The 215,915-nt window shown below is 46.9% G+C and overlaps 2 protein-coding genes across 3 annotated transcripts; one reads left to right on the forward strand and one right to left on the reverse strand.

Annotated features, from left to right (window-relative positions):
- The first annotated feature begins 22,191 nt into the window (after window positions 1-22,191).
- On the forward strand, window positions 22,192-123,097 carry PLCD1 (phospholipase C delta 1). Of its 2 annotated transcripts, none has more exons than XM_054016588.1 (15): window positions 22,192-22,453; window positions 46,435-46,599; window positions 66,721-66,949; window positions 77,437-77,566; window positions 83,079-83,310; window positions 86,628-86,829; window positions 88,321-88,465; window positions 89,723-89,872; window positions 100,422-100,589; window positions 102,858-103,014; window positions 105,681-105,797; window positions 107,934-108,112; window positions 109,080-109,212; window positions 116,502-116,651; window positions 117,826-123,097. In XM_054016588.1, exons 1-15 carry the CDS (start codon window positions 22,420-22,422, stop codon window positions 117,915-117,917), a joined length of 2,283 nt encoding a protein of 760 aa, XP_053872563.1. In that variant the 5' UTR covers window positions 22,192-22,419; the 3' UTR covers window positions 117,918-123,097. The 2 variants fall into 2 exon arrangements, with proteins under 2 accessions (XP_053872563.1, XP_053872562.1); XM_054016587.1 differs by lacking the exon at window positions 22,192-22,453 and adding an exon at window positions 34,843-35,133 and having other exon boundaries at window positions 117,826-123,096.
- A 9,487-nt stretch (window positions 123,098-132,584) lies between these two features.
- On the reverse strand, window positions 132,585-183,703 carry VILL (villin like). The gene is made up of 20 exons (XM_054016589.1): window positions 183,519-183,703; window positions 170,395-170,476; window positions 165,362-165,436; window positions 161,227-161,423; window positions 157,964-158,072; window positions 155,713-155,823; window positions 153,728-153,927; window positions 153,531-153,609; window positions 151,602-151,700; window positions 150,380-150,533; window positions 148,517-148,617; window positions 147,870-148,007; window positions 146,151-146,309; window positions 144,341-144,520; window positions 143,748-143,893; window positions 142,874-143,018; window positions 140,056-140,244; window positions 138,369-138,437; window positions 135,468-135,728; window positions 132,585-133,826 (listed from the first exon to the last, which is right to left on the reverse strand). The coding sequence occupies exons 2-20, from the start codon at window positions 170,461-170,463 to the stop codon at window positions 133,713-133,715; spliced, it is 2,595 nt and encodes an 864-aa protein (XP_053872564.1). The 5' UTR covers window positions 170,464-170,476; window positions 183,519-183,703; the 3' UTR covers window positions 132,585-133,712.
- Window positions 183,704-215,915: the final 32,212 nt, after the last annotated feature.

Here is a 215,915-nt window from a genome sequence, read left to right on the forward strand (position 1 = left end):
GGGGTAATAGGAGCCTATATAAGAAAAAGACCCAAAAATCGGGACTGTCCCTATAAAATCGGGACATCTGGTCACCCTAGTCTGATCAGCCTTATATCATTGTCTGTATATTTATTTTGTTCAAACTCCAGAAATGGTAACCACACATTATAAAATGTACTTGATCCTAATAGGTGTTATTTTTTTTCTTTTCAATAATTTCCCACGTCTTGTTTCTCTATGCCATATAGATCATTGTTGCAACCACTGTTATATATTTGCAACAAATCTTGTACAAAGGTTGTTAAGTGAGGTGTCTATGAAAAGGTTATGAGTTGCTGGTTATGATTATGCTATCTGTATGTCTGTATCATTTTTGTATTTGAAGTTATGAATATTGACTCTATCCCTGGATTTCAAATGTTTGCTCCTGGGGTAACGCCCACAAAGTAGTTAGCCAGCACATCTTGGAGGGACTATGCAAATTGAGTGGGCATCAAAAGAACATTTAACGGACAATGGACCATGGGAGACTCCTATAGGCACTGAATGGAATTTCCTGCAATGACTAGGTGAAATGCATGGACATTTGAATTGCCCATGTGACTCCAAACTCCATCTTGTTGCATCCGAAGAAGTGAAGTTTTTACCCACGAAAGCTTATGCCCAAATAAATCTGTTAGTCTTTAAGGTGCCACCAGACTCCTTGTTGATCTTGTTACTGTAATTTTCCACAGTAAGAATGATGGGTTTCCCTCCACATGGCAGAGGATATAAAAGGCCCTGGAAACCCCTCCATTTTTCCTCTATCTTCCTCCATCCTCTTTCTGGCTCAAACCTCAGGACGATGAACTTATATTAATGGGAGCATTCTAATCAATGGACTGAGGACCTTCCAATTATTTGGAAGCAGCCAGAGTCTTGACTTAAGCCAGCAGTTTATTCCATCATTGCTACAAGCCTGAACCAAGAACTTTGCAATCACTGTATGTATTTGATTCCTTTAACCAATTTTAACTCATACCTTTTTTTCTTTTTATAAATAAACCTTTAGATTTTAGATACTAAAGGATTGGCATCAGTGTGATTTTTGGGTAAAATCTGAGTTATATATTGACCTGGGTGTGTGGCTGGCCCTTTGCAATCAGAAGAACCTATTATTTGATGAGACTGGTTGTAAAGAACCTCTCATCTCTGAATCCAGTGGTTTTGGTGGTGATATAAGAACTGGAATGCCTGAGAAAACTGCCTTTATATCTTGTTAGCCAGGGTGGTGAAACAGAAGTTTACTGTTGTTGCTGTTCCTATGGGGAATTAGCCACCAGTCTTGGGGTGTATAGGCCCTATTTCTCAGCAGTTCATCCTGAATTTGGCAGCCTCAGTTGTGACCCACTGAGGCACAGTTACATCCTAATAGAAGATGATAATTTTTTTTTCTTTTGTAATAATTTTCCACATCTTCTTTCTACGTGCCATTAATGCTGGGTCCTTTTTCCAAAAATGAGCTATCACATATCTGGCTGCTTGTTATGTCTTATCAAAGGGTCCTTCCTTGAGTCAGTGATCTCCTTCAGGCTGCAACTTAATAGAATCACCGTGGCTTCACCGTGGATAGCGGGATCAGGCCCTGAATTAAAAGTTCACTTGATGCACAAGTTAGAACAGAGCCCAGGTTGCTCTCCTATGACCATGTTAGCTATGCAGGGCTGACAGTAGAAAGAGTCACAAAAATGTAATTTATTCAATAAAGTGCTCAGATATGATTCTGAATATATACAAATGAACAGACGTACACAGTCACATTGTAGAGTAGAACCACACTTTCAATTTATTATATAAATGGCTTGTTTTAATTCGGTTTATCTTGCTCCTTCACATTAACTGAGCTATAACAGAATGTTATACCTCATCCCTGGTTATACCTCATACCAGGTTACTGTAAATAGAGCTTCCAGTACATGTTTTAGAACAATGATTGGCTAATTATGATACCATATCCATATCGCTATGGATCCAGCAAATGCCCAAATAATAATGGAATAATAATAGTTTTCAGTGTCTTTCACCAAAAGATTTCAAAACAATGTACAGAGATATTAATGCATTTAGTTTCATAACACCCATGTGAGCTATGTTAATCTGATTAGATTTCTTTTTACAGATAGGTTAAGTGACTTGCCCAAGGTCATGCTGCCAGTTAATGGTAGAGAAGCATGATGTTGCCATTTGCTTCAGAAGAACTGCAACATTCTCTCTTACTACAAATTCACAGATTTTGTTCTTTTGCCATAACAAGATGGTGGAAATAAGATTTTGCCCTTAAACCAAGTTTGTGCACTCCCATAATAATGTTTCCCAGATGCACTCCCATCCTGTGTTCCTCTGTCACTCTGCTGCCCTGTAATGAGGGACTCTGTTCTCCATATGCCCACAGTAAAACCTTCACAAACAAACACTGTATTAAGGCAGCTGTTATGGTCAGAGACACAACCATGTAAAAATACCTCCTGTTTACTTAACCATTCTGTTCTTCTCTATGTGTGCCTTCAAAGGGTATCTATTTCCTTTACTGGCAAAACCATGTGTTTCCTCCTGTTAGCATTGCACAGCCAATACAGCTGTGAAAGAGTCATCTGGATTCTGCTCTCCCTCATGCATTATCAGCAGAATTATCACCTTTATTACCGATGAGGATATCTGGCAAGAGCAGAAATAACACAATTTTCAAATCCCAAGCTGAGATTGCACATCTGACAGTTGAAAAAAAATACTATTTTGTCTTATGCACTGAGCAGTCTTCATGCCGATTGGTTAAAATCCCAAACAGATCAGCTTTTGAAAATTACTTCTCAGTTTTTCACCCCTCCTTTGTCTTATCTCTGTAATAATCAACCCCTCTCAGGAGCTCTGACTCATGCCCAAGGCATCTGCCAATTTCTCCCCAAGGAGGCTGGGAACTTGCCTAATTTTCTTGGCGTTATTTGGAAATCACCTGTGATTGGTAGTTTCATCTGGATATTCTTCTTCATTTCCTGTCCTAAGCTACAACCCTGGCATCATTCTTGACATTAAACCTTCCTCCACTTCCCACCTCTCTCCTAGGTCTGCAGATTTGCCCATCACCATAATACTGCCCTGGTTCACATCAATTCTGTGCCCCTTTCCCCTTAAGTTGTCCTCCCTCAAAATGAAATAGAAATAGAAAATAGAAATTAATGGAGATATCCTATCTCCTAGAACTGGAAGGGACCTTGAAAGGTCATTGAGTCCAGCCCCCTGCCTTCACTAGCAGGACCAAGTACTGATTTTGCCCCAGATCCCCAAGTGGCCCCCTCAAGGATTGAACTCACAACCCTGGGTTTAGCAGGCCAATGCTCAAACCACTGAGCTATCCCTCCCCCCAAATGGCTGCCACCTCCCATTGTTCCCAGACAAGAGTGAAGCCAAGTGGCCCTCGTCTGCCCCTCCAATGCCAGGAGGCCAAGAGGAATGCTTGGTCCCATTGAAAGTTATGGAAAATAGATGCCCTTCTCAAGATGGCCACATGAGGGCAATGTATGGCACCTCAGTCCCATTGAAAACAATGGGAGAGATCAGCCATTTTGGAGGAGGGCAGTTCTGAATGGGACTCTCTTGAGTAGGTTCTTTGTCAGTCCCTGCAGAAAGAGAAACTTTCATTTCCGACAAATGGGGCAGTGGAAGAAATGAGCATTAATCCCTGAGAGAAATGTAGCCCTGGCAGAGGATTTCAGAGAGTGTTAACAATAGGGGAAGTGATTTTTAAGGCCAGAAGGGACCATCACCAGTATTGCCAGCCTCATGAGATCACAATGCTATTGATGACTCATGTGACACCAGCTTTTATTTCAGACCTCACAAGACGTTCTTTGGTGAGCTGGAATGCACATACCAGACTTGGGAAATTCTTGTAACCCATGTGCACCTCCTCTGTGCTCCATGCCAGTTGGTGCTAAGAGGTGCTTGGGTCTCAGCATCATTGCCAGTCTGGGCTCCTGCCTCAGCTGAAATCCCATCATAGTTGTCTATGGGGATTCACAAACCAATAAAATTACTGGTCTTTACTCCATTGAGCTTCTTAAATTAGACTAAAGGGGGAGAGAGAGAGAGAGCGCATCCAGAGGACAAGGGATGTGAGAGCTAAAGGTGATGTGATGGGCACAGGCAGAGGTAACATGTAACTGTGACTAATAGGGGGGCACATGATCCCCAGAACCTTTCAAGATTTTTTGGGACACCTCTGGCACGGATGCCCGGCGGTGAGGAGGCAGCACTCCCACTGGTAGCAGCACTCTCAGTGTGTCCATGCACGAGGGGATGTAGGAAGCAGCAGGCCAGCTGGTTGAGTTCCTTCCCTGCTACGTGGGCTGCTTCACCTTCCCGGCTGCTGGAGTCCTATGCGTTGCCTCTGCCTCCACCCCCCAACTCAACGGATGCAAAGCAAGCAGCAGCGCTGGGACTCCACCAGCAGAGAAGGAGAAGCAGCCCAATGTGGCGGGAAGGAGATCAGACAGCAGACAGCCACTGTTGCTAGGGGAAGCGCTGCCTCCTCACTGCTGGGTGTCCCTGCCAGAGGCATCCTGAAAAATCCTGGGTGGCATGTGACCCTGCACGCTCCCACCCCACCCGCTGCTTCTGGGCACAGGTGCAACTGAGAACATAATTCTGACTCTGCATCTGACTTAGAACCATCTTTAGCCCCTCCTGCTTAGCTTCCTGCTACAGATTTAAAGAGAGTAAACATATCATTACACCAGGAATATATAGTAGGGCTGTCAAGTGATTAAAAAAATTAATCGCACGATTAATTGCACTGTTAATAATAGAATACCATTTATTTAAATATTTTTGGATGTTTTCTATATTTTCAGAACACGGCTGCCACCAGAGGGTCCCTGGGCCTGGACCCAGAGTAGTGGGCAGGCCAGGGTCCCCTCCTCCACCTTACATTGCACCTGGCCGTGGAGGAGCGTGGCCTGATACAGAATGTGGCTTGCCCTTGAAGCAAGGGGCTAGACATTGGGGCTGTAGTTGGCCACTACGGCAGGTGCAGACTGAGGACTGTGGATACCCCTGGAAGGGGAGAGAACCGAGTGGGGTACAGCCGGAGGACTGTGTCCAGAAGAGGACGCCGCAAGCCAGGGAGCAACACAGGTCCCAGACACACAGCAGAGCAGAGCAGACAACGGGTGAGACACCACCTGCAGAGGGTGCTCCACAGCTGGACAGAGCTAATTCCCAGAGCAACCAGCAGGAGGTGCTGTGGTGGTGAGTCTGTAACTCATTACAAGCCCCTTATTAAATATTTGTTTCTCATGTAGGTACTTATACATGGTCATGAAGACACCTCTTACCCTTCTCTGTTTTGAATTGAATAGATGGAGCTCCTTGGGTCTAATCTGGTTATCATTCTTGTGGCTCTTCTCTGAATCCTTTCCAATTTATCAACGTCCTTCTTGAACTGTGGGCACCAGAACTGGACACAGGATTCCAGCAATGGTCACACCAGTGCCAAATACAGAAGTAAAATAACTTCTTTACTTCTACTCAAGATTCCCCTGTTTGTGTATCCAAGCACTGCATTAGCCATTGTGGCCAGTGTTGCATTGGGAGCTCATGTTCAGTTTATTATCCACCACAACCTCGAAATCTTTTTCAGAGTCACTGCTTCCTAGGATGGAGTTCCCCCATCAAGTAAATATGGCCTACATTCTTTATGCCTAGATGTATACATTTACTTTTAGCCATATTAAAACACATATTGTTTCCTTGTGCCCACTTGCCAAGTAATCCAGATCACTCTGCATCAGTGACCTGTTCTCTTTATTATTTACCACTCCCCCAATTTTTAAGTCATTTACAAACTTTATCAGTGGTGATTTTGTTTTCTTCCAGGTCATTGATAAAAAAGGTTAAATAGCATAGGGCCAAGAACTGATGATGATTTCCCACTTACAATTATATTTGAGACCTATCAGTTAACCAGGTTTAAGCATTTAATATGTGCCATATTCTAGTTTTGGAATTAAAATGTCTTTTGTTGCCAAGTCAAATGCCTTACAGAATTTTAAGTATAATACATCACCACTATTACCTTTATCAGCCAAACTTGTAATCTCATAAAAAAAAATCAAGTTCATTTGAGAGGATCTGTTTTCCATAAACCCATACTGATTGGCATTAATTATATTACCCTCTTTCAATTCTTTATTAATTTAGTCCCGTATCAGCTGTTCCATTATCTTGCCTGGGATTGATGTCAGACTGACGGGCCTATAATTACCCAGTTCATGTTATTTACCATTTTTAAATATTGGCACAATATTTTCTTTCTTCCAGTCTCTGGAACTTCCCTAGTGTTTCAAGGCTTATTGAAAATCAACATTAATAGTCCAGAGAGCTCCTCAGCCAGCTCTTTTAAAAATCTTGGATGCAAGTGATCTGGACCTGCTGGTTTAAAAATGTCTAACTGTAGTAGCTAATGTTTAACATCCTCCTGAGATACTAGTGGAATGGCAAGTATTATTATAGGACTATCATCTTTTTTCTCCAAATAAAGTACAGAAATATTTATTTAACACTTTGCCTTTTTTTGCATTATTATTGGTAATCTAGTAATGGACCAGTACCATTGTTAGTATTCTTTTTGCCCTTAACTCTGCTGGCCATAGATTTCCCCTTGTGTCCCTTTGCTTCCCTTATCAATTTACAGTTCCTAGCTTCTGATTTATATTTATTACTATCAACATCCACTTTCCTCCATTTGTTTATTTATTTACTTATTTATAGCTGATTTCACTTTTCTTCTAAACCAGGTCAGTTTTTTAACCAGTATGGCCTTCTTCCTTGATTGTGGGACTATGCCTTTTAGGGCATATTGTAAGGTGTTCTTAAATTCCTAATTTTCATTCACATTTTTCTGATTAAATTCTTTCTCCCAACTGATTTGGCTCATCATTGTTTTCAGCTTTGTGAAATTGATCCTTGTAAAGCACCAAGTATATAAATCACTGGTCTGGACTTTATTCTCTTTGCACTTGTACCTAAGTTCCCATGAATTTTTAGTTCTGTGATCAGTTGCTCTTTATCTGCCAAGATGAGGTCGAATATAGAATTTTCCCTTGTTAGAGGCAACACTTTTTGAGTTAGGAAATTGTCATCTGTGAGATTTAGAAATTCCAAGATGTTTTAGTACTGGCAGAATGAAACCTCCAGCATATGTTACTCAAATTGAATTCCCCCATGATCGTGCACCTTTTCTTCCCTACACATGATAGGTGTGTAAGTAGTGTGATTTGGTGGTCTGTAGCAGATACCAGCGAGTATACCATCTTATGCTTTATCTGTTAGGACATTAATCCACAAGCATTCAAGATTATTTTCTTCCAAGATATCAGTGACTTGGAAACATGAAATGCCATTTTTGATATAAAATGCCACTCCTTCTTCCCTTTTGTCCACTCAGTCCTTCCTAAATAGGTTATAACCATTGATTTTAACATATCAATCGTGGGAATTATCTCACCAGGTTTCAGTAATCTCAACTAAATCAATGCTTATAAATGAGCAATTCCAAGTCTTTTTGTTTGTTACTCAGGCTCCTGGCATTGGTGTACAGATAATTAAATAATTTCTTCTCTTCACGTCCTTTGGGTCCTTGATTAGTTTTATTCTTAACATCTTGATTTTGTGCTGTGTAGACTAGATTAGATAAAGCAGTCAAGAACAGATCTACTGTACAGACAAAGTACAGAAAAGTTTGAGGAATTGTCCAAAGTCTCAAAAAATTAATGGCACAGCCAGAAATACAATGCAGGAATCATAGAATATTAGGGTTGGAAGAGACCTCAGGAGGCATCTAGTCCAATCCCCTGCTCAAAGCAGGACCAAAACCCACTAAATCATCCCAGCTAGGGGTTTGTCAAGCTGGGCCTTAAAAACCTTTAAAGATGGAGATTCCACCACCTCCCTAGGTAACCCATTTCAGTGCTTCACCACCCTCCTAGTGAAATAGTGTTTCCTAATATCCAACCTAGACCTCCCTACTGCAACTTGAGACCACTGCTTCTTGTTCTGTCATCTGCCACAACTGAGAACAGCCTAACTCCATCCTCTTTGGAACCCCCCTTCAGGTAGCTGAAGGCTGCTATCAAATCTCCTCTCACTCTTCTCTTCTGTAGACTAAATAACCCCAGTTCCCTCAGCCTCTCCTCAGAAGTCATGTGCCCGAGCCCCCTAATAATTTCCGTTGCCCTCCGCAGGACTGTCTCCAATTTGTCCACATCTCTTCTGTAGTGCGGAGACCAATACTGGACACAATACTCCAAGTGTGTCCTCACCAGTGCTGAATAGAGGGGAATAATCACTTCCCTTGATCTGCTGGCAATGCTCCTACTAATACAGCCCAATATGCCGTTGGCCTTCTTGGCAACAAGGACACACTGCTGACTCATATCCAGCTTCTCGTCCACTGTAATCCCCAGGTCCTTTTCTGCAGAACTGCTGCTTAGCAGTCGGTCCCCAGCCTGTAGCAGTGCATGGGATTTTTCCTTCCTAAGTGCAGGACTCTGAACTTGTCCTTGTTGAACCTCATCAGATTTCTTTTGGCCCTATTCTCCAATTTGTTTGGTCACTCTGGACCCTATCCCTACCCTCCAACGTATCTACCTCTCCCGTCAGTTTAGGGTAATCTGCGAACAGGGCCAGCTCCAGGCACCAGCTTGTCAAGAGCGAAGGACCTTCCGCCGAATTGCTGCCGCAGATTGTGATCGCGGCTTTTTTGTTTTGTTATTTTGGTTTTTTTTGTTTGGCTGCTTGGGGCGGCCAAAACCCTGGAGCTGAGGGTGCAATTAATCCCATCATCCAGATCATTAATAAAGATGTTGAACAAAACCGGCCCCTGGACCGACCCCTGGGGCACTCCGCTTGATACCAGCTGCCAATTAGACATTGAGCCATTGATCACTACCCATTGAGCCCGACAATCTAGCTAGCTTTCTATCCACCTTATAGTCCATTCATCCAATCCATACTTTTTTAAACTTGTTGGCAAGAATACTGTGGGAGACCGTATCAAAACCTTTGCTAAAGTCAAGATATATCACATCCATCACTTTCCCCATATCCACAGTGCCAGTTATTTCATCATAGAAGGCAATCAGGTTGGTCAGGCATGACTTGCCCTTGGTGAATCCATGTTGACTTTCCTGATCACCTTCCTCTCCTCCAAGTGCTTCAAAATGGATTCCTTGAGGACCTGCTCCACGATTTTGCTGGGGACTGAAGTGACCTCCCCCGATCGCCATGAATTTTCAAAGATAATGGTCAATGATCTGCAATCACATCAGCCAACTCCTTCAGCACCCTTGGATGCATTAGATCTGGACCCATGGACTTGTGCATGTCCAACTTTTCTAAATAGTCCTTAACCTGTTCTTTCACCACTGAGGGCTGCTCACCTCCTCCCCATACTGTGTTGCCCAGTGCAGCAGTCTGGGAGCTGACCTTGTCTGCGAAGACCAAGGCAAAAAAAAGCATTGAGTACTTCACTTTTTTCCACATCTGTCACTAGATTGCCTCCCCCATTCAGTAAGGGTCCCAAACTTTCCCTGACCACCTTCTTGTTGCTAACATACCTGCAGAAACCCTTCTTGTTACCCTTCACATCCCTTGCTAGCTGCAACTCCAATTGTGCCTTGGCCTTCCTAGTACACCCCTGCATGCTCTAGCAATATTTTTATACTCCTCCCTAGTCATCTGTCCAAATTTCCACTTCTTGTAAGCTTCCTTTTTGAGTTTAAGCTCAACGAAGATTTCATTGTTAAGCCAAGCAGGTAGCCTGCCATATTTGTTATTCTTTCTGCACATTGGGATGGTTAGTTCCTGAACCCTCAATAAGGCTTCTTTAAAATACAGTCAGCTCTCCTGGACTTCTTTCCCCTCAAATTAGCCTCCCAGGGGATCCTGCCCATCAGTTCCTTAAGGGAGTCTAAGTCTGCTTTTCTGAAGTCCAAGGTCCGGATTTTGCTACTCTCCTTTCTTCCTTTTGTCAGGATCCTGAACTCAACCACCTCATGGTCACTGCTGCCTAAGTTGCCACTCACTTCTACTTCCCCTACCAATTCTTCCCTGTTTGTAAGCAGCAGGTCAAGAGGATCACAGCCCCTAGTTGGTTCCTCCAGCACTTATACCAGGAAGTTGTCCTCAACACTCCCCAAAAACTTTCTGGATTTTCTGTGCACTGCTGTATTGCTCTTCCAGCAGATGTCAGGGTGTTTGAAGTCCCCCATTAGAGCCAGGGTCTGTGATCTGGAAACTTGAGTTAGTTGTCCAAAGAAAGCCTTGTCTACCTCATCCTTCTGATCCAGTGGTCTATAGCACACACCCATCACAACATCAATTCTGACTCCCTCTTCTAACCAATAGACCACTCACTTAACTGGCATTGTAGTTGCTTTATGTTAATAGCAGCCTCATGGTTTCTTGTTTTAATTTCTGAGTATTGTTTCCATAGACACTATTTCCCCCAATTTGCTTATATCCATTCCCCCTCCATTAACATCAGTGGGAAGTGTGCATGTGTATCTGCAGGCTTTTATTACTTGAGAATCCTGCAAATAGGAGAGAGAAGGAAATGAATCATTTTAACAATAAGCTTTGACTGTATTGAGGCTGCAGATCTCATGAGGATGTGCCAAAAGATACAAACTCATTATAAAACTAATGAAACTACTTAAATGGGCAACCTTCCAGGTTTCTTCCTCATCCTTTAACCATCATGATAAGTTTCACTTCCACAAATCCATAGAAGCAACAGCATATATTGCTCTACTTGATCTTTCCATGATTACAGAAAATATAAGTGCATAATTATGGAGTTGTTGCTTGTTCCTCCATTGTTAAGTTTCATTTTGCTCTTAAAGCAAGGATTCATCTTCTCTGTTGTGTATGAAAAATACAGCATATGCTCCCCCAAATTTACCGCACTTACTCTGAGTATAGAACAGTGCGGCCAAGGCAGTAGTGTGCCAATGCACTTGATTATGCCAGCAATGAATTTGGCTCTATACCTGCAATACCAGTTTTCTCCTTCTATTGGCAAAATTTGCTCTCCATTACAGAGAGACATAAATGTGGAATAACTGTGCTGGAGTCAATGGATTAACTTCAGATTTATGGCTGTATTGAGCACTGGAAACGCCCATTGACTTGCAAGCCTGCTTCTTTCTTAGGACCTGTAGCAAAGCGAAGACTCACCGGTGCAGTGCCTCCTGCTGGTCATCTCGGGAATTAGCTCTCCAGCATACAGAACGCCTCCTACTGGCCAGTGTCTCACCTGCCACTGGCCCCATGTCCCTCCCAGACCCCAGTGCCCTTTTCCTCAGGGTTCTGCCCACCACAGAACCCCCACACACTGGGTCTCCTCTCCCCGGGTAATCCCAACCCTCTACACCCACCTTGCCTCAGTGGCTACTGCCAGTCATCATATAGCCCCTGCTCACTGGGGCAGACCACAGTCTGTAAACCACTCATCATTGGCAAGGGGTTAGGACCTGCTGCCTTTGCCTAGTCCTGGGCTACACCCCTGCAGCCCCAGTACCAGTTTAGGCCTTGACCAAGGCCTCAGCCTCGGGAGTTGCCAGGCTGGAGCTTCTCAGCTCCTCTGCCTTTTCCCCAGCACTGCTCTGTCCAGTACCCTGCCCCCAGGCAGCTCAGCTCAGTCAGCCAGCCAGCCAGCCGGCCGGCCGGCCGGCCAGCCCTTCCTTCACTTCCTTCTCATCTCCTTGCCTTCTGGCCTGGTAGCTCTTTTATAGGGCCCAGCCTGGCCCTGATTGGCTGCCTCCCAGCCTCTCCTTATTGGCTCTCAGCCCCAGCCCTCTCCAAGGGCTGGCTTTTAACCCTTCCAAGGCCAGAGCGGGGTGACCACCCTGCTACAGGACCCTATACTGTAACTGACTCTAGGTAGGTAGAGACCTGTGCTCTGACAAGTGCCATTGATGTCAGCTGGGCTTCATCTATGTGAAGATGTCCGGCAGTTTAGATCCAGTGGCAGGATTTGTCCTTAGAGTCTAAGGTCTTATAGGCAGCGAATGCCTCTTATTTGTTCTCTGATGTGCTATGTCTCTCTAAGGAGATATAATCATAATGTGAAAAATAAGGCCAAGGTTTTCATATTTGTGTGCCTGAAGCTCCCCGCCCCCTTTATCATGCCGCTTAGAGCGGCAGGACTAGCAGCTGCGGCACCACGCTGCCCGGCAGGAGCCAGCCACACTGCCCAGAGCGCTGGTGGCGCGGCAAGCTGAGGCTGCGGGGGAGAGGCCAGGGGCTAGCCTCCCCGTCCGGGAGCTCATGGGCCAGGCAGGATGGTCCCGTGGGCTGGATGTGGCCCGCAGGCCGTAGTTTGCCCACTTCTGCCCTAGCCCCTGGCCTAAAGATTGGGGGTTGTCGAGCACCAGCCCTGCCACATAGGAGAGTGGAAGGTGAGTCCCTGAGGTCAGGCAGACCTCAGGGTAAAAGGAGTGGGCTCGAGGACTCAGATCCTTTCGCTAACCAATTTCACTCAGGTAGTGCATAAGCCAGGAAATTGCCGCACAATAGCGAGACCATTTCCCCACTTACACAGAGAAAAGAAAGCAGTCACCACAAACTTTGGAAGAGGCAATAGGGAACTTTTTCTTTGGTGGTGAGGGTGTGTGGGCAAGAATGAGGGGCGGGTGGAGGCAGCCAGGAGGCACCTTCTCCTTAGGAAATACCTGGTAATCCTGAAATGTTACATTCCTTTGAGATGATAAAGAACTTCTTCCTATAAATGTCATTCAACAAACACATTCCTCAGGCCTTCATCAGAAGATCAGCACATCAATCTCTGCTTAATTTGAGTTTCATTGTAGTTTAGAGTTTGCCTCTAAATAAAAGCACAACAACCCTTCTTCCCTTTAAATTCCATAAGCATCTGGCTTCCCATGGGTGGATTGGCCCTGATTTAACCTGTGTCTACATGGAATGTGCCAGGGGTTGGGGTTAGCTGTCCTTTACCCTACACATTCCCTATTTTATTGAGGAATTTATCATTACAGTGAGTATGGAAACCTAGGTAGGTGGTGGGGGCCTTTTTACACAGATCCTGCCCTCATCTCCACAGAGATTACTCTGATCTCCTTTCCACCCCACATGTCAGGCTAATCAAGGTTTAGAACATTACCCTTAGTAAAATTTGTAGCACTGTCCTCACAGTCTTTGGGATTGTAGTAGAAGTGACTTGGGCAGCCAACTGTAAATCTACAGTATATGTTATCCAGGCACTGCAAATACCCTGATCTTCCCTCCTAATCACATTGGGGAAAAGAGTCAATTTCTACATTGAGAACTGGGAAGTTAAGGTTCAAACGGGATGTTTTTAAACCTCTGTTTTTGCAAATTCCTTTCTGAGCATCTTAAATTGGCAGATGAAATTGAGCAAGAAAAGCAGTCTGTTAGAGCTCACAGTAACCTCTTTGGCTGATTACACAATGGCTGAGATAAATCTGAGATCCATTCATGCTCTGAAATAGCAATGCTTAAACACAGTAAATCAGATTCTGATCTAAGTTACACTGGTTAAAATCTGGAATTACTCCACTGATTTCTGTGGAGTGAGTCTGGATTGACATTATTGTAAATGAGATCAGAATCTGGCCCACTCACTATGGTGTACGAGCTATGTAACCAAAAGGAGATGGTGTCTTTCTGTTTCCTATGTATATCTCACCTTCCAACATAGAGAATTCCCATCCTGTTGCCATTTTGTGCTTCACTCCAGATGGAGATTATTACTGAGCGAGTCACTATTTTCTCTTTCTGTCTCTGTCGTGGAGTCTTTAGCCCTAACTCTGGGCTGTGGATGAACTGAGCCATGGAATATGTGGGGGCAAGAATAGCTGTGTGGCACCTTTATGCCTCCTTGATTCTGGAGGCAGCTGGGGGAATGGGGCTGTCCCCAGAAAAAGCCAGAAGCTCTGGATGTAGAAATAGCCTGTTTGTGAGAATCAAGGAGAGCACTGTGCTTGAAGACCAGTGTTTGTTAAGGAATTTATTATCAATGTTGAAGACCAATGCCTCTCTCCATCTCCAGAAATGTTCCCTGGGGAGCACAGCCCCTTAGCACTCAGCATCAAGTGAATACATTCCAGGGTTTGTGCAGGAACTGTTTTTGCACAGGATTCAGAACCAGGTCTGGGTGATGGAGCTGAGATGTTAAGGCCATGAACATCAGAAAAATCAAGGTGATGGTTTCCACAGAAGCTGTAACTCCTGCCCAATCTGACAGTGGGCCAGAATTTGGCTGGCAGCTGCACAACGAAACCCTTCCCCCTCCGGGGACCCTGTGCCCAATGTGGGGCTGAGGAGTGCAGGCTTTGCTCCACCCTTAGCAACCTTGTGGCTCCTACCTCTGTCAAAGGGATGGGAAGAGGTGGTGTGAGGGTGGAGCCATGACCACTTCCCTTGTCTCATCTTTGGTCAGCAGAGCTAGCCAGGCAGAGAGCGGTGAGCATGTGGCACCATTTCTAAAGTTGGTGTAGCTATTATGCTGGTGTGTGTTGTCTGGGAAACACTCGGCTGTATATGCCTTACTGCATGTACTGTAACGAGAGACTGCTGAGCTGGAATTGATATGCAAACTAGATACAATCAACTTAGGCTTGAATAAGGACTGGGAATGGCTGAGCCATTACAAACATTGAATCTATCTCCCCTTGTAAGTACTCTCACACTTCTTATCAACCTGTCTGTACTGGGCTAGCTTGATTATCACTTCAAAAGTTTTTTTTCCTCTTACTTAATTGGCCTCTCAGAGTTGGTAAGACAACTCCCACCTGTTTATGCTCTCTGTATGTGTGTATATATATCTCCTCAATATATGTTCCATTCTATGCATCCGAAGAAGTGGGCTGTAGCCCACGGAAGCTTATGCTCTAATAAATGTGTTAGTCTCTAAGGTGCCACAAGGACTCCTGTTCTTTCTGCGGATACAGACTAACACGGCTGCTACTCTGAAACTTGTCAGTATACAGTGTGTGTTCAGTGTGTCAATGAGATCAGTTAGACCATGGGATAGTCTCTCAAGAGTGGGAATGGAAAGTCTATTGCCTGAATCATTTAAAACCGGTTTGGAGTACGGGAAGGAACTATCCTGCTGCACTGGCAGAGGATGGATACGTAGCCTATTACTACTATGTGTCTTCTGTAACTGGGATGGGTTCTATTAATGCTCACTTTAATATAAGACAAATAAGGGTAGAAGGGTAATTCAGTATATGGACATTATTTACTAGAGAATGATTGCATAATTCATGATGAATGACTGAGTGAATCATTGTATGATAATCCCTAAGAAAAGCAGTGATGTACTTAATCCATCTCTCCTCCTCTTGTCATGTGTTTTACTGTCCAATTTATTCTGTAGAGAGCTGGAAAACACAACAGCGATGTGATGCACAGAGAACAGGCATAAATGTGTGGGTGATGACTAGGGCCCTACCAAATTCACGGTCCATTTTGATCAATTTCATGGTCATAGGATTTTTAAAATTGTAAATTTCATGATTTCAGCTATTTAAATCTGAAATTTCACAGTGTTGTAATGGTAGGGGTCCTGACCCAAAAAGGACTTGTGGGGGGAGTCACAAGATTTTTTGGGGGGGGGTTTGCAGTATTGCTAGTCTTACTTCTGCGCTGCTGTTGGCAGCGGTGCTGCCTTCAGAGGTGGGCAGCTGGAGCGCGGCGGCTGCTGGCCGGGAGGTATGGTATTACCACCTTACTTCTCCGCTGGTGCCTACAATGCTTGGGTCTCAGTCAGCAGCCACCACTGTCTGTCCGCCCAGCTCTGAAGGCAGCAGCACAGAAGTAAGGGTGGCATGGTATGGTATTGCCACCCTTACTTCCGCGCTGCTGCTGGCGGGGCACTGCATTCAGAGCTGTGCGCCTGGCCAACAGCCACCACTCTCCAGCCGCCCAGCTCTGAAGGCAGCGCAGAAGTAAGGATGGCAATACCACAATGCCCCTAAAATAACCTTGCGACCCCCATGCAGCTCCCTTTTAGGTCAGGACCCCCAATTTGAGAAGCGCTGGTCTCTCCTATGAAATCTATATAGTATAGGGTAAAAGCACACAAAAGACCAGATTTCACAGGGGGGGAAGGGACCAGATTTCACAGTCCGTGATGCGTTTTTCATGGCTGTGAATTTGGTAGGGCCCTAGTGATGACCAGAAGATATGGAGAGTGTAAATGATTGGTTCCTGGTCCATCAATGTAGTATTTTGAGTCCTGATCCGGCAGCCATTATCCTTGTGAGTAAAGATTGCAGAATCTTGTGCTAGATAGAGAATGAAGAATCGCAACATAAGAACTGCCCGCAAAGGGCTTTCCTCTCCTTGATTCAGGTGCCATTATTCAGTTGCTGTTGTCATTTTTATTGTTACTATATTTCTTTCTTCTTCCTCATCTCCAGCCCACCCCTTCTTACTGACAAAGGGCTGGAGGGAAGGGATGGATCTTACATCAAGCTCTGGAGATGGGTCAATGTGAGATGGGTATATTGCAGGGTTCAATCACCGACTCCAGAGCTGGCAGAGGCTGGCAGTGCCATGAAGGCAGAGCACACAGCCTTGAGTAGGGGGACGGGGACGCAGTTTGAGGAGCACTGCTGATTGACCCTGGAGAATTCCAGACCTTCCTCTTTGGCCAGGAAGGATGATTCTGGGACTAAATGCCATGGCAACAAAGGGAGGGAAGGAAGGTCACTTCACAGCCATAGAATGCCAGCTCACTGGGATTTATGAAATAAAGTGCCCTAAAATGTGCATAAAACACTGTGGTGGGAGGCGTAGCTGCATTCAGCTTTAAGGCCATTGCTCACCATGAGATTTTGGGTGTACTTGGAGTGTGCACAGGACACCAAAGGGAACAAATGTAGCTCCCCAAAGTGATTTATTGAAGTATTGTGGAATTCAGGATTTCAGCTCATTGTCAGATCCGGTGCCTGGAACGGCTTCATCTGCCATTTCATAGTGGTGTCAGGAACAATCCACTTTGTGTAAACTGCAGCATTCAGGAGCCATTCAGATCTGCTACTTAAGCCCTGACACCCTCTCTAGCACCAGCTCTGCCACCATAACTTGTGTTAGAAAATATGAGGGGCAGGGCAGCACTGCTGTTCACTTTCAATAATATTAGTAACTGAAAACAACATGATGCAAGTTGCAAGTCTGGTGCCACAAAGCTGGCTGAGCAAGGCAGAGCAGGGCAGGGCTGGGCCCAACTATGCCAACTTTTTGTTTTTTGCCTGGTTGCAGTAGGAAGGAGACCTCCACACCCTGAGGATTCTTCCCATATCCCCTCTCTCCCTCCACTATGGCATAGTGCCCCTCCTTTTGGCCTGGTGAAAATCCCTCCCAAGTCCACATAGCAATCCTCCAGTTAGCCCAAGAGAAATCACTAGACCAGGGGTCCTCAACCTTTTTCTTTCTGAGGACCCCCAACTTGCTTTAAAAACTCCATGGCCTACCTGTGCCACAACAACTGATTTTCTGCATATAAAAGCCACAGCCGGCATTAAGGGGTCGCAAGCAGGGCAATTGCTTGGGGCCCCATGCAAACTAAGTTCGGCTTCAGCCTCGGGTGGCAGGGCTCAGGGCCGTGGACTTCAGCCCCATGTGGTGAGGCTTTGGCTTTCTGCTCTGGGCCCCGGTGAGTCTAACACTGGCTCTGCTTGGTGGCCCCCCTGAAACCTGCCTGCGGCCCCCCAGGGGGCCCAGGACTCCTGGTTGAGAACCACTGCACTAGAGAGCAATTTTTAAATTAAATTAAATTAATGGAGATATCCCATCTCCTAGAACTGGAAGGGACCTTGAAAGGTCATCGAGTCCAGCCCCCTGCCTTCACTAGCAGGACCAAGTACTGATTTTGCCCCAGATCCCCAAGTGGCCTCCTCAAGGATTGAACTCACAACCCTGGGTTTAGCAGGCCAATGCTCAAACCACTGAGCTATCCCTCCCTCCGATGCCAGGTGCTTTCTCAGTACTCCTCCCCAGTTCCCTGTAAGTCGGACCAGAGCAATCCTGCATGGGTGGGAGATGGACCCGATGATCGACCCAGCGTGACTTTTCCATTTCTATCTTCTATGATTCTATGAAGACAGAAGCTTCCTAGAAAGCAATGATATGTGGTGATGTGGCGTATGTATGGTGGAGCTGTAACAAAGGTCACACATATATACACTTCTGAGACTGCCAGCACGTAACTCAGTGCAGATTGTGGTGGTGACGTTTTGTGATATAGACATTTGAGACCTAACTTCCAGAGGTGTTGTGACTACCCATAACTCCAGCGGAAGACAGTGGGAGGAAGAGGCACTCAGCAGCTCTGAAAATTAGGTCCATGTTGCTCCTCAGGAAAAGGACTGAGGCCACAAATTCATTGCAAATGCAACAAGCCATTGAGTGGCTGTCTGGTGGGAATGAATGACTTTTGGTTGCTACTAACTTGTTCTATATTTGAAGAGTCTATCCAGGGGTAAAATAATCTTCATCCAATTTCCAGCCCTGTGGTCCATTCACACTTCTTGAAGATGGACATGCTTGATCTCTCAGATGATGACCCATCTCCACAACTAGTGCCGCCTGCTGGCTAATTCAAGAAACTACACTGGTGCTGGTTTCTGTGAATGTTGTCAATGGCATATGCTATGTTAATGGCTGAAGCTTAGTATTTACCTATCTACCTTGCTAGCAGGGGTGGCTCCAGGCACCAGTGCAGCAAGCGTGTGCCTGGGGCGGCAAGCTGCGGGGGGCGTGGGCCGGTCGCCGTGAGGGTGGCAGTCAGGCAGCCTTCGGCGGCGTGCCTGCGGGAGGTCCGCCTGTCCCGTGGCTTCGGCGGCGGGTACGCCGAAGACACGGGACTGGCAGATCACCCACAGAAACGCCGCCGAAGGCCGCCTGACTGCTGTGCTTGAGGCGGCAAAAAACATAGAGCCGCCCCTGCTTGCTAGGTATTTATATAAGAGTCATAGTATAGGAGCTGGGTATTTGAGCACCTAGTATCTTTAGAGAGTGGAAAGGTTAGCATAAGAGCCAACTTTAACTGCATTCAGAATGGGGCTAGAAATTTGATAATGAAGCTTTAAAGATCAGGAAAGAACCGATAGCACTCAGCACCCAGTGGGAAGCATTTCTCAGCCTCTGTTAACTGTGAATTGAAATGAATTACGAAAAACAAACACATTCTCTTGGAGATTTCTGGTGATGGCTGCCATTGCGCTAATGTGTTGGTGACATTAAATTGGCTCTCATCCTGTTCTAATACAGGTTCAGCCAGGTGAAGAATGGTGTTCTCAACGTTTCATTGCATTTCTTAAATTCATACCTCTTCACCAGCCAAAGCCCAAATGTGGGACGCAATGTGTGACGAAGACCCAAAATGAGGGTTACACAGACTTCATTCATGGAGGAATCTTAAATTGCTGTGGGATTCCTTCCTTTACTGTAAATGACTCCTTCCATCTCCTCAGTTTCCTAATTCTTTATTTCTGACATCAATTATTTTCTACAAACAAAGGAGGGGAACCCCAAATGTGCATGGAATGTAAGTAATGGTGGGACTAAAAGGAGTGTCCTCTCTTGAAATGAGGGCCAGCTGAGAGGTACGCAGCATCTCATGTGCTTGCAGTCAGCTGTAAGGGTTAATTATGTACGTATACTGTCCCAGCTTCTGAAGTTTGGACACCATGGGCCTATCCTCTAGATATACAGATACAGCTCCCATTGCTTTCCTTTATCTGAGGTCAGAACTTGGGCCCTAAGTGGGTTATTTTCTTGTTGGTCTATTTTGCCCTGAGTTTGCATGTATAACTCCTGCTAGCCTCACAGTGTTATGTTTGTGTTCACCAAGGAGACAAAACATACCTATAAGGCTGTGAGTTAGTGAATTGGCTGATTCATGCACAGTTTAATCTTCTCCTTTCTGTTACCACTGGTTCCTGAAGCCCTTCAAAGTGCCGTGCATCCTCCATTCATCTCAAGGGATGACAGCACAGAAACTCAAACAGTTTCATTCATGTACATGAATTCTGTTGATCTTGAGAGGGCCAGGAGCATGTGGGCTGGATCTGAGGGAGCCCAACCCCAAACATAATAATTCTCTGCACTGCTGTGGTGCGACTATTTTTGGAATACTGTTTTAGGTTCTGGGCACTAATTTACCGGAGAGATAGTGGTAACTGGAGAGAAACAGAGAACAGCAAAATGACAACAACATTTAAGTTTTGTGTGACCACTTTGAAATAACTCTGCTCCTCTTCACTTATCCCTGCTTGTGAAGATTGTGTTGCCCCCATCACTTCCGCTCCACTAATGTTTCCAAGCTTCTTTGCCCATTTGTTAGTTTCTTGTGCAATCACCTCTGTGCTTTCTTCCACACGGCCCACAATATGTGTGATAGAACTTCCCCGAGCACATCTGTAAAGCCCCTACCCTAGCTGACTTGTATATAAATTGCCTATTCCCTTTCCCCAGCTGATGTCTCCATATTTGTTCTGAAACGGTGGGGTCCCCAGACCAGAGACAGTCCTTCTTGAGTGTTTGGAAAATGTCTGGCAAATGGTGGGCGTATGGATGATAATAAATAATAATAATAGTAACAACAGCAAGGAGATGGGGGGACTGGTTTGTAGAAAGGCAGTGAAGGAGCTAAATGTCTACAGCTTGGTTAAGATTTGGATTATAAATTCTTTGTGTTCTGTGCCTGTGCAGGACCTAGCACAATGGGCTCCAAGGTGCTACTGCAGTATGAAGACAAATAAGAATGATTCAGAGAGCTGGTTGAAAATGTTTCATCTAAAAAGTTTTTTTTTTCTTGGACAAAAAACGACTTTTTGACCAATTTGCTTTAAATTTTTCATTTTCTTGCCAAAAAAAAAAAAAAAAAGGTAAACGGAAATGAGAGTACTCATTTCTCTTTTTGTGTTGTTTTATTTTTTGGCTGGGCTTTGCCCCTTTTTTACTTTGATCCTCTTTTCAAGTAGAAAATAGCAAAAATGGGAGGCGAGGGACTAGGGGTATGTCTACACTACCCGCCAGATCGGCGGGCAGCGATCGATCCAGCGGGGATCAATTTATTGTGTCTAGTCTAGACATGATAAATCAACCCCTGAGCCCTCTCCCATCGACTCCTGTATTCCAGCGCCGCGAGAGGCGCAAGCAGAGTTGACGGGGGAGTGGCAGCAGTCGACTCACTGCAGTGAAGACACCGCGGTAAGTCGATCTAAGTAGGTCGACTTCAGCTACGTAGCTGAAGTTTCGTAACTTAGATCGATTCCCCCATGCGGTGTAGACCAGGGCTAAGTGAGTTAATATCATTTGTTTTCAACATCTGTGTCCCAGATCTTCAGCTGCGGCAAACTGGCAAAGTTCCATTGACGGCTATAAATCTATGCTGATTTATACTAGCTGAGGCTTTGCACTGTATCTCTTCTAGTTTTGTATCCAAATGCCCCTGATTAAAAAACAATTTGTTTTTTAGCGGAGGTTTCCCCCTAAACTGGAGCACTCTACTCCCACCATGCAAGCAGTGCCTTTCTGTTGTAGACGAAAATGTAACTCAAGAACAGGGAAAGATGTCTGTAGAAAATCATTTAAACAGAGTAAAATTTTGGGGCAGGGCAGAGTCCTTCTACATTCCACTTCTGTGTCTAGAATTTATAGCCTGTAAAGTCTCCCGTCTCTAAGTTCCTGTGTCTATTCTGAGTGCGCTTGTGGTTTGCAGATTCTATTTCTGCTCTTGGCAATTTGTTCCACACACGTTTACTCCCTCTGCAGAATGTAATTTCTCCTGACAAGCCCTTTAGTCTTACTGCCCAGGCCTTGACTTCTGCAAGTGTCTTTCTCTGGATTGGGGGCCTCGTACCCTCTGGGATAGTTTTGTGGCATCCACTTTCTTCTGTGAACCGCAAATGTCTCTGAAAAGAGCAAGCAGTGAATGAAAGGGTGTTTCTGCCAATCTCAGCCACAGCAGAAACAGAGCTGGGATGAACCAATGGGCGGAGGCCTAGATTTCAACTGCAGGCAGGGACATGAGAGCTGGGAGGGGTTTGTGCTGTGTGCAGAGCAGGCACTTGGGCTCTTGGCATCTCATAATCATTTTCTGTGTTGTGACTGTAGCAACTCTGTGCTGCAACAGGGAAATAAACGAGTCACCCGTGCAGAGGAATACGTCCACGCAAAGTGAGGGTCCAGTGATACCAACCAGCTTGGCTAACGGACTTGTCACGAGGACAGAAAACAGAGTGAGCCTGGCACATCAGGCTCCCACACCAAGTCACATTCCAACATCTGGGCACATCAGTTCCAGGAGCTCTTTGCTGCTTCTTCACATCTGCACTTTTCCCCACAATGGAATACAATGGCAGTTTCTTTCCTTGCAACAGTAAGTCAATAGTGGGGACTATACAGGAGAGTCTCATCTTACGCTGGGGTTACGTTCCGCTGTCAGCGCTTAAAGCGAAAATCGCGTATAGTCAAAATTGCATTGAGTGTAATGGCGGGTGGAATCGCCCGCACTACAGGTACAGTATTTAAATGGTTATTTTTCTCTTTTTTTGTTTTTGCCGACTGCGCAAAGCTGAATTCGCGCATGTTAAATGCGTGTAAGATGAGACTCGCCTGCAAATATCTATGCATTTGCAGGGCTTCTTCTAACTCCTCCAGAAGGGGGTGTGTGCGTGTGTGTAAAACTTTATACAGAACCATTGCAGTGAGTAATGTTACAGTGATGTGTCACTGGTCAAACCTTACACCAAGGAAAGAACTGATATTTCTTTTTCATTGGGGTGATTTGTGTTTGTCGGAAGGTGTTTCAAGGATGTGGAGCTATGATAATATGAATGGAAGATTCCAAAAAGTTACGCTTCAACTATCCTTTTGAAACACACTAAAATTTCTTCAGGATGAGACTGAGGCTTTGTCTACCCTGCACTTTCGTCCGTAAAACTTTTGTCGTTCAGGGGTGTGAACTCCCACCCCAATGTCAAAAGTTTTACTGAAGAAAAGCACTGGTGTGGACAGTGCTGCTCTCGTTGGGGGTGGATTTATTTTGTTGGCGGGAGACCTCTCTCCTGCCGACAAAGAGCGGCTACACTGCGCACCTTTTAGCGGCATGGCTGGAGCGGCACAGCTATGTCGCTAAAAGATGTGTAGTGTAGACAGCCTGAGACAATGGGACAGGACAGAGCCTCAGCTGGTGTAAACTATCCTAGCCCCTTTGAAATCACTGGAGCTCTGACCGTTCACACCACCTGAGGAGCTGCTTCCCAGACACGATAAAAGCGACTTTAAAAATGTATCTAAAATGAAGAAATCTCCTCCTCCTTTCCAGTGAGGGAGACTTGTGTTGTCTGAATCCATGTATTTACAGCAACTAGGATGCTTGATAACAGGAAGAGGAGTTAATCAGATCTCCCTTATTCCCTTCCCCAACTTTACTATGTTATTATGTTACCACTTCATGTTATTTTATTCTCTTTAATGAGCAGAAACAGATAAGCACCCTGCATACCTATGGCTTATGTACTGTAATGGGATATTATGATCTAGTAGTAATTGAAAGAGTGTGTTCAAGTGCCTATTCTTTTTCAAAGGCATCTGTGTAGGTGATCTCTTGTTATAGAGGCAATTTAAACTGAAATATATAGATAGATCAGGGATAGGCAACCTATGGCATGTGTGCTGAAGGCGGCACGCGAGCTGATTTTCAGTGGCACACTCACTACCCAAGTCCTGGCCACTGGGGGCTCTGCATTTTAATTTAATTTTAAATGAAGCTTCTTAAACATTTTAAAAACCTTATTTACTTTACATACAACAATAGTTTAGTTATATATTATAGACTTATAGAAAGAGACCTTCTAAAAACGTTAAAATGTATTACTGGCACGCAAAACCTTAAATTAGGGTGAATAAATGAAGACTCGGCATACCACTTCTGAAAGGTTGCCGACCCCTGAGATAGATAAATGAATAAGTGCCATGCATATCTGTGGCATTAAATATAATCAGCCGTTTTCAACAAGAGAAGTGGAGGTAGATCCCACATGCTCAGGATATCTTTCCTCCGGGTTTGTCAGATGTTAGAAATCCATCAGTGGGGTGAAATCGGGATTAATGTTAGTCATTGCAGGGGAATTATTAATTATACAGCTCATAAGGGAAAAGAAAGGCGAGGAAGGCATCTGGAACTATTAGGAATCATTCCCATTCTGATTTCTAGGTCATTTTTAAGTGGATACTAACTATTCAGTCTTGGGAACTGGCTAGTTGTTAGGATTTCAGTGGCTGTTTGTATTCTTTGCTGCCTGTCTGAAGCAAAAAAGAAGTAAATATTGCATAATCTTAGAACTTTTTTTTAAAATGGCAATTTTTAAGATTAGAGCCCTTTCATGCACACACACAAGCACAGCATTACCTTCACATGCCAAACTGCTCAGGTGAGCAGAGTTACTCACATGCTTACCTATGTGCAGGATCAGGGGAAATATTGACCCGTCATGTATGTCAAAGTGTCTAAACCGCACAAACTCTCTGGTGATAGGTGCACTGTAAAACGGGTGGGCACTGTGGCAGATAGATGTTGAGGCTCCTACTGTTTCTAAATCTGGTCAAGTGGAGATATAATAATTAATGTATATTACAAAATTCAAATAATTAACAAAGAAAAGAACATTAGAAGAAACAACAAGCACAAAATAATACTGAGCTTAACGAATCCAGTGGTTCTTAAAAGATTATCTGGGTATATTTTACTTGATCAGTTCCCTACCTGCGGCATACAATAGTTTAGTCTCCTATGGGCTGTAATAGGTCGGTCTAATGTTAGTACTAAAGGATAGCTAGCAGGTGCTGGGTGGCGTTGGTGGCCTGTTATATACAGGAAGTCAGATTGGATGATATGGGGGGGGAGTCTTCTTCTGGTCTTTAAAGAGATTCAAGGGATCGTCCAGACTAAAAAGCCATAAAAGTCCAATACATATATTACAAGCTAGTGAGTGTGCTCAGTGAATTTGTAGGCTGGTTTGTTGAGGAGAGCTGGGCGGAGAGCTGGACTGGTCAAGTTTTGCCAGTTACACCGGTACAGCTCCAATCAATCAACTTTTCTGTGCCTCATGTCTGGATTTGTTTGGTTCAACTGTAGGCGCCTCAAGGCTGAGATCTTATCTTATTACTTGTTCTGTGAAATGCCATCTCCATTTGTCGGGCAAGAAATCTGGCGGATTCCGCAGTCCATTAATTGTTTCTCTTCTGACTCTACCTGGCATTTCTATCACAGTTCATCAATTAAAACATGGCCTACAGTCACTGTGTGCGAAGGACCACAGCCACATTAAAGGAAGGCGACTGCATTCTGCTGCAGCAAAAATACTGGAGTGGGAGTCAATAGTAAAGAGGTTAGAAGTATTCATAAAATCCTTATTGAATGGTTCACTTTCTTGTTTCCCATGTCCCCAGCAGAGCCCTGAGGATTGTCTCTTTCCCCGCCCTGAATTAATCCCTTGAAGCCACATGTCATAGTCCCCTATCTTTTCTACCTAGGGGCACTGGACCAGCTCTGTTTGGAATCTAACACTGTTAGGCAGAGAGGGGTTCCTGTTGAGTAGTCTGCAGCCATCCCTTAACCTCCCCAAAGGTTTGGCATTGTGCTGATTTTTCTGGCACAGTTAGTTCTGGGTAGGGAAAGGCTGGGACCAGGACTCTCTGTTAAACTGGAGAGGATTTCTAACCCACACAAAACTAACCTCAGGGGTTGTTCTGACTAGTAGGGAATAGTGATGGGAGCACCCAAAGCCCGCAGTTGGGATTGGGACCCTGTTGTGCTGGGTGCTGAAATGCACATGGACCCTAGGGTGAAGACCAGGCCCAAGCACAGACAAAAATAATACATGGGGCAACAGTTCAGGCATGCCAGGGTGTGAAGGCAAAACTGTAGGGTGGATTTGGGGGGGGAGGGGGGTGGAGGGTCTTCATGAGGAATTTGAAGAGGAAGAAGGAGCACACTTGGTAGGTCGAGAGGCTGCTCCGTGCAAAGGGGCAGGGATAAAGCTGAGAGTGGGAGAAGGCAATGACGGGAGGTGAAAAGTTGGAAGGTGTGCAAGGAATGGGGGAGAGGGGGAAGGGAGAGCAGAGATAGAGCTGAGATTGTGCGGGGCAATGAAGGCCAGGATGAGTATCTTCAACTGCTGACCTTGAATGCACAGCACTGGCAGGCAGGCCCGGCCTTATGGGTGGGCAGTGTGGCAGACTGCCCCAGGTGCTGTGGTCGGGGGGAGGGGTGCCTTGGAGGCAAGGAGCAGGGCACGGCTGGGGTGTGAGGCTGCGGAAGGGAGCTTGGGGCAATGTGGGGGAGAGGCAGCAGGGCCTGGGGGCGATGGGGGGTGGGGAGGCCTGGGGAGGCAACACGGGCCAGGGGTGCCAAAATACACATTCTCCCAGGACGACATTTTCCCTAAGGCCAGCCCAGCTGGCAGGCATCATTGCAAACGATGTGGGGAGCAAAGAATAATTCCACCTAACACAGCGATGAAAGAGATGTAACCAAGTGTGGTTGCAGGAAAGCCACAGAGAAGTGAAAGTTTGAAAGTGGCAGTATGGCCACAGATTCAGAGAGATCCCTGAAACGGCCTGGCAGGTGTTTAAAGTGAATATCCGAGGCTAAACAGGTAAACTTCAAAGCCCTCACAAGACAAAACGGATCAGCACTAACACCAGTAAAAGGATCCCTCAAGCACATTTGCTGTTGTGAAGGGAGGAGCAGGCAAAGGGGAGGAGTGGAACAGGCAGAGAAAGTCTAAGTGTAAGCAAACCTGCAATGGAAAAATGAGGCTAGAACCCACATTGCCTGCTTCGTGAATTAGCTTATTCCTAGAGTCACCACAAGGTGGAACTTGTTACATATTCTGTGTACTAGACTCTAGAGCAGGGGTCGGCAACCTTTCAGAAGTGCTGTGCCGAGTCTTCATTTAATCACTCTAATTTAAGGTTTTGTGTGCCAGTCATACATTTTAACGTTTTTAGAAGGTCTCTTTCTATAAGTCTATAATATAGAACTCAACTATTGTTGTATGTAAAGTAAATAAGGTTTTTAAAATGTTTATGAAGCTTCATTTAAAATTAAATTAAAATGCAGAGCCCCCCGGTCCGGTGGCCAGGACCAGGCAGTGTGAGTGCCACTGAAAATCAGCTTGCGTGCCGCCTTCGGCACATGTGCCATAGGTTGCCTACCCCTGCTGTAGAGGATGCAAAACTAAAAGCAAACAAGTGTGAAGCAGCAGAATCATAGGCCTGGAAGTCACTACTTTCCTTGGAAGCATGGGACACACTGGACAAGCCAAGGGCATTGTTGATGAGGAACTTCTTTGTTCTTCTGCCGTGGGTTCTTTTAAACTTATGGAGATGTATAAGTAACATAAGTGTTTAGCTAGAAGATGGTGGGTAGGGCCAAGGAGAGCAATTCTGCACCTTTCACCATCAGTAAATTCACTAAGAAAAATGAAAACTACCCCCAGGAAGTTTCATCTTTGGTCTGTCTTAGATTCCTTCCTCAACACAGTGTGAAAGCTCTAGTGCAGATTATGGTGTATAGAGAATGATGGCTGATTAGAGGTGAAGTTAGCCCCATAACACTGAGACAACCTGAGAATTACTTACACCCCCTGCCAATGGCTAAGTGTGAATAGCATATTGTTGTTTTTCCCTGTGTGATGTTCTGGTTGTCTGAGTGCAGTTCCTGAGTATGTCGTCCAATGGGCTCATTCCAGCACCTCCTGAGAGAAAGAAAGTTGGAAACTTTTCCCACTTCACCTTTAGACATTCACATTCTTGCAATTCAAGTTCTTCGGAGATCTTATCGGGGTTTGGGAAGGTACGAGAGGAAACGTAGCACTGGTTCTTTTCACTATTGTTCAGTACGATTCTCCAAGGAGCAGTCGGTATTTAATGATGGAGGTGTCATGCTCATTTTCCAAGAAACAATGCAGTGAATGTACTATTTGCACTAGGTTTATAATTCTGCAGAATAACATTATCCCTATTTTACATTCCATAATGACAGAAAATTCAGCAAACCCCAGGTTGGGGAATATTGTCAGAGTTTGACACTATTGCCATTTTGTAAGAAATTCTGACATTTACTGGGCAAGCACATGAAGTGAAGGTGAGGTTATAGTGTCATTTGAAAGAGATGTATTTTTCCTAAATTTACAGGTGTAGGGCCTGTAATGTGTGACCTTTGCCCTCTGGGGGAAATTCCCATTGACATCAGCAGGAGTTACATAATGGGCATGTGCTAAATAGTCATGATTATTCATGGTACAGGATCTTTCATCTCTTAATAATGAGTGACAGCATCTTTGGTCACCAAAAAGCCTTATGTTCTGGTTGTGTGAGCACGGTCTAGGAGCCAAGCATTCCTGCATTCTAATCCCAAATCAGACATTAATTTGGGCAAATCAATTAACTTTTCTGTCGTTATTTGTATTACAATAGTAATCAGTAATCAGACCCCCTTCGAGATCACAGGCCTATTGTGCTACGTGCTGTACAGATGGAGAGTAGAAAGACCGTTCCTGCCCCAAAAAGCTCAAAAATTGATCTGCGTCCTATAAAATGATAGTGCTCCCTTATCTACCTTTAATAGGAGCATGCTGAGAGACTGTGTCACACACTCTCAAAGAAACTGCGAAACCACCTGATCAGCATCCTATACAGCAAACAGGGAAAGATTAAGAATGAGCTCTCAGAACTGGATACTCTCATAAGAAACCAACCTTCCACACAAATTTCCTCATGGATAGACTTTACAAAAACTAGACAAGCCATTTACAAGACAAACTTTGCCTCTCTACAAAGGAAAAAGGACACTAAACTATCTAAACTGCTACATGCCACAAGCAGCCACAACAGTAGTTCCCTTAACCCACCCAGCAATATTGTTAATCTTTCCAGCTATACTCTTAGCCCAGCAGAAGAGTCTGTCCTATCTCGGGGCCTCTCCTTTTGTCCCTCCAGACCCATGAATATGATACAGTTCTGCGGTGACCTAGAATCCTACTTTCGACGTCTCCGACTCAAAGAATATTTCCAACATACCTCTGAACAGCATACTAACCCACAGAATCCTCCCTACCAGCACTACAAAAAAAAGGATTCTGCATGGACTCCTCCGGACGGTCGAAACAACAGACTGGATTTCTACATAGATTGCTTCCGTCGACGTGCAAAGGCTGAAATTGTGGAAAAGCAACATCACTTGCCACATAACCTCAGCCATGCTGAACACAACGCCAACTACAGCCTCAGAAACAACCCTGACATCATAATCAAAAAGGCTGACAAAGGAGGTGCTGTCGTCATCATGAATAAATTGGAATATGACCAGGAGGCTGCTAGACAGCTCTCTAACACCACATTCTACAGGCCATTATCCTCTGATCCCACTGAGGATTACCTAAAGAAACTACACCATCTGCTAAAAAAACTCCCTGACAAAGCACAGGAACAAATCCGTACAGACACATGCCTAGAACCCCGACCAGGGGTATTCTATTTGCTACCCAAGATCCATAAACCTGGATATCCTGGACGCCCCATCATCTCAGGCATTGGCACCCTAACATCAGGCTTGTCTGGTAATGTAGACTCTGTCCTAAGACCCTACGCTACCAGCACTCCCAGCTATCTTCGAGACACCACTGACTTCCTGAGGAAACTACAATCCATCGGTGATCTTCCAGAAAACACCATCCTGGCCACTATGGACGTAGAAGCCCTCTACACCAATATTCCACACAAAGATGGACTACAAGCTATCAGGAACAGTATCCCTGATAATGTCACAGCTAACCTGGTGGCTGAACTTTGTGATTTTGTCCTCACCCACAACTATTTCACATTTGGGGACAATATATACCTTCAAGTCAGCGGCACTGCTATGGGTACCCGCATGGCCCCACAATATGCCAACATTTTTATGGCTGACTTAGAACAACGCTTCCTTAGCTCTCGTCCCCTAACGCCCCTACTCTACTTGCGCTACATTGATGACATCTTCATCATCTGGACCCATGGAAAAGAAGCCCTTGAGGAATTTCACCATGATTTCAATAATTTCCATCCCACCATCAACCTCAGCCTAGATCAATCCACACAAGCGGTCCATTTCCTGGACACTACTGTGCTAATAAGCGATGGTCACATCAATACCACCCTATACCGGAAACCTACTGACCGCTACACTTACCTACATGCCTCCAGCTTCCATCCAGGACACACCACACGATCCATTGTCTACAGCCAAGCTCTAAGATATAACCGCATTTGCTCCAATCCCTCGGATAGAGACAAGCACCTACAAGATCTCTATCAAGCATTCTTAAAACTACAATACCCACCTGCTGAAGTGAAAAAACAGATTGACAGAGCCAGACGGGTACCCAGAAGTCACCTCCTACAAGACAGGCCCAACAAAGAAAATAACAGAACACCACTAGCTGTCACCTTCAGCCCCCAACTAAAACCTCTCCAGTGCATCATCAGAGATCTACAACCTATCCTGAAAGATGATCCTTTACTCTCACAGATCTTGGGAGACAGACCTGTCCTCGCTTACAGACAACCCCCCAACCTAAAGCAAATACTCACCAGCAACCACACATCACTGAACAAAACCACTAACCCAGGAACCTATCCTTGTAACAAACCCCGATGCCAACTCTGTCCACATATCTATTCAAGTGACATCATCATAGGACCTAATCACATCAGCCATACCATCAGGGGCTCGTTCACCTGCACATCTACCAATGTGATCTATGCCATCATGTGCCAGCAATGCCCCTCTGCCATGTACATTGGCCAAACCGGACAGTCTCTACGCAAAAGAATTAATGGACACAAATCTGACATCAGGAATCAAAATACTCAAAAACCAGTGGGAGAACACTTTAACCTGTCTGGTCATTCAGTGACAGACCTGCGGGTGGCTATATTACAACAGAAAAACTTCAAAAACAGACTCCAAAGAGAGACTGCAGAGCTAGAATTGATATGCAAACTAGACACAATCAACTCCGGTTTGAATAAGGACTGGGAATGGCTGAGCCATTACAAACGTTGACTATCTCCCCTTGTAAGTACTCTCACACTTCTTATCACACTGTCTGTACTCGGCTAGCTTGATTATCACTTCAAAAGTTTTTTTTTTTTTTTTTTTTTTCTCTTAATTAATTGGCCTCTCAGAGTTAGTAAGACAACTCCCACCTGTTTATGCTCTCTGTATGTGTGTATATATATCTCCTCATTATATGTTCCATTCTATATGCATCCGAAGAAGTGGGCTGTAGTCCACGAAAGCTTATGCTCTAATAAATTTGTTAGTCTCTAAGGTGCCACAAGTACTCCTGTTCTTCTTTTTAATAGGAGCGTGGTGGAGAGTAATTAGTATATTTGGAAAATGCTTTGAAGCTGTGAGCTGTATGTATAATTATTGTTATACATATATATTCCTTTTCATTCCAAAGAATCCCTAGATCATTTCCTTTTTACTGTCTCTAGTATCCCCATCTAAAGTGCTCTCCATCTAAAGTGCTCACTTCCTTGGCATCTAAGGCCCAATTCCTCAAAGATATTTAGGCACCTAATTCCCTTTGAAATAAGGCACCTAGGCCTGAGGATCTGGGCCTAAGTACTTTGCTAACTTTGGGACAAGATTCTGCCATCCTTACAATGAGTAGTGCCTTACTGCATCCCTCACATCCCCCCTACAGTTCCTCACATCTCCTTGTCAATTGCTGGAAATGGGCCATTTTCATTTCCACTACAAACAGTTCTTTTTCTCTCCTGCTGATAATAGCTCACCTTAACTGATCACTCTCCTATAGAGTGTATAGTAATGCTCATTGTTTCATGTTCTCTGTATATATATATATATATATATCTTCCTACTGTATTTCCCACTACATGCATCCGATGAAGGGGGCTGTAGCCCACAAAAGCTTATGCTCAAATAAATTTGTTAGTCTCTAAGGTGCCGCAAGTACTCCTGTTCTTTTTACTGCAGGAGTAACCCTATTGAAATCAGTGGGACTGCTCTCTAAGGCCTGATCCTGCAGATACTTATGTACATGGAAAACTGTAGTCACACGAGTAATCTCATGTGATTTCAATGAGATTGCTCATATGAGTTGCATGGTTGTGGAAGCGTTTCGAGGACTGGCATCCAAGCAAGGTACTATCCAGTGTGAGTAAGGGTAAGAGAATCTGGCCTGTAACATATACACAGGAATCATTCCCTTCCGCACTGAAATGCAGCCAACTCTGGAATGTAACATGATATCATGTAACACATATTGTGATTAGGTAATAATGTATAACACATAATGTCATCCTCTCACCATCAGGAAGATATACGCATCGTTTGTAAAATATGTCACCTTTATGTAACCCCAAACTCCAGTGAAATAAAGATCTGTTGATTCCCAAAGCAAGGCTTTCTGGCCCAAAGCCTTCACCTTTGTTTTAAAACCAAACAGAGTTTCCTGTCTCCAAAGCCCCGAAGTAAAATCTAGCTTGCACATTGCTGTGTTTGTGATCCGCCTAACCTGGGTAAATGCCCATACTCCTCCAGAAGGTTTGTGCAACTTCAGTGAAGGGGGACAGCTCTTTACTCAGAACAGTCTTGAAGATCAGGTAGATGTTGCACTTGAGCAACCTGCATTGTTTAAAAATGAATTAGTGCTGGTAAGAACATAAAGCAGAGATGTTCCGTGTGCTCCAAGTTGGAGCCCTAGGGGAGTGACACTAGCTGCTGCCAGGTCAGAAAGACATGTTAAAGGAAGCAAACTGCCAGCATTGCCAGGTGATTGGCGCTATGCTATGGTGCTTTGTTTTTCTGTTTAATTAGGCTGGTAACCAGTGCCATGCTGTGTGAATTACAAGTGCTGTTTAGAGCCCCGTCTTGCAGTCCATAGATATTATAAGACCTATTAGATCATCCAGTCCATTTCCAGGCCAAGGTAGGATTTCTCCCTAGAGTTCATAACTCCCAATGGGAGCCTTGCCAGAGAACACTCTGCAGGGGCAAGCCCTTACACATCTGTGAAGAGTAAAAAAACAAAACAATTATGTACTTATAAGTGAGAAATTTCCCTCTTTAACCTGTCTACTCCCTGGTTAAAATGGTCAGTAACTTCCTAGCCAGAGAATGCATTTCCCCTATCCTCCAGTTATTTGTCTGTGGTTTGCAATCACATTGGCTAAATATGACAAAATCTTGTTTGTTTACTGCAGTTCCAAGACCCATCAGTGGCTCTCACTGATCCCCAAGACATTTCACTATTAAACTCCGCAGAGGGCAGTGGCAAATGATTCTGAACATGTCTTTGGGTTTGATCAAAGGAACCAGATTCTCTATGTTGACGCATGAGTTTTGACATATGGTTCCCGTGAAAGGTGTACTGAGAACGGACAGAGTGTAGTGGCACTAGATAAAGTGCCCCCCCCCCCCCCCCCCCCGCATAGTAAAGAAGCTCTTTTCTCTGCCACTTGGAGTTTTGATCTAAAAACCAATGACTGGCTTAGACTCCTTATGGAGAGACTAAAACCAGGGTTAGAAATAAATAGTAACTTATTCTTATTACCACTGGATCTTAAAGCCTGATATAAAAGAGGTCAGTATCACTGCCCCCACTTTACAATTGGGGAAGCGAAGATGCAGAGAGGTGAAGTAACTTCCCCCAAGTTACCCAGCAGGACAGTGACAGAACCCAGCTCTCCTGAGTCCCAGTCAGTGCTCTCTCCACCAGGCAGCACTACTCCTCTCCTTGTTACCCACTCAGGGAGCTGTGCATGGGGCAGTAACAGCAGGAAATTTTAGGGAAACAAGGCTAGTGTAGCTAAGACCTCACCTCTAAAAGTGGCAGCCAGGATTGCAGGATTTAGAAGAGAAAGATGCTCTGCTCTTTGGGAGCCTGTCTTATGACTTATATTTCAGTAATCTTTAGAGGCCCCAGCTGAGATCATGGCTCCATTGTGCTAGGCACTGTACAAACACGTGGTAAGTGACCCAAAGAACTCTCAGTACAAGTAGATAAGACAGACAAAGGGCATGAGAAGGGAAATCTTATCCCAGTTTTGCAGATGGGGAATGGAGCCACAGAGTAAGTGACTTGCCTGGGGTCACACAGGAAGTCTTTGGCAGAACTGGGAACTGAACCCAGATCCCCAGTCTAGTGCATTAACCACAACTGATACAAACACAGGGTGCTAGAACTAGGGGTGCTGGGGGGTGGTAGCAACCTCTGACTTGAAGTGGTTTCCATCATAAGCAGGGTTTTACAGTTTTGTTTAATGGCTCTCAGCACCCCCACTATACAAACTGTTCCAGTGCCACTGTACAAAATGCAGTTCACAAGCACCTTTGGACTCTTTTAACCCTATTTTCACACGCTGAAGGAAATGCCTTAGCCCCACTTCACTTCACCAACAGGGGTTGCTAGCCTACAAACTCCTTGGAACAAGCAGAGCGGTCGACGTTGTCAGGGTCGCTACAACAGACCATCCTTTGCATCTCTGATCACGCTGAGCTGACAAGCCCTGAGCAGGGGCTGGGAGGCAGGAGTGACATCTGGGAAGCTATTTCCCCGGGAGGTGACGCACAAAGAGTTTAATTGCGCGGCGACTTTACCCTTCTCCACCCGGGGAGCTGCTGTCACTTCTCCTCCAATCTCTGCTGCATGAGCAGCAGCCGGTGAACAAGCCAGGGAGGAGAGACATCCCATCGTCACACCCACCGCCTGCCTCCTCCCTCTCCTGCTGCTGTTGCGTGCTTCCTGGAGCTTGGGACATTGTTTAACAACAATCACTGTGGGGGAACTTGGATGATCAGGGAAGGACCAGGGAGGCTGACTGCTCCCCAGTCCCCTCCAGCACCCAGTGCCTCTCCCTGAATCCCAGGCTGGACCATGCAGTGCTTCTGGAGACAACCCAAACACAGCAAATCCCAGGACAACTTCTTGCAGGAGCAGAGCAATAGAGTGGCAACGCAGAATGGCATCAGACTGGGTAAGGGACGAGTCAGAGCCAATTCCTCCGTGCTGTTTTGCTAGTGGCTAGTCTAAATCTTGGCACTCTCTTTGTAGCGGTGGCAGAGGCACTAGTCTCTACCCCACCCAAAAGTAAACCCCGAAGCTCTTTTTAAACTCCGGTGGTTTCTTTTCTCTAACCACCCTCCAGATGTGCTGTGCAAACTGTTTGGTTTCAGGCATGGAAGAAGATTGGATCTTTCGGGCTAAGAGTCCATTTCTAAATCTCTTGTTGCCTTTATGTTGAAATATTACTGAGCTGTTGATGGCTGTACGGTGGATGTATAGGGCACAGTGATTTTCCAGTCTGGTTTTAGTACTTATCAATGCGACATTATTATTATTTATTATTATTATGGAGCCTAAAGTTACATTAAAGGGTCTGAATTAGATTGATTAAAAAAACCCAGGAAATTCAGAGCAAGTTTCCTAATCTCTGCGTTATTCGCCGATCACTGGTTACTGTTGTGTGGATTTACACAAGGGATGATTTTGGTCTCAGCGTCTTTCCTCTCAGCAGATCTGCCCTGGGTACAAGGGTGCAGCTGGAAGTTGCAGGAGTTTCAGACTTTACGGCAGCATTGCACTGGCTTTGATCCAAAAGACCTGTTTGCTTTTGAAACTAACACCATTAGATCTGAACTACAGCAAATAGTAAACACAGGGTGTGTGTGTGTGTGTGTGGTACGGTAGTTGAAATTTAAAATATTGTCAAAGCAGGTAAATCCTGCTTGTCTGTAGACAATATGGAAATGCCTATTGTTACAGTCTCATGTACACATCTCATGAGTGCATCTGTCTTCTGGGTCTCTATTTCAGCGCCATCACTGACATTTTCACTGTACGGCTGGGACAGATCATGTATTGGGGTTATAAGGGATGTCATTTTTAGGGTCTTTAAATTGTAATCCTTCCCGGTCAGGGACTTTGTTTGTGAAGTCTCATCTACTCTGTAGTATTGTGTGTTCTCAGCACATTATTTTACTATTATTAAATATGACACATTTTACTCTAACCACTGTACATTAAATAGCCCAGGATTATTATATTTTAAAGTATGTGATTGGTATTTATTGGGGAGAGGGGAAGGTGGCTACCTTTTGAAACCGTATTTTTGGAGATTAAAATTTTTTTTTTTACCCATACAAAGACACATAGATAATTTTAGGGTCAGAATATCTTTTGTATAAGGCCTCAGTTCTGCAGCCTAATCTGTGCAGGTTTAGGACCTAAGGTGGAAATGGACCCCAGCGTGGAGGGCTTGGTAAAGGCCCTCAATGCAAGGTATGCCTACTATTTGCCCAATGTAAGTTCTGTTATCATCATATAACTGGAAAGAAATATCCTTAGCCTACTCTGTAATATTCTCAAGATCTTTAAATAACGTGGTAATAAAACTGGTGTGTATTGTGACTGTGGTTTCTTTCATGCAAAATCTTCTGAAGCCACAGTGGATGGATCTCCCATTGATGCAGAAAGTAGATATTCAAAGCAAATCCCATTAGCTCCAAACAGGATGTTAGACAAGAAAATCTTGTCAATGGGAAAATCAAGTCTGAGATTAGGAGCCTGCTAAGAAAAGATTTGTTTATAGAAAAGTAGTTCAAATAAACACCTAGGAGTGTTGTCCCATTGACATTGCTGTCTATCTCTGGTATTTATCTGGGATCTTATTACTATAGTATCTGAGCACCTCATAGTCTCTGATGAATTTATCTTCACAGCATCCCTGTGGGGTAGGGAGGTACTGTTATCCCCATTTTACAGAGTGGGAACTGAGGCACAGAAGAGTGAGGTGACTTGCCTAAGCAGGGGCGCTAGAACAGTTTGTATAGTGGGGGTGTTGAGAGCTATTGAACCAAACTGTAAACCCTGTATATGATGGAAATCACTTCAAGCCCAGGGGTGCCACAGCACCCCCAGCTCCAGCACCTATGTACCTAAGGTTACATAGGAAGTCTGTGGTGGAACAGGGACTCAAACATGGGTCTCCTAACGCCTAGGCTAGGGCCCTAACCACTGGACCATCCTTCCTCTGGAGAGCAAAACCCACAGTTATTCCTAGAGCAGGTAAACCACAGACAGTGCCCACTCATCTATACCAGTGTGCTTCCACACTTTGGAAAGAGGGTAGTTCACTCTGGACTTTGTGTCACTATTGATATGGCCGCGATTTGAACTGTTCTTTAGCCAAAAGGGCCTGTGTCATTATAGGATCATAAACACAAAAACAACAAGGAGTCCGGTGGCACCTTAAAGACTAACACATTTATTTGGGCATAAGCTTTTGTTATGCACGAAAGCTTATGCCCAAATAAATCTGCTAGAATCATAAAAGCGTAGGACTGGAAGGGACCTTGGGAAGTCTTCTAGCCAGTCCCCTGGACTCAAGACCAGACTAAGCATTATCAATCATTCTAGACCATCCCTGACAGGTGTTTGTCTAACCTGCTCTTAAAAACCTCCAGGGATGAAGATTCCAGAATCTCACTAGGCAATTTATTCCAGGGCTTAACCACCCTGACAGTTAGGAAGTTTTTCGTAATGTCCAACCTCTAAGCCTCCCTTGCTGCAATTTAAGCCCATTGCTTCTTGTTCTATCCTCCGAGATTAACGAGAACAAATGTTGTCCCTCCTCCTTGTAACAACTTTTTATGTACTTGAAAACTGTTATCATGTCCCCTCTCAGTCTTCTCTTCTCCAGACTAAACAAACCCAATTTTTCCAATCTTTCCTCATCGGTCATGTTTTCTAAACCTGTAATCATTTTTGTTGCTCTTCTCTGGACTTCTCCAATTTGCCTAATCTTTCCTGAAAGGTGGCTCCCAGAACTGGACGCAATATTCTAGTTGAGACCTAATCAGCCCGGAGTAGACCAGAAGAATTACTTCTTGTGTCTTGCTTACAACACTCCAGCTAATACATCCCAAAATGATGTTTGCTTTTTTTTTTCTTTTTTGCAAGTGTTACACTGTTGACTCATATTTACCTTTTGATACACTATGACCCCCAGATCCCTTTCTGCAGTACTCCTTCCTATACCAGCCTCCTGAGCCATCCAGTGCCCATCGGGGGTGGGAGAAGGGAGCTAGTCACATCCCTCCATCAGCCTCCGCTTTCTTTCCCCAAGTTCTCAGCCTTGGCTTTTCCACTGGCCCTGCCCTCTCTGCTCTCCTTTCCTCCTAGCTTCCCTGCCTCTTTGTTCTCTCCCATCCTCTTCCATGCAGCCTCTTTTCCTGGAACCTCCCTCTGCCCAGGGCATCCAAGGTGACTGCTTTCTTGGTTCAAATTCCTCCTAAAGTCCATACGTCTTCTGCCCAGCCTCTCAGTGTTAGTTGGAAGAGCTGTGATGCACCTACTAGCAAACCATGCAGGGCTCTGTAGCCTCCCTCTGGCCACACAGGTCATGTGTGTCTGTAGTGACTTGCGTTCCTTCCATGCCCAGATCTCACCCTGGGTGAGGGGCACAGCTACCTCTGCAGGACTGTTCACCCTACTGCCCGCTCCCAGGACTCCTCCATGGATTCAGGACCTGAGCCTGGGGAGGGGGAAAGCCTGGAGCAGGAATGGGAGTTTGGTGAGTGGGGTCAGGAAGAACATAGCTCAGCCTCTGCCCACAAACCCTGGAGGAAATCCACAGCACAGCTACGGAAGCTTGAATCTGCATTATCTTCTCCACTGTGTGAAATCTCCTCCCACCCATTTCATACTGGCAGAGGCAGCCGTGGAACTGGAAGTACGGCTCAGAGCGAGGATGGAATCCCCGTGCTGGGGTGGAAGGCACAAAACGTCCACATGGCTGATGCTGGGCTTCCGTAGATTCTCCCCAGAGCTGCATGAATCTCATCAATCCGTGAGCCTAGGGGATCCTGGCAGTTGCTGATTCCATGAGTAGGGTGAACCCTACCCAGGAATGATTTGAGGGGAAAGGTTCATGTTCTCCCCCCACCTAGAACTTTCCTGTGGGAGTTTCCTAGAAGAAGAACAGATCAGCAGGGATCCTAGAAATTTGTTTCCCATGGAAAGACGCAGAAGTTGCATTTTTACAGAGAATCTTAAGCTTTTAAAATTTTGTGAAAAAAATAAAAACATATTAACTATGAACTAAATTTTACTGAAAGTACCAGTGACACTTATTCAGTGCACGCAACCTCCTCCACTTGTGGTTGATTGTTGAATAGCTTTAAATGTACAGCGGAGCCCCGTTTATCTGATTTAATTGGGACCGGAGCCAGATCGGATAATCAAAAATTGGGATGATCAGGAGAACTGGCAAAGAGCTTTCTATTCCTTATTTTAAGATGGGAGGGGGACTCGGGTGGTCATTCCCTTGCAGTGCTGACAGCTGGAGCCCACTCACCTGGGGCTGACCACCCGAGTCCTGCCGCTGTCATCCCCAGGCGGCTGGTGGTTCGGTTAATAATGAGAGCTTGATAAATGAGGTTCAACTGTATATCAGTAAAACATTGGGTTCAATTGATACCTATATATATTGTGGCCTGGGAAACTAAAGTTCAGCGTTCCTTTTAATCACAGAAAAATGCTGATTTTTATGGGTTTTTTTAAATCAGCGAATTTTGGGGTGTTTTTTTTATCACGGTGATACCGGGTGATCAGGCCCTAGTTTAATTAACTTCAGTCACCACCAAATCAGAGAACAAAGCTCAGAGGCCCAGGGGTGCTCTCAGACAGAGAGGTGTGTAACAAATGTAATCGGGATCGGTCGACGCTACGCACGGCTCATGCGGCGCCTCATGGTCTCAGACACCATCCGATGGTCCAGGGACATCTACATCGAGCACATCACCGGCCACCGACAGTACCAGGAGGCATGAGCCAGACTGACATCGATCTCCCACTACGAGAAAGGGACCAAGTGACCTTCTCCGTTGGATCATATGAACTGGAACCATAAACTCCCTGAACATTAAATCTCACCAAATGAGGGTCAATCCATCCTCATCATCATATCCACTCATTATACTCCACACCCGAACATAGCCACTCTATGTACTTCATACCCTCACATCTCAATGCCTGTACCTTGACCCATCAACTTTTTACCCTCAATCGGGGATATTGCAGATTATGTATTCCTTATGCCCCCCAATCTTAAACCAAACTTTGCACCCTCGATAATCTGTACATTATTCCCTGATAACCAGAAATTTCTATGCTCAAACTCTGTTCACTTTTTTTTTTTAACATCTTAATAAAATTTTTAAATCCAAGGCAATGCTGGGGAAAGAGAGACCTCGATAATCTTTCCAGGATCTCCATCTCGTTTCTACATCTCCTGTAATACCCCTTGCCTCTGACTCCTGAGCCAGCCTCAGGATTTAGGCCTTCTTCTTGGCCTCTTTAAAATGAGTCTAGTGCTGGTGAAATGTATTTCAAGGAAAACCCTGGAGAGGGAAGTCTGCCATCTTTCCACAAGACATGTATGGCACAGGCAACACGGCAGAGGTAGATCAAGGGAGTGTCCAGGTGCTGTGCCCTAGAGGAGACCCCAGAGCAATGACTTGGTGGGATCAAGGAGAGGTTAAGACCCAGGGCTCCTGAATTGTATTCCCACTTTGCTATAAACTCCCTGAGTGACACTGGACAAGTTGCACATTAATGTCTCAAGGCCTGAGTTTCTGTGTAAAGTGGCTATGATAATACTCACCCATTTCACAGAGTGCTGTGAGGTTAGTTACTTAATGTTTGTACGGTGCTGCGAGATCCTTGCTAGGAAGGTGCTTGAAATCCCAAAATCCAAAGTTATTTTTACCGAGACTCGGGCTGTGCTTGGCAACCTAAAATGTTACCTTCAGTCTGATCCATTACAGCACAGTCTTTCTGCCTCTTCTCTAGCCTACAAGCACACGCCGGTGCAGTTGTCTGCATGCTCCTGGCCCTGCTATTATTATTATTATTTTATATTATTTGTATTACCATGACACCTACGAGTCCCAGTCACGGATCAGGGCCCCACTTTGCTATGTGCTCTACAAACACAGAACAAAAGACAGCTATCTCAAACTGGCCACACCAGTTTTGGGGGCTGGCTCATAAATTCTGAATATTTGGGGATGGCACCACTGACTCAGGTGATCAGCTGCTCCTCCTCCCATCCCCAGCTCAGCCTGTAGCTTAAAGACACATTTCAGTTCTCAGTATGATGCTGTTATACCTCCTTTAGTGGTAGTTAAGCCTAGTTAGGTTTCCTGTCTGACCTGTCAGGCGTTTGCTGTTGATGTGTCACAGAAGGTTCTTAGCTGCAGACAAACAGTGTACTAATCAGCTGTGGATTTTCATGCCTGAAATGGTGCCTAGGTAACCTGTTACCAGCTGGGTGGATTTGATTGAAATCAAATTGATTGAAATCACCAGTCAGGAAGACTCAATTTAATCACGGATGTCTACATAAAAGTGCATTCTTGTTGGTGTTATAACTTTAATACATATTCTTCACAACCCAGAGATAGATGTAGGTTTCATTTTTAGAAGGTACACACTATACATTTTTAAAGTGATTTATTTTGAAAACTTTTCAGATTAGTTTTACAGCTATATCAGAAAATGAACGATTGTTTGGTTACTAATTTACCAAAGGTAATTGAAGCAGATAGTTATGAAGTCATTGGGAGGTGAACTATCTCCAATTCAACAGTTTAATCATTAATATTTGGAGGATTTTCTTGCCATGCTATATTAGGAGGAGAACATCAGACAGACATTTAAATTGTTTAATTTAACTAAAACAACATTATGTATTCTGAATTTTTTTCTTCAACAGCAAACATAATATTTTAACAAAACAAGCATATGCTTTTTTGAATTTAGTTAAACATTCATGTTTTTTAAAATCAGGTTTATTTTTGCTAATTTTTTTTAACTAAAATAGTTAAATATTAAAAAAAAAATTAAATAGACTATGTCAACCAGGTCAACATGAGAAACTTAAAATATTGGCTTCTGCAGCTAACTCAGTCGTCTTTACCTTCATTTTCCTGTTTGTTCATATTCTGGAAAAGAAAAACAAGCTTTCCTGCTTTTTCAGGTCCGAAATGATTTCTTAATTTGGAATGAATTAGTCCAAAGGAAGAAAATATTCTTTCTACACCTGCAGAAGAAGCTACTGCCGTTAAAAGTGAGATTATCACTTCAGCAGTCTCTGAATCCAAGTGCTTAAGTGATTTCCAGCAGTTCACTGGTGTGCCTTTCTTTAAAACATCATCATCAAACATATATTTCTTGAATGGTTCTTATTCCCAAACTGGGTCTGTTTTACAGCCTGCTGCCATTATAGGTTTTCCCTTCCCTCTGAGAGAATGGCATGGTAGATCCCCCCCGCCCTAGCTTACCTGCTGCTGCCCGCCTGCCCCTGCTTCTTTTCAGGCTTCCCGCGAACATCTGATTCGCGGGAAGCAGGGGACGGGGAGGAGCAAGGGGCGGAGCATTCAGGGGAGGGGAGGAGAGGAGAGGAGGGGGAAGACAGCTGCCGGGCAGGACGGTGTGCTAAGGCTGCAGGGGATGGGGGGAGCCGGGAAGGGGCTTTGGCTGCCAAGTGGCGCTTGGCTGCCACTTTTCGATCTATAAATAGCCGACCGGGGGAAATCCCCCCCCGGACGGCTATTTATAGATCGAAAAGCCAGACATGTCTGGGGAAATTCGGACGTATGGTAGTCCTACCTAAATAATCTATACAGAAGCCCCTGGAACCCCATAATATTGGGTCCCTAATCCATGAACTATTGGAACTCATTTACAAAACTTTTCTTACACATGACATGAATATGTTGTCTCAGGCCTTGGCTACACTCGCGGATTCACAGTGCTGCTGCGGCACTCTCTCCGAGGGGAATAGCTTGCAGCGCTGCCGGCGCTGATTACACTGGGGCTTTACAGCGCTGCACTCGCTGCGCTCGGGGGGGGGGGGGGGGGGGGGGGGGTTCACACCCCTGAGCGCAGCAAGTGCAGCTCTATGAATTGCCAGTGTAGCCAAGGCCTCAGACTATAGAATTAGAATTTACAATCCCTATTCCACGATGCGAGATCTTTGAGCTATAATGTATCTTAATTAAAACGATCAGATTTAAATGATTTTTTTTTAAATCATTGATTTTTATCCACCCTGGTTACCAGCCCCTTCCAGAGGGCAACGGCTCACATCAGCTGTATGTTTAAAGCAGGAACTAAATTAATGACACAATGGAAATCTGCGCGACAATCACATTACTATCCCATAGCCTAGCTCAAATTCCTTTTTATCTGTTATGAATCACACTGCTGGAATGACCATTATGCTGCATTAAGTAGCACGGGGAAGTGTCTTAGGGAACTGAATTATTCTGATGACTGTGAATACTAGTGAGTGCTGCTTAATCAGGAAGATGTTGGCAAAAATTCGACTTAATGGGGGTGCATTTGACTCGTGCCAAGGAGTTAAGTGGTGTTTAACCAGCTCTGGATTGTGGCTTTTTATATTGGGCCTGAGGTGTGCATGATGCCTCAAAACTGACACATACTGTGTCTGGAGAACTAAGACGTTGTTGTCATCATCTCCCATTCCTATGTTCTGCCCAACACACACTCCATATTGTTCATTATAATGTTCTGCCATCTGGTTTCCCCCAAAGGAAAGGTTTCCCCCAAAGGAAATAGCTTAGTGGTCTAAGCATTAGGTTGAGAATTTCTATTGTCTCTGGAATCCCAGGTTCAGATTATTTTGACTTTCATTTACAATGGTGTCTAGGTGTCCCAACCAAGATCAGGGCTCCATTGTGCTAGGTGCTGTACAAACAATGAGCAGGAAACACTCTCTGTCTATCTTCATATGTATGTGGCTGTCCATTACTATAATATCTTGATATGTCATAGTCTTCATTGTACAGTAGAAGTAGGGCTGTCAAGCGATTAAAAAAGTTAATCACAATTAATCGCACTGTTAAACAATAATAGAATACTATTTATATAAATATTTATGGATGTTTTCCACATTTTCAAATATATTGATTTCAATTACAACACAGAATACAAAGTGTACAGTGCTCACTTTATATTTGTTTTTATTATAAATACTTGCGCTGTAAAAATAAATCTCTTTATCATGAAAGTTGAACTTACAAATGTAGAATTATGAATGCAGTTATTTTTTGTACAAAAATAAAACAATGTAAAACTTTAGAGCCTGTAAGTCCACTCAGTCCTACTTCTTGTTCAGCCAATCGCTCAGACAAACAAGTTTGTTTACATTTACGGGACATAATGCTGCTCACTTCTTATTTATGACACCTGAAAGTGAGAACAGATGTTTGCATGGCAATTTTGTAGCCGGAATTGCAAGGTATTTACGGGCCAGATGTGCTAAACATTCGTTTCGTTTTTTTTCTGGGCTGGGGGTGCAGGCTCTGGGATGGAGCCAGGGATGAGGGGTTTGGGGTGCAGGAGGGGGCTCTGGGTTTGAGGGGCTCAGGGCTGGGGCAGCAGGTTGGGGTGTGGGAGGGGGTCATGGCTCTGGGCTGGGGCGGGGATGGAGGGTTTGGGGGGGCTAAGGGCTGGGGATTGGGGTGTAGGGTTGGGGCATGGACTCACCTCCGGCGGCTCCCGGTCAGCAGCACAGCCGGGGTGCAGAGGCAGGCTTCCCACCTGTCCTGGCACCGCGGACCGCGCTGCGCCCCAGAAGCGGCCAGCAACAGGTCTGGCCCCTAGGCGGAGGCTCACAAGTGGCTTTGCATGACTCTCGCCCACAGGCACCGCCCCCCCGGCCAATGGGAATGCAGAGCCGGTTCTTGGGGTGGGGGCAGCGCACGGAGTCCCGTGGCCTAGAAGTGGGACCTGCTGCTGGCCGCTTCCAGGGCAAAGTGCAGTGTCGGAAAAGGTAGGCACTAGCCTGCCTTAGATGAGTAGCACCGCTGACAGGACTTTTAACGTCCCGGTCGGCAGTGCTGACCAGTGCAAGGCGACCCAGTGCCTTACATGCCGCGACCCAGTACTGGGTCGCGACCCATGGTTTGAAAAAACACTGCACTATGGTACTTGTATGAGGTGAATTGAAAAATACTATTCAATTTGTTTATCATTTTTACAGTGCAAATAACTGTAATAAAAATAATATAAGGTGAGCACTGTACACTTTGTATTCTGTGTTGTAATTGAAATCAATACACTTGAAAATGTAGAAAAACATCCAAAATATTTAATACATTTCAATCAGTATTCTATTGTTTAACAGGGCGATTAAAACTGCGATTAATCGCGATTTATTTTTTTGAGTTAATTTCGTGAATTAACTGCGATTAATCGACAGCCATAAGTAGAACCTCAGAGTTACAAACACATCGGGAATGGAGGTTGTTCAGAACTCTGAAATGTTCATAACGCTGAACAAAACGTTATGGTTGTTCTTTCAAAAGTTTACAACTGAACATTGACTTAATACAGCTTCGAAACTTTACTATGCAGAAGAAAAATGCTGCTTTTAACCATCTTAATGTAAATGAAACAAGCACAGAAACAGTTTCTGTACCTTGTCAAATCTTTCTGTAAAACTTTCCATTTATTTTTTTAGTAGTTTACATTTAACACAGTACTGCATTGTTGTTGTTTTTTTTTTTTGGGTCTCTGCTGCTGCCTGATTGAGTACTTGTGGTTCGAAATGAGGTGTGTGGTTGACTGGTTGGTTTGTAAAACTGAGGTTCTACCGTATTGATTCTCACAACACCACATGAGGGACAACAATCTTATCATCCCCATTGCATAACAGGGGAGTTGAGGCACAGAGAGATTAAGTGAGTTGCCCAATCTCACACAGGGAGTCTGTGGCAGAGCGGGGTTTTGAACTTAAATCTCCAGTCTCAGAGCTATGCCTGAACCACAAGACCCTATTTCCTCTTCTCTACTAGTAGAGCACAATACCTCCCCTGTTTGGATCCTAGTCATTGGCTTTTTAAAATCTAAACTGCATTAACACAACCTTTATGAAGAAGATAATTTGAGTATCACGGGGTTTACTATATGGTGATCTTTTGGACAAGACCATAAAAACAAGGGTCCAGTCTCTGTGTGGGAAAGAAAAAAAGATCCTGGAGATTTATGTTTTGCAAGGGAGGAGTTTGCCCCAGTGTTTTCCAAAATTCTCTCTCCCTCCACATTGTGTTAATTATTCTCTGGTGTCCAGCCCAGAGCTGGTTGCATTTCATTGGTGTATGTATATGACTTGGGGATTCTGCTGGATGGAAAGCTCTGTATACATAGACATTAATTATTATACTAATGCTAATGCTCTTCTGTGCAGGCCTGCAAGATGACAGGGATCTGATATTCCTCCTGAAGGGCAGCCAGCTGCTGAAAGTGAAGTCCAGCTCTTGGAGAAAGGAGAGGTTTTACAAGCTCCAGGAAGACTGCAAAACTATATGGCAGGAATCCAAGAAGATGCTGAGGTCTCCAGAATCACAGCTCTGTAAGTGACTGTCCCCTTATCCTAGGGACAGTGTAATGTCCAGCAGTATGGTGTCAGGAGAGGTAATTGGTTGGGAGGGTAGGCTTAGGAGACAGGAAAGAGGCATTCCATGTACAGTCAGTGAGTCTGAGCCAGTGCTCAGTCTCCTGGTGTCATAGAACATCAAGATGGGAAGAAACCTCTGGAGGTCATCTAATCCAATCCCCTGCTCAAAGCAGGACTAATCCCCAGGCAGATTTTTGCCCTATATCCCCCTCAAGGATTGAGCTCACAACCCTGGGTTTAGGAAGGCCAATGCTCAACCCACTAAGCTATCTCTCCCCTTAGCAAACTTTGTGACTTCTGGATTCAAGGCTGCTCTAGGGGCTGAAATGGCCCCTGGCAAAACCTAGGCAGCTCTGAGGGCTGCCTATGTCCCCCAGTACCACCCTGCACTTGTGGGGCAGGGCCAGTGTAGGAATTCTCCCCATTTGTGGGCTGTTGACGGTTGCTGTACGCTCCCAGAGTGGTGTAAAACAGCTGTTTCAGAATGAGACCGGAGTACAGACCCTCCACCTACACCAAGCCCACCTAAGCAAGCAAAGGCTGCAGCCAGTGAGGACAGGCAGAGCTACTTCTGGGTGTGGACTGAGTCACATACACAGACAAGGGAAAACCCAGCACAAAACCGTAGGGGCTCCCATTTACTGCAGCTGTGGAGAATTGCAGTGTCTCCATGGGAAAGCAGAACGAGGGGCAGAGGAGATAGTGGGAGCCTGATGGCTCAGAGTCAGGCCTCAGAACTAAAGGGAGAGTTGCAGGGATCAAAGGGAAAGGGCAGACGGCAGGTGTGCATTGTTGTTCCTCTGGCTTTGCGAGGGTGAGGTTGTTCTCATAATTGATTTAGAAACATGAATCCTGCCCATCATTGTCAGTAATAAACCATCCCAGCAGCACAATTGGTATTGAATGAGTGCAGGGAAAACCCAGTTGTGTCACAATCACCCCCTGCCGACATCGTTATTTATTATTTGTATTACTGTAGCACCTATGAGACCCAGTCCTCGACCAGGGCCCCATTGTGCTAGGAGCTATACAAACACAGAACAAAAGCCCGCAAAAGCTTACAATCCAAGTACTCCCCTACCCACAGATAATAAATGCGCTCCTGGACCTTGACCTTATAGGGAAGAGGCTCAATCAAACAGTTGCCCTCCACCTCCACCCTAGCATCTGCCAAGTGCCCAGAGGTCTGAATTGCAAAGGTGAGTGCTCCACTGCCGACCTCCAGAAGTTCAGTCCTGGGGACAAATGTGGCTAGAAAGGCCATAGTGAAGAGAGAAAGAGAATCTCTGAGTTTGTCAGGTCATAGGCCATTCTGGGCTTCACCACTCAGAACGCACACCTGAGAGTGAACAGTGATCCTGAACTACTACTACAGGCTGTAAGGAGAGAGGGTGACAAGCCCTGGCAGATGCTAGGGGAAAAGGTGGCTGGTTGTTAACAACTGTAAGCTCACACGCCTGTTCTCAGCTGGCCATGGGTTTGTCTGATATAAAACAAAGATCAGTGCAGGAGAATTGTAAGCTGCTAGGTGAATAATACCAAATATATTTTTATGGTGTGCTGCAGTGCAAGGTCACATTGCCCAGGTTGTTTGTATAACGTTTGCCTGTTACAACTGAAACTAACTAAGCTAAGGGCCCAGACCTTCAATCTCAGGTGATTAGTTCTTACTCCTCTGAGTTGTATCTGGGATTACACCCAGGGGTAAGGGCTACTCACCTGAGTGAGGGTTCAGATAGGACTGGGACCTGGAGAGGAAAGGTGGTCTTGTTACAGAACTGGATTAGGATTCAAGCAATCTGGCTTCAATTCCTAGCTGTGCCATAGACTCCTTGTGAGCCTCTCTTAATCTCTTTGTGCTTCCATTCCCATCTGTAGTGGGGGAATTATAATATTTCCTTTCTCCTACCCTGTTTATGCTGTAAATTCTTCAGAATAGGGACCGTCTCATTGGGTGTTTGCACAGTGTCTAGCATAACTGGGCCCCAAACTCAGTGGAAGCTTCCAGTCACCACTGTAATAGACATAATAATAATAATTAATAAAGGCCCTAGCTAACTCTCTCTCTCTGCAGTTAAGTCCCATTCTATATAGGTTATAGGTGTGAATGAAAGTAACTATCATAATGTCCTTGCCCAGATAACATTTAGTTACAAAACAAACAAGGGTGTGAATTAAAATAGCATACAGTTCACACAGGAAAAAGGAAATGGCAAACGTAATGCATGAGAGTATTCTCCAGGCTTGCTGAGGCCCTGAATACACTGGGTTTTTAAGGGTTTTAGGGAACTGTATTAGAATTTGATCTATTCAGTTACTTGTATTTAGTTTCTTTAATGCTGTAAGCCACCACCATAATATCTGGACACATGACATAGATTAACCAAACTATCCACATTATATATGATATAATATATTCAGGTAACATCAAGAGAGCCCCACTGAGATCAGGTCCCCATATACTAGGTGCTGTACACACATTTAGTAAGAGATGTCCTTGCCCCAAGGAGCTTAAATAGACAAGACAAGGGAGAGCTCAGGCACAGACAGATTCAGTGACTTGCCCAAAGTCATACTGGAAGTCCGCAGCAGAGCTGGGAACTGGACTGAGATCTCTTGAATTCCAGTCTGGAGCCATAACCAGAAGCCCAGCCTGCTTTGCTGTTCGGTCTTTGTGTTCGGCATTTGCATTCCATCCTAGTGGGTTGCCTCGTGGTGCTAGCTGGGTTATAGCTGGTAATGGTTTGAGTTGGAGTCATCATCTGTGAGCATCTGGGCTTGCACAAGCATATCAATGTATATTTTCCTGATCACCGCATAAACTGACTTTAGTTTTAAGGCCCTGGGTGTATAGTGGATTACACTTAGTGGTGTACTTTCCCTCTACCAGGCACTGTGCTACAGCTGCCTTCTTTTGCTGGTCTTGTATGGGTAAGCATTAACCAGAAAGGAAATGCATAGTAGGATCATCATTTAAAATAAGATATCGTGGAACACAGAAAGCTAACAAGGAACACAAAGGCAAACCTGTTCTGTCAGGTGCTTGACATTTTGCTTTTAATTAACTTATTTTGGAACCTCTCTAAAATCCCAGGATTAGCATCCATACAAGCTGACTAGCATTTTCCAGAAGGAAAAAAGAATCAGTAATGTGAAAGCTGTGAGGTGTCAGAAGCTGGTCAAGTCTTATCTGCAGCACAGCTAAGAACAGTGAGATAGAGGAACCTGAGCATAATAACCTCTCAGCAGGGCACAGGGCATATTTCTGATTTGAGGGATTTCCTGCTATTGTGACTACTGGATGCAAAGTCACACCGAAATAATGTTGTTTTAAGCCATTGTGTGATGGCCACCAGTGGGGTCCTCTAGGTGAAAAACTTGAGTCTCAACAGCTTGAGCTGCAAAGCCAGGCTGTAGCTGAGGGCTGTAACAGACCCACATCCTCTATGTGGGTCAGGCACAGCAGGGGGATCTGTAACACACATCAGCGGGCTATAATTGCTCCTCCTGGTAATGAAGAATATATATTTTAAATGTTCTGATTATACATTTAAAGTAGTTGTGAATTATGGGTATGTGAAAGATGCTGGCTTGACATCCTGGGAGACTGATGTCTCTGTTTACGGAACTCTGATCTAATCTGCCCGCCCTGTGGAGCACAGGCGCCAACTCTGTGGAGCACCCGCAGGGCTGGAGCACCCACAGGGAAAAATTGGTGGGTGCTCTGCACCCACCGGCAGCTCCCCTCCTCACCCTGCCCCCCCATTCCAGCTCACCTCCGCCTCCTCCCCTGAGCGTGCCCCGACTGCACTTCTCCCCCTAGCTTCCAGCACTTCCTGCCATGAAACAGCCGTTTCATGGCGGCAAGCACTGGGAGGGAGGCGGCGGAGAGGGACCGCCGTGCGCTTGGGGAAGAGGCAGGGCCGAGGCGGGGATTTGGGGAAAGGGTCCAATAGGGGCAGGGAGGGGGCGGAGTTGGGGCAGGGACTTTGGGGAAGGAGTTGGAAGGGGGCGGGGCCGGGGGGGTTGAGCACCCACCAGCGCCGCGAAAAGTTGGCGCCTGTGCTGTGGAGCCAGCTAGTACAGGAGCCCATTGATTTGTGTGTTTCTGGCATGGTTCAGTGAGGCCTACAGGGCCAGATTTTCCAAGGAGCATAGTACATTGGGTGCACATTGGATGCTTGGCTCTTTTGGAAATCTGGTCATGAGTGTCGCAACAGGAGCTGACTAGTGTCGAGCGCTTTTGGAAAACTGGCCCTAATTATGGGTGAAAATCTGGCCCGTAATGCCCAAGCCCTCTTGCACTGCCAGGCATTCTGGTTCACCTGTTTTTGCTTTTAAGCTGGAATGATTACATTGCAATTACCCTCTCATTCGTTTCTGGAACAGCAATCAAAAGTCAAAGCCACAGAGGCCTAGTAAATTCATATAGACACATGACCAGTGAGAGCTCTCATGGGAGAGAGATGGGAATGGAGGATGAGGAGCAGGAGAAAGAAGGAAGGGGGTGAAAATCCTGAATGTTAATCTTCTGTAGTCAGCTGCTACTCAGATATTTTGACACACAGAGCATGTTCCATAGGACATTGAAACACTGTATAATAAAATAAAATAAATAAAATAATAATGGAGATATCCCATCTCCTAGAACTGGAAGGGACCTTGAAAGGTCATCAAGTCCAGCCCCCTGCCTTCACTAGCAGGACCAAGTACTGATTTTGCCCCAGATTCCCAAGTGGCCCCCTCAAGGATTGAACTCACAACCCTGGGTTTAGCAGGCCAATGCTCAAACCACTGAGCTATCCCTCCCCACACTGAGCTATCCCTCCCCATGCAGCCATCTAGGATGGGAAGTGAAGGGTTATATCCTCTCCAGTCCGAAGTGCAGCAGGAATTTAGAAAGTTGGGCCCAGATTTTCAAACATATTCAGGCACCTAACTCTCATTGATTTCAATGGGAGTTAGGCGCTGTCTACTTCCACGGCGCCTAAATCCCTGTGAGAATCTCGGCCCTGGACCCACATCAGGATTTGGGAAGATCTCTGGGGCTAGAGTCCTTATGCTTTTGTTAAAGTGTTCATAGGGTCTGACACTGCTCTCCCTAAATTTAATAGCACTTTTGCCTCTGACTTCAGCGGTAGCGGGATCAGGTCCTAAACAACCACAACCTCGGCTTTTGTGTCTCCCAATCCTCTGTCGATCCCAGGCCTAGCACCATAATGAGGCATGAGTTTAGTGCTGGCCCAGCCCAGCCCCACTTCCTGCAGCATACTGGGTTTCCCTTGGCTTGTCTCGGCACTGCCCCAGCCTGGCGTTGCTAGGCCGACGAGAGCTGGCTCACAGCCTGATGGCGATGTGGCTCCAGGACTCATCCCCTGCTCGTTCACTACAAAATCTCACTGGAAAGCAGCTCCGGTGATTTCCTGTGTACTGCCCTGTACAAGGGCGAGAAGGAGAGCTGCAGCAGGCATCAGAAACATCTCCCCCCAATGCAGCAGGGAGAGGGAGTTGTGTTTTCTCCTCAGTATGACACACAGCTTTGAAAGCAAACAGATGTATGTGTTGGATGGCAGAAATGAGAGAGAGTTTAGAAAGCTCCCTGCAGCCTGTTCCTGGAATGGAGAGAAACACCCTTGCCCTATGGGACTGTATTTCTAGTTATCACCATCCCCCCTTCATATAATGAACTGGCAGAGACTCCTCTTGGTTAGTAGCTAGCATAATACATTCATAGATTTCAAGGCCTGAAGGAACCATTGTGATCATCTAGTCCAGGGGTTCTCAGACTTCATTGCACCACGACCCCCCCTTCTGACAATAACATTACTACATGACCCCTGGGGGCGAGGGGGGGTCAGAGCCTGAGCTCTGCTACCCTGGGTGGGGGGAGAAGGGGCTTTAGCCCAAGCCCCATTGCCCCAGGTGTAGGTGGAGCTCAGCCCTGGGTCCCAGCAAGTCTAATGCTGGCCCTGACGATCCCATTAAAATGGGGTTGTGACCCACTTTGGGGGTCCCAAACCACAGTTTGAGAACCCCCGATCTAGTCTGACCTCCTGTAGAGCGCAGGCCATAGAATCTTCCCAAAATAATTCCTAGACCATATCTTGTAGAAAAACATCCAATCTTGCTTTAAAAAAATTGTCTGTGGTGGGGACTCCACTTTGACCCTTGATAGGTTGTTCCAATGATCAGTTTCTCTACCGTTAAAAATGTAGAACAGGAGTACTTGTGGCACCTTAGAGACTAACAAATTTATTAGAGCATAAGCTTTCGTGGACTACAGCCCACTTCTTCGGATGCATATAGAATGGAACATATAATTCCACACAAAGATGGACTACAAGCTATCAGGAACAGTATCCCTGATAATGTCACAGCTAACCTGGTGGCTGAACTTTGTGATTTTGTCCTCACCCACAACTATTTCACATTTGGGGACAATATATACCTTCAAGTCAGCGGCACTGCTATGGCTACCCGCATGGCCCCACAATATGCCAACATTTTTATGGCTGACTTAGAACAACGCTTCCTTAGCTCTCGTCCCCTAACGCCCCTACTCTACTTGCGCTACATTGATGACATCTTCATCATCTGGACCCATGGAAAAGAAGCCCTTGAGGAATTTCACCATGATTTCAATAATTTCCATCCCACCATCAACCTCAGCCTAGATCAATCCACACAAGCGGTCCATTTCCTGGACACTACTGTGCTAATAAGCGATGGTCACATCAATACCACCCTATACCGGAAACCTACTGACCGCTACACTTACCTACATGCCTCCAGCTTCCATCCAGGACACACCACACGATCCATTGTCTACAGCCAAGCTCTAAGATATAACCGCATTTGCTCCAATCCCTCGGATAGAGACAAGCACCTACAAGATCTCTATCAAGCATTCTTAAAACTACAATACCCACCTGCTGAAGTGAAAAAACAGATTGACAGAGCCAGACGGGTACCCAGAAGTCACCTCCTACAAGACAGGCCCAACAAAGAAAATAACAGAACACCACTAGCTGTCACCTTCAGCCCCCAACTAAAACCTCTCCAGCGCATCATCAGAGATCTACAACCTATCCTGAAAGATGATCCTTTACTCTCACAGATCTTGGGAGACAGACCTGTCCTCGCTTACAGACAACCCCCCAACCTAAAGCAAATACTCACCAGCAACCACACATCACTGAACAAAACCACTAACCCAGGAACCTATCCTTGTAACAAACCCCGATGCCAACTCTGTCCACATATCTATTCAAGTGACATCATCATAGGACCTAATCACATCAGCCATACCATCAGGGGCTCGTTCACCTGCACATCTACCAATGTGATCTATGCCATCATGTGCCAGCAATGCCCCTCTGCCATGTACATTGGCCAAACCGGACAGTCTCTACGCAAAAGAATTAATGGACACAAATCTGACATCAGGAATCAAAATACTCAAAAACCAGTGGGAGAACACTTTAACCTGTCTGGTCATTCAGTGACAGACCTGCGGGTGGCTATATTACAACAGAAAAACTTCAAAAACAGACTCCAAAGAGAGACTGCAGAGCTAGAATTGATATGCAAACTAGACACAATCAACTCCGGTTTGAATAAGGACTGGGAATGGCTGAGCCATTACAAACGTTGACTATCTCCCCTTGTAAGTACTCTCACACTTCTTATCACACTGTCTGTACTCGGCTAGCTTGATTATCACTTCAAAAGTTTTTTTTTTTCTCTTAATTAATTGGCCTCTCAGAGTTAGTAAGACAACTCCCACCTGTTTATGCTCTCTGTATGTGTGTATATATATCTCCTCATTATATGTTCCATTCTATATGCATCCGAAGAAGTGGGCTGTAGTCCACGAAAGCTTATGCTCTAATAAATTTGTTAGTCTCTAAGGTGCCACAAGTACTCCTGTTCTTCTTTTTGCGGATACAGACTAACACGGCTGTTACTCTGAAACTTGTCGTTAAAAATGTGTGTCTTATGTCCAGTCTGAATTTGTCTAGCTTCAGCTTCCAGCCTGGGGATCATGTTATATCTTTCTCTGCTAGACTGAAGAGCCCATTATTAAATATTTGTTCCCCAGATAAATTCTTATAGAATGTGTTTCAGTCACCCCTTAACCTTCTCTTTGATAAGCTAAATAGACTGAGCTCAGCGAGTGTCATTGTAAGGCAGGTTTTCTAATCTTTTAGTCATTCTCGTGGCTCTTCTCTGAACTCGCTCTAATTTATCAACATCCTTCTGGAATGGTAAGCATCAGAACTGGACGCAGCATTCAAGCAGAGTGGATGGTAGTGAGTAGTTTAGAATTAAAAGCAAACGCTGGGCTGGAGTGACAGAACTGAGTTCAGCTATTTGCCCAGAAAGGATGAGTTCACTCCACTCATATAAAGCCCAAGTTTTTGGGCCCTTTGAGTGTGGGAGATCCAGGAGCTGACCTCTACCTTCCAAACCCAGGGCCAGCTGTGGGGCTGCAAAAAAAAAAAAAAATTTAAATGTGAGTGACTTGGCCCAAGTGCCAGAGGAAGCCTGTGGCAGAAGCACAGGGACTGCCCTGGTGGTCAAACCCCCAGGTGTGAGCTTAGTCCCACAAGGCCATCCTTCCCTTCAACCAGATTTGTTTCCTCAGGAATTAGTGTTTCAGGTTTAGGTACATGTAGCCAGGCGACAACTCACCGGCACAGCACCTCCTGCTGGTCATCCTGGGAATTAGCTCTCAGCTCCAGAGCGCCCTCTGTTGGCCGATGTCTTGCCTGCTGCTGGCCCCCCCTATGTCCCTCCCAGACCCCAGTGCCCCTCTATGTCAGGGTTCTGACCCAGCAGTAATCCACATTCTGGGTCTCCCCACCCAGGGGAACCCCCAACCCCTTATCCCCACCTTGCCTCAGTGGCTACTGCCAGTCATCATCTAGCCCCTGCTCCCTGGGGCAGACTGCAGTCTATAAACCACTCATCGTCAGCAAGGGGGGTTTGGACCTGCTGCCTTTGCCTGCCCTGGGCTGCACCTCTGCAACCCCAGTACCCTTCCCAGCCTTTAGCAAGGCCTGCAGCCTGCAGGTTTTCCAGTCTGGAGCTCCCCAGCTCCTCTGGCCTTCCCCCAGCCCTGCTCCACTCTAGGTACACTGCTCAGTTCTCAGGCAGCCAGGCCCACCTCTCTCCACAGCTAGAGAGAGACTCTGTCAGTTCCTGGCTCACTGGCCTTTTATAGGGCCAGCTGTGGCCTGTTTGGAGCGTGGCCCCAGCTGTTGCTGCTTCCCCAATCAGCCTAACGTATTGGCTCTGAGGGGCAGCCCTTTCCCAGGGCTGTTTTAACCCCTCCTAGGCCGGAGCGGGGTAACCGCCCCGCTACAGTGCATTATAAGGTTTTACACCCTCCTCTGAATCATCGTCCCTATCTGAGACTGGTCTGTGCTACATTGATCTGTGGTGACCCCAATGAGCCCTGACACCAGGCACATCCTAGCATCGTCACAGCTTTTGCTGCGCTGTCTCAAGCCCCCTGCACTTGGGGCCAGATGGTTGCAGTGGTAAACTGCCCTGCAGTTGGGTTGGTCCGAAGCCATGTGATTCTGGCAGGAGTAGGGAATGGTTCAGTGCTTCAGGGCGTGCACAGATGGAACAGGCCTGCTGCATCATTTCTTAGGATAGTGCAGGGGTCGGCAACCTCTGGCACACGGCTCGCCAGGGTAAGCACCCTGGCAGGCCGGACCAGTTTGTTTACCTGCTGCGTCCGCAGGTTCGGCCGATCGCGGCTCCCACTGGCCGCGGTTCGCCGCTCCAGGCCAATGGGGGCTGCGGGAAGCGGTACAGGCTGAGGGATGTGCTGGCCGCGGCTTCCAGCTGCCCCCATTGGTCTGGAGCGGCAAACCACGGCCAGTGGGAGCCGCGATCGGCCGACCCTGTGGACGCGGTAAACAAACTGGCCCGGCCCGCCAGGGTGCTTACCCTGGCGAGCCGCGTGCCAGAGGTTGCCGACCCCTCGGATAGTGCATCCTTTGTACTCCTTTGCAGCATGTCTGGTCCACTGGTCGATTTGGAGCGGCAGAGCCACGTTGCCTGCCCCCATTGGGGTGGCTTGTGTCCTGGGAGCACTAGGTGGGAGCAGTCACTGCTCTTGAATCTAGCACAGGAGTGGGGATGTGAAGAGAAGGAAGGGTCTTTGCACCTTCCCTGCCCTGCAAGGGTACCCATCCACAGGGCTGTCACAGTCCGGCCCCTTGATGTGCAGCCTGCATTAGATATAACAGAGCAGGACTCCTTGTTCATACCTTAGAGATGGAACACAGATGCAGGGCCAATATGGTGTATCCAGGCCTCCACACACAGCATAGGGGCTTCTTGTTTGTACACTTTGGAAGTTGCCAGGTCGGCCAGGAGCCCCCTGTGTGTTTTATTCACTCCAGAGAGGTCAGGCCTATAGATCTGTTACTCTGTGTTATATTACTTGTCATTCAACTACAGCGGCAGCGTGGAGCCTGTATTGTTGCTGTCACTTATCTTCTCCCACAGGCTTCTGCTCATGAGAAGGATTTCTGTCTGGGAACAAAAAACCCGCCAAACATCAGCTCCCAGCTTTCAATGGAAAAGGGAGAGATTAGGCTGGTCTCTCGATAACAGGTCGTTCAAATGACAGGATTAACAGATGGCCAAGAGGAAATGTCTGCTTTGGGAAGCTGGCAAATAGCCAGTCAAAACAATACCTTGCGCTTTCCATCATCAAAGCATGTTACAAACCGCACTGCATTAATTAATGGAGGAGGTAGTATGTTCCTCATGTGAGGGCCTCAGGACAGATTTGTCCTATTGCCAGCTCTGATTCTGTCCTGTCCTTAAACCATGGCCAAATCACGTAGCCCTTAGCTATACTAAAAGTTGCAGTACTTTAACTAAAATTAATTTTTAATCCATCTAATTAAACTGGAGGAAATCCCTAATGTAGACTCACTTAAACCAGTGTAGTCCCTGCTTAACCTGGTTTAGATTAATTCAGTAAGGCCTTGTCTAAACTAGGGCTGGTCGAAAACTTGACATTGAAATTATTTTCTGAGTAAATGATATTTTTCACCAAAAGTGTCTGCTTTTTGTGGAAAATGGCTTTTTGTGAACACACCAAAACTAAACATTTTTGGCTGAAAATTTTTGATCAAGAAATGCCACTTCAGTGCCTCATGGGAGTTGTAGTTCAGGTACCTTATTCCCCCATTCTCCGCTATGGGTTGGATTCCCCAGCTGGACTACATCTCTCATGATACAGCACGACCCATCATACACTGCAGTGGCTCAGCCAGATGGGAAATGTAGTCCAGGTAGGGAGTCCAGCTCATAAAAGAAAACTGGGACATGGAGCACATGAACTATAACTCCCATGAGCCATCATGGCAGCATTTTCAAATCAAATTGTTTGGGCATTGATTGAAAATTTTTAATTTTGGCTTAACAATTTTAGCTTTTAATTTTTTTGCTGAAACGTTTTAATTTTTCACAGAAAAAAAAAGCCCTTTTCCGATCAGCTCTCGTACATCAGTTTAATGGACTCGATTTAAAAAGTAACTTACTGATGCAAACTAAACCGATTTAAGCACAACTTAAAACATTTTAAGTGCATCTACCATGGGAATTTGCACCAGTTTAACTAGATCAAATTTAAATCAATTTACTTTAACCAGAGCAACTCTTTGAGTATAGACAAGGCATTAACCTCTCCATGTCTCAGTTCCGTCTTCTATAAAAGAGGAATAATAACAGGGGTATTGTGGGGATTCAGGTCTGGAAGGCATTTTGCAATCTTCAATTGGAAGGTGTTCTACAAGTCCAGAGTAGTATTACTCATTAATCCTCTCAACACTCTTGTGTAGTAGATAAGTATCATCCCTACTTACCCTTATTGAAAAGCCCTATAGAATTGAATACAAAATGGTAACTTTCCTATCGAATGTTTGAGCCGTCCTTTAGACGGGCTACTGAATCCCATGCATGGTTTAAAACCTACTGAAAAGATCTCATTCCTTTTCAAATTCTATAGGACTGTATGATCAGTGTTTATCAGAAAGCCATTCATGACTGAGACTAGGTCTACACTACTCTCCTGAATCGGCGGGTAGAAATCGATCTCTCGGGGATCGAATTATCGTGTCTCGTCGGGACGCGACAATTGATCCCCGAATCGACGCTCTTACTCCACCAGCGGAGGTGGGAGTAAGCGCCGTCGACAGGGAGCTGCGGAGGTCGATTTTGCCGCCGTCCTCACAGTGGGGTAAGTCGGCTCTGATACGTCGAATTCAGCTACGCTATTTGCGTAGCTGAATTTGCGTATCTTAAATCGACCCCCCCCCCCCCCCCGTAGTGAAGACCTGCCCTGAGTTATTATGGGGGTTTAGGCGTTTTCCTTTAAAACCCCTTTGAAAGTTAAAAGGGTTACAAATCAGGGTTACTGATTTTACCAAGCAGATGCAACGTTTGAAACTGATGCATCAACCCAGCTAAATTTACTGTAAAAAGAAAGGAAGGGGTGTGATATGGTGCCAAGGATATTCTTTGCCAGTCAATGAATGAAATGCTTAGGGCAATGAAGTCAATATAATTATTAATAATTATTATTTATTATTTGTATTATTGTATCACCTAGTAGCCCCAGGTCATGTACTAGGACTCTACTGTGCTAGGGACTGTACACAAACAGAACAAAAAAAGCTTACAATGCAAGTAATGTATAAGACAAGAGACATCAAACAGATAGATACTCACAGACAGATGGGGGAGTACAAGGGAACAGTGAGATAATATTGGTCAGCATGATGCACAGTGGACTCATCTTACCAACAACCTAACTGTTGTCAAGATCTTTGTAGGCTTTACAGAAAAGGAGAGCTTAAAGGAGGGTTTTGAAGGAGGATCATGCATTAGTTTTACAGATGTTTACAGGGAGCTCCTCTCAAGCATGTGGGGCAGCAGAAGAGAAAGCACAAGGTGCTTGATTGGAAATTTATCAAGTGGGCAATGGAGGGTGGCACGAAGGATTCAGAGGCAGTAGTTGACCTTTCAGTACTGAACAAGAGCTGAGAGGTAGGGTGGGTTTAGGCTGTGAAGGGCCTTAAACATGAAGAGAAGTAGCTCATGTTTGCTGTGATCGAGAAGAGGGAGCCAGTGGAGAGATGCAAAGAGAGGGGTGACATGGCGAAACTATACACCCAACAACCAGTCCATTGAAATGACCACTTCTCTCCCCTGATTGGCTGTACAGGTTTTCAGGAATTTTGGCTCCACAACCAGATGTCTTTGTCTCTGAAAATATTTGCTGATGGGAATGTATTATGCAAGGCTCAAGTCACTGTGAAAACAAAACCATCTGACTGATAAGTCTATTGATAATGAGTGTTTATCAAAGTCTCTCAAGTTTTATCAAATGCAGACCTGCCCAGCTTTGCATTTTAAATCAGCCTGTTGCGTATCTTGGGCTATTTGCCTGCTGGGCAGTCGGCTGGCAAGATATTGTCCCTATTCTCCACAGTACACCTTCTGCATGCATTGTGACAGGCCACGTGTCATGTTTTAGGGCCAAATTCAGAGGTTATGTGTAAGGGGCCGTAGTGGTAAGTGGGTGTGAGCCTAAAATAGAACTAAGGGATTCTAAAGGCAGTCTAAACAGGTCTCCGATACCGTGCTGCTGAGCATGACATAAAAATCTAGATGAATGGATTATAGCGGGAATCTTATAATGTGCTTAAAATTTATGCACCAGATTCTTGTAAAACGTGTGTACGTCTTAGATGATCCCACAATGAAGAGCAGAGTTTTACAACCCGGGACCTTCTCTGTGAAGGGAGATTTGTTGAATTCTAGACTGAATTGGTTGCAGAAGTCATAATCATTTTAGCTTTTAGCCCTTAATTGTTAATCACCTTCAGTGCAGCTGAAAGAAACCACGTTACCTTGTTAAACAAACAGAATAATGTTGACGCTTGTTGTGCCCAGCACGTTGTGTTTATTGTGATATGCAGGCTCTCTGCAGATGTCCTAGCTGATGCTGTGGCTTTGTGGTTGGATAGTGTCTGTTATCTGCTCTTGACAGTGTGCCAGACGGATCTTGCAGAGCTTAAACTGAAAGGCAGCTGGATAGAGAACGGTGAGCTTTACCTTGACAGACAGTTCTGTATGCAAATATGGTGGCTAGCTATTAGCATGTGGATAAACCTCTCATTCATATTTCCTGGCAGTAAACAGATCTGATTCACTGAGTCAATTACAGTGTGTGAGAATAACTCAATGTCATGGAATACCACGTAGTACTGTCAGCTAATTAATAGGGAAAGGAATGTTGTCTGGCAGCTACATTAGGTGACTCCTGGTTTCCATTTCCAACCCTGACACTGTTGTGCTGTGTGATCGTACCCAGGGCCGGCTCCAGGGTTTTGGCTGCCTCAAGCAGCCACTCAAACAAACAAAAAAAGCCGCGATCGCGATCTGCAGTGGCAATTCAGCGGAAGGTCCTTCGCTCCGAGCGGGAGTGAGGGACCGTCCGCCGAATTGCCACCGAATAGCTGGACGTGCCGCCCCTCTCCGAAGTGGCCGCCCCAAGCACCTGCTTGGTAAGCTGGTGCCTGCAGCCGGCCCTGATCGTACCGAATCTCTTAACTTTTCTGTTCCTCAGGTTAGCCACCTGAAAAGAAGGGATAATAAAGCCTGATGCACAGGGGTGTTTGGAGACTAAGGGTTTGTCTACACATGAACGTTAATCTGTAAAAAGGTAGGGTGTACATTTAAAGCAGATTATCTGTTTGAACTGATGTCCCGGGCCGGGGCCAGAACTATGCAAGTCTCCTTGTGTTTTGCTGTAGGCATTTGCCTATATACAAATCAACTCCTTAGCAGATATTAACATCCAGGCAAAGCAGGAAGCAGTGATAAACTTTCTGTTCTGTTCTCAGTTACACCCATGCAGCTCCATGAACTTTCGTTGGGTCTATCTGTTTGCTAAATTTGTCCCATTTTTGTTCCTCTGCTATAAACGTCTCTGTTTCTGGTTCCTTTTCACTGTTAGCTGATCTGTGTGTCCCTACTATACAGTGTTTGCTTAGTTTGGGGCTCAGCCTTAGCTATTCATGTACAGTAGCCTCCCTGTTCTGTGGCAGCTGATAATGTTTTTGCACTAGGCCTGGTCCCAGATTTTCCAATGAGAGCAAAGAGATAATGTTTGGAAATAGACCAGCCCAGTTGCTTTGGCTTCAGCTCTTGTCTTTAGAGATGAATGCATTCTTTGAGCTGTATAAAGCTTTTTAAAAAATCCCCATCCACCCAATAAATGTCTTTTAAAAATCTCCACACTCACACGTTGTCTCTTGAGCTCTTGCTTAATTAGTTACTCCTGAGGGAATTCTGCACCAAAAACTTAAAAATTCTGCGCACAATATTGTACAATTCTGCAAATGTTATATGTCAATCAATAAATGTCGCCTGTGCTCCCCACTGCCATGCTGCAACCTCCACATTTATTTATTGACAAATAAAAATTGCAGATTTTTGCAGAATTTTAAAACGTGTACAGAATTTTATTTTTTTGGTGCAGAATTCCCTCAGGAGTAGCTGGTGAAGCAACTCACCAGGGTTAGTAGTGCCACACCAGGTGCATCAGGTGTGGGCAGGCAGGCTCAGCCCAGCAGGATACAAGTGTGAGGGGGATCCGGTGTGGGGTGAGAGGGTTCTGGGTGGGGCAATCTGGGTGTGGGTGGCGCAGTGTGGGGGTCTGGGTGCGGGGTGATGTGGATGCACAGAGCTCATTGGGGGGGGGGTTCCAGGTGCAGGGGCAATGGGACTCTGCAGGTGGGTCCACTTGAAGGTGGTTGGGGCTCAGTGGGGGGTCTGGGTGCTGGGGGAGTGGGGCTTGGTGGGGTTGGGGTCTGGGTGCGAAGGGACTTGTGGGGTGGTCCAGGTGCATAGGGGGTGATGCTTATCAGTATAGAGGTTCTAGTATGGGGGGCTCAGTGGGCCTGGGGGGGTCTGTGGGGGCCGGATGCAAGGGGGGGGGACTCAGCAGAGGGTGGTCTGGGTGCAGGGGTGGAGGTCCAGAGGCGGGAGGCTTGGGACTCGGTGTGAGGATCTGGGTATGGGGGGATCCAGATGTCCGGGGGTTGGGCAGATGGAGGAGCAGCTTCCTATACAGTGACCCCTCGCCCTGCGGCTGAGGACCGATGGGGGCAGGATGTGTCGGTTAGTGCAGAGCTGGGGTAGGTTTCTGGGGGTAGGTCTGACCTGGCCCTGGCCACTCCATGCAGGGGAAGAGCATTCCTTCCCCACCCTGAGCCCAGCCGGAACTAGCAACTGAGCCTGCTGCAGGATAGGAGCCACTGGCCGGGGTGGGGCTGCTGAGAGCCAGGTGCGGGAGGAGGGGCTCGGTGAGGTGGGGGTTCAGGTGCGAGGGTTCGTTTGGGGAGTTCTGGGTGCGGGGAGTGAGACTTGGCTGGGGGGTCTGGGTATGGCGGGTTAGGGCGGACGGGAGATGGGTCTGACCTGGACAGGCAGGGGCGTCTCCAGCCCCGCCCCCTGCAGTGATTTACTTCTCTGCCAACTGCTCTGGGTGCCCAAAACGACGGGCCCACGCTGCTGGGGAGGGGCATGTGACTGCTCTTGCAGCTTCCCTTAGCTTCGCTGTCAGAAAGTCATTTTTCTGCATGGAAGCAAAGAAATCTGCGTGGGACATGAATTCTGGGCACGCACAGTGGTGCAGAATTCCTTCAGGAGTAATCAGTTTATATCCTGTCCCCAGCCTCCCACTTACCTTCTCTAACCAGAGCAGCTCTCTCTACCCAATCCCCCTTGTATCAGCAGTACACCTTGCAGTGTACCATAGAGTCTTTTCAGGGACAGTTTTTAAGTCCTTCCCCTGTTTCCACCCCCAATGGACTCATCTTGCAAGACCAGTGGTCTCCAACCTTTTTACACCCAAGATCACTTTTTTAATTTTTAAGGGCAACCCAGGATCTACCCCACGCCTTCCCTGAGGGCGCCCTTCCCCAAAGCCCCACCCCACTCACTCTATTCCCTCCCCCTCCATCACTTGTTCTCCCCCCCCACTCACTTTCATCAGGCTGGGGTAGGGGGTTAGAGTTCGGGAGGGGGTGCGGGCTCTGGGTTGGGGCCAAGGGGTTTTCAGTGTGGGAGGGGGCTCTGGGCTGAGCCTGGGGCAGGGGGTTGGGGTCCAGGAGTGGGTGAGGGGTGCAAGCTCTGGAAAGGAGTTTGGGTGCAGGAGGGGGCTCCGGGCTGGGGCAGAGTGTTGGGGTGCAGGAGGGGATATGGGGTGCTAGATCTGGGAGGGGGACCAGGCCTGGGGCTTGGGGTGCAGGAGGGGGTTCAGGGTGCAGGAGAGGGTTTGGGGTGCTAGCTCCGGGAGGGGGACCAGGGCTGGGGCTTGGGGTGCAGGAGGGGGTTCGGGTGCAGGAGAGGGTTTGGGGTGCTGGCTCCGGGAGGGGGCTCAGGGCTGGGGTGTGGCTTCCCACTGGGCAGCACTTACCCCGGTGGCTCCCGGTTGGCGGCGCAGCGTGGCTGCTACTAAGGCAGGCTCCCTGCCTACCCCGGCCCGATGCTGCTCCCAGAAGGGGCCAACGTGCCCCTGCAGCCCCTGGGTGTGGGAGGGGCGGGGGCCATGTGGCTCCACGCCCTGCCCCTCTCTGCAAGCACCGCCCCACAGTTTCCATTGGCCACAGCTCCCCATTCCTGGCTAATGGGAGCTGCAGAGGCAAAGCATGCAGGCAGGAGCAGTGCATGGAGGGAGACCCCTGTCCCTATTAGGGCTGTGCTGGCCGCTTCCAGGAGTGGCGTGGGGCCGGGGCAGGGAGGGAGCCTGCCTTAGCGGCAGCCCTGCTACCCCACTGGAGATGGCGATTGACTGGCAGATCCTCTAGTATCGATCAGTCGATCGCGATCGACCGGTTGGTGACCACTGTGCTAGATCATGGGGTCTGGACCATGGGTTCCAGAGAATCAGTTCTATATTTCCTATTGGATTAAATACTTCTGAAGTTTTATTTATTGTTTGCACAAGCAGCCATCCTTTCCTAAGTCCTAACCATCTAGGAATCGACAGTTAAAACTTCCGCAGTGACACATTAGGAGTAAGTGTGGTCTGTGCTCTACTGCTGCCCAGCCACTGGTTCATATGGGGTGGAGTGGCTGGGGCCGTAGCTAAGTGGTAGGGCACAGGCTTAGCACATATGAAGCCCGAGATTTAATCCATGGCATTTCCTCCACATAGAAACTGGTGGGCCAACTCACGAGCCAGAGTATCAAATAATCTCCTAATAGCAGCAGAAGGTCAGCTCCTTTCTTCCGGATGGGTTTATTTCTCCAAACCAAGAGTCCAGCATAAATAAAACAGTTAACTAGGTCCTTTCCTCTGACCCAGCGTCCCCTGCAGGTCTCTCCCTCCCCACTGAGCAGTTAGTCAGCGCTTAGGGCCTCAGGTTACACAGATTTGTTTAATAAGGTGTGTTTCTGTCCACATATCGAACAGGCATCTGTTTCTCTGTTTATTTAGGTTTTCTCTAATATCCACCTTGATTATTTGGCATGGATTTAGTTTCTACAGCTGCGGTCAATTTCCCCCAGATGATGCCACACAGATCAGATTGTGTGGTTTATATTTGAACTGGATGTCCTGATTCCCCACAGCAAATGGGATCAAATCTGCCCTCGATGATGGGACTGGAGTAGCATGGGCGTAGCTGAGGCCTGTAGTTTGGCCTGTTATTGCCAGTTTTGGCCAACTGCTTTGACGCTTTATCTTGAACAAACAAGAAAATGGGCCTGATTCTTCTCCCACTTATACCAGTTTAACACTAGTGTGACTCTTGATTTACATCAGTGTGAGAAGAGAATCTAGCCCAAAGTGCTTTCCCTTTTCATAGTCTTCAAACAGAAGGCAGACAGTATTACCAGAAGGGACCAGTGTTCTGGCCCTGCTCCTGCTCCCATTGAAGATTAGACCCTCTGTTTTTATTAGGGCTGGTTTTTTAAGCAATTCTTCTGTGATAAGAATAGATGAAGTTGATATGATTAGCAGGCTGAGATACTGTTATACACTGAGGTAACACTTCCCCAACATTTGTTAAATATACTGCACCTAACTCTATATACACATCAGAATAGTCTAGCTGTTCCAAATAGCTGAAGCTCTCAAAGCATTTGACAGACGGGGTATCAAAGGCATAGAGAGCTTAAGGCCACATTAGTGATTTTGGGTGTTTGTTTCTGGGCACCATTTGAGACACCTAAAGAGTAATCTTCCGAATGCGATGAGCACCTGCTCTCTGAAAATTAGCCCCTGTAAATGTGTTTCAAGTTGTGCACCCAAAATAATTACTTTGGTTTGAAAAATCTTGGCCTTAATGACAAGATCACACATCAAGTCAATAGCAGAGTCAAGACTAGATCCCAGGCCTCCTGACAGTCAGGCCGGGGCTCTAAACAGTAGACATCGCTAGTCTCACATTGCTACTTCCAGGATGAGTCCTGTTTATTTGTTAAAATGATGATAGAAGCGAAGAACAAAGGAGAGCTTCCTCCTCTCTTGATACAGCTGCTCCCTCCTTTTGATCAGGGGCAGCTCTATGTATTTTGCCGCCCCAAGCACAGCAGTCAGGTGGCTTTCGGCGGCGCGCCTGTGGGAGGTCCGTATGTAACGCGGATTCGGCGGCATGCCTGCGGGAAGTCCGCCAGTCCCGCACCTTTGGTGTACCCGCCCCCGAATTGCCGACAAAGCCGCGGGACTGGCGGACCTCCCTCAGGCATGCCGCTGAAGGCTCCCTGACTGCTGGCCCCACAGTGACCGGCAGGCCGCCCCCCGCGGCTTGCCGCCCCAGGCACACGCTTGCTGCGCTGGTGCCTGGAGCCGCCCCTGCTTTTGATCATTCTGTTTGTGAGAGGTGGGGAAAAAGTCCTTCGGGCCTTGCAGGGAGTGGTTATTGGAAAAGGAAAATAAAGAGTTATTTGTTAATATCCGTCTCAGAGCAGAGATAAGACTGGCTAACCCCCCCACCCCATTGATAGCAGGAGCCTTTGTTTCCACAGTCTCCATTGAAGATATTCGGGATGTGAGGCTCGGTCACATGACAGAGGGGATGGAAAAGTACGCCAAAGATGTCCCTGAGCATCGCTGTTTTTCCATCATCTTTAAAGACCAACGGAAAAACCTGGATCTTATTGCCAGTTCTGAAGATGATGCCAACCACTGGACTGCAGGCCTGAAGAAAATCATAGCCAAGAACAATTCCATGAGCCAGAGGCAGAAACTCCAACAGTATCCTTTGCATTTTAAAAGTGATTAATTATCCAACCACAACAAAGATGCACTTGTCTGTCTCAGTTGGGGTATTTGTATGTGTGTGCGGGGGTGCAAAACTGCACTATGAACAGGGCACTGAGTCAGTCTCCTCTCACACTGACTTTACATCTGTATAACTCTATGGACTTACTCCTGATTTATACTGATGTGAAAGTCCTTTAAACAAAGAATTGTCTCATTGAGGACTTAAGATAAAAAAGCCATTAGTTCCTAGATTCTTCAGGGATTTGATTCATTCACCATGAACTCCAGGATGGGAATTTCTTGGCAATTAATGACAGGCTTGTAGTGTTTATGATGTTTTATAGAAGTGTAATGCAAAGGAGCTGATTTTCCTCTTTCGTGCACCAATTTTACATCAGTGTCGTTCCACTGACTTTAATGGAGTTCCTCCTCATTTATGCCAGCGTGGGAGGAATACCTCTCCCTGAAGAGCTCGCGTGCTATATAGACACACTACAAACAAGGAGAGGGGGAAAGGAATGCAACAGAGAAGCAAAGCCAGTGAGTCACTGGGTGAAATCCTGGCCCAATTGAAGTCAATAGGAGTTTTCCCTCTGGCTTCAATAGAGCCAAAATTTCATGCACTGGGCTATAGATCCCTGAGCATCCGTAGGCTTCGCTGCCATATTAAAAGTGAGGGTGGTCGTGGGCTGCATTTTTTTAACTCTTTGGACCACATTTGGCCTTTTGGATGCTCTGTGGGTCTCCCTGCTATTAAAGCAACCTACCTGAATCAGCATTCTTGAGAGGCTCTGACCCACTGGTTGTCTTGTGAGTGCCAAGTACACTAACCTGGATGGACTTCACAAATATTGCACCATCCCTAGTCCTTTTATAGGTTATTCAACATATTTATTCATGCTGTGGTCTCACACTCTGTGGGGGAGAAGGAGACAGGTTTTTCTCCCCACAGAGGCCCCTCGGTACCACCAGCAGGACTGTCAAGCTGAATTAGCCATTAGTCAGCCTGCCACATCCCTCTCTCCCTTAGGTTGTGCTTTGACTAGAACCTGGGGTGTTAAGTCTATTGAAGTTGGATTTCTCAGTGGAACCTGCATTGTCTTTTCACTGGAGACAGGGCATCTCTTGAAGCTCATGACAGAAGCTTTTGGTAAGACACAGAATCTCCCATGAACCCTTACTGCATTTAACCTGTGGGTGATTCAGAGTCCTAGTTCCAATGTTATTGCGTGGCAAGTACAAATCCTGATTGCCATTCAGAAACAAAAACCAGCTCTGGAGAGAGAAAAAGGTGCCAGCACTTATCTGGCAGCAAAACAGTCGCAGACATAGAGGTTTTATTGTAGTTTGCTGCCACTATTGAGAGTTGGTTGGAAAATTAACTCTGGAAGGGAGAGGCTTAAAGATTCTTTGAGTGGCAAAACAGTCATCAGGAGCAGGGAAGTTTGCCATTCATCTCTCAATTTTGCATCTATTGCTGCAGCACAGTGCATGCAAGCTATTGACTTGCAGATAATGAGGGATCTCATGCCCATCATAGAATCATAGAAGGGTAAGACTGGAAGGGACCTTGAGAGGCCATCTAGTCCAGTCCCCTGCACTCAAGGCAGGACTAAGTAATAACTAGACCATTCCCGACAGGTGTTTGTCCAACCTGTTCTTAAAAACCGCCAATGATGGAGACTCCACAGCCTCCCTAGACAATTCGTTCCAGTGCTTAGCTACCCTGACGGGAAGTTTTTCTTAATGTCCATCCCAAATCTGCCTTGCTGCAGTTTAAGTCCATTGCTTCTTTTCCTGTCCTCAGAGGTTAAGGAGAACAATTTTTCACCCCCCTTCTTGTAACAATCTTTTATGTACTTGAAAACTGTTATCATGTCCCCTCTCAGTCTTCTCTTCTCCAGACTACACAAAGCTGTTTTTTTCAATCTTTCCTTATAGGTCATGTTTTCTAGACCTGTAATCATTTTTGTTGCTCTCCTCTTGACTTTCTCCAGTTTCTCCACATCTTTCCTGAAATGTGGTGCCCAGGCCTGGACACAGTACTCCAGCTGAGGCCTTATAAGTGCTGAGTAGAGCAGAAGAATTACTTCTCGTGTCTTTCTTTTCTGATAGCAGTCTGTGATTGTCGCTAAACAGCATGATACTTCAAGAGAGTGAGATGCAACCAAATAGCTTTTGCTTACCACCAGTTCCAAGGTCCTTAAAGCCACTAGGAGATTGTGTGTTTTTTCAACACTTAGGCCCAGATTCTGCCCTCAGATATATGCAGGCATGTCTGGTTGAAGTTACTGGCTTGACCAGCACTGACCAAACAATGCAGAATTGTTGCCACAGTGCCATTGAGCGAATGATGTAGCCCATCCTCTTGGGAGGAAGGCTCTGCCTGGGTCAACAAAGCTCAAATTTAGCTTCCTCCTTATTTCAGTTCAGCCGCTCCTCTCGCACTGTGCCTTGTGCTCCCATCTGGAGCCAACCCACTTCTGGGTCAGTACTTTCTCCTCTGTCGCCACCATCTTGCTACATTAGCTCCTCTGTGCCTTGTTGTGACTCGTGGGTGGGGGACCTTCACTAGGTCTTTCTACTACTTCATAACCTCTGGATGTACCAGAGGTTCTGGTGCTGGCCCCAGCATCTTCAGCTGGAGGGCTCTGAACCTGGATGTTAGCTAGTCTGTCCCAGTGCTCACAGTCTGGGGACTATTTTTCCTGCTAGTAAAGCTCTGGTCTTCTCGTTACAGTGCAGCACTCCTGCCTGGCTTTCTTCTGACATTGCTCTGAACCTGCCTGTCTCTGGCGCTGAGGTGTTTGCTGAGCCGAATTAGGGGTTTAGTGCTTACCACTGGGACTTCCCTAATCCAATTAGCCCTTGATAATGAGGGACCTCCCTGACTCCTGTCCCGCTAAGGTCATTAATTTTCTTGTGACCGCCACAGTGGATGGGGTCTATTAAGTCCGAATTCCTCCAGCTCTTAATATCATGTATTCCCCTCACAAGTCTTTGCTGGTTTATGGTGACTTTCCATCACCTCCTACTTTATCTCCCTTTGGCTTTCATTGGGAACATACCTACAGGAATTGTCATAGTGGATCAGACAAGATTTCCTGTCTTCAACAGCAACCAAGGCCAGATGTTTCAGAGGCAGATGGAAACGCTAAGCTGCACCTAACTGCAATATTGTAGAATATCATAGCATAGGGAGAGGGAATTTAGTGTACCGTATCATGTAATATAGGATCACCAGAATTTCTTCCTGACCCCAGCTAGTGATCAGGGCATGCCCTGAACTCTGAGGAAGGATGGCCCTTGTTTCCCAAACATTTTTGGCATCCCCACTTCAGTTGAGACTTTCCTCATCACTTGGGCTGACCCCCAAATTTAGCTCCCTTCTTAACTCAATTCAGCCACTCCTCTTGCACTGTGCCTCATGCTCCCACCTGCAGCCAAACCACCATCTCGCTGCTAGGTTTCACTTCGGTGGCCACCATCTTGCTACACTGGCTCCTCTATGCCTCCTTGGTACTCATGGGTAGGGGGCCTTCACTAGGGCTCATGAAAGTTATTGCCTTCTAGAGCCTTCCTTTCTGGAGAAGCCCATGGCTGGGATGGGGAGCTGCCAGAAATAATATTTGCCTGGCTGTTTTCATTCTAGTTAACATTTGTGATGACTGCACGCCTCCACCACCACCTCTGTGGGAGTCACGGCTACAAAAAAGCCGCCTCTGGAGCATGTCCAATTGAAACCACTGAACTATTTCCGTCTAAGAGTAGAGATGATTGTATCTAAATAACAATAACATTTGTTCGGAGCAAAGGCTGCAATTTCCAAAGTGGAAACATGCCTCTCTCTCTTTAACTCCTAGTCAGAATCCAAGTTAAATGGGATGGGGAGGCAAACAGTATTTCTGGAAGAATAATTATGGTGGACTGTTGGCGTCCAGTCTGGGACAGTTACTATCAGTCTAACCCAACCTGGAATTACAGAACAGCAAGATTCTCATTTTAGGTTTGCTGATGTTTAATTAAAGCCTGGAATTTAAACTTAGTCTTTCTTCAGTGGATGTGCCTGGAAGTGTGGTTTGATGTGAAAGTTTCTTGAAAAGAAATGGGCATCATATATATGAATACAGATAGATAGGAAAGAAGCGTTGGGGGCCCTTGGTCCATTCTTCCCCTACCAGGGCAGGGTTGTTCTCTGCAGTACATTTTCCCGTGCTTGCCACCCTAGTTTAAAGACATGAACATGGAATAAAATCAAGCAGTTCACAGATGGTTTTTGATGCTTCTGTATATACAGTAGTGCCCGATTAACAGTCCAGTTCAGCTCTAGAGCAAGCAGGCATAGCTTCAATTGATTTCAGTGGAAGTTGCACGCAATTTTGCCTGGGATGACTTTGGTCCATAGAATACATGGGAACTTTCTATCTAAGCTGTGAGAAATGCAACAGCTTTGCTTCCCCCCCCCCCCCCCCCCGCTTTGGAGTCACATCCCCTGAATTTCTAATTTGAACAAACTCACTAGATGCCTTAGAATTCTTCAGTCATTCTTCCTTAGTTTCTAGTGGAAGATAGTAGCTTCAGGAACCAGCAGATTCTTTAAAAGGGCAACAAGACAATATTGTCTCCCTGTTCAGACAGGAATTAAAGCCATAGCTTTCCATCCATCCTAGATACTTAAATGGTCCCCATCCCCATAGTGTTTGAGCACTTCATTCTTTATCATATTTATCCTCACAACATTCCTTTGAGGTAGGGCAGTGCTATACGCCCCATTTCACAGATGGGGAATTGAGGCCCAGAAAGGCTAAATGATTTGCCCAAGGTCACACCGAAGTCTGTGGCAGAGCAAGAAATCAAATCCAGGTCTCCCAAGTCACAGGCTAGTGCCCCAACCACTCGAGCAACCCACTCTCAACCTGCTAAGGCCCAAACCTAGGATGCAATGTGCCACAAAGATCCAAAATGAGGAGCACAAACAATTAGCCATGCAGGACACTTCCAATGTTGTAGGATTCATCCCTTTAGCATGAGTGATGCTTTCTATATGATCTCTCTGATCCTTGATTCTTATTTCTGATGTAAATCATTTTTTAAGAACAGAAGTGAGGGAACATAGTTAACCTTGGGTCTGAAATGAGGGATATGTCAGAGGTAGGATGAGGCCCAGGAAATCTTCAGTTGTGTTTGAGGCTCTACCATTAAATGGTTGTGTGACCATTGCGGTTAGATGGCTAGCTGTGTCTCTGCCCCATTTCTAGTCTCTCTGAGTGTTTGGCCTCTTGTCCTCACCTCTCTCAGGGTGGAACCTTGCAAATCTTCTACTTTTGGACTGGGACTCAGGTACTGTGACGGGGTGCACCAATCACTGCTTGTCTGGTGCCTCCTCCTGGTCACTTTAGGGATTAGTCTCAAGTCTGACACCCCTTCCCGTGGTCGCATGCTGTCATACTCTCTCTCTCTCTCTCTCTCATCCCAGGAACTGCAGCGTCCTCTTCATGACTCAGCCCTCCAGCTAGATCACTCAGCGTCCTCCCTTTCAGGATATATCAGTCTTTCCTTCAGCAGTCCTAGGTAGTCTTCCCATTCACTGCCTCAGATGCCACTCCTTCAGTGGCTGGTAGGGGAACCTGGGCCCGTCTTCTACTCCGGGTTCCAATCCAGGGACCCTCAACCTAGCAGTTCTGTGCTTTACCCTCCCAGCCCTCACTGCTCCTTTCCTGGACTGCTTCCTACCACTCCTGGTTCCCCCCCTTTCTCTAGGAGTACCAGCTCCAAACCCTCCTCCCTCTTCCCAGGGAGTGACTGCTCTTTCCCAGTAGCTGCCCCTGTCTGTTGCCAGCTTCCTGTCTTTATAGGCCCTGCCTGTACCTGCACAGTTGAACCTGCTTCCTACCAATACCCTGCTCCCTGGCTCTCGCTCCAGGTGCAGATGTTAATAGTCCTTAACCCTTTCCAATCCTGTGTGGGGTGAACACCCCATCACAGATACACTGCCCAGTGTATACCAATCGCTTATTGCCCTGCAGGTCTGACTGGGTTTCGGGTACCTGCATTTCCTCCCTTCAGAAATATGTGATCAATGTTATAGTGAGAAATGGCCTTCTGAAAAAGACAGTATTTTTATTTAGCAGTTGGAACTAAGCATTTTAGAAAAAACAGATTTGAAAGCAACACACAGCAAGTGTAGTTAGTCTCATGTAACCTTATGCTGCGCTAGCAGCTAAATTAGATAGGATTTGTCCTAGGAGCAGAACAAGAGTAATTCACAATCTCTTGCATTCCCAGATCCTCCTGTGGGTCTGGGTTTTGACCCAAGGTGCCTAGCGTAGCCCACACTGAAAATGCCAAGGTGTGGGCAGGCTCCAAAAAGGAGAGCAGATTCTCCCCAAGCCGGTGGTTAACACTATAGTTCACCAACCAGTCACAAACTGTGCTCTTGATCCCCCACACTGGTTATCAAGAAGCTGAAAAAAAGAAATCACACAGCCTCCTGTATTGCATTCAAGTCTCTGGCTCCCAACCAGCACCTAGGTCAAATACAGTGAGAAGTTATTTAAAACTCTATTCACTGTACAAAATGTTCTTTTGATCCCCAAAGGGCCAGTCACATTACCAGATCAATACTAGTTTGGATCTTACCCAAAATACCACACTGCCAGCCAATCCGTTAGTATCTAAAACTAAAGGTTTATTATAAAAGCAAAGAAAAGAATGGTCAAAGCAATAAGATACATACATGTGACTTCAGAGTCCATATATCAGGTTCTTAGCAACATTGGTGAGTTTGCTGGCTTGTAAAGTCCCTTTGGAACACAGTCAATGCTTGGATGGGTCTGTCAGTCCTTTGTTCAAAGCTTCAGTTTGTAGAGAAGTTACTCCTGAGGTAGAAAGCAGGATTGAAGATGGAGATGATGCAGCTGCCTTTTTATATCCTTTGCTATGTAGGGTGACCAGACAGCAAATGTAAAAAATCGGAACAGGAGGTGGGGGGTAATAGGAGCCTATATAAGAAAAAGACCCAAAAATCGGGACTGTCCCTATAAAATTGGGACATCTGGTCACCCTATTGCTATGTGGCATGTACAGCCTCTGTCCCAAACAGAAGCTCACAGGACATGGACATGGAAAAGCACTTGGAGTCCCCTGTCCACAGGCATGTCCCTACATGTCTTGCTGACTCACAGGCATAGCCTCTGGCTTCTCTTAATGGGTTCTTTGTACAACTGATTGCCCTTGATGGGCCAGTAAGCAGGCTGAATAGTGCTGATGCCAATCTGTCTGGGGGTGTCACCCAGAAACATAGCACAAGTTTGAGATGCAGATATAGCACACACATTTAGTTGGGGTTAGTCCTGCTTTGAGCAGGGGGTTGGACTAGATGACCTCCTGAGGTCTCTTCTAACTCTAATCTTCTATGATTTATAACTCATGATACAAAGATGATACACACATATAAATTAGCTTATCATATTTAGCAAATCATAACTTTTCCACAGATACCTCACATGGCATATCTTGTAGGACTCATTGCAATTTTATAATATTGGTATCCATAATATTATAAATGGTCACCCATATTCCATACAGCATCACATGGTTGACTCCCCGTCTGAGTCTCTCAGGCCTGGTCGACACCTAAAACTTAGGTCTACCTAGCTACATCACTCAGGGCTGTGAAAAATTTTGTGCCCTGTGTGATGTAGTTGGGTCAACCTAATCCCCAGCGTAGACGTAGATGGAAGAATTCTTCTGTCGACCTAGCTACTGCCTCTTGAGGGGGTAGATTTACTACAGTGATAGAAAAAAACCCTCCTGTCAACATAGCAAGTGTCTACAGTACAGCACTACGGTAGCATAGCTGCAGCGCTACAACTGTGCCTTTGTAGCGTAGAGATATACCCTCAGGGTATGTCTACACTACCCGCCGGATCGGCGGGCAGCGATCGATCCAGCAGGGATCGATTTATCGCATCTGGTCTAGACGCAATAAATCGACCCGAGCGCTCTCCTGTCGACTCCTGTACTCCAGCGCTGCAAGAGGCGCATGCAGAGTTGATGGGGGAGTGGCAGCAGTCGATTCACCACGGTGAAGACACCACGGTAAGTTGATCTAAGTACCGATCTAAGTACGTCGACTTCAGCTACGTTATTCATGTAGCTGAAGTTGCGTAACTTAGATTGATCCCCCTTGCCCCAGTGTAGACCAGGGCTCAGTCTGACTAACCTGTTCAAAACTTGGTGCTTCCCAGGAGAGTGGGTGAGAGCCATTAATGCTACTTGCTCTGGCATGGTCCCCATACTCCAGGCTAGACATCTAGATCCAATATTAATAGTTATTAAAGAGCACCCCCACATTGGTCACAGTGCCCTCAGAGGAAGCGTAACCTCTCTTTGTTTCAGTTTCCTTGTGTATAAAATAGGGATAATAATACCAGTCTCACAGGGATATTGGGTGAGGTCATTGTTTAATACTTGCCTAGTCTTTGAAGAGGCACAGTTCAATACACCATGAAAAAGGCAACATTTTCTCACAGTTTACACACACTTCCTATTCCAAGTATAAATACTGTGACACACAATCTCTGGGCATATCTACACAATCAAATACTTTGGACTCCAAGTTTCAGAGTAGCAGCCGTGTTAGTCTGCATCCGAAGAAGTGGGCTGTAGTCCACGAAAGCTTATGCTCTAATAAATTTGTTAGTCTCTAAGGTGCCACAAGTATTCCTGGTTTTTTTGGACTCCAAGGAATGCCAGGGGAGTTAATGAGCCAATTAGCTGTAATTCACACGTTTTTAACATCCCTGGAGCCCCCTCCCCATCCAAACCTGAAGTACTGGATCCTGTGTATGCTGCTGGTGCAAACTGTGATCATGCTAAATAGTTCTCTAAAAAACAGGATACTTAAACTCAATGCACACCAGCAGTATAAACATGAGCAAATATTTCCAGGCTCTGAGGGCTTTCGTAGGGGGCGGGGGGAAAGGGGGAGGGCGTGGTGGTGGTGGAGGGTAGTTAATTGCCTGTCAATTACAGCTAACTAACATCCCAGCATTCCTCAGCTTCTGAAATATTTGATTATTTAGACATGCCTTTAGATCAGTGGTTCTCAGATGGCGGGTTGCTTGCAGCCCAATCAGCACCCAGCTGCGGCCCATGTGACATCCTCAGGGCCATACAGTTAGCATATATATTGTGTGGATGTGGCCCACATAACACATAGAGTGCTACAATGCTAAAGGGGTTGAGAACCACTGCTTTAGATACAAATGTGGCAATTGTAGGTAAATATTCACATATTAAGGGTTACCACTGTGGACGCTATTGGTATCTGTAAACATCTTTTTTCTCAGAGAAAATATGATGGGCCCAGTTAAAATATTGTGTATTGTCCCTTAGGGTTAGTTAATCATATTCTAGCTCAGGCCCTCATCTCCCAGAATGGGCATTTTTTAGTCTTTTTGGAATGATTTTTGAAACAGTGCCTTCTTTCCTAGTCCCGTTTATGGCAGTGAGAACTACGTCCATAGAGATTTGATGACCTGATCTTAGTTTGATCATTTTCCTAGTTTAAAAATAGAATGCTTTCCCTGAAGACCTCATTCATTTGATGATTCAACGAGCAGAAAGAACGATGGTGATCTGCAGCAGTAATAGCCATTCCTATTTTGAAAAAACGCCAAGATATTTAACAGTCTGACATAATCTTCCAGAAAAGACATAGGAAAGCCAGTGGAAATTTCCTGAGCATCATTCTTTAAAAAAATTGCAGATATTTTATTGTAATCGGTTGAAACAGTGCAGTAACATTGTAAGCTGTACTGTTAGGGTAGTGTGGAATACAGTGATATATACCGTATGCGTTTTACAAGGGAACGTCGGAACCTACCAGCTGCACCAGTTCTACTTTTAAAAAACTTGTAAGAAATATAGGGACAGATCCTCAAATATATCCCAGAGTAGACAGCATATAGCTTTCACAAGATGAACAGTAATGTTTCTGCTGGGGAATCTTTTCCCAATATCCAGGCACGGATTCTTTAGCGTCTTCCCCAGCTCCAACCAAATGCTATTCGATATATTGGATCTCGATCAAATCCCACCTATCCATGCAGGAAACCATCAGTTTTGCCCTCCTTCCTCACCCTCAATCCCCTGTTAATGGCCTTGAATGCAGTGCACATTCTCTTGCAAAAATGTTTTGTGATTCAGCTGGGACAAGAAGCAATTGTGGAGCAAATAATGTTTTTCCCACTCCCAGTGGGTAAAAGATCTCTCCTCGGCCGGGGGCTCCTATGCTCTTTAAAAACAGAGGGCCAGATCCTCAGTTGGTGTAAATTGGCTTGATGGCTCTATGCTAATTTACACCATCTGAAGACCTGGCCCAGAATCTCTAGGTGAGTTTTTTTCCCCAGGGGGAGGGATGATAGATGGGAGAAGGAATCGATCTGGAGTGATTTCCTTACATCAGCTTGCAGCTGGATTCACTCCTGCTTGCGGAAAGCCGATAAGAACAAAGACAACAAGATGAGCTTTAAAGAGCTCAAGAGCTTCCTGAAAGAAGTGAACATTCAAATGGATGACAGTTATGCCAAGCAGATCTTCCAGGTAAGGAGAATTCACAGTTGGCATGGCAGAGAATGGGCTGGCTTGGGGTCACAGTCCCTGACCTTACACCAACTGTCTGGAGACCTAAGCAGAGGCAAACTCTCAACATGCTGACTGAGCCCTAGGATTGTGCATGTGCCTTAGGATCTTCAAAGTGCTCATTGTTGGCCTAACTGGGCTCCCAGTTAAATCAATGGTCAAACTCCCATTGACTCCAGCAGGAGCAGAGCTGGGCCAACCTTGAGTGCGTTTTGAAAACTCCACCCATGGTGAATGGGGGACCCACTGTGAGACCTGCTATGTCCCAAAGGTATAATTGAGTCCAAGAACGGAGGGGGATGCAGAAAAGGATCAGACATTGATATGGATAATGCGAGATAAATGGATAAGATCAGTGAGAGAGCAGGTGCCCTTGGGCACTGGTGGGTCAGGACTTCAGAGTGTATCGATTACACGCCGAAAACTTTAGTCCCCCCTGGAATAAGTTCTGCTGTAGTCACTCGCCCTAACACAGTGGAGTAAAATACCAAGTGGCTTCTGTAAAATCAAGGAAAGTTGTACAAGGCAGGGGAAAGTGTGAATTAAAGGAATACAATCATGATAGTTATGCAGCACTGTACACTGGCTTGGAGCAGTGATGCTGCTTTCATGACCCAAGACACGTGAACTCCGCTCAGGGATACGCACTGCTAATTTCTTGAGCTTCGACTTGCTGGCGGAGCCAGTGGGAAGGTAATGACTGTGACAAGAAGTCCTGAGGTGTTGAGTTTTTTAGTGTTCCTGAAACCCAGCCTTCCTGCTTGCATGAGCCAAAGCCCATTGGATTGATTTCTAGGCCCTCATCACATCCGTCACTTAACTTCCCTGAAGTGGGCAGTGTCAGAAAGAACTGTTCCTTTCCCTTCAGAGCGCTACTAAATGGTAAAAGAACACACAGTTGTCAAAGCCCGGTAGTGGTTCTGATGCTCCCCTCTGCTTCTGCAAGTGGAGGGCTGGGGAGTAGAGCCCTGCGCAGGACTATATTTTAAATCCTGCGCCCGTCCCGCCCCGCAGTACCCACCCCCACCCATGGAAACCTTAGATCCCGCAAATCCCGCAAGAGAGACAGCTACTAAAAACAAAACAAACAAACAAACAAAAACCAAATTGGTTCATATATTATATATGTATGAATGGCATTCAGACACAATTTTTACCACTAAAAGAATAAAACAAATCTTGCTTAAACCATGTAAAAAGATATTTTAACTCCTGTTATAAGACATCAGATCTCTTTCTATCCCTCGCTTAAAGTTAAGTATTAAAACCTTTATCAAAAAAAAAAAAAAGAAAAGAAAAAGAAAAACTTGCTTTCCATTGCTGAAATTCTATTATGACAAACTGGCAAGAGATTTAGTATTTTCCCACATATTACTACAGTCAGGTTTTTTTGCCCATCCAATCCTGACCGCAACAAAGTACATTTTACCCGCTCCCGCTATTATGGCAGCCTCCTGTCTGAGTCTCCCCAGTCCTGCTGCAGGGCTCAACTGGGGAGCCTCAGGTCCTAGCTGGGTATTGCATAGAAGAGAGGCATGCCAGCTCTTTGTGCTCCCCTAACTCTAGATCTGTGGAGACCTCTCTGTGTGGGAGCTCCACATGGATTCGGGGGGAGGTTGGCCAGCAGATCTCTACTGATATCTTGCTGCAGAACCCCCAGAATAAAGCTGCATAAACACAAGCTCTGTCTGCAGTAACAAGTGCTTTCTTCCTTTTCCAAATGGTGGAACGGGCCTGCTCCTCTGAGGGGACTCCTCTTGGAGTAGCTGCAGTCAGGGAGCACCCAGAAGAACAGCTTTCAGACTGTGAGCTCTGTGGGGCGTACAGCACCTAGCCATGGGGGCCTAACCTGGGGCCTGTAGGTGCAGCTGAAATGCAAATTACAGTAGTGATAATGAGGTGCTCTTACAGAGGATGTGCTCTGTGAGAGCTCCAGGGGAATAGAGGAAGGCGGGGAAGGGGTTGGCAGTGGAGAAATGAGAGACGTCCACACAGACACGCTTGTCTCTGACAGATCTAGGGAGCATAATCCCCTGCCACTTCCTAACCCCCTCCCTCAATGGAATAATTAGAAGGAAATTCTGGGAGCAGAGACTTGAGGCGTTTCAATTCCTGCATAGGGGAGAATTGGGCTCAATGAATTAAAGCTATGAAGAGAGACTAAGCACTTGACTGTATTGGTTCATGTAGCAATGTGCTGTTCTTCGTACAGGCACACTAATGAAGGATGATCGATTAGTCAGACAGTGGCTATAAGGGTGTTTTCCTAAATTAGTCCCGTTTTCCGTCAAGGTGGCCTCCCATACCTGTGTGGTTCCTCTATAAGTTCTAAGTAGACCTGGGTACAACGTCTCCAATGAAACCAGAAGCCACATAAAACTCACCTGGTTGTGCATTTCATTTCAAACTTGATCTCAGCGGTTTCTTCACAAAGTTTCCTCACTCTTTCTGGCAAACCCAGTCTGATTCAGGGTGTCAGGATGCATCAAAGCCAGGTAAAATCCAGCAGTTTGGACCAAGATTCTCTCTGTGATATGGGGCTCATTCAAACCCAAAGTGAGGGGACCACGCCATACAGGTCAAACTCAGAGAACGTGTTCACACACACAGAGCAACCCAAACTGGAATCTGGCCATGATGGCAGCACTTGCACTCCTGTTCTTTTGGAAAGGGCAGTGAAGTCTGTTTAATGACCACTAATGGCCAGGCTTCCAAGAGGTGGCCCTTACCGCAGCACAAGCCTCCATACAGCCGTACTCGGGCATTGGCTCAGTTCTGTCTCAAAGGAAAGAGCGTCATTGGCCAAATCTCCACTATCGCCAGTCTGCCTTTGTCTTTGTGCCTCCTCTCCAAGAATTCTACAAATCTAACGCTGCTTAGGTGACAAGTTTTACCAAGCTGACATCACAGGATGGTATAGACACTGACAGCAGCAAGCAAAATAATTGCTTCAAGGGTGTAGAAAACTATCTTGTTGGATTACAATTTTTTATTGTTTTTATGCTTTTCAATGCACACATCAGAATAGAGAAAGAAAACAAAAAACATTATAAACTTGTAATGACACCATCTGTACCGTACACCATAAATTAATGGAGATATCCTATCTCCTAGAACTGGAAGGGACATTGAAAGGTCATTGAGTCCAGCCCCCTGCCTTCACTAGCAGGACCAAGTACTGATTTTGCCCCAGATCCCTAAGTGGCCCCCTCAAGGAGTGAACTCACAACCCTGGGTTTAACGGGCCAATGCTCAAACCACTGAGCTATCCCTCCTCCTATAGCATTAACATGCATCTGCAAAAACCATTTAACAACCTTAATATTAAACTAAAAAAGCAAATAAGTTGAAATCTATGTAGAGGGTGTCCTTGTAAATTACTACGCATGCCAGGAGAAACAGCGTGTAAGTAGGTCACTTTCTCAGCTTCTCTCATCATTAAGGTGAATAAATGCCACCTCTGTCACTTTGATCATGCCAGGTGTGAGATCATAGTTTTGACTTGTAGAATGCAACGAGCCGCTGGATAGTTTAGTTTGGTTCATAACTAGGCAGCCCAATGGCTCCCAAAGTGTTCCAGCGGTGACTTTCCATAGAGAGCAATAATACCAGTGCCCCAAAGACCTCATTATCATTTTGCTAGAGGAAACCTCAGGGCATCATAATTGTCTTCTGTGTGATTAGCACGGCTTGGCTTGGGTCCTAACAGGATGGTTGGTTAAACTGAAATGTGCATTTTGTTTCTAGGAATCAGGGCTATAACCATATCTTGCATTTATACCGTGTCTACCATCCTGAGGGATCCCAGAGCCAGTTATATACTATGCACGTACAGAACCCCTGAAAGGTTACCGCTTCTGAAGTGGGTGGTGACCACCAAATGGCACACAGCATGGTCTACAGCACTCAGGGCTGGGGGATGGGACCTTTTTTGGCCAAGGACCTTGGGGCAAACCAAGTACTATGGGAATTTTGAGGTCTGTGCAGAGCGGGCAGGACTTAGGTTTTCAGAGTCCCACCTGAAAGACCAACTAGACTTAATTGAACTCAATGGGCCAGATCCTCAGCTATGGAAGAGCTGGCTGTCTATATTAGAAATTTATAGCGAGCCAGTCATCCAAATAGCTAGGCATCAACTGATAAGCTAGGTACAGAGAAACCTGCACCAAAAATCCCTCAATCCTAATAAGAGACTCTGTGTCTTAAGCGAGCACTTTGATGAATGCCCAGGTTTTCCATTACAGTTTGTTTTGTTTGACCTTTAGTTAATTAAAATGTTTACCAACAAAAATCCTACCAAAGTAATTAACATTACGGTGGGATAGGGAGCACTGCTGTAATATTGCTTGCAGAGGCAACATTGTGAAGATTGTAAGGGCAACCATTATATCACATCTAGTCAACTGCTAACTAGAGCTGGTAGGGAAAATGGCTTTTTCCCCATTGGAAATGTTGATGAAAACGCATTAATTCTCATGGAAAAGTTTGACTTTTAATAAACCATCAAAAACCGAAGATTTGGGCCAGAAACTGAAACTTTTCAGTTCAGAAATTCTGCTGTAGTGCCTCAAGGGTGCTGTAGTTTCAGTGCCTTATGCTCCCATTCTCCTTAATGAGCTAGGCTTCTGGAAGGGCTACCATCTTCCATAATGCATCCTGGTCTCCCCTTATGGGAAGTGGTGGCCTCATGGGAGTCTCTGGTTGTGATGCATCATGGGAGACAATCTATCTGGGGAGGCCAACCCTTAGAGGAGACTGGGGATGCAAGGAAACTGAACTACAGTGCCCCTGAGGTACCAAGGTAGGATATCTGGATCAAAATATTTTGGTTTGGGGGCATTTGTTTTTCTGAGGAGAAATTGAAACTTTCCACAGAATGCAGGAACTTCTCACCAAAAAATTCATTTTGCTGAAAACCCAAATTTTCCATCCAAAAGCAGTTTTTATGGAACATCTTCAACCAGCCTTTCTGCCTCTGCTTGCTAGTCTCTTAGTGCCAAATCCCAAACCCATTAAAGTGAATGGGAGTCTTTCCGTTGACTTTAATTAGCTGTACATCAGTCCCCTCATTACTTGCTTAATACAGGTTTCACTTATTGTTTCCTTGTACTCCCCTGTCTATCTCCATCTGTTGTATCTTGTCTTATCTTAGATTGTAAGCTATTGGGAGCAGAGACAGGCTTTTTGCTCTGTGTTTGTACAGCACCGAGCACAACAGGGTCCTGTTCTATGATTAGTGCTGTTAGGTGCTCCAGTAATACAAATAATAAGTAGTAATAACTGTTGATGTTTCAGTGATAGAAAGTGACCCTGGATAGGTCAGTAAGAGCCATCAATCAAGGGCTTCTCATTAGGCGGCAAATAACTTTCCAATTATTTTGTGTTCTACACTGTTTAGCGCTGGTGCAGATTACGGCTGGAATATGCTATAAGGAAAGACGGTTTTCACTCCTTCTCCCCTCTACGTTTACAGCAGTGTGACAAATCCAAGACAGAGACCTTGGAAGATGAGGAGATAGAGACATTTTACAAGATGCTGACTGAGCGGGCGGAGATAGACGGGATCTTCGCAAAATACTCCAGTGCCGAAGGGATCATGTCCAGGGACAACCTGCTGAGGTTCCTCCGAGAAAAGCAGCGGGAGGAGGATGCTGTCCCTGAATCTGCACTCTCCCTGATCGAGAGATATGAACCCAACGAAACAGGTGGGTTGGGAGCACTGGCTGCTCTTTGGGTGAGAGTCTAAGATGCTTGCTCTGGGTAGAGCAATTCCTGGAACTATTTTGCTGCTGTTTCCTTCTGCAGCCTTGCGTGTCCTTGTAGTGCAGCAGCTATCTCTGGTGTGTCAATATTCCAGAATAATGTTAGCAGCTCCGCAGGGATGTGTTGGGTAGACTGGAAAGTGTCTTTTTTCTCAGGTCTTTGCTCTGGTGCAGTACCCAGCAGGAAAGTGGTTGATATAGAGTTTTAAGGGTTGCTGTAGTCCTTGTGGGGAAGCGACAGAGGGTTTATTTAATAATAATCCTTGTATAATATTTAGCACTACTGTAGCACCTGTCATCTGATGAGCTCAAAGCACTTTACCAAGGCAGATTTGTATTGTCATTTCCATTTTCCAGATGGGGAAACTGAGTCACTAAGAGCTAGATTCACAATAGGATTTAGGCACCTAACTGCCACTTTAAGCACCTAAATCCCAGAATCAGGCCCTACTGGGATTCACAAAACTCCTTCTCAGCTGTCACCAAACTCTGTAGGCACCTAAGCTCACTCGGAGCCTAAATTTTTGGAGTAAAAGTTCCCTAAGTGCCTATGTTCCTGCCTCTGAGCATGCCCACAGCAGCCCCAGGCCAGGCATCTGGATAATACACATGACTGGACTATTGGTATAGAAGGGTACAGCTTGCCCACGAAGGACAGGTAGGGAGAAAAGGGAGGAGGGATTGCCTTGTATATCAAAGATGTATACACTTGTGCTGAGGTTGAGATGGAAATAGGAGACAGACTTCTTAAAAGTCTCTGGGTAAGGATAAAAGGAGTAAAAAACAAGGGTGATGTCATGGTAGAGGTCTATTACAGACCACATAACTAGGAAGAAGAGGTGGATGAAGCTTTTTTTAAACAACTAACAAAATCATCCAAAGCACAGGTCTTGGTGGTGATGGTGGACTTCAACTACCGAGATATGTGTTGGGAAAATAGTGCAGCGAGACACAGATTATCCATCAAGTTCTTGAAATACATTGGAGACAATTTTTTATTACAGAGGGTGGAGAAAGCGATTAGGGGAGAGGCTGTTCCAGATTTGATTCTGACAAATAGGGAGGAACTGGTTGAGAATTGGAAGATGGAAGGCAGCTTGAGTGACAATGGATCATGAAATGATAGAGTTCATGATTCTAAGGAATGTCAGGAGGAAGACAGCAAAAGAAAGACAATGGACTTCAAGAAGGCAGATGTTAGCAAACTCGGAGAATTGCTAGGTAGGATCCTGTGGGGCAAACCAAGTACTATGGGAATTTTGAGATCTGTGCAGAGCGGGCAGAACTTAGGTTTTCACCTTGGCAGTCCAGGTTTTGGCTTGCGTGTCCGGGTGCCATTTGACAAACCCTGATGTTCAGTTTTTTTGATCTGGGGGGGGAAGAAGCAGAGCAGGGGCGGGGCCTTGGGAGGAAGAGATGGAGATGGGGCGGGGCCTCGAGGGAAGAGGCAGAGCAGGGACGGGCTTGGGGGGGAAGAGGCTGAGCAAGGGGTAGTGCCACGGGGGTCTGGTTACCAGCCATTAGAAAGGTGGCAAACCTACCTCACCTATACAAGCCAATGGGAGATGCCAGCAACGGGAGTATGTCCTAAGCCCCACTGCTCTCACATTATTAGTGTTTCCTAGGGAATTTGAGGGATGTGAAGGGGATATAAAGCTAGATGTTCATTTTTTATTCTAAAAGCATTGTCAGGCAAAGGGGCTATCAGCTTCTACTGAACAACACTAACATCTTTAGTGTCACTAAGGCCAAATTCAGCATAGGCAGCTCATTGAAGTCAGTGGGCGCTGTATGCAGGCATCTGTGGGTACAGTTATTAATCCTTTCAGCTTTAGTTCTTTGTGACCCAAAAATTTCTTAATGTCTATTGGCCAAGGGGTGCTGAGGGCACAGGTGCCTACTCCATGAGTGCTCTGGGACTGGAACACCCATGAAAAAAAAATAATGGGTGCTCAGCACCCACCAGCCACCTGCCGATCAGCTGTTTGGCAGGCCCAGATGATCAGCTGTTTGGCAGCGGGTGGGAGGCGCTAGGGGGAGGGGGCGGAGCGGGGGCAGAAAGAGATGGAGGTAGGGTGGGGCCTTGGGGGAAAGGGCAGAGTGGGGGCAGAGCCTCGGGTGGAGTGGGGGTGGACACCCACCCACCCGGAAAGAAGAAATTCGGTGCCTGCGGCTGAGGGGCTCCAGGAATCCCCTGGGTCTGATATGTACGTTCTAGTTCACCAAATAATGCCCTGTGAGCTCTCAAATAAAAGCCAGTGTCACACTGGTCATCAATACCATGAACTCATGTATGCATGTTGTGTAAACATGTTTACACATAATATTTGACTGAAAATAACATCTTGTGTCTAGGGACTAGTCACAGGTGAAAAGGTGAAAAACAGGTTTTCTGTCAGACAAGAATGTTTATCTGACAATTCACTGTATGGTTCACGGTGAATCTCCTCTCACCAGTCTGAACCAAATGCTAATGAAGGATTGTGAAAACTTCAAAGCAAGAAGAATAGCATGAAGAGGTGAACAGTGGGGGGTGGGGAGTGGAACCCCATCTGGAGGTGCACATCAAAGGCTTGTTCTGGTCTGTTTGGGGGACAAAGAAGATCTGTCATCCTTCACCTAGGACATAAACAGACAGCGAGTTTGCTTCATGAAAGAGGGATCTCAGCCAGGCTTGGTTGAAACCACTGGAGTTACCTTTGGGTGAGATAAGCTTCTTTAGACAAGAGGGTAACTTGTTAGTTAAGTTTAGTCTCTAGAAAGCATGTTATGGTTTTGTTTTATATGTAACCATTTGTTTCCAGTATTCTTACTCATTATCACTGGAATGTCTGAATTTGAGAATGAACTTATTCTTGTTTTCACTGTAAATAGATCTCAGTGCTGTGTTGTTAAGCAAAGTGGTGATTCTGAGTTGAATCTTACAAGCTGGTGTATACTGCTCTTTTGGGAACAGCAGGTCTGGTCATTGGGCGGGGGGCTGGACACAACAAGGAGTGCTCTGAAGAGTTGGGGGTTGGTGTGTGCCTTTAGCTAACCTGTTCAGAGAGAGTGGAGGCCTGGAAGGCAGTGCTTGTGTAGCCAGAACCTGGTGGTGGCAGAGAGCTGACCCACAGCAAGGCACAGATAAATCTTCCTCACACTAGGGCAGGTGGTGTTGAGGAGCCTCACAACCCAGGATACCCTTAGGATGTTTCACATTCTTCCGGTACCAAGATGTCATATTTTCACCACTGGTTTATATTTCTTTTATCTGGTAGCCAAGAAACAACAGATCATGACCAAAGATGGTTTCCTGATGTATCTGCTGTCTGCTGAGGGGAACATATTCAACTCCTCTCACTGTAAAGTTTACCAGGACATGACTCAGCCCCTCAGTCATTACTTCGTGTCGTCGTCACACAATACCTATCTAATGGAAGACCAGATCAGAGGGCCCAGTAGCACAGAGGCCTATATCAGGTAAAGGGGATCTCTCAACACAGATTGTACCAGGATACAGAACACATACAGGCAGACTTGATCCTAGAATGTTCAATTCCACCCTTGCATGAACTGACCCTAACCTTATTGCTGCTTGTTGTGTCTGCCAGCTAGTGGCCAGATGTTGGAGTGACCTCAAACAGCTGCAAACAGGCTAGCCAACAAGAAACTTCCCTGTAGCTGAGCCAGCAGAGAGGTATTGCCAACCCTAAATGTGCAATAATCCTGAGTCAGACCCCCAAAATAATGAGATTTTAAAACTAATAAATGTAACATGCTTTGTATTTGTCTTCTGGAGTTGGGGACTTCATGGGTCATGTTTTCAAGCTTTTCTCTGCAGCCATGAGGCTAGACATTTACTCTTTTTTCAGTGAAAGCTGAATTCTCAGGCAATAGCATGATTCCAGGAGGAAACCACCCAAATCACGTGAGTCATGACCAGATTGTGAGCGTTAGTTACACTGAGTAGGTGCTCTGCTACCATGGCTCTTTTCCTACCTGATGGAATTGTTGGGGAGCAGCAGCTATCTAGTCAAAGCGATGGGGAGGGGGCAGAGGATTTAGCTCAGTGAATTGCTTTCACTGGTTATTTGAATGCATTTTGCAATATCAGGAAATTACTTAATCCTGTTTCCATTGTGGTGAACTCTGTGGTTCCCATGGGTCTTGTAGCAGTGCTTATAGGAGATGGGTCACTTTAAGCATATGGGGAATTACTGTACACGTGGCCTCCTGTACACATACTCCTCTGTAGAGAAAAGTGGAAAGATCATCTTCAGAAGCCTACAGTGATGAATATATATAGACAAGAACTTACATTTGAAGGCAGGAAATGACTGAACCAGACAACGCAGGGCAGGGGCTTTCTGAGTGCACATTCAAGATCTATAATCTGTGGGGTGAACTTTCTAAAGGGGATTTAGTCCCATTAAATGCCAGTGGAGTTCACATAGCTACATCAGTGAGCACAGCTTTGAAAATGCATCCCCAACTCCTTGTCAAATCTGCATGAAGAATGCACATGGTCTAGGCCTCTCTGATTGTGGCAGCTACTGATGGCTTCTTTGATCCACTCTCTTTATGCCCAGTCAGCCTTTCCTGATCTGCTCTTCACCATCTCGGAGCTTCCCTAATCTCCTTTCTCTCCAACCCCCCTGTGCTTCTCAGATCCCCCTTGTCTTCAGCTGCCCTGAGCTTTTCCCATCTCCCCTCTCCTCAGATTCCTTTATGCATTTCTGAGCTTGCTCAACAGTTTCTCTGAGCGCCTCTCTTTTCAGATGCTCTGATCTCTCTTGAGTGCCCCTCTCCTTAGTCCCATTGCACTTTTACAAGTTCCCCTGTTTTCACTTACTCTGCACTTGTCAAAGCCACCCATCAGCCTTCAGCGTATATTGAAATGCCCATATACGACATCGTCCCATTTTGGGGAGGGGGGAGAAAAACCCAAATGCCTCCATTCTTTGTTTCCAGAGCCCTGACCAAAGGCTGCCGCTGTGTGGAGCTGGACTGCTGGGATGGTCCTAACTCAGAGCCTGTCATTTATCATGGCTACACACTCACCTCCAAGATCCTCTTCAGTGACGCCATAAAGGCCATCAAGAACTATGCTTTCAAAGTAAGAACAAAGGACGGGGAGGGGAGGTATCCTGCAGCTTCATTTCTTTTCCCTGAGAACAAACAGGCAGACGTCCCGCTCCAGTGAAATATTCAGCTTTCCATTGTGCGTACAGAATGAAACCTGCCTACTTCCATTTCTCATTGGTCCCTTTCTGGGCTGCCTGGCCCTTTGCAGTGAGCAGCACCTGAGGGTTACTGAAATGCTGAGCCCTTTGGGGCAGGGATTGTCTTTGCATTGCACATGGGCGCAGAACTTAGCGCGATGGGACCCGGACCCCTACCACAGTGAAGGCAGTAACCAGAAATTAGAACAATAATGCACGTAGGCAACGGGAAACGTAGGCAGTCAAATTAACTTGGCTGTTCAGTTCCTGCTTAGCTTGGCTGTGATGTCTGATGTCTCAGCCTTATTTCTCCAGAGGTTTTAGAGAAATCCATGTGTGTGCATGTGAGGCACTGATGGGAGATATTCCCTCTCTCTTCCTACTGGGAGTAAATTACACGGTGTAGCAATCAAAGCTGGGTGCCTTGCATAGCAAGCCCTGGGCTGTCATCCTTTATACCAAGACTGTTGTTCTTCCAGACTCACTGGGGACTCAGGCTTGCTCCTTCTTCTTCAGTTAATTTGCCTTTAGAGCCAACATCCAGAATTCCCCAGGATTTTAGGATGCAGAAATCAGAAGCCTACATTGCAAGGAAATATCCATGAGGGTGCACAGTGGGTAGCACTTCCCTGGGGTCCTAAAACCCGTTAGATGTGTTATCAGGAAAGGAAGAAATGACTTGATGATATAGGATCTATCTTGCCCTCGTATCTGAGCATCTCACAGGCATTAACGGATGTTACTTTCAGAACACCCCTCTGAGGTCAGGAAGCATTATCCCCATTTTACAGATGGGGAACTGAGGCACAGGGAAAGTTAAGTGACTTGTTCAAGGTCTGTGGACCAGTTGAGCTGGGAATTGAGACCCTGCCTCCCAGTCCAGTGCCCTAGCCTCTAGATTACGCTTCCTGGGAGGCTTCAGTAGATGGCTACCAAAATAGTGCTATGATTGTGTAATGTTATGTTAATGTGTAATGTTAAATAGTGTAAAGTTACTGTGTATTTGAACTCATTTGTACTGCTGTGTTAACACCCCAGTTTCCACTGAAATGTGCCTTTTGAAAACTGGTAGCGGCACATTGGTTTTGTAACACACGGAGGGAAGAGATTGCCAGAGTTAAACCATGATGTATGTTGCTGTCCTACCACAGACCTCTCCATACCCGGTAATCATTTCCTTGGAGAACCACTGTAGCCTGGAACAGCAGAAGATGATGGCTCAGCACATGAAGACAATCCTAGGGGACATGCTGCTGGTAATGCCAGTTGATGGAAATACATCAGACTTCCCCTCGCCGGAGGTGAGTGGAGCTACTTTATTGCTTTGTGTGTTGTTACATGGCCTGCGTTCTTATCAGACTGAGGTAATATCACTAACTGTGATAAGGAGAGCCACTGAGGAGTCTCAATTGAAGACAGGCTCTGTGGAACACAGGGAATTTCTGGTTCAGAGGCCAGACAATGTCTTCAACCCTGTTAGCAATTGCTTTCTCACAGGGTACATCCAGTCAGCTGGGTATTACAGGTCTGTTTTGCATATGCTCACCTTACACAGAACTTGGTTAATATGACCTTCCAGGGCCTAATGTCCTCTGGATACTGGAGTTATCCCAATTAGTTTTAGTGTATATGAGGTGAAGACTAGCTCCTTGGGAGAAGTAGCTAGGGGAGTTGTCCCCATGCTTCTGAACAGGCAGAATTGACCACTGCTTGATTCTAATATAGAGGAGCAGCACTGTTCTGTACTGAAAAAAGAAGAAAGCTCTCACTGGCTTGTTTTCTGCTGCCCGTCAGTCCCTTGGAAGCTATTCCATGAGGATTCTGGCCCCTTCCCAGGGGGTAGACAGAGTAACTGAGACAGCCATGCTGCATTGATTTCCCCTTCCCTACCTCAACATGCCTGGGGAAAATGAGTGCAGGTTACTGCAAACCGTGTCATGTTGCCGACTCTCTTCCCACTGAGAGAGATTCTGAGGGCAGTGGTGACTTGGGGAGTAATAGAGAGCATGGGGGCTGCGTTGTCAAGAGATTGCAAGGAGGGGGAAAGCTGGGTGGCAGTGCAGAGGCAATGGACCTTTGCATGGAGGCCCCTTGCCAGTGGCACGTGCCTAGAGATCCTTGCACATCAGTGCAGCCCATGAGTTTGGGGAGCTGACCCCTAGGCCTGATAGGGGAGGAAGGGACCCAGCAGACTGACGAGGTAAGTCAGTGAGTTAACACTTGTGGGCCCTTGGCTGGCTCCTATCCATGCTGCTAATAAATTCAATACAGAGCTGAACTCATTAGGACTGTTGCAGTCAATTAGCCAGAGTTTCACTCAGCTGGGAGTGAGGCAGCGTAGCTCCCTGGATGCCAACGACATCGATCTATACCAGCTGAGAATCTGTCCCGCTCTATGAGACTTCAGCTTGATTCCAAAACAGCAGCACGTGGAGAAGATACAGCGACAAAAATGACAATGGATTAACTAGGGCATTTTGAATGCTTTTTTAAACTCTTATTTTTACCCAAAGCTTCATTGGCCCAGAAAGTGCTGGGAGGAGTTTGTGGATGGGGAAAATCCAGTGGTCAGTGCGGGAGAGGGGGGAAAAGCGGTCAAAAATACCATAGGAATTTGCAAAAAGAAGAAGTGGGCTGTAGTCCACGAAAGCTTATGCTCTAATAAATTTGATAGTCTCTAAGGTGCCACAAGTACTCCTGTTCTTTTTGCGGATACAGACTAACACGGCTGCTACTCTGAAACCTGTCATAGGAATTTGGCGTCTCTCGTGTTCTGCTGTATTTTAAGGCATTTGGGAGCGTTACCTTGTATTTGTACAGTAAAATGGGGCCCTGTTCTTGGTTGATCCCTAGGCATTGCTATAATAAACAGGATTTATTATTATGAATAAACGCACCATTGTTCCACTGGGACCTTTGCATTAGGGAAAAGAATTTCACTCCATAGTTAAGCACTGACTGTGCCATGGCTCGTGCAAGAATAGGACACACCCCGAGGTTGGGGATTGAATAAGATTTTACTGAGTTGGAGAAGCAAGCTCTTGAGGGATTGTGTTACTGGCTTTCCCCTCACTTCCTGGCTCCTTGTTTGCCCTCAGTGCAAAATCCTGAAATCAGCTGATTGCTTTTCAAAGGGCTGTTAACTCTTTGTAGCCCAGGAAAATTATAAATATAAATAAATCTTTAACAAATAAAATGGGAAATAATAAATCAAACAAGAACCAAAGACATTTTGTACATTTTTGTTTCCTACTCTCCACCTGATGTGCACTCTGGCTCCTCTGATAGACAATGGGCCATCTCCTCTGCTGGAGTAAATCGGTGTCGCTGCATTAAAGCCAATGGAGCTATGCTGATTTATATTAGCTAAAGATCTGGCCTAGTCAGCTTTTTTAAAAAAAAAGGAAAAATAGTGGTATCAAAATAATTCCTCACTTTTTTCCTCCTGTACTATACCTCCATCTGCCTAACATCTGTGCCTAGTAGAATCTTTTCTCAAGACCAAATTGTTGACTGTTGTAGAAAATACTTTCATTTATAATTGATACGTAAAAAACCTTCCTTGATTTTCCACTTCCTAGTAAAGCTGGCAAGAGGGAGGGGGCAGTGAATTTTTTATTAGAAAAAAATGTGTCCATTTATTTTCTCAGTTTGGAATCCACCCCTGGCAAACAGCTAGAAGGCTGTAAACAAAATACAAAGCAGGAGAAGCATCATTATGGAATCCGTTGGCTGGGTAGTTTTAGGTCTTAAAGAAATATACCACACTGCAGGAAAAGGGAAGTTGACACAGTTTAGATTCGCACTAATAAATGACGGTGCTGTCCAGGGTGTGTATCTAATTTGGTAGGTCCTAATCCTGCAAACAGTTACTGATGTGAGCAATCCTTATGCACATAAGTAATCTCATTGCCTACTCACATCAGGGGCAGTTAACCCTGTTGCCAAGGGCAAGCAAAAGCCCCTGCATCACTTAAGCTATGCCCAGGGGTTGCCCAGGGAGGTCCACTGGCAGATGGCTGCATGGATGCCAGTGCACCCCCACGGGCCATGGAACCAGTCTGTGTAACATCCCTGCATAGGCCGGCATGGAAGGCTGCTGTGGGGCTTGGAGGAGAAAGGAGAGGCTAGAGTCACACATATAGTGGGGTTTGACCTCCTCAGCCACTCTTCACTCCACCAGCCCGGAGCACAAACAGTCTCCTAGCAGCACTGGGGCTAGGCACTTTATACAGATGGATGGTTGATTTGCATTGCTGGGCACATGGTATGTCAATTCTCACATCCAAGGTAAAGATGTACAATGGATAATCCCATCTTAGCCCCACTAGTTCACCCTCCATGGAAACTTCCTTCTCCATGAAACCATCTTCCCCTGGAGAAAGCAACAAAGAGTCCTGTGGCACCTTATAGACTAACAGACGTCTCCAGTATGCTCCAATACGTCTGTTAGTCTATAAGGTGCCACAGGACTCTTTGTTGCTTTTTACTGATCCAGACTAACACGGCTCCCCCTCTGATACTTCCCCTGGAGGTTTCCCTGATAAGGCTCTCTACGTTTGTCTTGCTTGTTCTTTATCACGTTGCACGTGACCTCCTGGGAGGAAAACATCACTCTACCTAGGAACAAAATCCAGTGGCTTCATTTGCCATTCTGAAAGGCACCTGGCTTTTTATTTTCCCCTGTCTCTCAGAAAGCTCATTCGGGAGCCAAGTGGAAGAAATCATTAGATCAGAATGGAACAATAACTCACGGGTGGGTGATCCTAACTACAGAGCATGCAGAAACTAGCCTCGCCAGCCCAGCACCGGAATTGAACTGAAGCACTCGTTAATGTCGTTGGTGACTAGAGGAATCAGATGGGTTAAATAATAAAGAGTCCTCGTAAAACACTCCAGACTGATAGAGTGGCTAGCTCTTGCTGTGACCCTGACATCCCCATGCAGGCATTTAGCCAATGGCTTCTCACCTTGACGACAGCATCTCCCTTCTCAGGGGCTGCCCTAAAAGCCATTGCTCTATGGGCTGGTGTGCCCAGAGTGCTGCTGCCCACCGTCTCACATACAGAAAGACATATGACCATGACCCCCTGGCTCTCAACACTTCAGAGTTGTTAACTCTCCATGGCGTGGCCCCCTGCCCATCTCACCTTCCTTGGGCTTGAGTCACTCCTCAGTGGCAGAACGTCTGCCCGAGTCAGAGCCATCATTGCACAAGTCTCCTGCAATCCCCAGTCCGCTGTGGTGTGTCTACACTGCAATTAAAAACCCGTGGCTGGCCCATGTCAGCTGACTTGGGCTCAGGCTATGGGGCTGTTTATGAGGTTGGGGCTCGGACAAAGTGGGGGGGTCCCAAAGCTCAGGCTGCAGCCCAAGCTGGAACGTTTGCACCGCAATTAAACAGCCCCTTAGACCGAGACCCGCGAGCCCAAGTCAGCAGGCGTGGGCCAGCTGTGGGTTTTTAATTCCAGTGCAGACATACCCTGTGAGACCTGGAGTGAGCTTGTGCCATCCATAGAGTAGCAGCGCTGCCCCGAAAGGCACAGGACCAGGCCATTTGGTCAAGCAACTTACTCTGAAAGCCTCTTCCATCAGTGTTTCTTTTGAGTCCTGACGCTGTACGTATAATGGAGTGCAAATTGCTGTGTGTGTGTGTGTGTGTGTGTGTGTGTGTGTGTGTGAGAGAGAGAGAGAGAGAGAGAGAGAGAGAGAGAATCTAGGTCTGATCCCTCTACCTCCTCTCCCGGCTCCTCTTCTGTGTCTTTTCCCGAAGTTATTCCAGTGTTGGAGGGAACCGCCTTTGCCGCCCCTCCTTTCTGGGCTAACTTTCCTTTCTCTCCGCTGCTCTTAAAAACCTCACCGGAAAATGTCTCTCCTCCTCTCTTGCTGATGCCCCTTAATTTTTCCCATCCTCTGCCATTTTTTCTCATTTAACTTCATTGTGCAGTTATTGCAATGTCACCCTGCAAAGCAGCTCGGGAGACAATTTCCCTGAAAGACACTGAACAAAATAAGGGTGTAATAAGAATTAGTGTATTGGATCTTCAGAGCCCTTGACAAGCAGTATCTCATTAACCCTCACAGCTCCCCTGTCAGATAGGTAGGAAAGTATCTTTATTCTGCACACTGGGGAAACTGGGACAAGGTGCTGAGCCCTTTTAATTCTCACCTGAATTTAGCCCCTACCAGGACCATGCCCACAGGGAGGTTAAGTAAAGTGCCCAAGGCTATGTATCAGGTCAGTGACAGAACCGTATAAAGCTCTTTCACCTGTGCTATAGAGGAGCTCAGACTTGATGAGCTAATGGTCCCTATGAATCTATGAAACTGTGTGTGATGCATTTGGAGCTACTTTGTAATAACTTACGAATACTGTGTGTCGGCCGGGTTATTGGGATGTTTACTTTGTGCGTAGTTGAGTTTAAAAGGGGCTGTTGGGAAAAACAAGCAGGACGGAAACGAATGCTGAAGATAAGCCACTTCTCAGCAAATGCCGGAGAGTTGTTAAGAGACAATGCCACGGCAGGGGAAGGTTGGGAACACAGGAGATCAGAAGAAGCCAGGCAAGTTTAAAAAGGAACACTGTCAAAGGGGGTGGGGAGGGATATTTGGGAGGGGCGTTGAGGGCATCAGACTGAGACACCAGGGACCTGCTGGGGAGTCTGAAGAAGTTAGGGCTGCCTAAGTGACCATCAGGGGATGATAGGGCTTTAGGTAAGATAGACACGCCTGTAGACTGTTTAGAGAAGAAGGATTTTAAGATAACAAATGCTTTGTTCCTGTTGTTAAAATAACTTTGGTTCGAAAAGGCTGTCTGGTCATGTATGCCACTGGTCAGACTCCCACAGCGTAGACCCACCAGTGCCTGAACTCAGCATGGTGGATGTGCAGGGTATTGCAGCACGGAGGTCTGAGAGCAGGAGAATCACAGGATTCCACCCTAGGGAAGGCTAAAGGCACGAGGGCTGAGACATGCAGGGCTGCACTCGGAGAGATCAGAAGGCCGGCAGAGGTGTGGCTAGTTCTGCAGCCGGGGCTCTCTATCCCTGGCTTCTAGTCCTGAGTTTCTTAGAAAGAAGTTTCTTAGAATATCAGGGATGGAAGGGACCTCAGGAGGTCATCTAGTCCAACCCCCTGCTCAAAGCAGGACCAATCCCCAACTAAATCCCCAAATGGCCTCCCAATCCTGCTGCCTCTCAGGATATATTGTGTTGTATTTGACCTTGTGCTTCCCACAGGTAAACGAAGTGGGTTTTGTGGTCAAGTCTTGCCAGTTGCCATTACTTACTGAGGCATTTCAGGAACGCTGAGGCGTCTACATAGCACAAAGGACGTGCACAGCAGAGCTGAACTAATGAGTTGATTCTCGTTCCCCTCAGGCGTAGTTTGGCAGGAACTACTTAATATCACATGGAGGGAAACCGCGACTGCCGTAACGAGAGTTTAGTTTTTTTAACTTCATCCTGGGGGAAAGCCACTGAAAATCAGGATGTCAGCATCTCTTGTTCCAGATAGACATACTGACTGACAGTATGTCAATGCTCAGCATACATGCCTCATGGAAATTAGGTTCAGTGCAACTTTTATTGTAGTACAGCAGTGGTCACCAACCGGTTGATCGCAATCAACTGGTCGATCCTAGAGGATCTCCCAGTCGATCGTGATCTCTAGCGGCACAACGGGGCTGCCGCTAAAACAGGCTCCCTGCCTGCTCCGGCCCCACTGTGCTCCTGGAAGCAGCCAGCGTGGCCCCGGGGGTGGGGGACAGGGGTCTCCCTCCTCACACTGCTCCTGACTGCAAGCACTGCCCCCACAGCTCCCATTGGTTGGGAACGTGGAGCTGTGGCCAATGGGAGCTGTGCAGGGCGGTGCTTGCAGAGAGGGGCAGCGTGTGGAGCCATGTGCCACCTGCCCCCCAGGGGCCACAGGGACGTGTTGGCCCCTTCCAGGAGCGGCATGGGACCAAGGTAGGCTGGGAGCCTGCCTTAGTGGCAGCCACACTACACCACTGACCGGGAGTCGCCAGAGGTAAGTGCTGCTCAGCGGGAGGTCGCACCCCAACCCCTGGGCCCTGAGCCAGCACCCCAAACTCCCTCCTGCACCCCAAAACCCCTCCTGCACTCAAAGCTCCAGCCCTGAGCCCCCTCCTGGAGCCAGCACCCCAAACTCCCTCCTGCACCCCAATCCCCAGCCCTGCCCCCCTCCCAGAGCCAGCACCCCGCACCTCCTCCTGCACCCCAACACTCTGCCCAAGCCTGGAGCCCCCTCCTGCACCCAAACTCCCTCCCAAAGCCTGCACCCTTCATCCCCTCCTGGGGGGGTGGGTGGCGTGAGTAGGGCAGGGCTTTGGGGAAGGGGTGGGGCCTCTGGGATGGGGCAGGTTAGATTCTGGATTGCCCTTAAATTCAAAAAGTGATTTTGGGTGTAAAAAGGTTGGAGACCACTGTAGTACAGCATCTTCTACAGAAACAGGAGCCTGAAATGCTTCACACAGCTCAGTTATGAACCTCACCTCTGTGTAAGAGGGTAGCACCAAGACAAATGTGCCACTTAAGCTCTCAAAATAGGACTTAAGACTGACCTACCAACAGTGAAGGGGGAATTTCACCCTCACTGATAAATACCAAATCACAACAGAATTAGAGAGAAATCAAGAGGTATAGGCAAGAGGGGGTGGAGGGGAAAGACATTATTCATAGGCCAAAAAGGGACCATTGTGATCAAATAGTCTGGCCTCCTGTATAACACAGGCCAGAGAGCTTGATTGATTCTTGCATCAGCCCATAACTTCTGTTTGAGGTAGAGCGTATCTTTTAGAAAGACCATCCAAACTTGATTCAAAGACTCAAAAAATGGGGAAAGATTACTAGTCCCTTCTTGCCGGCAGAGAGCTGAGGAATTAAGCGATTTGTCTAAGGTTTCGCACAACGTCAGTGGCAAAGTTGGGAATTAAATCTAGATCTCCTACATTTTATGCCATGGCCCTAATCACAAGACCATCCTTTTTCTTTCTTCTGGACCCAGAAATGAGGCTGGGGCCAGGAGGCCTGAAATGCCCTTCCCTAGAGAGCTCTGTGATAAAAAGGCAGCGTCACAGAGATAAAGTACCAATGAGGCGGAGAGGTAATAACTAATAGCAACACACAGCTTTTATATACAGTAGAGACTGCTCCAGAATCTGCATGGGAGAAGGCTCTTGCACTAGTGAGATGAAGTTCACCCTTGTGGAGAGTGCCAGCATGAGGCCTAACAATCCCCCTGTTTGAAGGCTTGAGTTGGATGTAAGTGGTGCATAGGCCTCTGTGCAGGGATGAATTTCTCCTGCAGGGTTTAGATGTTATGAAAGGACAGAGGAATAGGGGGATGCTAAAGTACTGCAGGGCGTAAGGAAGGTGTAAAGAGAGGGAAGCTCTATGGAGAGTGTTTAAAAAAGGGGGACGGATTTCAACTGGCTCCTGAAATGAATGCAGAGAAATGAAAGGATCACCAGCGCATTTAGTCTGACCTCCTGTATACCACAGGCCACCTGCACCCGCATACTCACTCCAACAACTGCAATTAGACCAAAATATTGCACCCCTAAGGAGACAGAACTAGTTTATGCCCTAGGCAAAGAATAGGAAGGGCTGGAGTGCACCAATCCCCGAGGCCCTAGCAGTGGCAGGAAATCAAGTGAAATATACCCAGATGAGGACGGGCGATGTCTGTTCCTGCCATATGTTGCCTGGTAATTGGTACCCTGCTGCTGGCAGCTTTTGTGCAGTCTTTGAGTGCCAGGAGGGTTGTTCCAATGTAAACAGCTTATTTGTGATGTCTTAAGAAAAAAAAAAAAAAGAAAAAAAAGCTTGGCTCCTTTATCAGGTTTCAATGGTAAATTTCAGTTCAAGCCAGACTTGGTGGTGAGGCCAGCAAAATCTCCTGCAACATCACTGCTTGATGTGTCAGGCTGGTCTCTGCTGAGACATGGTACAATGCGCTGTCACCCACAAAGAGAGTATAATGTTCTTTGAAAACTGCTTGATTGCTTTAAAAAGATCCCTGGTTTACTACAGCCCTGTCATTTAAGAACAGCATGACTGTTGCCTCTCCCATCACAGCACTCAGAAATCTAGAGGAAGGATTGTTCAGTGGTTAGGGCGTTAGCTGAGGATTTGGGAAACCCAAGCTCAATTCTTTGCTCCACCACAATCATCCCATGTGACCTTGGGCAAGGCACTTAGCCCCTTAGATCCCCAGCTATAAAATGTGGCTACGAGCACTGCCCTGCCTCAGGGGGGTGTTGAGAGAATAAATACATTTAAGACTGTGGGTGCTTGGCGGGACATAAAAGAATGGGGGAGTGCATCACACCAAAGTGAGCAGAGTGGTTTATTCGTGGATTCCATCTTTCCTTGGGAAGATAAGGACAGTGCTGTGCACTGAGGGTAGGATTTTCCTAACCCTCAGCACTGACTTAAGCACCCAAGCTGGAGTCAGTGGTACATCTCCGACTGTGTTCTCTGGGAGCAGAGGTGGGCCGCTAAGTGCTTTTGAAAATCCCAACCCACTTGAGTGAAAAAGTAATGAGCCACAGAGGGTGCTAATGGAATTCATACATTGTAAGGCCAGAAGGGACCATGCTGGTCATCTAGCCTGCCCTCCAGTGTAATACAGGCCAGAGAATGTCACCCAGTGATCCCGGCATCAGGCCCATAGCGTCTGTTTGAGCCATAACAGAACTTCTAAAAAGATGTCCAGTCTTGGTTTTAAGATGGCAAGTGATGGAGATTCCACCACATCCCTAAGTAAATAGTTCCAATGGTTCATTACCCTCACTGTTAAATGTTTGCCACTTGTTTCTCGTCTAAATATATCTAGCTTCAGCTTCCGACCCTAAAGTGCCCTCTACTATCAGAAATCTTTCCCCCGTGTTGCTACTTGTAGATCATGGTCAAGTCACTCGGGACCTTCTCATGGGTTGTGATAAGCCATATAATACACAAATTGAATGTCTTGGGCCAGCTCCTCAGCTGGTGCAAATTGGCATTGCTGTATTGGAGGATACTGATCTGCTCCAGTGGGGGATCTGGCACCTAATCTTTTTGTTTTGCTTATAAAGAGTCTGTCTGTGAGATGTGCTAAAAACCCAGAGCGCTCCTTGAGTTTGAGCATAGAATATCTTCCAAGCTGGCCCTGACCATTGTCCAACATACTGAGCGGTGCATCGTGATCATGTGGAATCCTTTGGTCAAATAGGTGCTGTCACTTATTGGCATATAGCCCTTTTCAACCATGGCTCTCAAGCAGTTTACAAAACGGTGTAAGTTTCCCTATCCACATTTTACAGATGAGGAAACAGAGGCAGAAGGAGGTTAAGTGACTTGCATAAGGTCACTCCGCGAGGCAGTAACAGAGCCAGGAATACATCCCATTTGTCCTAACTCCCAGTCTTGTTCTGTGACCATTGGGCGATGTTAGATATTCAAAAAGAGTTGGATAATTTTGTAGCCTTTAATAGGACTCGTAGTTATGTCTGGTAATTTAAGGTGGATCACACTGCATGTTTCAGAGAGCATGCTGATTACCTGGGGCATTCAGACAGGAGCTTTTTCTGATCATCGGTTTCTGCAGATGGGCTGGGAGGTGGTTGCCATTCTTTGAAATCTCAGGCATTGGCTACTTCAGGGTGTAGGGTACAGCCTTGGTGGGCTGATGGCTTTGTCCATTAACTGGATCCCTTTGGCTAATAACCAGTGACTGGTGAAGCTCAAATGGGCCCTGGTCCTGCCGAGCATCCTTCTCTGATTTATTACAGATCAGGCCAGATTCTGCTCTGATTTACACCCGTTTTTGCCACAACTCCTTTTGCAGCAATTAAAGGGGAAGATCCTTGTGAAGGGAAAGAAGTTGAACAGCCTGGAGGACACCATAGGGATGAACGGGAACAGTAGCATAGAGGCTGAAGATGTCTCCGATGAGGATGAAGCAGCCGAAATGGAAGATGAGTCTGTGAAGAAGGAGGTAGAGCAGAAGAGGACGGTAAGTCAAAGCCCTGACCGGATCACTGAATGGGAAGAATTATGTGGAGAGGGAAAGGGCATAAGCTAGATCCTGGCTGTCCAGCCCGCAGAAGGCCTTGACATTTTATTAAAGCTAATGTTAAAATTATATAATACACAGGTTGAGAAAAGAGTGTCTGTACATCTGGGTATAGTGCTTAGATTATCCACAGTACAAAGTTTGTTTTCATAGAATCATAGAATATCAGGGTTGGAAGGGACCTCAGGAGGTCATCTAGTCCAACCCCCTGCTCAAAACAGGACCAATCCCCAGACAGATTTTTGCCCCAGATCCCTAAATAGCCCCCTCAAGGGCTGAGCTCACAACTCTAGGTTTATCAGGCCAATGCTCAAACCACTGAGCTCTCCCTCCCCACACATGTCTATTCCTAAAGTTTCCGCCAGTGACTGGTTCTGGCATGGTGGGACCCACAACAAGGCAATGATCAATTCCCGTTCAATAGCCATTCCCACCTCCCCAAGTCTTTTTAAAAAGACATAAGATACATATAGTGCATAATCAGCAATAACCCAAATTAAAGGTGAATAAATTACATTAGCACTTCATCCCATTGCACCCATCATGGGGCTGTAAAAACTAGACCCGTCTACCTGGGGCTTTGAACATAGTGTAGGTCCAACAAATCCACTTTCTAATATGGGACCAGGTATGAATTAGTGTCGCTTCAGTGGAGCTCTGCTGATTTACACCAAGGGGCATGGCTTGATCTGCTCAGGCGAGGCAGGGTCAAACTTCAAGAATCTTGGTCCTTCCCTAGACTCAAACATAGCTTTTGAAAGCGCTGCCCGTAGACACATGCGCATAACTCATTGAAGCATCCAGGTGCAGAATTTGGCCCTTTATCTTAGACCACTGATCTTTCCCAGCCTCCAGGTGTGTGTGAATGTCCCTCTGCACTATGGGCCAGATTCACTATGGCTGTATAACAGTGAAGTCAATGATGAACACCCACAGTGGATCTGGTCCATCATGTGTTTTCCCTAGTTTCCAGAGGTTTATATTTCATGTCTAATCTGGAATCAAGCAGGTGTTTCCTTGGACGTTGGTTATTTTTCTTTCCTGCTTCTTTCCCTCATGGGAGCTGCCTGCTCCTGTTAAATCCCGGAAGTAATTAAGGTGGCTGTGGCAGCAACAGGGGCCAAAGCATCACATGACCAAATCAGAACCTGTCTATCCCAGAACGAAGAGCTCCAAGCTTTGTGGAGCCAGAAATCCTGCCCTCTCTGTTCCCTTCTTCCCAGCCAGGCTAGACCTTCCGGTTTGCACGGCTGGCCCTGAGACAATCAATTGCTGAGACTCAATTGAAAAGTCTGAGTGCTGGAGTCGAGGGCTGTGGCCGGGAGTGCAAACAAAACGAGGTTGGTCCCATGCTGCAGAAAGCCGTACGCAGAGCTTTCCGCCTGCACAATGTGGGGGGTCCATCATGCTGTGACACCGAGCAACAATGGGACTTGGCCAGCAAGGCAGCTGCTGCATGAAACCCAGTTAGAGCTCACATGCACAGCCCAGACCTTGCCCAGACCTCCCACCACTATCAGCCTGTGAGCCAGAAGCATAGGCGCCGACTCCATGGGTGCTCCTGCCCCGGCTCACCTCCGCCTCCTCCCCTGAGCGCACCGTGTCCCCGCTTCTCCCCCTAGCTCCCAGTGCTTGCCGCCATGAAACAGCTGTTTCACAGTGGCAAGTGCTGGGAGGGAGGGGGAAGGAGGGAGAATGCGGTGCGCTCGGAGAAGAGGCGGGACGGGGTGGGGATTTGGGGAAGGAGTCCAATAGGATCAGGGAGGGGGCGGAGACTTTGGCGAAGGGGTTGGAATGGAGGCGGGGCAGGGGTGGGGCCGGGGGCACGAGCACCCTCCGACGCCGGGAAAAGTTGGCACCTATGGCCAGAAGAGTGAGCTGGGTAACAGCATGCAAACACCAATCCCACCACCATCCTGAGTTTTTTCTTAACTGGAGTGGGGTTTGCCTAGACCAAATGTCCAACCAGGAATCAGCCTGTTCATGTGGTCAGCGTTGAAAGCAACCTGTTCTGAGAAAGGAAGGGAAGCTGGGTACAGTCCAGTTGCATTAAAGGTTCTGGGTGTTAAAAACTGGGGGATCCCTCTGTGAAGGAGACAGGAATGAGGCCCTAGTGTCCTTCGCTGGTGATCACTGGACTGAGTACACTGCGCAGTTGGGAGGGCATGTGTGGAAGAAAGGCCAAACCTGTTGCTTTCTTGTCTCCAGAGCGCCAAATTAAAGCTGGCCAAGGAGTTATCGGACATTGTCATCTACTGCAAGAGCGTCCACTTCCAGGGCTTCGACAACACCACCTCCCCCCGCGCCTTCTACGAGATGTCATCCTTCACCGAGAGCAAAGCCCAGAAACTGGCGCAGGAGTCAGGTACGTGCCTCCAGCCTTGTCAACAGGCTTTGCTAGTCCCCTGCTTGTCAGTCCCCTTGTTCATGAACCCACACATTCGGTGCTTGCTTCCTTCTCTAGTATTTCCATGTGAAGATTCGCTTCTAAAGGCAAGATGGCCAGAAAAAGAGAGTCCCCTCCTACATGATTGGTAACGCCTTAGAATCTAAAAACAACTTAGCATTGTCGCTCTACATATAAATGGCAACTTCCCTCCCTACCCCACCATTAAGTATTTGTACTGCTTTCAGTGCTATCTCATGGATCTCTTTTGTAATCCACAACTGATATCTTGAGGGTATTTTAGCAAGAGCAGCATTTTACACTCCTTAAGCATGGTAGTAAAAATCTTAAATAGATATTGTAATGTGGTGAATTGTGTGTGTGTGAGTGTAATGTATGTACACCACTGCAGTCTGCTGGACAGAATTATTTCAGCTGTGTCTCATAGCTGGGTTTCATAGGCCCTATACTGCATGCACCCAACAGAGAGTCCCATTTAGCTGAAGCAGAAAGGGCCTGTTCCTTTAGAGTAGGAGACTCTTGGTTCTGTCCCTTTGTCATGGTGAAATACTGAGCGTACAGTATAGTGGCCATTGTGTACAACGCAGTAACACCCAAGAAGCTTCGGGGTGGCCACAGATTTATTATAATATCTTCTTGTACTGAACTATAGAACTTCCTGCTCCATTAATATCCCTTGATATTAATGCGGGAGCAGAAATGGTGTCTGGCATATGGAGGTGGTGGAATCTCTTTCCTTAGAGGTTTTTACGGTCAGGCTTGACAAAGCCCTGGCTGGGATGATTTAGTTGGGGATTGGTCCTGCTTTGAGCAGGGGGTTGGACTAGATGACCTCCTGAGGTCCCTTCCAACCCTGATATTCTAGGATTCTGTTCTATGATTCTGTGTTGTTCAAGCTGTTTTGAATGGACACATAGGTCACAGGGTCTGTTTCTGTTGCCTGATTGGATGAGTTTAACTCTCAGAATCAAGTTTCTTGTGTGAATAGCTGCTCTTTGAATTCTGCTTTCTGTGAATGTTCTGCATTATCCATGTCACATTAACTGTTTCAATCAACATTCCTGCCAGTATACTCATCTGCTTTAGTATTCACAAGGCAGAACCACTTCACTGAAAAATTCGAATACTTGCTCTGCTCTAGTTCCCAGCAGTGGTGACTCAGGATGGGAACTGTATGCAAAGTGACTGCAGGTTTGGGCGGGGGTTCAAGTTACTTAGTGAATGAGAGTCCACTTTGGTGTGATCACCACCAGATTAGTGATCAAATGTGGATGAGGAGGCACCTAAAAGATTTGGTCTCTTTGGCTGGGCATGTCACCAAAAGAAGCAGTGGAAGTGATTTAGTGACAGTATGTCTGATAAAGGGAAAGAAGTTGTGACAGAATATACTCCTGTGTTCACACTCTGTACACCATTGTAATAATGTTTGTACAAGGTGTGCCGTGTGAGGAATCATTTAAAAACTCATAATTCGCTGGTCAGTATTGCCCTGGTAAAATATGTGTGGCAACATGGAGAAATTACAAGATTCCCCTGTATGATGTTATTAACACACGTTCCAAAGCCCACAGCCCTGCCCAGGCAGAAGTCTGGTCTGTCCTAAACAAAGGAATGTGGGCTTGTCTTAATATGTATTTAAGGAGTAAATCGAGTCATCAAGCAGGGTGGGACAGCAAAGGAAGTTCAAACAGGTGAAAAAACCCAGCAGGGAATATCCTTCCACATAGACTCTGTGTTTCCTGGGTCTCAGCTGGCAATGCTTTTCAAGAGAGGGACTGAAATTATAAAAAGGAGGGACGAACACCCCAAGGCACCCCCCTCTCTCTTTCTCTCCCTGCCCATCCCATTCACTGCACCTGAAGAGACAAAGGAAGCCACCATTGGACTCTGGGGGAGGGGTCCTGAGCTAAAGAGTTTGGTCGGTAAGACTGCTGCTAAAACATGTGGTGAGAAAACTCTGCTTTGAATCTAATAGAATATGTTAAGTTAGGCACCAGGAAGTGTTTTATCTTTATTTTTCTTGGAACCATTTCTGACTTGTATGCCTCATTACTTGTACTCACTTAAAATCATATCTTGTTATCGTTAATAAACTTGTTTTATTGTTTGATCTAATCCAGTGCGTTCAAGTGGAAGTGTCTGGGTAACTCCATTTGGAGTAACAAGTTGTGTGCATATTATTCCCTTAAAGGAATAATGGACTCAGCATATTTGTACTGCCAGGCGAGAGCTGGGCAGCACAGGACATACATTTCTGGGGGGAAATCCAGGCCTGGGGGTGTGTTGGGGTCACCCTGCAATATAATCAGGCTGGTAAGAGCCAATGTATGGCTGGCAGCAGCACACACACAGATGTAACTGGGAGTGATTTACATGCTGGAGGCTGTTTGCGAGCAGTCCGGGTTGGAGACTACAGCAGCGAGGCATTGTGAAGGGCACCCCAGGTTACAGGGTGGGGTGACGCAGCTGCTCATTAGTCTGGATTGTACCCTGGTATGTCACAGAAGAGTTATATGCAAAGTTAAAACACAGGCTAAGTAGACAGGTAAAGGAGCTGCATAACATTAAAGAGGAATAGAAATAGCACAAATCACTCAAAAGGGTGTTTGTATCTGTTTCTCTAGGAACCAGTTTTATTCATCACAACGTCAGGCATTTGAGCCGGGTCTATCCTGCTGGCTGGAGGACCGATTCTTCCAACTATAACCCAGTTGACTTGTGGAACGTTGGCTGTCAGATCAGTAAGTGCAATTGAAAGCTACCAGGTTGCAAACCGGACCCAGATCAACAGGGACCTAAATGTTGCTAGTATCTGACAGACCTGTGTGTGGCCTCAGTCCCTGAAGAGAGGCTAAGCACTGATTGGGCATGGAGACCAATCAACCCTGTAATCCAGCACACTGATGGGGGAGATTATTTATAGACCCGGTCTGTGGTAACTCATCACTATTGTCAACAGAGCACATCACACACGTTAATGAATGTTTGCTCACAACACGCTACGCTATGCTATGCAGGTTCTTATACTGTGCTTATCGCTGTAGTATCTCATTCTAGCACATTCTAGCAATGCATTAAACAACATGATTAACATCTGTCATGAGTTGTTTGTTTTCTGTGAGACAGTGAACTCTTGGTATTCGTGTTTAACAAATGGGGAACGTAGAGACAGAAGATACATGCCCCAGGTCAGACAGAAAACCTGTGGCTAGCCAGGAATGAATTCAGACCTCCTGAGTCCCAGTGCAGTGCTGTAACTATGAAGCTCCATACTTCCTCATTTTCTGCAGCTGCTTCCTGTATTCAAAGCGTAATGTCGGTAATGTAATTGTGTGTGTTCCATGCCTAACCACTAGAACAGTATTTCTCAACAACCGGTTCCTGGATTGGCATTGGTTCCTGAGATCTCCCTGACACAGTTTAGGAAGGCAGCAAGCCGGTCCCTGGTATCAAAAAGGTTGAGAAACACTGCACTAGAGGGCACCAATATGTATCAGGACCCATAGTAGTGGAGGAATATAGTGTGGCAGAGTAAGAAGCAACAGCAGCTAAATAAGCAAGCCGGTTACTTAGCCTGCTGTGTGTGCCTTAGCTGACGAGTTCCTGGGTCCAAAAGTAACAGATCTAACACAAAGTAGCAATCTTTTAAAATTCCTGGAACTCTGAAACTTTGAGGAGATATGAATGTTTCAAAAACAAATTTCGAAAACAAGGGCTCCATGAAGCTACTCATGAAACAAAGTATTTTTGCCCATTCCATACCCCCGTAGGGGGGGAAATGGTCCAATGGTTAGCGAATGCACTTGAAGGTCTGGTATCCTGGGTTCTATTCCCGACTGCCGCTGTGACCTTGGAGAATTCATTGAGACCAACATTGTTAAACATTGGTGCTGAAAATTAGGCACCTATGTCCATATTTGGGCACCCAAGTAAATGGGCAGATTATGTTGCATTTATTTGTGTTTTATTTATTGGTGAAAAAATAGAGGTGTGAATGAGAGGATCATTTTTGTTTTTAATTTTTGTAGGGCACTTAGGACTTAGTGGTCATGGTGGAAACCCAGCTGAACATGAGCAGAGGAATATCGAGTAGAAGCAGACAAGTGGTATTACCTCTGTATGCGGCACTTGTGAGACCACTACTGGATACAGTGTCCAGTTCTGGTGTACACACTTCGAAAAAGGTGTTGATAACCTGGAGAGGGGCTCGGAATGATTCGAGGCCTGGAAAACATGCCATATAGTGAGAGAGTAAAGAAGTTCAGTCTAGTTAGTCTAGCCAAGAGAAGGTTGAGAGGTGATTTGATCAGTCTATAGGGCTCAGATCCCCAGAGGTATGTAGGTGTCTAAATACCTTTGAAGATCTGGGTCTAAGTAACTACATGGAGATTTCTGAAAATAGAGAGCTTCTTAATCTAGCAGACAAAAGCCTAAAAATCTCCGATGGCTGGAAACTGAAGCTGGATAAATTCAGACTGGAAGAAAAGTGCAGTTTTCAGTGAGTTAATTCGCCATTGAAACAACTTACCTATGGATGTGGTGGGTTCTTCAGCACTGGAAGTCCTTTAACCAGTATTGAATGTCTTCCTAAAAGATACACTCCATTTCAACCTGACGGTGTAGTCTCGGTTCAGGAATCACTGGGTGAAACTCCGTGTTATGCAGGAGGTCAGACTAGATGGTCAGGATGGTCCCTTTAAAATCTGTGAAATCTTCAGGTGAAAAGTGCTATAGGAAGCAAAGTTTATCACTATTGTGCTGCAGATCACGAAGGCAAATCTTTATATGTCTGAAGGTAGCTGTATTCTGTGAAAAATCACTATAAAACCAGGTGTGCTGGCTTATAGGAAGGTGAATTTTATTTTTTTTTGTTCTAGTTGCCTTGAATTTCCAGACGCCAGGCCCAGAAATGGATGTTTACCAGGGTCGATTCCAGGACAATGGGTTTTCTGGGTATGTCCTAAAGCCACGCTTCCTTCGGGACAAGCAATCCAAATTCAATCCAAAATCCATCACAGAAGGAGCCTGGTGGATGCGGAAGAAACTCCAGATTAAAGTAAGAATTGGAATAGGAAAATTGTAACAGCAACGCCAACTTTGTGTGCTTCTACAGATCTAAATTCTGCCACCTCTACCCACACTGAGCAGTACCTTCACAGCCCCGATTCACCAAGATTGAAACTCCTGCTTAAATCCAGCTCTAGTCATCGAAGCAATCAATCATGTGCCTGAGTCCCATTGACTTCAGTCTGAATCGAGGCCTCTGTGAGAATTCCTTTCAAAGTCAAAGGGACTAGTCACAAAGTAAGGCCCCAGTTCAGCAAAGACTCACGCACATGCTTATCTTGATGCACAGAGTAGTCAATGGGATTATTCAGTGTTCATAAAGTGACGGAGATATGTAAATCTTGGTAGGATCGGGGCCTATGGTACTATCAGGTCTGTGGGGTAGGGGCTGTCTTGGTCTGTGTTTGAACAGTGCCTAGCACAGTGGGCTCCTGATCCTTGACTGCAGATGCTAAAACTATCACAGTTCAAATAATAAATGATAATACTAATGCGTTGGGGTGGCAGAGCCCAGCTCACAGAAAGCATTCTCTTTTCATGACTTCACCTTCTTGGTTTAGTATAAAATGTGTGAAAAGCATAGAACAGTAGTCAAGGCTCATAGGTCATTATTTATTGTTATGGCTACAAGCATTTATTTGGTAAACATCCTTCAGTGTTGGTTCAGGGTATAATTCGCTCATCAGCAGGGGTCCATTAGGAATTCCGTCTCCCTGCCCCTTGCCATGGCTGGTGGAGCGTTGCACAGTTGACCAAGAACACTGTGGCCTTTTCACACCTTTTCCCGAAGCATCAGGTGCTGGAGTCAGGATGCAAGTTTTGCGAGAACGGTGATCTGGCTTGCTATGGCAGACCCTGTGTTCCCAAGGGATATTGCCTTGAGAAAAGAGACGATAGTTTCGCAAATCAAGCCTCATCCTGAACGTGTGCTGCTGTCCCCTTTGCTTCCTCTGCAGATCATCTCCGGCCAGCAGCTGCCCAAGGTGAACAAAAGCAAAAACTCCATCGTCGATCCAAGGGTGACGGTCGAGATCCATGGGGTCCAGCGGGACAATGGCAAGAAACAAACCAAAGTCATTGAAAACAACGGTAAGAGGGATTTCTGCATCACAGCTTGGCTTCCCGCTCCATCAGAGCATCCCACGGCCATGCTGGCCTGGTTTCACTCTGTACACAAGTAATGGAATGTAATTCACACCCTAACATGCTGGCGTGTGATCACACCCTCCAAAATGCAGCTCAACGTGGCCTCCCCTAACCCACCCTGATGTGCCCACCGGCAGGTAGAACAGCTCATGGTACTCAGTAGCAGGCTCAGATCTGGAGCTGCTTCCACACCTCTGCTCCTGGGTATGGACAGTGAGCCAGAGCCGTAGCTCATTAACACTGGTGCAAAAACAGGATAACGGCATGGATTTGGTTCCATTGGGCTCAGGCCTCAGTAGCCTTTCAGAAGGAAAGAAATTTCCTCTGGAGGGATCGGCCTGTCCTTTGCCAAGGAAGCTACTGTGGGGCCTGCTCTCAAGCCTGGAGAGGATTCATGAGAGGCCACAGTCATATGCCTCTGCACTGGCTGTGCCACCCTTTCCCTTGCCCCTGGACTTGTCTGCTGGGATCTGTCCACAGAGGGTCCGCTCTGTACATGGGTCTGGTGGGAATGGTGCCATCCACTCAGTGGGCCGTACGGATCGAACCATCCTCCTCATAGCATGGGGCTTACACTCTTTGATGGGACAGGGTGGGGAAACTTTGTATCTGTCCTGTGGATAAATACAGGATTAATTCAAACTGGCACCTTTCACCAGTGCTAAATTCACATATATCATGGACGTCTAAGACAGGGGTTCTCAAACTGGGGGTCAGGACCCCTGAGGGGGTTGCGAGATTATTACATGGGGGGGTCATGAGCTGTCAGTCTCCACCCCAAGCCCCGCTTTGCCTCCAGCATTTATAATGGTGTTAAATATATTAAAATGTGTTTTTCATTTATAAGGGGGGGTCGTACTCAGAGGCATGGTATGTGAAAGGGGTCACCAGTACAAGAGTTTGAGAACCACTGGTCTAGGAGGAAGGATGAAAGGTCTTGTGGTTACAGACTGTGACCCTGGAGAGCCGGGGTCAATTCCTGCTCTGCCACAGACTTCCTCTGTGACCTTGGGTGAGTCCCTTATTCTCTCCTACATGCAGTTCCCCATCAGCAAAATGGAGATAATACTTCCCTCCTCACAGGCTGTTGTGAGGCTGGCTCATTAGTAACAGTGAGGCTATCTGATACTGCACGGATGAGGGCCATATAAATACCTAGAGCAAGAAATAACTTAGATTCCTCTCCTGCAAGACTAATCCAGGCAGTAAATAGCTGTCAAATCAACATACGCATTCCTGACAGGGAAAGATGCCGCTCACAACACACACACGCAGACTACATTATTGTGTGGAATCAAAGCCAAGTGCATGTAAACACCAGTCACATTTTCTCCAGGGCTAGCGGTGTTTCCCTTTTCCTCCTTTCCTTCCTTCCTGGTTTAGATTTCAGTTAGTTAAACGTGGCCCCGCTCCAAAGGTTCTTGTCCATTTCCTTTCAGTCACATGCCTGTGGGTTTAGAACCATGTCAGTAACTTCCTCACCAAATTCTGCCCTGTGCATATACCATCACAGAGCTGCTGCGCACCTACAGCTCCTGTTGACTTTAGGGAGTTTACTGGCAGGAATGTTTACAGAAACAGGAAAAAGAACAGGAGTACTTGTGGCACCTTAGAGACTAACTAATTTAAGTGAATGTTGCAAAATGGGATGGGAATTCCAAATTTGTTATTGTCACTATTTGAGCTGGAAACCTGATACAAGTTACATCAAGGGCTCTGACCTGCATGGCCTTGAGGCCCCGATCCTCAAAGGTATTTGGGCACCTAACTCCCATCAGCACTTAAATACCTCTGCGGATCTGAGCCTGCAGGCCCTCAGCTGCCATTGAAATCAGTGGGATATTCTCACCCCACAGGAGTGCGTATCACCTTGCAGGAACAAGTCCCAAATCAGGGAACAGATTCAGTGCGAGCTGGGAATGCTTGGGATTTCTGACTGTTACCAGGTAGGGGCCATAGGGTACAATGTTGAGCTGTTGCTTTGCACATGCAAATCCCCTAGTGACAAAAGCACAGTCTTGGGGCTAATGCTGTCAAATCTGCCCTGGAACAGTCAGTAACTGTCCTGCCTTCCCACAAAATCTAAATGGACCAAATGCCGGAGATTAGACCTTAATTGTTAGGGCTGCTCTGTCTTGTGACATCCAGGAAGCTGCTCTCCATAAACAAGCTATGAAGAGATTGACCTTTAACCCTGTCATTGTGATGCCCAATCAAAACATCGCAGGGAGTGGTTCTTAGATTAAAGGGTTGTAGATCCAGGCTGAGCTTTCTGGAGCAGACACATCCCTCACTGTTCCTCCTGCACCCCCATCTGGGAAGGAGATGGATGACATGTCTCTGTGGACAGTTGTGTGAAATCAATGCTTCCTTATGAGTTCATATAGGAGTCATCAGCTTAGGCTCTCAGTTCCCATTAGGAGTGAATAAGAGGTAGGAATTGTGTCTCTGAAAATCTCCTCGTAGAGCATGTCAATTATTTATTTACATCTATTTTACATTCATGTCAGCTCACAGTTTCGCTGCAAGGCTTGCGACCCTGTAGTGTTTTTTTCACAGTCTCTCCCAGCTCCTGGAGTTACTTGGTTACACGAGACTTTCATTAATAAAGAGTACGTTTCTGAGCCCTCGTCGTTGCAGGGCAGAGCTTGGAAAGGTGATCCGAGTGTGCCAACCAGAAAGCAAAGAAACCCCTCCCCCCCCCAACTTTATTACTTTTAAAAACTCTCAGGGTTTTGAAGCCAAATGTCAGGATTTTTTTGGATCCTGACTCATGCTTTTTGAATGGTTGGATCAGCAATACTGATCCTAGCCCAGGCAAGAAGGGGTTCAGAAGTGCGTTTGTTCAACTTAAATGTCCCATTTAATGTCTTTGTCTGATGAGAGCATCAAACTGAAAATGGACTACCCGCAAATGTTCCCCTTGTGAATAGTATTCCTAGCAAACCATTGTGTCTCTGAGGCCCAATTCTCCAATGCTCTCAGTTCCTGTTCCCTTTGGTGGATGCTGAGGGCACGCAGAGCCCATTTTTTGCTTCACTAGAGCAGGCCTCGCCCAGAACCACTGTCCTCTGAACAATTTGTCTAGAGCTCTGCTGAGTTTTGAACAGGATGTTCTATCGATCTCCTTGTTTGTTTCTTGGGAGTGGCTTATTTAAACCACATAAACAAACTGGCTGAGCTAGAGAGCACAATGGCTTCCGTTCGCTTAGACGTTCTGAAGTGTGGGTGCCTCTGATCTGATTAGCCTGTTTGTTTCTTTGTCAGCCGCTCAGCTTTGATTTTGTGGTTCTGATCATCTGGTCACAAGATCCTCATCAGCAATAGAAATGAGGCTGAACCAAAGCCTAGACCTGAATATCCCCAGCTCCAATCAGCGCCCAAATCTAGTGTTTGGGTTCTGGCCTCTGCAGCGTTGACAGGATGAATGAACGTCCAAAAGATCAGAGCTTTGCTTCAGATTAGCACCCCAGAGTATGGATACTCCTCCGAAACGCAGTACTACAGTACTTAACGCTTCTCGGCCAGAGATCTCACAGTGCTTTACTCAGGCATCAGTAGCATCTTGTTATAGATGTGGAAACTGAAGCCCAGAGCGGCTAAGGGCTGGATTGTGCCTTTTGGCAGGGTCCTGAGGCAGGGCTGCACCTTGCTAGGAGGCAGCCACACCACTGAGGCATAATTCCCTCTGCTTCCTTCTAGCTTTGAGGGTCTAGCAATGTGCTGCTGACCCAAACCAGCCGCCAATTCTGACACCCCATGCACCAGCACAGCTGTGTGGTCAGCGCTTTATGGGGGGAGCCAAAACTCACTCCATTCACCATCTACTTGCTCCTGGGTCTGGGTAGCTGATCTGAGTAGCGTGTGCAGGAGCGTTCGTACTGCCTCTGATCCCAAAGCACAGATGTGTCCTCCAAGTCACAAGGTAGCTTCAGTGATTTATGTAACGTCAGTCAGTATCACAGCTGGGCAGGAAGTGTCTGACTGTCAGCCTGGGTCCCTGTGCAGTCCCTCATCTCCAGCTGACCCAGACCTTTACAACCGATCAGATTGCGCTGGAGAGCTTGTGGGATCAGGCGGCAATATGGCCAGAGCAGCCTCTGTTCTTCTTTTTGGCATTTCCTGGCTGGAACCAGAGGCCTGAGTCAAACAAAGGGCAACGTGTGATGCTGGGAATGATCAGTGATCCAAAAGAGGGGGTGGCTCTTGTGTTCCTCACAACCAGATTGTCCAATCGTGTGAGGATGGAGATAAGCCCCAGAGGTACCACCTTTGGCTCCAGATCCACTGTTCAGATCTGGGGTTTGTTCCAGCTCTCTGGGTCAGTTTTGACCTCCAGAGCCAGATCTCAGATCAGCTAGTGACCTGCGCCCCCCTCAGGGTGTAGGTGGGGACCAGGGCTGCGTTTATGATAGGGCTCCTCTCTGTGAAAAGCTGATGATTTTTTGTCCAGGTCTGTTTTATCACTGGAGAGTGGAGATGACTGTGATCCCTTCCAGCTGCGCTATTTCTTTTACTAACTGGTGAATGAAGCTTCAGTAGCTCTTTTTGTTAAAGTGGGTCTAACAGAGAAAAGCTGTCGCAGATCTCAGTCAGTTTCATTGCTGACAAAGTGCTATTGTCCGTATGCAGAAAAGAAATCCTGAATCAAAAGCTATAAACCAGTTGGACAGAGACCTAATCCTATCTCGGGCAGAACTGCTTACTCAGTCAGTTGGAGCTTTGTCTGAATCAAGACTGCAGGGCTGGGTCTGTTGAATTCTCCCTGGCACTAAGGACAGTTCTCCTGAACAGTTGCGCTTGTTCCTGTTCATCTTAGACCAGAGGTGGGCAAACTACAGCCCCCAGGGCACATCTGGCCCGCGGGACCATTCTGCCTGGCCCCCGAGCTCTTGGCCTGGGCGGCTTGCCCCCTGGCTCCTCCCCTGCAGTCCCTCCTCCCCTGCAACCTCAGCTCGCTTGCTCCGCTGCTGGCGCAATGCTCTGGCAGCAGGGCTGTGAGCTCCTGGGGCAGCGCAGCTGCAGAGCCCGGCCTGACCCGGTCTCTGTGCTGCGTGGTGGCGGCGGCGTGGTCCGGCTCCAGCTGGGCGGCATGGCTGTAGCGCCGCCAGCCACCGGAGCTCTAGGCAGTGCGTAAGGGGGCAGGGGGGGTTGGATAGAGGGCAGGGGAGTTTGGGGTGGTGGTCAGGGGGCAGGGGTGTGGATAGGGGTTGGGGTGGTTGGGGGAGGAACAGGGAGTTGAATGGGGGCAGGGGTCACGGGGGGCAGTCAGGAGCAGGGGTTCCGGGGACAGTCAGGGGACAGGGAGAAGGGGTGGGTGGTTGGATGGGGCATGGATCCCAGGGGGGCTGTCAGGAATTAGAGGAGGGGTTGGATGGGGTGGCGGAGGTCCGGGGGCAGTCTGGGGACAGGGAGCAGGGGTGTGTGGAAGGGGCAGAGGTCCCAGAGAGGTCGTCAGGGAATGGGAGGAGTTGGATGAGGCACGAGTCCAGGGGGGGGTGGGGGAGATAGGAGGTGGGGGCTGGGCCACGACCCCCTCCCTAACCGGCTCTCCATACAATTTACTAAACCCAATGCGGCCCTCAGGTTAGCCCGCCCCTGTCTTAGACTTATCCCCATATGGGACAACTGCTTTCCTGAATTCAGCAGCGATTTGCATCTGAACTATCTGTAGTAAGTGAAGGCAATGTAGTAAGTGAAGGCCTAATGAAGGCCCAGTATGAGGCCTGAACTAAAGTAATGGTAAAGACTTCGCTAATATGAAGCAAAGTTAAGCTGTGAGCCAGAGGCAGGCCCTGCTCACAGAAGTTGGCAAGGAAAGGGCTGATGTTGCAGAAATACATATTCATTTAGCATAGTTACAGTATAAACATGGTACCAAGATACACTATAACCAGAACATTCCACAGATAACAGGGAACAGACCGACCCATCCCAATGACAGGGGCAAAAGGGTAAAATGATGGATAGAGTTGTTTTGATCGAACCAACAGGTACAAGGTGCGAGGCAGCACCTTACTGCGTAGAGGGGTTGTACCTTGCTGCGTGGCGGGGTTGCACCTCAATACGTCAGGAGTGATGTGTAACTTGTTTGTACCTGTGTATAAGAATGTGTCCCTGGGGTGGTGTCTTTGTCCGGCCACGGGGGCAGTGGAAAAGTCCCGCCACTGAGCCGGGTCCTTGCCAAGAGGCACTTTTCTCGTAGTATGCCCTGAATTAGGCTCAGAAACCTACAGGGAACTGCAATTGTGTCCGAGATCGCAATAAACCTGGCCGAGGTGCCTTTGTACCTTACTAGACTCTGTGGTTATTGGGGGTTCTCGTCCGGTTTGCTGTGTCAGCTATCTGCAGAGCTGGGGCAGCACACAGAGGGAACACACGCACGCAGCCGAGTGATATCAACAGGAGAAAGCAGAAGCACCACACCGGTAGCATCTCACAACACTACCCACTACATCATAGGAGAAGTATCCTGCTTCTTTTAAAAACACCCCCTACGAACCACAATTTGGGCTAGGTCAGGTAGCCGTGCCGTGGACTCACAAACAGGTAGGTAGGTGGGAAATTTTGGATGAAAGAGGGATTGTCTCCTTCCCCTTAAGATTTATCTATTGAATTCCTGGGGTCAATTCGGAGAATACTTGTGCAGCACTGGACCCTGCAGATCTCTGCTCACCTTGGTAATCTAGTTGACATGAACACTCAACAGGAGTCAATGTTGCTTATTTCCAAATGGGAATTTACAGCCTCTGAGTCAGTTCACCATGGATGGGCATCTGCAGAGTACCAAGGGGATAAGGCCAATCCCCCACAACTAGAAGAGAGCCGCTGGGTCTTGTTGCAGCAGAGGGGACCCCATGAGCCAAAGTATGGTCAGAAATGCCACGGTAGAGTGAAAACGCTTGTTTCAGTCCCATTATTTTGTGGTTCCCATTGTTCCAATCAGTTCATGGATTTCTAGGGCAAAATCTGGACCTCACTGAAGTCAGTGGCAAAACGCCCATTGATTTCTGTGGGACTGAGATTTCATGCATGGATTTTAAGGCCAGAACAGACCGTTCCGATCAGCTGGTCTGACCTCCTGCATAATGCGGGCCAGAGAATTCCGCCCCGTGAGTCCTGCGTCAAGCCTAATCGCTTGTGGTTGAGCTGGAGTGTATTTCCCAAGCAAGACGTCTCATCTGGATTTCAGCTTGGTCTGACTGGGTTTATTTTTCTTCTCCCTTGCTCAGGCTTCAACCCAAAGTGGGATGAAGAGTTTGGATTTGACATTGACGTCCCCGAACTCGCTCTGGTCCGTTTTGTGGTGGAAGACTTTGATGTATCAACCAAAAATGACTTCATTGGACAGTACACCATCCCCTTTACCTGTCTAAAGCAAGGTAAGGAGCTTTGTCTGGAGCAGAGCAAACCACATCGTCTCGGCCCTTTAAAAACAAGCGGTGCCCTAGAGAGGCTAACAGCCTGGATTTTCCCACATGACCAGCTGTTACCCTGGGACCACTTGCTTGTTCACTGACTGCCTGAGTCTTTGTTTGTTAGGATTAGGGTAGCGTGGCCTCCAGAGACTTCCCTTAAAGGCCCAGCATAAGCCATTACATTGACCACTGCAGAATGGTGTCATTGTTTTGGAGATCAGAGTAATACTTTGTAAGAAAGATGCTGGGAAAACACACACAGTGGATTCACTCGCAGGCGTGCAGCAGGAAACAGGATGTGGTTTGAGCATACTCTCAAATAAAGCAGCTTCATTGCAGCGTGCTATGAGCCTGCCTCGGAAAGGCCAGGTGCTACAGGAAGCAGTGGTATTAATTCAGAAGGCAGTTCACTTCCGTCGGGGTCGGTGCGGAGCCAGTGCCTCAGGGGCACTCTGATACTGGTGCTGCCATCTTTGCAGGCACAATACGAAACCAAGGGTCATGAGTGATCTATTGTAAATGTAGTGGGATCAGACCCAGTTTTTGGTCAAATGTGAACTCTGCTCAGTGTATTCCTAGCAACTTAATAAGCACTGTAATTAGGGTTGGATAAGTAGGGACCTTTAAAAAAAAATCAGCATATATTGTTTATGGAGTAGCACCTATAGGGAAGCAGCGATTAGGGCGGCGGTAGTAGGATTCTTGGTTCCTATTCTTGGCTCTCCCACTGCCTGTGAGCCACTGGGCAAGGCACTTAACGCTAACGTAGTCACTGAACCATGTAATGCTTGTTGAGGGCTTTGAGATCTCAGATGGAAAGAGCTGTAGAAGAAGTGTAAAGTGTAATTGTGGAGCCATAACGTATCACTGGATTGTACCATAACACAGTGCACTGTTGTACCTGTTATAGGTGGCCCAAAGTTAAAGGTCAGGGAAGGGGAAGACTCAGGTGTAGGAAATGGAAGTGATGTGGGACGGTCACTCTTTCGCATGGCAGTAGAAATGCCCCTAGTCCTGTGTATAAAAAATAAGCTGCTCTCTCATCCAATCCCATGGTGTTGTGTGTAAAACATTCAGAGTAGCAACCTCGTCATCACTTGAAACTGAACATTTGTGTCTGTGTATTTCCTCATTCCAGGCTACCGCCACATTCATCTTTTGACCAAGAATGGGGACCCATACCCATCAGCCATGCTTTTTGTGCACATCAATATTCTGGACAATAATTAGAAACAGCAGAGGAACCCATCTTTCAAGAATCAATGGACACTGCTATAGACTAAAAATGAACTGAAATCTGCCCTCATCCCTACCCTGTGCAATCCCCAGTGCCTTCTCTGGGTTTGGGAGAGGTATCAGACAGTGCAGCCTGACTCCCGTGCTGCTAAAAATACCTTTATTCTGAACACACCCTCCATTCATTATGCTGAAAATATTCTGACACTGCTGTTGAGATTTTGTTAATAAGACTATTCAACACGTTTTGATTTTTAATGAATGGTAATTCTTCTTTTACTCCTATTTTTATAGAGCAGTTTAGGGATTTTAAATGAATTTTAGATTAGTGAGGGGTGTTGTGTTTGTTCAATGGAAGGCAAATGTGACACTTGCATCCTTGTCATTGTAAAGGTGCACATCCAAACTTTGTATAAGCAATATATGGTGGACAAATAAGCCCTGATCCAAAGGCCAGTGAAGTCAGTGGACAAACACCTGTTGGCTTCAGATCAGGCCCATACTCCAATCTTTTAAATCCTAAATTGAGACACAGTTCTGTCCTCTTTATTACAGTATAAAAAGCTACACTACAAAGATCACCTTTATTTTGTAATATGATGAAAAATACATGAACACTACTCCACTGATGTGCTATTTGCATCCAGCATGAACAGGGCTGAGTCACATTCTTCAAAGAAAAGAAGAAGTTGTAAGTGTGGGGAATTCTTTTTTAAACACAGGATGACCACAGAGACTTAATTTCACGGAAGACAATGTAAGTGTATTAAACTGAACGTATGAAAGGTTGTTGTTTTTAAATACAGTCTGTAAAACATTTTCCGTGTGTATGGAAAACATCTTTTTGAAGGAGATGCTGAGAAAAAGGCAGTAGAAAGAATAATTTTAAATGTTTATCTGGTTATTATTTCACTGGATGGAACTGAACATCACAGCACAGTAAAAATAGGTAGCAGCTCTCTGAACATGAAACCAGTAAGGTGTGTGGGTTGTTTTGTTTTTTCCAAAATACAGCGAGAGGAATAATGTAGAGAGAAAATAATATATTTTCAAAAATTGTCCACACTTGTGTTACTGATCATACTTCAGACTATTAAAAACGGAAGCATTCTGAAAAAATAGCGGATTTATTTTTCATCCTTTCTCCTCTTTTGTTACTTCTTGTAATGCAGGCGGGAAGAATGTAAGTCTTGTCTGTTTCATTGTCCATATTTAGTCAGTTTCACTTTGTTCTAATGCATGACACAATAAGAGGCACAAAGCAATTGGGTGAAGGAAAGATGTCAGTGTCTCTTTGAGTCCTGTTCCACTCACTCCCCCACGCTCCCTTGGCCCAAAATAGCCCAGGTGAGTGACTTTTAGCCAACACAACAAAACCCCTCTATTCACTAGGGCTTCTGGTGGAAGATGTATTTTGCTGCAGTATTTGCTAGCAGCTATGTTAACCTTTCTTCTGGACACACTGCTGTTGGCTGGTGTTCTAAACCATTAACTGTTTGATTGATTGTTGTTTGGGGGACTTAGACTTTGTGTCTAATCATTAAAAATACCCAGCCAAACCCTTACTTTAAATTCGTTACTGGCAGCTAAGGGAGCACAAGTGCTAGCGACAGCAGTACAAGCAGGTAAGATAGAGTTCCGCATAGCCTTGTTTTCTACAAACGTAGTATATTGCTACACGAGCTAACGGCTTCTTAGCACAAGGGCTCTTTGATAGCAGGCACTCACGCTATAGAGCACTCTCTGGTCAGGAATACCCTGATCGCACACTATGCTTTCCCTAGCTGCTTACCAAAACTTCCCAGAGCATAGGCCCATGATTCATTTTTATAGTCTTGCAGCAATCAAGAGGGGCACCTGGGTTTCCCCAGGTGCCTCTTATAAAAGAGGCTGCAAACTACCTGCAGGTCTTTGGAATCCATCTTAGCCCTAAACAAACCCCTCTATAGCATAACCTTCCCTTTTAGCCAGAGGACACAGAGTGTTGTTTTTGGAGCAGATAGAGCAGGACTTCCATGCTGGCGTCCTGTAGCACGTGGATTTGTTAGAAACTAGCAGCCGACTCTTGTGTTTTACCTCTGAGGAAGTTCAGACGCCAGGTGTGTGTTGTAGAACTGCTGGGGAGCAGGAGTGTTGGTTCAGAAAAAAAATCAGTGGTGAGACAGAGCTGCCTCTGAATCCCTGCTTTCGCCTTCCTGGTGAGGCTCTGGCTGCTTGTGAGGGGTTCGTGGGCTGGTCCCATCCTAGAGGGGGGCCAGGATCAGGGGTGACTCACCCATAGCTGGCCTGGGGCATCCCTGCTTTCTCTGCACTCAGCATTGGCCCAGGCTGTGGTGGCTACTTTCTATTTGGCTGGCCAGAGGCTGCTTGAGACAATCTGCCATCCCCGTCTTCATGGGCTTGGGGCAGTGCATTTGGCATGGTTGCCCCTCTAGCATGAGGCCAAAAAATTGCCAGGCCAAATTTAAGTGAGTGGCATTGCGACCTGGTGCACAGGGTCACAGCGCCACACAATTTTGGCCCGGCTGCCTCTCTCTCACGTCGGAGGGAAAACCAGGCCAAATCTGCGGCTTAAAGTAGCTGCCTAAAAGTCAGAGGGGAACCAAAGTCCTGGGAGGGGCAACTGCTCCCCTGTGCCACAGCTAATGAAGCCCCTATTGGGGAGCGAGTAATGTACTGGCACTGGGTTTGGTTGTCATGGTTCGTGCTAGTGACATGAGCGAAAAACCTCTCTGTGCCTCAGTTTCTCATTTGTAAAACAGGGATCATGAGACTTTACCTTGGTTGTAAAGTGCTCTGAGCCGACAAGTGCTCTGTAAGCACAACATGCCTGGATCTGTGTGCCCCCCCTCCTGCAAATGCTCCGTCATCACAGTAACTCGTACTCAACAAGCCATCCCACGGACTTCAGTGGGGTTACGCGTGTGAGGCAGACGTTGCAGGATCTGGCCCCAGTGAATAACTTTTTGATGTGTAGTGGGGGTTAGACTCCCAAGGGGGCCCGAGGCATTGCAGCGCTCAGCACCCTGCCGCCTAGTGGAATTTTGCAACCCCAAGTCAGACACCCAGATTCCTTTTACCATGCATGGGGGAGAGAGTGAGGTGCCTAAAAGGGATTCATAGATGCCAACCTGCTGAGGGGGGAGTTGCCTAAGCTAGCTAATAGGAAGTGCTGAGGAGAGGGAGGGGGCTGACATCCCACCCCTCAAAGGGAGTTAGGCAACTAACTCCAGGCCAGAGGGAGGTGTCTACCTCTGCTAAACCAGGCTAACCCTTCATCAAGGTAAACCAAGGAGAAGATAGAGGTGCCCAATGCCCCACTGACTGGAGCTCTCAGCCAGACTGTGGGAGACCCAAGTTCAAATCCCAGCTTTGACGCTGAGCCAGGACCTGAACCCACATCTCCTAGGCGAGGGCCCTGACCACTGGGCTGTAACATTGGTCTTGGACCCTCTCGCTATTGAATTATTTATACAAAGTGGCACAGTTTCAGCAGGAGAAATTGAGAGACCCCCCCGCAGAATACCCTGCTACAGGCACCACAGCTGTGGTTTGTGGGGGCCCCAATCGAGATGTGCTCTGAGACTGCCTGAGGACCCCCCCACCCCCGCGGCCAAAGGCAATCTGTGCGGGGGGAGAAGCCTAGTTCGTGCATCCAGCTGGGGCTTAGAGGTGAGTTGGGCACTGAGCTGCCAAGTGGTTTCAGGACGTAGGTGGCTTTGCACCTGCCCACCAGCAGAAAAGTAGGCACCATGGGGACTTTACCGACAGAAACTTGAGTGCTGTGATGGGGACTTGAGACAACTATCGGGTTAGGTGGCAGCTCAGCGGTGGTTTAGTGAACGAACGGGACACCTAAATATTGGACTTAGGTGCCTAACTGCCCCTCTAGGTGCCTACGTCCCCCTTGTGAATCTAGCCGGAAATGTGAAAAGTGCTGGGATAGTCAAGGGTCTGCACTGCAGCTGGGCTGTGATTCCCAGCCCGGGTAGCCAGACTTGGGCTAGTCTGCTAAAAGTAGCAGCGTGGACACTGCTGCTTGGGCTGCCACCCACACTCGGACCCAACAAGGCGGGCTTGGGCTTGAGTGGCTAGTCTTAGCTGCCGCCCGTGCAGCAACGAGCCGAGTTAGTGCGTGTCTGGCTACGCTAGGGTGGCCACAGACAAATTCCCAGAATACCGGATGTTCCAGTACTTCTGGGTATGGCGGGGATCCCCCTCAGCTGGTGTGATGGTGCGTATGAGGTTGGGCCAGGTGGGGGAATGCCATTTTGAAGAGCATGACCGTGCATGCATGGGGTGTGTGTGACGTCAATGTGACAGTATCTGATTAAAATATGACCATATAGAGCATTGTTGCAAATACTGTTATATATTTGCAGCAAATCTTGTCAAGCAAGGTGTCTATGAAAAGGTTCTGAGTTGCTGGTTAGGATTATGCTATCTGTATGCATGTATCATGTTTGTATTTGAAGTTATAAATTTGGCTCTATACCTGGATTTCAAATGTTGACTCCTGCGGTACCACCCACAAAGGAGCTAGCCAGCACATCTTGGAGGGACTATTCAAATTAAGAACAGGAGTACTTGTGGCACCTTAGAGACTAACAAATTTATTAGAGCATAAGCTTTCGTGGACTACAGCCCACTTCTTCGGATGCATACAGAGTGGAATAAATATTGAGGAGATATATATATACACACATACAGAGAGGATAAACAGCTGGGAGTTGTCTTACCAACTCTGAGAGGCCAATTAAGTAAGAGAAAAAAAAACTTTTGAAGTGATAATCAAGATATCAAACTGTCTGTACTGGGCTAAGAAGTGTGAGAATACTTACAAGGGGAGATAAATTCAATGTTTGTAATGGCTCAGCCATTCCCAGTCCTTATTCAATCCTTTGTTGATTGTGTCTAGTTTGCATATCAATTCCAGCTCAGCAGTCTCTCGTTGGAGTCTGTTTTTGAAGTTTTTCTGTGGTAATATAGCCACCCGCAGGTCTGTCACTGAATGACCAGACAGGTTAAAGTGTTCTCCCACTGGTTTTTGAGTATTATGATTCCTGATGTCAGATTTGTGTCCATTAATTCTTTTGCGTAGAGACTGTCCGGTTTGGCCAATGTACATGGCAGAGGGGCATTGCTGGCACATGATGGCATATATCACATTGGTAGATGTGCAGGTGAACGAGCCCCTGATGGTATGGCTGATGTGATTAGGTCCTATGATGATGTCACTTGAATAGATATGTGGACAGAGTTGGCATCGGGCTTTGTTACAAGGATAGGTTCCTGGGTCAGTGGTTTTGTTCAGTGATGTGTGGTTGCTGGTGAGTATTTGCTTTAGGTTGGGGGGTTGTCTGTAAGCGAGGACAGGTCTGTCTCCCAAGATCTGTGAGAGTAAAGGATCATCTTTCAGGATAGGTTGTAGATCTCTGATGATGCGCTGGAGAGGTTTTAGTTGGGGGCTGAAGGTGACAGCTAGTGGTGTTCTGTTATTTTCTTTGTTGGGCCTGTCTTGTAGGAGGTGACTTCTGGGTACCCGTCTGGCTCTGTCAATCTGTTTTTTCACTTCAGCAGGTGGTTATTGTAGTTTTAAGAATGCTTGATAGAGATCTTGTAGGTGCTTGTCTCTATCTGAGGGATTGGAGCAAATGCGGTTATATCTTAGAGCTTGGCTGTAGACAATGGATCGTGTGGTGTGTCCTGGATGGAAGCTGGAGGCATGTAGGTAAGTGTAGCGGTCAGTAGGTTTCCGGTATAGGGTGGTATTTATGTCACCATCACTTATTAGCACAGTAGTGTCCAGGAAATGGACCGCTTGTGTGGATTGATCTAGGCTCAGGTTGATGGTGGGATGGAAATTATTGAAATCATGGTGAAATTCCTCAAGGGCTTCTTTTCCATGGGTCCAGATGATGAAGATGTCATCAATGTAGCGCAAGTAGAGTAGGGGCGTTAGGGGACGAGAGCTAAGGAAGCGTTGTTCTAAGTCAGCCATAAAAATGTTGGCATATTGTGGGGCCATGCGGGTACCCATAGCAGTGCCGCTGACTTGAAGGTATATATTGTCCCCAAATGTGAAATAGTTGTGGGTGAGGACAAAATCACAAAGTTCAGCCACCAGGTTAGCTGTGACATTATCGGGGATACTGTTCCTGATAGCTTGTAGTCCATCTTTGTGTGGAATATTGGTGTAGAGGGCTTCTACGTCCATAGTGGCCAGGATGGTGTTTTCTGGAAGATCACCGATGGATTGTAGTTTCCTCAGGAAGTCAGTGGTGTCTCGAAGATAGCTGGGAGTGCTGGTAGCGTAGGGTCTGAGGAGAGAGTCCACATAATTTAACTTAAGGCTTGTCTGGTTAAGTCAAATTAAGTGGCTCATCAAGAAACACATGGTTGACAATGGACCATGCAAGATGCCCATCTGCACTGAGTGGACTGTCATGTAATCGTGCTGTCTGGAGTGTAGGTAATGGCTTCCTGCAATGACTGAGCGAAATTGGGCATAGACACGTGACTTGCCCATGTGACTCCAAACTCCATCTTGTTGCTGTCATTTTCCACAATAAGAACAATGGGATGCCTGCCACATGGCAAAAGCTGTAAAAGGCCCTGGAAACACCTCAATTTTGTCTTCAATCCTGCTTCTTACCTCTGGAGGAACTTTGCAACAAACTGAAGCTCTGAACAAAGGACTGAATGACCCATCCAAGCTGTGGATATACTCCAGAGACTTGATTTAAGCCAGCAGTTTATTCCAACAGCTGCTACAAGCCTGAACCAAGAACTTTGCCATTACTGTATGTAATTGATTCCTTTAACCAATTTTAACTCTGACCTTTGTCTTTCTTTTTATAAATAAACTGTTAGATTTTAGATACCGAAGGATTGGCATCGGTGTGATTTTTGTGTAAGCTCTAAGTTATATATTGACCTGGGTGGGTGGCTGGTCCTTTGGGATCAGAAGAACCTTTTATTTGAGGAGACTGGTTGTAAAGAACCTCTCATCTCTGAATCCAGTATTTTTGGTGGTGATATAAAAGCTGGAATGTCTGAGGAAACTGCCTTTGTTTTCTTCTTAGCCAGTGTGGTGAAACAGGAGTTTGCTTTTGTGGCTGGTTTGGTATATCTTATAAAAGAATAACCACCAGTTCTGGGTTGTGTTTGCCCTGTTTCTCAGCAGTTCGTCCTGAATTTGACATCCTCAGTTGTCTCCTACTAAGGCAGGGTTACTGTCACACTGGCTGGGGTGGAGTGGCATGCTCCTCAAAATGGGGTCCCCAGTCCGATACCGGACAAAACCATGTCAGGTTTTGTTTCAGTACTGGATATGGGACAAATCACCCACAAAGAGGACTGTCTGATTTAAAATAGGCAAGTGGCCTCTCTAGTCGATGCATGCTGGGAATCGTACCTCCCTTCTGCAGTGTAGACACCCTAAGTCTCAGGCCAAAGGCAGTGATCTCTCAGCTGGAGACTGGCGGATCATTTCTCTTCAGCCGGGTGAGGGTTCTTTCTGAAATCACTCAGTGGTTCAGCTGTTTCTGATTGAGCCTTATCCTGACAAACCCCCAAATGAAATCAAAAGCATTCTGATGAGATGGCTAGACTTGAATGGGTCCACAGCAAGGAGAGGTTTTGAAAGGAATGACTGCGGTTTCCATTGAGTATGGCTAATCCAGGCATCTGGCCACATTTCAAACACCCTGATGTAACTATGAACAGCAATGAAGGATCATAGTAACTGAAGCACTAACGTCATCCCCACACTCCCACCAAGAGGGTGGCTGGTTCAGGACAACATTTACCCAAGAGAGAAAGGGGTGATCTGTGAAATACTCTCCACACACAGGGTGGTGCCCATTAGTTAGCTTCATATGCTGGGGGAAATATAATTAAAGAGAAACAGGCAGCTAGCAATCTGGGCTGTGTTCAAACTGGTGATGTAAGGATCAAGGCAATCTCGCCAAAAGCCAGTCCTTAAGGCCATGTGGCTCGTTGATGAGAAACACAGATAGTTTCGGCACATAAGTCTTAATGGACACGATATTTGTAACTCACAAGCACAAAGGGGCCTCACGCCACACTAATAGGGGCAATGAAAATAGTCCACTTAGCTGGAGGAAGGAACATGGCTGCTGGTGGCTTGTTCTTCTCCGATCTAGGGGGACTGCATCATTTTTAGGCTGTTTATAGAGGTGCAGCATATGGCACGGAAGCCTGCCTCCCCAGGAGGGTGTAAGCTTTTAGCTAGGCCCTGGGAATAGCTGGAGCATCTCCCTGTCCACTCAGCGTGTTCCAAGTAACACACACACACACACATGCTGCTGCTGCCTTTGCCCCGGAAGATGCAAAAGGAAATGCAGACGCTCAGACATATGGAAATCAATGCAGTATAAGGGGACTGCAACACAGGGCCAGAGGGTTGCAGCTCTGATGACCACCTGGAAGCTGCTGATTGAACCTGGGACCTCCCAAGCTAAACCATGAGCTGCTACAGTTTAAGCTAAAAAGCAAAGGCTCCGTAGCTGGGGCTGCAACATTCACTGTCCGTGGCCCGGGCGCAGAGCAGGATGTGTAACACACACTGACCAGTGGGTTACACAGCCCCCATTCCTTTCTTTAGGGGTAGTTTCAGGGGGCTCCTGAAACTTGGTGCTGTTGTAACCTGGAATCATTGTCTGGTCAAGGTTGCGATTAGATCCACGGCATTTACGCTCTGGTTGTGAGTCTCAGTTTAATCTCTGGTTGCAGACGCTGCCTGTGTTCTGCAAGTTCTGGGGCTAAATAGGGGCGGAGGCAATAACTCAGCTGAAGGGTAAGGGGCAGTGAGCCGATCGGCTCGGGGAGATGTTACACCGGTGTCCCACTCACCTGGCGTTGTTAAAGAACCTGCTGATTTTCTTAAGAGTAAGGATATTAGGCCAGGGATTAGCATCCTGGTCCCATTCCAGGTTGGTGGGTTCTTCATTCCCTCCCCTAACGCTGTTCAGCAGCGTGGCTGTGCACTGTGCAACAGCTGCTGCAGTTCAGCCTGGTGGTGAATGAAGTAATCACTGGCTAATCTTCAGGGTGTTTTGTGATGCTCTCTTGATGCGTTGTGATGACAAGCGCTCTATGAATGTCAGCTAGCAGCAGGAAAGTGGAACGCTCTGTCAGACACTGCTGGGAAGTGTTATCAAGTCTAGATATGTGTCCATTAAGGACCATTTCTCTCTGCATTTATGAACTACATACAGCTGAGTAAGCCACTCACTCTACAAAGGAGACAAGATCAATGTTTTTGCAGTGGGCTAAAATATCGCTTTGATTTATTGTTTGTAAAAATCGTCTACCAGCTTTTGAGTGAGAGCAATAACCCTCTCACTGGGGTTTTCCTGTGTGTTACAAGAGCGAGAGTGAAGGTAACCTGCAGTGAAATAGACCAATCTCCGAAATCCTATTGTATGTCTATCACTCCTGAATCAATCAGCTGATAGACTTATGGCCCACGTGCAAAGCTTTTAGGCACGATTCACTGCACTCTATTGAGCAGCAATGTGTAATTGATTAATTCTAGAGATGCAAAGGGCAAGTCACACAGATGTGATGTGCATAGGAGGTGAATACAGTTGGGCAGAGCCATCTGACCACTTTTCAGGGATGACATACACTGATCATAGTTGGTGTTCAAAATAGATACGATGATGCAATAAAAACTGGATTATACAGCTGGGTGACTTGTGCCTCCCGTTTCACCTGCTTCCTTATTCATGCATCAGTAGCTGTCCCCACATCCTTGTTGCCATTTCTTCTTTGTCTAGCTCATGCGGCTCCTTATTTGCTGCTTGCTTAAACTGACTCTCTCACTTTGCTTCCCCAATAGAGTCTTCTGGGGAGTCTTCTATGCTCTTCCTCCTACTCAGGAGCGCCGCCAGCTTTTTTGCCGCCCTAAGCGGCGGAAGGTCCCGCCCCTGAAATGCCATCCCCAACAGAGGTGGCAGAAGGTCCCGCCCCCAAAATACCACCACTGACCGGGGCAGCCGAAGATCCGGCCACCGTGGTCGCCGCCCCCCAAATGTTAGCGCCCTAGGTCACCTAATGGGTTGCGCCGGTCCTGCTCCTATTCTGCTTGGAACATTGTTTAGATCCTGATCAAGTTCCTATTGGCTTTGGTGCTGGGCACTTAGGACCAGACTTACAAAAGTATTTAGGTGCTGAAAGTCAATGGGAGTTGGCAGGGGCGGCTCTATGTTTTTTGCCGCCCCAAGCATGGCAGTCGGGGAGCCTTTGGTGGCATTTCTGCGGGCGGTCTGCCAGTCCCGCGGATTTGGCGGCGGTTCTGCGGGTGATCTGCCGGTCCCGCACCACCGAATTGCTGCCGACGCCGCGGGACCGGTGGACCTCCTGCAGAAACGCCGCCGAAGGCTTCCTGACTGCCACCCTCACAGCAACCAGCAGGCCACCCACCACGGCTTGCCGCCCCAGGCACGCGCCTGCTGCGCCGGTGCTGCCCCTGGGAGTTGGGTACCAAACTTGGGTATTTTCATAAGATCTGCTAGGCACCTATTTGTATTTTTAGGTGCCTAAATACCTTTGTAAATCTGGCCTTTAGAGCTCAGCTCTCGGTGATGCTGATTTGAATGTCAAAACATGAACCTGGATGTGGTTTTAGACACATGTAACTGTAAAGGGGTGATATACACCATGGCTGTCAGCGAGGATGGGACCTTCACAGCAAGACACCTTGACACCCTCTGATCTAAAGGAGAGGGCGTTAGGGGTGAGTAAATAGCAGACTACTAGCCTTGCTGGAGTCAGGCACCAGCCGGAGACATGATCAGCCAGTGTATTATACAGCCACACGTTCATCATCCTGATAAAGCTGTGTAAGCGTGATGGAAAGGGGCAGTTGTGATCCACTGGAATGAACCACTGTTGGGAGTCAAAGTAGAGCTCTTATACCCAGCTCTCACTCTGACCCTCTGTGTCTCCATTAACCTTGCTGGAAGATGGAGAATGACGATCACTGTTTAAGATGCTGTGAGGTCTCCAGCTGACAGTGTGAATGTGGGCACTGTGGGAAGCAAACAGGATGAGCTCCCTCACTCAGTCCCCACCCATGTGCCTGAGCTCTGACCTAGAGGGACCCCCTCCAGGTGCAATTTAGTAGTTCCATCACCCCAGTGCATTCAATGCTGGGCCTGCCTGCAGAAACTGCCACTATATAAATCCATTGTATGCCCACACCTTGAATACTGCGTGTAGCTCTCATCACCGCCTCTCCAAAAAGATATAATAGAATTGGAAAAAGTAGAGAGAAAGGCATAAAAAATGATTAGGGGTAGGGAACAGCTTCCATACAAGGAGAAATTAAAAAGCCTGTGATCATTCACCTTAGAAAAGAGACGGCTAAGGGAGGATTTGATAGAGGTTTATTCAGTCATGAATGACGTTGAGCAAGTGAATAAAGAAGAATAGTTTACCCCTTTACTTGGCACAAAAACCAGGGATCACCCAATCAAATTAATAGGCAGCGGGTTTAAAAACAAACATAAGGAGGGACTTCACACAATGCACAGTCAACCTGTGGAATTCATTGCCAGGGGATGTTGTGAAGGCCCAAAGTATAACTGGGCTCAAGAAAGAGTTAAATCAGTTCATGGAGGATAGGTCCATCAATTGTTATTAGCCAAGATGGTCAGGGATGCGACCCCATGCTGTGGGAGTCCATAAATCTCTGACTGTCAGAAGCTGGATCACTTGATAAATTGCCCTGTTCTGTTCATTCCCTCTGAAGCATCTGGCACCAGTCACTGATGGAAGCCAGGATACTGGGCTAGATGGACCATTGGTCTGATCCAATGTGGCCATTCACATGTCAATTGTCCGATGCCTGAATGTGCAGTATTGTTGTAGCCCTGCTTGCTGTGCTCCATGCATCAAAGACAGCCCTCCAATTGACGTCGATGATCTTTGGATCAGGGCTACCCAGGGATGGGGGGGGCAAGTGGGGCAATTTGCCCCAGGGGCCCCCACGAGAACATAGTATTCTATAGTATTGCAACTTTTTTTTAGGGAAGGGGCCCCCAAAATTGCTTTGCCCCAGGCCCCCTGAATCCTCTGGGTGGCCCTGCTTTGGATCAGGCTTTTAAAGCAAAACATGGACAGCAATCATATGGAAAATAAATATTCAGATATTGAGTATGAAACCAGAATGAAGACTGTTGCCACTTTCTTAACTAGAAGACTGTTTAGAACCTATCACCTTGAGGTCACCAATTCCCAGGGCCGGCTCCAGGGTTTTGGCCGCCCCAAGCAGCCAAAACCAAAAAAAAAAAAAAAAGCCACGATCGTGATCTAAAAAAAGCCGCGATCGCGATCTGCGGCGGCAATTCGGTGGGAGGTCCTTCACTCCCAGGCGGAGTGATGGACCCTCCGCCGAATTGCCGCCGAATACCTGGAATTGCTGCCCCTGTCCGGAACGGCCGCCCCAAGCACCTGCTTGAGAAGCTGGTGCCTGGAGCCAGCCCTGCCAATTCCAATCCAGTGTAGCTCCATAGCAACCAAAATCTGTTACCAGCTGTTGGCTAGTTGGTGGCCTATATGATACGAGTTGTTGGCCTAAAGGTTTGTCTACACTGTACACCAATACACACTATGATTTCTAAAGTGCACCATGTTGCACACGAACTGGCCCATGTAGACCCTGCTTGTCTACACTAAAAGTTCCTTAGGGGCCTTAGTCCAGTTCTAAAATGGACAAGGGTCCAGAGCACCTGGTGCTACGTTACTACAAATAATAAGAAAAATTGTTAAAAATAAAAAAATAATTAAAATCACTCATTTTTTGCACGGATGCAGGAGCCAGGTGTGGCACGCTGTACCTCAAAACAACACCCTGGAACCCCCATATTCACCACTGTCATATAATTAATATGTTTTGCACAAAGTGCCCCTTGTGAGGTATCATCTTTATCTGTTGAACATTAATATCCTGTTGGATTGTATGTGCTACCGTTGGATGGGAAGTTATGAAGGTTTGTGTGTATGTCACTGAACTCCAGAGTGAGGTTTGGCACACCCACGACCAGCCTTTCAGGTACAACAATGGAGGAGCTAGACGCCCTGATGGCCCATTAAAGGGAATCCATACTCCCAACGACCATCCCACAAGACTCCACAGACAGCACACATAGACAATGGAGAATCCTTGAGCAAGGGGGGCGGATCCACACGTCACAAGCATAGGTGTTTCCAGCCAGCTGGAAGAAATTATAAAGTGGGGAAGTGACATCATGACTGGGCCTCACTCCCCCCCACAACTCAACACCTGGGAACACATCTGGAGGATAAAGACTTTGAACTGGGGAGGGTGGTCCCAGGCTGGAGGAGAGTTCCAGCTTGTGTATTGAAGTTCTGTGACTTGTTTGTACCACCTATCAGGGCAAGGCACTGCTTGATTCAAATCTTGTTTAGTTTAGAGAACTCAGAGTGGAAATTTACTTTTATTTCTTAGGTAACCAACATTGATCTCTACGCTTACTACTTACAATCACTTAAAATCTACCTTGCTGTAGTTAATAAATGTGTTTTATGTTTTACCTAAAGCCTGGGAAATCTCAGATCAGTTTACAAAGGTTAGTGGCAGGTTTCAGAGTGGTAGCTGTGTTAGTCTGTATCAGCAAAAAGAACGAGGAGTCCTTGTGGCACCTTAGAGACTAACACATTTATTTGGGCATAAGCTTTTGTGGGCTAAAACCCACTTCATCGGATGCATGCAGTGGAAAATACAGTAGGAAGATATATATACACAGAGAACATGGAACAATGGGTGTTGCCATTAGACTCGTTATAGTTGGTATGGCAACACCCATTGTTTCATGTTCTCTGTGTATATATATCTTCCTACTGTATTTTCCACTGCATGCATCCGATGAAGTGGGTTTTAGCCCACAAAAGCTTATGCCCAAATAAATGTGTTAGTCTCTAAGGTGCCACAGGGACTCCTCGTTCTTTTTGCTAAAGGCTAGTGTGTGTCCTCTCCACATCGAGACTGGGTAATGAATGTACACTGGTCAGGCTTCTGACCAGGGCAAGGCAGCACAGCTGACTGCAAGGCTGGGGAGCGGGGGGGGAGGGAGGGGAATTGACTGAAGCCTCTCTGTTAGTTCATGAGTAGCTGGAAAAAGCATTCATGTAACTCAGTTGGGCATGTCCCTGCTTGTGGATATCTGTGTAAGTGCAGTAGCTGCCAGAGGTTTGTTGCTTGCCAACAGCATCACAATGTGCGAGGGAGCCTGGGTTGGCGGACAGAGGACTCAGCAGTCCCACAGTTCAGGTTGCATCCCGGGAACCCCATCACACCAGCCCAATTACTGAATGGGCATGAAGGGAAATGAAGTACCTCCTCTCACTTCTAGAGGTGTTCTTTTATATCAGGCTAACGGTATATTAGCAGAGCATTGGAGGGGAAGCTTGCACGTCTATGACCTGTGTTATGCCTGCTCCAGGCATAGACAAGTTTTCCAGCTCCAGGGCTGACAATCCAGCCAGACGTTATTACAAAATTATTTTTTAGAAATCCCATCCACCACCCACAAAATCACCAGGCTATTTTACTGGTGGGAGGTGTGGGCCAGTAGCTCTCTCAGATGGGCAGAGTTTACGCTAGTGAAATGAGCCCATCACACACATTTTTATTAAGAACATCCTTAAAGCATGACTTTCGGTTGTTTATGTGAAATCACTGCTTGGGTTTGAACGGAATAAAGCTGAAACTGTAGCCATTGTCACATTGATTTTTTACAGCCGGATCCATTACATTGTAATCACCCACGTGCCCCAAATCAAAATTCAAAAAGTGATATGGAATGTGCTCTTTGTACCCAGAGCAGAATGTGGTGACAGAGTGATTGAGAGAGGCCATGTGGAGACAAACCACTTTCTGCTCCTGATTATACCGGTGAAAACCTAATAGTTTCCCTAAGACTCTGATCCTGCAATCGGAGGCACATGGGCAGATTCTTATATCCGTGTGAATCCAGGATGTGAATCCACTGGTGTCAATGGGGCTCTGTATGGAGCAAGGATTCAGCACACAGCTCCGATTGGAAAAACTGGGGCCTGACTCTGGAAATAGACAGCAGCCCCTGGCTCTATGTCTCTGCTTTCTTTTCAAATAAGTCATTTAATAAATTAAAAATGTTATTTTTTTGAGCCAGGTTCTGATGAATTTTTACCATGTCAGGTTATGAACTTTACTCAGTTATTATCTTTATTCCTTACTGGGAAAAAGCCACTTGTGGGAGCTGGAAGTTGTCCATCTGAAAGTATCACTCATCTACTCTACTTTGGCTACTCCAGTTCCCACTACATCTTTGTATTGGTCCTGCCTCATCTCAGACGTGACAATTGAACAACCTACCATGCAGTATTTATGTTCCACAATGAAAACACCGACTTTGAAAACGTGGCAACCGTCCCGCTGTGTACAATGCACTAATTCTACACTGACAGGTCTTTGCAGCTACTGGCAATAATGGTACAAAACTGGCAAGAAAATATCAAAGCATGGAGTCAAATCTTCAGGAGATGGATCTCTAATCCACTGTTTGCAGGGGGGAAGGAAGAGCAGTTCAATTAAGCTTCTCTGACCCTAGAGGTTGCAGCTTTGCTTGGCCTGGATTGGGTGGGTTGGTTTTGGTTTTTGCATAGGTTTTTTTGACAAGTATCTGTGTTCCCCTCCTATGGCTACAGAGATCATGATTTCATTCCACAGCCAGCAGGCGCAGGACAGTCTCTGCTTCAAAACAGTCCATGCTGTTTCTTCTCGTTCTGCTGCTTCCATCTGGGCATCTGGTAGAACTCATCCTTGGATCTCCCAAAGATATCATGGAAGTCTGCATCAGACAGATAGTACTGCAGAGGAAAACGGTAGCAGAGAAACAGTCACCCTCAGTTAGTGTCTTTTGTATAGGATGAAGTTTCCACCCCTCTGCAGAATCCTAAAATTGAAGTGATGCATAGTCCTTGTGGTGCCCTCCAAAGTGCTATTGATGTACACAGCACCACACAAGGAGTGAAGTGTGACAAGCACACACTTCCTTGCCCCACTGAGTTTACAGCATAACGGCATGTGATGGGCTGAATAGAGTAGAATTATGACGTGCCGAGAAGCGTGAGGTGGAACTAGCAATTTGCAATGTGCACACACTCCGGCTTCGTTACTGCTTCCTTATGCACAATGCACCCGTAACAGCCATTATGCGGAGTGGGCGAAATTCACTCTTTTGCAGAAGTCCATACAAGGCCTATGCACCACTTAGGTCCTGACTGGCAGCTCAAATAGGACTTAATTGGTGCATAGATCTCAAGCCGGCCTTTTGCACAGAGCTGAATGTCCCCCATGGCTGAAATGCTCCCATTAAAGTTTATTATTGTTGTTTTGTTTTTTAATGGAAAACGGCTATTTTGTCAAAATAGACATTTCTATGGGACAACATTTTGGGGAGGTTTTCAGGTGAAAGTTTTCAGTAAAACCAAAAATTTTTGCTCAACCAGCTGAAATTTCCCAGTTGCTGAAAACAAAAAAAGGTTTCAAAAAGGTTTGATTTTCAGGTTTCCAATGGAAATCCAAAAAACTCTGTAGAAAACAAACAAGTGTTTTTGTTTGCACTGAAGTTTATCACAGGAGAGAAAACACCCTTTTCCTGAACAGCTCCAGTGTGAACATTAGTACAACAGGTACAGTTAGTTCTTGCAGTGTGCTGCTAAAAGTTCGGCTGAAGATGGATACCCCTCTGTCAATTGCTAACAGACACGCTGTCCCCGGATGATTAAACCCTCGTGGAGCCTGGATCATGCAGGAATGGTGCACATTTATCTGCCTTTGGCTTTGGTATCTGGCAAAACATTAGGGCCAGAAGAAAAATTTTGAATGCAACCTTTGCCCAACTGAGAATGGGGTTGGGAAAAGATCAAGTTTGGCAGAATTTTCTGCTGCGGAAAATCTAAATGAAACATTTAATTTTGTCAACAAAAAACAAAACTCTTCTTTTCATTTGGGGTCAACCTTAATCTCTGTGCCATAGTGCCTCCTGGGAGTTGTAGTTCTGGGTCCCTGGTGCCCATGTCCTATATGGGCCTTGTACCCTGGCTGGACTATAGACGTACAGAAACCTTTTATTTCAATGGACAGTGTCAAAATGAAACATTTCCATATTTCTGAATCAATGAGTTTTGGAAACATTTCTTCCAAGGAATATTTCACCTTTTTTGTCCCAATCTGGGATGAAAACAAGTATAGAAATATTAGAATTTCCCACGAGACGGAAAGTCCAGTTTTTAATCAGCGCGATGGGACGGTCACCCTTGTGTTTAGTATGATGAATGCTCTAATTCTATTGTCTATCCTTCCCTCAGGTATCCAGTGCACTCCCTTAGCCTCAAGCAAAGCTTAATAAACCTAGAGAGCAACAAGTCACACTTAGCCAAACATTTTGACTAAATTCAATGTGCAACTGGAACTGCATCAACCCAATGCTTGGACAATTCCCTCACCTCTTTTTTAGCGGGATCCACGCCTTCTGGAAGTTCATCCACTGTCTTGTTGATCAGCACCTCTCTGGGATAGGCTCCATTTCCATTGGTCTCTGCCGAAACTACCGAAGGGGCATTGTTATTCTGATAGTTGCTAGTGCTGTTGACGTTGTTTTTGGGGTGTGGTTTATATGCAGGTGAAGTTCTCTCCGTTCTTGAACCAGCGGGGCTGGCAGGTTTACTGTCTGCGTTTCTCTTGTTCAGATTGGCATTGTTAAGATCCTGTGGGGTACAAGAAAGTCTGTCAGTACAGTGACATTGGGCAGGTGCAATAGATCTGTGGATGACTTTGTGATTTCCTGGGATGTTTATTCCTGCCAGGGGCAGGTGGGTCTTTTCTCAGTATGCGATAAGTTGGGTTAAAATATTAAAGGGGGGGAATCAGGACCTATTGGCCCATTGCTAAGGACCCTCAAGCTGTAGAGAGAGCTTGTAGCCCATAATATTACTCAATATAGCAGCTTCCCATCAATCATCAGACATTACATCATGGCCTTGGAACCCAGATGCAACGGTGATTGTAAACTTTATAAATATCCAGTCAATACTGCTTACAGTAACCTGACTTCTTTACTAATGATGCCTTGGCAAAGGTCCGTGTGAGCCATAAAGGAAAAGGTCAGAAGTTTTCTAAATTGTCATGCTCATCTACTTCCTCTCCCCAAACTGTCGTCTCTCCCTGCACAGTTCAAAACTGGCTGTCCAGTAACTTCTCCCTGCCCCCCAATCAGGGGACGGAAACAATACCATGTGACCATCATGGCTAACCAATCCAGCTACATTTTTTTGTTTTGCAGTAGCACCCAGGAGCCCTAGTCACATACCAGGACCCCATAGTGCTAGGTGCTGTACAAATATAGAACAAGACCAACCCTGTGGAATCCATACATTTATCATTGGTACTTGGCATCTCTTTGCCATCATTAATAGCAGTGCATAGTGCTGAGATTGCACTGCCAATACAAACTGCTCCACCAAAGATCCCTGCCCATTGTTTTTTTTTTTTGCATATGTAACTTAGATAGCGACTGTCCAGAAGGCCAAGCCATGCCGTCAGATGCCTTTGTGCAGCTGTGGTTGAAGCCCATGGGAGCTATGTGTAGTACAGAAGGTGCAGATCATTATACCTATTTCACTGAGAGTTACACAAAGACACACAGGTCATATTTTGAGAACATACAATAACCTAGATACTGTGGCTTCACATTTCCTGCTCTAACCAGTGGTTTACATTATAAAACCCCAATAAAAATAAATAATATAACAAATGGAAGAAAGGGGAAATTGAGAGTAATGAGTATAAATGACATGTTAGAAACTGTAGAAAATTGATAAGGGAAGCAAAGGGACACTAGGAGAAATCTATGGCCAGCAGAGTTAAGGCCAACAAGAAGAAGTTTTTAAAATATATTAGGAACAAAAAGAATCCTGACAATGATACAGGTCCAAGATGGAAATGGCACAATTATCACTAATAATTCAAAAAAGGCAGAAGTGTTCAAAATATTTCGGTTCTGTATTTGGGGGAAAAAAAAGATTATATACTCCCATCATATGATGATGATAACACTCTTTCCATTCCGCTAGTATCTCTGGAAGATGTTAGAAAAAAACTTACAGTTAGACATTTTAAAATCAGCAGGTCTGAATAACTTGCATCCAAGAATTTAAAAAGAACTAGCCAAGCAGCTCACTGGACCATCAATGCTGATTTTCAGTAAGTCTTAGAGTACTAGGGAAGTGCAAGAAGATTGGAAGAATGCTAATGCTAAGCCAATGTTTGAAAACAGTAAACGGGATGACCCGGGTAAAATGCAGCCTGATATCAATCTCAGGCAAGATAATGGAGCAGCTGATGTATATAATTTAAATTAATGGAGATATCCCATCTCCTAGAACTGGAAGGGACCTTGAAAGGTCATTGTGTCCAGCCCCCTGCCTTCACTAGCAGGACCAAGTACTGATTTTGCCCCAGATCCCCAAGTGGCCCCCTCAAGGATTGAACTCACAACCCTGGGTTTAGCAGGCCAATGCTCAAACCACTGAGCTATCCCTCCCAATTTAAAACATCAGTTCCTAAAGCCAGACACCTGCAGCTCTGAATTAAAGGAGGGTAATGTAATTAATACCAATCAACATGGATATCTTTTTTGATCAGATTACGTTTGGTTGATAATGGTAGGAGTAGAGAGGTTATTTTACCTCTGTATTTGGCACTAGTGGAACTGCTTCTGGAATACTGTGTCCAGTTCTGGGGCCCACAATTCAAGAAGGATGTTGATAAATTGGACACGGTTCAGAGAAGAGCCATGAGAATGATTAAAGGATAGAAAACCTGTTTTATAGTGACTGACTCAAAGAGCTCAATCTATTCAGCTTAACAAAGAGAAGGTTATGGGGTGACTTGATTACAGTCTATAGCTACCTACGTGGGGAACAAATATTTAATAATGAGCTCTTCAGTCTAGCAGAGAAAGGTCTAACTCGATCCAATGGCTGGAAGTTTATGCTTGACAAATTCAGACAGGAAACAAGGTGTAAATTTTCACGGTAGAGTAATTAACCATTGAAATAATTTACCAAGGCTCGTGGTGGATTCTCCATCACTGACAATTTTAAAATCAAGATGGGATGTTTCTCTAAAAGATCTGCTCTAGGAATAGAGGGGAAAGTCTCTCGCCTGTGTTATACAGGAAGTCAGACTAGATGATCACAATGGTCCCTTCTGGCCTTGGCATCTAGGACTCTTTTGTTTACCAACAGCAACTGGTCCTTTTTACTCAGGTAATAGAAACAAGCTTTTAGCCGTGGTAGCACAGGTAAAATCTAGCTGTTCCGGCTACAAGTTCTGTGTCCACTCACCACTGCGATCTCTGATATAGCAGACACATCTCCTAAGCTATTCTTCATCTCCTCGTAGGACTTGCCATCCTAAAGGTAAAGAGAGTTATAAGAATCAGACTCAGCGAAAAGGCCACTTTTATTTCAGTGAGCACATTCAAACTGCGGTTACAACGTACTCCTGCTCCTCAAACCAGCATCTAGGTCAATACCACATGAGTTGGGATGCAGAATCCAGGGCCGGCTCCAGGCACCAGCTTGCCAAGCAGGTGCTTTGGGCGGCCACTCTGGAGAGGGGCGGCACGTCCAGCTATTCGGCGGCAATTCGGCGGATGGTTCCTCACTCCCACTTGGAGCAAAGGACCTTCCGCCGAATTGCCACCGCAGATCGCGATCACGGCGCTTTTTTTTTTTGCCCCTTGGGACAGCAAAAACCCTGGAGCCGGCCCTGGCAGAATCCCAGGAACTGCGGCTGCAAGACAGGAACCACGTGCAGCGTTGAGAGCTGCATCAGTCGCCGAGGGAATTAAGAGCTCAGGCTGCATCACTGGGTGCCATAGTATGGAGGGAAAGGCATGGTTCTTGTGTAGAATGCACTTTATACCCTGTGCTATGGCCTCCATTTATCTCCTGCCTATCTGTCAGGGGATGGGTGGGATCTGGGAACAAACACAGTGGCACAGGTCCTTGCACTGCCTCTGGGGGGTCCCCTGGGACCTGCTAGTTTTGGGATCCTAATCACCTGCCCCTTTTGCAAGGGTGGGCAAATCCAATCCCCATTGAAGAGAGAATTTGTAGTAATTCCCCTCAGTGCAGAATTGCAGCAATTCCCCATCCCCTGGACAGGAATAACCAGTGTAGGGGAACCACATGGCCCTGAAAGCCATAGGAATGCCAACTCTCATGGCATCTGGTGTTTTCCTTAAAGCCCCAGCTCCTGGAGTCATGGGATTATGTGAGAATCTCAGCTGTCATTTAAAAAACAAAGTTTTTAGCCTTTGTGGTTGCCAGGAAAAGCTTGAAAATACATGATTCCTAAAGACTCCAACACCAGAAGGCAAATAAAAAGAACCCAAGATTTATTACTTTTTACAATCTTATGATTTTTAAGCCAATCTCATGATTTTGAATGCTTGGGTTTAGCTGAAGCTATTTGTAGTTTCCCCCCATTTCACTTACCAATATCTCTTCAACACTACTCAATTTCACTTGCTATTTCTACTCCATTCATGTGCACTCTATCGCCATCAGGTGGCTGGAGTCTGGCTTCACAGCATTGGAGGGCAGTGTTTCAGCAAGATTGTGTTCAATTAATTAAAAAACCGAAACAATCTGCTTTTATGAAACACGACAACAGACAATCCTCTGAACAATCTAGATGTTGGGCCTAAATTGCTTGTCTTTAATGAGAGCTAGGCAAGTTTGGAATCCGGGTTTCAGGATTTGGGGTTTTGATTAAAATATTCATATTTTCAACTATATAATGTATTTCCTCCCCCGCAAAATTTGCATTTAATTGAAAAGCAATTTATTAAAGCAACTGTTTCACTTAGTTCTATTTGTGATGCACCCCAAATGACATTCTCACTAATTTTTATGCTACACACAGTAGAGAATACGTAGACCCCTACCTACTGATACTTCTATGCAATATATATATATATATTCATTCAGACAGACAAGACACACAGATTTCCCAGTAACTTACGCTCCACTTATACGGATCCCAAGCACTGAACCAGCCTGTGAAGGTGAGTGGTTCATAGCCTTGCTTCACCATTATTATTGGTGTTGCTAAATCTCTTCCAGCTGGATGGGTCTTCAGATAGTCTTTGGCTGAGGAAATGGCCTCATTTCTTTCATATGTATTGGAGGTTTTGCCAATCCAAAGGAAAATCTACAGTGGGAGAAGGGAGAAGACAAGTGAATGGTAGGAACCACTGGAGATCTGGATGGTTAGTCTCCCTCCTTATTGATAATTGTGATAATTGGATATCAGAGCAAGGTACGTAACTGGGGCAAAGCACAACGAACCCACTTTGTTGGTAGCTCACTGCACCGGTCAAATTATTTCCTGGAACCAAATTATATATTAAATGATGGTCTGGCAGGTGTCCTGAGAAGCATGTGTAGCACCATATAAGCGGGTACCATATAATGCTGGCCTCAGCAGCAAAGTGGGTTCCCAGATGGCACCGCTCAGGGCTAGAAAATATGCAATGGGCTCATTCGTCAGTCACAAAAAATGCCGTTAGTCACTCTAGAGATGGGTCTAAACCAAGAACCAAGAAATCAGCCTCTTCGGGATGTCAGGTTCTGATTGGAATGGCTGGTTCTGAAACTGTCCTTGTGACTTTGATTCTGGATTGACTCTGAAGTCAGACGGGGCCTGTTTTCCTGCTCTCTACACAGCAGTAAGAATATGAGGAAACCACACAGGATTCCAAATGACTACATTGACTAACTATGTACAGACATACAAGGTCGAACTACCTACGTACACTGTGGCTCTGGCAGGGGTCTGTTGTCTACAACTATAGAAGACTGGGAGGCTGCACTAGCAGGATACTATCTAATTCCTACACACCACATCCGACTTGGTTCTGAAACAGCAGACAGCCCGTGCGAGCAGCACTCTAGGGGTAGGTCTACAATGCAGCTGGGAGTGAGCGTCCCAGCCTGGGTTGACAGACTCGCCCTAGGTCCTCTTGAGCTAGTAGACTAAAAACAGCAACAAGGACGATGCAGCAATGGCTGGCCACTCACGTCCTAGCCCGCGCAGCCCCTGGTCCAAGCTCAGGTGGCTAGCCCAAACCACAGGCCACGCGGCAATGCTCACGCTGCTGTTTTTCTCTCGCTAGCTTGTACAGAATGAGTGAGAGTCTCATAGGCTTTAAGGTCAGACGGGACTGTCATGCTCATCTAGACTGACCTCCTGCACATGGCAGGTCCCAGAACCACACCCCCCCATGCCTGTAATACACCCAGAACCTCTGGCTGAGTTACTGAAGTCCTCAAATCCTGGCTTAAGACTTCAGGTTACAGAGAATTCACTATTTACACAAGTTTAAACCTGCAAGTGACCTGTGCCCCCTGCTGCAGAGGAAGGCAAAACCCCTCCAGGGTCTCTGCCAATCTGACCCGGCCGAAAATTCCTTCCCAACCCCAAATATGCCCATCAGTTAGACTCTGAGCATGTGGGCAAGACCCACCAGCCAGCCACAAGGGAAAGAATTCTCTGTAGTAAATCAGAGCCCTCCCAATCTAGTGTCCCATCACTGGCTGTTGGAGATATTTGCGACCAGCAGTCAGAGATCGGCTACATGCCCTCGTAGGCAGTCTCACATCATACCATCTCCTCCATAAACTTACCAAGCTCAGTCTTGAAGCCAGTTAGGTGTTTTGCCCCCACTGCTCCTCTTGCAAGCTTGTTGATGTCTACTTGAGTCTACCTGCTCCCGTCCCAGCAGCAGTGGAGACATCCCCTAATGTCCAATGTCAAACCAAAATCCCAACGCTGGTCTGGCCTAGAATTCAAACCTAATCTGGAGTCAGAGCCGAGTGCTGAGTTTTCAGTCCAACTCTACTCCCTTCTGTCCCCTAAAATTTGGGCCAGGCTTTGATCACTGACTGTAGCACATGGAAGAGGATTTGGGGGTGGGGCTAGCGCATCAGTGACACTAATTGCTTAGCAGTGTGACAAAAAGAACACGTCCCTATACATGGGTTGGCAAAGCTTTGCCTACGGGGCACCAGAACCGTCACCCAGCCCCGCTGTGAATAGCTGCTTCTATAGGCTCACTGCAATCCCACAGTAGGCAGAGGATTCTCAGAATTGCACCGTAATTCCCTCCCTCCTGGCAGGGCACCGAGGAAGCTGCAAGAGCAACATCTCACCAAACCGCCAGAGCCTGAGCTCAGTGGAGCCGACACATTCTGCTTGGAGTGAGAGGTCAGTCTAGATGGTCTAGTGGACCCGTCTGGCCTTAAAATCTACTGGATTTTAGTACGGACTTTGCCACTGATCTCAAGGAATTTGGGAGCTGAGCTCCCTCTGGCCCCTTTGAAAATCCCAGGCGTGGTGCCTGTTTCTTATCCGCCGAATGGGTCTAACGCTGTAATTTCTCTTCAGGGCAGCGTGGCCTAGTGGCTAGAGCACTGCCCTGGGACTCAGGAGACCTGGGTTGTATTCCCAGCCTGCTGGCTGACTTTGGGCAAGTCACTTTGCCTCTCAATGCCTCAGTTTCCCCACCCGATCTTCTAATGAGACTGAGCTCCTTTGTAAAGCGCTTTGATATGCTGGCTGGAAAGTGTTGCAAAAGTGGTAGGTATTATTAATTACGCTGGCCTACATTATTGGGGTGTTGTGTAAATATTGGCAAAGCACTTTGAGATCCTGGATGGAAGATGCTGTTCTGAATTTCATGCTGAATACTGTATTAAAATAAGTCAAGCCAACAAAAGTGCACAGCTCCCATTATGGGGGGAGAGGGGGAAGGGGAGAGAGAGGAGGGAATTCCACTGACCTCTTCCCAAGTATCTAGTAACATGACATCATCTTCATCCAAGTCATCCTGGCAGAAGCCCACCACTTCCGTCATGATAAACCGCCCTGTCTGGTTGGAGCACTCAAACAGGCGGGGCTGGTATCGGACAGTTGGCTCTTGGAATCTTGGCAGGATGAGAAGAACCAGGAAATGTGAAATCTTTTCCCATGTTTGAGTCCAACATGCATTGCAGACACTAGTTGTGGCCACTAGGGGTCAAACTTGTACATGGCAACACCCATCAGCTGTGATGAAAGCTGGCAGGTCGAGGGTGTGGGGGGGAGGAGTTGCTGGAATCTTTTTGGGAGTTGATCCCAAGGGTTCAGAACCCCTTTCACCCCCACCAAAAGTCAAAGCAAAATTCCACCCGAACCACCAAGATGTGCCTGCTTTCAAGTTGAAGTGACATGAACCCACCAGGTTTTAAAATAGCTCCCGCGGAGACCTGTTACCTTGCCCAGATTCCGCTTAGGTGGAATGGAGAGGTTAAGTTTGCTCCAAACAGGTTTAGCTTCCTGTAACTCCCAGGCAAACGTTTGTAACAGTCACAGCCCTTCTTCTCGAATCCGACAGAGGAACCCAAGTCTCAGACCAGTTCAGATCAGGATTTCAACCCCCGTTCCCTGAGAAGGGCCAGACCCAGTGCCCATTGGGATGAATGGAAGTCTTTGCATGGACTTCACTGGGCATTGGGTCACATCCAGAGCTTGGGTATGCTCTGTTCTGGGATTCCGTGTTGGCCCATTCTAGTGAGGGGGCCTAGTTTGGAAATCCTTACCCAGTCTTCCTGCAAAGACCTGACTCTCTGCTTAGTTACAGCCGTGCAAGCCCACTGCAGCCCTTAAAGAATTACCTCTTGTCACTGGCATAGGGGGCTTTTCCTCCCAGTGCTGCCCAGAACTCCACCGGCTCTTGCCCCTCCAGAACGGTCTGCTTGTCCCGTTTGGAGACGATGTTGGCCACTATCTTCGCCATCTCTCTCTCATCCCCGCTGCAACCCTGCACAAGATTAGAGGGGTTCAGGAGGGGCCTGGCAGAATAGACCTGTGAGCTGATGGTCTGTACGTCACTTCCCTCTTCTGGAGAGAACTAGAGCTGCCCAAATGTTTGGGATTATTTCCCCCCTCCAGCGACTGGGCCAATAAGGGGATTCGTTAATTCTGCAGGGAGAGATTCTTTCCTCTTGCACGCGGCAGAGATGTCAGTCATTGTTATGACTGTCGTTTGCAGTCATCTAGGCCCAGACCCTCCAAGGCATTTAGGCACCTAACTCCCACCAATTTCTCAGTACCTTTGAGGATCTGGGCCCTAGAGACCGATTTTCCCAGTGGACCCATTGAAACTGATGGGACTACTCGCATAACGAGGTACCAGTCGACAGGAGTGAGGGTGGCGGAATTGGGCCTTGTATAAACATTGTGTAGTTCCTTTCATCCGCTCGCTTACCTTCCCACACCACAGGTAGCAGACCTGGTTGGTCGTGAGCAGGAAGACGTCGTTGGAGTTGAGGGAGGAGGCCCGGGCTGGCACCTCGATAGTTTTGGTGTTGATCTCATCAGTACCTCTCACTTGGAAGAGACGGACCACGGGCTCGGGCTCGTTATTCTGTGTGCGACTCGTGCCTCCCTACAAAAATCCAGATTGTGTCATGAGGTGTGATGGGTGCGAAAGCCCAAGAGGCCTCTGGTGAGAAGAGCAGACTCGGGTGTCTTGCCCTTAAAGCTGCCAGAATGGAGGAATCAAGGGTCCTATCCAAAGCCCACTGGACTCCCTGGGAGCCTCTCCACTCCTTCAGCAGTCTTTGGCCCAGGCCTCAAATCTCCCACCAGGAAGACAGCCAGCATGCTACATGCCTGCTGTGGGCATTTGCCAGTAACACAGGGGCAGGAATGGGGAAGGCCGAGGAGGGAGTCTCCAGCCTGCCTTGCAGAGCGGGAAGAAGCTGTTTCCCTGACTAAGCACCTTGTGCAGAAGGCAGTGCCTCAAGCACGGTGCTCTGTGCTATAGGTCAGTGCAGGTGCTTTTTTCAAAGTGAAGCTGCTCATCTTTCCCTTGCCTTGCCCCCTCCCTCGTGCTTTCCCTGGCCCTGTGCTATTGGCCATAGCCTGTTGTAAAACTAGGCAAATCTCTGGATGAGTTGATGTAGCCCCTGGAAGATCTCTCTGTACCCCTAGTTGAGAACCACTGAGCCACGACACAGACTTGCTGTGTAACCAGGGGCAAGCCGGCTAATGAGCAATGCACTAAGCGTTAGGTCAGCACTGAGCAACCTCGGGCTCTCCCCGGGCCTCCATTTCATCTGTCACTCGTGACACAGGGCCCAGGAGCGCCAAGCAGGCTTAGCTGTAACTAGAGAACTTATGAAACAGGCTAACACTTCACAGGCACGTGGCAGGGACAAGGCTTGCAGGGGACCTTGAGGCTGGATACTGGAAGATGCTGTGGGACAGCCTACGAACATTTGCTGTGATTTACAGCAATACGTCTTGTGTTTAATTCCGCAAAGCCTCCGGGGATAGAATTTGAATGCACGACACTGTACAAAATAATTAGAATCTAGAGATGGAAAAGATCTGAGGGCTTAATCTAGTCCAGTCTAGCCCCGTTCCCTATGAGATATTTACTAGTGCTTTGCTCAGCCTCGTTTGAAACGTGCCAGGTGGAGAGGGGAAGCATGCCCAGCGGTTTTTCAGTTCCCTGCGCTGTCACAGACTTCCTGCTTGTGACCTTGGGCAAGTCACTTAGCCTCTCTGTGCCTCAGTCGCCCCTCTGCGAAATGAGGATAATAGCCCTGCCCTCCTCCTCCTCACAGGGAGGTTGAGAGGTTAAATCCATTAACAACTGAGCAGGGCTCAGATATTATCTCAACAGGGGCTGAATAAGTTCCTACGACAAAAGTATGGGTTTCCAGCACTTCTGTTTGGGCTGTGTCATAGTCTTCCAAGAGACCTGTCAGGCTATTTCAGTCTAAACAGTCCCATTCCTCCTGGGGATGCCCCCATCTACCATCCTAAACAGTTCCTCTTCCTTCCTGGTATAAGCTCTGCCTACGCGGCGTGGTGCTCGGTCCCTCTCTTAGTGACGGCTAGGCCAGTTAGCAATTGATCAGCTGGTTGCAGGTTTGGCTAACAGAGGGGTGTCTTTCAGCTCAGGCAGCAGGGGCTCGTACACTAAGATCCAGAGGTCCCAGGTGTGACCCTCATCACCGGCCACCCACCTAGGGGCATCAGCGTTCTGGAGTCAAAGTCGTTATTACCTCATAAATAATCAGGCTGCCCTTAAAGATGGCAAGGAAGTGCTGAGGCTCCCTGCCCATCGTCACTCGAACCTGCACCGGCTCGTTCCCGTACTTTTTGTCCAGCTCCACGGCGTTGAATGCGCAGGCAGTGATTTCATCCACAGATGCATGGCGGCCCTAGGATTGAAGGAGAGATACCTGGTATCGTCGGTCAGGAGATGCTAAGCGCATGGAATGTTTCATGGTTACAAACAGCCCCAGGCACTCAAACATAATGAGGCAGGACCCCAACAAGACATGAGATTTTAAAAATAATCCATGTGGGATTCTTTTGATTTGGTTTTTGGTCTTGGAGCCTTTAGGGTTCATGTTTTCATGAGGGATAGAAAATATTTTTTAAAAAAAGTGAAAGCCGAGATTCCCGTTCCCGTGACTCACGCCCTGGGGCTGGGAAGAACATCATGAAGTATTGCAAGATTCGCTATCAAATCATGAGAGTCAGCAACACTGCCACTGCGGGTTATGGCAGTGGAGAAAAACCACAGGCCTGAGTCTCCGCTTCCTTGCATCTTATATCGTCATGTACCCCTCTGCAAAGCGAGGGTGCCTGCAGCCATTTCTGGGGTGGAGCGTGGCAGCCAGCCACACGCCAAGTGAATGCAGAGCGCACAAGCAAAGGGTTACACAAGGTGCGAGGTCCGCCAGGTCTGCCAGATTTATGAAAAGTGTGCGCGTGTCGAGGAATGGTAATTCTTTTGGGCCAATCCTTGCTGTTGCTTTGACAAAATGCAGGTCATTCAAGTGAAACCCTCTGCCCCATCTGCCAGAGGAAAACATCTGTAGTCCTCTCAGGCCTGGGACAGTACAGAACATTTCCTGATGGACAGCATGGTGGCGAATGCTATACCTGCAAAGGGTAGCGTGCCCCACCCCTTTCCAAGCTCTACCATGCTTTTCAGCAGCCTCTGATTGTCTCAGGGCAGCAGTGTGTTTATGGCTTCCTTTCAGACAGCCTCCGCTGGGCTCGCATTCTGAGGAACTGCAGTAGAAACCAGTGCTGCCACTCGCAGCCTGATTCGATCATACCCTTCAGTGCAGGGCCGGCTCTGGCTTTTTGGCCACCCCAAGCAAAAAACAAACAAACAAAAAAACAGCGATCTGTGCGCCGGAGCGTGGGTGCAGGGGGACTGGCTAGCGGGGGGAGGAGGGGAAAGGGGCGGGCGGGAGAGAGAGAGATGGGGGCGGCCAGGGCTACAGCGGGGAGCTGTCACATGGCCCCTCCCGCCACACCGCCTGCCGCGAGGGCTCCATTCCGGTCGGTGGGGAGAGAAGGACGCGGGCTGCCCTGCTGGGCTTGCTGCAGGGTACTCCCCTCCTCTGTGCTGACGCCCCCTACAGGGAGGCTGGAGCGGAACAATAAAAAAAAAAAAGCGGCCGTGCCACCCTAGGATTGGACGGAATGCCGCCTCGAACAATCTGCCGCCCCAAGCACCAGTTTGCTTGGCTGGTGCCTGGAGCCGGCCCTGCTTCAGTGAAACATGCTAGTGCTCCATGCGGAAGGATGCAGAAGGTCTCACCACTGGCTCAACTGGGGTTCAAAAGAGCAGGACAGAGCCAAAGATGCTAGGCTTTCCAAAGAGCGAGTGAGAGTTTGGGGGTTGGGTTATTTTTGTATTTTCTTCGGTTCTGAGCTTCTGTCAATTATATCCAGCCCTTTCCTGCTGGCTTTTTACTTACTTGCCACATATAGATAATGTAATGAGTTCTGCCCGAGGTCAGGTACGTATAGAGGACCAGGTAACAATCTCCTCCGTAGAACTGCCCGTAAGTCCTGGGATCCACTGGTTGCATGTGCAGATCCTCAATCCTCCACACCTGCATAGAAACCGCCGGGTCAGAAAGGTGGATTTTGCATGTGCAAATGTGAGCGTGTGTAAATATACCCAAGCCACTTCTTCGGGGGCCCACTGAAGTTCAGGCCTGTAGGCTCTATATCAAATGCCCACTTCACCGCTGGGTTACTCCAGTTTTGGCTGCGTGAGTCCACGGATTTCCTCAGCCCATTCTATCAGCGCGTTCTCGGCTGCTAACAACGCGCAGTGCCTTACCTGAGCTGGACAAACAAACCTGCTGACTTCTTTGCACTGATCAAAAGACCATAGGGGAAGATGTCCCTCCTCCCCCCAAAGAATATCTGGGGGAGAGGGGATTTATAATAGCTCTTCTGAATAGTTACAGCATTCTGGGAGTTCGTTCTGGCTGCAGCCATACTGGCTTAGGGCAGATCTGCACAGCAGCTGTATGTAAAAATGGCCGAGGCTTGGAAATATGCCAAGGACTGCAACCCACGTAAGAGAAAAGTGATTTGGAAAGTGATTGCTCACCTCAACTTTCCCGGAGGCGTCATCTGCCATTCTCCGTTCTGCAGCTAGCTCTGGTCTGGCATGTAACTGAGAGACATCGAATTTCACTTGCTCCACCTTGGCTGTACACATACGCAGAATACATGTTAACCAAACCGTATGAACATACAGGTTAAGTACTGTAAAGTGTCCCATAGTTACACACAATTATAACATACATGAGAAAAATCCTGGCTTGTAATGATCTGAAAACATCATATCATGAGTAAGTAGACAACAAATCCTGCATGTTGACCGGGGTTAGACTAGATGACCCTTGTGATCCCTTCTAAACCTATGGTTCTATGATTCAAAGTACAGGTCTATTGTTAATGGAGCTTGGGTGTTCTATTGTTGACCTCCTAAGAGGCCAATAATAATAGAATTACTCAATTACATTGTATATTCAAAAAGTACACCCTGATTGGCTCCAATGAGTTCCATCCAAAGTATTATTCACCTAGAGTGACCAGACAGCAATTGTGAAAAATCGGGACAGGGGGTGGGGGTGGGGGAAGGGAATAGGCACCTATATAAGTTAAAGTCCCAAATATCGGGACTGTACCTATACAATTGGGACATCTGGTCACCCTATATTCACCTCCCAAACAAACAATTCATGATAATTTCCTCCTTTTAAATGTTATTTTCAAAAGGAAAAATGGTTAAATTTCTGGAGATAATGACGCGGGGCGGGGCGGAGGGGAGACGGACAATGATGAAGACATCCAATATCTATGTAACTATGCATATTCACTTCACGTTTCTGTCAACATCCAGGTCTGTTGTCCCTCAGCTCAACATTTTCCCTTTTGGAACAATACGCCGTAACATTCACCTCAACAAAAGCCAGTGAGCCAAATTCTGCTCACGCTTATACTAGTGTAAATCCAGAACAAGCCCATTAACTTCAGTGGAGTCACAGATTTATGCCAGTATAAATGAAAGCAGATTTTCATCTAAAATCTGCTTATTAGATTCATAGTTACTGATTTCCGAAGTTAAAAGGGGTTTTTTTTGGTAAATATTTGTGATTCGTTTCCTAACTGATTTCTTGATTGCCACAGTTTACATTTGACATAGCTGATGATTTGGCTATTTTATTATGTAAGCGTACAGTATCAGCAATTTTTGTTATTGCTAAATTGCTGAATCCTTTCTATTTTACCAAAGAAGATGGAAGATACGTGGTTATGGAAGAATGGGCAATCAGGCTTTAAAGGTACTGAAGGTTTGAAACAATCAGTGTACAAGATATTCTTTGGGCATCATTTTTCATAAGGAAAGCAGACAGAACTCAAAATCAATGACAATAAAGCACGCTAAATGTCAGCCACTGCTGGCTTGGAGGATTCACAGATTCCCAGGCCAGAAGGGACCATTGTAATCATCTGGTCTGGCCTCCTCTATAATGCAGGCCAGAGACCTTCCCTCAAATAATTCCCAGAGCATCTCTTTCAAAAACATCCAATCTTGATTCTAAAATAATCAGTGATGGAGAAGCCACCATGACTCTACGTAAATTATTCCAATGGTTAATTACCCTCACTGTTAAAAACTTATGCCTTATTTCCAGTCTGAATTTCTCTAGCTACAACTTCCAGCCGTTGGATCATTGTAGACCTTTTTCTGCTAGATTGATGAGCTCATTATCAAATATTTGTTCCCCATGGAGGTACTTATTGGCTGTAATAAAGTCATCCCTTAACTTTCTCTTTGTTAAGCTAAATAGATTGAGCTCCGGGAGTCTATAACTATAAGGCATGTTGTCTAATCCTTTAATTATTCTTATGGCTCTTCTCTGAACCCTCTCCAATTTATCAACATCATTCTTGATGATCTCACCAATCTTGCTAGTTGTGTAGACTTTGCCAAGCCCTTGAGTTTCCTCCTTTTCTGTCCACCTCTTGAAGAGCTGTTTAAACATTGCCGACTCTGCGCCGTCATTCACCACTTCCACGTTGGTGGTAGCAGAATAACCCTTGGCTTGGATAAAACCCTGTGGGGGGATTCCAAAAGGACTTCACTTAGCTCATACCAATCTCTGTACAGAAGTACAACTGGCCTGAATGTTGCCTGGACCTACACCAACCCCGCTGATCCAAATACCCCCAAAACCCTTAAGAGGTTTGGAATGTGAATCCCTGAGCTGGACCTAAATTTTGTAACTGGCCTTTATAATACAAGGCTGCACCAAAAATCCAGATCTAGACACCCACAAACTCTGAGATATACAATATCCAGGACTGACCAGGGCAGCATGGGCCCATGTCTGGTTAGGAATGGCCCCCCTTTCTCCCTGCTTCATAGATATATAGAGCTCCTGATGAACCACCAGGAGTTGAGAGGAAGAATGATCCAGTGGTTTGGGTGTCAGTCTGGGGCTTGGTAGACCCAGGTTCAATTCTTTGCCCTACTACGGATTTCCTGTGTGACCCTGGGTGAGTCACTTAGCCTCTCTGTGCTGCAGTTCCTCATGTACTAACTTGTGTGAAAACTACAAACTGCCTTGTCTTCGGTAGGATTTCACTTCAAGTCAGCGAACTCATGAATACACCGTCTTCCCCAGTGAAGACAAAGCCCTAAACCCCATAGGCTACTTTGAAAATGTCAACTACAAATGCCCATTTAAGGCCTATTGCCCACTGAAGTCAGTGGAAAGATTCTTCGTGGACTGGGCTCTTAGGCACATAAATAACTGGCCTCATCCCCCACAGCTCCCATTTAATTCATCCAAGCATGACAATGTTGGTTTAAGTCCATTATTACTATATCTCCTCAATATATGTTCCATTCTATATGCATCCGAAGAAGTGGGCTGTAGTCCACGAAAGCTTATGCTCTAATAAATTTGTTAGTCTCTAAGGTGCCACAAGTACTCCTGTTCTTTTTGCGGATACAGACTAACACGGCTGTTACTCTGAAACCTATTACTATATTGTCTTCAGTTAATATGCGAGAAAACAGGCCAGCTCCCATCAATCAATGCTCCATTGTAATGATCAGCAACGTCCAGGATAGTTCTTAGCTACTTCCCCTAGCAGATTGTTTTAAATACAGGACTCACCACAGCTCGGCTGAATGCAGCTCTCTTTTCCTCCTTGCTGGAGTCTTTTCCTCTCCAAACATAGATCTTAAAACCACCTTGGTCTAAAATGTGACAGTCCTGAAGTGAAGCAAAGGAAATAGATAGATCAAAAATTCTGTTGGGGCCAGGTTTCTCCCCTTATCCAAAGTGTCCCCTGCACTCATGTCTAGACTAGAAAATGTTGTGCCCCTTTTCCAGCAGTGGTTCAGGTGCACGGTTGCTAGCAGCCGCCTAAGAGCTAGTATAGGCAGTTGCACTATTCCTGGAAAACGGGTGCAATGTTTTCTGCACTGGACCCAGCTCAAATTGATCCTTGGAGTATCTGACACTGGTTCCAAACCCAGCAATGAGTCCTTTGCACACAGCAGCAACCGATCCGTCAGTTCCCAAAAGCATGGGGGGAGAGAGACTAGAAATGTAGGCCCTGAAAGTTCAACCTTCAGCCCACTGTGCTAGATTAATGAGTGGTATTGATTTGTAGAGTGCCTGCTGGGAGCTAGAGGAGTACGAAGCCAGGCCTGACTTGGACCTGTCTTGCACCAATGTAGGTCTGGAGTGACTTCCCTGAAGCCAGAGGAGTACACTGGTGTAAAAGCAGTGCAACATCAGAACCAGGCTGTGCCAGACAGGCCCGGCTCCAGGCACCAGCGCAGGAAGCAGATGCTTGGGGCGGCACGTCAGGGTCTTCGGCGGCAATTCAGCAGCGGGTCCCTCACTCCCTCTCGGAGGGAAGGACCGGCTGCCGAATTGCCGCCGAAAAATGAAGCGGCGCGGTAGAGCTGCTGCCAAAGTGCCGCCGATCTCGGCTTTATCTTTTTTTTCTTCTTCGCCGCTTGGGGCGGCAAAAGAGCTGGAGCCGGCCCTGATGCCAGATCAGAACTAGGCCATGTGACTCTGCCTCAAATCCCTGACAGTTTAACTGCATCCTGGCACCCTACCAGGTAACAGTGACAGAGAACTGAGCTGCTTGTTTTTGAAGGAAAAGAGAAACAACCCAGAAGAACGCAGAACATTTTCCTCAGTGCTTAATTTGTGCCAGGGCTTGTCAGGGCAGAGCCCCGGCACCTCCGGGCCTGGCACTTCATAGCCCCGGCACCTCCGGGCCTGGCACTTCATAGCCCCGGCACCTCCGGGCCTGGCACTTCATAGCCCCGGCACCTCTGGGCTTGCTTCATCAGTTATGAAAGTAAAAAAATTGCTTGAGCCCCAGCACCTCTTTTATTACAAATTAAGCACTATTTATCATTTCTACTCAGAGGTGACATATACATGAATCCACCCTCGATAACACCTTACGCTTCTACTGCAAGAAACAGAGGGAGGGAGGGAGGCGAGGACCCTGGTTAGTCAGAGGGGTTGATGGCAGCTGACAGACATATTGGTTTCCCTCATGGTAACCCCCCGATCTTGCGGGCTGGTTTGTTTGAAGAAATTAGTGGGGACAAATTCACTATCATATTTTAGCCAGATCCTCCCTCATGTATACGAACATGAGCTATTCTGACAGTGCCTTGAGACACTTGATTGTTCCTTTAGTGATTGCCAAGGTCACATGTCCATGGGCGGTGAGGGCGGGCAGGTCACCATCTCTCATAGCGGCTTCAATCCACCTTCACCCATCAACCACCAAAAGCAGACCTCAGACAGCCGGTGGTTCCCTTTAAAAAGGCACCTGATAGTTTGAGATATGGAAGGTCTCTAAGGCCCAAGAGCCTCCAAGGTAGTTAGGCACCTAACTGCCATACGCCGCCTTCGTTATTATTTGTTTGATCATTTCACTTACAGGCTTCAGGCCAGGACCCAGGTACCACTATGCAGGTGCTGTGCAGGCAGGGGACAAGAAGTGACAGTTCTCATCACAAAGAGCTTACAACCTTAGCATCCCCCCCTTATTTCCCCGCACCTTACCTCGTGCTGGAGGAGATCTTGTGTGAGGGGCCGGGTGGCTATCTCCTGCACCACCAAGTTGTCGTCCTTTTCGTAGACACTAGAGGAGGCAATGGGCAGAGAAAGATTCACAGAGGGCTGCGGGAGAAGGGACTCTCCTCTTGGGGGACACTCACTCATTCCCAGGGCTTGGGTTTGGAGGCCTAGCCCAGACTTACTGGTAGAGCCGGACGTTTGCTTTCTGCAGCTCATCGGCTTTCTCATCGGGCGTGGCGGCCCCGAGCGCCCCACGTCTCTCCCCGAGCACTGTTTTCATGATCTGCATGAGGTCCGGCGAGTCCTTCTCATTGTCAATTATGCCAATCTGGGCACGGCCGCCTCTCTCGTCATCCCTGATGCTACGAGCCAGAGCCAGTCCCTGTAAGAGAGAGGTCCTGATTTAGCCAATGAAAGGACTCGCCTTTCACCTCTGTAGGTGCCGAGTCAAGACTGACTTTCAATGCTCACACAGGACATTTCAGTCCAATTTATTATCTTGGTCAATGCAGTCTGGCTAGGCAACCACAAAGGAGAATGGGGGCACGAGGCACCCAAACGATAACTCCCATGATGCACCACGGCAGCGTTTCCAAATGGAAACGTTTCGGTTTTTAACCAAATCTTTACATTCTCTGTAGAAAGACATTTTTTGGTGATAAAAGCTATTGAGTTGAAAACCCAATTTTCCATTGAAAAACAGTTTAGACAGAACGTTTTCAAGCAGCCTTGGAATTCTAGCATCCAAGGAAATCTGGACATCACCTCTCACTGCAAACCCTCCTGCTGCCACGTTTCTCATGCCTGGAAATCTGCCCTGCAGCCCCTTTTGCCCCATTGCTCTTTGGGGAACCTGCCTCCTCTCCACCTCTGCTGAAAGCATCAGCTGCTCGCCTTACCCTGACCATGCTGCTACCTTCTCCATGGTGTCCCCAAGGTAGGGTTACCATACGTCTGTATTTTCCTGGACATGTCCGGCTTTTTGGTTCTTAAATCGCCACCTGGGAGGAATTTTTAAATATCTAAACATCCAGGATTTTGCCATTATTATTTTTCCCCAAAGAAGAGTTGATCATGCGAGAAAGCGCCCGCTTTTTCCCCCTAGCTCCCAGCGCATGTGCCGCAAAACAGCTGTTTTGCGCGGCTGGAGCGGGGAGGGGGAACGTGGCGCGCTTGGGGGAGGAGGCAGGGCCGGAGCGGGGATCTGGGGAAGGGGTTGGAATGGGGGCAGGGAAGGGGTGGAGTTAGGGCGGGGCCAGGGGCCCCCGTGGAGTGTCCTCTTTTTTGAATGTTCAAATATGGTAACCCTACCCCAAGGCCCAGCTCTCCGGGTGCCACAACATGCAGAAAGATGCCGCCTGCCTTTTCATACATATAAAGGGGTGCCATGAGTTCACCCACAACCTCAGGCATCTCCTCCTATGCCCCCAAAACCTGGTTCATAATTGCCTCCTGGTTTTTGATGGCCTTCCATTGCATTGACAACCACAGAGAGGCAGTGTGTGGTCCAGTGGGACAGGACGCTGGACGGGAACTCAGGAATAGAACCTAGTTCTCCCTAACACTGCCACGGTCCTGCAGGATGATCATGGCCATGTCACATCACCCCTCTGTGCCTCAGTTTCCCCATCTGTAAAATGGCGATAATGATACCTTTGTAAAATATTTTGAGATCTATGGAGAAAAGCTGATACATAAGAGCTTGGTATTCTTATTTCTACTTCTGCTTTTCTTCTGCTACTTTGTCTTCTGTCACTTTGCACTAGTCCACACTACCTTCTTTTAAAACAAATTTCCCCACCCCTGAGATCTCTAGTGTACATAAAGTTCCTGACTTTTTAAGCACTAGGTCACATAGACCTAAATGATGTCTAGAGAGGCTAAGTGAGTTGCTCAAGGCCACACAGAGAATCTACAGCAGAGCCAGGAACTGAACCTACATCCCCTGAACCTGTCCCATGCCATAACTGCAACACGATTCTTCCTCTCCTGTAGCAGCCGTTGATTGGAATATAGCCCTCTGATAGGGTTTTAACTACTCATCAGTGTATCACTCGTTTTGTGCCGGGGAGGCTGCTATTTTGCAATCATCATTGGTCATATTTCTCTTCATTTTTCAGGCTTTCAAAATGCCCCAAATAAATCCAATGGCGTTTTCTGCACTGACCCTGGATTTCTCCGCAATGTTGCAGTCGGGACCATTCCACTGGATCAGCACTTTCCCCAGGTCCAACAGAAACACATCCCCCTTATTGAAGCTGTCCCATGAAAGCTCCACCTGTCACGAGATAACGAAACCGAGTGTGTTACCGGGGAACAATGATCGTCAAGGAAAACTGGCTTCTGGGGAAGGAACTACACTCTGATATTAACAACATGCTGATTGTTCTCTGCAAAATCATTAAACTATTCATAACACGATCAGGGGTTTATCATTTATTATCCTGTTTGAAGGGATGGGAACACCAGGCATTTTTTAAAATTCAAGGAAGAATATGTGTGCGCACGCCCATGTGCAGATCTCCTTGTTCTTCTTTTAAAACTTCTAGTTTTCTGGTAACAGCAATAACCTCTGTGCAGGACACTGCATAGGAATAAATGATTGGCTGGGCCTACTGGCCAACAGCTTAGAATCATAGACTATCAGGGTTGGAAGAGACCTCAGGAGGTCATCTAGTCCAACCCCCTGCTCAAAGCAGGACCAACCCCAACTAAATCATCCCAGCCAGGGCTTTGTCAAGCTGGGCCTTAAAAACCTCTAAGGATGGAGATTTCACCACCTCCCTAGGTAACCCCTTCCAGTGCTTCGCTACCCTCCTAATGAAATAGTTTTTCCTAATATCCAACCTAGACCTCCCCCACTGCAACTTGAGACCATTGCTCCTTGTTCTGTCATCTGCCACGACTGAGAACAGCTGAGCTCCATCCTCTTTGAAACCCCCCTTCAGGTAGTTGAAGGCTGCTAACAAATCCCCCTCCCCCTCAACTCTTCTCTTCTGCAGACTAAATAAGCCCATTTCCCTCAGTCTCTCCTCATAAGGCATGTGCCCCAGCCCCCTAATCATTTTTGTTGCTTTCCACTGGACTCTCTCCAACTTGTCCGCGATACTCCAGATGTGGTCTCACCAGTGCCGAATAGAGGGGAATAATCATGGCAACAAGGGCACACTGCTGACTCATATCCAGCTTCTCTCTCTTTCTCTCTCTAGGGTAGCAAAACCCTCTGTAAGTTATTGAACGTTGTTTATTCTGGAAGGCAGGGATTTTCAAACTGTGATGAACAATCAGTTGAGCAGAGCTGATCGGAAAATGGATTCCTCCCCCCCCCATGGAAAAGTTTCAGGACTAAGAGAAAGAGCACAGTCCCTGCACCAAGGAGCTTACAGTGGTGATGAGTAATAATGCTGGTGCTTTATATTCAGTGCTACAGTCCCAGGTGCTTCTGTATAACAGAGCAGGGGGCTTCTATCGCGCCCCTCCCCCTAGGCCCCCCATCTGGGAGGCTCATCTATTTAAGGGTACCACATATACAAGCCAAGGTCTCGATCCTGCATAAAGCAGCGTCAGAAGCTCTGCGTGTACTGTGTGAGTTGGCACTGATGGAGCCAATGAGACTCCTAGCACAGCATAAGGGTAAGCCTGTGTGCAAGTCTCTGAAGGATCGGGGCCTAATATTAGCGCTGAGTGGGGGAGGGAAGGGACAGCCAGGGTTACAGCAATGCAGCAGTGCGGTGAGTCAGCTTAGACATGTGCATGTCTTGGCAATCCAATGCGGTCTTAAAAATACAATAATATTATTGAATAATATGTTAATCATACATAATGATACATGATATAATCGTATGTAATAATTATTATTACAACCACCTGCAGCAGGCCCTAGGGAAATGCATATAAAAACCGGAACCATTTTTTCCTCCAGCTTCAGATGGCAAGGCTGCTACAAGATCAAGTTCATAGTTGGCTCCGTTTTAGTTGTGTAAGAAATCCATGACTTCAGCTAGAAGGATTGCAAATCTGATTCGGCTTCCACTTATACCAGTGTCACTCCATTGTCTTCAACACTGAGTGACACTGGTGTAAAGAAGACGAGACTCAGGCTCTGTGTTTGCAGCCATTGCTCAGAGGGCTTGATTTGCATCTCACACCGCTGTAAGGCATAAGTCCACTGACATCTATGGTCAGCCGGTTCAAACTGATGCAGCACCATTGGCTTCATTGGAATCAAGGTGATTTACTCCAGTTGAGGATTTGGTCCTATTGAGTTACATGGGTATAAAACCGAAGTGAGGTCAGAATCTGACCCAGATTTTCTCGCACTGGAAAGCCATATGGTATGCCAGAGCATTAACCGACAGCATTGCTCCTATGAAATTCACCATGAGTGACTAATACGAATCAAGCGCTTCTGCCCTTACCTCTGTGGCTGACACATGCTTCTTCCCCTTGACATGAAGGAGGCGTCTGATGTTGTACATATTGGTCTCCACGTGCTTGAATCCTGAAGCGACGCCTCCCTTCTTGTAGCTGTTGCGTAACAGGGAATCGAGGGTTAAAATTAGAGCAGGTAAGAAAATGAGGGTTTTCCCAGGAAAATGTCAAGTTTTTGGCAGAAAAAATCGAAATCTGAAATATCCAGAAGTTAGTTTTTGAAAATGCTGCCACAGTGCCTCAGGGGAGTTGTAGTTTGTGCTCCTCGTGCTCCCATTCTCCTCGATAGGCCAGGTTCTCTGGTCAGGTTCCATCTCCCATGATGCACCATGATCTTCCCTCTTGCATCATAAGCCTCACGTGGCTGTGGTGCATCATGGGAGGTGGAGTCTATATGGCGAACCTGGCCCATAGAGGAGAATGGAATTGTGATCACTTGACGTGTCTCTCCCATCGGCACTGCAGAGGCATTTCGGAATTGAAATATTTCAGTTCCCAGGTGCACCGTTTTTTGATGAAAAAGCAAAATTTTCCCCAGACTCTTTTTGAAAATAGAAACCATTGTATTGAAAAATCTAATTTTCCATCGAAAAACAGTTTTGATGGAAAAATTTTGACCACCCCTAATTAAAACAACATTCTGCAGGGACTCAGGATGCCACCCTCCTCTCCGACGTAAGCTATTTGTGCTTGTGCTGTGGGACATGTGGATCACAATGTTTGACTGCAGGTCCTACTGTGACCCAAGATCCACTGAATGCCAAGGGTATATAGGGTACAAGGATCCCCTGGGTGCACTAGAAGAATGTCATGTAAGGTTTCCAACTAAACCCTGTGTCACACTGGTCGTCATAACCATTGTGAGGTGTACGTATGGATGTTGGGTAAGCAGTTATGTATATATACTGACAATTATGTACTTAAAGTCTGTGACAAAGGGACTGGTCACCAGAAAGGTGAAAAGCAGTTGTGTTTTTTTCAGGCAAGAAATGTTTCTCTGTCTGTTTACATGTAAATTAAATATTGTACAGTTCACATCCATTTACAGTCTGAGCAAAATTCTAATCAATAGTTTACGGAGGTTGCAGGAAAAAACAAACCCAGCCGGGGTTTATCCTGTTTTGAAGAAAGACAATGAACTTTTGAAACTCGATCTGGGGATGCAGATGAACCCTCCCTCCCCAGTTATTCCTTCAAACTGTGACGACAAGCCATCAGAAAACTTGATCTTATGAGAAAGCAGCACCTCAGTAAAACTGGTTGAAAATGCTGGGGAAAGGAATTAGGGGAAGCTACCCTGTAGGAGACAGGGAATGTCTTTCGAGTTAACTTTAGGCTCTGGAAAGCGTGTTATGATTTTTTTCTAGGCAATCATTTGTTTCCAATATTCTTACTTTCTACCACTTGAATCTCTGTTCTTTGAAAAGTTTATCAATATATATAGAGCTGTGTGTTAAGTAAATGGTGATGCTGAGTTGAATCTTGCAAGCTGGGCAGGGATGGTGTCCCTGGCCTCTGTTTGCCAGAAGCTGGGAATGGGCGACAGGGGATGGATCACTTGATGATTATCTGTTCTGTTCATTCCTCTGGGGCACCTAGCACTGGCCACAGGAGACAGGATACTGGGCTAGATGGACCTTTGGTCTAACCCAGTAGGACCATTCTTATGTTCTTATGTGTACTATTCCTCTGGGAGTAGCAAATCTGAGACTTGTATGAGTGCTCCATGGAACAGAGGCTGAGCACTCCAGCAGGATGGTCAGATGACTTGGAGGTTGGTGTGTGCCTACTGCTAACCTGTACTGAGAGAGAGGGGCCTGGAGGGAAGTCTTGTGTTGCCAGAAACTAGTGGATTCAGGTTGCTAATACACAGCAACTGCCGGATGCTGGGACTGGACGACAGACGTTGGATCACTTGATAATTGCCCTGTTCTGTTCATTCTCTTTGAAGCACCTGGCATTGGCCACTGTCAGAAGACCGGATACTGGGCTAGGTGGACCATTGGTCTGACCCAGTACGGCCGTTCTTATTTTGTTGACTGCTTCTCGTTTCTTCTTCTTAGCGTATGCGCAACGTGCCTCAGGATTCATCACCGAATTTGGTCTGCTGGTTGAACCATTAGCTTCCCTGGCTCAGGCCAGGTACCGTGGGGAGTGTGACTTGAACGCTGATCCATGCTCCCCGCTTCGTGCTAAGGGCAGGTGGTAGTGAGGTGCCTCGTGACACTGGGGTACCCTTGCCCCACACCTTTGTCACAAGGCACGATGTCATTAGTTCCTTCCAACACAACTTTATGATGAAGACACAGACGCATCCCAATTCCTGAGCTGTTTTCCTGGCTTGTGGGGTGCACCAGCAAAGAGAGGATGGGTGGCATCCTCTCGTGATCACCATGCATTTTGCACAATCGCACACCTCACATGCACGTATCAGGCCTTGCACTAAGTTTCAGCAATGTGCATGCCTGCGTTGGAAAGAAAAGATGTAGCTTTGGGGTTTTATAATAGTTCTAGCCCAGTTGGTAACACACCAGTAACATAATATTTCAACTTGGTCCACAAATTTAATAATGGTTAATAAAATGGGTGCAAAATGCTATCAGCAATGTGAGGGGGAATTCAGATTTCATAGCATTTTAGCCCGGCTTTGCACAGGTATGAATAACTACGTAAGGTATGAGGCAGTCCCGGAGAGAAAGGCTGGTCCAGTGGTCTAAATACATTAGAGATTGTAAAGCATTCATATACTCTGGTAATGGAGGTCACATAAGAGCCTAAAATAGAGTGACTCCAATGGAGTTACTCCTGATTACTGCCAATGTGAGATTAGAATCATGTCCTGTGCAGAGTTTGTTTTATGAAGGTCCTAACGATGTGTTCTGGTTGCCTGAAATGAGACTCAGGCCTGCGTGGGGTTTAATGAAGAGGAGGTTTTGGCCCATCCAATTTTTACCCTGCGTGTACAGTAAAGATTCAAAGGATTTAGTAGAGATGGGTGCAATGTTTCCCATTCCAAAATAAAAAAATTGGGGAGAAAAATTTGAGGAAGGAGTTTATGAAAATTCCCCCTGATTTTGACCAACTATGAGGCTGGTCAACAATTTTCAGATTTTAAAATTGCGATGAATTTTTTTTGAAAATTCGGGGAAAAAACAGGGAAAATTTAAAAAATAAGAATGTTTTTGACCAGACCTACAGCCTAGTCTGAGTGCTTGGGCCAGCTGGGCAGGCGCCGTTTATTTCCACTCACATAATGCCACTTTTGAAGTAGCTTTTGAAGGCCTCGGACTCATGTCCCTCCACTTCTCGATGTTGCACTGGGCTTCCCCCAAGCATGTCATCCATCTGCGTGACGTAGAAGGCTGCAGCGCCCTGTTCATCCTGAGTTGAGTCCTTCCCGATCCAGTAGTGCAGGTCCGTGATGAAGCCGTTTGAGGTCTTCTTGTTCTTGGAAAGACAAAAGCGGCATAAAGAGGAGGTCAGGGTGAGAGTCATTGCACTGGGAGGGGTCACACAGTGGAACCATGCAGATCTGCTTAGACCTGCAATCCAGGAACCAGGCCAGCTTGAAAGCGTGATTGGCATCTTGTGAATAATACCTCTGGCAGAGGAGAACTGGTATAAACTAGAGAGCCGGCTCGCGGAGCCATTACTCAGGCAAAACTCCCCTGCAGGCAGTGAACGTTCCCCTGAGCAAGGGAAACAGGATTTACCCTTAATATTCTGCATGCGAAAACCTACCTGAGGTCAAGCTGTCCTTCTAGGGCCAAGCCCTGCACCACGGAAGCTCCTGGGAATTTTGCCAGTGATTTCAATGGGAGCAGGATTTGAGCCATAAAGAACACCGGGAGGCCCTGATTCAGGAAAGCACTTAACGGGGCTTAAACACATGCCTACCTTTTTAGCAAGTGCTTACTTGTTATGTCTCAGGTACATATATGGCCCCATTACCATAGTAACAGAGCGCCTCAAAATCTTCACTGTATTTGTTCTCAACACTCCTGCTAGGTAGGGAGGTGCTATTACCCCCAGTTCATGGAGGCACAGACTAAGCGACTTGCCTACATTCACACAGGAAACCTGTGGCAGAACAACGCCTTGATCCCAGGCTTCCCATGCCCCAGACTAACACTAACCACTAGACCCATCCTTTCCCAGATCAGGGCCTGAGTGCCACAACTAGCGAGCTGCCCTCACTCTCATGTTTGGTGAGTGTTCTATTGGTCATTTAATGAATGTTCTTACATGCGGTCAGAACCCTGCACAAAACGCTCAGACAATGTGCATTGTGAGGATACAGTCTTCAATTACATGATCACACACTGTTTTTCCCACAGGATCCCCAGCTCATCAAGTACAAGGTGACAGACTGACCATTACAAGGGCATCTGTAAATCTGGCATTTCCCCCCTAATTTTTTGAGTGATTGATTTTGCAGCCTAAATAACATTCATTCACTGAATGCAATTTTTTGTACACAATATAGATCATAGGGCTCAATGTCTCTGCAGAAGAGAAGAGTGAAGGGGGATTTGATAGCAGCCTTCAACTACCTGAAGGGGGGTTCCAAAGAGGATGGAGCTCGGCTGTGCTCAGTGGTGGCAGATGACCGAACAAGGAGCAATGGTCTGAAGTTGCAGTGGGGGAGGTCCAACCCTAATCTTCTATGCTTCTATACACACATAATGTTTTCACCCCTCAGCCAAAAGGCCGAGAATACACACAATGAATACAAAGTGACGACAAATGGTGTGTGAAACCCTGCTGACTCTCAAACACAGGTCTAGCTCCATGTGCGTTTGAGGTCCATACACCTCCCATTGTGATTCCTATTGTGTGAAGCCAAATAGACTAAAGAGAAAAGGCAAGCCCTCTGAAGGCAGGTGCTGGGCATTTCTCATCACCTATAATGATAAACTCCATCATCCATTGTGAAGGAAAACTAATAGAGATTCATTTTATAAAATGGTTTGAGGCTAAATTCTGTTTATCTGTTTTGTTCTGTGGAAACCACTCAGATAACGTTGGTGAGCACCGGTTTAAGAGCCCAAGCAGAGAAGAACTTGATTTCTTTCGATATAGCTGCTTAATGTGCAATGAAATCACTCCATGTAATGTGCAATCCTGCAAGCAGCTCAGAGCCTCATTGCTCTAGAGACAATCCGTACCTAAACAGTCCGCGACCTCCATACATCGACAGGGAGCGCGTTCGGGGATCGATTTATCGCGTCTAGACGTGACATGATAAATCGATCCCCGATAGATCGATTGCTACCCGCCGATCCGGCGGGTAGTGAAGACATACCCTTAGTCTACTGGCCGTGTGTATGTCTATACTCCAATTAAAAACCTGCGGCTGGCCTGTGCCAGCTGACTCGGGCTTGTGGGGCTCAGGCTAAGGGGTGTTTAATTGCAGTGTAGACACTCAGGCCTATGCTGGAGCCCCGGCTCTAGGACCCTGCGAGGGAAGAAGGTCCCAAACGTCTATATCATTAAACAGCCCCTTAGCCTGAATCACCTGGCATGGGCCAGCCACGAGTGTCGCACTGCAGTGTAGACAAACTCTTCAGCACAACCCCACCTTTCCTCCCTCGCCCTGTCTAAGGGTTAAGTTCTGTCATCACCTCCTCACGCAGAATTTCCATTCAAGTCAATGGCAGCTGGGGGCTTTCATTTCCGAGCACACACAGCTGTGCCCGAGACTCAGCCAACCTTGCTGTTTGCTTTTATAAAGCATCTGCTTGAGAAATATGACTAGCTGTAGGGCATGGCGGGCCTTCCCTTTTGTTAAAGATCCCCAGGGTGCCACCCTATGAGTCACTGAGCAGCAGGCAGGCTGTATTCAGGCAATGCCTGGCCTGGAAAGTGAAGCATGTCCCAGCATGAACAAGCCGATTCTTCTAATGCTGGAGTGACAAACACTCCTCCCCTGAATAAACCCCAGCTTAGTCCATGGGCAGCTGTATCAGCCTGATGGGTGGGAAGAAGAGACCCATTTGAGTCCACCTCCAGCCCTGTATAAAACCAAAGGAATAATTCTGCTTCCCCTCCATAAGGAAGGCAGGATTTGGGGGTAACACAGCTCTGCCTGAGCTCCCCATATACCAGCGCAATGTGGGCAGGACTTGGCAGAGAAGGGGTGGGTCTATGTCCCACTGACCATGCGGGTCTACCAGCAATTCCCCAGTCTGGAGGGTGGAAGACCTGAGCTGCAGGGGCTATGGAGGAAGGGGAGAATTTACACCCCCACCCACCCGCTTTAGGAAGTGTGATAAGCCCATCGAAGATGCTTTCGGCCCTTTGCAATGGTCACTCGGGAGCACTGCTCCGAACAGCTGCCAAATGGAAAAGTGAACCCAAGCAGGCCTCTGAACCAGGGGCGCTAGAACAATGTGTAGAGAGGAGGGTGCTGAGAGAATTGAACCAAACTGTAAAGCTTGTGTATGATGGAAACCACTTCAAGACAGGGAGTGCAGCAGTACCCCCAGCTCCCCTAGTTCCAGCGCCTATGCTCTGAACCTGGAATGACCTATGCAAATGAAGAAGAGTTGGGGAGATATTAAAGAAGCCCCAATACAGCACATTCTCCTGGAAAATCACCCTGGGAATGCACGCCACTTCTGCTGCTGCAAGCCAGCTGCTCAGCCTCGGTTCTCAGACGTGCCTCAGCCTTTGGGGTAGCCTGGGTCAAATCGCAAGTGAGCCTGGCTCAAGTTCTGAGTGAACTCGTGAGCTCTCCTGACCCCCCCCTTCCAGTTTTCTTACCACTACACAATACTGTGGTTACAGCACAGGACAGGGCGCAGAAGACGTAGCTTCTATTCCCAGCTCTACTACTGACTGAGTGTGTGACCCCGGGCAAGTCACTAAGGCCAAACTTTTGCAAAAACCACCAGTGATTTTGGCTGCCTGAATTTCTAGGAGCCCAACTTGAGACACCTTAGAGGGGCCCGATTCTGAAAAAAAGGGCTGATCACCTGACCCCTGAAAACCAGGTCCATTTTAAGGTACTCAAAACTGGGCACCCTTGGCACACCCAAAATCCAGTTAGTCAGTTTTCAAACTATAGGCCTTCACCTTAGCGCTCCCTGGAGGGAATAGTCTGCAGGAGCACGGAGTATGAGAGCTCTTTTCAAGAGGACAGGACAGAGATGATTGCCTCTTTCATGCATTTCCCCCCATTATTGCTTCTCTGGCCTTTCCTATACTGAATAGGCAACTTCCGGCGTTAAAATCAGGCTGTTGGTGGGATGGCGAATAAGTTATGTTTTACCACGGTGCTGCTGGAACCAGGCAAAGTAGTGACTTGAGCTCCAGTCCAAGGGAGGTTAACGAAATAGTGCAGAGCATTTCCAAACATACTGACATCTGCTTGGCTTACTTACATATAATATGATGTAACAGTCTCCTTCGAAAAAGCCCCCATAAGCCTTTTCGGGAACGGGAACCATTTTCATTTTCTGCAAGAAATCGGAGAAAGCAACAGTAAAAAAAATGCATGGACAAGATACAGCAGTGAGTTTGCTGGGGTAACAAATGGGGCATCACCCTTCTTCTCTCTATATATTGCCATCATTTGCCATTGACTTCAGTGGAGCCAGGCACTAAGCACCCAAGAGTCTTGCTCCCAGAGCCATCATGTCTTTCTGCTGTTTACGTCTGTGCCATTGAGTTCACCTTTGCAGAAAGGCCATATTATAACTACACTGTTGGAAAGTCTGAGACTCCAGCATTTTCTAACCCAAGCCACCTACCCACACACCCCAGCAGGTCAAACATAATTCTTTGATGCTTCCAGACCAGCTGTTGTGCTCCAGACACAGGCTGGGTAAACCACGTGACAACAAAACACCTTTTAAAAATATTAGGCTCTAAGATTTTGCATAGTGCTAGCAACAGGTGCTGGGGATTCTAGTCACAGCATGTCTCTAACGTGCAGAGCAAACCAAAGGACTTCAGCTCTGAACTGGAGGGCGAGAGGTCTCTATGACTCAGGCCTTGGCCTCTGTTTCTAAGTTCTTACACAGCACCCATCGCTATACGATCAGTGAGCAACTGCTGAAGTGTCCAACTAATGCGTTAGGTCCCCTAGCTGGGAAAATCCATCCCTAAATCTTCCAAGGATTAATAAAGATGGACTGCTAACAACTCAGTTTTAGCTGAAGCCCAGAAGTACAAGCTGAATTCTCCCTCTATGATTTAATGGACCTTTAAAATAGATCTATCTGTTTTGAGCCTCTGTTGAAGTACACCGCTTCCCTTTGGGGGCAGCGTGGTCTCGTGGGATGAGTGCTAGACAGGTATTTGGGACACCTGGGTTCTATTCCCGACTGTGCCCCTGAGTTGCTGTTGCTAAGTCGTTTAGCGGAAGGACTGTCTTATTATCTGTTTGTCCAGTGCTTAGCCCAGGGAGGCATCTGGGGAATGAATAAATAACAAAGCAACCCAATGCTCAGTATAGGACTCATCTTATCTATGATTATCAGCAGAGGTAAAGGTCTCCTACTGCTTCAAGCCTGGGCCAAATCCCATGTGATTCAACAGGCTTTGACTCAGGCCCTTAGTCCTTTAAATCATAGAATACCAGGGATGGAAGGGACCTCAGGAGGTCATCTTGTCCAACCCCCTGCTCACAGCAGGACCAATCCCCAGCCAGATTTTTACCCCACTTCCCTAAATGGTCCCCTCAAGGATTGAACTCATAACCCTGGGGTTAGCAGGCCAATGCGCAAACCACTGAGCTATCCTCAAGTGACAAAGCCTCATACTTTTACTGCTGAAAGACTTGAGTTCAAACCCTGCTGTTGGCCTGAGCAGCATCAAGGCTCACCATTACCAGAGGATTCGACTGCTGCATTTGACCTCTTAGGCCAGCGACAGCACAGAATGGAGCATTCCTGGCACCTACCCTAACTAACACTGAAGAGACAGCGGGCTTCATAGAGGCAGAGAACTAGCGTTTGAAAGGTCAGTAAGCCACACGCCGAGAGCCCCGTCGTGTCCCCTCACTCAGAGGAGCAGAGAACAGGCAGAATAGATTTCCGGGCTCCATTTGCATTTGCATGGAGTTTTCCAGTTCACTTCAAACAAGAATATGAAACCGGGCAAACTCACTGGGCTGAAATTCAGACCAATGATGTGTGGTTTATGACTCACTCGCTATTTATAGAGCGCAGTCCTGGGCTAGTTTGATTTCTGTGTGCTATGGGTGTAGGCAGACATTGACTGCGTACTCTGTACATACTGCACACTATGTACACAAGGACATATTACTGTAATTTCCCAGGCAAATGTTCTGGTTTGGTTTGTTCCATATCAGGCCTTTTATTAACACAGTGCTAGACAATCAAGAGGGGACTGAAACTCAAGTTAGGAAGAAGGCACACATTTTTACAACTGCGAGGGTGATTCACCCTTAGACCAGGCTACCAAGGTTTCTCCATCTCTTGGAGTCTTCACAGCAAGACTGGATGTCCTTCTGGAAGAGTTTAGCCAAACACAAGTTCCTGGGGTCAGTGCAGGGGTCACTGGGTGAAACTCTATGGCCTGTAGACAAGTTGACGCAACATACGGGGTTGCTTCTGGTCTTAAGATCTATGAATCAATGAACCACACGGGGTTCAAAACAACGATCAACGAGTAGGGGCGGCAGGTTTGTATAATTTTTGGTGATGCCCAAAATGGGTCCAAGTCCGGCCCCCCCGACACCTGCCTAAGGCTATGGGAGGGAGTTTGGGTGTAGGAGGAGTGAAGGGTCAAGCTCTGGGAGGGAGTTTGGGTGCGGATTGGGGTAAAGGAGGGGGTGCAGGCTCTGGGAGGGAGTTTGGGTGCGGGGGGGTTTGGGGTGTGGGCTCTGGACTGGGGCAGGGGGTTGGGGTGGAGGAGGGGGTGCAGGGTGTGGGCTCTCGGAGGGAGTTTGGGTACAGGAGGCGTGCGGGTTCTAGGAGGGAGTTTGGGTGCGGGAGGTGGTTTGGGGTGCGGGCTCTGGGGTGGAGGAGGGGGTGCAGGGTGTGAGCTCTGGGAAGGAGTTTGGGTGTGGGGTGCTGGCTGGGGCAGGGGTGCAGGTTCTAGGAGGGAGTTTGGGTGCTGGGTGCAGGCTCTTGGCTGGGGAAGGGGGTTGGGGTGCAGGAGGGAGTGCGGGGGCAGGCTTTGGGAGGGAGTTTGGGTGTGGGGGTGCGGGGCTTATCTCGGGCAGCTCTTGAAAATGACCCGCACACCGCTTTGGCAGTGACTCCGGCAGAGGGGCTGGGGGGTCTCCATGTGTTGCTGCCTGCAGGCACCACCCCTGCAGCTCCCATTGGCTGCAGTCCCCAGGCAATGGGAGCTGCGGAGTCGGTGCTCAGGGCGGGGGCAGCGCATGGAGAAACCCGCCCTCCCCCTGGCCTGGAGGGACGTGCCGGCCGCTTCTGGGAGTGGCGCAGAGCGAGGGCGGACAGGAAGCCGCCTTAGCCCCACTGTGTTGCCGGTGGTGGTGGCTGGGGGCCCCCGGGGCCCTTTTAAATCACCCGGGGGCGGCAGGCAGGGCCGGGAGACACTCGGGGGAGACGCACGGGCGGGGCTGGGGGAGAGACCCGGCCCTGAACATTGGTGGAGCCGGACCCCTGGGCCCTGAATATTCCTGGAACACAGGCCCCCGGTACCATATAACTGGCCGCCCCGTCAATGAGCATCTGAAAGGTGAGAGTAACGTATTCAGGGCAGTAACAAGTGTGTCTAACGAGAAGGAATGGAATGAAGTTCAGAAAGGAAGGACTGGGGTGAATACCAGGAGAAAGGGCCTGACAATGTGAGCCACTACGTATTCCATGTGGAAATGGTGGAGACCTCATTGCTTGGGACATTTTAAAGCCAAATGAATGAATAACTAGTAACTGCACTGTAGGGAGGGGGGCGCGGTGGTTGGACTGGATGACGTCATAGGCATTTCCATCTCTGATTTCTCTGATCTAGATCTCTCCTGCTCACAGTACGTATCCTGGGAACTACGATCGTACTAAGGGTGGGGATGGGCGAGGCAGCGGAGGGATCAGTGCGTGTACATACTTCAGAGTGTTAGTTACACCTCCTGCTCCAAGCTGCCTCTTGAACCTCACAGCTCTGTGCCAGGGTGATCTGAGGGTCAAGGCAAGAGTCGATAGCTTCCAGCATTTGCCTGGGAACGTTTGAGTCAGTGGACAGCCCTGGCCTACTTTCAGTTTTGGTGGTGGGAGAGGGGGTTTAACAAGCAGCTTTGGTGGGCACTACAAGCTTGAGAACCCCTTCCAACATTACTTTTACACACACACACACTCTCTCTCTCTCTCTCTCCCCCCCCCCCCCCCCCCCCATGGCTATACTGAGCTGCAGCTCACAGCAGTTCAAGCCGTGCATTTTTCTGGTGGCCCAACTGGTTTCCCCTCATACCAGCGTGTCCCTGGGGAACAGACTTGTTTTTAATGACAGCTCCCCTGGAAAGTGGCGCAATGCCACGTGCACAAACAGGGAAAGGCAATGACTCTCCATCATTCCCAATGGTAACATCTTCACCAAGCAGGTCTCACTGCACAGTCCCTGCCAGCGAGAGTCACACGACAGTCTCTGCTCAGGTCCTTGGGCTCTGCTCTCTAAGCCTCGGGCTGGGCTCCTGTTTGGGGCACGCTCAGCAGCAGGCGGCCAGCTGTGGAACACCCTTCTGGGGAAAACAGGCTGAGCCAGGCACTAGCCACGGCCACCTCTTTGGTCAGGACTCTCCGCCAGCTGCAGCATCTCCCTAGCACCTGTCTTACCATCACGGCTGGCAACAGGCCGTCGGGACCAGTGCTAAGCCACTAGTGCAGACGGGGCTCAGGCATATCTACAGTCACATCAGTGCTGCTGTGAACAACAGTATCTGCTCTGGATAGTCTTGTGGTCTCTGAAGAGCTGGGCTCAGTCCCTGACTCTGCCACTGACTCACTGCGGGACCTTGGGCAAGTCACTTAAAATCCTCTATTTCTCAGCTGTGATGTGGGAATAGTAACGCTTCCTTTCTCCCAATCTTGGTCTTGTCTATTTAGATTGACAGCTGTACAAGGCGGGGCCTGTCTGTTACAGTGTGTACGTGCAGCACCTAGTGCAGTGGAGTCTCTGGATGCTCCTGTAATAAAGTATCAACTTTAGTCCCACAACATTCCTCTTTCCTAAGTCAGTATTATCTCTATTTTACAGATGGGGAAACTGAGGCCAAGAGCCGTCGCACGAGTCGCTGAACGTTACACACAGCGTGGGATAAAGCTGGGAATAGAATTTGGGTCTCCTGAGTCCTAGTCTTCCTTCGTCTTTAACTACAAGACCATCTTTCCTCTCTCACCTAAGCAATCTTCACAGCATCTCTTCCTTGTAAAACGCCCCCAGACCCTCCCCCCCCCAGTCTGCGAAGGATGCGCTCCTCTCACCGTACCTCTATGGTCCATATCTGCAGCCCCGGCTTTCTCTCGATAGTGGGGAGGCCCGTGTCAGTCTCCGTCATTCTGCTGGTTGAACTGAAGGGGAGAAAGACGAAGTGTACAATAACTATCCAGTTTGGTAAAACTCCAAGCCAAGTGGCAGCGAGGCTCCTAGAACGTGGATTCACCCATAAGAACAAAATTCACTGCAGACTTTTGCTGGCTTTAGCCATTCGAACAACAGACCATGGCTCTGATTCCCCACGACCTTGCACCTTGTGGCATCATTTCAAATGAGGATAGATAAAATGCTGCCCCACACTCTGATTTGGCCCCATGTTACACACACTGAACAGGGCCAAAGGGTCAAACAAGATGCCAAGCACGTCATGAGCCGGGGATCGTACCCACAAAAGCACAACGAGGAGTTTGGAGCAGAATGTTGGCCCGTTATGCTTCTTAGCACGTATTGTACGGTGGGGCAGATGGGAGCTTCTGCTGTGTGCAAAACCCAGGAATCCCCCTCACACCCATTCTGCACTAACTCAACCTTCTTTTATGTGAGTAAAACAAACAGGCAATTCCCAGGCGACAGACAGGGTAACTTTCAAAGCTATGGGACCTGATCGTCAATGGGTGTAACTCGCCACAGCGCTATAGAATCCAATGGCGCTACACCAATTTACATCTGGTAAGGATCTGGCCCAAAGCTTGGACGGTAGGTTGGTGAGGCACAGATCCAAAGGGGGATAAATACCAATGGGGGCTTTGGTTCTCTTTAGGACAAAAGATAGCTCCAAGTCTTGCACTCTTATGATTTTGTCCATGTATCAAACCTCTTTAATTCCAGAGGCTCCCCAGTGTACAGACCAGGGGTCGGCAACCTTTCGGAAGCGGTGTGCCGAGTCTTCATTTATTCACTCTAATTTAAGGTTCTGGTGCCAGTCATACATTTGAACAGTTTTAGAAGGTCTCTTTCTATAAGTCTATAATCTAGAACTAAACTATTGTTGTATGTAAAGTAAATAAGGTTTTTAAAATGTTTAAGAAGCTTCATTTAGAATTAAATTAAAATGCAGAGTCCCCCGGACCAGTGGCCAGGACCAGGCAGTGTGAGTGCCACTGAAAATCAGCTCACATGCCACCTTTGGCACGTGTGCCGCAGGTTGCCTACCCCGGTATAGACAGATGATTCACTTAATCCATCAGTGACATGCAGCCACCTCTGGGGTCTGACCCAACAGCTAATCAACCACTCACAACACTACAGAACAGCTTAAGCAGGAAGCCAACAGGGATACAAGAGCCAGTAGACACTGCAGGGGGAAGTTAGAATGCAATTTAGCCAGGGTACTGGGGCTAACCCCCCATTTATTTCAAGTAATACCTGAACTGGTAGATTGTAACAAACCCAGACACCTGGGAGCTTTATTGTCATCACCATTGTTGTTCAGAACATCCTGGCAGCAGGAGGCAGAGAATGTAGATCTTCCTGCTCTGTAAGCACAGGCTACTACCACTTGAGTTAAAGCAAACTGTGTGGTATCAGTATAAGATCTATGACACGCAGGTGACCAGTTCTCAGTCTCTCCAGCAGATGGCAGTAGAATGCACATGCACCAGCCAGTTCATTACTGTCTTTACAATCTTTTGGGACAAATTCTCCCCTCTATTAAGTTACTGGAGTTGAACAGGAGTAACTCAGGCTACAATGTGGCTCACTGACTCTCTCTTTTCATTCATATGCGAAAGCACTGTGATGGTATCAGTCTCCGACTCCCAAATTGTGTTTGCTTACAACACAGTTAACTATTATATTAGTTTAAAAAAAAATACCTTGATTGCGTTTTATTCTCTGCCTACCTTCCTGCCGAATGAAAGGCCTGCCTTGACTACAGCCAGCCAGTTCTGCCTCTTGGGTGTTTCCTGGTCTTTTGTTAAACTGCATGTATTATATATCAGAGCACAGAATATTGTTGTTGGATCTGAATTTGGCAGAGCATCAAATGTTTTCCATCAGAGGCCACAGAGCTCACAGCAGAACTCAGGTGTTTGGACAATATTCCCTTCTCTTTAGTAAAAGAGTTTGCTCAAAAGATGTCAGGCGTCAGTTGAGCTCGGATAATCAGCTTGAACTAGCATCCAAAAGCTCAGATGCTTATTAAAAACTATAATCCAAATCTCTGGTTTAAAACAGGGATTCTTAACCTTTACCACACCAAGAACCTCCCTTCCTAAACTGAGCCCCTCTATGATTCCCGGCTCCCCGCCCCTATTAAGACCAGAGCAGACACAACCCCCTGGTCTAGAAACTGTGATGAGATAGCAATCTGACTGAGGTCAGCTGTTTTCATGAGATTTCAAGTATATTTCTGCTAGTTGCCAGGCTTGAAATACCATGAAAACAACCTTCTGTCCTGGGGCTTGTCTTCACTAGCAATTTAACGTGAGTTGTAGCGAGCGTTCCCATTAACTCAACCCCCTGTCCAGACACAAAAGCCAGTTGCTCGTGTCTTGGCTATGCCACAAGCAGGAAGTGTGGAAACATTTATAAAGCTCTAGACTAGTGTTTCCCAAACTTGGGACGCTGCTTGTGCAGGGAAAGCCCCTGGCGGGCCGGGCTGGTTTGTTTACCTGCCGCGTCTGCAGGTCTGTCCGATCGCGGCTCCCAATGGCCGTGGTTCGCTGCTCCAGGCCAATGGGAGCTGCTGGAAGTGGCGGCCAGTACGTCCCTCGGCCTGCACCACTTCCAGCAGCTCCCATTGGCCTGGAGCAGCAAACCGTGGCACGCGCCGCTTCCAGCAGCTCCCATTGGCCTGCAGCAGTGAACCGCGGCCAGTGGGAGCCGCGATCGGCCGGACCTGATTGTATGGGGGGGGGGAGGGGGGAGGATTAACACAGCTCCTAGCAACGAAAAACAGTAGGGGGTGATGACCCCTGAGATTGTAAACAGCTCCTGAGCCGTTCCAACCCCTGGGTGATTTGCATGAGTTTTGCAGCCTAAGAAATGCAGAAAGGGCTTTTGGGGGCATAGAAAGGCTGAGTGTGGGGAGACTCAGGGGCTGCCTTTTCATTCAGCAAAGAGACAGGACCTTCTGTCCAAGGAAAGCCCCCCCCAGCCTGGAGGAAAGGGATGCTGGCCTACCACACTCCTGCTGTGGAGCGTGGGCAATTTCTGGTCTGTGGAGTGAGCATGTCAACCCTTTTCGTGCTCTATGTTTTCTCCATATGCTGTTTTACCCTGACGAAATACGCTTTGCTGAGAAAGACCTGCAGGGTAACTGGGAATGGCCAGCACACCGTTCATAGCCCTTGGAGAGAAAGCAATGCACAGGGACTGGTTACGAGGCAGACTGGCTTGCTGGGGACACCACAATGTATGGTAGGGGCTGTGCAGCCTTAAAACCCCCCAGCAGAGTGGAGTGGGACCTGGGTCCTTGCCCAGAGACAGGTGACGGCTGGAGGCTCTGACCAGACTGGACACTCCTGGCATGGACCATGGAGGAGGGATCCAGGCGCAGCTGTGACAGCTTCCTCACACGCATCTACAATCCGCACAGATGGGTGGTTTGTGTGAACACGTGTCCCATAAATGCCACAGTGACAGTAGCAATGGCAGGACACACGCGATACAAGTTGAGGAAATGGACTGTATGGAGAAGAGGGGATGGCCACCACAACCAGCTCCAGATTGCAAGGCAGGGGCTGGGAAGTTGAGCCACTCCCCCCTGAGCAGCGCCGGGACACCCACCAGCCAATAGCAGCTGTCCTTGGTCAACCCCAGCTCTTCTAAGAGGCACAGGGATCGTGCAAGCATTGAGGGACCGGCCATAAAAGGCAGAAGCAGAGAAGAGCAGGCCTCCCCCTGCTCCGACCACCGAAAGCTTCAGCCACTTGGCCAAAAATCCTGTTTTAGCCTCGTTGTTCCACTGCCATTTGGCATAATGAGCGGCACTCACCACCCCACCTACATACCAACAACCCCTGCAGATTGTGGAGAATAAGTGAATTCAACAGAAAATTGCAGAACACTTCTGGGGGTGAGGCCGCAGACCCTGGAAACCTTAATGCTCCCCTGGCCACCGCCATGTTGGCCAACACACGGGGGATTGCATGGGCGACCTCCAGAACTAAAAGTCTGAGCGGCTACAGCTTGAGTTAAACAGCCCAAACTCCTTAGCTGTGGGCTGTAAAAACTGGTATCCTCTGCCGATCAGCACCGAGGGGGACCTGTAATGCACACATCTCAGTAGAGTACACTCCCATCATGCAACACCAGAACCGCAGCGGTACTCCTTGCTGTGTGTGTCAAATTCAGTGCCTCCATTGTGTGGGTGTGCAATTTTACTCCAGGAAGGAGCAGATTACTAACGTGTCAGGGTCACTCCCAAGAATGGTTAATAAATAACAGTTCAATGGACCTACACGCAGTCACTTTTTCATTTTGGGATGCATATTACTTGGTAAAAATATAGATTCAGTCTCAAATCCTGGCACATTCTCCAGGTTCATGGAAAGTTGGGGGAATGAAAAACCCAGAAAGGTATCCAGGCTTCATGTCAAACGCCAGAAGAACAGTCTGAATTGACGGCTACTTGGCTTTTCTGGATTCCAACAGCACTCTGACAATAAAAGCCCCAAACGAAATGACTCATGTGCTGTAAAAAGCCTTAGGAAACTATGACGGGGGTGTGCTTTCGGACAGGCTGTGCCAATTTGAAAGCCGGGATTATAGGTAATATTTGAGTTGGTGTTGGATATTCTAGTATTCGGCTGTTCAACTGCTTATGCCCTGTCTATGCTGGTTGGGCCTATCCTACAAACACCTATATACATTATGCACCTGAGCACTCCTATTGAAATCAGAACACACCTGTGCTGATGTCTAGTGAACCAGCCCCAGCCCGCGAGCACACTGCTGTCCAGAAGCACCACCCGCCCTCAAACCACCTTCTTTGCGCCTCATCTGGCTTTTTGCATGTCCCAGAAGGAGACAAAGCAGCCTGCAGTCCAAATGGAAATGTTCAGCACAAAGGGCCAACAACGGGTTTGTCTGCTTTGGTCAATGTCGACTCCTGACTTGAACAACCATTCTTCCCCGAGGCTATTTTTTTTTTGCCTGAGCCCTTCAAAAAGCAGCAGATACACAAAATGGAGGATGGTTGACCGGGGTGGGAAAACAGAGGGTACCTATATAATAGACACCTTTTGGGGACCTTATATCTTCTCCCACAGGCAATGCAAATACTCACACCAAAGCACATTGAACCTCAACATACTCCCAAACCACAGTGCAATGTGAAGATTAAAGCTGGACAAATAGACGTGTTTTGGGGGGTGGGGGGAGAGGAGAGAAGGGGTGCTTTGCAGTATTTGCCAGTATAGCATTTGTTTGAATGAAAACTACGGATGATGGTATTTGCGACGCATTTTACTGGCTTCCCAAAAACACTCCTATAAGGACGTCTTTGTACATAAGAATGTTTGAGGGGAAAGGTCAAAGTTGGAAATGTTCATACAGATTGACACTAGGCATGCTAATGCGGCCATCCCAAGAATCTGGAGGAGGTTGGGCGCCATCCTGTCAGAAAGCAGGAACCATACCACAGGACTTGGGTGACCCCCCCCCCCCATTGCACCAATAATGGGTTGTGAATACTTGTAGCAATAGCCCTGGCCAATAGCCTGTGATGGAGCCAGTCTACAGGCTCAGAGATGTTGGCAGCCAGTGTTCAGTAGTTTCAAAGAATGAACCAATGATTAACAGTCTGATCTAGTCTAGTCATGAGCAGACAAAGGGGCTCCAGGTGTCAAGTAACGAGTTTGCCCAGCTCTGGCAAGCAGTGACATTGTGTGGAGACACCATACCAGTAAGCATCAGCACGTCCTGAAGCCAGCGAGGTAGAGCCCATGGTGGAGCACAGGTGGGATGAGAGCACTAGCGACAAGGAGAGAAGCAGCTGATCCTCTCTTCCTCCCTGCACCCTAGGGAAGGAGGCAGAGAGCCCACACTCTCCTTGGTCGGGGGTTCCTCCCCATGGCCACCCATGCTTCCAGGGCATCCTAGGCTCTCCTGCAGGCGGTGACATGGGCTCTCCTGATGTCAAAGCAGACAGAAGCAGCAGACGAAGCTGGGGTGTGTTCAGAACAGGGACACATTTTTCTCTAGGCCCGAGAGCCACTGGCAAGAACACGTTTAAGAATCTGCCTTGTGCAAACTCTGTGTCAACATTTGCACTGGTGTGAGGACTCTCCAGGCCTTTTGCTGGGTGCATTGTTTTCAAATGCACAGAGAGATGAAGATAGACTTAACCTCTAATAAGGGTAGGGTAGCTGCCCCTTTGCGGGCTTCTAATGAAGAGATTATTGATTCAGTAACAGGATACAGATCAGTCCCAGGGGAGCAGCAAACACGGAGATGAATAAAGCTGCCAATTTATCATGAACACATTTTTCCTTTTCTCGATTCCTTATAATATATGGAGCTATACCTATCTCATAGAACTGGAAGGGACCCCGAAAGGTCATTGTATCCAGCCCCTGCCTTCACTAGCAGGACCAAATACTGATTTTGCTCCAGATCCCTAAGTGGCCCCCCTCAAGGATTGAGCTTATAACCCTGGGTTTAGCAGGCCAATGCTCAAACCACTGAGCTATCCCTCCCCCTACTCTGCTGTAATGAACCGGTTTCTGCCTAAGTACCCTGACTGAATCTGGAGGCAGAACTACATGGCACATTACAGACTGGAAAAGTCACCCGAGTTATGCAGCAAGGAACACGACTGGATTCTTTTTAACTCCACTTCCTTGGAAGCCGTTCTGGTTAGAATCATTTCCAGCAGGGTCTTAGCAGAGCCGCAGCGCGCGCAGCCTAGAGGAAAAGACTGTATCCCTCGACCACCTTGGTGAGATGTATTTGTATATATGGTTACTGAGCCGAACGGACAAAGGTTATTGTCACCCAGGGCTGAGCCATTAGGGAGTGCAGTGGGTGGGAGGGAGGAAGAGAGCAAGTGCTTCCTGCTCACCGTGAATATACTGAGCCTCCTTCAGAATCTCAAGCACACGGAATCTAGACAAAGCATTTGGCATCTGGCCACAGAGCCTAGTCCCTCTAAAACAAGGCATCACGGTCACAGTCAAAATAGAGGGCCTGATTTTTCAGCCCCTGCCAATCTCATTGCCTTCCCCTGGAGCTGCGTGCAGTGGCCCCGCTAAAGATCAGGCTGTTAAAAGAGAGCAGGTGACATATTCCCACTAGAAGCAAGGCTGGGAAAAGGATTTTGAGTTACCCGAGCATAACGTCCTACAAGGTGTCTTCAAAAGGAAATGAGCCAAGTAACAAATAGGCAACAGCCAAGCTCTTTGCAGGCTGTATAAGATTTAACTTCATTTCTTTTATGCCGCTGGGGTTCTGCATTAAAATGAAATGCCATTTTGTACCACACAGATCTCCGCTCTGGGGTTCCCCCTTCTAAACCATTCGAGGCCCGATTTTCAAAAGTGGCTTTTAATTTGGGGCTCCTCGAGGTGGGGGCCCAATTTCGGCACCCAGCTTTTAGCTGTGGGTGTCTAGACAGAAAGCACCTAAATGGGTGGCCTGATTGTTAGAGATACCGAGCAGTCGCAGCGCCGGATTGCTCGGTTCCTCTGGGTGCCTAAATATCGACCTAGGTAGTTATCGTACCCCCGTGAATAACGACCATCCTCAAGTCTGCTCCCTTGATTTCACACAGCGGGCTGCAAGGACTGGGCCCATGCTGTTAGCTTTCAAATGGCAAACAGAGAGATTAATGTTTATTCCACCTCTCGAACTTAGCTCGGAATGAGTTAACCAGACATTCCAGAGGCGAGGGCAGGCAGTTCTGTAGGGCTGCCCCTTTTCTCGCTGAAGAGCTGGTGCATGGCTGAGGTCACAGGTGAAACGAGCTGGGACACTTGTGTTGAAATTTCCACCCGGCTCGTGACAGGGGGTCCGTCTCCGGCCGGGAGTCGCAGTATTAGTCAGGACTCAGGTGCACGGCCGTCGCTGCGGAGGTAAGCTCGCCCTTTGTCTGGTTACCATACCCTTGGACGCAGCGTGGTCACACACAGAACGCAAGTAGAAGCACGAATGGTGAAAGATAAGCAGCCGCCGACCAACCCGATCCAACTTCCGCTCCTTCCAGTCGCTTTCATGCAGCATGGGGAGGGATCTAAGCACTGAGTTCCCCAAAACAGAGCCAGACTTCAAGGTGATCTTCCCTTGAGAAAATATTACCAGCACCCTGCAGAGGCACAGTTAGTGCCAGCCGTGTGGTACACGTTTATCCTGTGGTCTCTGACCATGATGTAGGGAACATCCAGAGAGCTGCTGGCAACGGTGTCACCCCTCACCAATGCATATATCCTATTACTAACTGGGAGCTCTCTGTAAGCCATCGGCAGCATGTGGTACATATATTGCACCCCTCCGTGCCATATCCACAGAGGACATGAGTTTGCTACGGCTCTCAGTGCATGGATTTAATCCTTTAGCTCAAAGCACAGAGTCTCCTGCCCTTAGCTCTGGGACTCCTGCATGCAACAGGTGGGGACAGTCGTTACACCTGCGTCTCTGCTCTCCTGGAGCCTGGTCCACCAGTGCAGAGCGCGCCACTCGCCTCCGTTACAGCAGCTGAGTTGTTATGGTCATAGGTGCCGAGCTGGGGTGACAGCAACACCCTTTGCTGATTCAATGGCATGGCTTGCACGAGGCAAGAAGTGGGTGCAGAAGGCCTGGCCACGGCCCCTCCCCTCCTCCGGTACTAACCAGTGAAGTTGAATGAGCACAAGGGGGGTGGAATAAATTAACCCTCACAGAGGGATGGAGTCAGTGATGCTCCACCCAGAGCGAAGGCAGCAGGGAAGGAATGGGTCCTCCCTGAGGCAGCTGCACCTAGGAGCTCCAGTCACGTTGTTCTCGTTCGCGGTGGGGAGCAATTTATACATTGTCCCTTAACCTGGGCTCAGCCTAGTGACCCAGTCTAGCCCATAAAGGATGAGGTGTCTGAAACAGCCTGCCACCAGCGCAGCTTTACAGGCAATGACCAGTTTGGGCCCAATGACAGCAAGGGGGCATTTTGTTTCGCCCTGTACCTTGCAGGCCAAGCAGACCCAGTATCCTGTCCAAACACACGACTCTGCCCAAACGGCTCCTGCCTGTGCATCGGCAGGACCGCAACACTGGGCGATGCAGAGAAGGAGCGTCTGGTCCAGGAGGACAGGATTAGCCCCACACACCAGTATTATTTCACCGCCCACTGGAATGCAGCCACCTCTGGGGCTGAACATGGCAGCTGTTCCCCTGAAGTCCGCAGCACAATATAAGAATTTAGGAGAGGAAATGAAGATTCACGATGGAAAAAGTCAGCCTCCACCAACAGCTCCTGCATAGTACTACACACCGTGTAGCACACATTGCCTGGCAAAGACTGAATTTTAATGTTGATGCGTGTGCGTGCACCCATGGTTAAAATAGGATAGATACACTCACAGCTATAGCTATATGCCTGTACGTAGGGTGACCAGAGGTCCCATTTTTAAAGGGACAGTTCCGTTTTTTGGGACTTTTTCTTATTTATGCACCTATTAGCCCCCACTCCCTGTCCCATTTTCTCATAGTTGCTATCTGCTCACCCTACCTGTACGCATCTTATTTAACTGCTGATGAAACCTTTACAACACACATTCCCTACTGGGAGGTAGCTATAAATATCTAATGTCTAACTAACATAGCTCCATAGAATCCAGCTTCTAGGGAGGCATGTCTTGTATTATGTCTGGCTGCTTTCGTAAGAGCGGTTTTGAACACAGAAGAGCCAGAAGCCTAGACTTCGTGCTCATGACATGCCAGAGGAGCATTTTTAGGTTGGGGGGCGGGGGGGTTGAAGCTCTAAACAAAACATTCCACAGTAAAGACCCAGGACGGATGGCACTCAAGCATACAATTTAGCATCCCCTATATATCAAATCTCTTTGAGGTGGGCAGAGAGCAGCAGAGAAGCTTGTTATTACAGACAAAGTGCTGAGCCAGGAGAACGAGAGTGAGCGTGGCCTTAGGAGAAAGAAGGGCAAAAAATCCCAGGAAGGGAAGTTGTTTTGAAGGCACTTGGCCTGAATAGTCCCGTACGGGCCAGGGAAGCAATCACATTGTTGTGTGCTGGAAACAAGACGTGCCTGTGAGCCGTGAAAATCACTGGTTTGCGTCTCCCATTTGCCATTAGCCCCATCTGCTCGGAGGGGTTATGGGAACCCACGGGATAGGGGGAGATGTGTTTTTGGGTGAGAGTGTCAGGTATGGATTCCTCTGTGATTGAGGGTGATGGAAGAGTGTGTATGTGAGTGGCTGTACTTGAGTGGGTAGTCGGGTCGAGAAGGGGATGTGAAACCCTGGGATAAGAGACGCTCTCTAACTAGAATTGGGACCAAGCCATGAAGTTTGGATCCCAATATGGATCTGAATGTCCCTGAAAGCCGGATTCAATGTTCCAGTTTGGGCTTCATCTCTAATGACAATCCAGAGCACTAAGAAGATCACTGCAAACACTGACGCGTGAGGGATACACTGTGCTCGTCTCTTGATGCGCTAATTCCCATAACCTGGGAGTGAGCGTTACCTTCCTGAGAGGGAGGAGTTTGCTGGGGCGAGGTGGCAGTGAGAGCCAGTAGAGAATCTATTAGGAAGCTGGCTATGATGCAATTGGGGGAACGCTCTGTGAGGAGATGAACACTGCAAGTTCTGCTGGGAAAATTAATGGATATTGAGAAGTCAGATTTTAGAGGGCTGCAAAATGTAATGGAGCAGTAGGACCAAATCTACACGACAATTACAGGTCCCCTGCTATTGTGTTTGCAGCATAAAGAAAAAGAGCCAAGCCACTTGCAACCTTCTGGCTTCGTTCCTTCCTCCACATGTAATGTTCTGTCTCATCAAGCACTACCTGAAAGTAGAGTTCTCCAAGGGCTTGTCTACACAGGAACACTCAGAAAAATGAATCCAAATACACTAAAGATGTGAATTTAAAGTGGATTGGTTAAACTGCATTAAACCGCCATGTGGACATTCTTATTCAGGCTAATTTGGTTTAGCTTCCAAAGTGAATTAAGCTAAAAATTTATTAATTCTGAATAAGAATGTCCACATGGGGGTTTAATGCAGATTAACCAATCCACACCTTAAATTCACACCTTTAGTTACTTTGGATTAATTTTTCTGAATATCCCCAAGTAGACAAACCCTAAGTTCCTGTACGTGATTACACAATAGCACCCCACTATGGGAACCTATTTATTGTAACACCCAATATGGCAGTTTATGACCTGGATGCTCCCTAGACTTGGTGAAAGCATGGCGCTCCCGCTTTGGTAGCAGATAAGACCTTAATCGTGTCCCTGAACTGTGGTAAAATTTAGGACTGTCCACTTCATTGGACAGGAAGCTTCGGAATTATGGCTTGAACACGGACACAATTCAGCTCCATTGCACCCAATGGGAGCTGGGCCGGCAACACTGGCTAGGCCCCCACCATACAAGACACAGCCCCCATCAGGAACCAGCTGCATTTGAACCAGGCCACCCAATGTGGTTAAGGGCGCAGCACAGATGGATGTTTAGGTGACCAGTTCTCCGGATCCATGGAGTGAAAAGTGCTGCACTGGCAGGTCTGGAGACAGACACCCTCTCTCCACAGCACAGATATCACATGGGCAATAGCCACGCAACCTTCTTTTTACCACTGCTCCCCTCCTGCCTGGAACACTGCCTTCTTCTCTCCTCAGGTGCCTGCCTCAAAGCAAACCCGGTGGCTCTGCCTCAAAGCAAACCCGGTGGCTCTGCCTCAAAGCATGGCAGGAGGCCACCATTCCCATTTGGGAAGCCTTGGCAACAGTTGCCACAAAGTCCTTCTTAGCAAATAATGTCATGAGACCTGCATCACTGCTGGCGGGAGGGGGGGGAAGAGGGGGAGGAAGGCAGCTTGTTTGTGCAAAGTCAAAACAGGCTCACCTGCCTTTGCCGAGTGCCAGCAGCAAGGCATGGAAATACAGGCAATGGTTTCTTGGTCTGGATTGGGCTCTCCGGCACCGCCCATGTTCTTTGAAAGCAAGAAGCATCCACCGTGCAGTGGATCCCAACTGGAAAGGCCTTGTAAAAACCCCAAGTGAATGCTAGGAAGGAGACTGCTCCTCCTAGCCGCGATCTACTGCCACATCCTTTGCAAGGTCTGAGCCACCTCTAGCTATTCTGTGTACCGAGTGCAGAGAGCTTCATCACTGTGTAGCTCCACTCCCAATAGCGCAAGTTTGCTCCAGTTACCGTAGGGTTTGTTTGCATCTTTCGCCAGTATATTCCTTAAGGAATGCAAATCTCCCACAGACGCCAATTCACATGGTTTCTCCTTCACATTATAAATTTCATGTCCCTAGGAGACGTGCCTAAGAAAAATACCAGCAAATAAGCCTGAAGCTAAACTCCATTACAAACCAATTTCTCCTTAGTGTAATTTGCCTCTTAAATGAACCGGGCGAACTTGGGAGGTAACAGAGTGCAAACAGATTACAAACAGCACAGCCTTCGCTTGCTTTTAAGCAGCAAACTGCCTCGTATTCAGACTTTTTAACAGATCTATACTGATGAGGCCATGAGAATAGTGTTCTGTTGATCTAGACCATCCAGATCATTTTTTTTTTGTTTGGCCTCTGGTGTAACAATGGGACGAAAAATTCTACTTTTAAACAAATTCCCACTCAGCAGAAAGTCAAATGAGGGGTGTCAAACATAAGAGTCAATTATGTGTTGCATGAAAGTAAAAGCAAGTCTGGGGCGACAACCAGCCTATTTTTCCTCGGAGCAGAGTTGCCGATAGGCAGATTTGCCAGATTCTCAGAACTCTGAGACGAAAGGTTTGTGTGTGCATGAAAATCTCAGCCCAGAGCCTTCAGTTGGGTAACTGGCGCTATCCTGATTAACATCAGCTGAGGATCTGGCCCCATTTTTGTTTTAAAGACGACTGATAATACATTGACAGGGCTGTGTTCTGCCACGCAGTTGGAGTGCTCATGCAGCAGCTTCGGCATTTAGAAATGAAATGAAGAGGATTAAAAAAAAAAAGGAGCTTACCTTGCTATAAAGTGCGAGGTCTCCTCAAAGTCTCTGCCTTCCCAGCTACACCCACAAGCTGTGTTCTCGCCCCTTCGGCACGCTAGTGTCAGACACTTTTGTTTGCTGCTCCGCCACCTCTGTCAGCAGGGAAACTGCAGAAATCGGTAATTTAATACTGTACTTAACTACAGGGAACCTCCTCCTAAGAGATCACACCCATTCCCTTCAATGAGACTTGCTAAGAGACAGACCCAGGAAGCCACGTGCTTCTACCCAAGATTTTCCGGGCTCACGGTCAGGGCTCAGCAGACACTGGTTTTCTGTAATATCCATGTTACAAATTCAATGGGCATTAATGATTACAAGCTGCTTTGCTAGAGAGCTGTTTTGTTGGTATTTTATAGAGTGGGTGCAGGATTCTTTTCACTGGTTTATGGAGGCAGTGGAATGTAGTGATGTTTGGATGACCTGGTCACATGACAGAGCATCAGACCATCCAACAAGGCTGACCCACTGTAAAATAACTTGCCAGGCCCCAACCCACTCAATTTCCCCATGTCCCAGCCACATCCCACCAGCCTGTAACTTCTCTCCTCAGTCCCTGGCACAAAAGCAGGGAATTGCTGGAGCTGATGGGAGGAAGCTCTGGCTGGCAACTTGTAGACGGATCATTGAATAATTTAAATTATAAACGCCGATGTCCAGGAACCATGCTCGGTCTCATCCATGCAAAGTCAAAGGTGCTGCTGGAGGTCAATATTTAATATGATGAAAGGCAGCAGCATCCACTTAGCCTCTCTCTATCTTACTCCCCCATTTGTAAAATGGAAATAGGACTGCCCTACCTCTCCGAAGTGTTGTGAGATCCATATGAGAGCCATATAAGCACCCTAAGGGCACACAGCTCTTAGAGACCGGTAACAAACCTACGGTCAAGCCATCCTACCTGTTACGCTTTCACTGATGTGTTCTTTGCAGTATTCCTAGCTGTTTAGAGTAACCCACACCCACCACTATGGGCCAGACCCTCAGCTAGTCTGTATTGGCATGGCAGCAATGGAACTACGTCGATCCAGACCATCTGAGGATCTCGCCCATAGAGGTTTATTTTTAAAGGTCATTTGAAAGACTGACACGTTTCAGAGACCATAGCACATAACTTCATAGAAACAGGAATTTATTTGCTAACCTGACCCCAAATTAATGCAAAGCTCCTAAGTGTCTGACTATTACATCTCATTTTCCATCCTGTAATGGCTCCAATTCGGTTGTGGGGGTTCTATCTTCAGCCCTTACAAAATAAGACCTGTAGAAATCTCCAAGCCGGGCCTTAATAACATGGTTACGTTATACCGGTGGTGGCGTACAGGGATGTGGGAAAGGCCTTTTGTTGTCACTAGAACGCACATTATCTATGAAACTTTAGACACCGGTACACTAATTTTTGGCCACAGCGTAACCTTCCTGTCGACTTTCACATAAAATAACACAGGCTTTATTTTAAGTGGAACATTGGATATTCGTTTCTCAAAGTAGCCCCACATCTTTAAGTGGGACAGTGAAGAAAAGCCTGGTCTTGCGGTTGTCTCATAGGGCAGTAGATTTGGGTTCTATTTCTGGCTCTGTGACCTGGAGCAGTTGGGCCCAAATCTTCAAATGTGACCTCTGGTTTTAGGTAGACCAGTTTCTGGTTACCCTGCTTGGCACACACGGGGCAGATCTTCAGGAGTACAGAGCTCCTGTCAGCAATTGGTCAGTGGGTGTGTTACTGAGGCTGAGAGTTTTAGAGAGGCCGGCTCATTAGTTCAAGCGATGGAGACTCATACTTTTAGCTCCGGAGGTCACCGGTTCCGTCTCCAAAGTTGCAGTGGGGGAGGTTTAGGTTGGATATTAGGAAACACTTGGTTTCGTAGGGAGGTGATGGAATCTCCTTCCTTAGAGGTTTTTAAGGTCAGGCTTGACAAAGCCCTGGTTGGGATGATTTAGTTGGGGATTGGTTCTGCTTTGAGCAGGGGGTTGGACTAGATGACCTCCTGAGGTCCCTTCCAACCCTGATATTCTATGATTCTCTGGAAACAGCTGCTGTCCTGGAGTTCTTTTGTGTGAATGGATGACATGCTGGTAGGTAGCTGCCTCTGGCTGGCAATTGTGTTCCGGTTAATGGTTAACACGACTGCATAAAATGAAACTGTCTTGAAATGAATAACGTGCCCACAAGGCTATGGGCTGAATGCTCTATTGCCTAGACTCCTCGTTACCTTGATGTAATCCCATAGCTTGAGCAGCTCATAATACTATCATACAGAAGCTGCCTCACTTCATGCGACAGCACAGCTGTTTGCAGTTGTATCATGTGGCCGGGCTGGTGCTAGTAGTGGGTAATCATTAATACTTTACCTCCTGTGGCATCTTTCATGCAAGGAACTCAAAGTTCTTTTGCAAATATTAAGACTCCTGTGACTCCTCGCACCTGGCGAGGGAAGGAAATGCCCCACCCGAGCAGAGGCACAGAGGTTCAGGCCACATTGTCAGAAACTGACTCTGATTTTGGATGTCTTTGTATTTGGGTGTCCAGCTTGAGAAACTGAAGGCTTGATTTGCAGATCGGCTGAAGTACATGGGAGCAGTGGGGACTCAAGAGCCTCTAAAATCAGCCCCGATGGGGTTTACAGTTGAATACCCCAAAAACTGCAGCGGTCAAAGTTTTCAAAATTCAGCCCTAGGAGACGTGCTTGAAGTTGCACAGTGAGTTAGGGGTAGAGGGCTGGGAATTCCTGACTCAGTCTCCTGCTCTAATCACTAGGCACTCACTCATCACACGGATGTTGCCTCAGAAATGACTGAGCTGACCTCAGATCCTTGAGAGGAAGCTAAGGTTGCCAGTTGCCCTATCAGAAGTTCTTAGGTTCAGCTGCATTTACTTCTTTGTGGGCTTTCCATCCCCCAAGCAGAACTCTCTGCATTCCAGAGTCCCGGGAGGGGGAGGAACTGGAACTGGTCCTGCCTGAATCTGTGCCTTCAAATGTTACTGGGAGTTACCTGCATAAGCCTGGGTAGAGCAAACCCGCTAAGATCAAAGCTGGGGCCACCACACACAATTGCTGTTGCAATCAGACTCCCCTTGAGGGCCAGTCAATGTGGAGGAGAAGAAAGAAGGGGTATTGAACTAGGATTACCATACGTCCGGATTTTCCGGGACATGTCCGGCTTTTTGGGCCTGAAATCCCCATCCGGGAGGAAATCCCAAAAAGCCGGACATGTCTGGGAAAATAGGGAGGGAGGACCCCGGAGGTGCTCGGCCGGGGGCCGGGAGTGCGGGACCGGCGGTGCTCGGCCGAGGGCCGGGCCGGCGGTGCTCGGCCGGGGGCTGGTGCCCCAGGGCCCGAGCCGAGCCGAGCCAGGCGGGAGACGCCGGGGCCAGAGCCTCTTGGCCTGGGCCGGCCGGCCGCCGCTCGTCCAGAGGGGCCGGACTGGGCCGCGCCCCGCCCCAGCCCCAGCTTACCTGCTGCCTCCCTGTTTCAAGCTTCCCGTGAACATTTGATTCGCGGGAAGCAGGGGAGGGGTAGGAGCAGGGGGTGGAGCGTTCAGGGGAGGGGGCAGAGTTGGGGCGAGGACTTTGGGGAAGGGGTGTAGTTGGGGCGGGGGCGGGGCGGGGAACGGGCGGAGTTGGGGCGGGGCCGGGGCTCCGTGGAGTGTCCTCCTTTTTTAAAATTAAAATATGGTAACCCTAATTGAACAGCACAGGAGGGCTTGCAAAGCTTTCAACAATGTATTTGATACCATCTAACTGGACAACTGAGGCTACAACGCCTAGTTGAGTGGAGTGCCCTGTGGGGGGCGGGGGATGCATTTTACTACAGAGACAGGCCCTGCGCAGTGGTCAGTGCTTAGCTAAGGAGTGAAGTGCTCTGCACCAGTGCAAAGCGTTCACTGAAAGCAGAAGGATCTGCTCCTGAGCTTGTCCTGTACCCCCCATTTTTTTTCCCCTTAGAGCATTCCCACCATTGTGGTTGTAGAGTCTGATCTGTGAGGAGCAAGATTGCAAACGGATGTCACACAGGAATGTGCAGGCTCCCATTGAAGACTTGGCAGGATGCTTGGCTCTTTTTTCAAACCAGTTTTTCGTGTGTGTCTTCCTCAAAGTGTTTACAACCTTTAAGGAAAGTCACTTTCCATTCAGGTCTGTCCTTGTCTAAGTCTTCAGAGTTATCAGGATTCACGCTGCACGAGTTGAGATTCCGCTTAAGGGTGTTTGTGAGGTATTTCCGTTGATCTCGCCTACTGTGCTTTCCGAGTTTCAGCTTGCCAAAGAAAACACTTACCAAACACACAATGAGGGACATTAAACTAGAGGTAGAAGGTAGGAGCCATAGTATAGTGTAAACAGACAGCAACTGTGCAGCCAACGTGACAAAGGAGAGATGGAAAGAATTCTGGTTTCACTCCAATGTCCAAACTCGAAAGAAGTAAGCTATTTCCTTGGGAAAGTTTCCATGTTAAGACCAATGAGGAAAAAAACAGACCCAAACCTTGGGAGAGAGGGGTGGAAGGTTGGCTCTGTGGGTAGGCCACTAGCCTGGACTTGGTTCCTGTTCCAGTTCCATCACAGACTTCCTGTGTGACCTTGGGCAAGTCTCTTAGCCTCTCTGTGCCTCAGTTCTCCATCTGTACAATGGGGATAATAGCCCTACCCTGCATCATACATTAAAAACGGTGAAGTGCTCTTATACTACAGTGATGGGGCCACATAAGCACCTTAGGCAGACAGCTAGACAGAGAGAGACCTTAGACAGATTCATGCACGTTGTTATATTTTAGGCAGAAAAGAGCAAATTCTTTAATGACTAAAATGCTACATAGGAACTGATGGGCTACAGTTATACAGGGCCATAGAAACTGCCATACCAGAGCTAGCCTTACAAACTGTATCCAATGGTGGTCAACACAGGACACTAGAAGCAAACTTAACCCTCATTCTGTAATGCACCCAATTTTTCAATACTACCCCATGAAGGGGAAATTTTCTTCCTGACCCCAGTTGCCCTGAAGCATGATGGTTGCCATAACCTTTATGAGTTTCTTCCTAATTAATGTAACTGCACGGGCTATTCTTACACAGCTAATCCTCATATCCTGCATGCCTCAGGAAGGTAGCTTGTGCTACATGCACTGTAGGTGTGAATCCATGCTGCTGTGCTGCTCTCTACTTGCTCAGTGTTTACTCACTTGCACTCCAGCCAGATATTAACAGGTGCAGAGAGAAGCAGGAGATTCAGGCAGGGAGAACAATGTGGTGTTTGTAAATAATCCAGTTCTAGTTTTATATATAGCCAAATTGAGTCTGTGGGATTCAGGGTCCCGGAGCCTGCTCCCACTAAAGTCAAGGGGACTTTTACCCCAGGTCACTACATGAAAGCCAACATCAGACACATGGTCTCTTCTGCACTCCATTGGGAGTGAATGGGGAGCAGGGCATTGGAGTCCTTTCCTCCCATGGAAACCAGGGCTTGGGCATTCTGCGTCTTAACAGCCATTCACTGCAGAAGAGAGAGCTCTCCTGTGAGCCAGACCAGGTAGAAAATGCATGTTTGCTACAAGCCAGCTAGAATTCTCCATCACGCCAGCAGATGGGCCTGATTCTTGTGAAGAGCTCCTGGCAGGTACTGATGCCAGGGGGCCTTCAGGGCAATCAGAACTTGGCAGGGGTGAGAAGGGATTGAGGTGCTGCCCAGTGGCCTTCCAGGCAGCAGAGGCTAGAGGTCACTGTCTTGAATTTTGGGATGAGGAAGAGGCATTCCATACGCGGCGTCGGCACCAGATCTTGAGCATGCAGTGATTGGAGTTGGTGCGAATCGATGTGGTCTCGCAGAGATCCGCCCTTCCTTCAGTCGCTCGGTATATTCTGAAGCGATGTCGCGTGTTCTTCTGCCAGGTTGCCAGGATGGACAAAACCAGCCCTGCATGCTGTGCTCTCCAACTGTCCCCCGACGCACAGAGTGCATGCCCTGATCCTACCTGGCACCGCCTGCAGGGCTACCCTGGAGACTGGTGGATTTGCAGGATTGAGTCCGATCTAGGAACTTCACTCCATAATGCCTGGCACCATCAACCATTGTCACGCACAACGGCCCATAATAGGCTATATGCATTTGCTGAGGAGGAGGTGGTGGAGGAACATTATGATCACAGTGACTGTTTTCTTTATTGATGTCAATGGAGCTACAACGTGTTAACCCCCGGAGGGTCTGGATCACTGACTGGTTATGACACAGGGTCTTTCGTGCCAAAGATTCCAAAGCCTGCTCCAGCTTTTACAAACTGATTGTACATTACACGCTGAAACGAAAATGCGGCCCGTTAAGGTGAGACAACAACAGCCTTGAGGCCATGCCCAGCATCACCACACACAACAGTTCGGGATGGGCTGCGAAGGACACTTTGTCTGAAAAGGCAAAGCTGGGAAGAATGTAGTTACCTGACTAGAATTCAGCCAGATCAGGTTCGTAAACAACAAGATTTGTACGGGCTGTAGTATTCTAGAAAGGCCAAACTACACAGAGCTAGTGTTATTAGTAATAATATGGCCTGGTTGAGAAACCCCAACATGGCAAAGATGGTCCCTGTCCTGTAGAGTTTACAGTTTAAACAGGTCAGACAAAAGGTTGGGGAAAGGAAGTATCATTCCCATTTAATAGATGGCACACAGATTAAATGACCTGTCCAAGTTAACATGGGAAATTTGGAGCAAAAGCAGGAACTGATGCCAAATCTCTTAAGCACCAAGCCAACGCCTTAACCACAAGACCAACCTTCCTTTCTCAAGGAGGGGTAGTTTATAGGTTATTTATAGCTTTCCCCTAGACACCCAGCACAGGCCAATCCTCTGTCCTCAGTGGACACAGCTGCTTCCCTGTGCTAGAGAAATATTTCACCCTTGAAGAGTTAAAAATGGGTCTGTGGTTCAGTAACAACATGTTCATGGACTTGACCTACTTTTGCAAACCCCCAAAATTGTTTAGGAGTTTCACAAAACCTCAAGCTGCAGGAGGGGCTCTCATCTCTAATGAAAACCTTATGAAAACCAGTAACTACATGTGCACAATGCTTAATTTATAATGGAAGAGATGCCGGGGCTCAAGCAATTTTTTTTAAAAACTTTCATAACTGACACGCCAGGCCCAGAGGTACCAGGGCTATGAAGTGCCAGGCCCAGAGGTGCCGGGGCTCAGCCCTGGCACAAATTAAGCACTACATGTACACAGAATGCCAGCACATGCCACACTGTCATCAGATACTAGCCTTGTCATTTACAAGGCCAGCTGACTCTAGAGAGAAGAATACATTTTACAGCTATGGCCCCACTACCTGGGGGACTGATGAGCACTAGTCACTATTTAGTAGCTGCTATAACATAACCTGGCAAAGGCAAACAGCAGAATATCCCATGAAGTTCACTAGAGTTACTGTAGTGCCATGCTGGTTTCGACTGTGGCAGTGCCCGGACATTCCTATTACGGTTCCTGAGATCCCTGCACTTCTGATCCCTTTGTGGCCTTCTTGAGGGCACTCCACTGAGGTCTCAGGCCTCTAGCCATCACCCTGGGGAGGAGTCCTGCAACCCTCTCCCTCTAGAGCAGAGATTTAGGCTGCAATTCACTGTGATTGCCTCGGCAAGTCTGACTTTAGTTCAGCACCTGTGGTCCTCTTCTCTCGGGCGCAATGACAGGGTTAAGCAGAGACCTGCCAGCCTTCCCACAGCCAAGTAATATGTATTCACAACAAAAGCTTTACAGAGAAAGCACACCTTAAAAATAACAAACAGTGTATACCTAGGTCTATCTTACCAGGCATCATCATCTTCCACATGAAAACCCTGCTTGGGATTAAGTACTTCAAACCCTTCCCACCTCTTGGGTGCAGGGTCATGTCAGGTCCCGGATGAAGGGACACTAAAGGTCAATTTATATCCTTTTCCATTTTTTGTTTGCCAGTTTTCTTCAATCAGCTGAAAACAGTCTTTGCAATTTCCCGGGAGGGAGAGGGGGGGAAGGGAGGGGAGGCATCTCCAGACTTGTTTACCTGCCTAGGGATTTGCATTAATTGCTCCCGGTGATTTTAGTTCTTGAAGGAAACTCCTGTAACTCCTCCCTGGAGCTAGAATACGATCCCTGGCCCATAGAGATACATATCACATGTATAAAGTGGATGCAATAGCCTTGAAGGTATTCCACATGTCCACAGCATTTGGCACAATACCATCTGAGGTCAGGGCCCCCTTGTGCTAGGCACTGTGTGCGCGCGTACACACACACACACACACACAGTCAGACGATCCATGCCCCCAAAGAACTTGAGATTTAAATAGATAAGCCAGGCAAAAGGTGGGAGAAAAGTATTTTCCCCATGTTGCAGATGGGGGGAACCGAAGCACATAGATTAAGTGACCTGACCAAGGAGTCAAAGTCTGAGCCAGAGACAGGAATTGAAGTCTGGTCTCCCAGGTGCCATCTCACGTAGTGCTTTAACCAGCCTTCCCCGCAGATCTAGTTCATCCATGGAGGGTTAGGAGCTGTGCTGCTGATGAGCACTATGGAAGTCCTTCAAACGGAGTAGAGTAATAGAATGAAAACAAAGAGGGCAAGAGAAAGACGCTGACTGACAGCTCATGGGGAGAGCTGGTTAGGATGCAGCCATAACAGAGGATGCTTGAGATGGCCCAGTGCCCCATGGGGGAGCTCAGTGATGGATGTACAAAGCCATTTCAAACCAAGGTGGATGTACCCGTACCCGGGAACACAGGCTACGCAGAACCGCGTCGGCACCTAACTCAAATTGCTGCAGGTCCAACGGCAGCTTTGCTCTCGGCTGAGACAACATTGGCTCCCCTGCGCTCGGCAAGGTACCACAGACAGCAGCCATGCTTCCCTGCCGGCATCGCCAGGCATCCGGGCTCAGATTTTGTTCTTCGTTTCTTATCCTTTGGGGATGAGAAGAGAGGTCAGGAATGAAAACCAGAGTGTGGGATTGTATCTATTGTAAAGGAACGGTAATGCTGGTATTAAAGCCTCCGGTCACTCCCGGCAAGTGCAGCAGCGCAAGGTTTCCTGCACCGCCTGCCAACCTTCGGGTCTCTCAGTCAGAGGGGGATAAATAGCACTTCCCTGCCTCCCAGGGCTGAGGATAAATACACATTCAAGGGAGCAGGTGTGCTCAGATCCGCCAGCGACGGGAGCCAGCCATATAAAGGCATTAAATACCCTGTAGGGGGCGGCGGCGCGGAGAACCAGAGCGCCCTGCAGGGCAGTCCTCTTCCTTCCCTCCCCGCTAACCGGAGCGGAGTCCTCGTGGCAGGCAGCGGCGCAGCGGGAGGGGCCATGTGGCAGCGCCCCTGCTGTAGCCCTGGCCGCCCCCCATCTCTCTCTCTCCTGCCTGCTCCCCCCCCCCAAGCCGATACCCCTGCACCCGCGCTCCGGCCGCAGGCTTTTTTTTGCTTGGGGCGGCCAAAAAGCCAGAGCCGGCCCTGGGTACAAGGCTCTGTTGCTTGTCTCCTGAGCCATCCCACACTGAGGGGAGTGGGCGGGCATAGAGACGGCGTGCGCCTGCTCCTGCTGCAGAACCGAGGCCCTGCATACAGCTGCTTTGTTTGCAGAAGGAGACCAAGCCCTGATGCCAACTTGCGTAGAATTATTGTTCACAGGAATGTAGCTGTGAACGTGCCAACCAGGAAAGAGAAAAGCTGGGGAAATGCCACAAAATCCTCCCCCGCCCTGTTTTCCATAGGCCCAGATCCTGAGAGGTACAGGGCACCTTCACGTCCCAGATTTCACCCAGACATACCCACTTGCCCTGCTACCCACAGGGAACGGATGCTAACCGCACTCCTGGAAGGCACTAGATATGCAGTGATGAGCCTGATAGAAGATTCTCTATAGAACGGACTCGACACTCCTCCGTTAGGCAGAGATACGGAGGTTAGCTTGTTGCTGAACACCATGCGCATTTCTCTGCACTCTACAGAAGCTCTGAGCACTGCTGAGATGGCTCCACGCACATCTTACAGCCATCCCGTGTAGCAGGGCAGAGCCTGTTGTTCAGTGTTTCCATCACGAATTCACAGCATTTATAGGGACATGGACTTGGATGTCCTAATAGGCCGTGACCTTCTCCAACGGATTATCTGCTTCAATGATTGAAGCAAAACAATAATGGAGATGATAGCTGGGAGTGTGCAGTTTGTGACATACACTAACCACCCCAGTTTGGTTTATGGCAGCGTTTCTCAAACTGGGGTCCGCAGCCCGCACCCCTCACCCTCTCCCACACCCCAATCCCCTGCCCCAGCCCAGAGCCTGCACCCAAACTCCCTCTCAGAGCCTACACCCTGAACCCCCTCCCGCACTCAAACTCCCTCCTAGAGCCCGCACCCTGCACACCAACCCCCTGCCCCAGCCTGGTGAAAGTGAGTGAGGGTGAGGGATGGAGGGAGCGGGGATGGAGTGAGTGGGCTGCAGGAAGAGATGGGGCAGAGGTAAGACCTTGGGGGAAGGGGTGGAGCGGGGGCAGCGGCTAGGGCTGAGCATAGGGGCTTGGGGGGGGTCCCTAAAAAAATTTACATTAAAATGGGGGTCCTCGGGTGGCTAAAGTTTGAGAATCGCTGGTTTATGGGGTTACTGATGTTTCAATGCCTTGAGAATTAGTGTAAAAAGTTTTACAAGCAACATCCCTGACGTACTGTCAGGTCTTAGCTACAAAATGCTGCATTCTGACTTCAGAGATAATAATGGGCTTCCATAACCTTTTTTTTAAGATGATGCTCAATTCTTGACAGAAAGCAGCAATGGAGCCTGGGTAAATATTTCCAAACGTCATGCAAAGTTACCTGAAATTGAAGGTCTTTCACATTTCAGGATGAACTTGAAAATGAGCCCAGTATTCTAGAAAGTTTCACAGGGTTTTGGAGGTGGAGTGGGGGCAGGGCCCCAGGGGCAGAGTGGGGGTGGGGCCTTGGGGGAAGGGTGGAGCCAGTGTGGGGCACCCATTGGCAAAACCAAAAGTCAGTGCCTATGGCTGGGACCATCACTGACTCTCATTCTGTGGATCAGGCACAGAGCAGTAACTCTGTAACTCACACTGACCAGTGGGTTATTTGAGCATCTCACAAATCACCAAGGCATGGTACCCTCAAGACTCCTGGGAGGTAGGGAGGTATTATCCCATTTTACAGAAGGGGACATGAGGTTAAGTAACATGCCCAAGGATACCCAGGAAGTCTGTGGTAAAACCAGGCGTTGAACCCAGGTCTTGGTCCAGTGCCTTAACCACTAGACCTTCCTTCCTCTCTCAAATGAAATACTGACAATTGAGGTGCAAGCTGGATTCTATTCCGGAGCCAATGGGCATTGAGTCTTGCCCTTGGATCGACTCTTAAATGGCTCTAATAAAGAGGCTGTGAACTGGACTTTGGCCCACGTAAAACCCACATTGTTTTCTGCAGGCATCTTCTACTCCGTTTCAGATTTATATGCACAATTCCTTATCGGAGTCACTTCTGTTATTCCTCCGTGCAAATATTGACATTCTTATTGCTTGCAAGGGATTAACCAAAGTGGGGGGAGGGGTTGTCACCTTAGCTAAAGTGCTATTTAGTGCGGTCTGATTGGAATGTTTAACACCGGGCACTGGAAACAAAGTTTTTTGGTAAAAGAGTTGGATCGTTCTTCTAGGACGGGGTGGGGGGATTTCTTTACAGAAAGACCCCGTGCAATTTACAAAGAGCGAGAGTGTGTGTAATGAGTGCCTGGGAGAGGAGAAGAGACACTATCAACCTCCACTCAAGTATAAAGATTTCTGGCCACTGCCCTGCAGGCTTTATCTATGTCCCGCCCAGAACTGTTCTGAAATAACATCCTGTAAGAAAGGAAAGCAGCGCCAGCAGGAGGAAGATAAAAGGGTACAAGCAGGAATGTGGGAAGGGTGGTTCATTCTCACGTACAGTAGGGGCCAGCCCTGTATTTCCCAATCACCAACCTGTAAGCACTATGAAACAACAGGACATGGTGCTACTGCTGATGGTTACCCCTGGGCAGCACTACAATGTGAGGTATCGGACAAGAGGGTGTGCCCGCGGCCACCCCCGGTGCTGGGATCCCAGGCAGCATTCCCCACCCTGTACTGCATTATTGTGCTTGTAACATTCAGAGAAATGAATGCTTGGTTCAGAGAAAAATTCCTCAGCCCTGTAGCCCTATTCCCTAAGGGCCAGCAACACTGTCTGCGTCCAAGGCCTTCCCTCTGGCTCACATGTTCTAGGTTGCATGCCCTGCTGCGTTCCCCAGGTGAACAGGTGCCCTGCTGTTCTGGCTCTATTCTGTACATGTACGTGCAGGAGGCAGAGAACTTTCTTAACAACTGGCCCACCCACCTGGAATTACTCCAGAAGCAATCAAGAGACCAGCGATGGGCAGTAGGAGAATCTGATCAGAACAGATGACTTCGCATCTCAGCAGCTTCAGAGCAAAATGCAATCACTTTTTTTTCGGGCCAAGTCTTCCCATAACAACACCAGCCCTCCATTCCCTGCAGATTTGAGTTAGCGAGGAAAAGGGAAGTGACCTTAACAGCTGCATTTTGTATGGAAAAGAGGGAGAAACTCTGCAGAATAATTTGCTATAGAAGCTGTTAAGGCTGAATCCCCACTCAGGCACTTTGAGTGCGGAAGATGGGGGACCGCAAGGGTTATAAAAATTAATACTGGCCACTCCAGGCTTGTATTAAACTCCCAAGGTTACAGCTTTTTTTTTTTAAAACCTTGGCTTGGTAAACGCTGCCACCACCCAAATGCAAAAAAAAACCCTTTGACCCAGGAAGGAGCACTTGGGAATTTCTCCCTGTGGGGTATCCTCAGCCCTTTCCCCCCTCTCCGGGGAAAACTGAGAGGAAAACAAAGGAAATTAGCTGTTGCCACCAGCTAATTAAACAGCATAGGCACAAACCTCTTAGGACACAACAATTTAAATCCTGTTTTTAAAAAAGGTACATTTTATTAAAAACAAAAAGAAAGAAAATACATCAGGAACTTAGGCTTTTGCTAGATTTTAAAAGAGCAATTCCAAAAATTAAGCACCCAAAATAGCTTTCTTGGGGGTTCAGCTTAAAGGGTACAAGCAAACAAAAGCATCTGGGGTTAGCACAGAGGAGTCCACAAGCCAAAATAAAGAAATAAACCTGATCACGTTTATCTAAACATTCCCTATCCCAATGATTCCTTCTAGGTATGGAAGATCATTTTTCATACCTGGTTCAAACCTTACACAGCATTTCTGCTTATAGCATTGCTGCTCCGTGTCCCTGCAGAACAGAGAGAACAACAGAAAAAGCGAAAGTTTCTTTCCCAATTTTAAGAAGTTCTAGCCCTCCCATTGGCTCTTTTGGTCAGGTGTCAACTTTTTTTCCCTTTACCTAGGGGACTTTTTAACCCTTTACAGGTTAGCAAGTAGAAAACAGCTATCAAGAGGGATTTTACAGTCAACTGGCTGGATGGATGTCCATCAAAGGGAGCTACCCACCCCCTCTTTATTTATCACACGCCCCCCAAATTACAGACGGTGCTGGTCAGCCTGGTTCAGGTTGGGTCTACACCGGGTGGGATTTCTTCCTGGAGGTTTAGGAAACAGTTAATATGATACATGCACCTCTAATTTTACTAATACAGTAACTCCTCACTTAAAGTCGTCCCGGTTAACATTGTTTCATTGTTACGTTGCTGATCAATTAGGGAACATGCTCGTTTAAAGTTGTGCAATGCTCCCTTCTAATGTCGTTTGGCAGCTGCCTGCTTTGTCCATTGCTTGCAGGAAGAGCAGCCCATTGCAGCTAGTGGTGGGGCCTTGGAACCAGGGTGGACCGGCAGCCCCCCTATCAGCTCCCCGCTCCCCTAAGTTCCCTGTGCAGCAGCTGCCCAGCAGGCTAGCAATTGCAGCTGTCCCTCCCCCCACTGCCATGTGCTGCTCCCCGAGACTCCTGCTTGCTATGCGGGGAGGAGGAAGAGGGGGAGCTAATGTCAGGGTGCCCCCTCCCCCCTGCTCCTGCACCCCGCTTACCCCATCTCTATAGAGCAGGGGGGACACACGACAGGGCTCAGGATGGAGGGAGCTTGCTGGCAGCAGCTGCGGTCTCAGCAAGCTGATCTAATTAACAAGGCAGTGTACTTAAGAGTAGGGTCAGCATACTTAAAGGGGAAATGCACATCTCTCGCTCTCTCTCACACACGGCGTGTGTCTCTGTCTGCGATGCGGTCTCCCCTACCTCCATTCCTATTGCCTTTTAGAGTGTGAGAATTAACCCTTGAGGGCTCAGCCAATTGCTAGTTCATCATTTAACAGTAAGGCATTCCCTGGGAAATATCCCACCCTCTGACTCCTCCACCTCAACCAAGCTTCACAATCATCATCACTGTGTACCAGTATTAAATTGTTTGTTTAAAACTTTGTGTGTGTGTGTATAGTCTTTTGTCTGGTGAAAAAAATTTCCCTGGAACCTAACCCCCACCATTTACATTAATTCTTACGGGGAAATTGGATTCGCTTAACATCGTTTCGCTTAAAGTCGCATTTTTCGGGAACACAACTACAACGTTAAGTGAGGAGTTACTGTAATTACATGACAAACTAAACAGTACTTTTTACATTTCAAGGACTACAATGACTTAGAATACAGGGACATTTTTACCTAGCTGATTTTGGGAAACCTTTCCGGGAGCGTGCATTAGCCACTTTGTTAGAGGCTCCTGAAATGTGTTGTGTTTTAAACTTAAAGTTCTGAAGAGCTAAACTTTACCGGAGAAGTTTTTTGTCAGTCTCTTTGACTGTGTGAAGCCACTTTAGTGCAGCATGGTCAGTCTGCAGGTGGAACCGCTGTCCCCAGATGTATGGGCATAGCTTCTTCAGAGCATACACAATGGCATAACTATTTTTTTTTTTTCTTTTTTGGAGACTGACCAGTGGCTTTTTTCTCTCAAAGTTTTTTGCTTAGAAACACGACAGGATGGAATTGTTGATTTGGTCCTTTTTGCATTAAAACTGCTTCTACACTATGCTTGGATGCATCTGTGGTTACGACGAACGGTTTGGTTGAAGTGTGGGGCCCTTAGTACAGGGTGAGATGTAACCAGCTTAAGGTGTCCCTTAAAGGCTTTCTGACACTTCTTAGTCCACTGAACTGCATTTGGTTATTTTTTTTTTTTTTTTTGGTCAGGTCTGTCAGTGAGGTGGCAATTTGTCTGTAATGTGGTACAAATTGTTGGTAATACCCGTCCAAGCCCAAGAAGGATTGGACCTGCTTTTTTGACTTAGGGACAGGCCAATTTTGGAAAGCATTTACCTTAGCCTGTAGGGGGTTGATAGTATCTTGACCCACCCGGTGTCCAAGGTACGTTACCCTGTTTAAGCCTATTTGACACTTTTTGGCCTTAACAGTTAATCCTGCCTCCCTTATGCGCCGGAAGACAGCTTGGAGGTGCTCCAGGTGTTTTGCCCATGAATCAGAGAATATAGCCACATTGTCAAGGTATGCGACTGCAAATTTTCCAAATCCAGCCAGAAAGTTATTTACCAATCTTTGGAAGGTGGTGGTTGCATTCTGTAGTCCGAAAGGGAGCACATTAAATTTATACAGCCCTACATGGGTGACGAAGGCTGACCTTTTCTTGGCTGGGTTATTTAGTGGCATTTGCCAGTATCCCTTAGTTAAGTCTAAGGTGGAGATGAACTGGGCACGTCCCAGTTTCTCCAATAGCTCATTTGTGCGTGGCATTGGATAGTTTTCTGGGCAAGTTACAGCATTTAGCTTACGATAGTCCACACAAAAGCGGATTTCCCCATCTGGTTTGGGAATCAGAACCACTGGAGAGGCCCATGCACTCTCAGAGGGGCGGATTACACCCAGTTGTAACATGTCCTTGATTTTCCTTTTTATTGCGGTTTTGGCTTGAGGAGCCATCTGGTAGGGTTGGGTTCTAATTGGGCGAGCATTACCTGTGCCAATGGAGTGGTCGCCCGTTCTGTCCGTCCTGGGGTGGCTGAAAACACTGGGGCAAAGCTGGTGCACAGTTTCTGGATTTGCTGTCACTGCTTACTCTCAAGAGTTACGGAAAAGCTCACCTCTTCTACACCACTGTTGCTTTTTCCTTCATAGTAGACTCCTTTAGGCCACCTAGTGTTGTCTTTCTTCTGGGCTGCAAACTGGAGAACCTTAAATTCTCGGGAATAAAAGGGCTTTAGAGAATTAACATGGTATACTTTCAGTTTTAGGGTAGAGTCTGCGAACGCTATGAGGTAATTAACAGCTCCGAGGCGCTTTCGGGCCATAAATGGTCCCTCCCATGACACTTCCATCTTATTGGCCTGGAGCGCTTTCTGGACCATGACTCGGTCACCTACTCTGAAGGAACGCTCTCTGGCGTGTTTATCATACCAGGCTTTTTGCTCTTGTTGAGCAGCCTGTAGGCTTTTTTGAGCAAGGGCTAGAGAGTCTTTGAGGGTGGTTTGCAGGTTGGTTACAAAGTCCAAAATGTTAGTTCCTAGAGAAGATGTAACCCCCTCCCCAGTGCTGTTTCACCAGCTATAATGGCCCCTTAACTTCGTGGCTATAAATGAGTTTAAAGGGTGAAAATCCCAAACGGGGATGTGGTACAGCCCTGTAGGCAAAGAGCAACTGCTGCAGCACTAGGTCCCAATCACTGGAGTGCTCATTTACGAATTTACGTATCACGGCCCCCAAAGTCCCATTAAACTTTTTCACTTGGCCATTTGTTTGATGGTGGTAAGGGGTGGCAACCAAGTGGTTTACCCCATGAGCTTCCCAAAGACGTTTTATGGTCCCTGCCAGGAAGTTAGTTCCCAAATCTGTAAGGATGTCGAAGGGCCAACCTACCGTGGCAAAAAATGTTTGTCAATGCCTAGCTCACGCTTTAGACCTGGTGTTGCTTAGAGCTACTATTTTTGGCCATCGGGTGGCAAAATCCATGAAAGTTAGTCTGTACACCTTTCCTCTGGGTGTCTTCTTAGGGAAAGGACCCAGAATATCCACAGCTACATGCTGAAATGGAACCTCAATGATGGGGAGTGGCTGGAGAGGGGCCTTGCCCTGGTCTTGGGGCTTTCCCACCCTCTGGCACACCTCACAAGACTGGACATAGGTAGAAACGTTCTTGCCCATCCCCTCCCAGTGCAATCACTGCCCCAAATGGTCCTTGGTCCTGTTCACCCCAGCATGGCCACCAGGGTGATCGTGGGCTAAGCTTAAGAGCTTTTCCCTATACTTACTTGGAACTATCAACTGTCTTTGAGGATGCCAGTCCTCCTTCTGCCCACCAGAAAGGGTCTCCTTGTATAAGAGTTTTCTTTTTATAACAAACCTGGACCTAGTAGAAGAGCTGAGAGGCGGTGGGTTGTTCCGTGGCACCGTTTAAAGCTCCCTTGAGTTTCTCATTCGCTTCCTGTTCTGCCTGGAACTGCTCCCTCGATGCTGGAGACATTAGTTTCTTGCAGCGTTGTGGACTTGGGCTTGGTCCCACTGGAAGCGATGCAGGTGATGGGGTTGTTTCTGTCGACTGTGTACCGCTCTCCGCTGGTGCACTAGGTGGTATTTCAGGGTCTGGTTGAACCTCTTGCGCCAGTTGAGCTGCGGCTGCAGGGGCAGGCTCTGTGGCGCCCGTTGGTGCTGGCTCCCCTGACGCTGGTGGGATGGCATGCACGGGCTCTGGTGCTGACTGCTCCACCAGTGCCGATCCTGGGGCTGGTTCTGGCTGGGCCCCAGGATCTGGCTAGATCTACAACTGCTGCCATAGACTTTGGTCTGGGGTCTGGTTCCACCACCTCTGGCTGGGTCCCTGAAGGAGGCTCAGGAATGGAGTTAGGTGTGGAGGCTTGTTTAGCCTGGCTGCGGGTGACCATCCCCGCCCTTTTTGTTAGCCTCACATGGTTGGCTAAGTCTTCTCCCAGCAGAATGGCAATGGGATAATCGTTCTAGACTGCAAAAGTCCATATTCTTGACCAGCCCTTGTACTGGACAGGCAATTTGGCTGTAGGCAAATTAAAAGAGTTGGCCTTAAAGGGTTGCACCGTCACTTGGGCCTCTCTAGCTATTATCTTTGGAAAATCGTGGGAGACGGGAGAGATTCCAGAAGACTGGAAAAGGGCAAATATAGTGCCCATCTATAAAAAGGGAAATAAAAACAACCCAGGAAACTACAGATCAGCTGGTTTAACTTCTGTGCCAGGGAAGATAATGGAGCAAGTAATTAAGGAAATCATCTGCAAGGTAAGGTGATAGGGAATAGCCAGCACGGATTTGTAAAGAACAAATTGTGTCAAACCAATCTGATAGCTTTCTTTGCTAGGATAACGAGTCTTGTGGATAAGGGAGAAGCTGTGGATGTGGTATACCTAGACTTTAGTAAGGCATTTGATATGGTCTTGCATGATATTCTTATCGATAAACTAGGCAAATACAATTTAGATGGGGCTACTATAAGGTGGATGCATAACTGGCTGGATAACCGTACTCAGAGAGTTGTTATTAATGGTTCCCAATCCTGCTGGAAAGGCATAACAAGTGGGGTTCCGCTGGGGTCTGTTTTGGGACCGGCTCTGTTCAATATCTTCATTAACGACTTAGATACTGGCATAGAAAGTACGTTTATTAAGTTTGCAGATGATACCAAACTGGGAGGGATTGCAACTGCTTTGGAGGACAGGGTCATAATTCAAAATGATCTGGACAAATTGGAGAAATGGTCTGAGGTAAACAGGATAAAGTTTAACAAAGACAAATGCAAAGTGCTCCACTTAGGAAGGAAAAGTCAGTTTCACACATACAGAATGAGAAGAGACTGTCTAGGAAGGAGTACGGCAGGGGTTATAGTGGACCACAAGCTAAATATGAGTCAACAGTGTGATGCTGTTGCAAAAAAAGCAAACGTGATTCTGGGATGTATTAGCAGGTGTGTTGTGAGCAAGACACGAGAAGTCACTCTTCCGCTCTACTCTGCGCTGGTTAGGCCTCAACTGGAGTATTGTGTCCAGTTCTGGCCACTGCATTTCAAGAAAGATGTGGAGAAATTGGAGAGGGTCCAGAGAAGAGCAACAAGAATGATTAAAGGTCTTGAGAACATGACCTATGAAGGAAGGCTGAAAGAATTGGGTTTGTTTAGTTTGAAAAAGAGAAGACTGAGAGGGGACATGATAGCAGTTTTCAGGTATCTAAAAGGGTGTCATAAGGAGGAGGGAGAAAACTTGTTCACCTTAGTCTCTAAGGATAGAACAAGAAGCAATGGGCTTAAACTGCAGCAAGGGAGGTTTAGGTTGGACATTAGGAAAAAGTTCCTGTCAGGGTGGTTAAACACTGGAATAAATTGCCTAGGGAGGTTGTGGAATCTTCATCTCTGGAGATATTTAAGAGTAGGTTAGATAAATGTCTATCAGGGATGGTCTAGACAGTATTTGGTCCTGCCATGAGGGTAGGGGGCTGGACTCGATGACCTCTCGAGGTCCCTTCCAGTCCTAGAATCTATGAATCTATAAGTACTTTTTCACACAATGTACAATTACCCTGTGGTGCTCCTTGCCAGGGGATGTCATGAAGGCCAAAAAGTATAACAGGTTAAAAAAAGAATTAGGTAAGTTCATGGGGGACTGGTCCATCAATGGCTATTAGCCAAGATGGTCACTGATGTAACCCCGTGCTTGGAGCAACCCTAAACCTCCAGCTACCAGAAGTGACAGGGGCGGATCACTCCATAATTACTCTGTTCTGCACACTCCCCCAGAAGCTCTGGTACAAGTCACTGTCAGAGACAGGATACTGGGCAAGATGGACCATGGTCTGATTCAGCATGGCAGCTCTCATTTCTTACCTACATTACTCATTACAGTACATACAAAGAGAAAGCCTCCACCCCAACCCCCACCCCAGTTTTTGGACAGCTACATAAAATTCAAAAACTGGTAAAAAAACAACTCCCCAAAATGAAATTGAGTAAACTCCAAAATAGAGAAACCCTAAAATAGCTAATTGGGGGAAAAAAAAAAGGAGGGGGAAATCAGGGGTGCAGAAAATTCATGAAAATTCAAAATTCAATAAGTTGGCAGTTTTTCAAATTTCAATATTTTGTCAACGTAAATTTGAAAGATTTTCAACCAGCTCCATTTGTAAGACCTGCAGGGTGGGTACCTTGTCTTCTTCGCTGTCTCGAGTGCCAAGCACACTGCTGACATGATTCAAACAAGAATTGTCTCCCCCCACATCTTCTCCAGTCGTGGATTTCTCAACAGTACAGTAGCGGCCTTGGATTCCCAGTCTCATGCAAAACTTTTGGAATCCCTCACTGATATAACTGGACAGTGAACTGCAATGCATCTTTTCCAGGCTGCCAAGCCTCATGACAGTGGCATGTGAGCGGTTTGCTTTTGGCACCCTGGAAGCACTTGGCTATTTCGAAATCTCTCATGTAGTAACTTGCTAGAAGCAAACACTCCTCCCTGTTCTACATAAACAGGCCTACCATTTTGATGGTGACCAGGTGTTGCATGGGTGATGTGTTTTTCTATGGTGAGAGTTTTGCTTCTGCTACCATGTCACATTGAGATAATTATATAGGCCAGATCCTCCACTGGTGTTCATCTGCATAAACCTAAATCAAAGTCCAGATCAGTTCTCATCTCACTGATTTCAATGGGACTATTTCTGTCGGTAAGGACTTGTAGGGTCAGGCTTTATATCTTCCTTTTGAAAGTGGCCTAGATTAATTCTTTTCAACATCAAGGATTTCATTTTGATGGGACTTCAGTGGGAGTAGAGGTCTGTGTATCTAAGATACTTATATGGCTCCCATTACTACGGTATCTGAGCACTCACCATCTTTAGCACATTTAGTGTAAGGTTCAGCAAATATCATCAGTTTACAGATGGGGAACTGAGGCAGAGAGAGAGACGAAAGCCCAGATCCTCGAAGATATTGAGACACCTATCTCCCATTACAATCAACAGGAGTTAGGCACTTAACTAGGCCAAAGTGACTTGCCCAAGGTCACACAGGCAATATATGGCAGAGCAGGGGCTTGAACCCAGGTCTCCTGACCCACAGGATAGTGCTCTAACCATTTGGCCATCCTTCCTCCCAACTTAGGACCATATCAAGCATGTTAGAAAATCCTCACCCTTCATGTCTTGCTTATTTTTTCCTTTTAGATTCTTACCTCATCTCAGTAAGAGCATCAGAATGGCCATATTGGGTCAGACCAATGGTCCATCTAGTCCAGTGTCTTGTCTTTCCACAGTGGCCAGTGCCAGAGACTTCAGAGGGAATGAACTGAACAGGGCAATTTATCAAGTGATCCATCCTCTGTTGTCCAGATCCAGCTTCGGTTTAGGGGCATCCAGAGCTTGGGGTTGCATTCCTCACCATCTTGGCTGGTAGCCATTGATGGACCTTTCCTCAATGAACTTCTCATTCTTTTTGAACCCAGTTATAGTTTTGGCCTTCACAACATCCTCTGGCAACGAGTTCCACAGACTGACTGAGTCTCATCTCTTCCCCACCTCCCTGAAAACTGGGGGAATGGAAAGCTAGGAGTTGGCCCTGCCTGCACAGAAAATCAACTAAGACTTAGACTGCAAGTCTATTTTCTTACACCCCCCACACCAAAACTTGCCTCAGCTACTGCCCTATGATCTTATCAACAGAACTTACTGGGTACACCAGACCACCATCCTGTGAACACCAGAGTCTGTTCAGTTTCTAGTGCATTGTATTTACTGGGGCGGTTGAACAAATAAAAAAAAAAAGCCAAAATATTCAGTAATTTTGAGTTTTAATTCTGAAATTTGGACTAAACATTTCAATGAAAAAAAAACCAACCCTGAATTTTGGAACATTGCAGCCAGCTGTATTATTTATAGATTTCCCATAAGCTGAAAGTGGATTTGCACACAGCACCACTCGCAAAAGCATCCCAGTGCCTCAGAGACCCATTGCCCGTAGGTGAACATTGTTAATTAGTGAACTAACAAGCAATTAAAGCACACCAGGGCATTTTGTCACAAATGCTACTTGGTTCATTTATTTTGTGATTTAGTTTTAATTTAGACTTCAGAAGCTGCTAGTTGCGTACACCATGTAAAAATAACAAAACCCTGATATTACTCAGCTTGCCTATTATCCGCTACGTACCATCGCAGCTCACTGCTGCCTCTGCCGTTAAGCCCGTGAAATGAGAGAGAGGGCTAGTTTTTGTTTAGATTGTAAAGCGTGTGGTTGCAGAAACGGGGGTTAGCAGGCTTCTAGAGGGAGGATAGTTATGGTTGAAGCACTGGCCTGGGAATCAAGGGGCCCCGTTTTAGCTCCCTGCTCTGAAACAGGCTTCCGGTATGATTTGGGACAATCCCTCTATGCCTTTGTTTCCCCATGAATAAAACAGGGATATATTGATTGTTCCTGCTTTGAGCAGGGGGTTGGACTAGATGACCTCCTGAGGTCCCTTCCAACCCTGATATTCTATGATTCTATATTATTACTTCCCTACTCCCAAGGCCCCTTCACCCTGTGGTAAGGGACTCCCCCTCATGCATTACGTTTCTTATACGACTTTTTCTTACCTCCTTCCACTGCAAAGGGAAAGCGAGTTAGAAACATTTTTGATTTCACGCCCCATTGCATCAAGTAGCAAGCTGAGCCGCCTCTCACCACTCCCTGAGTGAAGCTTCGCAGCGGTTCAGTATCTGGGGACGTGCTCTTATGTGGGTTTATCAAACTGACTGTCTTCTGGCCGGGAGGGAGCGTGGGGGAAATTTTGGCATTTCTCTTCTTGTTATTTATGTCCATTCATAATGAATCAACACTGATGTAGAGGACGCCAACCAAGATCAAACCTCCACTGCGCTGGGTGCTGTGCAGGCACCTCTTAAAGTCACACAGGAAGTCTGTGGAAGCCAGGAATTGAATCCAGATCTCCCAAGTCCCACTTCAATGCCTTAACCGCAAGACCACTGTCTCGCTCACAATGGGAAGGCCTGGAGCACTGAGGCTATCAACACATTCCGGGGTACAATCCAGACCAGTGAGGAGTTGTGTCACCACCTGCCCTGCAACCTCGGGGGGAATTGAGGCTATACTGTATTTTAACAGAATCAAGTCATTACATTTCCATACATTGCCCTTTCACCCTTGACAGAGGCAGTTTCTATAAAAGAAAACTAATTTAGGCTCAGATACTTTCTCCCATCAAATCTCTGACCTCCGTAAGAGAAGGAACGGACCCTTCGATGATTACCAGTGATTTACCTTCCCATGGATATTGTTCCAAGGGAGTTGGGCAATTCACTGACAGGCACACCCTTCTTGCACTGATGTCTTGAGACACCTGTAAACACGTCCTCCTCCCTCGCCCACACAGGTCACTCCCCCCTGATTTCCACCTACAGTAAAGGGAGTCCATATAAAACCAGCAGGGCAGCCTGTATCGAATAAGTTATTGCTACCCTTTGACTCTGGAATGCACAAACCTCCCTCTGTCAGCAGGATTAAAAATGAACAGATTCGTAAGGGTTAGAAAAATCTGCCAGCGCACTGAGCCGGTATTTGTGCATCAAGCGCAGGAAAGGGCAATGGGACTGTGAGTTTACTGTCAATACTAGGCAAAGTCCCACCCTTATTTTGTTTGCTACCCCACCTTTGCCTGTTGCCTAGATGCTTCTGTTTGGAAACACCCAGTTCAGAGGATTTGAAACGAAAACTGCCCAAGTTATACTGGTTGAGCCGCTAAGTATTCACTTTGTTAATGTTTAGCTTTAAGAGTAATGGGAACGCAGGGAGGAGCACGGCAAGAGACTTGGAGAGGATTGTCTGGGTTCTGTACAGCAGAGAACACTTGTCACCACTGAATACTTCCTAATAAGGACAGTGCAGTGTTCTCGGGACTAAAGGAATCCAGTTAAGGAGGAAGAGATTAGAAGAGCGACAGCAACTACTTAGGGTGTGGCTCTAAGCTCTCACGTCGTCTTAACTCCACCTCTGGGAGAGGCGGTAGCTATTTTGGTGAGAGACGCTCTAGTGGCACACCAGCACTTAGATCAGTATAACTACATCACTCGGGGTGTGTGTGGATTATTCACACCCCTGAGCAACATGGTTGTACGGAAGTAATTCTGTAGTGTAGACCAGGGCTCAGTGATCACTAATTGGGGGTGGAGGGGAGGAAGAAACATTAATTATATATATTAGAGTAGCACCCAGAGGCATGAACTGAGATCAAGGCCCCATTGTAAATGTAAGGTGCTACAATTCGGGAAGATCAAATGCACAAATACAGAATGGGGGATAACTGGCTTGGCGGCAGCACTGCTGAGAAGGATCTGGGAGTTGTGGTGGATCACAGCCTCAACAAGAGTCAGCAAGGAGATGCTGGTGTAAAAAAAAAAAAAAAAGGGCAAATGCAATTTTAGATTGCATTAACACAGGCATAGCAGGCAAGTCACGGGAGGTGATAGTACCGCTCCATTTGGCACTGGTCCCTCCTCAGCTGAAGTACTGTGTCCAATTTTGGTCACCAATGCATAGAAAGGATGTGAAGAAATGGAAAGGATGCAGAGGCGAGTGACAAAGATGATCAAAGGGATGTCATGTAAGGCATAAGAGCAAAGGCTGAGCGAACTGGCTATGTTTAGTTTGAAAAAGAAGAGTTTAAGGGGGTGGGGGGATATGACAGTGGTCTTCCAATACCTGAAAGGCTGCCATAAAAAAGATGGAGTAACGTTGTTCTCTCTTGCCACAGATGGCAGGACAAGGGGCAATGAGTTCAAACTACAGCACAACAGATTTAGATTAAATCTCAGGGAAAAACGTCCTAACTGTAAGAACAGCAGGACAATGGAGCAGATGCCTCGGGAGGTTGTGGAAGCTCCTTCACTGGAGGTTGTGAAAAGGCGGCTGGACAGCCACCTGTCTCGGATGGTTTAGACACAACAAATCCTGCATCTTGGCAGGGGGTTAGACTACATGATCCTTGTGGTCCCTTCTTACCCCATGGTTCTATAATTGTACCAGGTGTTTTACAAACAAATAGTGAGAGCGTCAATGCCCTGTTTACAACTAAAAACAGGTCAGACAGACATAGGCACAGAGTTGCAGTAACTTGCTCAGGGTCACACTCCAGAGCCTTGGCAGAGCTGGGGAATGGAATCTAGGTCTCCAAACTCCCAGTCCAGGGCTCCATCCACTTCTGTGAAAAATGTTGCCAAGAACAATTTGTCTTATGAGCTAAGGGTGTGATGCCCCAGGCTCCAGAGGGCAGCACAGGTGAGTTTCAGAGTATGAAAAATGAGAGGAAGCCAACAAAAACCACCTAACACGTCAGCAGGATGTGCAAATTCTCTTGAAAACATTTTGCTCCTCCTTTTTGCCCCTTTTCTCTCCTCCATTCTTCTCATCTCCTTGCGCTATTGGGACCATTTACAGGGCTTGGTGCTGGTGCCTCTGTTCTTCAGCTGAGATAGCTATGCAGGACAGAGGGTGGAGATGCCTGCAAAGGAGAAGTCTCCCAGCTGGGCTCTGCTCAGCCGCCAGGAGTGAACAACAGTGCTACAGCTCCTGCCAGTGCTCTCCGCACACATACACACGCACCAACTCATTCGCTGCTTCCCCTCTAGGGAATCATCTTTCCTCTTTGGGGCAGGGACTTTGTCTGTACATAGCACAATGGGGCCCTGATCTTGCTTGCGGCACCAAGGTACTCCTGTAATACAAATAGTTTAGTGGCTCCTATGCCGAGCAGAGCTGCTAGTTGTTCTCCGGGTTGCCAGAGTGGACAGAGCCCAGCAATTCCAACTTCACCTTTGCCCCTGTTTCAACTCCCTGGGCCAGGTGAGGAGTAACTGAGTGAGCGAGAATCGTGGTCAGACCTGTAATGTCCCAGCTGAAAGCCTCTATCTTGCTGAATGGACCTGGAGATTTTTCACATGAAAGGAGGAGATCCTGTAAGCTTGGCCTGAAACATGCTCCTGCAGATAGTGAGTTTTCTGGCCTGGCTTATGCTCCGGGGTTTTTTCTATGTGTCTAGTCTTCATGGTGCAAAGTTTAAACGTTACAAACTGAGTGCTGTGCAAAGAACTGCAGGGAAAGGGAAGAATTGAAGAAAAGGAACTGGGAGCTTTTAACATGTTATACACGTTGAAGAGTGGCATTGCATTTTTGCAAAGATTTATCATTTATCCTTAGCTCTTTCAAAGTATTTCAGCCAAGTCCAAAAGGAGTTACCATTTCCTTGCTTAGAAAGATTAGGCACAAAACTTTTGGAGGGGGGAAAAAAAAGTGTCCATAGAAGAATGTGCAACTTAAATACATTAAAAAACTAAAATCTCTTCAAGAGATACTGATTCCTACTTTCCAAGTGCTGATTCTTCATGTTGCCTGAAAGATTTGATACTCCCACCTCTTTACAGATATTTGTCTGGCCCATTTGGTGAGGGGTGTGTGTGTGTGGGGGGGGGGGGGGGGGGGGGGGGAGGAGGTTAAACAGCTCTTCAATTCACCTTAAAGACAAAACAATTAAATTGCACCATCTAGTGGGCGAACAAAAGTTCTGCATGAATAACTAGTTCAAGTCTCCTATCACTTTAAAATAGTGGTTGTCCTGAACTGTGTGTGCACTCATGTATAGGCACGTCCTCACATGGCAGTGATTCCCTTTGATAAATTGCAGTCGTGCTAAATCACCATCACACACTTTTGACCATTTTACCTACTTTCTGTTCCCCAATCCATCTCCCCGGGATTTATTCTAACATTCCCACTCCATAGGAAGCTTGAAACGAATATTAAAAAACAAACAAACAAGCAAACCTGCCATAAGTGTTTCTTCCTCCCCCTAAAATTTAATTCCCTTTAAAAAAAAAAATCACATGTGCCTAAGGCCCAGGACAGACAAGTGATAGAACTAATTTTTAAAATTATTTTTATTATTTGTATTACCATAGTGCCATGGACCAGGACCCCATTGTGCTAGGCACTGTACAAATGCAGAACCATCAAAGATGGTCCTTGACCCAAAGAGTTTACAATCTAAAGTAGCACCTACAGGCCCCAGCGAAGGTCAGGACCCCATTATGGTAGGTGCTGTACATACACACAGTAAGACACTTACTTTCCTGAAGAGCTTATAGCCTAAGATAGCCAAAAGGGTGGAGGGGAAACTGAGGCACAGAGACGACAAGTCTCACAGCAGAGCTGGGAACAGAACCCAGTTGTCCTGAATCTCAGTCTGGTGCTCCACCCACTAGCTCTTTAATAGTGTTACAACTTAAATCATCTTGTGGACTTCCTGGGCTAGAAACAAGTTTTCAACTTTTGGTAAAAAAGGATTTCTCTCACCCCCTCTGTGAAGAGGCACAGCATTTTCTCCACTAGCCATGAAATGACCTGAAACATCAGACTACAGATCTTGACATTTCTAGGACTAGAAAAAAAGCTATTTTTAAAATCATTTTTACATGTTCTTGTGGCTCTCTCAGCTCTGCACAGTCGGACAGATTAACTAGAGCATCTAGCTTTACAGGTGGAGTGATACAAAAGATAGAGTCCGAATTCTTTCTTTTAAAACTAAAACATTCCTAAAACAGTTTCCCTGTGACAAATGAAGCACACGCAGAATATGTGATGGTGCAGTGACATCAAGGTTTCATCACCATTCATTTGGGGTGACCTGCCTAATGTACTTGTGAACATGACCATTCCAACTGCATGCCGATAAAACCCTTTTCAATGCCACAAACACGATTACTCTCACATATATACACATACTAATTTGTTTTTAGTCTTACCAGGTCACTCTTCCCAAGATCAAGATCGAAGAGTTGGGAGCTAGGTGATTCTTGGAGTTTGTGCTTTTCATCTCTGGAGGAGATCTTGGTGCTGGGTTCTCACCCTAGTTCATTGTTGAGACATGTCTACATAACAAGAACACATATTGTGGTAGTAACTAGTAACCCCAAATCAAGGATTGGGGCCAATTTGTGCTAGACTCTGTAGAGAAAAGTTGCACTATGCATCAATATGTAATTGATACAATCTACTGTCTACTCACTGGATTGCTACAGGAAGAACAGTGCAAGACGGGAAGAAGATGCACTGAATTGTATGGGAAAGTAAGCACAGCTTGCATCAAAGCTCTCTTAAGCCAGTCTCTCATTTTAACAAGCAAAGAATCAATTCATTTCTCCATGGCCATCATTCACCCACACCCATAAGCGGCTTTGGAAGCAGAAGGAATGGTTTTAACCATGTCTGTAAATCTTGCAGCAAAAAAGTGGGAGCTGAACTTGGCAGAGTTGCCAACAAGGAGCTTGTCCCATGGTGCCTTAACATTGCTTAATTTACCTGAGCTAGCAGTCAAGATTATAAGGAGCACCAAATCCAACATAAAACAATAAATAAGAAATAAGAATGAGAAATTCTGTTACAAATGGAGCTCCAGAAGCCTTTGCAGGCAGAGAGTTCTAGGGGTGGGTATACCAGGGAGTTGTGCTTAGGCTCATTAACAGAAAGAGGTTCTATTCAGGCGGGGGATGGTTAGCTCAGTGGTTTGAGCATTGGCCGGCTAAACCCAGGGTTGTGAGTTCAATCCTTGAGGGGGCCACTTAGGAATCAGGGGGCAAAAATCAGTACTTGGTCCTGCTACTGAAGGCGGGGGGCTGGACTCAATGACCTTTCAAGGTTCCTTCCAGCTCTAGGAGATAGGATATCTCCATTAATTTTTTTTTAAAATTTATTTATTCTTGGCTTCCACTTGTCACAAGCAGAAGGAAAACTCAGTGTGGATTATCAGGCATGAACAGGATAAAGACAGTATCTTATCTGCATTCTATACACACACATCAGTTTATGAATGTCCTGAGTTGAGGCATAAATTGATGGCCAAATTACAGTAAATTGCTCTTTAAACAAGTTTAGTCTGAATCACAAAATATCACAAATAAAGCAAACCTTTGTGAAATAATTAACTCTTGAATGGGCAGTCAGGGATTCCCCAGTGTAAAGCATTTAGCTCAGTGCTGGGAATTCCTGGCTCTTGTACAATCTTTGGAAAAATGAAATAATCAAGCCTAATTATCCAGAACAGTGGTTCTCAACACATATATGGCGGAAATGCTTCTGGCACAAGGGTGAATCACCCATCGGTCTTCAAGCAGGGCCTCGTCCAGAACTGCAAGAATATACTTGTTTTAAACCAGGTAACATGGAACACGCTAGCAGTTCTGTGCGCGCCATATAAATACTTCATATCTCTTTGTCCAGCGTTTGCGTAAATTAAATCTGGATGACATTTATATACACCACCAAAATCAGAGGGATAGTAAAGACCATTGATGACAGAGCAACACAGATTAGAGCTGTGGATGATACAAGCAGCACAGGTTCAAACAGTGTGTCTGTGAGGGATTTTACCAAGCAAACATAGCCATCACCATAAAGCAAATTCAGCATGTAATCTAAATACTGCCCAAATTTTACCTTTTCATTGTAACTAAATGCTGCAGATGTGCAGGGAAAGTATGTGATCTGGAACATAGGAATTGCCACACAGATCATACCAGTGCTCTCACTCCTAACAGGGGATGGTACCTGTTCTTCAGAGGAAGGTGTGAGAAACGCTACAGTAGGTTGTTCTAGGACTACCTGCCCGCCAAAACAGTTTCCTAACAATTCCCATTAGAGGTTGTCTCAAGCCCTGAAAGAAGGAGGGTTTGTATTTGCACTAGTTGGAAAAAGACTGATGAAACTTTTTTGGAAGTCAGAATTTGCAGATTTGTCGAAATCAAAATGTTTTGCAGAGACCGCTCAATTTTGATGGAAGTTCCAGAGGAATCCAGGCAAGGTTTTGACAGAACTCTGCCTGCCTGGTGGTGCTCCATGCCTTTTTGGGGAGAATTTTTTAAATGTTGGGGTTTTGTTCGGAATCCAAATTAAATATTGAACTTCTCAATGAAATGGAATTTCCTATCTCCGCACACATCTAGTTTATATTCCTTCCCAAACGCTTTCTTGTTCTTTTCATATTTACTGTAAGAACTTTGGATGTTCTTGTTACCTGAATCAACATCTAATCCTTTTCTGAATCTTGCTAAGCTCCGGGCTCAATGACTGGAAGAGGAGATCATCTCTGCCCTAAGAATTGGTCCTAAGAAACGTGTGAGGAAACATTTTAAACCCTGGGCATAACAATGTTAACATCAGGAGCGTTATTCTGCAGCCATGAGCCAAAGCGCTTGATCTTAAACACAAGTCATTTTGTATACGGTAAAGTGAAAAAGTCGGAGAAAAAATAAAATCAATCTATAAAATTTAAACTTACCATACAGACAGGGATGTCAAATAGCTACAGAAATGAACCAGGAGTCAGGAAAACAGGGTTCTATTCCTAATTGCAGTTGCTTGCTGTGTAACCGTGGGTAAACTACTTAACCTGTGTATGCCTAAGAGTTTAAAATGTTAATAATATGTATCACCCAAGCTGTACACACTTTCCTTGGAGGAAAGGTTCTATAGAAAGTTACTGTTTCTAATGAATCAGAGTAGATTGTTCAACCAGATTCAGTACATAATTTAATGAGATTTTTCTTAAACTATGGCAAATATTATAAAACCATTATTCAGGCAGCCGAATTGAGAGTCCTCCAAAAATAAGTTACATGTTTAAGACCCGAACAAGTTATAGTATGATCTCATCCAAGAGATCTAAAATCGCAGGAACATCTGCCAGAGTCACCAGCAATTTATTCAGCAGAGTTCATCAGCTCTTGTCTGCACAAGCAGGTGCCAGGGTATTCGGTAAGAACTACTATACATGCTTTAAAAAATGGGGGGGGGAGGTGAGGGGGGGAATGGTGGTGAATGATTCTACCAATCTACAGAGGAACCACACACAGAGGGAATAAAGACCCTGACAGAAGAGAAAAATGATCAGAACTGAAGGGGAAAGTGGGAATAAGAGGACAGAATTTTTCTCAGAGAAGTATACATGCACAAGTATCTAAATTGTTAAAAACTTTTATTTGTGACAGTAAAGAAACCATTCAATACCTGATTGACAACACTTCTCTCGCCCCAAAACACTCACACTGTATATGTAGTGTTTCTCAAGTATTGCTGGATTGTTCATTGCATTAAAGTGTAAACAGCTCCATTATTAGACAAACAAGCAATATGTCCATTGCTTACTCTTCTTAAGTTCCCAGAAGAGTTTTAACAAAAAGCCAGACAGCTGGATTTTTACAATAAAATATGAACAGAAAACCAACAGCTCTTTTTGCATAGTTAGCCTATAGAATTTCAAGCAATTCCCCAACCCAAGTCTTACCTGCCCTTCTCACCACACAAAGGCATACATCACAGCACCTTTGAAATCAGAGGCACAAACATTTTTTTCTTTTACAATAGGGCTGTGCGGTTCTGTGTTTTATTAGTAAAAAAAATTCTGTAAAACATAGGATTGTGTGTGTTTGTAAATTATATCGCTACAGACTTTTTACATTGAAATTTCAAAGCGGCAACCCCAGTACAAGCGAGTGTAATTTAGATATTTTATTGTCCCCCAATCACTCTAATCAAAATCATGCCGTGATACAGTGATTGAACACACTGATAAACCAAGCTTTTCAGGTGACGGGTTTCTTCCACGTATAACTTCACTGTTTTTAAAAAAGAAATTAAAGGTAAAAACAAGGAACAGTTTTTGTTTTTTTCCCAAAGCTACCTAAATGAATACAGTAGTATTGTACATTTGCTAAAATCTTCCATTCAAAACTTCCTGGTGTTTAACAAATATTCTGCGCACAGCCCTAGTTTACAGATGGCAATTTAATCATAACATTTTAGTTGAATTTCAAGAATTTATGGCACTCTGCCTTACTTTTTAAATTAAAAAATATATATATATATCCCTATGCAGGCAAATAACCTTTTTTTTAATCCAACATAGAAAGGACAACGGAACTTCGGGCCAGGTAGCATTTTTTTAGCTGAACTGAATGATCCACTGGGAAAGACTTTTTAATAGTATTTAATTGTATTAATATCTGGGAATTATAATTGAAAGACAAGGTTTATAACAGTCTTGGTGACCCAGATGCAGCATGCACTACTGCACATGTAAATATGGAAGAACTTTGGGAAATAATTTGATTTTCGGTTTTGATTTTCAAAATCTCATTTAATTAAAGTAAAACCAAAATAATCATATTGCAATTTTTACAAACATTCTACTACTTCTTCTGGCATTATGTTTAGAACTATATTGCTTTGTTAAAATCTAGGTGCTTCAAATATATATAGTTATATATAAACCAAAAGAGCTTATAAAAATCTGG

This window comes from Malaclemys terrapin, chromosome 2 (genome assembly GCF_027887155.1).
Source record: "Malaclemys terrapin pileata isolate rMalTer1 chromosome 2, rMalTer1.hap1, whole genome shotgun sequence".
Classification (NCBI taxonomy): Eukaryota; Metazoa; Chordata; order Testudines; family Emydidae; genus Malaclemys; species Malaclemys terrapin.

Excerpts from the sequence above, each read along its gene's own strand:
- PLCD1 (XM_054016587.1), top strand. The coding sequence starts at position 35,034 with ATGCAGTGCTTCTGGAGACAACCCAAACACAGCAAATCCCAGGACAAC. Across the intron at positions 35,134-46,434 it reads GCAGAATGGCATCAGACTGG|GCCTGCAAGATGACAGGGAT; the intron begins GTAAGGGACGAG and ends TCTTCTGTGCAG. Across the intron at positions 46,600-66,720 it reads GTCTCCAGAATCACAGCTCT|TCTCCATTGAAGATATTCGG; the intron begins GTAAGTGACTGT and ends TTGTTTCCACAG.
- VILL (XM_054016589.1), bottom strand. The coding sequence starts at position 170,463 with ATGACGGAGACTGACACGGGCCTCCCCACTATCGAGAGAAAGCCGGGG. Across the intron at positions 155,824-157,963 it reads AGCATGTGTCAGCCACAGAG|GTGGAGCTTTCATGGGACAG; the intron begins GTAAGGGCAGAA and ends ATCTCGTGACAG. Across the intron at positions 133,827-135,467 it reads TGGATCCCGCTAAAAAAGAG|TACTATCTGTCTGATGCAGA; the intron begins GTGAGGGAATTG and ends TTTCCTCTGCAG.